This window comes from Diceros bicornis, chromosome 21 (genome assembly GCF_020826845.1).
Source record: "Diceros bicornis minor isolate mBicDic1 chromosome 21, mDicBic1.mat.cur, whole genome shotgun sequence".
Taxonomy (NCBI): Eukaryota; Metazoa; Chordata; class Mammalia; order Perissodactyla; family Rhinocerotidae; genus Diceros; species Diceros bicornis.
Genome location: NC_080760.1, coordinates 35,901,444 through 36,104,094, shown reverse-complemented (window position 1 = coordinate 36,104,094; position 202,651 = coordinate 35,901,444). Strand labels below are relative to the sequence as shown.

General features: G+C 40.9%; 1 protein-coding gene across 2 annotated transcripts; it reads right to left on the bottom strand.

Annotated features, from left to right (window-relative positions):
* Positions 1-28,579: 28,579 nt before the first annotated feature.
* DEPTOR (DEP domain containing MTOR interacting protein) lies at positions 28,580-178,360 on the bottom strand. Of its 2 annotated transcripts, none has more exons than XM_058564859.1 (9): positions 178,184-178,360; positions 133,480-133,658; positions 132,277-132,400; positions 104,948-105,126; positions 79,664-79,849; positions 76,917-77,051; positions 71,124-71,194; positions 68,968-69,072; positions 28,580-34,346 (listed from the first exon to the last, which is right to left on the bottom strand). In XM_058564859.1, exons 1-9 carry the CDS (start codon positions 178,294-178,296, stop codon positions 34,218-34,220), a joined length of 1,221 nt encoding a protein of 406 aa, XP_058420842.1. In that variant the 5' UTR covers positions 178,297-178,360; the 3' UTR covers positions 28,580-34,217. The 2 variants fall into 2 exon arrangements, with proteins under 2 accessions (XP_058420842.1, XP_058420841.1); XM_058564858.1 differs by lacking the exon at positions 28,580-34,346 and adding an exon at positions 68,331-68,657.
* Positions 178,361-202,651: the final 24,291 nt, after the last annotated feature.

The window sequence follows — 202,651 nt, the reverse complement described above, 5'->3', positions numbered from 1 at the left end:
CAAAAATTATAGTTGGGCAAAAATTTGAGCCTAGATGTCTCTGACTCCAAAAACGTGTTTTGTTTTGTTTTTTAAACCATGCAATACTGTCACCAAATATATCAGTGTTTTTAAAACCTTTTTCACTACAATAAGAAAATTTACATCATGATCCCTTATACACATGCCCTCTAACACACACACTTACAAAGAAAAGCTTTACAAAACAATACACGCTTTTACTACGTGTAAATAGATCGTTTCTACTCTATCCTATTTCTCTTTTTTTGATGCTGTTTTCAACCCACTCAATATATTTCACAATCCAATAATGGGTCAAAACCTACCTACGTCATTTACATAAGACTGCTTCAAGCAATTTTTTTTTTGAAATTAGCTCTTAAATTTTCATGGGCTTATCTTCCACACAAAATTTTCTTTTGCCCAATACTTCCTAATCCTGCCCCAATACTTAATAACTGAATGATCTTGTGAAAATAACATCATCCTTTGCGCTCCATTTCCATTGTCTCTTAGGCATAATGGTAGTCCTTAATTTCTAGTGCTGGTATGAGAATTAAGTAAGATAAAATATATAAATTGAGCGACCCCTCCGAACTGGTGAACCCCGGGCCGCGGCAGCAGGGCGCGTGCACTTAACAACTTGCGCCACCGGGCCATCCCCTAAACAAATTATTTAATCTCTCTCAGGTTGTTTGTTACTACAGTGGATATTAAAATACCTAACTAGATGGAGTTGCTGTGAGAGTTAAATGAGACAGGGCGTGGAAAGTGCCTGACATATAGTAAGCGTTCAACATGTGCTCTTTTTCTGTCCAAGCTTCTGCCTTCCCTCTTTTACCTTTGTCCCGGCTCTGCATTCACCATTCTCTCTCACACACACCTGTATATTCTTCCCACTATCCTATTTAACCTGGCCATAGAGAGCTGGACAGTTTCTGGCTATGGTAGTGATGTCTAAGCCACCTCAAGCTCACCACACCCTACCACATGTCAAAGCTGGTAAACGTAAGCAGTGGTGCACCCAGCGGTACATCAGCGCCACCAGTGGGCCAGCCTTGAAATGACAGTAAAGATCTCTTGAATTTCTAAGTTCACAAGATAGATACAATGTCATTACTAGAATTCCAGGAAGTGAGTAGTGTCAGCCTTATCTGACATAGCTATTCCTTGAGAGAAGCAATGAGACCTGGGGACAGAGTCACATCTCCTTGGTGACAGAGGGTTATTGTATTGCGATAAAGTGGAGCTTGAAGAGAAGACCTGGTGAGATGGTAGAAATCTAGCTGTTCAACATCATGAAATTCCAGGTGTGACTGGATTTGTGTGTCTAAAAGAGAAGGGGTGGAAAGTTCTGCTTCTAGTAAGAACTATTACCGACTGGAGAAGATGAAGGAGAAATAACAGCTAAATGTAATGTGGGATCCCGGAACAGAAAAGGAACAATTGTTGAAAAACTGATGAAATGGGAATAAGGTCTGTATTTTAGTTAACAGCATAGTATCAATTTCAATTTCCTGATTTTGATCATTGTACTATGATTATTGAAGATGTTAGCATAAAATTTAAGAAGGTTATTTGGGGCCAGCTCTACCATTGAGAACAGCTGGAAAAGCTGGAATAAATTATCAAGGTATAATTTGCATGTAGCAAAATGCATCAATCTTAAGTATAGAGCTCAATGTATTTTTTTATATGTAATATATGGTGACATCCCCCATATACCCAACCCAGATCAAGATATAGAATGCTTCCCTCACCCTCACCTCATAAATCTGTGGTATTAGAAGTCAAGAGAATGGTTACCTTTGGGGAGAAAGAGTGAAGTAGTGATTAGGAAGCGAAAGTAGGGAGATTTCAGGAGCCCTGGGCATGTTCTTTTTCCTGATTCTGGTGTTGGTTATAGACTTGGGTTCATTTGTTGATAATTTGCTGAGTTTTTCACGTATGGTTTGTGCCTTTTTCTCTATATACATTATACTTCTTTTAAGACATTTATTTAAAAAATATGATTTGCACTAAGTCTGACTGAGGGAACTGAGCAATGGAAATCATTTTAAAATCCTTAAGCATTCCTAGGCACTGGAATTTGTGTTTGGGCCATGTTTTCCACAATTCCCCAAGGACACGGTGTCCCCAAGTGACATATGGGCTATAACAGGCTAGTTCATCTGCGTGGCTTTGGCATTCCAAAAGAAAGGATGACCGTTTTACTGGAATGGGATTGGCATTTAGAAGTGGACTTTATTTTTTTTTTAAACCAAGTATCAGAAATATTTGGTCCGATGGGAACTGAGCGTGACAGATCAATTTTAAAATTAAGACGTTTTAATTAATTTAAAATTAAGAATTTATTAAAAAATTTTTAAACTAGATGAATCCTGAGAAAACACAAGAGGGCAGCATTTCATAACATTCTAAATGAAGAATGCTGAATGAGCATTTTTGGTAAAGATACATAGATTGAGAGTGGACCTCAAAGACAGCATTTTATTGAATGAGGAAACTAAAGTCTAAAGAGGTTATTAGGTGCGTCACCTTAAGTTCCCTTAAATCACAGGGGTCAGGAGTGGCAAAACAAGGACCATAGCTTATGTTTCCCACTTGTTGTCTTGAGTGTTTTTCCAAACCCCCATATTGTCTCAAGTGGTCTTCCTAGATTAAAGATTTCTTGCTGCATCCTGAAAATGGTTGACTTCTCACCAAAAGACCCATAGATAAGGTCTCCATTTACTATGGACGCAGATTAGGGCATAGGTGCCCAACATCTGTTACTGAGAAGAGCAGTTCAATTTGAGTAAAACATGAATCAACTTGCAGAGCAGAAATATGCTCCTAAGTTAATTATGTGCTAATCTTCAACATAGGGAGGCCTTGAGGGAATGGTTAGATTGTGATAGTTTTAAAAATATGGTTTGCAAGTATTAAAGCTGTGCATTTTAATTTTGCCCTTGAATGGTGTTTTATTGCATTCTCTCACCTCTGAGGAGCTATTATTAAGCCTCAGAGAGGTAGATATAGCGTATTTACCCTCTTTAGAAAGACAATAAAATCAGGCTTTATGGGGAAAGAAAATGTAGGTTTGCTGTAGCTTTAACCATAGAGTCCGTTACTATGTCAAGGTTAGGCCCAGTGGATTAATTCACAGAGTTCTTCATAGTATAAATAAGCCATCCTTTTTGCCCGTGACAGCCAGAACACAAGACTTGCTGCTACATGTTTAAAGGTGGCTACATTGTTAGGGAAATAAGACAAAAGCTCACCTCTTCTAACTGAAGGGATTGAGGGAAAAAGAAGGTGAGTAGAAAGAGAGAAGTAGGATGAAGTGCTCAGAGTGTGTGTCCTGATTTCCCCTCTCCGAGATAAAGCCTAAAACTTGGAGAAGAACAGGTACAGGAAGAGAGATTTCTACCTTCCTCCTCAGTTAAGGTGATGGAAAGTGATAGCCACTGCTTAGCAACCTGGTGGTCCATTGCGGTTAGTGGAAGGAGGCCTTGACTTTGAGCTTCTCCAGCCAGGTCTCTGTCCAAGGGTCCAGGAGTTCCTGAAGCTCCAGGAGACCTCGGAAGGCACCAGAGTGGAAAGCCTGCAGACCCACCACATGCCCGCTGTGTCAAAGGATGAGATTGCTCTGAGGCAGAGCCTGAGGGTGATGGGCACGTCAGAGGGCGAGGCAGAAGACAGCAGAAACCCGGGTGATCTATAGGGCCAGAAAGAGCCAAAGTGAGACTAAGACAGGCAAGGAGGAACCCAGGCCCCGGCCAGACAGAGAGAAAGTAGATGACAAATTACAACAGCTACAGCCTCTTCAAGTCTGAAGACATTGAAATGTCCTCCCATTTGGGCCAAACTCCTCTTTTAATTCACAAGCAAGACAGCTTTGCTCCCTCCATTTGCTAAGGGTGCATGTTAGCCCAGCTCTCCTTTGCTTTTTGATTCATTAATAATCGCTTTACGTCCCTGTTCCTCGAGGGACCTTATACTAAGTCTCCGTGGTACAAAAGCAGAAAAAAACTTGAATGGCGTTAAACTTAAAAATCTTCTCCCTTTGTTAATTCCCAACAAATTGGGAGGGTGTCTCAAGCTTCTGCACCTCAAAACATTTTCACTCTTCAGGGGGTGTGCTTTCCATATCTGGCATGCTATCTGGGAGGTCAAAAGATAGCCATTGGTCTCTCCAATTCTGGAAGTCTTAGCCCAGAGGACCAGACATCAGTCCTAACTCATGCACCTAGGGATGCATCAGCTTTCACGTTCATAGGACTCTCATCGGCCTGTCAGTGCATAACCTGGACATTCTTTCACATGCTCCAGCTAGCCATAAATATGCAGCTAGACCTTTACTCAGAGACCCTCACCATTGTTCTGAGGAACTTCAATAGAAATAATGATACTCCAATCAGAAACAGAGTTCAAGGGACTGCAACTTCTCATGAACCTCTCTGCCAGGCAGTGGCGCTGGGGATGGCTGCAGGTCTAAGGCTCTGGGGTGACTCCCTCCAGTGGTCTGGGCAAGAACTCAAGAGAATTGGTGGAGTCCTATGGGAAGACAGGAGATTTAATGTTAGTTAATTAGTTAGTTTTATGGATGGTAACTTGACCACATCCCGTGGGTTCAAATCCCATCTCTGTCATTTACTGTGTGACTTTGAGAAAGTCGCTTAATCTCTCTGTACCTCAGCATTCTCACCTGTAAAATGAGGATAATAACAACACCTTATAGGCTTGTTGCAAGCATTAAGTGAGACAGAGGGAGATAATCCGTGTAAGTATATGGTATCTGACTCATAGGAAAGACAATAAATGTCACGGGTTATTATTATTGGCTTAATGGTTTTAGCTTGCTAAAAGAGACAAAGCTCAAATAGAGCTACAAATCAACACATTCTCATACCCAGATTGTACTGATTAATACAAAATCATCTTTAATTTATATTTACTGGTCTAGATTCTAAAACCTAGCCTATAAATAGCCGCACCTGGATGTAATTAATATGATTCGCTCTACCCTGGTCTCCAGGAAGAATTATCACCACGTTCTCGAGTAAACCGCCTGAGTAAGACTGCACTTATGACAAGACTGGAGCGGCAAGTGAAAGAAACATTGAATGGCAGATTGTGACCTTCAGAAAATGCGGAGGCGCAGCTCTCTCCAGCTTCTGACCCTTTCAATCAGGGACCATAAACGTGTGGGTTGAGGCGAGAATTGCGCTCGCAGAGGTGTTTTGCTTTGTTAGAGCAGTGGTTTTGTTCTATTTTGTTTTAAAACCAGCAATGATGTGAATTGAATGCTTTTGGAGAAGCGCGCGTTCGACACTAACGGTAGCCCCACTGCTCTCTCTTGTCCTAGTCCCTGTCTCTCCACAAATTTTCATCATCCAACCATCATTTAGGCATTTGAGGTTAGCATCTCTTCAAAAAACAGAAGGTCTCTGTGGACCAGGACCCACCTGAGTTTCTGTCTTCTCATTGCAGAAAGACTGTTGTGGGGCCTGCCCGGTGGCAGCATAGTAGTTAGGTTCACGCGCTCTGCTTTGGTGGCCCTGGGTTCGTAGATTTGGATCCTAGGCACAGACCCCTCATCGAGCCCTGCTGTGGAGGCGTCCTATATGCAAAGTGGAGGAAGATGGGCACGGATGTTAGCTCAGGGCCAATCTTCCTCACCAAAAAAAAAAAAAATGAAAGAAAGAAAAAAGACTGTCGTGCATGCCCTCTCACAAACACAGATCCACACACAACCACAATCCACCAACTCCTAGACCTGCCTTCCCTTCTCTCTTCTTCACAGTTCACTTTTACCCCCCACCCCCAGTGTGCGGGGTTGCATTCAGCAGAAAGGAAGAGGCTCCATTAATCTTTTCAATGTTTCCCACCTTTTTAATAGGCAAGACAAATCACTTGCTTCTTTTTACAGTTTTTAATCTATGTGACTCTTTGCTTGGACTTCTCCTAAGTAAACAACAAAGCAGGAGGCAGATCCAAGCCTTCAGGTAACTTCTGACTCATTGGAAAGCTATAGGTGCAAAGACAACACCAAGCTTCCAGCTGGGTGGGAGAAGCTTCCAGATTTTAGGACTCCTTTTCTTTCTTTCATGCCTTATCATATGAAGCCCGACCTTTTGGTGACACCATTTTTAATTCCTGTCTTCAGGCATGTCATAAATCAGATCAAGTTCCCTGAAAGTGAACTGTTATAGTCACTGAGAATTTAGACATTTATTCTGTCTTTACATACCTATGTTCAACCACACGTTCCCAGTTTAAAAATTCCATTATTGCATTGTCTCAAAGATTGTCAATTGTTTTTTCTTTGGGTTTTTTATTTTTGTTTTTGTTGTTTGCTCTTCAACTAGAAAGAGTGAAATATCTTAGAGAGTAGACAGAGGAGCAGAGAGAAGAACACTGGTCTAAGTTACTGTAATGGCTTGGTGTCTTATCAGCTATGACACTTTGGTGGTGCCCCCACCACCATTTCATAAAGGCTCACTTCCTTCATACGGAAATAGAGTCAAAGAATATTTTTGAGTCCATCACCTTGTGCTAGGAGCTTTGGTTACCTCGTAGAGCCCAAGGGAAAAAGTCCTACAAGGCACATGCTATACAGGAGACTGCTTATCTGGCCAATGCCACCATGTTGCACAACTCCAGGGGCACCATTCCTCAAAGTCTGTGTGAATGTGTCCCCAGTTGTGCTGTATACAACCAGCATGGCCTGTGTGCATTGGCCGTGTAAAGCATGGTTTCTCCTACTCTGTACCTGGATACAACTGTTTTAAATAGGTAAGGTCTGTCCATTTCATATATCTATTTGTAACAACTCCTAGAGGGTTTCTTTAACCCAGGACTTTATGAAACAACAATAGAATTTGTTGGGACAGACTTACTGATACAAACTAACGATTTCCAGCAGTTCCTTTGTGAAGAGTAATTGATATTCTCTGGCAGAATACCATTGTATAGTAACTGGAGTTTGAGCTATATAATTATGGAACGTTGATTGTATAGTAAAGTGTAAATAATTCTCATTCTAGAGGGTGAGTTCACTATCCCAACAAATTCTATTGTTGTTTCATAAAGTCTGAGGTACTGGAGGCTTCCTAATGATGCAACCTATAACATCTTTTATCCAAGGGATGGCTTTTCTTTGTTTGCTAAATATTGCAGCCTGATTCTGGACATCTGCTCAGTTCAATCACCTGGGGTTTGCACCTGTTCTGCCAGATCAATAATCTGCTCCTGCTGTTTCAATGAATGTGATTCGAGTTTGCTTCCTTTGATGAGAAGAGAGTTTTGCTAATTGTGCTAAAATAAAGCAGGGTTCTGATTTGTTTTGTTTTCCCTTTGAGCAGAAACATGGACACTATTACATTTCCGGTGTAAAACCAATAAAATAATCTCTGATTGGTTAAAATCAGGGCTTACTATTAACTATTTAACGTCCTATTGTATATAAGCCAGTATTTTTGAAGTTTATGATTGCAGTCCAGAGGCAAGTTTCAAATAAACTTATCAGATTGTGACTAGCATTAAAAAAAATGAAGTAGAATAGAATAGGGTAGGATAGAATAGAACTCAATTGAATTGAGAAGAAAACCCATCAGAATGCATCCTATGTGGTATGGCTGGGTGTATGAGTCAGGATTCTCCAGAATAACAGAACCAGTAGGATGTGTATATACATATATAAAGAAAATTATTTTGAGGAATTGGCTCATATGATTATAGAGGCTAGCAAGACCAAAATCTGCAGAGTAGGCTAGCAGGCTGGAGACTCAGGAAGAGATACGGTTGCATTTCAAGTCCAAAGGCCATCTGTTGACAGAATTCCCTCTTGCTAAGGGATGGTCAGTCTTTTGTTCTACTCAGACCATCGACTGATTGAATGAGGCCCATCCACATTGTGGAAGGCAATCTGCTTTCCTCAAAGTCCACTGATTTAAATGTGAATCTCATCTAAAAACATCCTCACAGAAACATCCAGAATAACGTTTGACCTAGTATCTGGGCATTGTGGCCCAGCCAATTTGACACATAAAATTATCTATCACAGTATGTATTTGTGGTAGTCATTCATGCTGTTCACCAGATATTTTTGGTTTTTTTTCCCAGGCACATGGTAGAATTGCATTTACCCATCCCCTTGAAGTTAGGTGTGACCGCACAACTTGGCCAAAAGAAATGTGAGCAGAAGTAACATGTGTCACTCTGGGTGGAAGTTTTAAGTGCCAATGTGGGATTCTCCACGCTCTCTTTCCCTCTGCCACCAAGACTGGTGACCTTTGAGATGGAGGCTGCTCCATCAGCCTGAGTCCTGGAATGAGGACAAAGTGAGACAGAATCCCCAGCCACCTCGTGATGCACATGACATGAGCCAGAATAAAATCTTTATTGCTTTAAGATTTTGGGGTTGCTTATTACAGCAGCATAACCTAGTGGAGCTGACCATTTCTGTATGCTCTGTAAAACTTATATTTCAGTTATATTTGTGTATGTACTGAGTCATCGTGCAAAATGAATCTCTTCCTGTGTGCTATAATTGAGAAGACTGATAGCCAATGATACAGATTGCAGTTTTACCTTGTATCATTTATCAGTAAAAAGATTAGAACTGGAAGCGCCCTTGGAAATCATCCAGTTCAATGCTCTCATTTTAGAGATGAGAATACTGAGGCCAAAAGAGGTCAAGTAATTTCTCTGAGGTCACAGAGTAAGAGAGGATCAAACACACATTAGACTTCAAGCCAATGCTTTACCATAAACCCATGCTTTGGGGATGATCTTGTGCAAGTGCTTTGAAAACTACGAAACCTCATAAAAATGCAAAGCAATGACATTATCACAAGAGGGAGGAGAGTGAGGCGGTTAAAGGCCTAGACTTTGTCAAGCCTGGTTTCAAATGCTGCCTCTGCCACTTATGAGCTGTGTGACCTTGGGGGACATTATTTAATCTCTTTGAACCTGCTTCCTTGTTTGTAAAATGAGGATAATCTTTTTCATCTCATATTTTCCCAATGAGTAAATGAGATAATGAATGCAAAGTTCTTAGCACAATACCTGGCCCATTATAAGTGCTAACAAATTATTTGTAGTAAATATAATACCAAAGAATTTGATTGAAAAAAGAAAAAGCTACTCCTGGGCTTAGAAAGAGCCAGGATTTAGTGCAGAACAAGGTTTCTCAACTGCAGCATTATTGAAATTTGGGGGTCAGATAATTCTTTGCTGTGGGCGCTATCCTGTATACTGTACAATGTTTAGGCAAGGTATTGAAGTATTAGCCATATAGTATAGATCAGGGTTTCTAAACCTTGTCATTATTGATGTCTTGGGCTGGATACTTCTTTTTTTCTCTTCAGTTATTTTATTGAGGTCATAATAGTTTATACATTGTGAAATTTCAGGTGTACATCATTTGTCAGTTTCTGTATAGACTGCATCATGCTCACCACCAATAGTCTAGTTTTTGTCCATCACCGTGTATATGTGCTCCTTTACCCCTTTTGTACAACCCCCAATGCCCTTCCCCTCTGGCAACTACTAATCTGTTCTATTTATCCATGTGTTTGTTTATCTTCCACATATGAGTGAAATCATGCAGTGTTTGTCTTTCTCTGTCTGGCTTATTTTGCTTAACGTAATACCCTCCAGGTCCATCCATGTTGTTGCAAATGGGACGATTTTGTCTTTTTTATGGCTGAGTAGTATTCCATTGTATGTATATATACCACATCTTCTTTATCCATTCATCAGTTGATGGACACTTGGGTTGCTTCCACATCTTAGCTATTATGAATAATGATGCAATGAACATAGAGGTGCATAAGTCTCTGAATTCTTTATTTCAAGTTCTTTGGATAAATACCCAGTACTGGGATAGCTGGATCATAAGGTGTTGCTATTTTTAATTTTTTGAGAAATCTCCATACTGTTTTCCCTAGTGGCTGCACCAGTTTGCACACCTACCAGCTGTGGGTGTGTATGGGGATTCCTTTTTCTCCACGTCCTCTCCCACATTTGTTATTTTTTGTTTTCGTAATCACAGCCATTCTAACAGGTGTAAGGTGATATCTCATTGTAGTTTTGATTTGCATTTCCCTAATAATTAGTGATGTTGAACTTCTTTTTATGTGCCTGTTGGCCATCTGTATATCTTCTTTGGAAAAATGTCTGTTCATATCCTCTGCTCTTTTTTTGATCAGGTTGTCAGTTTTTGTTGTTGTTGAGTTGTATGCGTTCTTTTTATATTTTGAAAATTAAACCCTTGTTGGATATATGATTTGTAAATATTTTCTCCCAGTTGGTGGGTTGTCTTTTTGTTTTGTTCATGATTTCCTTTGCCTTGCAGAAGCTCTTTAGTCTGATGTAGTCCCATTTGTTCATTTTTTATTTTGTCTTTCATGCCTGAGTAGACATGGTATTCAAAAAGTTCACTCTGCTAAGACCAACATCAAAGAACGTACTGCCTATATTTTCTTCTAGGAGTTTTATGGTTTCAGGTCCTACATTCAAGTCTTTAATCCATCTTGAGTTAATTTCGGTGTATGGTGTAAGATAAGGGTCTACTTTCATTCTTTTGCATGTGGCTGTCCAGTTTTCCTGGCACCATTTATTGAAGAGAATTTTCCTTTCTCCATTATATGTTCCTGGCTCCTTTGTTGAAGATTAGCTGTCCATAGATGTGTGGTTTTATTTCTGAGATTTCAATTATGTTCCATTGATCTGTGTGTCTGTTTTTGTGCCAGTACCATGCTGTTTTGATTACTGTAGCTTTGTAGTATACTTTGAAGTCAGGGATTGTGACGCCTCCAGCTATGTTTTTTTCCTCAGGATTGCTTTAGCTATTCAGGGTCCTTTGTTGTTCCATATAAATTTTAGGATTCTTTGTTCTATTTCCATGAAGAATATCATTGGGATTCTGATTAGAATTGCTTTGAATCTGTAGATTGCTTTAGGTAATGTGGACATTTTAACTATGTTTATTCTTCCAAGCCATGTACATGGAATATCTTTGCATTTCTTTATGTCATCTTCGATTTCTTTCAATAATGTCTTATAATTTTCAGTGTATAGGTCTTTCACCTCCTTGGTTAAATTTATTCCTAGATATTTTATTCTTTTGGTTGTTATTGTAAATGGGACTGTCTTCTTGAGTTCTCCTTCTGCTAGTTCATTATTAGTGTATAGAAATGCAACTGATTTTTGTAAGTTGATTTTGTACCCTGCAACTTTGCTGTAGTTGTTGATTATTTCTAATAGTTTTCTGGTGGATTCTTTAGGGTTTTCTACATATAGGCTCATGTGGTCTGCAAACAGCAAGAGTTTCACTTCTTCTTTCCAATTTGCATACCTTTTATTTATTTTTCTTGCCTAACTGCTCTGCGCAAAACCTCCAGTACTATGTTGAATAGGAGTGGTGAGAGTTGGCACCCTTGTCTTGTTACTGTCCTCAGAGGGATGGCTTTCTGTTTTTCCCCATTGAGTATGACATTGGCTGTGGGTTGGTCGTATATGGGCTTTGTTATGTTGAGGGAGTTTCCTTCTGTACCCACTTTATTGAGAGTTTTTACCATAAATGGATGTTAGATCTTGTCAAATGCTTTCTCTGCATCTATAAAGATGATCATGTGATTTTTATTCCTCATTTTGTTAATGTGGTGTATCAGTCAATCAATGATGCGTATTGATTGACTCAAAGATGTTAAAGCATCCCTGTGTCTCTGGTATAAATCCCACTTGATCATGGTGTATCACCATTTAATGTATTGCTGTATTCGGTTTACCAATATTTTGTAGAGGATTTTTGCACTTATGTTCATCAGTGATATCAGCCTGTAATTTTCCTTCTTTGTGTTGTCCTTGTCTGGTTTTGGTATCAAGGTAATGTTGGCCTCATAGAGTGAGTTAGGAAGCATTCCATCTTCTTCAATTTTTTGGAATAGTTTGAGAAGGATATGTACTAAATTTTCTTTGAATGTTTGGTAGAATTCTCCAGAGAAGCCATCTGGTCCTGGACTTTTGTTTTGGGGGAGGTTTTTGATTACCGTTTCAATCTCTTTACTTGTGGTTGGTCTATTCAGGTTCTCTGTATCTTCTGATTCAGTTTTTGGAGGTTGTGTGAGTCTAAGAATTTATCCATGTCTCCTGGGTTATCCCATTTGTTGGGGACTGGATAGTTCTTTATAGTAGGAGACTGTCTTGTGCACTGTAATATGTTCAGCAGCATCCAGGGATATCACCCACTAGGTGCTCCAAATATGTTTCCAGGCATTGCCAAATGTCCCCTGGGGACAAAATCAGTCCAAGTTGAGAACCGCTGGCATAGATCCTGTGCTTAGAGTGTTTCAATTTTTTCCTCCTATTAAACAACAAAAACATAAAACAAGGTTAACCTCTCCAAGGGAAAGTTCCCTGAGCTTCCCTATTCTTATATTTCACTGATGTTACCTGCATAATGTCTATCTGGCCTACTGGAATAAATGCTTCATTAGGGACTTCGTGTGTCCTGTTTCCTGCTGTATCTCCAGGCTGCATATCACCAAGCACACAGCAGATGTGCAATAAAAATATCACTGAATAAAAATATGAAAGTAATTTTTTTTTCTGCAGTCCCTGTCTACTAACTAATAGGCACCAAGTTCCTGCAGGATCAACAGATTAGACTAGGTTTGTGGAAAGTTTCTCCTTTCTCCACATTTGCCCCATCTCTAAAATAAAAGTTCCCTTAAGAGACCCTGTTCTTGCAAAGCAGTAAGTTCTTTGCTAGAGCACAAGTCCTCAGACAGGGGTCTGAAAAGGGCATAACGGGGTCCCAGTTTTTAGGGTCATCCATAGGGATCCATGAGTCAGCATGATGAACCCCTTTCAGGTCAAACTAACAGAAAAGCAGAGTTCAAAATAGCTTCAAAATTCCCTGAGGCAGGTAAGGACTTGTCTGATGCCAGAGCTGGGGTGTGGGGAGGGCTAATTCCATAGATAGGCAAAAAGAGGTTGCAAACTCATGGATGATCTGACTGCGGCTGCCTCCTGCTGCTCCAGGTTGTGGGCTGCTCCCCAGGAACAGAGCTGCCTGGATAATGATGTTTTTGTGTTCTAGGTCACTATGTCCTTGTTATGTCTCATATGTAGTGGTTGAGTAAGCCTGAAAAAAGTGCACACCCTCTTCTGCTCTAAAACCGTGGTATCCACTTAATGATCTCCCAACTCTGCCTTGATACACAAGACTAACAATAAACATTCTGTTTCATTCTAACCTCTTTTTGGATGCTACCTAGGAAACACAGCCTTTTCTAGCTATTTTGGCCATCAAGAATAACATTTCTCTTGTACGTAGAATCTCATTAGTTGAGTGCATTCTTGTGATTCTTGCTGGCACCCGCTCAGAGCCACCACTTTGGCCTTACTGCATCAAACAGCTGGACCCCATCTGTGTCCATGCCTTCCTTGACCCCACCTCAATTTGCTTTTCAACACATGGGTCTATGGTTTTGCTGCTGTGGATGAATCTCATTTCTGCTTCTCTTTTTCAGTAGCTTTGAAACCCATGTTTATCATCTCCTACATGCCTTCCTGCATGCTTTCTTCATCTGTCCCTTACTCTGCCCTTGGCCAAATACCATTCCTCTTTCCTCTCTACTAAAGATGGTCTCTGTAGGGTCTCCCAACAGTCATCGGTAAATAAAGGATTGTCTTGATAACCCAAAAGAAAATGGGCAAAGACTTGAACAGACATTCTCAAAGGAGAATATCCAAATGGCCAATAAACATATGAAAACGTGCTCAGCTTCATTGACCTCCAGGGAAATGCAAATTAAAACCACAATATACCTCCACCACACACTCACCACAGTGGCTGAAATCGAAAGGATCAAAAACACCAAGTGTTGGTCTTAATGCTTATGCACTGCAAGTGACAATGTAACCTGGTACAACCACTTTGGAAAAGTGTTTGGCAGTATGCACTAAAACTAAATATACGCAATTCCCTATAGTAATGAGTGCTTATGCCTATCCAAAGACATATTCTAGAATGTTCATTGCAGTGCCATTCATAATTTCCTCAAACTGGAACAACCGAGACACCCATCAACAAAAGAGTAGAAAAATAAACTGCATTATATTCTCATAATGAAATACTGTATAGCAATGGGAATGAATTATGTACAACCTTATGCAAAACATGAATGAATCTCACAAATAAAATATTGAGTAATAGAAGCCAGACACAAAAAGAGTATATACTATATGATACCATTTAGATACAGCAGTAAAACAGACAAAGCAAATCTATGCTGTCAGAAATGGTAATAGTAGTTACTCTTAGTTATGGGGAAAAAGCATGTGAGATGTCTCCTGATTCGTATGCTGATTATAAGAGTGTTCATTTTGTAAAAATTAGTGAAGCTGTATGATTATGATCAATGCACTTTTCTGTGATTACGTTATATGTTATCAAGGGTAGGTTATCTGGAAGCAGACTCTAAGGTGGAGATTTGTATGTAAGAAGTTTATTGGGGTAGGTGTTCTAGGGAACAGTATCTTTGATAGAGTCAATGCATGACTGAGCAGAGAGAGCAGGCAACTGGGAAGCAGTTGACACAAGGGCCTTGGCGACTACCACAAGGAGCTCTGGAGATAGGCTGACCCTTTAGAGTCGTCTCAAATTGGAGTGAAGGGGTCAGGCCTTTATACATCCACAATGATCACATATTCTCTTTAGAGAAGTGGCTCTTCAAGTCTTGGTGTACTTTCTGGTCAGCAAGTCAGTCCTTTCTTTAAAGATGTGACCTGTCCTCGGGGAAGGGGGCATGATCTTGGATGAGGCAGCTCTCTCTCTCTTTTTTTGTTTTTACCTTTAACAAAATTTTTTTGGTAAGAACATTTAAGTTCTACTCTCTTAGAAAATTTCAGTTATACAATACAATGTTATCAACTATAGTCACCAGGGTATGCATTAGATCCTCAGACCTTATTCTCCTTATAACTGAAAGTTTGTGCCCTTTTACCAACCCCTCCTTATTTCCCCCACCCCTACCTCCTGGTAACCACTTTTCTATTCTCTGTTTCTGTAAGTTTGACTTTTTTTTTTTTTTTTAGATTCCACATATAATTGATATCATGTGATATTTGTCTTTGTCTGGCTCTTTGTCTGGCATAATGCCCTCCAGGTTCATTTATCTTGTTGCAAATGGCAGGATTTACTTCTTTTTTAAGGCTGAATGATATTCCATTGTGTATATATACCACATTTTCTTGATCCATTCATCCACTGATGGACACTTAGGTTGTTTCCATACCTTGGCTATTGTGACTAACATGAGGCAGCTCTCTCTAGCAGAGGGCTTGTACTGGAGAGGGGCTTAGCCAAGAGCCATTGGCCCACAGGCAGGCTAATGAGTCCCTCAGTCCAGAAGGGGACAACAGCAATCAACATATGTGGAATTAAAAGTTAAAAAAGAAATATTCTGTCTTGAAAGATGAAAGAAGAGAGAAGAAACATTTAAAAGAACAAGTGAACAAAATAGGACAGGCAATATGTACACTGACCATAGATAGACTAGCACTGAGATGATTTATCAACTACCAGTAATTTGTTTTATTAACCTGAACTCTGGGCCAAGGTGGGCTATGACATATTTCATTAGCTACTTATCCTGAACCAGATGTTATTGTTTGTTTATTCACTTACTGTTTAGTTCCAAGAAGAATTTCCTGTGACTTGTCCAGATACAGCCTAGCAAGAGAGAATTTACCTACTAATAAATCGCCTGTTGTGGAATCTCCCATTTATAATCTGGAGCTACAAAGAATGGTGACAGCTTCGAGAATTTTCAGCCTTGCTGGCTGTTTCCAAAAGGTGGGGCTTGCAGGCGGCATTCCTGCTGTTCAGCACTGTGTCAAGGATAGCCCCATCTGCTCCAAAAAGACTTGGGTTGAACTGTTGGTTATTTATTAGAGTGAAGGCAGCAGTTTTCTGGAAAGCACAGATGACTTTGAGGTTGGAGAGCTTTCTCCAGTAAACACTGTGTTCCCTGTAGTGGCAAGGGGCCCATTGCGAAATCGCATTCCGCTGGGCCTCGCTCTCCACCCTGCCGCTGGGCTGAGTCTCTTCTTTGGGTGGGAGCCGACAGTCTCCCAGTCAGACTTGCACACATTTATCCACTCCTTTTTCTCCAGGGGAAGGGCTGGCCTGGGGACAAGCAGACTGCTGGTGAGTTTTAGCCACCAAGAGATCTTCTGCAAGGTGGAGAGGATCATACCAGGATGGTAGAAGGTAGCATCTTTCTATCTTCCAAGTTTCATCATAAATGGTTGTGCTTTCCAACAATGGGGCTGAAACAGGAGCCAGCGGTGGCAGAACCGGGAGCTTGGCCAAGCTGGGATGGAAGGGACGTCTGCCTCCAGCAATCTTCTTTCTCAACACTTTTCTGTGAAGTCCCAGCTTTCCTTTCTGTTCCCCAACTCCCCATTTAAAACTTGAGGTGTCCAGGGCACTTATGGTTCTGCCAATGGCTTTTCGGGATAAGTTCTCTTCATTTGAGAAGTCTAGAGGTTCATAGGAACACCGAGTCCTGGTCCTCGCATGTCTCTAATGGACTGTTATATACTAGATATAAAGGGTTAGAGCAATCCACTTCGCCAAAGTGGATTGCAAAGGGTTTCCAGGGTTGCAGAGTTCGTGGTTTTGCCCATTTCCCAAGTAACGCCAGCGTTCTGACAGCTGTGTTTTATGTTCCCATACTGCTGGTGCCCTTGGCAGCAGGCACTCTATAAAAGGCTGTCATGGTAGATATGTGTGGTTTTGTCTCCCAGAGACTCTTCTCTTTTGTGAAATGCTACTTCAAACTATTGGGACTATTGATTAGTACTCCTGTATCTTTGACACGGAAAGGACATATGACCGAAGGTGAACCAAAGGTAGGAATCCATCTTTTTGTCCACAAAGATGGGTTTGGGGATGGTCATGTGACACATGCCAGACTACTTGGAATTCTGTGGCAGGATGTTTCGTACTGGAGCAGATGGACGAGCATTCTTTCCTGTCTGATTAGTAAGCTGTAAGAATTTGAGCCCGAACCTTCTGGCAGCTATGTCCCTTGCTGCATAAGCTTACGTGAAAAAAGCCCACACAAGAAAAGTAGAGAAAAGTAACAGCTACCCAGAGAGAGAGATCTCTGGTAGACTTTTGGGTTTTATTCATCCTGGTTTCCTAGCACTAGGATGAGCAGACATCCCAGTTTGCCCAAGGCAGTCCCAGTTTACGCCTGTTGTCCCAGCTTAATCATTAACGGCTCCCTCTTTCAGTCTCAGAAGTGTTCCAGGTGGATGATAAATTATATAATCACTGTTCCTATTGCAATGCTGCTACATAAAGCAGTACAGTCTTGTTTCCCCCTTAAATTAGTTCAAGCTGGTTTTCTGTCACTTGCAACCAAAAAACATTCTGCCTGCTCTACCACTCTTCGAAATTAATCAGGAAGTCTTTCCACAGTACAGCTCCTAAATCTGATTGCTTCCACTGGCTGGAACTCTTTGGCAGATGCCTGATTCTGCTTGGGGTTCTTGGTCTCCACTTGCTCAGTGGAATTGACACCTCAGGCTCTTCCAAGCTGACCCAACCTTCCCGTCTGATCTTGGGTCCCCTTCCTCCACACTTCACCAAAGGTCATTGTAGCCCACAGCTTGCATCAGAAGGCTCTGGGACCAGGCTTAGAGAAGAAAAGAGCCAGGGTAGGCCTGGGGGACCACAGGGATTAATGGACTTTGACTGTTTTTCCCATCCTTGCATTATTCTGCTCAATATTCAAAATCCTGGAAGAGAGTGTTGATTTAACTTGAGTTTGGGGCCCGTTCTTTCACTAGGGAGACTAGGGCACCATGAGAGACATCTTATCATAACTGTACAAAATGAGAGAGGCAATTCACCCCCAAAATACAAGTGCTGTTAGCAAAAGAATGGGAATGGGTGCCAGGAGACCAAAAACATATTCAACAATGTGTATTTAATAATGCTATTCAGTAGTTTTTCCAGCTACTTGTATGTCTATACCAATGAGAGCTGAATGAGCTCTTAAAATATATGTGACTGGTGCTCAGAAAAATTGGAGATGAGGTGCTTGATCTTTCTGGAAAAACCATGAACCCCAAACCTGACCACCCTAAGTGATGATGGAGCTCGTCTTTACACGTAGTGCATTTCTATATTCCATGATCATGACACAGAAGTTTTACCGGGTATTTGTAGGGATTTTTATGGGGTTTCCTGCTGTACTCACTCTCTTGCCTCAAGTTTACCCTACTGGGTCCTGTCCAACATGGCTGTCCCCTTGGCCAACCTCACATTAAAACCTGCTTCCAACACCCTCCTATGATTCAGTCTGCAGCTTGAGCCTCTCTTTTTGATTCCATCGCTCTACACTTCTACCTTTTCCCTCTCTTTTAACTTCTGGCCTCGTAATTTGCTTTCCTACTTGTGGCACATCTCACCATTCTGAACTTCCAGCACTGCCTCTTTAGCCTTACATTTTGGTTCTGTCTTTTCCCACCATCCTTCATCTCTAAAAGCCCTCGGCTAATACATCATTCAATCTAGTTTGGCCCCTGAGATCTTGTTCCTTATCCCTGACTCTTGCAGGAGGCACCCCCACTGGTTCATCCCAAACTGATGAAGGATGTAGTGAAGAAAAGTACTGGTCCTAGAGTCAGACTCGCCTGATTCATGTCCCAGCTCTGCCATTATTGTCAAAGTACAGCCATGGGATTTAATTTCCCAGCAGAATGATGCCCTGTTGCTTTCCAAAAACTCCACACACAATTTTGCAGATTCATTTCACGTGTGAATCTTTACTTCTGCCTTATTTGGTAATTAGTGTTTTCAAATAACAAATTTAAATCATATTTGTTTCCTTTTCTTCAATAGCACTGTATTATTCAGGATAAGGTCAGCTGTGTATGCTACAATAACAAATAGGTCCCCAAATCTCAGTGGCTTAAACAACAAAAGTTTGTTTTCTGCTCACATCATAGCCTGATGTGAGTCAGGATGCTCTCCTCCACAGAAGACTCAGGAATCCAGGCTCTTCCCATCACGTGGCTCTTCTATTGCAGAATCTTTCTCTTCTAGCCCCATGTAAGGGGGAGAGAGGGAGCATAAGATTTCACAGGATAGTTTATAGCCAGCCTTGGAAGTGGTAACTTCTTCCCACATACCATTGGCCAGAGCTGAGTCACATTGTCCCACCCAGATGCAAATGGGGCTGGAAAATGGAGACTTCCTATGTGCTCAGGAAAAGGAAGCAGAATTGGTGAGCGATCATCTAGTCAGTCTACCTCATCCATAGTTCCCAGTTGGTGTGTGCTGAAAATACAACTGCGTAATATTATATGGTTAATACAATAAGTATAATGACATTAAGCACTTATATGCCAAACGTATAATAAGCCGTTGACTTGGGTTATCTCATTTAATTTAATTCTCACGACAATTTTGTAAGGTGTTATAAGGATGAAGCAAGATAAATGCTGTGCAAGTAGCTGGCACAGATCATTATTCATTTCATTTTTCGTGCAGTTCATATTCCACAGGGTAACTTCCCAAGTTAGGATATTAAAATAACACCCTAGTCCTGTCTTCAATTCATATGTTTAAAGATGAATCATTTTGTGATGGAGTTATATGCTAGGGATTGTGGCATATACCAAGATGAGTCAACCAGGGTCTTCAATATTAAGACAAAACAACTGTATAAATATGTTAATATGAAGCAGACAATTATAAAGGCATAAAGATAAGTCTGCTTGAATTCGGTGATTTAATCTAACTGGGTTTGATTCACAAATACATCACCCAGCTGATATGGAATAGAAGGAAGCTCTGAATGATGTTGCTCATGACGAAATATCTTGTGCTCTATTTCTGGCTTTAGTTTTGCCTCCTAACACACTTTGCCTTGTCTAGATTATAACTTTTGGCTCCATCCCCTATTTAGATCCTACAATAACAATATATCTTTCTGTTGCCTGAGTGCTGATCTATTTCTTGTTGGTCATCTTACATGGACCCACCAATAGCTATAAATTCTCCACGTGGATTCTCCAGTGCTTCTTCCAATACATAGCTTTACACCCACACTCAGGTTATGCTTGCCCCATCCCAGCCAGCATCCCAGAGATAGAGTTCAGCATTCAGTAAGTGCTAGAAGAGGCTGCTAGAAGTTGATAAGGAGAAATAACAGATTTTAAGTCAAAATGGGGAAGGAAAGAGTAAGAGAGAGGAAAAGTCAGTTAGTGGTTAACAGAGCAAAAAGCAAGGAGGATCAAAAGGAAATAGACTTGCACTCTAACTCACAGTTAGCATAAATTTTTTAAAAAGGAAGCTTTACTTGAACTTGGCCTAGAGTCTAGATGCGAACTGTAAAGAAACTTTTTGCCAATAAAGGAGAATAGTGAATGAGAAGCTGTGCAAACACTGCTTTTGTTTTTTGCAGTAGAATTCCCTTTGGGGTGGCAGAGGTTAGAAGTGGGGTAAGACTCAAGCAGACAAATGAGAGGCGGTATCTGTTCTTACAAGGAGTGGTCTCAGCCCTTACAGAACACTCTGATTGTCTGACCCCACCAGACTTGCTGGAAAACCAATGCATGCTTTGTTTCTGGACTTACTCTGTTTCATATGAAGAGGTTTACATCATCCAAAGGCATCCACAATGTAGTTGATGCAAACAGAAGCCATATCCAAGGAGTAAGAAGAGGGTACTTCAGCCCGTGGTTGAACATGGCTAAAGGGGGTTGTGTGCATTCTGCTCCCTCTTCATACAGCGGGGAGCTGAAGTCAGGAAGCCCCCTAACAATTATGTGCATTGTGTTAAGCAACCATAAATATGCACAGCCATTGAGCTTTTCTTGTTTTGGGAGCTAATGATCTTGATTGTTAATAGCCACTTTCTCTCTTGATAAAACTCTGCCATAGTTGGTAACTTAGCTAGGATAGTGAGGTAGCCTTCAAGGACCAGAAAACCTGTTCACATTTCTAAGTGAAAACTCCAACACACTCTGTTTGACTTCTAATTCGTGTAAGAAAAGCACCGCATAGCCAAGAAGGAAGAATTTGTCAGAGATTAGAGCACAGAAGCCACTTGCATAGCCTGCATTCAGATGAAAGCTTCTTTTCCTTCAAATTTGTGTGTATGTGTGTGTACGTGTGTGTGTGCATACATGAATGCAAAGTCCAGCTATATCATGGAGTCCTGGCCTTATAACCTAGTTGTTCTGTGTGATGGAGGTTGTAAGGGAGGAAGAGGATCAAAAATTAAGTGGACTTTATGAAACATTGTGAGATGCATTGGAAAGAGGTTGCTTGCATTTGAAAGTGGTTCCTTGGGACAACATGTAACACTTAATAATGTTGACAAAGTAAACACTTAATAATGTATACAAAACACTTAGCATGTGTGTGGCACACAATGGACATTCAATAACTATCACTATTATCACTGAGAAACTCTTTCTAGAAGCCTGGAGTCCTGGGGATTTGCCTTGATTCCTTTTATGGTGGGCCTGTGACCTTAAATCTGTCCTTTCAAAAGAAGAAGGTCCTTTTGCCTCTCCTTTGTCCTTGCTATAAGCCCACTTTCTTCTCTAAGCTCCAAGATGCCAGATTGAAGGTCTCCTGTGTTCCAGCAGATGTCAGTCTGGCCTTACTGGAGAACCTAGGGAAACCGAAGATACACACAAGCCTACTTTCAGGAATTAATGAAAAAGAGCGTGGAGTGTCCTTCACAGGCCATCTAAGAAAGGAGGCAGGAAAGAGGAGGCATCAGTAAGACTTCTCTTCTAGGCTCGCTTCCATTTCAGGAAAGTACATTGTAAATTTGAAGAGATTTTTACAAACCCATACTTTTATTCAACAAACATTAATTGAGAAGTTACTGTGTGCTGGGTACCTTATTAGGTCCTGGAGATATGGGATTCATGGATACCCTATTCACTGATATCCTATTCATTGATATCCTGAGAATAGTTCCTATTCTCTGAGCTCCCGGACTTTCCAAGTCACATTTTGGTTACCCACTTATAGTGATTAGGACTTAACACAGCAATAGGAGGCACCTATTATTATGTGTTGAATGAGTGAAATGAAATGCATGCACGAAAACAGAAGTTTCTGAGTGTTTGCTTCCAAAAAAGCATCTAAGAAGGAAGCTGGGGAAATAGCCAAGGGAAATCTAAGAATGAACCAAATGATAGGAAGTGATGTTGAGAAGAAAGAGGAAAGCAGGGGGAATCCCTGATGTCTGCAGGAGGGAAGCAAGGATGTCATGGCGGCTACCAGGGAAGAGGAATGAGCCCTCGATCATCGCTGCACAGGAAGGGGCCAGGTGTGGTCCTCCACAGCAACATCAAGAAAGTAGAGTGCTCTCAAGGAGCAAACTCTGGTTCTAGATGGTTTCCTGCCACCACGTGCATGTGTGATCTTGTGTTCTTGGGCAAAATGGGGGCCATAGAAGACAGATACCATCAGCAGTCAGAGTGTCTGGGTTCCAATTCTGGCCCCATCACTTGGCCCGTACGTGACCTTGTGCCACCGACTTAACCTCCTTAGAGAGCTGAGTTCCTTGCCTATAAAATGACGATTTTACTACAACCTACCTCATGAAATTGTGTGAGGATTAAATGAGATCGTCCATAAAAAACATTTATCTGAGTACCTGACATATATTTAGATTGCAATAAATATTAGCTATTATTATTACTAGTTTTCCTAAGACTATTTCTCCATCCATAAAATGACAGAGTAAACCAGTTAGTTTACAAGGTCTCTTACAGATAAAGAAAAAGACTCTGATTTTATAATTTTCTTTCCATTTATGTAACAAGATGGGCGTGTGTGGAGGAAGAGTGAGCCACTTCTCTTAAGAACAAGGAAAGCAAAGACTGTGGACAGGTACGTACACAGAGAGGTAAATGAGTGGATTATGGTGTGCTTGTGATAAGGAACAATATGTGCTTTAAAAGTAAGATAGTACACCACCTTCTCCCCTTCCATTTCAAGCAAGGAAAGCACAAGAAACAGCTTTTGACATCTGATGTAGCTCAGAGTGGCTGAAAGAAAATTTGAAAAAACAGGGGTTCTTGTCTAACACAGACTGGCTGGTCTGATGTTTGTGGACTCCAACCTTGCTTAGAACTTCCAGCACTTTTTTCCCTCCCTTTCTGTTATCAACCATCAAACCTGGCAGACTCTCTGCTTAATAATTAACTAACCTTCAAGTTCCCCTTTCACATGGTCCAGGGATTTGAGAGGTTCAAGAGTAAGAGCAAATATTCTACTTCTTCACCTTTCGGGGTGGCAGAAACATCCAGATCTTTTTAAATCTGGGCTTGTTTCACAGTTTTGGCCACACTCACATAAACATTTTCAAAGATGAAGTAACAGAACAAATGTTCTTCCTCTCGCTTCCTTTTTCTTCCTCACTGTCCTACCCACCCCACATCCCATCCGCTTGGACTGGACTTCAGGAGGTGTCACTAGCCACCTTCATAAAGTGCCTATTATGAATCGGCCTTCGTGGACCCAGGCATTTCAGACTTCACAAAGAAACAAGATTAATATTTATCCCCAAGGGAGCAAAGGGAATTTGGAATAAGATATGGAATCTCAGGGGGCAAAGAGAGAACGTCTCATAGGCAGAATGACAGGCAGAGGAAAACAGAGCTGTCAAATCGCGGATGTAAGAACATGAGACACTTCAGCCGAGTTCTTTACAGGAAACTCCTTTATTTTGTGCAGAACGTTCGTCAGACGTACAAGGCAAGCAGCAGCCTGTGCCTCCACTCTCTGCCTGCAGAAAGCTTGTGCTAACGGAAGCACAGGATAGTGGTTTTGCTTACATAATTCCAGCATGACTCTCCTAAACCTCTAGACTTAGGGAGCTGCCCACAAAAGACAAACAGAATGATGTCTCAATTACGGTGTTCTCCGGAAAGAACCTCCTTTATAATCAAGACTAAATCTCCAATATGCTCTGAGAAATAGTGTTTGCCATGGGATGGAAGGCACGACAATTGATTACTTTTATTGCTTTCTTAACAGGCTGTAAAACTGCTTGGAGCCTGATCAGGTAGTAAATAGATAATTGTTTCAGTTTTGTGAAATTATTTTATATGAAATCTTGGGTTTTAAAGATTATGTTTGGTAGGTTATTTACATGCAATTTTGGTTTCAAAAGCTAGAGAGCTGAATAAGATTAGGATCCAATGCAAAATAATTTTTACTCTCTCCCAACCTATAGCCACAAATTCAGAGCTATATTTTCTTCCAACCTGTGAGTCTCCTTGCTACTCAGTACCTGAGGAGTATAGTGAAAGTGACTGCGTGGGTGATTTCTTTTAATGTAATCAATTGAATATGGGGTCGATCATATATATTTTTCTAATCCTTCTACTATCTAGTCTGATGACAATTAAAACAACTAAAAGGTTTATTGTCGGTGATGAAGATATATATGTGTAGACAATCCTATGGATTAATGTGGGTTTTTCAAGGTGACAGATAATTAGCATTATAGTAATAAAAATGATAATAATAGCTATCACTGGTTATTCTTGGAGCACTTACTATGTGCTGGGCACTGTACTAAGACCTTTAAATGTATTAACTCATTAATCTTCATAATAGCCTTATCAGATTATTATACCACTTAAAAACAAGAAAACCAAGGCACAGAAAGATGTGCTGAAAAGAGCACTGGCTGAGCATTTCTGGGGCCTGGATTCCAGTTTCAGGTATATGTTAGTTGGTGTGAGTTTGGGAGCAAGTCATAACTTCTCCAGAGTGCCTTTTCTGTTTAGTGGGCATAAAAACAAGAGAAACATCCAGTTATTATTATTTATTATTATCATTTACTATGTCAGGTACAAGAATAAGCATTTTACATGCATTATTGTTACCAAACCAAGTTCGTTTTGCCAGCCATACCATTATGCCAATCACCAAGATGATGAGTTTGCAGCAGGGAAAGAATTTAATTCACAAGGCAGCCAAGCAAGGAGACGGAAAACCAATCTCAAATCCACCTTCCCCCCAAAATGGGGATTAAGGATACTTGTGGGATAAAGGAGCAGAGGGGTCTGAAGTGTGGGAATAGATGATTGGAGGTATGGAGAAGTGAGGTAATTGATGATCTATGCAAGTGTGGTCAAGCTTCATGGCTCTTCACAGGATGCGAGTTCATAAAATGGTGGCGTTACCATGATCTGAGGGTGGAGTTTTTGGCTCTTTGATGTCAAAGGGTCACCTATTGTTCATCCGCACAGGCCTAGTTGATGAGTTGGTGGTCTTAACCAGCCTGAACTAGACAAAGAGTGGACTCTCAGTTCCTGAAAAACTTACACACCCCACCTGTTACCATGATGACCCTAGCCTCAGAGATCTTATCTATAGAGAGGGCTTTAGTAATGCATTATCTAACTACTTTTGCAAACAGACAACTCAACTGAGTATAGTTAAAGCAAGTTGGACCCTGGTTTCGCTATCTTGTTTAATCTTCACAGTCAAATGAGGTAGGTACTGTTATCCTCATTTTACAGATAAGGAAATCGATGCCTAGAGAGGTTGAGTAACTGGATGTACTCCTAAGTGCTACAGCTTGAATCTGAATCCAGCTGTACCACTGTAGCACTGAATCTAGGTCTGTACGGCTCCAGAGCCCATGCTCTTAACCCCTGTGACCTTCCCAGCTTTGGTACCTTGAGACTTGCTTTTTCCTTTACGTGAAATACTGCCAAATTTCTCTAAGGCTAGCTCAAGCCCATCCTTTACACATTAGCTCAAAACGTCAAGTTTGCAGAGGCTTTTGCTGGGTGCTGTTGCATTGCATAACTCCAGGGGGCGCTGTTCCCATAGGCTGTAATGCGAATGAGGCCTCACTGGAACTGAGTAACATGGCAGCTGTTTCCACTGCCCCGCCCATGAAATCCTGCTTGTTCTCTATCACCCCATCTGATTTCATTTACTTCTTAGCACTTACCCCTATCTAAAACGAACTATTTCATTTATATAACTTATTTATTTTCTGTGTCCCTGCGATACTGTGACTCATAATATGAAAAACACATTTGGTCTTTGTCCCAGTTTCTGGCATAGAGCTCCTAAAATCCTTGGAATTTCCTAAGTGATGAGTGCAATAAAGGTGTCTTTTCTTATGTTAATGATGTGACTTTTGGAACACACCTAAGGATGGTGGCTGGCTGCCAGGAGAACCAACCATGTGATTAGACGGTTGGAAGTTTCAGTTCCATCCCCTCACCTCTGGGGAGGGGAGAGGGGCTGGAGACTTAATCAACCACCAGCGGCCAAAGATTTAATCAGTTCTGCCTATGTAACGAAGCCTCCATAAAAACCCAAAAGGACAGGGTTGGGAGAGCCTCTGGATTGGTGAACACGTGGAGCTTTGGGGAAAGTGATGTGCTCCAAGAGGGCATGGAAACTCTGCACCCTTTCCTCACACCTCGCCCTATGCATCTCTTCCATCTGGCTGTTCCTGAGTTATATCCTTTTATAATAAGTCAATAATCTGATAAGTAAAATACTTCTCTGAGTTCTGCAAGCCACTCCAGCAAATTAAGCAAACCCAAGGATGGGGTCATGGGAATCTCTGATTTATAGAGATGCAGTCAGAAGCATGGGTTATAAACTGAATTTGCAATTGCCAGCTGAAATGGAGGTGGGGTAAGTCTTGTAGGACTGAATACTTAACCTGTGGAATCTGATGCTATCTCCAGGTAGCCATATGATCCAGCTATTCCACTGCTGGGTATTTATCCTAAGAACATGAAAATACAAATGTGTGATGATACATGCACCCGTATGTTCACTGCAGCATTATTCACAATAGCCAAGACTTGGAAACAGTCTAAGTGCCCATCAATGGATGAATGGATAAAGATGTAGTGGGGCCAGCCCTGTGGTGTAGTGGTTAAGTGCATGCGCTCCTCTGTGGCGGCCCCGGGGTTCGCAGGTTTGGATCCCGGGCGCCCCGGGACACACCTCTTGTCAAGCCATGCTGTGGCGGAGTCCCATATAAAGTAGAGGAAGATGGGTACGGATATAAGTCAGATGGAGAAAGTCAAATATCGTATGATCTCACTCATAAGTAGAAGATAAAAACAACAACAACAACAAACACATAGATGCAGAGATTAGACTGGTGGTCACCAGAGGGGATCTGGGGATGGAGGAGGACGAAAGACGTGACAGGGCACATATGTATGGTGATGGATTATAATTAGTCTTTGGGTGGTGAACGTGTTGTAGTCTACACAGAAATAGAAATATAATGATGTACACTTGAAATTTATATAATGTTATAAACCAATGTTACCTCAATAATAAAAAAATAAAATAAAATAAATAAAGAATTGAGTTGAATTGTAGGACCCCCCAATTGGTGTCAGAGCATTGTTTGGTGATAGTGGGGGGAAGTCCTCCCACATTGGAATTGGGTACAGAACCCCGTTTAGTCCCCCTAGAATATGTAAGCTTCATAAAGACAGGGACCTTTCTTATTTACTGTTGTTTGGGAAAGACTTAGTGACAGGGCCATTTTAGCGCTTAATAAATTATTTGTTGGATATTTTTGAATATGTTATACTGACTTCCAATCATCCTTGCCTCATCAAAATCAGAGTTGCTGTAGGGTAAAAAGTTTCAAAGACATCCTGGGCATTGACGTAGTAAGCTAGGATCACAAACTATTTCTTACATTTTTTGCGCTTTAAATTTTATGAGCTTTGCCGCAAATTAGGATTCTCAGTATCATTGACAAAATAAACACTTATTTGACAAAAATTAAGAAGTCTCAGAATATCAAGTGTTGGAGAAGATATTGATCAACATATATGACTTTTATATTTTAGATGGGAGTGTATCTTGGTTCAACCACTTTGGAAACTAGTTAGATGTGACCTTGTAAAGTTAGTATTCCTGTCACTCAGAAATTCTCCTAGGGGCTGGCCCGGTGGCACAAGCAGTTAAGTGCGCGTGCTCCGCTGCGGCGGCCCGGGGTTCGCTGGTTCAGATCCCGGGCACGCACCGACGCACTGCTTGTCGAGCCACATGGCGGTGTCCCATATAAAGTAGAGGAAGATGGGCATGGATGTTAGCTCAGGACCAGTCTTCCTCAGGAAAAAAAAAAAAAAGATTAGCATCAGATGTTAGCTCAGGGCTGATCTTCCTCACACACACAAAAAAAAGTAAAAAAAAAAAAAACAGTAAAAAAAAGAAAAAGAAATTCTCCTAAGTGGATAACTAAGAGAAATTCCTTCACTTGTTCCCAGGAGATGGTATAAGGATGTTCACAGTAACCCAATTTATGACAACAACAACAACAATAGAAACAACCCAAATGCCCAATGATAAGAAAATAGACAAATAATTGGTGCTCTGGCAATTTATGAAGTGAATGAATTCATTACAAATACACACAAAATCTAGAAGACTCTTTGTAATATAGTAATATATTGGTATTAGTAATATAGTAGTAATTAGTAATATAATCCTGAATGAAAACAAGCAAGTCCCAGAAGATTATGTAAAACCTGATGCTTTTTTAATAAAGTTCATTTTAAAAAACGTACACAATTATTAAGAACAAAAAGAACAACAGAATGATAAACTCAACATTCACCATTGTGGTTACGTCAAGTATGGGAAAGCAGGGACAGGATTGGGATGCAGTACACAATTAAATGTAATTTGTTGTCAGTATTCTAGTTCTTGGGTTGGATGGTGGCTTCTGACATTAAACCACTGGCTTCCACACCATGATTTTATATTCCCCCCTTCCATGGAGAGAAGACTTCTAGGAGACAGGCCCAAAGGTGACTCTTAAAGGATGACCTGGATCCAGGACCACATCTACTCAGCTTTGTATTCCTAGGGCCTGTATACAGTGTCCTCGGTAAGGTTTCTTGAATGAGTGAATTAGTGAGTGAATAAATGAGAGAAAAATGTAAAGTTCTTTTGGTGACTATTGAGTGTAGTCCAAATAACCACTTACCCCCATACTTTGCCCTGCCCCCTACATATATCAAATTATGTAACTAATTTCCTAATTAGTTGAAAATAAAAAAGAACTAATATCTTCTCAGAGTAGTAAACAACCACATAGCATTTTCCATATAGACTATTCCATAACACTCTTCAATATTGGGCTGTGCAGGGAGAAAATGATTCCAAATCAAATACAGTACAGAAAAAGGTTTTTAATGCACTTTTTTTTTTTCCAGGGAAAAGAGCTTCAGAAAACATCCATCATTAAGTAGTTTTACGAATGGCACTTTTGGCTACATTAGAGAATTAGGTATGAGTCCCATGTGTTTTCTCTGATAGGTCAGTAGTACATCAGCTTTATAATGCAACCCTTTCTTCGGATAAAAAATGGCTAATTTGTTCCAAAGGACAGGAAAAGCTGAAACCCTAACGTCATTGTTTTTAAAATTTAACATTTATTTCATGCTATACTATTTTCATATTATAATTTTAAGTATTATGCTACAATTTTTAAGAAAGGGAGAAAATAAATTTCAACATAATTTAAAAATAGCATATATATTAAGTACATATATTAATGCATTTGACAATACCATATGCTAACTTTGATAATGAACTTAATTTTGGTACCCTGCAGAATTTTCCTTTTGGTATTGAACTCAGGAAATACATATTACACCTGAAATTCTGCCTTAAATGAGTAAAACCATGATCAATGACATCACTAGACTCTGATCAATTAGCAAAAACTGAAATGTTCTAGAGTTACTCTAATCATTTATAATCAAAATGAAACAGGTTAATACTCAACAAGAGAGAACAGTTGATATCATCAATTTGAAATAGATCTTGAAAGCAGATTATTTTCACAACACATTTGAAAGGAATGAGTATTTGGAAATGTGAGACTCCATTTTGAACTGAAAGCAATGATTTTTAAATAATTAATTGCTACCATTCCAACACATTCACCTTTTATAAGGTAGTGTGAAGTTGATCGCACATCTAATCTACTCAAACATGGATATCTTCTTCATGTCACCCACTATTTCTGAACTAGTCCCCTTATTAGTTTATATAGTTATTTAACAGAGATTAATAATCACGCATCAGACAACAAGACCAATCCAAAGGCAACTGCATTTTTCTCTCGACAGCAGAATTAAAAAGCGTGGCTTTCAAATTTGCTCTGCTAGCACTCACTATGCTAATGAAGAAACAAAAAACGATTTCCATCTCCATCACGAAAACATACACATTACACAAACATCTGAAAAGTCAGAAGTGTTTTCTCTGAGAACAAAAAAATCCATTTCAGGGATTCTCAATGAGTGAAACCTCACACACAATACACTGATACACACAGACATGCACATCCATGTAAAATAAAAGCTCTTAGAAATATTGCTTATCGTTAATTTAGAATAATTCTTGTGTTACACTTAGGAATAGAATTTCTAAATTTTAAAGCAATTCAGCTGTCAAAATATCACACAAAAAATTTATTTTTTAATGATATCATTTAACACACAAGGCCTGAATCAATTAAAATCGACTCACTTTTACCTTCACAGGTACATGGCACTACTTGCATTTTATGAGTATCCCAAAACCAAAGGCCTATTTTCACTGGCTTAGGCTCTTCTACAGAAGGCTATACTATAAAGGACTTTGGATTGGAAGGGGGGAAACTAGTGTATGGTCCAGGCTTTTGCCCCAACAAGCCTCATGAGGTTGGGTATGTCCCTTGACCATTCCACACATTAGTTTCCTCACTAGCAAAACAGGAAGACCAAGCTGTGCTCTCCATGCCTCCACATAGCACTATCATTTTAGGATTTTCTGACTTTGACGTTTTCATGAGGCATTGGGCTTTATTCCCAACTTAATACCCAGTGTTTGAGCAGTAATTTGCCTCTGGATAGATGAAGCCTTTCAATAAACAGGTAACTTCTTGGTCCTTTACTCGATAAATAGGGAGTACCTACTCTTGGTGGATTAAAAATAGCCAAAAATTCCTTGCAGCTCCTCCCATCAAAAGGTAGAGTCTATTTCCCCACCTCTTGATTCTGAGCCAGCTTTGTAACTTCCTTTGGCCAACAAAATGCTATGGAAGAAACACTGTGTGACTTCCAAGCAAGTCCACAGAAGATCTTGCAGGTTCCTTTCTCACCCTCTTCAGTCTCATGAGGCCAAATAAGGAAGCCTGGGCTAGCCGTGGGGAAAGGCCACATGGAGTGGGACTGAGGCACCTCAACCAACAGCCACAGCCAACCACGAGACATGTGCATGAAGCCATCCAAGATCAGCCAGCTCCCAATCAACCTGACCACTGACCAGAAATGTCTGTGTGAACCCAACCCCCACCACGTGAAGCAGTGGCTCGCCATCCCCGCAGAGCTCTGCCCAAACTGCCAACCCACAGCATCATGAGCAAATAGTGTCATAAGCCACATCTTGGGGTGGTTTGTTAGACAGCAGTGGATAGCTGACACGCTACCGTGTAGAACTGTGCTAGGTAAAGGGAATGCCCTTTGTAACAAGACACAGTCCCTGTTCTACAGATGCTTAGGGTGTACTTAGGGAGACAGACAGGTAATGGGACAATTTCAAAGTAAATGTCATCAGGGCTATAATTACAGGCGGTTGGTGCATAAGGGTTCATGGGACTTTAGAGATGGGGCATCAATCCCAGAACTAGGGCATCAGAGGAGATAATATCTAAGGGGAGTTAATAAGACAGATTTTCCCTAGCAAAGATGGAGAAAGAAGAATATTCCAGGGAGGACAAACTGCATATGCAAAAGCTGGAGGGAGCTAACCGGGGCCCCTATGATAGTGGGAGCATTCACTTTAATAACAACGTGAGGATGTTGGGGTGGGCTGGAGGGGTAGCTAAGGTAAAGCTCTCTTGGCCTTAAGTAGAATTCTCTGGCATTTGGCCTTTAAACTGAGGGTGATGGGAGCCAAAGGAGGAAACAGTTCCTTCAATCCTCTTTTTCCTTCCTTCCTATTTCTTTGACCAAAGACATCAATGGCACTCTCTGAACCAAAGAAATTTCAAGGGCAGGAGGCTGTGTGGAGGAGATAAAGATAGATGCTTCTCTGGTGCTTAGATTGGCTAAAGGGAAGTGATATTATGCTGGGGTCCAAGATAATGGGCATGAGGACGTGAGTAAAAAGTACGAGTAGCAGACAAGAAGAAGATGCCATTCCTCAGAAGGTGTTCCTTCTTCTTTTGTCATTTAATGAGTATCTGGGGACAGAAAGCATTTAAAGCTCATCTTTTAAAGACGTTATAAAATTTTTTTAAAGCCAAATGGTAAGGCCTCCCACTTACTAGTTATGGGGCCTTGGGCATATGACTAACCTCTTTAGGAGTCAGTTTCCTCAGTTGTAAAACGGGGATAATAACAATATGGACCTCACAGGTCAATAAGGATAAGCAACATACAGTTTTAGCACAGCACCAGGTACAGAATAAGCCCTAAACAGAAGGTCCCTAAATGGGGAAAGACTGGATTGGGGGGTGGGGTGGTAACATGGATTTAACAATTAAATAAACCCGTGTGAACTTAGACTGTTTTTAAACTTGCTCAGATTTAGTTTCTACATCTGAAAAACGAGAGTGATGATACCTACCTTGCAGGGTTGTGATGAAGATTAAAAGAGATCATATATGTTAAATGCCATAGCACAGAGCCTGGCATACAGTATAAATGCACATACACACAAAGACAATAATATTTCTCAAATTTAGATCGACAGTATTAATATTAGACACTCTATATTACTTCAAAATCTTATTCTCTGACTAAAGCTACAGATCAGAAAAGTTGGATTACCAGAAACATATATATATGTAACATCTTTAGCACAATATATCCATTCCATCAGTACCAATACTTATGATAACCTATCACAAAAAAATGGCTGAGGTACAACATTCATATTTTATTTTGTTAACACATGATAAGAAAGTAACCTTGTCGTTTATTATGCATTATATGAAATTAAGAACAATTTAGCATTCCCTGATTCCCTAATTTGGCACTTTGAGGAATTTCTTCTATACACCAAGCCCCAAAATGTATTCTTTTCTAGACCAAAAAAAGAAACATGCATATATACAAGTGAGCTGAAAAGTTACAACACAAGAGGGTGCTTTTGGTGAAAAATAATCCTGCCAAATAAGCCGCATATCATGTCCTTAAAATATGTTACACTAGAAAGCTATAAAAAATTCAGGCCAAGAGGCAATTAATTTAGTTTCAAGTTTTATCACACACGGGCCAAGTTTTAGAATACTTTACTTAAAAAGGGACAACCTCAAAGTAAAATCTTGCCAGAGGCTTGATTTTGAATTATATGTGTCTATACAAACGTCTCTGTTTTGACATTCACCATATTCAGGATTAATTCTAGAAAGCTGCAGTAGCTGATTGATAGAACAAAATGATTCAGGCTCAGAAAGAGAAAACAGAGTAAACAATTTTAAGCAGTATCTCCCTGTTGACCCACCCATATCGTCACCAAGTTTTTGTGTTTTAACTAATGCCATAATTGAAAACACATGTTAAGTTAAAAGTTGATGCTAAAGGCAGGAATTAAGAAAAGTCATTTTCTGATGGCTTTTAAGCACTTGAATGCTTTAGAACCTTCTTAAAAATGCTAATAAACAAGTAATATTCCATTGGATGTTGCTTTAATTTGAAGCTCAGTGAAATCTAGCCCCTGTAACAAACAGTTACGTGCTAATTTTGGTGGGACTTCAATGCAAAACTGTAAAAACTATTCTATTGACCCCTAACAAGGGGATTTCAGCATGTTGCTGTTTTGGCATTCAACAACTTTCTGCAAACTAAGATAAAAAACAATGGATGAGAACTATAAATAGAAATTGAGTAAGGCAATTCTACCATGTAAGAAAATTCTGTTTCACAAATTTTTTCTACACTGACATCAGCTTTTTTTTTTTTTTTTAAAGATGTATCACCCGGTTCTTCCACACTCAAACAGTGTATGAAACTCGAATTAAGATGTGTATGTTTGGAGAAAAGATTGGTATGTCCAAAGCCATCCATTTGTATGGAAGTCTTGTCATTGCATTGCTCTGTGTTGTTCTGGCTTTCATCATCCACAGGCCGCTCGAAGGGCTGGGAGGGCCACCTGCTCAGCACTCCAACTCTTCCATGACTTCCATGACAATTGTCCGTGGGCCCGTCAGAATCAGATTGCTCACGGTCCGGTAGTCTACATGCAGCACGTTGAGCCCATTTACAGAGACGACGAACTGACAGACCTAAAGGAAAGACAAAGACGAAAGAATCTATTAGACACATGAAAAGATGTTCAACATCATTAACCATCAGAGAAATGCACATCAAAACTACAATGAGATATCACCTCACCCCGTCAGAATGGCTATAATTAACAAGACAGGAAACAACACGTGTTGGAGAGGATGTGGAGAGAAGGGAACTCTCATACACTGCTGGTGGGAGTGCAAACTGATGCAGCCACTATGGAAAACAGTATGCAGATTCCTCAAAAAATTAAGAACATAACTACCATGCGACCCAGCTATTCCGCTGCTGGGTATTTATCCAAAGAACATGAAAGCATGAATATGTAAAGATACATGCATCCCTGTGTTTATTGTAGCATTATTCACAATAGCCAAGGCTTGGAAGCACCCTAGGTGCCCATCAAGGGACGAATGGATAAAGAAAATGTGGTATATATACACAACGGAATACTACTCAGCCATAAGAAGTGATGATATCCAACTATTTGTGACAACATGGATAGACCTTGAGGGTATTATGCTAAGTGAAATAAGTCAGAGGGAGAAAGTCAAATACCATATGATCTCACTTATAAGTAGAAGAAAAAAACAACAACAAACAATCACATAAAGACAGAGACTGGATTGGTGGTTATCAGAGGGGAAGGGGGGAGGGAGGAGGGCGACAGGGGTGGTTAGGCACATGCGTGTGGTAATGGATTGTAATTAGTCTTTGGGTGGCGAACATGATGTAATCTATGCAGAAATCGAAATATAATGTACACCTGAAATTTATATATTGTTATATAATACAATGTTACCGCAATAAAAAATAAAAGAATCTATTATAGCTTCTGGTTTTTCATGGACCTCTAATAAAGACATTGTACATCTCTAACAGGTAACTTCATTCTTAAAATACACAACTGTACTCAGCTGACAACTCCAATTCAATAAGTTCCAAGAAACTATACTTTTTCTGGAAGGAAATATAATGGAAAAAGCATTTCAGGTTTTTACAAAATTGGGTTTAAATCCTAATTCAGCAATTTACCAACTTAAGCCAGGTATTTAAATTTCTAAGCTTCATTTCCTTCAATTCTAAAATAGGGACGACTAATAATAATAATAATAATACCTATAAGATGGTTGTAAAAACTAAATGAGGTAAACTACATAAAGTTTCTACTACAGTTTTCTGAACCTATAGGGTAGTCAATACATTTTCATAGTCACAGTGTTTATGGCTGTTATTCTTCACTTGGACTCAATACATAGGGAGACCCCATGGCCCAGTGTTCCCAAGACAGTCCTCTTTTACACCTATTGTTCTGGCATGATTATTAATGTGCCTCCTTTCACTTGCCAAGGTGTCCCAGTTGAGATGATAAGTTCCAGACATTTCCCTATTTCCCATCCTTATGAAAATGGATGAGGCCAACAAAGGTCAGCTTTTATACCAAGTGAGTGTTAGTTAACCTGTGATAGGAGGGAGAATTACAAAGTCTCACTACATCACTCAATAATGAGAGGCCGGTCTGGACGTGTCATAGTGAGCTTAATTTTGACCCACAGCTACTGCCCCAAATAGAGGTACTTCCCTTGAGGTTGGTGGTGGCATCAGCTGCTGCGTACTTTTCATTTAGCTGACACAAATTAACAGATGCTATGTCTGTTGTGTATCTGAAGAGGTGGACATTGGACATGAGTGATTTGTTTTTGTTGCTCGAACAGAAAAATGGAGAGACACACAGATCTCCAGCTGTCAGTGATAAGTGCATCTAATTAGTAAAACATAACCAAATAGAATATAAGTATGTAGTGTCTGCAAGTAGTAGGCACCCGTGGTAAACTGAATAATACCCCCAACTCCCAAAGATGTCCATGTCCTAATCCCCAGAACCTGTGCCTATGTTAGTTTACATGGCAATGGGGAATTAAGTTTGCAGATGGAATTGGATTGCTAATCAGCTGATTTTAACATAGGGAGATTATCCTTGATTATCCAGGTGGGCCCAACGTAATCAGAAGGGTCCTTATAAGAGGGAGACAAGAAAGTCAAAGGCAGAAGTAGGAGATGTGACAACAGAAGCAAGAGTGATACCAGCCAAGAGACCAGGAACCAAGGAATGCAAGTGGCCTCTAGAAGCTGAAAAAGGCAAGAAAATAGATTCTCTGCTCAGAACCTCCAGAAAGAATGCAGACCAGCTGACACTTTTATTTTAGACTTTTGCCTCCAGAACTATAGGATAATACATTTGCATTAAGTCGCCAAATTTGTGTTAATTTGTTACAGCAGCAACAGGAAACTAATGAAGTACTCAATAAATATTCATTGTTGAATGAATTGAATGAATAAATGTATTAAGAAAACAAGCACAATTAGGATTGAGCCTGAAGGGCTTCTTGCTTCTTATAAATTATTTCTTTACTTACTGGGAAAGTAAGAAAATAAAAAAGAGGAAAGAAAAAAGGACAAAAGGGAAGAAGAGAGAGAAGTCGAGGAAAGAGGAAGGAAAGGAGATTGTTTAGTTGAGATTGATTAATTTAATGACATCTCCCATATCTGTTGTTCTCATCATACTTCTTTAAGTATAATGCCTGAGGAATTCATATGCACACCTGCTGCCAATTATTAATTAATTAATTATAGTGTTGACAACTCAAACAAAGAATGGGAAAATACTAAGACACTTTGAAAATTATCATTTCTTTTTATTATTTTATAAGCAGGTAATCTTAATATAAACAAACACTTTATTAATATAATTTACAAATAATATGAACTATAGTCATGTGCTGCATAACAACGTTTCGGTCGATGATAGACCGCATATACAGCAGTGGTCCCATAAGATTGTACTATATAGCCCAGGTGTTCAGTAGGCTATACCAACTAGGTTTATGTAAGGACACTCTATGATGTTTGCACAATGATGAAATCGCCTAAAGACACATTTCTCAGAACATATCCGCACCATTAAGCATCATGTGGCTGTATAAATATTTAAAATATAAAATACATTTTAAATATAGAAATAACATAAAATATATAATATAAATAAATATAAAATAAAATACTATATCTATATCTATTACTCAGATAAGCCAAAATTGGAAAGTATTGGGATTGGAATCCAAATAGGGATTTAAGTCCTAGGCTCCTTTGTTGGATGATCTTAATCAAGTCATTTCTCTTCCTCCATTTCTTAATGAAATCATTTATAAAACAAGGTTAGGTAAAAATGCTTATCCTGACAGGTTCAAATGAGCCAATGAATTTAAAACCTGTTTGCAGATGTCAAGCACTACACCAATGCTGAGTTCTATGAACGTCTCTCCGTTTAAAAATACCCACCTCTTTCACGGTTACATGCAAAACAATATGGAAGGTGGACGGTGGCAAGCGGAGTGGTTATTTACTCAATAAACACTTGCTGTCCTAAACCTCAATATTTTCCACTCCCCAAACTACATTACTAGTGTTTTTCTGTATAAGGAGACCACACAATCCCTATTTCTCCTTTCTCCTTTCCACAAATCTGTCCTCATGGATTCAGGGCATATCTTGTACAGAAGCAGCAGTTCTCCACCATGGCTGGAGTTGTAGTCATAATTAAGGTCATGCTAGCAGGTCATAATCCATTCTGAGGTAGGCCACAAGTAATTTGCAGGACAATTTAGCACTAATTTAATGTAGACATTAGCTCGTAGTTTGTTTTTTCTGCTCCAACACACTCATGAGCCAAAGAATGAGAGGAATTCTATCCCCTCCCGGTCCAGAGCATTGACTTTAGACCTGGGTCCTTCTTTCCTCCAAAGGAATGAACAGCCTTTTAGTGTTGCCAAATGAGGGGGCCGAAGTTGCCAGGTGAGCTCACACTCCAGCTAACCCTTCACAGGCTCCTGAAGTAAGATGTGTCTCTGCATCACTCAGGGATCACCTTCAGCATTTAGTCTCAACCAAAACTGTATTCTATCTTTCCCACATAGTGTGTGTTTGTTTTAATTGACCAACATTTAAAAATTAGAAAATTTTCACATAAGAATCCAGATTCTGGCCTCTCTGGAACAATCTGAAGATCTAATAACACCAGGTCTGGATGGCCACTTGGCAACAGCTGAGTGGGGACTACCCCTTCTAGATGGGCCACGTTCTCTCGCTTGCTGCGGTCTCACCACCTCTTATTTTTCTTACACCTAGCTGACAGAGATTGGAGTCTGTGATCCCTGATCTGGGGCCACGAGAGGGAAAGAGCTGAAGAGAGGGAGGCTTAGCGCTTCGAAAACTGAAGGAACCCATATGTCCATCAACTGATGAAAGGGGAAATATTATACAATGGAATATTATTCAGCAATAAAATGGAGCCAACTATATGCTACAACATGGATGAATCTTGAAAACCTTATGCTAAGTGAAAGGAGCCAGTCACAATAGACCACACATTGTATGAGTCCATTTATAGGAAATGTCCAGAATTGACAAATCCACAGAGACAGAAAGTAGATTAGTGGTTGCCTAGGGTTGAGGAGGGGGTAAGGTAGGGGAGTGAATGCTAATGAGTACAGAGTTTCTTTTAGGGGTGACGAAATGTTCTAAAATTGATTGCAGTGATAGCTGCATAACTCTGTGCATATACCGAAACCCAGTGAATTGTACACTTTACATGGGTGAACTGCATGGTATGTGAATTATATCTCAGCAAAGCTGTTATTAAGAAAAAGAAGAGGGCTAGCCCCGGGGGCCTATGGTTAAGTTCAGCGCGCTCTGCTTCAGTGCCTGGGTTCGGTTCCTGGGTGTGGACGTATGCCACTTATCTGTCACTGGCCATGCTGTGGTGGTGACCCACATATAAAAGAGGAAGATTGGCAGTAGATGTTAGTTCATGGTGAATCTTCCTCAGCAAACAAACAAACAAAAAAAAGAACTAAAGGGAAGAGGGCCTGATGCCAGCAGTGCATAGATCTCCGTGAACCGGAGAGAGAGAAGTTGCAAGTTTGGTTCAAAGACGGGGGTCCTGTGTACCTCTTGATTGTGGGGGCCCTTGGAGGCTACAAAACTCTTAAGGGCTGTGTGCTTGGAAAGATGAGCATTCAGTGACCTCTGCTCAGGGCTTATGCCCAGGGGTTCTGGGTGGGAAAGGGCAGCCAGCACGGCCAGCTATGCAAGGACCAATGGCAGCAGTAATTAACGCTGGTCAAGGTCCGTTTTATTGGACTGCCTAAACCCCAGGATGCGGGGGTGGGGTGGTGTATAATCCCAAAGGGGAAGGTCATGGGCAAGGGGCACTAAAATCATCTTATATTGGACTTCTCATCCACCTTGGTGAGTGGCGACTTGAACTGAATTTAATTTTAGAAAAATAAAGGAGGTCATTTGGTTTTGGTGTGTGTGTGTGTGTGCATGCACAAACACATGTTTTTCAAATACCAAAGTTTGTGACTGATTTACTCTCATAAAATAACGCTGATCAAGGCTATGCTAGGCATAAAGACAATCTCACGTCCCTGTATACTCACATGCTCTCCAGAGTAGCAGAGGACAAGAGTGGGGTTAAAGCAAGTGTCCCATGAATCGTTCATATTCCCACCACCCCTCTTATCTGTGTTACCACCTGAGCACTCCTCTGGGAGGATAAGGATCATGTGAAGACCTTCTGTCATAAAGTGATGGGGAAAAAGGCTAAGACATCTTGTACCAACTAGTGTGGGGAGAACTTAAACAAAATAAAAATTTAAATAGCTGAGTCCTTGCCTTCATGAAGCTTAAAATTTAGTTTAGGAGAATGTGTAATCACAGGCAGGCTCCTTTTCAAAGCAGCAGGCAATTTCTCAATAAATTCTGTCATTTATGAAAAACCTATTCTTTTCCAAGTGCCAATGCAGGTACTTTACATACTATATTAAAAATCCTCCTAACAGCCATGGGGTGACATCTGTTGGATTTTGGCCATCCAACAGTCATTCTGCTAAAAGCAACTTGATATCCTTTTTGGGTATCACCTTCCCGTGCTGTGGGTAATATGGATGAGAATGCCAATCAAGGTGCCCATGAGGTCACCATGAGGTCACCATGGCCTGTCCATGAAGTTATCCAACCCAAGCTTGGCCAATTGGACTCTCTCCTGGACCACTGAATCTGGAGCTGAGGAACACAGAAGAGAAAGTTCATTTGCTCTGGTACTTAGATCCCTAGACCTGCCTTGGTTCCCGTCCCTTTTCAAGCCTGGTTCCCTAGACCTGCCTTTGATTAACCTATATTCTTGAGATCCTTCAGATCAATTTCTTTTTTTCTTATGATAGCTGGTTACAGTCATTGGTAATCCATGATCACCAATGCAATCCTTACGAACAAACTGAATCTCAGAGAGGTTATTTGCTTAAAGTCACAGAACTAAGTGCCACATCTGGAATTTGAACTCCATATGACTCCACAACCCTACATAAATACAAATTTATGTAAAATAAATATTAGTTATTTACAAAACAAAATATGTATATGCAAGTCTGAGGAATGCAGAGAATAGTAGAAGACAAATGTTTTTCTCTTTGCTTTAACTCTTAAACAGTCTAGGTCCACTCAAATATCTTGTGATGTTGATGCTTAGGCTCTTCCAAGGTCATAAGAAGGTTTTTATTCAGTTAAGGTTGGGTTGCTTTTTGTGTGACTTAAAATCCTCAAAAATACGTAAACTTAGACATTTATTTCAAACTTGTTCCTTGAATGAGGGAAAAAAAAAGCCTTCCAAACACTTATCATGCTTACATTCAAGGTAGTATTTTTAGAGTCAGACAGTTAGGAATGAGGTCATCTCTCCCTAAGTGGTCCCAACAACTGCTGTGGTTCCAGCAGTTCCAATGTTCTGTTACTAAAAATGTGCAAAACGATCTAGAAATGCAGGTAGAACTATGTACCACATTCAGTTATAATGGACTTTAAACTAGCATCTATGGTACACTATGTTCTGCAAATAAACACACATTATGAGTAACCACAGGAAGCACACAACCTAGAGGAAAATTATTTCTCTTCTATATTAAAAAGCACATACACACAAACACACAAAACATGTTGACAGCCTCTGAATAGGCCTACCTTAGATACATATTACCCCTACCTGGGGTTGGGGACTTAGACGCCACCCCTAGGTGGTAATGAGAATTCAAGTGAGGCTGTGATACTTTTCTTCTCCTTATAATTATCTTTATCAGATCTGTCCTCAAAGATTTGACTGCAATTCTCTCATTTCCCAGTTCATAGAAGAGAGATCAATCATGAGCTCATGTAGCTGCTCTAAACTCATCTCCTACAAGAAGGGTAGTACCTTAACTTTATAAAGAAGAGATATGGAGGACGTTCTCTTTAACGAAAATGAAGAACGAAACCTTCATAAGTCACAGGTAAGTGATGTCTCTGAGCAAGAGGGCAGTGGAGAAAAGTCCTAAAACCCACAGTAGGTCTGGTAAGAGTTAACAGGAAGAGGGAGGCAGGACTCAGCACATTTCAGGGTGTGATCAGATTGGGGTAAATACCTAGGCTGAACTCCAGCTTTCCTCCTGATAAGAAGCCAAACCAACTAAATAATCTTGCCTTTAATTCCTCTCCGTGTGCCAGCCCTGGCAGATGTACAATAACCCTCCCGACAGATTGAGTGCCCATGGGATTGTACAATTGCACATTAGTTTTTAAATGGCTGGAGGTCCATCACAATTATTCAATTGTTTCATCCAAAGTTGGAGAGGCGTTGGGGAGAAACACTACACCTATGATTATATAAGTGTCTTCTCACTGCCATGGAAATCTGTATTCACCAAGACATTTGCATCCCTGAAGCGGCTGCATTCATGTGAATGTTACTCTGGTTTTTCTCTATTTTTTTCTTTCTTATCTTGAAGGAGAAAGAAGGATTGGAGGGCAAGGCTGCTTCAGGCTTTCCCTGAAAATAACAAAACATTTAGCAAGACAGAGACCAAGAGAGATAAAGTTTCAGAGACAGAAAGAGTCATAGGAGAAGAAAGATAGACACAGATGGATGCAGAAAATAACCAGGAAGAGCCAAGTCCTGGTTAGTCGGGTATGGAAGCCTGTCCAATCAAATGATACAGAAAGTAGAACCAAGATGTGAAGTGCAAGCTAATACTGAAATTCTTTAGCAAGTAGAACACTCTGATATATTCTAGAGATCACCCTGATCAAACTTCCAGTAAAAGTAGAATTCTTTCTACAAATCCCTGCCAGGCATCCAACCTATCTTACTTGAATGCTACTTATGACAGGAAATGCACCAATTAATGAGGAAGCTTTTTTTGGGCCATTTGCATGTTAGAAGTCCCAGCTGTGCATTCCATCAACATTATTTAAGCCATTTTCACTGTTCAATTGCTTAAATGAAAAGTGCACCCTAATACAGTTGTCCCTCAGTATACGCAGGGGGATTGGTTCCAGGAACCCCTGTGGATACCAAAATCCATGGATGCCTTATATAAAATGGCTTGGTGCAGTGAATACAGTTGGCCCTGTGTATCCACGGGTTCCACATCCAAGGATTCACCCAACCGTGGATGGAAATTTCAAGGATGTGAAACCCACGGATATGGAGGGCCAACTGTATAAAACAACGGCTCTCAAACTGGAGTGCAAACATGAGTCACCTTTGGGGGCTTACTGAATATGTGAATTCTCAGATCTCACCCAAGACCTACCAAATCGAGGGTGGGTCCCAAGAACCTGCATTTTCATTGAGCATATCAGGTGGTTCTGATATAGCACTATGTTGAGAAACAGTGCTATAAAGTATCCACGAGAATTTTCTCTACCAAAAGTTAGTTTAAATGTTTATCTTATACCTGTTAGTATTATAATAATGTATTCTATGACTGTGAGCATTAACAGCCTCAAGTATAAGAGGGAGGCTGACATTTCAGTTTTTATTATAATTATTATTTGCCTGCAGTCTATTTCATTTCTAGAGCCAATTTTGCTATCCTTTAGACTTCAAAATTAATAATAACAACATATAAAATGCTTAAGTTTAGAACTAATTTTTTTTTTTGTGAGGAAGATCGGCCCTGAGCTAACATCTGTTGCCAATCTTCCCCTTTTTGCTGAGGAAGATTAGCCCTGAGCTAACATTCGTGCCCATCTTCCTCTACTTTTTGTATGTGGGATGCCACCACAGCATGGCTTGATGAACGGTGTGTGGGTCTTTGCCCGGGATCCAAATCTGCAAACCCCAGGCCACCGAAGCGGAGCGTGTAAACTTAACCACTAAATCACTGGGCCGGCCCCAGTTTAGAATTATTATCAGAGATAATATCCAAGTTGCTCAAAACACAATACCAAAAATAACTAAACCTGCTGCCATGTTAGACCACACCTACTTTTAAAGCCATATGTGAGCCTCCATTTTTTAATTGTTGATGTAGCAAATACATACCATGATCAGACCTGCTGAGAATGAAGCTTGAGGCTTTCTGATAGCCAAACTATCAAAAAGAAAAGAAGGCTGAGGGTGAACCAGAGCAATGAAAGTCACGAGTAGATTAAGAAATATTTGAAAGTTGTTGAAGTTTAGAGATTAAAAAGAGAAAAAAGTTATATTTTGATTGTTTCTATTTCTTTAAACCTTGCTCCAAATCATACACCATGGTTTTCATAATCTGACATGAGACTGTGAAAGCAATAACATAAACATTTAAATAAAGCAGTATTGGGGGCCAGCCCTGTGGCTTAGTGGTTAAGTGCACGCGCTCCGCTGCTGGTGGCCCGGGTTCGGATTCCAGGCACGCACCGACGCACCACTTCTCCGGCCATGCTGAGGCCATGTCCCACATACAGCAACTAGAAGGATGTGCAGCTATGACATACAACTATCTACTGGGGCTTTGGGGGAAAAATAAATAAATAAATAAAATTATATAAATAAATAAATAAATAAATAAATAAATAAATAAATAAAGCAGTATCTTTTTATGGATGATTTGTTATTTCCCTCTCTGTGACTTACGCCTGTGAAAGCCTAGCCATTTGGTCCATAAATCCAGACTACTTCTTTTTTGGGGTGGGTGGGGAGCAGTCATTACAAAACTTCTTTTTTTCCCCACCTTTACTGAGATACAATTAACATATAACATCATGTAAGTTTAAGGTGTACAGCCAGACCACTTCTTAGCTCACAACTTGCCAGTCACCACGGGCAGTGCTCTTACAGCTAATAGGAACACCTAACATTTTCCCAATGTTCTTTACATATGTATTCTCATTTAAAATTCCCAACATACCCTATAAGGCAGGTACTATTATTATTATTCCCATTTCACCGTCAAGGGTTCAGATTCAGAGAAGTAAAGTAACCGGAGCCATAAGTGGTAGAGCCAGGAATTCTACTCCAAACTCTTATACTGAAGCCCTAGGCCACTTTGCCTCCCAAGTAATAGATAATCAGCTCCCCTAAAACTGGCACTGACACCACATGGATGAACATCCCAACCTGGTATCTAAGCACCTCACATACACAGCGAATTTCTTAAGAATGATGCATTTGATTTTTCCTTCTACCATCCTTGAAAATGGAAAAATGCTCACTTGGTCATCATTATCCCCACCATCCTCATCACCATCATCATTAGCAAGGAAGAAAATGATGGAGAGTGGTAAGAGGCATTTTTACTCTTTTAAGAATAACTCAATCTAATCTTAACCTCTGGTCCAGCCCTAGCACGAGTATATGCCATCTTATTGTTCTCAACCAGAGTTCACATAACCATGTTTATTTATTTTCTGGAGGAGAAAGAGGAAGGCTCCTCTCACTGTAGGCAGCTCCTCTCTTCTGCTAGAGCAAGGTGAAGATTAATGACTCCTGGATGAAGATTTTAAAGATTCCAGGGTAGAATGAAGGTAGCGTGTATAATCACCCTTGCTGACAATGATGCACATAATTGAGCCAGCAAGCCCCAAATCACACCATTTGTCACAATGATGATATTACCTAATCTGTGCCTTCAACTGGCATTACCAATTACTCAACATTCCTTTTTTGTTGTTGCAATCTTTGCTTCACAATAGAAACAGGACAGCAGAAGATTCAATACACCATCTGTCTTCCGTAGGTGGGTGAGAATGTTGGTACCAGGTGATCAACAGAGCATGGGTGTTACCATGCTCAATGTGAGGCAGCCTTCACTTGCCTATAAAGCTTGGCTTATCCACAGCAAAAATGGATTTCCTAAGAAGTTTTTCTCCAGGGAGACTCTCATTCTCTCCTTCCTTCCTCCCTCTCCAGTGAGGATTTCCCCAAGGGTAAAGTGAAGTATAAGGCAGTGGAGAAAAGCCTGAACTGGGAGTCAGGAGATAGGTTCTAGTCTCAGCTCTGCACTCAGAGAGCTGAGTCACTTTGAACATCCTACTTCAATTCTCTAAGCATTAGTTCTTCATCTGACAAATTGGGCTGAAAAAATTTATATATATTAGGGACTTTACAGTACCTTTCAGCTCTAAAATTCTATGCAAAAAAGTAACTCCTATTTATTAGCGATTGAACAACATATTTACTATTAACAACAACTTAATTCATTGGTTACTTATGTGCCAAGAACTAGGCCAAGAGTTGCTTACATTAAATTTGCAAAGAAGACATTATTTTTAGATATGTAAACTCAAGCGCAGAACAATACAAATGAAAGAATGTAAGATGCGTCTCTCTCATGCACTTATCTGTTTTAGATATATAAACAACAAAACTTCTAAAAGACATATTATAAAGCTATATTCTGTTAAGACAGAGTAGTATTGGTATAGGCTTATAGACCAATGTAATAGAATTGAAAATACAGAAACTGATCCCCCATATGTGGACACTTGCTTATGACAAAGGCAGCACTGCAGAAAAGAGGGACATTTTATAATGATAAAAGGTTCAATCCATCAGGAAGATACAAAAATTGTAAACACATATACCTAACAAATATATATACCAAACACATATACCTAACAAAAAAGCCCCAAAATACACATGGCAAAATTCACAGAATTCAAGGGAAAAATAGAAAATTCAATGATAATAGTTGGAGACTATTCTACTCCACTTTCAATAAAGGATAGAACAACTAGGCAGATCACTCTGCTTAAATGTAACACATATGTCTAACCTATGGCCCAGCAATTCCATTCCTAGATATGTACCCAACACTATGATAACAATGTGATTAATTTATATAAATTTCAAAAGTAGACAACTAATCTATGGTCTTAGAATTCCTGGGTAGCAGTTTCACTAGTAGTTTACTTTGTAATAGCTTGAGATGTGTATAATTTGTATATTTTCTACATAGTGCAATAAAAATTGTTTTAACTCACACCTTTATAATTTATTAGTTATGTGACTTTGGGCAAGTTACAAATTCTCTGAGTTATACTTTACTCATCTGTAAAATGGGGCTCAAATTTATTACGAGGATCAAATCTGATCTACTAAGCCCAGTGTTTAATGCTAGTAGATGTTAAATAAATATTGGTTTTTCTCTTCTAGTTCTCTTCCTGCACAATCTCTCCCTTGTAAACAGCCCAGTGAGTGCAGATTGTTGAAAAGGAGACAAACTATGCGTGGATCCATACCCAGGAAAGCCAGTTTAGGTTCTGGTTTGGGAAATGGAAATAGATGTCTAGTTGGACTTCGGTCAAAAATGAAAAATAAAAATAAAAAAAATAACAGAGTGATAAAGAGAGGATTTTTCCTAATCCAAGAGAACCCTACAAGGATAGAGAATCCAGAAGCCACTGTAAACAATCAGCATAATTTTAAAGTGAACAGAGCAGTAGAATTCAGCTAAGGAATCTCTGGTCCTGTCCATAAGATATTCACTTTAACAAAGTTGCTTCAGAACTCAAGTAGTTGTACAGTGTAACTCGACTCATGGATGGCTTCTCACCAAAATGTTTGACAGAGACATAAGCTGAGGCAAGATTTGCTAGCTACATCTATAGAATGAATTCCTCACACCTACAGAATGCTTTATGTTTACAAAAATGTTCACATTCAGAATAGATACTACTTAGGAGTTTTGGACACTGCTGTAGTAAATAAGTTGTGTGTCTGTGTTTAGTGCATAACAGCCCTAACAGCAGAACTGTTCTTGGAAAAAAAAGAAAAGAAAAGAAAACTTGCAGCTGTATGTTCAGTCCCATAAATCTTTCCACCAAATATGCAACTGGCTGGAGAGTGACTGCTGTGGGAGGAGGCAGAGATCCAGTTCTTGGACAAACACAGGATTCTCTCTCCAGAGAATTACAGTCTTCCTCTAAGCCTGATGCATTTTAAGCATGCTGTATGGCTATGTGGTGTCCCCGGAGAACAGACTGCACAATTCGCCTTGATGGAAAGCCAACCGTATGTAAGAATGACTTTCTTTCACAATAAAACAACAACAACAACAACAAAAAGCAACTCTAAAGAATTTTTGTTTCAAATTGAGAAATTCAAAATGCCTGCTGGTTTCAAACAGAATCTGCCCCCTTCCAGCCCAAATTGACCAAAGGTCTTTTTCAGATCGAGGCTCAGCCTTGATCCACTTTGCTCAGTTGAGGGGGGTCAATCAAGAGGGGGACTGTGGTGCACTTAAAGGAGGGAGAGATAGGGTGAACCCTGGTTCAGTCCATAGCACTTGGATTCCCAAAGTTATGCCTTCCTGGGGATTCTGTCTAGAGACATGTGTCAGGATGCATGGAGGATGTGTGGCCTACCGGAGGGATGGTTCATATCACCTTTTCCACAAGCAGCTCATGACTGCGCTAGAACCACTTCCAAGGTCTGCTTGTGCTAAGGACAGACAGCATGCTCTTGGCCTGGTGGTTTCCCAAGATTATAACAAGTGTTCAGGCACTGAAGAGAAGCAACATGTGCAATTATAAGCACAAGATTCCTTGGACTTCCTCTACTACTGAAGGAAAGGAATCTGTCACCCTGGGAGCCTTTATACCACAGGGGATATGCAAATTCTCACTCCTACTCGCCCCCCTTCCCCTCTAATACAAAGTTGGCTTACACTGTGGATACAGCAAGTTCCTTAGAATTCCCTTCCAATAGCAGGAGACACATTCTCAACACATGTATTAACTCCCACAGGAGCTTACAGCTAAAAGGAGAGATCTAGAAGGGCAGACTTCCTCCCTGACCTCAAATTCTTTCCTCCACAGGAACCTTTTACCCAATTAGCTGTTTGTTCTTAGAATGCTTATTAGTCACTTAACACCCAGAAATTATTATGCTTTTTTCTGGATTATGCTAAAATGCAAAATTAATATACCAAAGATTTTAAAAGATAGATTACTAAACAAGATGCAGTACACATTAAGGTTATCCATCAGGAAAATAATTGCATTATAACTTTGTTTTCACAAATGCAATGCATTTTTCTTATATTATTTCACTCATAAGAGGTGACCTTTAGTGTGTTGGTGATGTTATCTAGCCTTTTAGAGCGAGCCAAAGTCTCATTCTCCTTATTCTCCCTCTAAGGTGGTGCTGTTGTGATCTGGGCTAAGAACAAAATGTGTATGTGTATGTGAGAGGGAGAGAGAGAGAAAGAGAGAGATAGAGAGAGTGTATGTGTGTGTGCACTTCGCAGAGACACACAGGCTGCCATCTAGTTAATAGTGTTTTGGTGGGAAAAGTACAAGGATTATAAACAGTACCGGGCATGGAACAACCTCTTTTTGGGATGTGATATCTGGAGTAAGCTACCTTAGACATTCTTTGCTCAGGCTAATGGGAACTGAGTGGCCCCAGGGGAGGGAGCCAAGCCTCTGGTTTCTGCTCTAGAACCCCTTCTTTATTCTACCAATACCTGGGGCTATACTAGGACCAAGCAATCTGTGGGCCAGGGATGGGCCTACCAACCAGGCTACTCAGGACTGTCTCAGTTCAAGAACTTGTGCTGAAGGATCAAGAGAGTTCCACAGTGACTTGGCTAAAGATTGGGAGTAAAGCCTCCCACCTCCCACCTCCCACGGTCCATCAATAAACACTGGGCACAGCCCAGTGTGTTATATTCTGGATCATATCATCTTTAGGAGCCTAAAACACCAATCCCAGAGAACTGCATGGATTTGAAGATTGGGGTTCCCTCCAATATCTCCATTCCTAGAGAAACATCTAAGCCCTGGCAGAGTTAGTAACATATTTTGTCAAGATAGCCAGATGGAGAAATTGAGTACCAGAAGAGTAAGATAATTTCAACACATTTGAAGGGCACCCTGATACAATGCAAAGACCAAGAGCTCTGGAGCCAGACAGACCTTGGCTAGTTTGGCTTTGGCTCCGCCATTTAGTTGCACAACCAGAGGCTATGATTCAAACTCCTTCAGCCTCAACTGTAAAACATAGCTAATATCTAGCTCATAGGGTTGTAACAAAGATTAGAAAAGATGATACACATTAGGCAACCAGCACTGTGCCCAGCACAATGTCCAACAAAAATTGGTTCCTTCTTGCTGTTATCCCTGTAGAACATACGAGACATTAAGTTACATTAAGTGGCCAGCTCCTACACCTGTGAATGTTTACTTCTAATGCTAACCCACTGGATTTGTAGCCAGGACCAAACTCCTTTGCTAAGGCTTCATGCAAGAAAGTGATTAATTTATGGGCTAACCCTGGAAAACTGACTTCCATTCTGGGCATTCAAAATGCTTCCAGGAAAGTTTTCCACATGGCCAAATTCAGCCTGGTCATATTTCTTCTGTCTTTTATAAAGTAGCTAAAATAAGCCATGTTGTGTATACAACTAGAGTTTGCTGAACCAGTTCTTTTTAGAAGTTTGGAGAGAAAAGACCAGAGAACTCTTATCTTAAACACTTCATCTGTTTTGGGTGCCTGCCCCAAGGAGCCAGAGGGAACAAGAGAGAGATCTTTCTGCTTACAGAGACCATGGTGGAAGCAACCTTACTCATTAGATATATGTAATACAATTCCATACGCAGTAGCTTACAATACTCAAGGAAAGTTCTCTACCCTTTTATCAGGGCATCCTCTCCCCTCCTTTACTGGATGGATCTCATATTTGTTCTCCCCATCTCTTATTCCTACTTTTACTGAGGACATTTTGTGGGCCAGATATTAGGAAGAACATGAATATAAATAAGACAGTGAAGTTCTGTGGTGTCAACTTGGCCAATCTAGAACTACATTTCCGATTCCCTTTCCAGAGCAATTCTGGGTTCAAGTTGGCCACAAGGAGAAATTAGCATAATATCGGGGGAATATTAGTGGAAGTAAAGCAGTGAACATTACACCTGGCTGCCCTCCATGGTTAAATACAGTGCGATGCTGACACACACGTGCTATGGAGGAGTTCCAGCCTATTCTTGTTCTACACTGCTCCACACCCAGTCCTCCCTGATGACAGCCCTGCAGACCAGCCAATAGTGGTTTCAAGCCCCCCACAGCTAATGAGGTCACAGCCTTCCAGAGATTTCTTCACCAGTTTCTCTTACAGTCCCATTCCAGAAACTTTAGGAATGAAAGTTAGGGTCACCCAACCAGGAATAAAGGTTTGGGAACCATAAACGATTGAGTGCTTGTTGAGGGTCCAGGGGATATGAAAGGAGTAGTGGAAAAAAGAAGCTATTAATACACATGCAGAGATGTTGATGGATTACAACTTGTTCTCACTTTCCTTTCAAGCGACAGAGAAATGCAGAAGGGCTGAGAGTTTCCAGCTTGTCCTCGCTCTCCCCTACTCTGTGTCCAGCTCTTCTTCCCAACTGCCAGCCCGGCTAATAAGAAGAAATCTCAGTCCCACCACCAGACCCTCTCAAAGAAGTGTGAAAATGGAACTAGTCACCCAGGCTGGGGACAGAGGATGAAAGAACCAGAACCCAAGTTGTAGTGGTGGGAATCTAAGGGAGGCATAAAAATGGAAGCTCACTGCACAGACAGCGCCGACAGATTTGACGATGGAGGCTGGGGATTAACAGAAGTAAGTTTAAGGCAAAGATGAGTAGGGACTTAGAGACATGACTATGTTGATGAGATATGCTGGCACTGGCGTCCAGGATGAGATGGAATATGGGCCTGGAGCTCTGAGAGAGCTTGGGGAGAAGAGGCCACTTTGGGAGTCATTGACATAGAGGTGATGGGTGAAGCAGTGGGTGATGGGCATGGAATTGTTACTGCACCATGGAACACCTAATTATAGACAAATATGTATTTTTTCCCCAGCTATTTCTCTCTGTATATATCCAATTTCCACAAGATCAGAAGTTTGTGAAGAGAATGACTTCAGATTCTCCACAGAGTCTGAGACACATAAGTCATGTTCCACCATGGGCCCGCAGCCCAGGATTCCAGCTTCCATAGACATGGGTACCCCATGTCTGCCTCCCCTGACCTAGCTAAGGCAAGAGACAGTCATGTCACCTCTGGGCCTACAAAGATATGGTGTACGCCCAGTCCTGATTACTCAGCTCTGTGAAGTGGAACTTGATCTCATCAACCTCAGCTGTGGGTACATGCAGGCAGTCACCCCACCCAGAACACAGTTTAGTTAGAGCCCTGTGGTCCCACTGTGGTAACACAGCTGGTCACATGTGGCCATGACAAAAGCAGCTTTCTCCTCCGAGGTGCAGAGGGGCTCTGAGGGTCCTCCTTATGCAGAGCGCTGGCTTTCCCCACCCTGGCAAGAGAGCCTCATTTAAAACCTTGGTCTGTGAATGTTTCATCAGTCAGCACAAAATTCTGCCAACTCTGGATGGCTACAGGTCTAGGTGTGAAGAGGAGGAAAAAAGTAAACATTTTCTCCTCAGCAGAGGAATATCCGTCTTTTAAAACTAAAGACTCAAAGTATATTTGAATTAATAAGAAATTGACCTCCACCAGCCTTCAACTTTCCTTGGAACAGTATGCAGTATATTTTCCTTTTCTTTTAAAAAATCTCTACTGCGCAAAGAGAACAGGACACAGTGGAACCTTCCTAGGGTACAAGGCCACAGCTGTTCACTGGCAGCCTCACCATGCACATGGGGCTGAAACCCCATCCTGAAATTCCATCCCTAGGTACAGCACACGCAACAGGAGCTCTGTTTTACACTGGCAGTTAGGGGAAGCCGGGTTTCTTGAACGCCACACGGCACAGCTGTAACGATTCAAAGTAGGTAAGATGACAGCATGAGCAATATGGGCTTGAAAACAGCCCGACTGAGGTTTGAGGGCTGCTTTCTTGCTTGTTCTCCTCCCTGCAAGCTTTGACGTCAAGTGGAGCTAATATATTTCCACGTGTGCTTGTACCTGATATACTGCAAGGAAATACCGCAATACCAAAAGTACGCCATCCAAATGCTTTGGCAATGTATTTCAAAAACAAACCGTGGAACACTGCCTTCCACCTGAATTCGAGGCATGAAAATCAGCGTAGCCTCTCATCCAACAGCAAGAAGAGATTATGCAGCACTGTGTCCATTTTTTAAGAGGTCTGGGATGGCAGTTCTCGCTCTTGGCTGCTGTACATTAAAATCACCCGGAAGGGGCCAGCTCAGTAGTGTGGCGGTTAAGTGCGCGCACTCCGCTGTGGCGGCCCAGGGTTCGCAGGTTCGGATCCCGGGCACACACTGACGCACCGCTTGTCAAGCCATGCTGTGGTAGCATCCCATACAAAATAGAGGAAGATGGGCACGGATGTTAGGCCAGGGCCAATCTTCCCCAGCCAAAAGAGGAGGATTGGCATTGGATGTTAGCTCAGGGCTGATCTTTCTCACATACACACACAAAAAAAGCATCATCTTAAAAAAAACTAAAGTGCCTCAGCCCAGACCAACTGAATCCATATCTTTGAGTATTTTTTAGGAGTTTCCCAGGTGATTCTGGGGTACAGTGAAGGTTTAGAAACACTGGTCTGGGCATTCACTCAAGGATCTTTCTGGTTTTGTTTTATTTGTTTGTTTTGGGATCTTTGTGTTCTTGCTTAGGCTTGTTTTAAACGAGAGGATTATATGCAAGCCCAGTACCCCCAAAATGGAATTCAAGGCATGAGAAGAGCTGGAATTCACTCTTCATTTGGCTCTGAACAACTTACTTGGGTCCCGATTTTCTTACGGGCAAAATGGAGTTAATAGTACTTACTCAGCTCTATTTTAGGAAGTTGTGAGAATACAACAAGAAATGTAAAATTTTCTGACATGTGTTTTACAAAAGCAAGGCATTATTATTATTAAAAACAGTTGAACATAACATAAACTCAAAACAGCCCATATCATATTAATTACTGAAATGACTATGCTGGTAGGGGTGGGGTAGATGAGGGATGGAAATAATATAAATTGGGTGCCCCATGGGCCAAGCATTAAAGTAGTTGATCTATTACAGACAGATCATTTAACAGCATGGTCCAGAGTGCTCAGATCCTAGTTCTATATCTCACTTAACCCTGAATAACTCATTTCACTTCTGTGGGCTTTACTTTCCTTACCTATAAAATGAGGTTAAACTGGGAGATTTTTATCCTAGGGTCCCTGGATAAGTTTTAGATGATTTATGAACAGCATTAAACTGTGTGAAAATGTGACTCACACACACACACACACACATCCCTATCTTTTTTCCTGGGAAGAGGGTCCATAGCTGTCATTGGGTTCTCAAAGAGGCACATGACCCCAAATAAATGTTAAGAACCAGTGGAATCTTTCCAGCTATAAGTTTCTGAGTATTGGTAGTGGAAGTAACACTACCATTGGTGTTGGAAATTCAACAGACACATATATGGGTAAATTTCAAACACATTTCATTTATAAATCTACTCAATGCAAAATCTTGGATAAGAGCCAAGAATAAAAGCTAGCCAATGACATTAAACATTGTCAATGGCTTCCTTCACCTCCCAGAAGTCAAACTGGTTTGAAGGTGCTGTCAAAAGATCGGCAAGATCCACACTGGCCCAGAGAGGTCCTGTGGGGACCACAGCATCCTTGGGTCCCTGCCAATGTGGAAGTCTTCGGTAGATTCTGCACTCTGATTCCACAGTAGCACTGGTAGAAGGCATATGTTTGTGCCTGCGGGCTGAAGGACAAATGGAGGAGACAATGAAGTCTTACGGCAAAGGGAGACAAGTCTAAAGATGGGACTCAGCCAGAATAAGAACTTGAACCAGTGTCAGACAAAACACAGAATAAAGAAAAACCAGACACTAAAGCCCTGAGTGGAACAAGGTGTCTGATGATGCTCAGTACAGACTTTGCTTAAGGCTATCTATAATCACATCATCAGGATCTACACTTGGTATCATGAGACACTAGAGTTCATGTTTTTGGGCTTCCTGCCAACAGAAGATATTCATTCAGGAGCCCAGTTCAAATTTTGAGGATCATATTACACCCTAAAGATCAACAGATGTAGGATGCTCAAATCTTTGGGATACTGAAAGTTCAGAGACAAGGACATATTCTTTCTAGTTTCCAAAGCTCAGTCCTTTCACTCTTAAATATTTTACTGATTTGAATTTCTTACCTGGCCAGAATACCATCTATCAGCATTATGTTCTTGGAGGATGTAGCTATACAACGAGAACCAATGCAGAGTGGCCCCAAATGCAATGTTATACTTCTCTCCCCAAGATCATTTAAACCGCTGTGATATTAAGAGTATTTTTGGCCTATATCTTCCATTGATATAATCAGCTCCACACATATACAATAATAGCTCCAAAGCACAGGATCTAGATACGCATATCCGAATTCACATACAAGTCTTAACCTCAGGCAACATTCTTAACCCTTTTGAATCTCATTTTTTCCATCTGTAAAACTGGAGACAATACCTATGCCCCAGGATTGTCATTATAAATGATAAAACAGAGATAAAGCACCTAGCATGATGCCTAGCACATAATATCACCAAATTTTGCTTTAATTTATCTTTGAACTGTTTTTACCAGTTCTCTGTTAAATCAACTGAAAGGGTAAGAAACGTGCTGAAAAATATTAAATGGAAAAATTACCTTTTTATGTGAATATGTTTAGTGCTGCCTGCCTGTTTATCTGACTGAAATAATATATTGCCTGGACATCTACTGAAATGCTCAAATTCTTTTAAAAAACAAAAACGAGTACCAACTTTGTAACAGGAAAGATGCTAGGGATTGTCATATGAATTGTCTTGTTGCTGCTGGTCTGCAGTACACTTTATATTTGTCCATTTGTCTCAGAATATAATGACGGGGCTTTGAGGACCAACTTCCAAGAACTTATTTAATATCTTAGAAATAGTAAGACTTGAATAAATGGAATCAATTAATTGAGATTTTTAAGATTTTTTTTGAGCATCTATTGTCATGTGGTGTGGTAGGTGCTAGAATAAGATTCCACTGGCTACCTGCTACTCTAACAAGCCCATTTACTCGAATAAAGCAGAGATAGTGCCTAGACTAGAAGATCCACTGTCCCTAGCTAGAGAAACTAATTTATTGACTCAATATTTATTGAGCATAAAGTAAAAAAAGCATTGGCTATTACCCCTGCACTCATAAAGCATAAATCCAAGACATGTTAAAAGGAAATAAATATGTATCTGTGAAGAAAATAAACAAGGAGGGATGAAGGAGAGAAACGAGGGGCTCTGGAAGATACTGTAGTTTTGATTCACTTTCCCTCATCCCAACCTCTCTTTCTCTTGCCCTATAAAAGTTGGAAAACAAAATACTCAAATTCCCAGCCTGCTTTGAAGTGACCATGGAACACAATTCCAGCCAATGAGATGTGGGCAGAAATGCTATGAAGACTTTCTATTTTAACTAAAAAGGAGGAGACGTGTAAGGTGAAGTGTAAAAGATGAGAGATCCTGTGAAAAGCCATGAGAAGAAAATTCCAGGAGGAAGAAACAGCAAGTGCAAAAGTCCTATGGAAAGAAAGCAATCACGGGTTTGAGGAACTAAAAGGTGATAATGGAGGTAAGCAAAGAGGAGAGTGGCAAGAAGATAAGATTTGAAACACAGGCAGAGGTCAGATCATGTAGGACTGTGGAGGTCATGGTAAGGCTTTTAGATTTCATCATAAATGCAATGTGAAATCAACAAGGGGTCTCAAGCAGGAGAGTGGCAGAACCTGATTTCCTTTGGTTACTAGGTGGGGAATGGATTACAAGTCTGCAAGAGTAAACGTGAGGAGACCAGTTAGAGCCACCGTAGTCGTGGTGGAGAGATGACAGTCCTGATGGATTTGGGGAAATGAAAAACAGATGTATTTGAGATACATTTTGGAAGTATCTTGAGTGGGAGAGAAAAGAGAAAAGCGAGCATGACTTCTAGGTTCCTGGCCTGAGCAACTGGGTGGATGGTAATATTTACTGAGATGGAAGAGACTGGAGGAGGAACAGGAATGTGCAAAACGAAGCACTCAATCAACTCAACATCCATAACTCCTGTTCCAGTGACCTGATCCCCTGCCAAACGAATGTCTTCCCATTTTGCTCTCCATCATTTCACTTTCTCTCTCTCTGAGAACCATAAGCTGTAACTGTAATACCAACAATATTTGATTACATCTGGCATAAAAAATGGTGGGTGGAATTAAGAGACTCTGAAGCTAATGGTAAAATGACAGACTCAACACATGACTTTATAGTCTTCATGGAATTCTGAAAATGAAATGTGCAAACCTACAAATTTGTATCTGAGACCCCAAGTCTTGCAGCCAGTAATGTTCCTACTAAACACACATATCACAATTTGTAACTAAATATTTGTGTGGGGGCCGGCCCGGGGGCGCAAGTGGTTAAGTGCGCACGCTCCACTTTGGCGGCCTGGGGTTCGCCGGTTTGGATCCTGGGCGCGCACTGACGCACCGCTTGGCAAGCCATGCTGTGGTGGCATCCCATATAAAGTGGAGGAAGATGGGCATGGATGTTAGCCCAGGGCCAGTCTTCCTCAGTAAAAAAAGAGGAGGATTGGCAGATGTTAGCTCAGGGCCGCTCTTCCTCACAAATAAATAAATAAATAAATAAATATTTGTGTGAATATTTAATATTTGCCTCATCACTAGACCTGAAGCTCCCTGAGGGCAGGGATCTCACTGGCTTTGCTCACCACTGGATCCCCAGTGTCTGCCATAGGGCACTATATGCAGTAGGCACTCAATAAATATTTGTTGAATGATGTTTGTACAGCTTTTTCTGGTCAATGATGGAAACTATCCATTGTCCCCTGGTATCCATTGTCTCTTCTTTATTAATAGAACCTCCATTTTTTTCTGGACATATGGCCACTGTATTGGTTCCCTAGGGCTACCATAACAAATATCAAAAACTGGGTGGCTTAAAACAACAGAAATTTATTGTCTTGCAGTTCTGGAGGCTAGAAGTACAAAATTAAAGTGTTAGCAGGGCCATGCTCTCTCTGATGGCTCAAGAGGAGAATCTTTCCTTGCATCTTCTAGCTTCTGGTATTTGCTAGCAATCCTTGGAGTTCCTCAGCTTGTAGATGCATCATTCCAGTCACATGATCGTCTTCTCTATATGTGTCTTCACATTGTCTTTCTTCTGTTCATGCCTGTCCCTATTTCCAAATTTCCCCTTTTTATAAGGACACCAGTCATAATGGATTAGGGCTTAACCTAATGATCTCGTCTTAAGTTGATTACCTCTGTCAAGACCCTATTTCCAAACAAGGTCACATTCTCAGGTACTGGGGGTTAGGACTTCAATATATCTTTTTGAGGGGACACAATTCAATCCATAACAGTCACTCAGAATAAACTCGACATGTCCCAGATTCCCTTGCATTTAAGTGTGGCCATGTGTTGTTATGTTCTGGTCCATGAGACAGAAACAGAAGCAGCATGTGCAACTTCCAAGAACTGTCTTTAAAGGAGGAATAGTGCCTTTCTGCTTCCCTTCTTCCTTCATGAGTGGCTGCAAACCTAATGGCTAGAGTTCCAGCAGCCACCCTAGACCATGAAGTGACCCTGGGAATGGAAGCTGAACAAAGTGAAAATAAAAATAGGAGACCAGAGACCACTGAGACACCTCTCAGCCCTGGACTGACTTCCAGCTTTCACATGACAAAGAAACACTAGCCTTAACCACTATTTTTGAAAGATTTTATGTCACTCATATAGGAACCTGATTGTAACTAATATACAGCCCCAAACTGTAGAATCTTCTGTAAGGCACACACCAGTGAATAAAGTCAAGACACTATGATGTTTATCTTTGATTCCCAAGATACTTGGATTGATTATGGATAAATCCAGGGATATGGCTTTGGAAAGACATGTCCAGCCTTGGACAGCTATAGGTCAGTCTAGGGGTGTTTCTGACTTCACACTGGAGGCAGTCTTAGGGTTATCTGGTTTTGAGGACTCCTTCAGAGGGTTGACAGGATTTGGCCTCACACTAGCTATGAGGGTGTGACCCAGACAAATAGAGTTACTACCTATCTACGGAGGCCTGAGGGTCCCAAGGCTGTCCATTTCTCAGTACTTGCCCTTCGTCCTGTCTCCAGGGATCCAGCACAAAGAAAATCAGTAACAGAGCCCATAGCAGATCAATTTAGGAGCAGTTCCAGATTATGCTAAGACGTTTCTGAAACTTGCCATGTCTCTGCTTTGTAAAAGAGGACTGTTTTTACAGTTGTGAATTTTTGTTTCGTTTCAACTCCATGTCAAACAAACTGAGCAGTAAGCAAAACAAACCCACGGATAGGAGTGTAGCAGTCAGTGGGGATAGGACTTGTGATACCAGCAATTAGATTCTAAGACGCATATTTCAGCAGCTCTGAAACCGGGTCACATCTTACAATCCATGCGTCTTATATTTGATGAAATATGTTAGATGATGCTTACCGAATATGTTCCACATGATGGGCATGGGCTTGAGATTGCACACACATTTTCTTATTTATCCTCACAGTTATGCCATGAAGCAACTATCACTGCCATTTCAAGATGAGAAAGGGAGGTTTAGAATTCCAAAGAAAGTGATGGAATTGCAATAGCATGCTGCAACATGGCAGAAACACGTGATTACATAGACCCTGCTCCCTACAATATCCCATCGCAGCTACTGTTTTGTTCCTCTGTGTTTTGCCTTTGTAAATACAAACTTATTTAAGCAAGAATCAGGCAGAAGACTCAGAATAACACAATGATTATAACAAGCAATATAATAAACGACCCTACAAACATTATTGGGTGTTTATTATGAACCAGCTACTAGTCCTAGGTTGCTAGGACACGTATTTCATTTCATTGTGACTATTATAAGTGCCATTTTAAAGGTGAAGAATTTGAGGCTTAGATTCGAGTTTAAGTAGTCATCCTGGGTCCTACAGAAGTGGTGAAGCTAGGACTCAAACCTCTAGTGTCTGACACCTAAGCCTGGGCTCTTCATCCTATGATCCAGTGCCAGGCACAGACTAGAAACTCAAGCCCTCGGTGGACACAGTATAGGCCACAAGATAAAGGGAATGTGATGGGTCATATGAAAGGAAGGAAAACTATTAGCCAGGAGAAGTCAGAGATACTTCTGGAAGATTTCCAAAAGTGGAGAAACAGGGGGTGTTAGTAATAGGGTTACCGGATGAAATCAGTCAGAAACGACCTTGCGTCTCAGTTTTCAGCAGAGTGTGGCAGGGGCTTTCTAGTCGAGTTTAGGAGCAGAAACGTGGAGAAATGGGAGGAGTGGGCAGAATTCTTGGGTCACAAGGCAGAGGGCAACTTGGTCTGGAAAGGTTGGAGTTCAGGGAACTGGAGAAGAACTTGCTGGACTGAAGAAATCCTCAGACTCATTCTACAGGCTAGATATCACTGGATGCCTCTTAGAGACGTGCCCCATGTATTCATACTGTGGGGAAGGAAGGAGGGATGACATGCCTCCCTCGCCAACCCTGTGAGGAAGACACACATATGTCTTCATTTACCAGATGAGGAAAAAGGCCCAGAGAATCTAAATAATTTGCCAAACATCATGAGGCATAAGGAGGGGAGCCAGGATTCTGGCTGACTCTAAAAACCTAAACTAATTTCTGGTGACAGAAATCATAACTGTGGTTGCCTCTGGTGGGAGGGTATTGACTGGAAAGAGGCATGAGGGAACTTTCTGGAGCGCTGGAAATGTTCTATGCTCTGACTGGCAGCTACGTAGGAGTATACATTTGACAAAACGTATCAAACTATATACTTAAAAGCTGTGTATTTTGTCATATGAAGATTATGACTCAATTTACAACACAATTTTATAAAGCTCTTGAGCTTTCCTCCCTGACTCAAGCATTCTCACTGGGGGGTGACCTAACTGCTAAATGGGAAAAAAATGCCTCTTGGAGTGTGAAAAAATCTTACTGTTTTTGTACAAAGCATATATATACATACAGTACATAAACAGGTATATCTCTGTGGTATATAAATTTCACAGGGAGGAATAATTAGGCAAAGAAAAATGTCTTAAGGAGGATCCTAAAGGGAGTGATAATTAAAAAATAAGCTGAGAAACACTGCCCTAACTCATTGCTAATCCTCCTTCCAAAATTCTCATCACACTGACATCTGGTCATGGCTTTCATTCTTTTCTTCCAAGACACAATGTTCCCTTCTGGATTCCTTCTATATAGCTAAGTTCTCTGTGTGTGTGTGCGTGCACTTACATACATGAACACACGTGCATGCACATGTTCACACATGTGCACATAATCCACACATGTATACACACAAAGTACACAGATTCACTTAGGCTTAGCTCATTTCTATTCATTCTTTAGATCTCAGCTCAAGCATTCTGTCCTCTGCAAAGTGTTCCCCATCATCCCTCCCATTGTCCTACAAAAATTAGAAGCATTTCTAGCTCTCATCTCAGTTTATAATTATATATTCAAGAGTAGAATTATTTGATTAACGTCTCTCTCCCTCTCTAGACTGTAAATCCCATGAAGCCCTAACATAATGTCTGGCACAGGGTAGGTGGTCAGTAAGTATTGATTGAACAAAGAACTGTGCAGAGTTTCCCCCGTCTTCTCAAGGGCTGTTAGAGCCTGACATGAAGGATGACTCCCCACTAAGGAAGTACACAGAGCAGAAAAGGGATCTGAGCTGAAGCCCTGAGAAGTAACCTCTCATGCTGACAGGGTCCCCCAAAGACAGAGTGGTCATCTCTCCCCTCCCAGTCATGCCCAATGGCCAGCAAAGGAACACTGACCCCACCACCTTCTGTTGACTGAGAAACAACAACTCTGCTAGAGTGAGACATAGCACAGCGCATAAGACAACACCTTTTACCTCCACATATGAATTTCCTGAACTCAACTGGAAAGGAATTACTTTTCAAACATCACAGAATGCATTTGTTTTTTAGCTGTGTTGACGATAATCCCACAATTTCCTACTTCGGTGCCCAAATTGTCTTGGCTAAATTAATTAGGAACTTCAGGTGGTTTGCCCAACCTGGCCTCTTTTGGTTCAGGAGGAAATATATAGGTTTGTTGCCACGGGGAGGAAAGACCAAAAAAGCAGGATTTTGACATTTTTCCTCTAAATTAAAAATAGGAATTTTTGAACAGGAGAAAAAAGAATACAATGACCACTAATTCCTTACTGTGACTCAGATAGTTCTGTTTCTATATAAACATGCAAAGAAACAAACAAAGAGAGAAAAGAGGTCCAGTAAGTCCACATCCATCAATTCATCACAGCAGGAAACAAGAAAAGAAGCCAGGAGTCTTGAATTCCCTCTGCGAGTTGGCACGGGGTTGCATGAAAACTTGAACACTGTTTCTCACAGGATTTAATTATTCCCACCAGAAAAAATAAACTTTCCAGAAAAGAGCAAGGATATCTTTTGTTCCTTATTTTTAAGTATGGCTGAGATTCCTTCGCAGTCTGAAAGCTGAATGGTTTGCTCTGACAAGTGTTTGATTAAATTAACATAAGTGAATACTTTGCACCTTTCACTTGGACGACCCGGCAAGCTCTAGTCCTGACCTAAGTGAGGGGCTGGTGCCAAGAATAAAAATTATTATTTGATCATCTTCAATCCAACACAGGTGAACATGTGACTGCTCTAACAATTTGTTTTCAATAGAACACAAATTCTCCCCGCAAAAGACAAGAAAGGTCATGTACCCACCAGCAGTTTACAAGGGATTTAGGTTTTAATGGAATATATGGAATTAAAATCTAAAATTCCACTAAAACCGAATATGCCATTAAGATTTAATGGAATTAGGGCCGGCCAGGTGGTGTAGCAGTTAAATTCGCGTGCTCTGCTTTGGTGGCCCTGGGGTTCGCAGGTTCCGATGCACCGCTTGTCAGGCCATGCTGTGGCGGTGTCCCATATAAAGTAGAGGAAGATGGGCACGGATGTGAGCCCAGGGCCAATCTTCCTCAGCAAAAAGAGAAGGATGGGCATAAGATGCTAGCTCATAGCTCAGGGCTAATCTTCCCCACCAAAAAAAAAAAATAATCGAATACGTCATCTATTGGGCTCTGCCTCATGAGTTTGGGTTTTTTGAAATAACACCATAGGAAGCATTATTAGGGCTCTGAAGCAGAGATACCAGGTTTGAATCTAGCTCTGACATTCACAAGCTGGGTGAGTTTGTGAAAGGGATTAGCTGGGTCTCAGTTTCCTCATTTGCAAAGTAGGGAGAACACTACTCACTCACCTTCAAGAGTTGTCAGAACAATGAAAGAGATGATGCTTGTGAAATGTGTGGGCATGTGATGCATGTACTCAATGAGTGAATTTCCTTAGCCTTTCTACAGAAGAACTGAATCATTAGATGGTTCAACAAATTTGCTTCCAGCGGTTACTAAATGCCAGGAATTGTGCTAGGTCCTGGGAATAGAGTAGTTAAGACAGACAAGGTTCCCACATTTATGGAGCTACTGGAGACAGATAGATAATAAACATATAAGTACATATTATCAGATTCTGATAAATATTGTGTCTTGAAAAAAGGAGACAGGATAATACAAAAAAGAGTAACTGGAGGAAGACAGGGAGAATATCACAGGGTATTTAAGGAAAGCTTCTCTGAAAACATTGACATTTAATCTGCAACTTGAATGACAACAATGAAACCAGTCATCCAGCCTCAGGCAAGAACAAACTTGGCATTTAGGAGGGACAAAGGCAAGGCCAATGAAGCTGTAAGCAAAATAGGGTAGGAGATAACGTTATGATCAGCAGGGCCCAGATCATGGACTCTGCAGGCCATAGAAGGCATCTGGAACTTATTCTCATTGTAATGAGAAGCCATTAGAGGATTTTAAGTACCAGAGTCACTCAATTGGATTCACTTGAGGGGCAGACATAGGCACAATCATGATATATTTGCGAAATGTAAAAATTCTGCCCTGACTAGAGTGGAGGATAGCCACTAGAGGATCACGTAAAATAAAGTTATGATAGATAATGTGGTCCAGAAATGGGTTTAGATTTCACGTGATTGAAAAAAAAGAGGACGTCATTAAAGGTTGTGACATGAATCCGTGTTTAAGTGATATTCATTAGACTCTAGCCTGTAGAATATTTGGGGGAAGGAACTTTACTTCTTTTCAAAGTAGAGGAAAAGAGGTAAGAAATAGAATTATTCCTCCCGGAATCATTTCTTCCTCCAGGATTTTAGTATTTAGATGTCGATATTAAATGGACTCATGTACAGAAAGGGCCTAATATGGTGCGAGGTCAGGCATGCAGAAGATACGCAATAAACGATAGTTCCTTCTCTTCTTTCTCCCTTTCCCCTTTGCATTGAAACGAACCAGAAGCTACTGGTATGGAATTCCAAACAGATGAGTGAAAAGTTGCCAAACAGAAAACGTAGGAAACAACCTCATTTAGCTGAAAAGGCATTGCATGGGTTGGCTAAACTTTTGATGATTCTCATATTTCATGCTGCATCCTAGAGTTGTGACGCCAGTGAAAGGTCCAGAGGTTTACCGATTTCATTTTTTAAGTAAAAGAACCTTCAAAATAAGAATAACTCTAATTTCAAAGATGCCGGATCCAGTGAGAATTTTTTTTATTGAGGTATAACTGACAGACACGATATTAGTTTCAGGTGTACAACATAATGATTTGATATTTGTATATATTACAAAATGATCACCTCAATAAGGCTAGCTAACATCCATCACCATACATAGTTACAGAATTTTTTTTCTTGTGATGAGAACTTTTAAGATTACTCTCTTAGCAACTTTTAAATATGCAACACAGTATTATTAACTACAGTCACCATGCTGTATATTACATCCCCAAGATTTTATAACTGGAAGTTTGTGCCTTTTGACTTTCTTCATCTGTTCCCCTCCACCACCTCTGGCAACCACCAATCTATTCTCTGCATCTATGACCTTGGTTTTTGGGTTTTTTTAAAAAGATTCCACATATAAGTAAGATCATACAGTATTCATCTTTCTCTATCTGACTTATGTCACTTAGTATAATGCCCTCAAGGTCCATCAGCCTTCTCACAGATGGCAAGATTTCATTCTTTTTTATGGCTGAATAATATCCCTATATATATATACCACATTGTCTTTATCCATTCATCCATCAATGGGCACTTAGGTTGTTTCTATGTCTTGGCTATTGTAATTAACGCTGCAATCAACACAGGGGTGCAGATATCTTTTGATGAACTTTAATTACACTGTAGTTGTTCTCTAGGCCCAGGAGGGGAGGAAAGTAGTATGAAATAACATAGCAACTTATTAGAAAGGATATAATTAATTGTTCTCTTTTTCATATGGGTCTTGATTCAGACAAAACTACAAATAAAGTTGTAATCTGGGGCTTCCACTGTAACTTCTGTTCCCTTTTTGGTCTCTGGGAATAAATATGCTATGACTGCATGGAGAAGAGAAGAAATGGATTGGAGTCAAAACAAAATTTTCAAACAAGCTTGAGATAGTATAAAAGTCTAATGTTTGACCCAAATACCTAAAACTCAATTTAACTTACAAGTGAAGTCAGGTTAGAACCCTCCCTGCTCTAGACCTTTATATGTTTCCTGGCCTGCGTCTTGGCAAACCCATCCTGTAGCTTACTTGCCTGATCCAACCCCAGTCAGCCAAAGTTGGCTGTGTAGAGGTCGTGGGCATGAAGAGCTCTGGGCACCGGGAAGAGATGGTCACAGGTTTCTCTACTCCAATCCAGAAGAGAACTGGGGTAGACCTTATCACTCTCCCTAAGGACACATTTTGTCTTGCGTTCTTCCAGACTTTCTAGAGAAGTAAATTTTAATACGGGCATGAGGGTCTCCCCTTATTATGGATTCAGTGTTCCATTTAGACCACACAAAGAGCTCTCTTTTGGGTCTGGAAAGGTCTAGAAGTGTTGACAGGGGGAAAATGGCACTCAGTCTCTTCGGTCTGGGGCCTGTCCTGTTCACCTACTGGTGGCCCACATCTTAAAACTTTCCAATCTCCATAAAAAGGTGAAATAAAAGAGACAGAAATAGTACACATGAGGAACATAGTTACAAAATGATCTCTGTTTTGGCAAGCAAGGTGGTGAAATTAAGCAGCCACAGTAAAAGTCTAAAAATCCCACTGGATAGAATTATCACAAAGGCCCAGATGCAAGGCTTTGTCCACACTGGAAAGCAGGAGAAAACCAGGACTGTGACCTGAGGGGTGAGCTTGATGTTCCATGTAGAAAGTGACACCGAAGGCAAAGCAGGTAATTTACACCATCCTGGGTTAGCTCTTGCCAGTTAGAGGTGCTAAAAAGAGGCTTCTGGCCAGAATTTTGGATAATTTCTATTACTCGGACCAAGCAGGTCAATTATTGCCCAGGTCAGTGGATCCTTCCCCCAGGGCTCCTGTAGGGTCGTCCCCTACTCCCTGCCCCCTAAAGCTCCGAGCAACCAGACACACTGCCCTGCAGTTTTCCCGGACAAGGCTGACAGCAATGTGACAGGTCAGTGGAAACAAGCCTCTAGGACTGGATTACACAAATGGCTTTTTATGTAAGTGCAGTTATTCTATAACAAATACATATGGTAAAATAGGAAATAATTTATCCAGTGTTTTAAGAAAATAATGGACCAAGTAATTTAAATGAATATACACAGGTAAATTCTATGGAAGGGCATAGTATTCCCCATCATTTTCATTTAATCCACAGTACAATTCAAAAATATATACACATATATTCATTCCAATACAGAGTTTGACCAAAAGCAGCTTCTTAGAACAGTTTTAGTGCTATATCTCACTCTTAAGATTCCATTTGAGTGTTTCCATTAAATGATAAAATGTTGTGTTAAACAATGTAAACAGGTTTTTTTTTTGGTGAGGAAGATTGTCACCGAGCTAACATCCATGCCCATCTTCCTCTATTTTCTTGTATGTGGGATGCCGCCCCAGCACAGCTTGATGGGCAGGGTTTAGGTCTGCACCCGGGATCTGAACCCGTGAACCCTGGGCTGCTGAAGTAGAGCATGCAAACTTAGCCACTGCACCACCAGGCCGGCCCCATAAACAGGTTTTTTTCCCTGCTGGATGTATCAGAATTTTTAATATGCTAATGTGCTTTGTGAATTTCCAAGAGGGGGATAAAGTGTGCAGCAATTTAAAACTGCTTTGATCACAGAACCTCAGGACTGGATATTTTGCTAGACCAGAGAGCTGTATAATGCACTTTTGGAAATGCTGCTCTAATGAATTCTATACTGCTCTACAACATCTGAAAACCATTGTACACCCCTAGAGAAACTAAGAATATGAACCATATGAAATGTTAGCTTACGAAATTGAAAAAAATATATCAGGTTACCTATCCATCAGGGTATTTACATTAAGAAGTTAATTAATTAATCATTTGACAAGTCCTAGAGCAGTTATGCATGTTAATCAATAAAGATGGACTCAAATCAATTAAATATACTTGGCCAAGTAAAACAAGGTCTTTAGCTGCAACGTAAATCCACTGGTTTCCCCAAAGACAATGCCCTTTAAGTCAAAGAAGCTTGCGAGCGAGTGCACGCTCAGAACTGAAGCACTGTGCCAAAAATAATTTATACTAGGTCCTTTACTGTGGAAATAAAATATAAAACTCTTCCCACAGCCAAGAGTTCCATTAGAAAACGAAAAATTTAGCCTCGGCACAGATACAAATGCTCGCCCTTTATGCTCCTGGCCGGCTTGCCTGCTCTGTGTTTCTCTGGTGCTGCGCCCACTGCAGTACTGAGGAGGTAGGAAGGGCCTCTAACACATACCGCCTTAGCCAACAAGGCTTCTGTAACTTGCCCAGAGCACAGGACCTGGCGAGCCTGGGCCTCCCTGCATGAACAAGATGTTCAAATCAGGGGGCAGAGTCAACCCCTAATCATACCAGCACTGATTACCCAGACGGGCCATAATCTGTGCTCTGTGCTCCCTTGAGCTGGTGTCTGCTGCCCATCTTTCTTTTCCAGTAGGCAAACCAATGCCAGAGGGTAAGTGCTGGAAATTAGAGCAGTGGAGATCCAAATCATGCCTATTGCTATACTGGTTTACTGCTCTAGAAAAAGGATTGACGGGAGAGGATGAAAGTGTTGAATAAATGAATGGGGGAATGATCTGTAGCTTTCCAGCCTTCTGCATCCTCTCACGGTCCCAGATAATCAAGAGACAAATGTCCTCTGTGAAATGTTTTACACACGATGGAACAAAACTGTGCTAGAGAAAGGGGTGCAGAAAATCAATACTCTCAACATTCTCTTGTATCGCATTTCTGTATAAATAAAAACAAAATAAATAAAAACATACGTATGTACAAGAAGACTGGGAGAATATAAATCACGATGGTAACAGTGCTACACTTTATTGTATGTCAATTATACTTCAAAAAGCTGCTTAAAAATGTTAACAGTGGTTATCTCTGAGTTAGAAAAGATTACAGGCAACTATACATATTTTTTTCTGCTTGTCAGTATTTTCCAAATTTTCTTCACTGTATGTGCATGACTTTAGTACCAAAAATATGTAAAAATTATTTTCAAAAATCTTACACAATTCATTCAATTTTTTGATGTTTGTGTAGTTCTTTGTACCTTATCAAGTGTTTCCACATATTTAATCCATAAAACAGCAGAGGGAAATATTACGATTATTTAATATTATGATTATCATAAATATGATATCATAAATATTATGATTCTGATTATTGTTTCAAGGAGGAGGAAACAGGCTCTAAGATGTTACAGGATTTGTTCAAAGTCAAAGAGCTAGTAATTAGCAGAACCAAAATGTGAATCCAGATTTCCTTCTCCAAATTCTAAGACTTCTGTTTTCTTTTTCTCACTGTTTGCTGTTTCTTCTGGTCTAGCATGCTCTACTGGCTGCATAAACCCCACAGGAATAGGCTTCAGATAAAACAGAAGTAGTAGAGTTATTATATAATATTTAAGGAAAAGAAACTATTTTTTTTCAAACTCAGATTGGTTAAGGGGAAAAATGTAGAAAACCAAGGGAGGTTTGGGGACCACGGAGGCACAGTCAGAGGGCTAGGAAAACTTTTCCTCCTAGTTGCTACATAACACACTCTTGGCTTCACTTCAACCTCACTCGGAAAGGGAAAAGGAAACTGGACAAAAATGGGACCCAAACACTTACAGATGGCACCAAACAATGAAACAGGCTAGAGGTATTCAGACTCTGCTCTATTGGAGGTACCTTCATTCCTGCCGCGGCTGCAGGGCCACTGGGGTCCACAGCCTGGATGTGGCATGGCTTACTTCCTCGCACCACAAAGCCCCAGCCAACAGCGTCGCCAACAATCTAGAGAGGAAAACCACAATTAGCAATCAGCAGACGGTCCCTGGCAATTTGCCTGTCCTTCCAGGACAGAGAAAACCAGCCCAGGATTAAGTGCGTGCCATGACACATCTCTTCTCCTTTTCATCTCTACCCTGTCAGGAGAATGGAATGCTTTGCTTCTACCATAAACACAGGGAGATTTATGCGGAAAATGTGGTCAAGAAACACCTTTTTGGCAGAAAGGAGCTTCTTCTGTGAGGGCACTACTCATTAAATAACTGGCGGGTTGCCTCTTTCTTAAGCTGCTATACAATTTAATATCCAACTCAAATGGAATGTTTAGATCTTAAAAACATGGTTGAAATTTCTCTCCAGATCCAATGTCCATTCCACGTTTGTTCTTTTCCCCTGGATCCAAATGATACTTTTTTTTTTTTTAATTTCATTTATTTATTTATTTATTTTCCCCCAAAACCCCAGTAGATAGCTGTACATCATAGTTTCACATCCTTCTAGTTGCTGTATGTGGGACGCGGCCTCAGCATGGCCGGAGAAGCGGTGCGTCGGTGCGCACCTGGGATCCGAACCCGGGCCGCCAGCAGCGGAGCGCACACACTTAACCGCTAAGCCACGGGGCCAGCCCTAAATGATACTTTCTTGATGATCTTGCTATGTCACTGAAGTCTAAAGGAACAATTTAAATTACTAACGGTGAGAAATATGAAGAGTCTTGGCTTTCTTGAAACACAATTTTCTCTACCAAGAGAAGATAGTGAAAAAGCACATAAAGTTCACAATTTACAAGTAGACACTAGTTAAAAGTTGTTTGAGACTGGAGGGTGCCTTTTCCTATAGAATCATTATAGAATTGGCAGTGATATTCCCTGGGCAGCTCCCAGACATGTGTTTGACACATACCCCAGCTGAAATACAGATGAAACACGTTCACAACCGATTCCTAGCAATGCTAGCATTTAAATTTAAAACCAAAAGAAATACTTTTAAGATACAGTCAATTGTCTCTTGAATGCTGGAGACTGAGGAAAAGCAGGGAAGCAAGTGGAAATTTTTGTGGACATTCTCAAAAGATTGTGAGGCACTTGACTGACTTTAGGGTTTGCTGTTATTAGCTTATTACATCTAATTTCACTTCCAAATGTACAGTTTACCTTTTCCCCCGATACAGACATATTAGCAGTGCTTTTTCTTCATTATGATGGGGCCCATCATCCTATGTTAACTTCTCAGGGCTCAGAGAAGCTTCTCAGGGCTTCACATAGTTCAGGCTATGTGAAGCAGCCCTCGACAAATGTTTGCAGCATGAAGGAGTGTGGAAAGATTTTTTTTCCCTGAGGTAATAAGACAAAAGTTAGAGGACTAAAGGAAAGAGGAGAAGTGTTTTAAAGAGGATGTTGATGTAAATGCGAGGAGACTGAGAGAAAGGGGCAAGGGGATGGGGAGTGGGTGAGGTGCTGTCATGCAGAGCACTTGGATTCTGTTTGAAGAAAACCAATGGGGCTGGAAGGAGTGGAAGGAATGGAAGGAAGCCTGAAGGCCTCCAAACAGGGGCAGGTGGTCTGGAGATGCTCACAGATACGCAGTGCTCCCAAATCAGGTGCTCATGTAACTCAAGGCATGCTAACATGTCAAAAGCACCATTTCTTATGGTGGAACAATTTATTCCATAGTTTTCTTTCTCTTTCTTAAGACTCCCCTAACGTCTTAAATGATTTTTAGAATTGATTGTAACGCAGAAGGAATTATTGGCATTATTTGCACTACCATTTGCCCTAAAATCTGTAATTATATTAGAATGAGTATATAATGGAAATCTTTTGATTAAGGATCCATCAAAAGGAGTTTAAAATACTGTATTAATAATAAATCATGTCAAGTCCTAATGCATTTAGTGCCTAAGGGTCAAGAAAGCCCACCAGTATAATTATGCTAAAAACAAAAGGAACATTAGGAGGTTTTCAGTTCCACCCCTAAGCTACACAGTGAAACACTGACATGTTGACACAGCACAGAAAAACGAGCGGCACAGGAGAACACCCAAACGACAAGCCTACCGTGAATGTCTTCCTTGCATACGGAGCCCCCGGCGTCAGGAGCTCCTCAGATGTAACAGGTCTCTTCAACACTGTAAGACAGACACAGTGTCAAGGTACCTATCCTTCTGAGCCCTTCGTTCACTCATTCAGCAGATATTCGCTGAATCCCTCATAAGTGACCATCGGTGAAGTGGCGAACAGAACTGGCAAAGATCCCTGCCTCACAGTTTATACTCTAGCCAAACAGAGAGAAACGTTAGCAAATATAAACAACTCTAAACCTAACTTACGGAGCTATGGAAAGAAGAGGAAATGGAGCAGGGTATAGAGAAGCAAGAGAGCCAGGGGTGGGTTGAAATTGTTTCCAAGAAAAAGGCCACATTTTCTAGTTCTCCCATTTCATTCTTTTAAATCCTGATATGCATTCAACATGTCAAAGTTAAGAGAAAACTTGACTCTGGCGGTCTGATAGTCATGTTTCAAGAGTTAACCCGGGGCCGGCCCTGTGGCATAGCGGTTAAGTGAGCGCGCTCCGCTGCTGGCGGCCCGGGTTCAGATCCCGGGCGTGCACCGACGCACCGCTTCTCTGGCCATGCTGAGGCTGCGTCCCACATACAGCAACTAGAAGGACGTGCAGCTATGACGTACAACTATCTACTGGGGCTTTAGGGAGAAAAAGGGAAAAAAAAGGAGGAGGATTGGCAATAGATGTTAGCTCAGGGCCGGTCTTCCTCAGCGAAAAGAGGAGGATTGGCATGGATGTTAGCTCAGGGCTGATCTTCCTCACACACAAAAAATATATATATTAAAAAAAAAAAAAAAGAGTTAATCCAACACAACCCCCTCCCCTACATGCTGCACACATCCCATAGACTAAGGCTTCACTCATTTCCTTGTTAATACCCCGGATGGCATGTACACATTGCCTTTTGCCCTGAGGAACAAGACTAGTGAACTTTTCTGCATACCCAACATGTGCTAGGTGCTTTAAATATATTACCTTATTTAGTCATCACAAAAACTAATGAGTTAGGTTCAGCATTGTCCCTATTTTATTAGTGAGAAAACAGAAGCTCAGAAAAGTTAAATAGCTTGTGTCCAAGATCTCAGAGCCAATGGGTAGCAGAATTAAGATTCAAACTCAGGTGTTTATGCCAGCGCCCACAATCACGGCCACTGTGCCACATGGTTCCTCCCATGCTGTGCTGTCTCTGTGGGCAGAAGAAAAGGCTCAGACGCTCCAGAAGGTAGAGATGTGTTGTCCTCCTAAGACACTTGTCCTCATCAGCTTACTGATGTTGCCCACCAAGACGGCAAAGACAACAGCCAATTCCTGACTTGGCCGACTGCCTAAAAACCCACCAGTAACAAACTTTCCCATCTATCCTGTGCTCACTAAGAACTGGAAGACAGACTACCACAGCCACCCAGAGCAGTCAGGGGGCAGGGGACAGGGACTATCCTAACCTAATTATATAGACATCATGAACTTGAGTGTCACAAGGAAACTAGAGAGTCCGGGGCCACAGGCCTAACCTGGCAAAGTGTCAGCCTCCAATTCCCTTTGGGGGTGGCATTCAGAGGTCACATGCCAGTCCTGGAACAAGTGTGCAGCACAAAATGAAAAGGCAGGGTGGGGCGAGTCCTGGATGATCCACCAGGCAGCTGGGTCCTGCCTAGGGGTTATACGTGCGGCCTTCTTGACTGATAAGCGCCTTCTCAGTTAAAGGCAACGCACTGCTTCTTGCTGAGATGACAGGTGGCTGGGATTATTACTTTTGCTTTCAGAAAGCTCATAAAAGAGAAAATGATTTTATATTCCCAAACAAGAGGGAATAGACTGAATATCAAGAAAAGAACCTCTTGGCAGATGGTCAGGAGGTGAGAGAAGGGGTCCAGGGTTGAGGACTGAGACCTTTTAATTCCCTGTCAGACAACTCCCTCCCCACCCCCCTTAATCCTTTCTGGGGTTTATGAATGTGGATATAGGAATCCCAACGTACTGTAATATTTGGCAACAGTACTTACCATGTATTTAATACAACTTCTCTTTTTTTATTGAGATATAATTGACATATAACACTATATTAGTGTCAGGTGTACAGCATGTTTTGATATATGTATATATTGCATACTGTTCACCTCAATAAGTCTAGTTAACATCCATCACCACACATAGTCACAAATTTTATTTTCTTGTGATAAGAACTCTTAAGATCTACTCTCTTAACAGCTTTCAAAGATGCCATACAGCATGGTAGTCACCATGCTGCACATTACATTCCCAGGACTTATTTATTTTATAACTGGAAGTTTGTACTTTTTGACCCCCTTCACTCGTTTTGTCCATGCCCTACCCCCTCCCTCTAGCAATGCCCAATCTGTTCTCTGTATATATGAGTTTGTTTTTTAGATTCCACATAAGTGAGATCATACGGTATTTGTCTTTTTCTGTCTGACTTATTTCACTTAGCATATGCCCTCAAGGTCCACCCATGTTATTGCAAATGGCAAGATTTCCTTCTTTTCATGGCTGAATAATATTCCACTGTCTACATATATATATCACATTTTCTCTATCCATTCATCCCTTGATCACCTCTTAGGTTCCTTCCATGTCTTGGGCTATTGTAAAGAATGCTGCAGTGAGCATGGGGATGCAGGTAACTTTTTGAGTTAATGTTTTCATTTCCTTCAGATAAATACCCAGAATTGGAATTGCTGGTTCTTATGAAAGTTCTACTTTTAATTTTTGAGGGATGGTCATAATGTTTTCCATAGTGGCTGCACCAATTTACATTCCCACCAATAGCATACAAGGGTTCCTTTCTCTCCACATCCTCGCCGACACCTGTTATTTCTTGTCTTTTTGATAACAGCCATTCTAACAGGTGTGAGGCAATACCTCACTGTGGTTTTGAATCACACTGTACTGTAATATTTGGCAGCAATGCTGACCATTTATTTTAATACGCTTTCTCTTATGTTGAGAGATGTAGAAAACTTGAAGCCTAGGGAATTATCTTTAGCCTTCTCTTTTCAGATCCTTGGCAACTTATTCACTCATCACAGTGACACCAATTATGGTAATATCTGTAGCACTTTTCTTGTCTGGCTTGAGGCATTTATATACAGCACTAAAAAAATATATACTGATGTATACATAATAATTAATTTTAAATGCCTCACTGTGAAGGCCTACTTATCTGCTTGAGAAAAAAATCACAGATGAGATCACTCCATCTTGGGAACCCTCTTAAAAGTGAAGGAGAAGCTTGTCAGAATACAGTGAGAGGGCTGGGCCCGTGGCTTAGCAGTTAAGTGCACGTGCTCCGCTACTGGCGGCCCGGGTTCGGATCACGGGCACACAATGACGCACCGCTTCTCCAGCCATGCTGAGGCCGCGTCCCACATACAGCAACTAGAAGGATGTGCAGCTATGACATACAACTATCTACTGGGGCTTTGGGGGAAAAAAGGAGGAGGATTTGCAATATATGTTAGCTCAGAGCCGGTCTTCCTCAGCAAAAAGAGGAGGATTAGCATGGATGTTAGCTCAGGGCTGATCTTCCTCACAAAAAAAAAAAAAAGAATACGGTAAGAGGTAAGACTTATGAACCACAATTAAGTCCTGACAGCTCTGGTCCTTGGAGACCCAAAAAAGGCAATGTGGTCTTTCTTTTCTGCCTGCATTTGAGCCAAGGGATAAGGAGAAAGAGGAGACACCACAAACCCACCCCAGGGAAGATGGATATGTAGTTAATTTAGGTAATTAACACTTTCTTCATATTCTATTATTATACACAATCAAAAACATGTAAAATGACTGTAGCACAATTGACCCTTTTCTGAAACTGATCTCTTTTCTTTTTATTTTTTTGGGGAGGAAGATCAGCCCTAAGCTAACATTCGTGCCAATCCTCCTCCTTTTGCTGAGGAAGGCCAGCTCTGAGCTAACATCTATTGCCAATCCTCCTCCTTTTTTTTTTTTTTAAGCCAAAGCCCTAGTAGATAGTTGTATGTCATAGTTGCACATCCTTCTAGTTGCTGCACGTGGGACGCCGCCTCAGCATGGCCGGAGAAGCGGTGCGTCGGTGCGCGCCCAGGATCCGAACCCAGGCCGCCCGTAGCGGAGGACGCGCGCTTAACCGCTAAGCCATTGGGCTGACCCAAGAACTCTTTTATTTCTAACCTTGAAGATACCTGTCAGATTTCTATCAGAGCTTCAAACATCCTACTTTTAAGAATATATTTCTCCTTTCTCATTCTCCCTTAGCAGCAATGTTCCGTTAATTGAAAAACCCGGTAGTATATGGGAGCTCAATGATTTTCCAGACAGAGTCCGTGTGGAAGCAAGTTTCTTCATTCACTTAAAGCTTATAACTTTATTCTTAGAGCTAACCCTCCAGACAACGCAAAAAAAAAAAAAAAATGCTGGATTAAGAAAAACACCCATTTGTATAGATAACAGCATTAAATGACAGAGTTCTCTCTTCAAGTCCTTTGAATAACCCTTTTTATCCCTATTCTCACTACTGCATAATGTTTCTTTTCTCCAAAGAGATGATTCGTTCACTGAGGGAAGGAGTCATGACCTCTCATCTTTGTATCCCCAACTTCTGGGAATGAGGAAACAGCAAGAATAAAAGAAACAAAGTCTCTTCCCTGAAGGTGATGTGATACACTGTATGGAGGGTGGACAGCACACTAAACAAACAGAGTTGAAGGTATTTTCAAGGCAATGACTATCATGATGGACCATACAATCTAATCCTAGGAAGGAGGTGAGTAACGGACAGTGAGAAGGTAGTATCAATGGTTACAGGTGCCTGTGGGGCTGAAGAACTGATTAGGTCAAGGATAGATTGTTTCTAAGTACAAGTTCATCAACAATCTTTGTGCCGAGATTTTTTCTGGAATGTAAAGGCCATGGAGGTTGATGAGTAGAGTTTGAAACCACAGGGCGCCAAGAGTCAGTTCCAGGGACAGTTGGGTTTGCATGGGTCCATGCTTCTTCCTTGGGTGCTGAGACCTGATAGATCTTTGCATCAGTTGCAATCTGGGGAAGTACTATTTCCCCTCCCACAGAGAACAGGGCTGTGCTGCTCAAACCCTCCTTCAGGACTGAGAGGCTCCCCCCAGCTGCTGGGACTGTTAATATCCTCAACTGTCTTTAGAACTATCTCTCTTGAAGAGAGTCGTCTTGCCAAAGGTCATGCCCTCCCCCCAGCGGCAGCCAACATGTAATGACTGGTCAACATAAGGGTACAAAGGCCTGGCAAGTTGGGACAACTCTGAAGGGCCATCTCAACTCCAGAGCTCCCATTGGGGTCAGCTGCTGCCCAAACCTACATCCTTCCCTTCCATTCAATAGATGGTGACCCCAAGAGCACACTGTAATAAGATTCCCACACGGGGCCGGCCCAGTGGTGCAGCGGTTAGGTGTGTGCACTCCACTTCGGCGGCCCAGGGTTCGCAGGTTCAGATCCCGGGTGCGCACTGACGCACCGCTTGTCAAACCATGCTGTGGTGGAGTCTTATATAAAGCAGAGGAAGATGGGCACAGATGTTAGCCCAGAGCCAGTCTTCCTCAGCAAAAAAAAAAAAAAAAGAGGAGGATTGGCATCGGATGTTAGCTCAGGGCTGATCTTCCTCACAAAAAAAAAAAAATTAACACAGAAAAAAGAAAATTAAAAAAGATTCCCACACACCAGACTCCCTCCACCTGAGAATCTGCTTCTCAGACCCAGCCTGCACATCTGCCCAAGCCCCCCCATAGTCATAGAAATGGGGCGCCTTTTGGCCACTCACCGGACTTGGGGTTGCAGAGCACAGGGGGGCTGCTGCTGAGGGTGGGGCTGCTGCTGAAGTAGCCACTGCTGCCACAGCTACTCATGCTGCTCCTCCTCACCGCAGACACGATCTTGATCTCCTTGCTGGGGCTGACTGTGCGGGCCGGAAAACACACAGTCACTGAGGGTGGTGGTCTCGGTTCCCTAGAGCACAAGAGCTTTCAGCTGCGAGGCACAGCGAGGCGAGTCACACGGGCCAGAAAAAAGCACCCCGGCCTCGGAGTCAGGAAAGCAAGGAGTTGAGTTACAGCTCTGCCACTGCAACCTGGGGCCATTCCTTTCAGTTCTCTGAGCCTCAATTTCCCCAGCTGTAAGGTGGAAATAATGCTATCTCATAGAATGGTGCAAAGAGTGAAATATATACTGTATGTGAAAGTATTCAGCTACATAAAATATTATTTCAAGAACTACCAAGCCCATGCTAAGCAGTCCCTGTGAGCATGTAAATTAAGCACTAGCTATACACTTAATGAATTAACAGTGATAATAAATGCCTCCTGATTTAATATTAAGTCATTAATCACCCAGAGCCATGGAAGAAGGAGATTAAAATACAGAGCGCATATTTAGGCTTTTTTTTTTTTTTTTTGTGAGGAAGATCAGCCCTGAGCTAACATCCATGCTAATCCTCCTCTTTTTGCTGAGGAAGACCGGCTCTGAGCTAACATCTATTGCCAATCCTCCTCCTTTTTTTCCCAGTAGATAGTTGTATGTCATAGTTGCACAGCCTTCTAGTTGCTGTATGTGGGAAACGGCCTCAGCGTGACCGGAGAAGCGGTGCCTCGGTGCACGCCCGGGATCCACACTTGGGCTGCCAGTAGCGGAGCGCGTGCACTTAACCACTAAGCCACAGGGCCGGCCCAAGGCTTTGAAAAGTGTATGTGAGGCAGCAGCATCTATGATCGGATTTCATTCTCTCTGCCATGGAGGTGGCTGGCTCTCAACAGGGAGAAGAGAGCAAAGTATATGATCAAATGAAAGAACCCATGGAGAGCACATTGCTGGCAGCTGGCACGTGGGAAGCACAAAACAAATGCTGTCTTTTATGGTGACTGTGGTTACTGTTTCTTCCTTCTCATCATCATCATTTGTTCGGGTCTATTGGGCCCACTTAAGAAACAGACAAACCTTAGTACTAGTGAGAACCTGAATAGTTACTCTGCATTTGCAGCCACAACCTGAAGGGGACACACAACTGGCATGAGTCTAGGCACAGGCTTAGGCTCCTGACCTTCGGCTGGTGTTTACTTTTCCCAGAGCAGCTCTTGGTTCATTCTCTCCTCCATCCAGCTGCGTCTGAGGAACCTGGGATTTGGGAGGGTGGGGAGGAGAGTGTGTAATACAAGTCCTGGCGTAACACAGTCACAGAGAACCGGTGCAAGACCCAGCCCTGTCCACCACTTTCCAGCTGTGTAACCTTGGGTAAGGTGCTCAATTGCCCCATGCCTCAGTTTCTTCACTGGTAAAACGAGGATAAGAAACGTCCTTCCTCTTAGGGTATTGTGAGAACTCAATGAGAAAATTCATGCAACCAAGCTTGGCTCTGCCAGGGGTGCAGACAGTTCTCAACATAGTTCTAAGTGTTCTCATTGTCACCTCCTATTCGTAACCAAGACACACATTTTCATTTTGCCCTCGATTTCAGGTTAAGCCCAGGACTTCCAAACCTTAGGCTAATCAGTTCCTCGAGTCAATGCCAAGTTTTCAGAGGAGTCGACGATACCCCCTTAAGCACCTCAGCCTCTTACCCGGAATGATACCTTTTCTGGACGAGTGGAGTTATGTTTGAGAACATTAGTCACCACCATGTCTGTCATGGTTAGCTGTAAATACGGGACTGTGTGAGCGACATGTAGTGTCCCACGCTGCTGTGCTTTGTGAGCTCCCGTGTCTGCTTCTCAGAATTTTCCTCTGTTCTGTGTCACCCCTTCATAATGGATTGATAATCAGTTGCCTTCCAGTCGTATATGCCCACAGAAGTCTTTATTCATCCTTAACATATACAGCTTTTCAACCTAAGCGTCCCTCGACTGACGATTGGATCAAGAAGATGTGGTATATATATACAACGGAATACTACCCAGCCATAAAAAAAGACAAAATCGTCCCATTTGCAACAACATGGATGGGCCTGGAGCGTATTATGTTAAGTGAAATGAGCCAGAAAGAGAAAGACAAACACTGCATGATCTCACTCATATGTGGAATATAAACCAACACATGGACAGAGAAAACTGGACTGTGGTTACCAGGGGCAGTGGGGGTGGGGGGTGGGCACAAGGGGTGAAGGGAGTCATATATATGGTGATGGACAAACAAAAATGTACAACCCAAAATTTCACAATGTTAGAAACCATTAAAACATCAATAAAAAAAAATATATACAGCTTTTCAAAGCTGTGATTTAGAAAACTGGGTAATTAATGATATGTAAGAATTCTCTGTAAACAAAAAGTAAATAAGGTATGAGTGAGAGCTTGAGAAATCTATAATTCAAATACATAATTTTATAAAACAGACTGCATGGCATCTAAGTGGACGAGCCAAGAACAACTTGGTTGTTTGTTTTGGGTTTTGGGGCATACTTCTTGGTTATGAAGAAATAAAAATTTGCTGGAGAACAGAATTTCACAAAGGTGAGTTATTACTATGCTATTTCTCAAAAGACAAATACATGTGATCAAATAAACAATGGAACTGACATACCTGACATAAAGCTGGTAGATTTCCGATTGTCATGGCTCTGCTTCCTCAGGCAGAAGGGACTGTCGTGAGTTTCCTGGGAGGAGGGGGATTTTTCATTGAGCAGCTCCATCAGTCTTCGCCTCCGACGGAAGTTCATTCTGAACTGGTAGAGAAGATTGCTGTCCACAAATGGGTGCTTGTTGGACACTGGGGAGAAGAAACAACAGATGAGGACTGCCTGGCATCGTGGCCACCGAGCACTGCAGCTGAAGACTCCAGCCAAGAGGGGCTAACATCTTGAGAAAGAGTTTAGGGCTACAGATGTCACATGAGCTTGTAGGCCACACATGGTCCCAGATTCTTCCACGTGTCACGCACTTTAAAACTTTGCTAAGCAATTTCTCTGGAGGAACTTGGCATGGCCTCACTCCCAACCTAAGTTATACTACTCCTAGTGCTGTCCAAGCCTCTATTTTACCTCCATCAGAGCACTTAAGACACGGCACTCTCATTGTCCGTTTATTTCTCTGCCTTTCCCAATAAACTCTAGGCTCTCTGGGGCAGTGATCATGGCTTCATTTAGCAGGGTGTGCTCAGTGCCCAGCACAGTGCTCATCCTATAGCAACATGTCCATTCATTTTTTAACTTTTTATTTTGAAATAATTATAGACTCACAAAGAGTTGCAAAAATAACACAGAGACCACATATTATACGATTCCATTCATACGAAATATCCAGAACAAAGAAATCTGTAGAGACAGAGTAGAGTGGTGGTTGCCAGGGGCTGGAGGGGGTCTGGGGGGTAGGGTGGTGTTAGCTAAAGTATGGGATTCCTTTTTGAGGTGATGAAAATGGTCTAAAATTGACTGTGGTGATGATGATTGCACATATCTGTGAAAATGCTAAAAAACCAATGAACTGTACACATTAAAATGGGTGAACTGTATGGTATATGAACTATACCTCAATAAAGCTGTTAAAAAAATCAACAACAACAACAAATAGTACAGAGTTCCTGTGTACCCTTCACCCAGATTCCCCCAATGGTACCATTTTACACAAACAATTTGAGTAAAATATCAAACCAGGACAGTGACTTGAGTACAATCTACAGACCTTATTTCGACCTCACCGGTTTTTACATGCACTCATTTGTGTAGTGTGTGTATGTGTGTGTGTGTATAGTTTCTGTGCAATTTTATCACATGTATAGATTTGTGTAACCACCACCACACTCTAGACACAGAATTGTCCATCATGACAAAAAGAACTCCCTCATACTACCCCTTTATAGCCTCTGCCCCAAGTCCCTACTACCTCATAACCACTACTATGTTCTCCATTTCTATGATGTTATCATTTTGAGAATATTATGTCAATGGAATCACACAGTATGTAGCTGTTTAAGATTGATGTTTAATGAATGAATGGCTATCCAATGATAAAGACTGGTTAGTTCCTAAGGAAAATCTACACTTTAGAGCACCTAATCATGCCGGGCTGTCAACTCAAAATCAATAATAACAATAGCTAACCTTCATACAGCATTTTCTATGAATCCAGCATGATTTTAAATGCTTTATATGTCTTAATTCCTCTAATTATAACAACAGCCTAAAATACAGGTTATTTTTTTCCTTATTTTTTGGTAAGGAAACTGAAGCCCAAAGATATGATTAAGTCACCCAAAGAAGACACAATGAATGGCAGAGGTAGAAATAGAACTACAGTATCTGACTCCAGAATTCAGGTTCCAAACCATTACTCTCAATTCCCTCTATGAGAAACAATTCCTGTGCTTGTTTAGTTTCTCATAAAGAATTGAAATAACGTTACATAAACTGCTAATGTATCACTACCAGACTGAACTTATACCCAATTCCACATTACCATTTATATCTCAGGATTTATTGAGGTCTATTTGCAACTTCAATTTTATACTTTGAGCTCATGACTCTTGCAGTTGTGGAACAAGCAGGACATCACCCTCCAAAAGCCATGTTCCTAGGTCATGGTGGTCTCTGGGAAGTAACCAGGAACTTTGCAAACTGGCCAGCATCATGCTGAAGTCTCAAACAATTCCCAAAACACAAAATATTTGATTAGACTTCACTAAAAAAAAAAGACATAGACATATCCAATCAGCACAGGAGAAGAGGCTCAACCTCATTGGTTAATATGGAATGCATGTTAAAACTACAATGAGACGTCATTTCATATCCACTAGAATCACTAAAATAAAAAAGAGTGACAGCACCAAATGTTGGTGAGGATATGGAGCAACTGAAACTCTCACTTTGCTGGTGGGAATGTAAAATGGTAAACTCAGGTTGGAGAATTGTCTGAAAGATCTTATAATGTTATACACATATTCACTCTATGTCCCAGCAATTCTTAGGAATCTACCCACAATAAATGAAAACATATGTCTACAAGAATGTTCACTGCAGCCTTATTCATAATAGCCAAAAACTGTCTCCATAGATCTGCCCTTTCCAGAATGTTATATAGTTGTAGATTTTCAGATTGGCTTCTTTTACTTAGTAATATTCATTTAAGGTTCCTCCATATCTTTTCATGGTTTGATAGCTCATTTCTTTTCAGCGCTGAGTAATATTCCATTGTCTGGGTATACCAGAGTTTATTTACCCATTCACCTATGGAAGGACATATTGGTTGCTTCCAAGTTTTGGCAATCATGAATAAAACTGCTATAAATACCCATGTGCAGGCTTTTGTGTGGACACAAGTTTTCAACTCCTTTGAATAAATACAAAGGAGCATGATTACTGGATCATATGGTAAGAGTACGTTTGGTTTTGTAAGAAACTGCCAAATTGTCTTCCAAAGTGGCTGTACCAGTTTTCATGCCCACCAGCAACGAATGAGAGTTCCTGTTGCGCCACATCCTTGTCAGCATTTGGCATTGTCAGTGTTTCGGATTTGGGTCATTCTAATAGGTGTGTAGTGATATCTCATTGTGGTTTTTTTTTTTTAATTTTTAAATTTTTTTTTTTTTGTGAGGAAGATCAGCCCTGAGCTAACATCCATGCCAATCCTCCTCTTTTTGCTGAGGAAGACCGGCTCTGAGCTAACATCTATTGCCAATCCTCCTCCTTTTTTTCCCCAAAGCCCCAGTAGATAGTTGTATGCCATAGTTGCACATCCTTCTAGTTGCTGTATGTGGGACGCGGCCTCAGCATGGCCGGAGAAGCGGTGCGTCAGTGCGTACCCGGGATCCGAACCCGGGCTGCCAGCAGCGGAGCTCGCACACTTAACCGCTAAGCCACAGGGCCGGCCCTCTATATTTATTTTAAAATAACAATTTTTAAAATAGTTCACATAAACATGAAGAACAGTAGGCTTTGTATGGAAGGATAAAATGGCAACACTTCGTAAATATATGGCATGTGTGAATGTCTTATCCATATTATTTACTTAGAGCTTAAATGTGGAAGATGGTATGGAAATTGGGATGGAAGAAGAATTTATTAGCACCTTTAAATCTAATTCCAGTTTGTAAAATATCTTACTTTCCCAATCAAAAAAGTTTTACATGTTCATTTTTTTAAATTGAAAAATACAGAAAAGCTCCCATACCTTTAAAAAAATAGCATTACCTATTTTTTAAAAGAGAAAGGTGGTCAAAAGGTAGAGACTCCCAGTTATAAAATAAACAAGCATTAGGGATGTAACGTACAACATGCTGACTATAGTTAGCACTGCTGTATGATATACAGGAATGTTGTTAGGAGAGTAGATCCTAAGAGTTCTTATCTCAAGGAGAAATTTTTTTTCCTTTTCTTTGTATTGTATCTATATGAGATGCTAGATGTTAACTAAATCTATTATAGTAATCTTTTTCACAATATATATAAATCAAACCATCATGCTGTGTAATGAAGAAAGTGAGATAACACGCGCAGTTGGTTAGCGGCAGAGGCAAGTCCAACGTTCTTTCCATTACTCTAAGATGCATCTAAAGTGATCACATGTTGAGTTTTAGCTTGATTTCTGTGATGGGTGGGCTGTCATCTCAGCCCATCAGAGTTTAATAAAAGCCTGAGTGTCTACTGATTGCCATCTTTAGCCCACTCTGCTGAAGTTTAGTCATAATCATACTAGCAGCTCACTTAACCATTTGCCCTTGTACTCAGCACTTTACAAGTACTATACAATATCATCCTCACAATCACTCTGTAAGGTAGATATTGTTACCATCTTCATTTTACAGTGGAAGAATTGAGACTTAAGTTAGTTCAGTAGACTGCCCAAGGCTGCAGAGCTACAGCTTCTGAACCCACAGCAACATGTTTACCCAGAAATATAGGCCACAAGAGATTGGAAGAGACTCTCAAGTTATTGTAAAATGTCATCTTCTCCAACACTCACTCCAGATTCATCACAGAGTTTACCTCTATGTTCTTTCTCTCAACCACATGTCTGGCAATAGGCAGTCTTTTTGTGACCCTTACCAGATGGTCACGTAATATGGGTTTTTTTGGTGCAGGGGTAGGAGTAGCACATCTCTTTGCCCAACTAAGTCACTCTGCTTGAGAGCCCAGACTGTCTCTTAATCATTTTGGCATCCTCAAATCACAGACTACTACATGTTTGGCTCAGAGTAGGTGCCCAGTAAATGGCTGGAAGTGAATCGTCCACGGTAGGTATCAGAAGGATAAGCAGCATGTCCAGAACAGAACTAACTTTGAACTATTTAGATGCAGCATTTCCCCCCAAACCAACCTGGAGGCTCACGGTAGGCCATGAAGAGTTTGTTGGGTCATGGGGAAATTGGAACATTAAGGGCAATGCATTTAGTTCTTCCTAACATTAAATATATTCCATTTAAAGCCATTCCTTTATTCTGAAATTACACCATCACTACCTTTTTGTCAGTCATTCTTCCACCCACTTACTTTACTAACATTTATTGAGTTAGGTTGACTATATGCTAGGTACTTTTTTTGCCCAGTGTTTTATGAAATGATGGAAAAATGGAAGTTTGTATTTTTTTTGTGTGTGTGTGAGGAAGACTAGCCCTGAGCTAACATCTGATGCCAATCCTCCTCTATTTGTTGAAGAAGATTGGCCCTGGGCTAACATCCGTGCCCATCTTCCTCTACTTTATATGAAATGCCACCACAGCACGGCTTGACAAGCGGTGCATCAGTGTGTCCCTGGAATCTGAAACTGTGAACCCTGGGCCACCGAGGTGGAGCAGGGCACTTAACTGCTGCGCCACTGGCTGGCCCCAGAAGTTTGTGCTTTTTTTTTTTAAGTATCCATTCTTGGCAATTTTTTTTGGACTGTGAAATTCAAAATTTTGTAAACCTTAGATGAATAATCTAACACAAACTATTAAGAATCATATTAACTCCTTTATCAATAATGCTAACTGGTTCAACAGCCCCCTTAGGTATTTCACAAACAGCACCATATTCCTTCTAGTTCAACACCACCAAATGCAATCTAGGGTTGTAATTGTATTTACCATCCACACTCGCTAATGAATAATTCTTCTGGTTACATGAATATCAGAGTCTCAGAAAGCTGGGTCCCTATTAAGAGAGTACCACTGCCAACATTTAACCTAATGATTCATATGAGTGTTTCACAGTCTTTAAATAGTGATAAACTATTCACTTTGGCTAAATGAATAATGTTGGCCACAAAGACATATACACTTAATTCAGTGGTAGTTCTGCATGTTCTCAATAAATAACACATTCTTGGATTCAGGAGATGCTGAATGCATCCTGGACCAGGAAATAAGCCAATTACACTTTGATACGATATCTACAAATAGTGGCTGTCTTGTGGGTAGTCAAATTTTTACATAAATTTATTATATCACTACATTCAATAATACTATAATAAAATTTTACAGATCAGTTATTTATTTCTGGCATCCTTTTCAAGTTTATTGTGATTTTAAAAATCCTCAAGTTGACTTTGGCAACAGTATCTTAAATTATAACCTGCAAATACATAGCTCTGCGTACATTTATTAACACTTAGTTTTGTCTTTGTACAATGAATTACACAAAACACTGGCTCTTGTATAAATAAATCCAGAAAATCATTCTAAATCCAAACAAATTTTATAACAGATAAAAGCACCTTAAAAATATTTTTAATTGAAGTGGAAACTTGACGACTAATTTAATCATATGTCTCCTTGGGCTGTAACTACTGACTCAGTTTAACTCACACCCATTCTCCATTCCCCACCTCTGTACCATCTACAGCTGAAAGGGTAAACATACCATCTAAGATAAGATACAAGAGTTAAATTTAAATAGTCCTTACTCATCACATTCTTTCCCTAATAGTGTAGATGACTTTAAATGTGACCAAATCAGGGAAAATGAGGACCAGATGAGACAGTAAACCATAGATGTTAAGCATGATGCCAAGCAGAGTGTAAGAACTCAATAAATTGTACTTTTATTATTTTACAACCACTGTTGTTTTTACTGTTATCATCATTTATTGATGATATACTGCCATTTGGCTTATAGGAATTCAATTTTATGAGACATTACATTTAATGTCCCACTTCAATTTTCAAGGATTTATTTGGATTTTAGTGCCCTGGGAGCAGCCACACTCTTCGAAACAGAGGTCTCCATGTGTTCATCCTCCAGCTGTGTGGCTGGCAGATGTGGAGTCCAGTTCTGCTCTCAGAATAGAGAAGTGACAATTGCACGTGTCACTTGCAACATTTTCAAGGAATTATGTTGTTTTTAAAAGTGTTGTTGTGGGGCCAGTCCAGTGGGTAAATGGTTAAGTTCGCGTGGTCCGCTTTGGTGGCCCGGGGTTCGCAGGTTCGGATCCTGGGCAGAGACCAATGTACCGCTTGTCAAGCCATGCTGTGGCGGCCTCCCATATAAAATAGAGGAAGATGGGCACAGATGTTAGCCCAGGGCCAATCTTCCTCAGCAAAAAAGAGGAGGATTGGCGATGGATGTTAGCTCAACGCTAATCTTCCTCACACACACACACAAAAAACTGTTCTCTTTTTTTCTTTCATTAAAATTTTAATGACACGAACACTGAGTTGCATACATTGGCTTTGTTTGTGAATGTAGCCCTAGGTATGACATAGATAATAACAGTTACAAAAGCTGAAAGAGTGCAGATAGACAGTCATATTACAGCATCAATCAATCACACATGCCAACCATTCATTTATTCAATAAACCGAGCACCTACTAAGTATCACGCACCATCCCAGTTATCTATCTTAGCATGTTAATTGGAATATGACACCTCCTTGGGGCTGGCCCAGTGGTGCAGCAGTTAAGTGTGCACACTCCACTGCAGTGGCCCGGGGTTCACAGGTTTGGATCCTGGGCGCACACAGACGCACTGCTTGTCAAGCCATGCTGTGGCGGCGTCCCATATAGAGTGAAGGAAGATGGGCACGGATGTTAGCCCAGGGCCAATTTTCCTCAGCAAAAAAAGAGGAGGATTGGACTTGGATATTGGCTCAGGGCTACTCTTCCTCACAAATAAATAAATAAATAAAAATTTTTTAAAAATTTAAAAAAGGAATATGACACCTCCATCTGCTCATCATTTCAAGTTCATCAATACCAAAGTCTGCTAAAAGAGACATAGTTTTGAGCCAGCCCTGATGGCCTAGTGGTTAAAAGTTCGGTGTGTTCTGCTTAGGCAGTCCAGGTTCGCTTCCCGGGCACAGAACCACACCATACGTCTGTCAGTAGCCATGCTGTGGTGGTGGCTCACATAGAAGAACTAGAAGGACTTACAACTAGAATATGCAACTCTGTACTGGGGCTTTGGGGAGGAAAAAAAAATAATTAAGAGACATAGTTTCATATAAAAACAAAACAATTAAATTAGGACTTTACTGAAAACTTTCTTACGCCAAATAACTTTTAGAAAATAATATCATGCAATGAAAAGCAAAGGTTTTAAAGTTGTACAACCTCAGTTTTTACTTTTCTGCCCCATTTACTAGCTGAGTGATTTGGGAAATGTTAAGTTTTAAGCCTCAAATTTTTGCATAGTTTTGCTGTGAAGAAGAAATGAGATAATTTATATAAGAGATTTGTTATGGCATCTGATATATAGGGCATTAAGTGCTCTTCTTGGGCTTCTAAAGATTGACTTCAGCCTTTGGTCATTTAAGTTCCTGCAGAGAACCCATTTCTTCCGTCTTTTCTGCTCTTCATTCAAAGAATACTTTGCCCATCTCCCATGAGCAGTTCTATCTCCTTTTCACTTGTGAAAAATATGAAAACTTAACCAGATATCCAGATCAAGTTTAGCAAGCATAACACTGGAAAATATTTAAATCTCTGAAGTCAAAAGAAAGCTGGAAATAAAGGAGTGAGTTCAGACACAGGAAGTTTTAGGAAGTAACCAGATGAAGAAAGCCAAAGATTTCTTTTTTATGGCCATAAATTACATACATAGACTCTCAAGAAATAAACAACAGCTAAAGGACATATAGTTTATATTCCAGAGAGAGAAGAGTTGATTCTTTCTACACTTTAACATAACATTCTCCATATTAAATACAAAAATCATTTGCTACATAGGCGACGTTCTTTGTTAAACACAGAAAAAAATAACCTAAGATCTGGGAAAAAAAAATTAAAAAGGAAAGAAAAATCAAGAAGAACAGTGACTGGTGTCTCTAAATCTTGATGTTGTTGCAATTCTTCATTTCTCAGATCCCAGTGCTATACAGGAACTTTATATTCTAGTAAATGTTGTGACATATACAATTTAACAAATTTCTTTCTTTGCTCCTTGAGAATATTAACCTCTAAACAGGAAGAAATAAGAAGATACAATGTTCAAAGCCTATATTCTACATCTAATATTCTAATTGTGCTGTTCTCAACAGCTGTAATTAAAAACTGACAGGTTTTTTTGTGTGTGTCTGAGGAAGATTAGCCCTGAGCTAACATCCGATGCCAATCCTCCTCTTTTTGCTGAGGAAGATTGGCCCTGGGCTAACATCTGTGCCCATCTTCCTCTATTTTATATGGGACGCCACCACAGCATGGCTTGACAAGCAGTGCGTTGGTCCGCACCCGGGATCCGAACATGAGAACCCCGGGCAGCCGCAGTGGAGCGTGCACACTTAACCACTACACCACGGGGCCCGGCTCCTGAAAACTGACAGTTTTTCACTCATCAATTTATAATTTCTGGGACTTTCTAAGCCTTCCCTTTTGCACTGGTGGAATTCTCTAGGGATTTGGCTTGGCTTGGTATTAAATGAGACATAAAATAGGAAGGAAGGCAGACACAGCCAGAAAGCTGAAGCAATGTAAATACAAGAGGATCTTATTACTTAGGAAAGTTGAGGTTCTAGAGGCACTAAACTCACAATGTTATTGATACTTGGTAAAAAGAAACAAAAACAAAAATGAAAAAAAACCAGATCCTTATTCACTGTATGCCTTTGCTTTTCAGAAAGCATGAGGGAAATGTCACGCAGTCTACCAAAATAATAAAGTGACTTGGTACAGATATATTCTTCTTTTTGTGGATAATGTGGTTACATTTTTTTCCCTTAAAAATTATTAGTATGATTTTAGCAAACACAAAGAAATTTGAAAAAGCTGATTATCTAAAAGGGGGGAAATTGACTTCTATCCTACTTACACATATAGTCGAAGGATGACTATAAAAACTTATCACCTTGAGCCCTGCAAATTCAGCTGAATACAAAAGACATTTTAGGCTACTTATCTAGCTGGAGGGAGGAAGGTCACATACTTCTATTCATCCTTGAAATGTTTGCTGGCAAATGACATACACAACACATCTTGAAATAAGTGAACTGAATCCAGCAGTGTGATAAGGGGGTTGGGGGTGGGGGAAGAGAATGTGCAGATTTCAACTATTCCCTGGATGGCACATCATCAAAAGTTTTTTTAGGGCCAGCCCCAGTGGCCTACTGGTTAAGTCCGATGGGTTCCGCTTTGGCGGCCTGGGTTCTGTTCCTGGCCGTGGACCTACACCACTTGTCTCTGTCAGCGGCCACGCCATGGCAGTGGCTCACGCACAAAAAGGGGAAGATTGGCAACAGATGTTAGCTCAGGGTGAATCTTTCTCAGGAAAAAAAAAAAAAATTTAAAGTGGTCTTCGATTTGAGATTAAGTAAAAAGAAGGCTTAAACAGAGAGAGGAATGAAGATAATGACTATTATAATGAGGAAGAAAGATCAGCAAGGATGAGGCTGAGTGGGCCATGACTACAACCGCACACCAGTGTCAAAGCAAAAGGCTCTTCAAGGTCACCTTAAAGACAGAAGACCCTCAGCAGCTGCCATGATCAGCATCCTTATCATTACTACATTCCACAGCAACAGAGGTGGGTGTGGCTTACCACTTCACCCAGTCTACAACGGCAGGCGGGGGCTTTGGTGAAAGGTCATTCTGGGTCATCAAGGATGGCCTCTATCCTACCACTTGCACCATTTCCTCTTGCTTTCTTTCATATCTCCAACTGATGCCTATATCTCTTCCTAAAAGGACCACTTAGCACCTCTAGACATTTTGTAACAGTACTGACAAACTTCAAGGATAAACAGGTGGCAGGTCTAGTCCTCAGACTTAGTGTTTCTAGAAGGCAAATAAATTCTGCATATAAAAATGCTGCAACTTGCCTGCCAACAAGACAAAAGTTTTCAGTGGTTTCCTACATCCAGGGACAGATTTGCACACTTTTGCCTCTCTGCTCCTGTTAGATCACAGACCTGCAGAGTCCAAGCATCTGATACCATTTAGTATGTTGCATATTTTTGTGTGTGTGTGTGAGGAAGATCAGCCCTGAGCTAAGATCTGCCAATCCTCCTCTTTTTTTGCTGAGGAAGACTGGCCCTGGGCTAACATCCATGCCCATTTTCCTCTACTTTTTTTTATATGGGACACTGCCACAGCATGGCTTGACAAGCGGTGCGTTGCTGTGCGCCCGGGATCCGAACCCCGGGCAGCCACAGCGGACCGCGCACTTAACCACTTGCACCACCAGGCTGGCCTAGTATGTTGCATATTTAAAAATTATCAAGACTAAAAAAATTAATATATGCTTTCTCATCATGTGTTTGGTGGAAAACATGAATTGAGAATTAACTACAACAGAAGACTAAAGCTATTTTTTAAAGAAAATCTACCCATCCTAAAGGGATGCAAGAGTTGAAAGAGCCAGGTTTCCTAAAGCAGCAAAAGGCCTTGATTCAAGAACATTAAGCAAGTGTGTTTAAGTGCCTATGCCACATAGGGCCAGTGCTAGGTGCTTGGGATACAAAACTCTTCAAAAGGCAATAACCACAGTGAGTCACAGGACTAAAATAATTACTTCCTGAGCACTGACAACATTCAGAAGAGGATATGAAACCAGGAAATTGATTTTAGGGTATAAAGTCCTATTAACTATATTACTAAAACACAGCACTTCACATTCACATTAGAACCCAATTACACTTATTTAATTGATTGAAGGGAAGAGAGGGGATGAGAAAGAAATGAAAAAGGATTCAAAGTAACTTTAGTAAAGATAGCACAAAAGAAGAAAATCAAAACATAACATTGTGATTACATAGGTTTCTGCTGCTTCCATGTCTTACTGCCAGAAATGTACAGGTAATAAACAGAAGGTCAAATTATGTTTTATTCTTCTCTATGCATCATTAAATAATAGCTGGGTGCATTCCAAAGACTAGAACCTTTATTGTTAGTGATAAAATTCAGAACAAACGGTATGTTTTTCAGAGACGAGATTGTTTTTCGGAGACCAGATCGCACTGTAAGTGCAGAGAAGTCTAGTAACGAACTTATTTTCTCTGGCAAATGTGATACCTCAGATACAGAATTCAATGAAATAAATCTGTAACTCTAAATCTTTTGGAATTGTTGGCATAAATCCAAAGGCCTAATTAAAGCACTTCAGTGTTGAGTTACTTAACAAGTATATGTTCAGCAGAGATTATGTATAAGATACTGTTTAAGACCAGCAATGGATGTGGTCACCAAACTTATATTAAGCTCTACCCACCAAGGCATCTGATGACGAGGATGTTCATGACACCAACGATGATAATGATAAGCAGCTAACATTTATTGAGTGATACTCCGTGCCAGGCCCTGTGCTAAGCACACTGCATGATTACATCATTTACCTCTCACGGCAGTACTATAAGAGAGCTATTATAATTATTCCCATTTTACAGAAGAGAAAACTGAGGATTACACAAGGTAAACTTGCCCAAGGTCCCATAGTCATTAACTGAAATATCCAGGACAGAAACACTGACAGATTAATTCTGGAACCCCATTTCTTAATCTCCTCAGTAGACTGTCTCCCATCCAAAGATGTAATAATGTCAGATAAGGAGGCAGATGAGCTTACAAACACAAGAAAACAGAGTCTGCTTCTCCCTCATTTATTACTGTCTCCAGGTTACAGAGGCAATTTGGCCGGGCGTGTTTTCTACAAAACTCTTCACCAGGGCAGAATGTTTTTTCTTTGAAATTGTCTATTACAAGGACATAGCAATAACACAGAGAACACCACTCTGGCTTCAGAAGGCCTTGGGTTGAACATCGGCTTCACTCTTTACTAAGTTACTTAACTGCCCTGAATTTCAATTTTATTCATCTGTAAAATGAGTTGAAGAAACAAGGAAACAACAAAGGTAAAAGGCCCATGAGAGTTTCTGGTCCATAGAGGCACTCAATTAATGTTATCCGTACGTGGGCATCCAATCCAGGGCCCAGGGTGTCAGTGTCCAAAGGATACCTTTCCAAGGCATGAGCCTTTACAGACTTCACCTATAGGGGGGGAAGGTTCTGGAAGCAACTTGAGGTGGTCTGGGGGAAAAAAGGAGGCAACCTAACTAAACCAGATAAACTCGGCAGGGCCAACAACACAGAGAAGGACATCCAATGTGATGCTGGAGGCACTGGAATGAAACCCCACCCAGGAACCACTCTGTGTGAAAGCCCCCCAAAGGCTCGGTCCTGGAGGGCGTTTTCTTACCACTCCCAGAGAGGGTACCACACTAACCTACTGGGACTTTACTGTACAGTAATCTGTCAGGTGTTCCTTGCGAAACTGAAGAGACTAGGACCCTCGGAGGAGGAAGCAGCAGACGTTCAGAAAAGGAAGATATCAGTGAGATTTAGAGTTTTTTAAAAATTGCCTTCATAGGGGCCGGCTCCACGGCTTAGCGGTTAAGTGCGTGCGCTCCGCTACTGGCGGCCCGGGTTCGGATCCAGGCGCGCACCAACGCACCACTTCTCTGGCCATGCTGAGGCCGTGTCCCACATACAGCAACTAGAAGGATGTGCAACTATGACATACAACTATCTACTGGGGCTTTGGGGAGAAAAGGGGGGAAAAAAGGAGGAGGATTGGCAATTGATATTAGCTCAGGGCTGGTTTTCCTCAGCAAAAAGAGGAGGATTGGCATGGCCAATACATAAATAAATAAAAAAATACATAAATAAATAAAAATTTAAAAATTGCCTTCATATATTTTCTATTTTATTTATATCTGTACTCATCTTCTCTTAAACAAAAAGGAAGATAGAAGATATAGGAAAAACCTCACTTACTTTTTTTTCAATAAACTTTATATTTTGGAATAATTTTAGATTTATAGAAAAGCTGCAAAGATAGTACAGACAGTTCCCATATACCCTTCACCCAGCACCCCCTGTTAATATAACCACAGTCCATTTGTCAAAACTAAGACAGGAACATTGGTACACCCACCTATTTTAAGTCTTGCTTAGAGCTACAAGGAACTCTGTGTGTGGACACAGGAAGAAAACTGTTCCTTAGAAGCTCATGTTTCATAGGGAAGGTCACTTAGTTACTTAATGAAAAAGACATTTATCCTTGTGGCTGACAAGACTAGCGGCTTGTCCAAAACCCATTCTCCCTTTCTTCCTCCTTTATAATTTGTTCAGGGCAGCAGTGTGCCTGGCTAAAATTATTTGATTCACGGATTGCCTTCCAGCAACTGTGGTCATGTGACACAGTTCTGGCCCATGCGATGTAGGTAGAACTCACTGGAATAGGTAACACTTTCTAAATAAAAAGCAATGTCTTGCTAGGTGACTCCCCTCTGCCTTTTACTGCTTTGTCATTCCATCTTCTTCCTGTCCAGAGTGCAGACATGAGGCCTGGTGTACACTAAGGACGGTGGAACAGAGAGATGGAGGAAGCTTGCATCCACCTCATTATCAGCCTGGGATTCCAACACCTGGGGCATGAGGCAGAGGAACCCCTCTATTCCAGCCATCATACTACATTTTCTGTTATTTGTAGCAAAACACAATCCTGATACTGTTCCAAACTCAGGTCTGGAGACATGAAATCAAAGTTTTAAAAACAAACGCTTTCTATTTATTTGCAGCCCACACCTTGTAACAAACTATGCTTGACTCAGAAGCCAAGAATAATAAGATAGAAAGTCACGCAGGCAGAAGACGTGCCTTCCAGCAACTGAGCTCTGATTCCTCCTGCGACACAACTTGTTATGTACGGTCACTCCCTAAGCCTCAATTTTTCCATCCATGGAAAAGAAATTATAATAACTTCTTTTATCCAAAGCAAGTGAAATTAATAACAGGTAAAGACTCATAGCTCTCTGGAAGACAGGGTTGCAATAATGCAAATGCACCATTAATAATTGTTCTGGGGCTGGCCTGTGGCCTAGTGGTTAAATTCAGCACACTCCACTTTGGAGTTTGGGTTCGGTTCCTGGGTGTGGACCTACACCACTCATCAGCAGCCCACACACAAAACAGAGGAAGATGTTAGCTCAGGGAGAATCCTCCTCAGCAAAAAGAGGATGATTGGCTCAGGGCCAAACTTCCTCATCCCCCCCCCCCCCAAAAAAAAAATATATATATATAGTTCTGCTGCCAGCAAAAATCCAAAGGATCCCATGAAGAAAACTAGGAATTTAAGAAAGTGCTCCTGAATTTGGGGTCGTATACTGGATAAGCCCTTTCTGAGCAAAAAGAGAACTGCCAAGACCAGATCCAGTCTAAACCATGGCAGTCAACTATTTCTGACTTGTGGAAATATTTAAAAATCAAAAGAAATATTAAAAAATCAGAGGAGCAAGAAAACATGACTGCAAAATCACTGTGCTGGGGAAGGGGGAGGAACTCTTGTTGCCACTCCAGAGATCTGTGTGGCTGGCACCTAGCTTTATTTGGGTGTCCAAACCAGCACCGCGAAATATAGACGACAAGGGGCTTCCTTGACACCAACTTTCCGGAATCTCAGCCATTGGGGAACAGAGATCTCCAAGAGAGGGGACCGAAAATTGAAATATTCACCAGGATACCACCCAACCCTCCGCTGGTTTCAGAAAGGTCTAGAACTGTGCTCTCCGGAATGGCAGCCACTAGCCACACATGGCTGCCGAGCACTCGACATGTGGCAAGTTCCAGTTGAGGTGAGCTCTAAGTGTAAAACCACACCGGATTTTGAAGACTGTGAAAAAGAATGTGAAGAGTATGAAAAAAAAAGAATGTAAAATAGCTGATTGGTATTTTTCATATTGATGACATTTTGAAAGGATAATATTTTGGAGATAGTGAGGTAAAACATTATTAAGATTAATTTTATCTATTACTTTCTACTTTTTTTGCTGCGTCTATTAGAAAATTTAAAATTACGTTTATGGATTGCATCTGTGGCTTACATCATATTTCTATTGGAAATAGGATGGGTCTAGAGGCTGGGATCCCATAGGAACAGACCAGCTAACCAACAAACAAGTTCATCCCTTTAAGTGGAGCACTTTGAGAGCTATTTGTCATAGAAGACAACTCTTATTTTGAGCTTCTGACAGCCAAATGATCAAGAGTTGTTGTTATTGCTGTCTTTTTTTTCTCACATATCTCCCCCATCCTATTTCCTTCATTTTGATGAGGAAGCACATTACGTCCCCACTCGATAGGAATCCCCGCTTGAGGTTATGCTCTCAGCAACTGTCAGGGAGGACACTGTGAGCCAGTGTGGCAAAACCAATGCCCAACCTTTCTCCATTGGCATGGCAGCTTTCGTAGTTTCTAATCAGACTGAAACTTGAGTGACAACCGAGGGAGTGGTTAAAACAAAACGGAAAGAATATAGATCCTGATATGCAGGCCTTCCTTGGGTGGAAGTAGAGAAAAGAGGGAGTGGGCTCCTTGTGGGGTCAAATGTCATCAGTGGGACAGAGAAGAAAGAAAGTGAAGGGGAGCTTTTTAGAAAAATGCTAGGTAAAATGTTTTAAATGTTATGTCGATTTTAAAATAACACATATAAATAATTTTACAAAAAGATTACTCGCCAAATTAGATTAAAATTGGTTATGAATATTAATAAACACATTTTTCCAATTGTAATCAAGATATGTATGTGTGTATATAATTCTTTCTTAAATTTTAATTTAATACTGCTCCATAATCACACTGGTCAGAGTTTATATATGGTCAGTTTTATACTTGTAATCACTCCATGGTATTAATATACTTTAGCTTGTTTATCCATTCCTGGCTGAAGAGGGGAGAGGGGAGCAGAGAGGAGGCGGAAAGAAAGGAGTGTTCCCAAAGGAACTATAGGCTTGAACACAAAAGACAATCCAGATGTATGGTCTGAGATGGGAGTAACAGCTAAGGGAAACTGAGTTAAAGTGAGCAGCTAAGAATCGAGAGCCAGAAGTGGCTAGGGGGAGAATTTCTAGAGGCAGAACCAGGAGAGGCAGCAGTGAGCAAGGATGATTTGGCTGTGAGAATCACTGTTACAACTGCCCAAGGAGAGCCTGGGGCCCAGACAGGAACCCCAGCCTCCCAGCTGGGAAGGGGCTGACACAAAGAGCTCACTCAAGACTGACACAGGGTCAGAGCTAGAAAAAAGTCTGTGAGAATGGAGAAGGTTCATTCCTTAAAGGAGAGCCTCTTAATTTTTTGTCTCACCCCCCCCACCCCCAAACCTGCCTTAAGGGCTATGATCAAGCTCACATTCATCAGTAACCAGGATTTAACACCACAGTGCTTCTTGACCAGGAGGAGAACAGAGGGCAGATCAGACAGCAGTCTGGGACCAGTCCCAGCAGTCTAGTGGTTAAATTTTCCATGCTCTGCTCTGGTGGCCCAGATTCCGTTCCCAGCCACAGACCTACACCACTCGTCTGTCAGTGGCCATGGTGTGGTGGCGGCTCACATACAAAAAGAAGAAGATTAGGGGGCTGGCCCAGTGGCATAGTGGTTAAGTTCAAGCACTCCACATTGGTGGCCCGGGATTCGCAGGTTTGGATCCCAGGTGTGGACCTACAGACCACTCATCAAGCCACGCTGTGGCAGCATCATATATGCAAAGTAGACAGGCACAGATGTTAGCTCAGGGCCACTCTTCCTCAAGCAAAAAGAGGAAGACTGGCAACAGATGTTAGCTCAGGGCCAAACTTCCTCACCAAAAAAAAAAAAAAAAAAGAAGAGGATGATTGGCAGTGGATGTTAGCTCAGGGCAAATCTCCCTCAGCCAAAAAAACAAACAGAATCAGCAATCTGAACTGTCCATTCCACCCAGGGGGTCCTGATATGTCCTTCTAATAATCCTGAGATCCCAACCCACATGTCTCACTAAAAATGACCACTGAAACTCATCTGAGTCCTTAAATCACCACATAAGGCCAAGCTGAGTACTTAATAGGAGACTGCACACTTTCCATATACTTCAACTGCACAGGCATTGTGTGCTTGTATTTCAAGACTTTCTGGTGCTATTGTAAAAATGTCACGTTTGGGAAAGCTGAGAACTATATACTGCAGGGGACAATGGAGGACAAGCTGTCAGGAGTGAGACAGGAGTCGGTAGGAGCACAGGCTTCAGAGCCCAACACAGTCTGTATCTAGGGGATCAGTTTCTGTACACCTGACAAAAGTTATATTGATGTCAATTAAGGAGAGAAATATTTACAGTTACGACAGTGTTCACAAAAGACCTCTGTTCTTTGTGCATAACACTCTTCTTTTGGAAGATTACATAAGATAAGGTATCTCTTATTGCCTTCATACTCTAAAAGTTAAAGCTTGGTGTAGCTATAGACCTGTTTTCTTTTAACCAAAATCAACACTATATTGTGTGCCAATGTGTTAGCCCTGGACTTTACCAAGCAACCTTGTTCTCTTATGTTTACATTGCAACAGCATTCCAGCTGTGTCTAATTTTCTTCCTGCTTTGGATTCAGCTATAATAAAAGCAAAACATAGCTAAAGCAAATCAAAGGGCACAGTGGGAAAACTCCCAGAAATTCTAAATTGAGAAAGTAAAAAAACTGTATTAGATTATGGCTGCTGATAGAGATTATGTTTGAAATATTAATTATTGAAATTAGATGAGAAAATATCCTACCTAATCTTTATTTTTTTCTATTCAGAGTTTAACCTTTAGGAGCTAAGAATGATTATACTAGTTGCAAATGCCTCAACACTGTCATCTAAAAGAGTAGAGATAATGATACCAAGTGCATTGATTTGTGGGGGAGGATTAAATGAACTAAGAGCAGTAAAGAACAGCCTGTCTGTTATTTGTGTCTGTCCAGCACTCATTTCCCAGTGGTAACAGAACTTTCAAAAAAAATTTTTTCATTTGGTGGAACAATGCCCCTCCCCCACTCAGTGAGTCTGACAATCAAAGGGTTCTGCCCATCCAGAGCCAAGAGGTGGGCATGTGACCCAGGCTCAGCCAATCAGAATCACTCTCCAGAGTTTAGCATCTAGAGAGAGCAACTGCATAGGCAGCAAATAGCTAGAGCTGATGTCTCTGCTGTAGGAGGTTGGAAGGGATTGCCTTTCAGTTACCTGGATCCCCAAGAGCTGCTCCAGTTCTTCTTCTCCAGGCAGCCTGGTTTGTCAATGTTTCCTTTCACTGTCAGCTGGCTCTGCCATATATTTGAAGCAAATGATGACTGGGGCTGCTTATATACAAATACTCAACATTGTGCCCGGCAAATGGCAAGTCCTCAATAAGTTGTCACTACTGTCATTTGTTCATTCAACACATTTTTTACTGATTAGCTAATATATAAATGCCAAGCCATTGGGCATACAGAGATGGAGAAAACAAATTCTCTGTCCTCAAAGTACTTACATTCTAATTATGGGTAAACAAAGACTACAATACTGGGTACCACCTGTAATGGAAAAATCTGCATTTTGTTAGTTGCAAGAAGTTACTAAAAGCAAAAAGTAAGAGAATGTGAGTAGGAGAGTCTTGATGGAGAGGAAGGGAGGGTAGAAAAGCAAGGGTAGGTTGCCATTGACAAAGACTCTCTCCTTGTCCTGATTTTAGTCAGGTTTCTCTGAGCCCTCTTTTCAACTAGGCCTTGACCTTGGCCCTATCCTGTCTTTGGCCTGCCCAGTCCAGTCTTAGCAAAGAATCCTACAAAGTCAGTTTAGTGAGAATCCCCCACCCTCGATATCTGATCAAGTTCCTCATCCTCCATCTTTGATGTATAAGTCCTTAGCCTGCCTTTACCAAGAATTCTCTTAGTTGGTTTAGTAAGAATCCCCCTACCCTTGATGTCTCCTATTAATAAATTTCCATCCACTGACCCCCTCCCTGTCCCATGGCTATAAATCCCCACTTGTCCTTGTTGTATTTAGAGTTGAGCCCCATCTCCCTCCCCTACTGCAATACTTCTATTGCAATAATCTTGAATAAAGTCTTCTGTACTGTTTTAACAAGTGTCAGAATAATTTTTTTCTGTAATATCATATGGTCTCAGGCACTTTGCAATCTTGCCCTTAGCCTCAATCATCAGTGCCTTTTTTCTTCCTTCCTTTCTTCCTTCCTCCCATCCTTCCCTCCCTCTTTCTCTCTCTCTCTTTCTTAGGCTAGGCTATCCCAGGCTTGGGCTGAATTCTGTCAGTGATCTTAATTACTGGAAAGAGGGGGTTAATTCCTGTCTGGATCTAGCATTTAGCTTCCTTTGCAGCGGATCCCAAGTTCTCTCTTCACGGCTATCAGAGTGAATATCTCAGCTACTATCTTCCACTGGAGAATGGGATAATCACAATTACCCTCCAGCAGCTGAGAGGCTTAAAAAGATAATCTATGTAAAACCGCTTTGTGTATTGCAAAATGTTATATAAATATATTTTTTAAACAAAAGAAAAAGAAAGAGGGCTTGATGAAGTGTTGAAATTGTTGAAGTGCACTGACCAAATCGTTAAAAGAGGAAATTATATGCCTGGACACAGCAGCAGTAGCCTGATTATCCAGGGTCAGCTGCTGCAGCTGTGAGCAATTTACCCATGTGATTATCTGGTTTCTGTCTCCCTCCATTTAAGGATAAGATAGCTGGATAGCAGCTAAAGCAGTTGAAGGAGATATTTTATGAGAGTAAAGAAATGTGTTCATCACATTTGCAAAGGTTACACAAAAATCTCAAGGCACTTGGCCATTGTTTGCAGAAAGGAAATCTTGTATATTTTATAGGCCTACAATTTTTATAGTTGCAACATCTGCCAGACTGCGTGAGCTGATGCAATAAAAGTTGAGAATTCTTTTCCTAGTCTAGTGGAGCTTAGAATTAGCATCTAATCTTCTTTAGTGATTAAGAGCCAGATCACCTTGATTTGAATCTTGAATCTACCATTTACTTGCTCTTGTCTTCAGCAAGTTACTTAACCTCATGTTAAAAATGAGAATGATTATGATACCTACTCACAGAGTTATTGAGAGGAATAAATGAGTAAATGAGTAGACTGAATAGAACAGAGCCTGGCATATGGTAGGGGCCCTATAAATTGTAACTGTTATTTAGAGTTAATCAGATCACGTACAATAGCTGGCATTTGAAGGCCATAAGAGGTAGACGCTGTGCTAAAAGCTTTGCCAACCACTGTCACTCAATTCTCACAGCAGTTCTGTGCAGGAAAGAGTTACCATAGCAGCGCTGATACAGAAGGGCCTGCTCGTGGCGCTGGCCCATGGCTAGCATCTGGGAACTTGGCTCTTGGAAGGTTCCCTAAGTTACTAACTGATAAGGCAACTTTGCCCACCTGGGGCACTGCATTCTACCATTCCAGCTTGCCTAGATTGTTTGTACAAACACCATGATTTATGGAGAACACGTGTTTTCCCTCTGAGAGTCTGGAATGCTGGCAGTTGTGGCTGGCCAAGCAGGCAGAGTATACCTCCATGAGCAGCCCCCAATAAAAACCTTGTACTCTGATCTCAAGAAGGTTTCCCTGGGCAGAGACATTGCCCATGCGTTACCGTATGTCCCTGCTGGAGGAAGCAGCCAGTTCTGTGGGGCCCTTCCTGGGAGGGAGAACAGAGGAGCCTGTACCTGGATTTCTCCAGACAATACCTGATATGTCTTTTTCCCTTACTGATCCTTCTCTGTGTCGTTTCATTGTAATATATCTTAGCCATGAGTCCAACTATATGTTGAGTCCTTCTAGTATGTATGGGTGATCATAGGCTTCCAAAAACAAAAATCTTAAAGATATATAACATGACTCTAATTCCATAAATTTAAAAACCTAAGGAATGGAAGCATTGAGATGTAGACATGGTCACTCAGTAGGTGAAGGAGCTGGGACCTAAATCCTGTCTTGTCTCCCTCCAAAGACCATGTTCATTCCACTGTGCCAGGCAGCCACACCTGATTACATACATCCTGGGCCAAGGCAAACTTCTTTCTAAGGTACAGTGCCTAGTAGCTACTGGTTAGCTATGCAACTTTGGGGAAATATTTTAAAGGTTTTGAACTTCAGATTTTTTCACTGTATAACTGTAATAATAATAATACCAATGTCCTAGAATTGCTGTGAGGATTTAATAAGATTATGTATACAAACTATGTCATATATGTGAAGCATGTACATATTAAATATACAATATATTAAAATCTATGAAGTATTTAGCCCAGTGGCTGGCACACAGTAAACCTCGATAAATGAAAAGCTAGACAAATATGTACATACATGGTCAACATACATACATTTGTATAAGTATGTACATATATACTTACATGTATATATATGTATACACATATATACGTTTGCAGGTTAGTTACTCATCTAACAAGTTCTGTCTTGATTATAGAGCATCAGTCACCATTCATAAATGAAGCTAGTTAGCATTTCATAAGTGGGCCTAATTTTTGATGCCTACTGGTTTCAACCTAGAGAACCACTTTATCCAGAAACCTTCTGCTCAAAGCCTAATGGCTGACTTTCTTTAATATTTAACCTGTGAAATTAATTATTAGCTAAACAGTTCAGAGCTTTGCTTAAGACACTAACTAGGATTTATCATTAACTCTAACATACACATATAAGGTGGCTATATTTTCATAACTCAGATTAGAACTTGTGATCTAGCAATGAACTGCTGTGCTGGGAAACGGGAACTTCCTTGGAAACTCCAATTTCTGTGTATAGACTATTCAATCCTCCTAAAACCATGGAAAGCAAACTGCAGTGGTTAAGATATGCTATCAATAATGCCTTACTTTACCCTTTACTTTGTGACTTAATGGCATTTATGTTTATAGTATTACCAAACTGTACTGTAATTGAAGTATAATTACACACTCTTTGGAAATCATTTGGAAACAATTCATGGCATCCTCTATCTTCGCTCTGAAGCTGAGATGTACAGTATGAGGCAGTAGATCATAGTATAAGAGGCTGGTTTTCTCCTAGAACTTGGTATCACCTGCCGCCTTCTGTCTGGAGCAAAGACGACAGAATCAACTCTAACCCAAACACACCATTTTTCAATGTGGAAAGCCTCAGTCACTCCAACCAACTCCAAGTTCGCACTTATTGGCAAATGTCCACCTAAGTGGCCTAAAATTATTTAACCTATTGGTGCCTCGGGTTCCTTGTGTATAAAATGGAGATAATAAGAATACCTACCCGATAGTTAAGAATACTATATTATACACTTGAAAATTTGTTAAGAGGGTAGAATTCATGTTATGTGTTCTTACCATAATAAAATAAAATTTAACAACAACAAAAGGATATCTGCCTCAAACAATTTAAGAGGTTTAAATAAGTTAATATGTGTAAAATGATTAGAATAGGGCCTGGCACATAGTATAAAATAAATAAACAAATTAAAAAAATATACAGTATGATCTTCTACTGTTCTCTAATTGCTTCTATATCCATTTTATAGTCCTAACAAGACTATAAGCTGTTTAAGGCTGGGGACCACATTGGCACTATACTTTCCTGAACTTAGCCCAGCAGTACACATAGGGAGCCATCAATAAACAGTTGTGAATTTGATTGTGGCAGCATTGCATAGGAGAAAAACCCTGGAACACCCCGAATGGCTTGAGTGCCACTTTAACCAAGGCCTCTAGATCAACAGCTTTCAAAATACTTGACCCCAACACACGGTAACAAGTAATTTTTATCTTGCAAATCAATACATACATGAATATGTCCATATATTTACATAATGTACACCTAACTGAAAAAAAGTTTTATAAAACAATATTTACCCTTACTACATAAAATATGCTCTGATATTTTCTATTCTAGTTAAATCCAGTCCAGTGCCTCTCAAACTTTCATGTGCATTCAAATCATTTGGGGATCATGTTAAAAAGTAGATCAGATTCAGCAGGACTTGGGTAGGATCAGAGGTTCTGCATCGCTATCATGCTTTCCATGTGACACTTTGGCTCCACGGACCATACTTTTGAGTAGTAAGAGTCTAGTCTAGTCTATTTAAATTCTTTTTTAATGCTGGAGATGGCTCTCTAAATTTATTTCATAACCCACTAAAGGATTGCAATCTACAGTTTGTAAAACACTGTGCCAAATAATTTTGAAAGTTTCTTTTATCTCTATAATTCCATTGCTATCTTCCTAACCTTGGGATAGAAATCCTAGGCCTGCATAGAAGTAGGGGTAGGGGAATTAACAGCAAGAATGACTCAAGCATCGCCTTTCATATTGACCCTTAGGCTGAAATGCCGATCTGGTTTCCAGACCTTTCTTCACTGTTCTAAATCTACACCTTGCAGCTATATTAATAAATTGATTGCGCATTTTTTAAGAGCAGGACATTGAACCAAGTGCTTTATATCTATTCCACTTATTCCTACAACCCACCCTATGAGGGTATCCCCATTTTACAAATGAGAGAAGGTAAGTAGCTAACAAGTGATGGAGTTGGGATTCCAGAACCCATGTTCTTGTGATAGCCAGCCCCCAAGATGGCTCCAGTGATCCTTGCCTCCTGGTCGTCACACCCTAGTGTAGTCCTCTCCCTTGAAAAGAGCTGACCTGGTAACCAATAGAGTATTAAGGAAATGACAGTATGTGACTTCCAAGGCTCAGTTAGAAGACATTGTGGCTTCTGTTTTACACTCTCTTGGATCACTCTTTCTGGAAGAAACTAGGTTGCCTTGTTATAAGAATTCTCAAAGAGGCTTACGAAGAAGTCCATACAGCACTGGAATGAAGCTTCCTACCAATAGTCAGCACCAATCTGTTAGGCATACAAGTAAGCCACTGTGGGAGCAAATCCTCCAGCCTGTCAAGCCTTCAGATGACTGTAGCCTCAGATGACATCTTGACCGCAACCTCAAGAAAGACCCCAAGCTACAACCACCCAGATAAGCCTCTCTCAAATTCCTGACCCAGGGAACCTGTGTGAGAGAATAAACATTTATTATTGTTTTACACCATTAAGTTTCAGGGCAATTTCTTAAGTAGCAATAGATAACTAATAATAGTCCTTAACCAATAGGTTATATTGCATCATTACGATTCAGCCCTAAAAGGAAAGTGAAAGTTTTATGAAGTCCTTTTGGATTACCTCTTCACTGTGGCAGCTTCTACTATGGTTTGGCAAATTTTCATTCTCCCCTTGCAAACAACTTCGTGAGAGGCATCTACTTCCTATCCAGACTTGACTAGATGACTTGCTGTAGCCAGTTGGATATGGCAGTTGTGATGTTAAATCATACTCAAACAGAAATTTTTGGACATACTACAATAATCTGCCTGCACTCTTAAGCTTCTGCCCTCGTCTGTAAAAACACTATATCCCAGAGAGTCGAGGTTCCTTTAGCCTGGGTGCCAGAATGAGAAGGCACAGAACACATACCTGAACTTGACCTCCAACTTGGAGACAAGCCAAACTGAGCTCAATCATATGCAGAGTTGACTTGTAGACCCGTGAGTGAGAAATAAATGCCTGTTGTTGTAAGCCACCAGATTTGGAGTTGTTTGTTACCACCGCCAAAGCTGACCCATACACTCACCGTGCTGCATGATGCCATGCTCCATAAGCCGGTGGCAAAGCTGCTCTGCCTCCTTCCTTGTGGTGGCCTCACCTTCCTGAACCAGCCAATCCAGGAATTCAGATGCCATGAAGGTGCGCTCATACTTGATCCCTTCCTCTTCCCTGGGCTGCAGGAGTGTGTTTTCAGGGCTCATCAGCCTGGGAGGAAGAAAGGGAAGAAAAAAAGACTTACGCAAAAGGAAAGTAGCTCATTTGAAGTTCTACATCGTAGGCTTCTGTGAAGTATCACAGCAAAGTTGTCAGACAGACAGATGTGGCTGTCGTGTGCTGCCCCAATGTGATTTTTAAGAGAAGGATCTGCTTCAGAAGTGAACAAGGTGTATTTTCCTGGTAATTAGAAAAAAACTGAAGACTCAATTTAAAACATTTGCATTAGCAGACTGCATTCAGTTTAGCCATCTTGGAAAAGAGTTGCAAGTTACTGGCCAAGTCCGACCCTACCTTTCTAAAAAGGCTGGCATTTCTTTCCTGAAACTATTATTCCATTTCCCAAATCATTATGCTAAGAAGAAGACTACTGCTATGGACCGAAGGTTTGTGTCCTCCGGAAATTCACATATTGAAATGCTACTGCCCAATGGGATATAGTATTTGGAGATGGGTCCTTTGGGAGGTGATTATTTCCTGAGGGTGGAGCCCCCATGAATTACTGCCCTTACGAGAAGAGACACAAGAGAGTTTGCTTCCTCTCTCTCTCTGTGAAGATACAGTGAGATGACTGTCTGCAAACCAAGAACAGAGCTCTCAACAGACACCACATCTGCTGGCGCCTTGATCTTGGACTTCCCAGCCTCCAGACTATAAGAAATAAATGTTTATTGTTTAAGCCATCCAGTCTACGGTATTTTTGTTAAAGCAGCCAGAAATGACTAAGACAACTACGTAAGTCACTCCTTTACAATCCCCCAACCCCACATAGCCTGTTTCTCACACCTACCTTCCCACGCATTCTCCAACTCCTCTAGTTTCTGTTCTCACTACACTCCAAAATAGCTCCCACTGGGACCATAATAGTTCCCGTGCGTCTACATATGATTGGCATTTGGTAAGTCTTCATTTTGGTTGACACTGATAGCATTAGATGCTACGGACCACTCCCTTCAACTAGAGGGACATCACACTGTTCCCTAACTCTTTCAAGGTTACCTTTGTGTTGGCTCTTCCTCACTTCCCTGGACTTTAAAGGCTGGAATCCCTTGAGATTCAGTTCCCCAAATACTTCCCTAAACCAGGCCTATATTCCCAACTCCAGACCTTTGAATCCACATGGACATCTCAAAGACATCTCAAAATCAACAAGCTCAAAATTGAACTCTTGTTCTTCTCCACAAGCCTGGCCCTGTACCTATGAGTGCTTCCACCTTCCAGCAAGGAAACAAGGCATCATCTTTGATGCCTCCATCTTCCTCAACCCCCTGCCCAGTCAATCAGCATGAACTGTGAATGTTACCTCCCAAATCACTCTCATATGTGTCTAGGTCTTCTCATCTCTGGCATCGCCACCACCATAGTCCAAAATACCAACACCTTTAACCTAGATAATTGTGGTGGTTTCTTAATTGGACTATACCATGTACCCACTCAACGCAACCTCAACCCAAGCCATCCAGTGGGTACTATGTACCCATTCAACCCAACCTCAAGCACCTAAGTCCAGACACAGCAAGTGAAATGATCTTTTTAAAATTCAAACCTAATAATGAATGTCCTGCCCTTGTTGAAAAATACACTTCAGTGGCTTTTCATTGCTTCTAGGCTAAAGACCAAAATCCTTTATATGGCCCACAATGCATGCACACTGCCCCCTGCCTCCTTAGGACCATTCTCACCTCTGACTTCTGTCTGCTCCAAAGGCACTGGTCTTCTTTCAGTTTCTCAAACATATCATGCTCCATCTACCACAGGGCCGGTGAATATGTCATTCCCACAGCTGGAATGCTCTCCTTCACTTCCCCCCACTACTCCTCCACTCCTCAAAAGCCTACTTAACTTCATATCCTTTGTATCTCAGTTAGTGTCAGGTTTCTATTAGGCCATATCATTAGTTCCTGCACAGTTTTTGTGATTATCAGATTAAAGACTACCTCCCCTACTCAATCATAATCTCCACCAGGGTAGAGTCCGTGTTTGTCCATAAAACTTTGTTCAGGGGCCAGCCCCGTGGCTTAGTGGTTAAGCGCGCGTGCTCCGCTACTAGTGGCCCAGGTTCAGATCCCGGGCGCGCACTGATGCACTGCTTCTCCGGCCAACCCGAGGCCACGTCCCACATACAGCAGCTAGAAGGATGTGCAACTATGACATACAACTATCTACTGCTGTTATCATTAAAAATCTGAGGGGAAAAAAAAAAGGAGAAGGATTGGCAATAGATGTTAGCTCAGAGCCAGTCTTCCTCAGCAAAAAGAGGAGGATTGGCATGGATGTTAGCTCAGGGCTGATCTTCCTCACAAACAAACAAACAAACAAACAAATAAATAAATAAATAAAACTGTTTAAAAAAAAACTTTGTTCAATGAAAAATGGAACCTCTGGGGCCAGCCCCGTGGTACAGCGGTTAAGTGCAAGCGCTCCGCTTTGGCGGCCCAGGGTTCACAGGTTTGGATCCCAGGCGCGCACTGACGCACCGCTTGTTAAGCCACGCTGTGGCAGTGTCCCACATAAAGCAGAGCAAGATGAGCACGGATGTTAGCACAAGGCCAATCTTCCTCAAGGAAAAAAGGGGAGGATTGGCATCGGACGTTAGCTCAGGGCTAGTCCCCCTCACAAAATAAAAAAAAGGAACCTCATAACAATGCCACAATCATTGTGTCATCTTCCTTTAAAACTATTCCTGATAAGTTCCTGTCTTCTACTTGGAAGTTTATCTCTCTCTTTTAAAAACCTCCATTTCTTCTCAAACTAACAATAGTATGCAACGTAAATTGTACCATTTCATTCTAGAGCAGGAAGAAATCTTAGAAATCATTGTAATCCAACTCCTTTTCATCCACATGAGAAAAATGTTATTCTCATCGAAATGAGAAAAAGTGAATGATAGCATTCAGTGTCGTGGGGAGGAAACTTGCTCAAGGTCATGCAAACAAGCACTTTATACATATTTATAAATCATTTCATTTGGAGGTAATTGAACTTGTGTACTGGAATGTCCATTCATGATGTTCATTTTCAATGCTTTCAGACTTAAAGCCCAATCCTGCTGTGGAAAGAACAGAGCACTAGGAATTTGAAGACTTAAGTTTATTCAGAATGGGTCACTTAGTAGTTGTGAGATGCAAAGTAGGCCACTTTTCTTTTTTTTCAGCCTCCTTTTGCTCAAGAGTGTAATGATATCTTCACCCAGCTGTTGTGAGAATCATGTGTGTGTGTGAGTGAAATAACTTTATAATACAAAAGACAATGTATATACAAGATGTTATACCAAACTAATCACTGTGCCTGCATCAGGGCAGGATGAATCTGTGCCTAATAGCTATGAACTGATGAAAAGGGAGATTCCTTCAAGATCCCTCCACTCTTCCCAGCAGCATCTTCAGAGCTCTACTGTTTGGAAGCCAAATTGGGAAGTAGGAGACCTGGGACCCAAACACAGCTCTGCCACAAACTAATCACAAGTCTCACTGCTTTAGTGTCTCCCAAACTCATATGAAACGAGGAAGATAATGCCTATCCCACTTCTTTCACTAGATTGCTGTTATCATTAAAAATCTGAGGGGAAAAAAAAAGTTCTAAGTATATATATTATAAATGTATGCTTTTATCTTAAGAGTATTTATATTAAACTGGTAAGAAAAGATGCTACAGTTGATCTTAGCCAAAAGCTCGAGAAGCGATTAAGAATACTCACACAAGCTATTAGCATATAACAGAACTCATTAAAAACCTTCTTATTTGGCACGGAACAGAACTCGCATTTTACAATCTTCTTATTTAGACCTTTCCCCAAGTCAATCCTCTTTTGCACTTTAATCCATCCTTAGAAATAGCTACTTAATAGACTGATTTCCAGGGTAACAGCTGGTTGGTATGATAAGAATTATATTTAATATAATAATGACAAGGGCCTTCTTAGAAGTGGAAAGGACAACTGCTACATATACATGAACACGAGTGACAGAATCATACGGACATTCTATAGGCAATTATGTGCAAAGATGGCCACAACAGCTCCTCTCATGCTTCTTTTCAATGTGACTTCACTCTTTCTCTCATCAAGAAGTTGAATCTACGTTCCCTTCCCTTGAACTTGGGCTGCCTTTGTGACTTGCATTGACCAACTAAATGTAGCAGAAATGACATTATGTGACTTCCAAGGCAAAGCTTTCAGAGAGCTTGCGACTTCCACCTTTATCCCCTTGGAATGCCATACTGAGACCGCCATGTAAGGAAGCAAGTCTAGCCTACTGGAAGTGAAGAAGCCACATGGAGGAGAACTAAGATGCTCAGACAACAGCCAGCACCAACTCTCAGACAAGTGAACGAGGCCATCCTGGACCTTCCAGCTCAGCTGACCCTCCAGCAAGCATATGAATGAGCCCAGGTGAAACCAGTAGAGGAAATGCCTTGTAACGCACACAATCAGGAGAAATAATATGCCATTCTTGTTTTAAACTACTAAGTTTGGGGGTGATTTGTTTTGAAGGAATAGATAACTGGAATACATTCATATCAACGGGCAATGGCAAAAAGGTGTGAAACCCCAAAAACAGAAACACATCACACAGCTTGGAAAGTACTGAATGAATACTGGAAGGTCCTGGAAATAAACTGCACAGAATAAAGCTACATGGAGCTAGACCCGGAAGACTACATTGGTGATGGGAATCTAGAAAAGAGAACTGAAGGGCCCATGCACATGCGGAAATAAGGAATACCACCATTTTCTCATTTCTTTAGACCCTTAAATAAGGTATTTTGAAGTCAAAATAGAGGAAAACTAGCCTCCTCAGTTTTCTGGTTTTAGATATTATTTCCCTAAGAAGTCTTCGTGGCTCCCAAAAATCTGGACCATGTGCCACTTCTAGGGCTCCCATAGTTCCCTGCAAGGCCCTTCTCAGAGCCCTAGGGGCATCACCTGCTCACTTAACTATAAGCTTTTTGAGACCAAGGTCCCTGTCTATGTGGTTCACAGCTGTTTCCTAGCACAATAAGTCCTCAACAAGTATTTGCTGAAGGAATAAATGAAACTCATTTCTATGCATTCCCCTGCTAACACATCATTATCCAAGAATATCTTAAAAATGATCCCCTCAGGATGATACTGTGTGGAGATGAGGTGAATCAAGAGTTTCTGTCCTATTGATATTCTCCATCTAAGATACAAATGCAGATGCCTGGACTTTCTCTCTGTGTCTAACCACTCTGTTCCTTCCAGCTCAGCAATTTTCCTTTCAAGGTGTGGGGAAGACAAGTGGATGGGGTTTATTTGCGTCACTCGTAACCAGAAACATGACCTGTCAGCCCCCTAGAGCTCCTGCTAAGTAGCTGGTGGCCCCTGGACAAGCAGCTGCCTAACTGATGCTACCGACGTGAGCTTCAGAAAAGAGACCAGTTGCAGGCCTGCTTGGATGTGTTCAACTTGTCATTTCAAACATGCCCCACCACCCTTAGCTCTTCCTTATTTCATTTCTCCTTAAAATCAAGTAATATCCCCATCCAACTTCCTCTGTTTATGACAAAGTCTTTCAAGGAAGTTGATTTTAGTATTAATGTGTAGTCACAATGTTAAAGCAAGAATTTGACTTACTACTTGTTCCAATTATCTTTTTCTACGTAACAAGCTACCCCAAATTTGGTGGCTTAAAACAACCATCATTTAATTATATCTTACTATTCTGTGGGTTGCCTGGGGCTCAACTGTGCAGTTTCTCTATCAGTCTTGTTTGGGGTCATTCATGCAATTGCAGGCAGATGGTGGCTAGGGCTGGACCTCTGGCAATGCAGTATTCCTGAGTCAACATGGCCTCTCTCTCCAGCGTGGACACTGAGATACAGAGCTCAAGAGGGAGGAAGCAGATGCTGCCAGAACTTTTTTACAGTTTTATCGAGATATAATCCACTTACCAGACAGTTAACCCATTTAACATGTACAATTCAATGGTTTTAAGTATATACACAGATTTGTGCAACCATCACAATCCCTAATAAAACACTTTCATCACCCCAAAGGAACCCCTATACCCATTAACCTTCACTCCCCACTTCCCTATTGCCCCAGCCCTAGGCAAACACTAATCTACATTCTTCATCTACGAATTTGCTTATTATGGACAATTCATGTAAATAGAATCATAAAATATGCTGTCCTTTGTAACGGGTTTCTTTCATTTAGGATAATGTTTTCAAGGTTCATCACGTTGTAGCATGTGTTTCATTCCTCTTTATTGCAAATAATATTCCATTGTATGGATATACCACATTATGTTTATCCAATCATCAGTTGATGTACATTAAGATTGTTTCCATTTTGGGCTGTTATTAATAATGTTGCTTTGAACATTCATATGCAAGTTTTTGTGGACATATGTTTTAATTCTCTTGGATATACACTTAGGAGTAGAATTGTTGGGTCATATGGTAACTCTGTTTAACCTTTTGAGAGATTGCCAGACTGTTTTCCAAAGGGGCTATACCATTTTACATTCCCACCAGTAAAGGATGAGAGTTCCATTTTTTCCACATCCTCACCAACATTTGTTATCATCTGTTCTTTTTTAATTAGGACCATCCTAGTGGGTGTGAAGTGGTATTTCAACGTGGTTTTGATATGCATTTCCCTGATGATTGACAATATTGAGCATGCATGCATATATATGCTTATTGTCTGTTTGTATATCTTCTTTGGAGAAATATCTATTCAGATCCTTTGCTCATTTTTAAATTAGGTTACTTGTCTTTTTATTATTGAACTTTAAGTGTTCTTTAGACATTCTAGATGTAAGTCCTTTCTCAGACATATGATTTGCAGATATTTTCTCCCATTCTATGGGTTGTTTTTTTTCACTTTCTTGATGGTATTGTTTGTAGTCCAAATTAAGTTTTTAATTTGAAGGTAGTCCAATTTATCCATTTTCTCTGTCATCACTTGTGCTTTTGGTGTCACATCTCAGAAACCATTGCCTAACCCAAGCCCATGAAGATTTACTCTCATGTTTTCTTCTAAGAGTTTTCAAGCGTTACTTCTTACATTTAGTTCTATGATCCACTTTGAGTTAATTTTTCTACAACACATGAAGTAAGGGTCCAGCTTTATTCCTCTGCCTGTAGCTGTCCAGTTGTCTCAGCAATATTTGTTGCAAAGACTATTCATTGCCTGTTGAATTACCTTGACGCTCATGTCAAAATTCAATCAGCCAGGCCAGGCTTTCTTAATGACTAGGCTCAGAAGTCACAGAATACCAATTACCCTGAATTATATTTGTTAAAGCCATCAGACACAGGCCAGACTCCAGAGGAGGGGACACATGTGCCACCTCTTTATGGAAAGAGCAACATGCACATACAGGAAGAGGTGGAAACACTTGGAGCCACGTTTGGAGACAAGGCACCATACTGCTTCATTTTCATTGGTCAGCTGAAAGGCAATTTCAGTATTGATAGCTCAGTTGCAGTTGTTTGTTGTCTCTTCCACATTTATTTAATATTGTTTACTTTACTTAAAGTAGAGGGTAGTTTCAAAAGCATGAGATGAAAGACCAATCTAGTTTCAAATCCTAACCCTGCACATGTGTTAGCTACGTGACTCTGCTTCCCCAAGTGTACACTGAAGATAATACCTCTCGCCTACTTGGAGAGTTCGGCAGCTTTAGTGTGATAATGCATGAAAGGCTTCAATCACGCTACTAGGTACACCTTCAACACTAAATACATTTTAGCCATAATGATGATGATAACTATGATAATGATAAAAGTTTTCTAGATGGAGCCATTATTCGATAAAATCAAGCCCCTTCCTTTGTGGCAAAATGAATTAAGAGTCTGTGTGTTATTTCTAGAGAGAAGAATAAAAATTCCATTTAACTAGTAATCAGAAATGTGTACGATGCTCTGAAACTCTAGATTTTATAGAACAAATTCATTCTTAGTCAAAATTGTACTGTGCTGGCCTGTAATCATGACACAAAGCCACATGCCTTATAAGATGTTATGCATTAACAATACTTGCCCGCTGCAAGCACTCACCAGATTTTGACGGAGCATGTGAGCTGATTTCAACCTTTCCTGGATATATATCTGAGTCAGATTTCCCAGACTCACTTTAACCCAGAGGGAAGGCAGCATTACAATAGAAGGAACTGCTACATTTACGGGCCAGTACAGGAATAGAAATAAGCTGATAGCGATCTCCTTGCACATTAAAAAAAAATTTTTTTAAGGGCTGAGAAGGCCTATATAATGTGGAAATACATGTGGATGGTATACAAGGGCATGAGACAGGAAGGGAGTCAAAATGACCCGTGGGTTCTTAGGCTGAAAAGACACTTTAGAATTTAGAGAGAGAGCTTTAAAAAAAAGTCATGTGTTACTATAATGATACATTATTTTGAAAAGCAAAGCAAAAAACTCTGTATACATGATAACCACTGCAAATTAAAAATTCATTCGCCCAAATATTAAAAGAGCTACTTACCCCTGGGGATAGTTTATGAATGATTTTTCTTTTCTTCTTAATGGAATTCTCTGTTATTCAAATTATTCCCCAGAGAGAATGTACTACGTTTGTAACTGGGGGAAAATGTTGTCAGTAAAGGAGTTATATTAAGGTTAAGTTTATGTTTAACCAGATGACTCATTCCTGATAAAATGCTTAAATTAATACCCAATATAAGGAGTGGGGAGAGGGCGAGGAGGATGGGGGGCACATGTGAATAGTGACGGATGAAAACTAGACTATTGGTGGTGAGCACAATGCAGTCTATACAGGGGCTTAAGTATAATGATGCATGCCTGAAATTTACACAATGCTATAAACCCATGTGACCTCAATAAATTAATTTTTTTTTTTTGTGAGGAAAATTAGCCCTGAGCTAACCTCTGTTGCCAATCCTCCTCCTGTTGCTGAGGAAGATTGGCCCTGGCCTAACATCCATGCCCGCCTTCCTCTACTTTATATGTGGGACGCCTGCCACAGCATGGCCTGATAACTGGTGCATAGGTCCGTGCCTAGGATCCAAACCCGCGAACTCCGGGCTGCCAAAGCGGAGCACGTGAACTTAACCACTACACCACCAGGCCGGCCCGAAATCAATAAAATAACTTAAAAACAATTTTTTTTAAATACCCAATATAATAAAATAGCTTCCAATGTATAAATTATGTATTTAGACGTATGCTTCCAACATACAGTTTGAATGTATAACATTGACTGGTGTGATTAGCAAGAAAGTATTAATTAGGGAGAAATACCTACATGAGCATTGGTATTTTAAGTACTATGCTATTAGCTATAGAACAGATGTTATAAAGATAAATTGACATAATTTTCATGATAATTAAGTTTGGAACTAGTAAACAGAAAGCTGTTCTGTTAATATGTATCAGTAAAAATATTACATACTGGAAACAGTGAGGGGAAAGGAGGAAAAACAGCATTTTATGCTCTTTGCCAACATATATCTTCTGCCTTCCTTGACTCATCTCCATTTTATACACCCAATAGAACATACTCATTTTCATCTTTATTCCTTACTCATGCTGTTCCTTCACATTTTCCCTCCTTCCTTTCCCTGGAGAAATCCAAACTATTCTTCAAAGAAAAGAGCTCACTGTACAGTGGCACAGGTTGTTCACTGTGGAAAGGAACCTGGCTTCAGGGACAAACGATGGCTAAAATCCAGCCTCGACTTCTCATGAGTAGTCCTGTGTGGAGGTGAGGGACTGCACCTGCCTGGGGGAAAGGGCAAAAGGGTGCCTGGTTCTTATTTGCACAAAGGTGTTCAATGAGAAACTGGGGCTCTGTTTTAAAGGTCTAGATTAAGCACTAACCCTTGTTTGAAAGTATACCAACTAAAGAGTAACCCATACAGATCTCTCCCTTTTTTGACTTTAAAGTCAGTACCATGGTTTATAGAACCTCTCAATGTTTAATGCACTATTTTTACCCCTCCAGCTAAATTAGAAGCTTCTAAAGGATAGACACTATGTCTTAAATGTTTTTATTTCTTAGAAAACTGAGCCTAGGGAGGGAGTATATCATCTTAGGTGTTCAACAAATATCTGTTAATCAACTGACTGAAAACTAGAAATACCACAAGCAACAGTAACAGAGAGTTATTTGTCTCTGAAGGATAAAATCATTTCCTCTTTGCTTGCTATTTTAAATTCACTGGAAGAAAAACTTTTAATGCTGGTTTCATGCTCTGAAGAGACTGATATTCTGGAACCTAAGTTGTAATTTGCACACTCCCCATGGTTTTAGTGGTGTTGTATTAAACAGTTATTTTCAGAACTTGAATCAGCTTTAGCTAGAAGCTGAGTGCAGATTCCAAGGCCACGGCTGTGTTGAACGGCTACATTCAACTATGGTTTCATAACCATAAAATTACACAAGAAGGAGAGAAACCAAGTGTTCCTACACTGAAGTCAAAACAATTCAAACCTCTGTAAGCCTTTTCAAACAACTGTCAAGGGAAGCTGGGTTCTAAAATATATTATAAAGGCCCCTTTTACAGGAATGGTTATTATTTATTTTGGATGCTTCCATAATTATTAGAAAATAGAAGGATTTGCTGCCAAAAACAAAGAAAGAAAGGGGGGAAAAGAAAGAAGTTAATAATGGGTAAGATGAAGTAATAAAGAAAAATTGAAGACAATATCAACCAGAGGAAAGAAAATAGATATATTTAAAAGGAGTAAGAAAGAATGATAAAAAACTGAACACAATGACAAGTAGGGACTACCTTTCTGCAGGTTAACAGGCTAGGTGACAGTAGGATTACTTTTGTCTTGCATATTTGTGGAAGTGATGTGACAGAGGAAGAGAAACAGTCTCTGCTCTTTTTTCAACCAAGGTCTTACATCGTACAATCATAACTCCCTCTCTTTAAAGAGATTTAAAATCACTGCTTTGATACTTCTATGGTCAATTGATTTTTGACAAGGATGCCAAGGCCATCCAATGGGAAAGAATAGTCTTTTCAACAAACGGTGCTGGGACAATTAGAGAGCCACATGCAAAAGAACGAAGCTGGACCCTTACCTCATACCCTATATAAAAAATAACTCAAAATATATTAATGACCTAAATGTAAGAGCTAAAACCATAAGACTTTACAAGAAAACATAAGGGTAAATCTTTGTGACCTTGGATTTGGCAAAGGATTCTTAGATATAATAGCAAAAGCATAAGTGACGAAAGAAAAAATAAATTGGATTACAAAAAAATTTAAAAGTTTTATAATTCAAAGATACCAACAATAAAGTGAAAAGACAACTCACAGAATGGAAGAAAATATTTGCAAGTCATATGCTTGATAATGGATTTGCATCCAAAATATATAAAGAACATTTAAAGCTCAATAATAAAAAGACAAATAACCCAACTTAAAAGTGGACAGGGCCGGCTCCATGGCTTAGTGGTTAAGTGCGTGCGCTCCGCTACTGGTGGCCCGGGTTCGGATCCCGGGTGCGCACTGAAGCACCGCTTCTCCGGCCACGCTGAGGCCACATCCCACATACAGCAACTAGAAGGATGTGCAACTATGACATACAACTATTTGCTGGGACATTGGGGAGAAAAAGGGGGAAAAAAAGGAGGAGGATTGGCAATAGATGTTAGCTCAGGGCCAGTCTTCCTCAGCAAAAAGAGGAGGATTGGCATGGATGTTAGAGCTCAGGGCTGATCTTCCTCACAAAAAAAAGAAAGAAAAGAAAAAAAATTAAAAATAAATAAATATTTATTGAGCATCTTCTATGTCCCAGGAGATGCAGAAATGAAAAGACATGGCCCTTGCCCTTAAATTGCTTACTATCCAGTGGGGAAGCAAACATTAAAAACCTATGTGCAAGGTAGATAAATGCTATAACAGTTAGAAGTATACACCGAATGAAAGGGAAACAAGGAACAAAATCTAAGTCTAACTCTATCAGAGGGAGCTTTCAAGCTCCAGGTTAAGAAGAAATGGGAGTCGGCCTTGAAAGATAGTGAGATGATACAGGATTAAGGAGCAGCAAGTACAAATGCACAATATGAGGAGAGATCAGCACCAGCAGTGCAGTGTTGAGTACAGGCAGAACGGGGTTGGGGGGGGCGGTAGGCAGATAGGGGGATTAGGTGGGAGCAGAGGTAACGGAGGTAACAGGTAACCGTAGAAGGAGATAAGCATGGGCAATAGGCAGTCATTAGGTCAGAAAGGCTTCAGATCCTATAGGTGATAGAGTGGATACATTCTGAGCTCAGGAGTGTCAATGAGGATAATAAAGACGACAGCATAACGACCCTTTTGTATGATGATCATCAGTTACCTTTTTGCTTTCCATTATGGCAACTGTGCTTTCAGCTCAACAAATGTGTCAGCACTTACTGGATACCCCATCCTGTGCTTGTCATTGGCCTCTGGAAGACCAGTGACCAACTTCTTGAAAGCTGGAAACTACTCTTATATACTTTGATTTGGCCCACCTGCTGGAAACCAGTAGGGGGTTATCACTGCCAAAGGACCAGTTGCTAACCTCACTCTAGGGGAAATGGGATAAAGAAATACTTAGCAAGCTGGAGCCACTGGTGTCCATGTAGATGCTAACAGTCTCTCGGCCATCTCTTAGCATGGACTGGAGGGAAGAGAATGGTCTTGACAAGAGATTTTCACGTAGTGAGGTATATGGGGTAACTATTCGGGTTCAAAACTGATTCGGCTTGAACTAAAGAAGCCTGACAGGGCCTATCAAACATACATTGTACATCTGCTTTAACCATTAAAATAAAGAAGGTGCTCTCTTAAGATAAGAATGCATACTTCCCCTCCTACTCCTATTGGTGATTCCCAGATTTGTCCCTTTCCGGACATCAGGGTCATGTTGAGCTGCTAAATTGCAACTAAATACCTCTTTGAAGCTTAGAGGAAAATGTACCCTGGGTGTGTTTAATGTATATCCTTTGTTAAAAAGATATAAGACTGTACTGAAAACCATGCTTCTCCGAAACGCTTTCTAAGGCCTTCCTGGGTTATAATCCTCACTCTGGCTCAAGTAAAACTCACTTTCTTTCATCTGTAGAATGGTTATTGGTTATTTTGCACAGACAGTCTGCAAAAGTGAAATGTGATGGAAAGGATAGACTTCAGAGTCTTGCTGAATATATCTGTCCTAGTGCAGGAAGGAAATGTGATGCGTACAGAACAATACCCCAGTGTCACACAAAAGGAATCTGGGACCGATGTGGTTGATTACCTTCTCCTCCACTCTTTCCTATTAGCACAAACGGTTCCAGAGAGTAGTGGCAATGGGAAGTAGTTCTGGGTTTGAATCTCTGAATTGTGATTTCCAAGCTGTGGTTGGGCTCTATGATCCTGAGTGGCTTCTTGTACATAATAAGGATAATAATGCTTACCTCAATGGGGTCGTAAAAATTAGAGCTACTGGGGCTGGCCCAGTGGCACAGTGGTTAAGTTCACGCATGCTGCTTCTGTGGCCCAGGATTCACGGGCCCGGATCCCGGGCACAGATCTACACACTGCTCATCAAGCCATGCTGTGGCCACATCCCACATACAAAAGAGAGGAGGATTGGCACAGATGTTAGCTCAGGGCCAATCTTCCTCACCAAAAAAAAAAAAAAAAATAGAGCTCCTCTGTATAAAGCATCCAGCATACCACCTGCACAGAGCAGCCATGAACAAATGACACACACAGGTACATACACACACGTCCCTGAGAGCCGACCCTTGTCAATTCTCGTCAACCCTTGTCAGGTTGGACAATAGTCCAAACCAGCAAGAAGAACCAATTCGAAGCATCTGGGGAGAGGAGGTGGCGTTCAGGTGATAGGTGAAACAGAAAAGTCAAAGAAGTTTAATTACTTAAAAGGAAATTTTATCTTCTAGAGAATGCTAACACTGCCGCAAAAGTTAATTTTATTTACGATATTAAATCACGGTAGAATACAGAGGATAATTTTTTAAAAATACTACCTGGGTGGTGGTTCCATAAGTGTGTTCAGTTTGTGAAAATGTATTGAGCTGCACACTTATGATATATGTACTTTATCTACATTACATGTCAATAAATTCAACTTTATAGTTAAAGTTTAACTACAAATTTAACTTTAATAAAGTGAAAAATGTTATCTGGATTTTTTTTCTTCCTGGTCTGAAAGACTCTTTTGTTAGGGGCTCTGAAATTAATAAATGCTTTCTGCCAATTTGGTGCTTTTTCCATTTGGTGGAACAATGCCTTTGCTTACCCTTCCCAGCTCTGTGCGAAAAGACTATAATTAAGTAGGGATGTTTTCATTTAGCAAACAAAGCAAGAAAAACAACACAGCAACTACACCTCTTGGAATCATCTCTGCATTTAAAGACAAAGCCATCTACCCAGGGAGCCTGCACACAAAGCCTGTATTAATGGAAGAATACCCTCCTCCCTTAAAAACTCCCAGCCACGCCTTCCGCTGGTATCGCTCCTCGAAGATCCACTTTTATTTTGCTCCAATATGTGCCTCTTCTCTCAGAAGGTTCTGCCCCCTCTTCTACTCCGTGTGTGTTCTTTTTGGTTTTGGTTGCAGAATGTTTGGCATAGCCTCACCCTTCCCCATCCCCCTTGATCCATTCACTCTAGAATCTCAAAACTTAAAAACAAACAAGAGCTATTTTCTCTAGAAAAGACTCTGAGTTCCTAATCTCTTCCAGATGGAATAAACTGACACGATAACTGATAATTAGAGTCACTGGATTCAAAGCACGCTAAAGATGGTATTCAATTTCTACAGGTTCACTCAAGGAATTTAAATTTTTAATTTTTAATGCCGATTGTGGGAAAGTGAAGAGCCTGCACTATTAGCAACTTTTTGGCCAGGATCACTGTTTAGCAACTGGAGGTTTAAAGCATGTTACTTAGCCCATCTCAAATTCACTTTCCGTATCTGTAAATTGATGGTGAAAATCTCTCCCTCTTAGAGGTGTAGGAAGAATGAAATGAAAGAATGTGTGAAAAATACTTAGGATGGTACCTAGAGCATAAAGTGCTCACTAAATGATGGCTATCATTATTATTCTTATCCTTTGAATGTTTATGATCAGAACCTACAATGAGTAAATAAGAATAGAGTGATCTTAGAACAGCAAATATGTACTACTGGTTTTACTCAAATTTGAACATTTCACAGGTTAAGGAAGAGAGAAAAGGGCTGCCCATTGACTTCTTCCCAAAACTAAGAAAGATCATGCATTCATTTATCTATTCATCTCTTCAACAAACATTTACTGGGTACATGCGACGTGCTGGACATTGAGGCTCCAAAGTTGTGTATAGCCTCAGGGTCCATGACCTCAAAGAGCTTCTAGTCAAGCTGGAGAGACTGAAACATCAAGCACAATCACCTTGGAGAAGCGGCTGCTCTGATTGCTGGGCTAGAACCCAGGGTGATACAGAAGCAGAAAGGGAGCCAAAATAATTCATTACAATCCAACCACATTCCATACTGGTAAAACAATGGCTACTGAGAGTACTCTGTGCCAGTTCCAACCATCACATCACACATGGTACATGCTCAGAGAAAAACAGAAAGAGCAAGTTAATTTTCCATTGACAATGTGGGCAATTCTACCTGCCTGTCCACTCAGGGAGATAGGAGACAACTCATTTCAGTTTTCAGGTGGGTCTCACAGGCTCTAGCAATCAGAGTCCCAGCAGGAAACTATGAGGATGTGCAAATGGGCTAATAAAAAGTAGTTTATAATAAAAGAACTATGGGCAGGGTTAAGAGAAACTGAAAGGATGGTGAAGCTCTAGACTAGCAGACTGCAGTGATCGTTAACAACTCTAGGCCCGAGGATTACGAAGACAGGGCAGTTTCCAGAGCCTAAAGTGGATACATGCAAGGAGAAGGCTGCCTGACAGGAGCTGTGGTCTTCAATAGAGAGGAGAGAGCAGAGAAATAAATACCGTGACCTCACTCTCCTCCCTCCCACCTACTTCCTGCTAATGTCTCCCATTGACTTGGAATAACAGTCCAAGCCAACGGCAGTGGAGCCGTTGATGCAGTCTGTATAAGTCAGCCTCCTGGGGCACACGGCAGATTGGACAAGCATAGGGAATGGATCTGGAGGACAAACAGAAATGTCGTGCTTACAGGCTGGGCATCTCACCATGCTGAATATAATTCTAACATACAATGGCATGTGGTTTTTATGCAACTTGGGTAAAGCAAGGATACTTTTGACTACATGCATTTTTCCTTATATAGTAGAAATATAACATGTCCTGTTCTAGACGAGACTCCACTGAATTTTATCTCATGTAGCCCTCACAACAACCTTGTGAATTACGCATTTCCTTCCCATTTTACAGATGAAAAACAAATTCAGACAGGTTGCATGTCTCGATAAGTCGCAGGGGAAGAACTCTGACGCACGCCTCTACAGCTCCTGAAATCTTAAATGGTTTTTCCATTCTACCAAGGTGAAAACTACAGAGATTGACTGGCAAAATCAATGTTACAGAGACTTGGTTTGTAGCCCTGCAATTACACAAGATTAGGAAAAGTTGGCAGAAGTAACCAGTACAATCAATCTCTAACATCAATAAATCCAGTCCACTGTTGAAGCAGCAACGTGTTTACCGTTGAATCAAGTCATTTCTAAATAATCAACCAGAGCTGGAAATCTGTAGAGGACAATCTGGGGCTGAGGACTTCTGACAAGCACACCTGGCCTGCTGCCTATTCTGCATGTTAACAAAACTCTAATAATATTGCCATATATTATATAGAAGGGGGAGGGTGGCATTGTCAAGAAACAGTAAGGAGAATGTGATTTCCAAAACCAGACCCAAAGATTTAGTATGAGCCAGGAGATGAATACCTTTTTCAGGCCCATTTAAATGTCTATTAAGCTGCATGTTATTTACCGTTATTTAGTGGTGTTCATTACTGCTACCAGCTTGGACTGAAGCTGCAGATTGAAAAACAGTTAGATCACGGGCTCTAGAGCTGGAAATCAGGGTTCGAAACGCTCCCCATGCTTTCCAGCTGTGCGAAGGTAGGCAAGTGAGTTCACCTCTCAAGCCTCAATTTCCTTATTTGCCAAAGGGAGAAGAACAGTTTTCATCTCATTGGTTTAGAGCGAGGCTTTCATAAGACAACACATGTAAAGTGCTTGGTATACAACAAGCATCAGCAATGCCCTGTATTTGCTGCTTTCATCATTATTAGCAGCATCTTCAGGCTTACTCCACTGTCTCTTCGACTCTTCTGATCGAACACATCTGGCGCTCACAGTAGAGAGATGCTTTCGTCTTTCTCATGCTCCCCAGTACACTGACAAGATAAGCCTGTCTGCTCCCCGCCTGTAACCCCTGCCGCCTTTTTTTTAGTGATTTTCAAATTTTTTATTTATCTACTTTTTATTATAGTCAAATATACATAACATAAATTTTACCATTTTAACCATTTTTTAGTATACAGTTCAGTAGCATTAAGTACATTCCCATTATTGTGCAATCATCACCACCATCCATCTCCAGAACTTTTTCATCTCCCCAGACTAAAACTCCATACCTACTACCTAATAACCCCCCATTCCTCCCTCTCCCCAGCCCCTGGCAACCTACTCTAGGAACCATCTCGATGAATCTGACTACTCTAGGTACCTCATATAAGTGGAATCATACAATATTTGTCCATTTATTTATTTAATCATTTAATGTTTTATTTAATGGCTTATTTAATTAGCATGTTTCATTCATGTTGAGGCAGAATTTCCTTCCTTTTTAAAGCTGAATAATATCCCATTGTACGTATATACCCCATTTTGTTTATCTACTCATCCATCAGTAGACACGGGTTACTTTGACCTTTCAGCTATTGTGAATAATTCCGCTACAAACATGGGTATACAAATATCTGTTCAAGTCCCTGCTTTCAGTTCTCTTGGGTACACACCCAGAATTGGAACTGCTGGATCATATGGTAATTATATGTTTAATTTTTTTGTGTGTGTGTGAGGAAGATCAGCCCTGAGCTAACATCCATGCCACTCCTCTTTTTGCTGAGGAAGACTGGCCCTGGGCCAGTCATCCGTGCCCATTTTCCTCTACGTTATATTGGACACCACCACAGCGTGGCCTGACAGGCAGTGCATCAGTGCGCACCTGGGATCCGAACCCAGGCCACCAGCAGCGGAGCGTGCGCACTTAACCGCTACGCCACGGGGCTGGCCCCTATATGTTTAATTTTTTGAGGAACCACCATACCGTTTTTCACAGCTCCTACACCATCTCACCAGCAACGCACAAGGATTCCAATTTCTCCACATCCTAGCCAACACTTGTTATTTTCTGGGTGGTTTTTTTTTTGTAATCACCATCCTAATGAGTATGAAGTGGTTGCATCACTCCTTTTTGTGTTTCCAACAGCTCTGTGTTCCCAGATTTCACCACCCCCACTTCCCAGTCCCTGGGCATAACCAAATGCGTAGTCACTGGCTAGTGCTATTAAACTATTAAACATTTGAATAACCTTTCAGGCAAAACATACAACTTCGCATGACCTGCTATAAATAAATTTTTTTAAAAAGAAGAAAGAAAGAGAAGAAAGGAGATGATTATGAGTATCCAACAAGGATGCAGTTCTAGATGAAAAATTTCCCATGACTCTACATCGAGCTGCATAATGAAACCACTTAAATTTTTGTTCTAAAGTTGTTGTTAAACACCCTGTGAGAACTGATGATGGCCCTTTAAAAATAGCATAGTTTTAAAACTGTTGGGGCTGGCCCCGTGGCTTAGCGGTTAAGTGCATGCGCTCCGCTACTGGCAGCCTGGGTTCGGATCCCGGCGCACACCGATGCACCGCTTCTCTGGCCATGCTGAGGCCGCGTCCCAAATACAGCAACTAGAAGGATGTGCAGCTGTGACATACAACTATCTAATAGGGCTTTGAGGGAAAAAGCAAAAAAATAAAAAATAAAAACAACTGTTTACGGGCCGGCCCCGTGGCTTAGCGGTTAAGTGCGTGCGCTCCGCTACTGGCAGCCTGGGTTCGGATCCGGGCGCACACCGATGCACCGCTTCTCTGGCCATGCTGAGGCAGCGTCCCACATACAGCAACTAGAAGGATGTGCAACTATAACATACAACTATCTACTGGGGCTTTGGGGAGAAAAAGGATGAGGATTGGCAATAGATGTTAGATCAGAGCCAGTCTTCCTCAGCAAAAAGAGGAGGATTAGCATGGATGTTAGCTCAGGGCTGATCTTCCTCACAAAAAAAAAAAACTGTTTAAACAACTAACCTCTTTTCTCAAATAAAGTATTACAGAAAATCCCTTTTTTTTTTCCTGAGGAAGATTAGTCCTGAGCTAACATCTATTGCCAATCTTTCTCTTTTTTTGCTTGAGGAAGATTAGAGCTGAGCTAACATCTGTGTCAATCTTCCTCCACTTTATTTGTGGGTCGCTGCCACAGCATGGCTGACAAGTGGTGTAGGTCCGCGCCCGGGATCCGAACCTGTGAACCCAGGCTGCGGAGCGTGCTGAACTTAACCACTACACCAAGGGCCCCAAGAAAATCCTATTTTTTAATTTTATTTTATAACACAACATTTACTTATAAAAGTTAAACAGTGAAACCTATAAGGTAGTTTTGATTAACACAAAAAAACATGGAAATACGAGCAGTGGTGAGGATAATTATTACTCCCCCTATGATTAGCTACAAAATCCAATTAATTTGTGCATTTTGTTTCAGTCGTTGGGAGATAATTCTCCATGGGGCTCTCACACGGGTCTCTCTTCATGCCTTGCACGCAGAAGCATTGACAGCTTATGTTCTAGATATCTTTTCAAGAATATTTGCATGATGAACAGAGTTGGAAGATAAAGATAGTGTCTCCCTCTGGAGCAAAAGGGAAGATTTGCCCAGTATTAGAAACATAATGTCTCCCTCTGGGCCATAAAGCAGGTTTGCTTGAAGATCATTACAAAAGATTCAAGTTCCTCAAGTTTGGGAATCCTCTTCTTTAACCCAACCCAGGCAGGCGTCATCTGGCTCTCATTGTGCTGTTCTATGGAACTAAGGCTTGCTTGGGGAACAGTCAAGAAAACAATGATACGCTGGCTACTGCTATTGCTGAGATTAAGCAATAAACTGTCCCTTGTCCCCAATCCAGGGGTCTCCTGCTTTCTGCAGGCAAACTTGTGAGTTTGCAAGTAGGGTAAAATCTTAAGACTCTTTAACAGTTCTTGACATTAGTTATACAGTATCAAAATCATGCCTTGTCACCCAAATAAGCAGTTGCAAAAGGTAACAACTTTTAACCCACTTACACTGCAATCTTAGGACGCTCTTCAAATAAACCAAGAAGGCAGGAAATGTTTATTCCAAGGTTCTATGAAACCACTAATTAATAGGGCAGCACAAATGAACTATGAAATTGTTGTACACAACGTCAGGAAGTATTTTTATTACAGTTTGCAAAATAATTAAAACATTTTCAACGTAAAATTTGGATCATTTTGCAGAACTCAGGATCTCGGTTTGAAAGGCACTTCTATACCGGAAATGGAACAAGATATAGCCAAAAGCTTGGAGATTTTATTGTTTTTACCCCAGCTCCATGTTTTAGGATTACATTGGTCATTAATCATGTCCCCCATCTCTACAATGGGATTAATTGCGGAAACTGGGTATAACTCAGAATTGTACAGACATGTTAATGTATACGATGCTTTGTAAACTGTAAAGAGGCAAGACGAGGTAAACCTCTGGCTACTATTGCTTGTCATTAAAAGCAAGCTCTCTGTAGCTCTCTCGGTACGAGCTCAGCAGCTCACAGCAATCACAGCATGTAGAGTCCTTTGTTCATTCAACAAATATTTATTGTGCCAGGCACTGGGAGGGAACAGGAAAAAGATCCCAGGGGCACATGGTGGAGAAACCTCTGATAAGATAAAACACACAAAAGAGCTTTTCCTCTTTGGATATAGTTTCTCCTTTATATTTTCCTTCAGTCCTATGGAAGAGAGAATACAAAAGAAGCAGTGGGAACTCAACAGAGATCTAATGGCACACAGGTACTTGAAACCAATTCTTTAATCAGGTCTACCCTCCTGAGCAGAACAAATAGACTACTAGTGGCTGGAAAGAGAAATTCCGGCTGCTGAGAAAACCAAGGCCCTTTGGGTGAAAAACTAAACTAATGTCTTTATGAACCAGACCTAGAAGGGCTTTAACTCTGTATTACGGCCGAGATTAAATTAGAATTGAGAAGTCTCTTCCATGCCTGGAGATGAATCAGGGTTAGTTTAAAATGTGTGTTTCAACCACTAGTTTTAGTAAGCAAAGTCCAAATTGTACCTCGAACTCATATCCTCTTTTATAGCTAATTCTGCTTATCAGTATATAGAGCACATGATAATCCTGAGTTCAACTTTTTTCTTAAAGAGATCTATTTTGCCAGCTGTTGAAAGACAACCAAGTTTTGTAGTTTGGAATATGAATCCAAAATATCTTCTACCATCGGAAGGCAGTGTATGCAGACTAAATGCTGTTCTTTTAAGTTACGGATATTTATCCCGTTTATAAAGATTTTATTTGAAAACTAAAAATTGCACTCTTTGGGAGAATGTGAGTTATGTTCATGTGTTGTATGTCTGGGGTATTTGTGCCCCTAAAAAATTAAGTGGAAAACTGTAAGCCCCTCCTGGAGAGACGTCATGCCTTATTCTCTGCATCTTCAGTCCATCAACTGGCCATAGCAAAGGTCTGACGGAGCTTGTTGGTGAAAGTGCATGGGGCCCTGAATGTGCTTAGACGAATTCCTCAAAATAACCAAGTCTGGACATGGATCCAGGGCACACACCCTCTTTCTCACACTCCCCTCCAGCTGGCAGCAGGAGATGAACAACAGCATATACTCATACTCCGAGGTAGGCCCTGTCCTGTGTGCTCACACATATTAGTCCATTAATCCCCACAAGAAGTCTATGAGATCGATACAATCAATATTTCCATTCACTAGATGGGCAAATGGAGGCACAGAGAGGTGAAGCCACTTGCCCCAAGGCACAGAGCCAGGATTCACACCCAGGTAGCCTGGCTCCTGGGCTCTTAACCGCTATGCTAGGCTAAATCTTAAAATGATATGATAATAAATATAACAGTTATCATCTATTTATATTATTATTTACTACTCTAATAGCAGCAGCTAACATTTCTTGGGCTTTTGCTCTGTGCCAAGCACTGTGCTTAGCACTGTACAGACTGTATCTCATTTAATCCTCCCAACAGCCTTTCCAAGTGGGTCCCAGCTTTATCTCCACGTAAGACTACAGATCAGAGAGGTTCAGCAGCCTACTCAAGGTCACAGAGCAAGCAAGCTGTGAGGCTGGGATTGGAGACCAGGGCTGTGTGACTCCAAAACCCACAGCCACCGTCACTCACTGTGCGCGAGGATTCACGTCACCAGCTGCCCCGTAACCTTCCTCATGTTGGGGCAACTTGAAAGGGCCAGCTTCTGCCCCTTCACCAGGATTCATTCGAGTACCTATGAGTTAAGGTAACTAGAGTGATGTAAATACTAAGAGGTAGCAGAGTCATTGACTTTTAGTTTAGAAACACAGCTTTGTCCTACAAAACAGCAGATGGAGAAACCCCACTACAGACTGGAAAGCCAGGGCGCCAAAAATCAGCATGGTTCAGCAATACCCCAGCCAGAAACCACCGAGTTTCACAAAGTTCTATTAATAATACAGAACAAACAAGCAAGAGGAGAGCAAAAAGGAAATACTGACAATACAGCCAGCCCCGCAGAGCTGGTCGGAGGTTGTGGAAAGCAGTGGCCTACACACCTGCCACCCCGGGCTCAGGGTCTCCTCTGTCCCTAAAGCTGTATCACCAACTCACAGAAATGTCTTAACTGCTTCAAGTCCTGGATGCTCCTTCTGAAAAACTAGGCAATAACATAATGTCCTATCTATTTTATATTATTATTTACTACTCTATTAGTACTCTGTTAAAGGAGTTCAGACAAAATAATCTAATGGAAGTGCTTTGAGGAGCTTAATTTACAAACAAAAAGTGTTGTTGTTTTTACCATATTTACAGAATACCACGTAGACTTATCATGAAGGAAACTCATTTTACTCCCCTTTCCCAATGACACTGTAAAATCTTAGAATATTTTCAGTCAGTTTTTACAGAAAATTCCATACCTGGATATTTACAAACTCCATGTTACATTTTAAGTTAAACTATGTTTTGAAGTAAACATTGATTTCATCCATTTAATCTCCATAAATAATAATAATAATAAATCTTTTCTAATATTTTAAAATATTATTTTAATTGAAAATATTATTTTATTTATTTAAAATATTATTTAATTTATTTTAAATAATATTTTAATATTAAATAGTTAAATAAATTAAATTATTTTATTTAAAATATTAATTTATTTCAAATATTATTTTAATTATTCTAACATTTTAAAATATTATCTAATACTTTAAATATCTAAAATCTTATCTAATATTTCTAATATTCTAATAAAAACATATAAAAATGTTTTCTAAGTTTTATTAATAGTCTAGTAGCAATAAATTTGGGCTTTAGGCTCCTGGGTTCAAATCCCAGCTGTTTTTTACCTTGGGTAAGAGATTTAATCTCTCCCTGCCACATTTTCTTCATCCATAAAATGGGACAATGATCTAAATTGGGGTTGTTATGATGATCAAATAAAATGGACTAGTTGGGATGTCTGATACACATTAGCAACCAACAAATATTACTGATTATTATTATCTTAAAAGGAAAACACCAAAAGGAACATATGTTTTGCAAGACCTTCTTTCATAAATGTTAGAGATATCCTAAGCAAGTATTCTGGCAAAAAAAATATAGGAAAAAAACTTCAATACTAGAATAAATAAAATACTTGAAAAGATGAGCTATGAACAAAACCAACTATTTACTTCTTAATGTTATTTTTTAACATCCAAAACTTACAAAACAATAGTACATGCTGAGATTCATGGTAAAGATGTCCAGAGAAACACAGAAAATGCATAAAAAATAATTAAATGTATACTCTAAACAAAACTGATCAAGTAGGTAAACCAAGCCGTCAATTCCAAAGGCCTCCAAGTTTGTTCCAGGCATGTTCCAACGACCAAAAGTAGAGGCCAAGATTTATAAGGTGGCAGCTAGTTCATGCAAGGATAAGTACTTATTAAATTACTTTTCCTAATGCTAATTGCGCAAGCAGTTTGAAGAAATAAATTTACGTGGAAATTGAGACACTGAACACTAATGACTGGAAAGCCAACTGCACACAGAAAAAAGATAGCAATATTGATCAACTCATCCAGGGATCAAAATTTTATTCATACTTTTCAGCAAATATTTACCATCTATGATTGGCCAGGCATATGCTAAACCATAAGAAATACAGAGAAGGATAAAGCAGTCCCTACTCTTAGCTTCTAATGCAGTAAACATACAAAGACGAAATTTGAATACAGCTCTTTGATGGGGTAAACACGCAGCAGTGGCACCTAACTCAGTTCTAAGTTGGTATGGAAGGATTCTCAGAAAAGTCATATTAAATATGAAGCCAGGAAGAGTCAGAGTGAGCTAGGCAAGGGGCTAAGAGTGGCGTGAAGGGTCTTTAGGCAGAGGGAACAGCATATGCAAAAAGTACATCAAATTACCACTTCTCTACTCCCTACTCTCCAATGGCTTCCCACTACACTTAAATAAAATCCTCTATTTGTTTCATGGCCTTAAGGGTCCTATGTTATCCGGCCCCAAGGCATCTCCTACTCTCCCCCTTACTTCTTGCCCGTCAGACACTCTGGCCTCCTTACTGTCCTCAAATATGCCCAGTACATTCCTGCCTCAAAGCCTTTACCCTTGCTGTGCCCTCTGCCTGGGCTGCTCTTTCACCAGATATCTACAAGGCTCATTTGATTCAAATGTCACCTCTTCAGGGATGTCTTCCCTGTCCACTCTATCTAAAATACCTCGCCAACTTCAGGAAGTCTATTTTTCTTTCTAGCCCTGAAAACCACCTGTATTAGACACCATTCCTCTTCACATGTGATCCCTAAAGTTTGCCTCTTCAACCAGAATGCAAGCTCCACGAGGGCAGAGGCTTTGTCTGTCTTGGGTTCGGGGCAGATTTCCAGAGCCTATAAGTGTGCTTGGCATGTGGTGTGGGTTCAGTAAATATTTGTTGAATAATTAATGAACTTATAAATGACCTGAAGGCAGAGAGGAGTCTTGGATGGTCCAGAGACACAACGGTTCAGCGTAAATGGTGCATAAGATGTAAGGGGAGAAGCCATCAAAGGTGGGCTGGACTAAGTCTGTTTTCTAGAAGGTATGAACAACTTTCTTTAACTTTTCTTATTTTTGTCTTGCCATCATACCCATACAATTAACAAGAACAGTTCTCTATCAGACATTTTCAATTATTATTAGTCCCTGCTCCCATAGTGTGGTTGCCCAGATCCCAAGAGATAAGCTGTAGCTAGAGAAGAGTATTACAGAATCTCCTGGCTTCCTTCCATGGAAATGACATGTATGTTTTTGACAACATAGAATCTTACGGTTTGAAGGGACCATCATGGTAATCTAAATAACTAACACCTGCTAGAATTTTCCAAAAGGAACTAAGAATGTAAAAAAAAAACACAAAAAAAAACCAGCAACAAAACATATACACCCACTCTAGTATACAAATGGAAGTGTTGATGGATCCCTTTTATTCAAACTCATGTTAGTCAGGGAGATGAGGGATTTTCTACACTTCAGTATAGAAAGCAAGTTACATGAGAACTAGTACATATTTACCATTGAGTGGTTGGACAATATCAGCTCCAGAAACAGAGGTGAACAGAACTGGGATAGAGGCAGAACACAGGAGAGACAGATGGAGAGTGGTCATCAGTATCATGTTAATATCTGAAATGGCTATCATTTGCGGGATCTGACTAAATCCCAGAGATACTGAGCTAAATACTTCAGTACTTGACAGAGTTTATTCTTTTAATGCTCACAACACTAAACACCTAGGAGGTTATCCTGTCACCAATCCCATGTCATAAAAGAGGACATTGGGGTTTATGAAGGTAAGGTGACAGGGCTAGAATTCAAACCCTGTCTGGCTCTTAACCATCATGCTACTTATCTGACCACCCAGGCCTCTCTCTCTATCTCACCAACCCACTCAACATAGAGTAGGCTCTTTTATGTGATAAATACCTATTTTTCAACTCCCCGAAACCTTGAAAGGCAGCCAGCATTAAGGAGGAGGTACCGAGCCGCACCGGGGTTCGATCCCGGGCGCGAACCGACGCACTGCTTCTCCGGCCATGCTGAGGCCGCGTCCCACGTACAGCAACTAGAAGGATGTGCAGCTATGACATACAACTATCTACTGGGGCTTTGGGGGAAAAAAATAAATAAACAAAGTTATAAAAAAAGAAAAAAGGAGGCGGTACCATTGCTCCTGTACTCCTTCCTCTAATGATTGGAAAAAAACAAGGAAGATAGGATGAGAAAGAAGCCACAGAAATAACAGATGAGCTCAGAGACAGACCACTGGGGAGATTCAAGATCCACCAACTGGATACTCCTGGGCTACAGTATATTCATCTCTTCCAAAGAGCTGAGAGATTATTCCTCTTAGACATCCTGCTATCTGAAGTTCTCTCACGACTCAGCTCTTGACCTGCACTTGAACTCCTCCTGCACATGATGCTTCTTCTCTAGCCATTTACAAGACTAAACTTCCAATTTATACAGCAGTATTTAAAATACTGATGCAGTTGGCAACTGCATCACTTGATGGCAAACATCAAGCTCTTTCCTTTTGTTTTTACTTCCAGAGTTTTGTTAACTTGACTTAAATATAGAAAATACTATTTAAATAAATTCTTTGTTAAGAATCTTATGAAATCAACTTAATTTCCAGCAAAGAGAAAAGCAAATGAATGATAGAGTTATTTCATATTAAAAGGAACAGTTATGTAACCATCTCACAGGGAAGAGCCAGGCTGAAGTCAAAATGATAAAAGACTGAAAGAGCCTTGCTTCTCTACAAGTCAAGTTTACAGGGGGGAAGTTCACGTGCAACATACTTCTCATACAGCCTCTGTCCTCTCATGAAGGCCTTCACTTCGTTGTCCAAGGGAAAGGTGCCGTCATCCTTTCTAAAGCGGTAGAAGAGTTTGACGTCCTTGAATTCCTTATGCTCATCACACACTGAAACACAATATACACAGAGAGGCACATGAGAAAAAAGAAAACTCTAATTTCTCAAATGAAGATACTAATTAAGAATTGTTTCACTCCTTCATTTTTCAAGCACACAAATCTCTCTCATATGATTTAATACATGTGAAATACTTAGCACAGTACCCGGTACAGAATAAGTGCTCAGTATTACTAGCCACCAGCACCACCATCACCATCATCATCATCAATATTATCTATTGAAAGAGTCACAAAACTCAATGCATCATTCATTCCACAAGCTCTTCTTGAGAATGATATTGGGGCAGGCATCAACCTCAAAGAATGTGAAGTCTAGTGAGATAGAGAGAAACGTCAACACGTAATTAAAATATGGTGTGATAAGGCTGTGAAAAGGCGAGGAGAGACTGCAATGAGAGCCCAAAGGAGGAGTACCCAGAACCCCAGTAACCTAGTTTTGTGGAATGGGTGCCTCTCTGAAGAGTCTGCTTATAAGTGGAGACCTGAAGAATAAGTAGAAATTGGTTAAAAATGAGGACAAAGGGCATTCCAACCCAAGAGAATAACAGCATGTGAAAGGTCTCAACCAGGGTTAGAGAATTCAAGGACACATGTTCAGGAATGTCCATCGAACCATTGAGAGTAAAAGCAAAAACTTGGAAATAAACTAACTGCCCTTTAGGAGAATGGATAAATGTGTGATGGCATCATTACACATGGCATACGACACAGCAGTGAAAATGGACAAACCAACAAGGGATACACCATCGACATGGATGAATCTCACAAACAGCGTGTTGATCAAGTGGCAAAAGAATAAACATGCCTCTCTATGATGCTTATAATACTTAAAACAATATGATACATTGCTAAGAGATACATATACAGAAAGGAAACCCAACGAAGTCCATGGAAATAAACACAAATGCCTCTTGGAGGGAGGAAGGGAATGTAATTGGGAAGAGGTACACAGGAGACAATAGAAAGTAAAATGTCTTATTTCTTAAATGGGTAGCTTCATATCTGGAATAGAAGATTTGGTCCACTGCTTCCTCTCAAGTTACCTTGACTGTTGCCATCTCACTCACCATGATGAATAATGCCCCGGTCTGCTAACTTCTGCATGAGTTTAATTGCTGTCTCTCTGTCAGAAGCCTCTTTGTGCTCAATCAGCCAGTCAATCAGTTCTTTTGCAACAAAACAGTTTGGGTAGGTTTTGAGATGATGTCGCCTATCTTTAATAACCTTTTCTTCATGCAGCCTGAGCCTGGAAAGAAAATAAATTTGGCAATCATTTTAGGAATTTTGACGACAAATTATTAAACCAATCCCAGAGAGCAGTAACAAAATGGAAGCTCTAAATGCATCAGAGTGTCCTTCAAATATCTTTATGTCAGTGGGTGATTTCCATACTATCAGAGCCCAGAGGCCCCAGAAAGTGGTTCCACCTCCGGATCTTGAAATGACACAGGTAAATGGGAGGGAAAAACAACCACAAACATCCTAGAGCTCCCCTGCCACTCAGGAGACTGAGAAAAGCTCTCCCACTCCTACTCTGCCTCAATCCCTTCTCTTTATCTCTCCACTAGTGGCCTATGGCTTCAACCAACCAACAAACAAACTCTAGAAACTTGTTGAAACCAGGTACTTCCTCTTCATCACAGATTGCTCAGGGTCCACTATATTTGCATTCATTCATTCATTCATTCATTCATATGATAATTATGAATGAGCATCTACTACCCACCCATTAGGTACTTCCAGGCATTAGAGACATACATCAGAAAATACACAAAGATCCTTGCCTTTGCGGGCCTTGTTTACTATAGGGGCTACAGCTAATCCTCTCGTGGGGCTTACTAGGTTCCAGGTAGGTGCTGATCTGAGCACTTTACATAGATTGACTCACTTACTGCTCCCAACAACCTCATCAGAAGTTTCCATTACTATCTCCATTTTTTTTTTTACAGCACAGAGAACTGAGGCCTCAGAGAGATTAAATGACTTGCCTAAGATCTCACAGCTAGGAAGTGATGAAAATGAGGTTCAAACCCTGATGGTCTCACTTCAGCGTCTAGCTTTCCAATTCTGTATTATGCTGCCTCTAGGCAGCAAAGGATAAACGAAAAATCCAGAAGAGAGAGATTAAAGCTGTTGGACAAATACAACTGATTTACCAGCTGATGGCCTAGCATGGAGAAAAGTGGTTGACATGGAGCCTTCTCTTACTCCCTTCAGAACTCAGTGACTTTTTCTGAAAAGAAGCTAAACTTGCCTTTTAAAAAAAAAAGTTTCTTCCATTTGTCTTCCTTTCTTTCATCAGCCTTGCATTTACTTTTTAATTCTCAAGTGAATAATTTGAAATTAAGTCAATTCAAAGTCAGCTTCAGTCAATTGGGTCAATGGGGTGAACTTGCTTTCTACTTCACCCATGCTCCTTACCTCATATTCTCAACATTGTTGAGAAATGGGAATGCCACATGAATAAATCACACAGTGACTGTGTGACCTGGGCAAGTGACTTACTGTCTCTTTCTTCCTCTGTAAAGTGGAGGCACTTATGCCTACTCTATCCTTGGCAATGTTAAGATTTGGGGACATAATGTCTGTTAAGCACCAGCAACTCAGCATAGTGCCTGACATATAACAGGTCCCATCCTCCTTTCTTCCACTCCCTAAAGAAGGAACTAGATCATACTCTTCCCTGTTTTTTGAACAGAGTGCACTGAATGGAATTTAATGGGTTTTGATATCCTAAGCGTTGCCGTTATGAGTGGGAGCATTCTGGGCTGGAGCTCTGAGGCTTAGATGCTCTTCCTTACTAGACCACTATTATAAGCTGAACAGTGTTCCTCTAAATTTCATACGTTGAGGCCCTAACCCCTAGTACTTCAGAACGTGACTGTATTAAGAGACAGCGTCTTTAAAAAGCAATTAAATCAAAATGAGGTCATTAGGGTGGGCCCTGATACAATATGACTAGCGCCCTTGTAAGAAGAGGAGATTAGGATACAGACAGGCACAGAGGGAAGACCATGTGAAGACACAGGGAGAAGATGGCCATCTACAAGCCAAGGAGAGAGGCCTCAGAAGAAACCAACCCTGCCAACACCTCGATCTCAGATTTCTAGCCTCCAGAACTATGAGAAAGTAAATTTCTGGTTTTTATTTTGGGAGGAAGATCGGCCCTGAGCTAACATCTGCCGATCCTCCTCTTTTTGCTGAGGAAGACTGGCCCTGGGCTAACATCCGTGCCCACCTTCCTCCACTTTATATGGGACGCTGCCACAGCACGGCTTGCCAAACGGTGCGCAGGTGCGTGCCCGGGATCCGAACCGGCGAACCCTGGGCCGCTGCAGCGGAGCGTGCGCACTTAACCGCTTGCGCCACCGGGCCAGCCCCAAATTTCTGTTGTTTAAGCCACTCAGTCTCTGATACTTTGTTATGGCAGCCTGAGGAGACTACAACAATCCTAACTGCTCAAGACTGGAGGCTCGAGAATAGTCTAGGATGAAAGGCTTAGCTGGGGCTTCAGCAATGGGAAGGGAGAGGAAGAGAGAAAGGAGAGTTCTAACAGCTATAAACCTCATAGAGAGAAAAGAACCATTTTAAATGAGTTCCTACTATATGTCCAGTATTGTACTAAGTATTCACACATGCTAACTTAACTAACTGCTACGGTCCAAGTGTTTGCATCTCCCCAAAATTCATATGCTGAAATACCAAACCCCAAAATGTCAGTTATGACGACAGTCCAGAACACAGGACTAGGAATATGAAAACTTGGCTTTCGTCCTGACACTGCCAGTAATTCCAGATATCAAACTTCTGAGCATCAGAGTCCTCATTGGTAAAATGGGGATAATGGTACCCACCTTGATTACCTTGTCATACTGTCACGAGCTCATTAATAAAAATAAAGACAACATTTGAGCCCTAATGTGCTAGGCACAGTTTTAACTACTTTATTAGCATTAATCCTCATGACAACTCCCTGAGGCAGGTAATGTTAAAACCACAAATAATACCAATGTAGAGCCATAATTATTAATAAAAAAAATGAACCCCAATAAAAAAACACATCACATAAGCCTGCTAAAGTCATCACATGATTCCTTCTAATTAATTCAGTGACAATGACACTGAGTAATTTGTTTAACATGCTCAAAGTGGCAGAATGCAAAATATTAATTCTTAGACTTGATGTCTGTCAGGAATCCAAGAATAATGAAGACCAATTTATTTAGAAATTGAAATACAGAACAAGCTACCATATAATTTGGTGGAGGAGGAATATGTTATGAGCCAAGAGAGGAGTTTTAGCTCCTGTAAATTTGCCAATTAAAAAAAAATTATTAGGTAATGTTTATCTTTAAATATGACAGAACAAAACCTTTCAGTTACTATCCTTCCATGAACCCTGAGCTTGGTGCTAACCCTTGAGCATTCTTGATTCCCACCAATTCCCACCCTGCACCAAAAGGAGAAGCCCTAGACACACCCCCTTGGCCCCACCAGGGCCTGGTACATTTCCATGTTTAGAACACTGAGCAGAAATCTGATGGAGGGGAAAGAACTCTGGATACAAGAGATAGCCTAGAACTTGATATTTTTAGACATGCTACCAAGGGTTAAAAATGTTCAATAACTGTGTTACCATCTTTTTTCTTCTCTAGTCAGAAACACGGAATTCTAAAGATGAGCACTGAAAATTGTATATTCCAGAAAAACTATTCCCATAAAGAGATAAGAATTTTCACACTGCAAACACCAAGTGTTGCGCCTGGCACAGTGGGTACTTAATAAATACTTGGTGAACAAACGAACGGGCAACGGCACTAATAGAAACGACACCATTTTCAAAGTGGTAGGGAGTCTTCTCACTAACTTAGTAGGGTTCTTACTATTATATACTATTAACATTACGTTATCATAGAATTCATCTAAGTCTTTTGTTTGTTTGTTTGTTTGTTTGTTTTAAGAGTTTTGTTGGGGCCGGCCTGGTGGCGTAGCGGTTAAGTGTGCGCGCTCCGCTGCTGGCGGCCCAGGGTTCGCAGGTTCGGATCCTGGGCGTGCACCGATGCACCGCTTGTCAAGCCATGCTGTGGCGGCGTCCCATATAAAGTAGAGGAAGATGGGCACGGATGTTAGCCCAGGGCCAGTCTTCCTTGGCAAAAAGAGAAGGATTGGCATCAGATGTTAGCTCAGGGCTAATCTTCCTCACAAAAAATAAAAAAAAAAAAGAGTTTTGTTGTGCTTTATTTTTTTACTAAATGGACTCATTCATTTAATTCCTCTATAGCCAAAGAACCACTTACACTACTTTATTTCTTCCCCAATTAGAATGCAGGGATTTTCCTCCCAATTAAGAGAATTCTAAGTCTTTTTTAAAAAACTATTTATGTTTTTAATTCCAGGGTAATCAATTTCCAAAGTTTTAATCTCTGTTGTGTGTGTGTGTGTATGTGGGGTATGTGGGTTTTTTTTAAAAAAAAAAACGCACTTCCTTCTACTTGAACTAAACTTACACCTTACAAATTTTCACAACTTTTAATACACTAATATGCATGGAGATCTCCAAGAAGGGGAAAGAGTAAGTCACATTTCAAAGTTCTGTGGAAAAATGGAAATTCTGCGTAGCCACACCTCTTGTGGACTAGCTTGCTCCAGAAAGACTCTGCACACTGCTGAGCTGGGGGCCAAAAGCCACAATTTTAAACACGGTATTTTGCCTAGACACATCAGTCATATTGTCTGCCATGCCAACATCCCCTTCGATTTAACACTGCCTTACACACCTGACCCACCTCAGGCAGGGTTCAAAATCTGCCTGTTTTCTTTGCGTGAGAAGGCGCCTAATTGGAAGAGTCCCTGACCTATGGCGGCCCCTGCCCACGCCCACAGGCAGTTCAATAAGGAGAGAGGAGACCAGGGGCCCAAGATTCTACTTAATTTAAGTGACAGTAATTAGCTAAGCCAGGCAGAATGGCTCCCTCCAAGATTTCAACTAGACCTGAAGTTTTCAAACTATTTGTGCCATGGAACACGTTGCTTCAAGTGGAAACTTACCCAGATGTCAATGTGGATAACAGAGCAATGTGAGGTGCTCTGGGTAAAAGGGGGTAGGGCTGTCAAGTCCAGAGTATTTCCTGGTTCTCCCATTTTGTTCTCTCACGTACACCCTCCACAACCCCTAGGGTATCTACATGGAATTCCTAGAACAAAGGTTAAAAAAACCCAGGGCTAGAGGACACTGAGGAAACCAGCCAATCAGGAGTGAGAGGGAAGTGGGGCAGGAAAGCCCAGCGAAGCTGAGAGCGTGGGATTTCAAAAGAGCCCCTGAAGCCTCAAGTGCGAGATGGCAAGAGACACCAGTGCCTAAAGCACCGGGTTCTTTAGAGTTTTCCAGTTCTTCCAAGCTATGCACACCCTAACAACAATCACAACAGTACCAACCCCTTTAGGTGCCTGGATCCAAAAGCTCTGTCTAAAGAGGCTCTATCTATGTAGGCCTTCCACCCTGACCCCAGGCCTCCTCCCAAGCTTCCTCACCTCTCTCTCACCTCCCACCACAAGCATGCCCGCCTTGCAGTCCCGACACACTGAACATACCATCCCCCTCCGTGCCTCTGCTCAAGACAGAGACCCCTCTGCTTAGAAGGCTCCCTCCTCCTGCCTTCAGTAATTCAAAAAATTCTACTTGCTTTCAGCTTAAAAGGCACCACCTCTGTGAACATTTTCCCAGCCTTCCAAAGCCAGAACACAACCTTCTCTCCTCTGTTCTCCCACAGATTTTAGTGCCACTAGTAAAGCATTCATCCCACTGTATCACAATTAGATGAGGTCAGGGATACTAAGAGAGAGTTGCTTGTTTATTTTTGCAATTCTAGTGCCTTGCACATAGTAGGGGATAGATCCTTATGAGGTGGAAAATCAATTAATTCATCCTATGCACTCGGCATTGAAAAGGCATAAGGCAGAAGAGTCTTCTGACTAACACAGCCCAAATCAATCCACCTTGAATCCCTGGGAAGAACAACCATCTCTATTTTAGCTGCATTTTCAATCCAACTGGCTAAGGAATTTAAATACAAAAACCACCTTCCCATCATTCATCTCAGACAGCTGGTTCACAGCCTTTAGATTCAAGGTGATTCTGTAATGTTCTATTCCTGTCCAGCTAACCAGCTGCTGAAATTGCATCAGACAATTTCCTCTTTCCAGCCCGAAGAGAACAAACACTAGTGAGTGCAGGTATTAATAATCCCTGCAAAATTACCGCCCATCTGATAAGAAAGGTAGAAATTGTTTTTTGAAAAATAGCTTGCAGAGAACTGCAGCGAGTTGTGGGATCCAGGGAAAAAGAAGGGGACAGAAACCACAAATTCTCATTTAAAAACAGCGTCACAAATCTCAGCCAAACAGTTTAATTAAAAAACACAGCAAGCCGAACGGTGGGACTGACAGTGTGAGTCTTGTGATTTGGGCAACAGTGCTGACATAGATGTGCTTTAAACCAAAGCTATTGTCCTTTCCAGATGTTCAGCAACAGCCAATATCTGTCCTTGGGGATCAGAGAACTCCGAGAAAATTACTCTTAATCACCACCCTTGAAACGCCCTGAGTCTAAAACGCTGAGAAACAAGACAGGAACAAACGAAATCTAACATAATGCATTTCCTTTTAATGTTTGGATTATTCTATAATTGAAATTTCAGATTATCAAACTAATACATGCTCATGGTAGATTTAAAAAAATTCAAACGTCTAACACAAAGCTGGGTAACTGGTGATGAACTGATAACTGTTGAAGCTAGGAGATAAGTGCATGGGAGTTTGCTACACTATTCTATTTGCTTTGGGATGTGTTTGAAATTTTCCTTGACCTCCACTTTCCAAAGGAACCCAGCATTAATAGTTGTTTATGGATTCTTGGAAAAATGTATTATGTACACATGTATGGCTATATATGTATATTTTTATGTGAAATAGGATCATAATCCACATTTCATGTAGTTTTGCTTCAAGATGTTTGAATTCTCCCAGCCTGATCAGAACATAACAAATACAAACAGTGATAGGAAGAGTATAGAACTGGTTGATGTAAACAGAGTACACGTGATTCTGGAGAGCCAGAACGTATTGGTCTCGGACTACACACACACACACACACACACACACACACACACACACACACTATGCAAAAAGCTGCAGTAACCATCTTCTAAGATAGTAATGTCAAATGTTCCAACCAGCAAGACTCATTTTCAGGAGGTTGTAAACAGTGGCTCTGTGAATCAGGGACAAAGTCAGAGCTATAAGTTCTATATAAAGCCCTTCCAGGCCTCAGGTCAAGTCACTACAAAGCAAAGCCCAATATATCCTGTCACCTCAGTGAATTGAGATGGTAAACACACCCAGGAAGGAAGCGTGTTTGATTCTGAGTCCCATACATCACGTTCTCTATTTGAAATCATGATGAAGGAGTGTTAGCAGAAATGATAACAGTAACACCTCACATCAGAATAGAATCACACACTATCAGAGCTGAGCCTAACAATATCCCTGTGAATCAGGAAGGCACTGTCACACTCATTTGACAGATAAGGAAGCGAACTCAGAGAAATTAAAGTATGTGCTCAAATCATGTTTTTACTAAGAAGTAGCATTAGACTTGAACCCAGATCTTCTGATCTCTGTGTTTGGAGAGCTTTCCGTGCCATCAAACTTTAAATGGCAGAAGCACCTGTCTTCTGCATATTTTATGCTCATATAGGCTAAGAAGGAGAAAACATTCTAGTCATGCTAAAGTGCCATGGTAAGGTGAAAATTTATGCAATTTATACACGACACAGATACTGCTACCAATATAAATACAGATGGGGCTCACAGAAGTGCCTACAAAAGAAGTCATCACATTGTCTTCATGTTTGCATTGAGCCGATGATGTATAATTAAGACGACACTGCTGGGGGGCAGGAAAAGGACATGGTGAGTTACACAGCACCCTGGCGAGTCAGCATCAGTTCAGGACATATAACAAACACTTTTTAATGATGTGTGCGTAAAAGCTCATGAAGTGCTTTTAAATCTCTCATCTCACCTTGAGATAAGAGGTAAATACGGGGTCAAGACAGGAAGGTCCCTAAGTCAGCCTTCCTTATCTCGTTAGACCTGAGATCTTCACTGAATTCTTCCTCCACGTGGGCTTTTTCCTAAGAGGTTTCCTGTTCTGAAGGAACAAAGGGTGATCACATCAACATCTCCAGCTCTGATCTCTTCCTCTAGTGAGTCAGAAGAATGGCTTTCTTTCTGCTTGCAAAGCACCTTTCCAAGAAGCTCCAAGATGTTTTTTTCAAACAGGTCATTATTTGTTTACACACCACACCCAGGAGTACCAGACCTCTAATTGCCATTTTAGAGGGGAAGAAACAAGCCCAGAGTGGTTGATGGAACTCGCCGTGGAGACGGAGTGACTCACAGGACCAGTACTGGTTACTCGGTCAACGGGTCCTTGCTGTCTTGGTAAAGGACTGGGCAGCACTCTTACTACTTGGTGGCTGCTGCCGATATTGGCGCCCCGGCACTGGCGTGCCCCTCTGTAATGAACGGATGCTGCATCCTGCCTCCTTCCTCCCAAAAACAAACGGGTTTGCTCTTCACGTATAACAGTGGTTCTCAAACTGGGGCATACATTATGTCCCTCCCTTTCTCCTTGTTCCCCAAGGTCTGGCACAGGGCCAATAAATGACGCTAGTCAGGCGGCAGCAAGTGGGGGATGACAAAGTATGGCTTTCAGGTAGGAACAGGGACTCAGCTGCATTTGTGAGCAAATTAACTTCCTGCCCTCCTCATTCACTATTCGTCATTCCCGCACAGCAGAGCTGTGGAGCCAGACTGACTGGGGTTCAAATCCAAGTTCCATCCACTATTTGCTGTGTAACTTTGGACAAAGCATTCGACTTCTCAGTGCCTCAACTTTCTCTTCTATAAAATGGTAATAATAACATACATCTCATATTGTGAGGATTAAATGAGAGACTCTGTGTAAAGTGCTTAGCACGTAATAAGCTTTCAACAAATGTCAACTCTTATTGCTGTTATTATTATTACGTAATATATCTTATTGTCAGATTTTGCCAGAAGCACCATCAAGAAGCCACTAAATATGCATTTCAGTTACTTTTTAGAACAAATGCAGGGGGCCTGCCCAGTGGCGCAAGCAGTTAAGTGTGCACCCTCCACTGCAGCGGCCTGGGGTTCACAGGTTCGGATCCCGGGCGGGCACTGACGCACCGCTTGTTGGGCCATGCTGTGGCGGCGTCCCATATAAAGTGGAGGAAGATGGGCATGGATGTTAGCCCAGGGCCAGTCTTCCTCAGCAAAAAAAGAGGAGGATTGGCAGATGTTAGCACAGGGCTGATCTCCTCACACACACACACACACAAAACTAATGCAGTCCTCAGTTGCCGACCATTGTTCTGCAGTACGGACGCAGGATTTTGCACTAAATTTGCTTAATGTCTCTAAGAGTGAATCAAGGAACAACTGGGGTGGGCTAGCAACTACTGGAGAGACTTGGCTGTTCTTCTTTGTTAAAGGATTAGAAAGAGGCCTGGAGGTGGAGTGGCAGGTAAAAGCAGAGAGAACTAAAGGCGAGAGAGCGCTCAGTCACTCCTTGAAAACATACCAAGGCCTTGCTTCCTGTGAGGTTTGCTAGAACCAATCTCACCCCTTCTATGGTGTCAACCAAACTGGTAACTAAAATCACTGAATTGTTCTAAATGGAAAAAACCTTCAGAGTATCTAGTTCAAGCCCTCCCCACCATCACTGTTTTACAGATGGGAAAACAGAGACTTGGAAAAGGTAGGTGACCTGCCTACATTCTCCCTGCTGGAACTTCAACCTTGGCCTCCTGACTGACCAGACTCTGTGGAACTCCACTGTGGGACAGCCGGGAAACAGAGGCTGCTGCTAATCTAGCACTTTATTGAGGAGCAGCCCCCTGATGAGACAGCTGGCCTGGACTCTGTCTGTGACAGCCTTGCTGATCATCTCCGGTAACATCCAGCCTGTACTCACTCTTGAGAAAGACACTGCATTCCAACCAAACATTTAGTGTTGGAAACTGAAAACTTCTTCCCTCAGAAGAAATAGTCTCAGGGTCAATTTTCGACAAAGAAAAAATATAAAGAAAGATTAAGTACAAAAGATCATAAAATAAGAACTACAATATTGTTCAATATACCCCCAGTGGAATATGAAAAACACATGCCAGGTGATCTGTAGACTGAGGCAGAGATTCAAGCTACAGAAGGTGAGAGCAGTGATGCTCAAAGAGAGCCTTCATTAAGATCTCCTGGAGAGCTTGTTAAACCACAGAGGGCTGGGCCCCGCCTCCTAAATCTGTAATTCAGTCGGTCTGGAGGTGGGCCCAAGAATTTGCATTTCTAACAAATTCCCAGGTGATACCGATGCTGCTCCTTAGGGAGCAGACTTTGTGAACCACTGGGTTGGAGCTAAACAGAACCAACATTGTGTTTGGAATAAAAAGAAGAAAAGGGTAATGGGAGGATCCAGGGAGGAGAATGGTCCATTAGATGGGCGCTGATTAAGCAGACCTATGTGGGGTGGGATGTGGTCAGGGTGGGACATACTCCTTGGGAGTGTTTCCAAGCACCTTCCCAGGAGAATCAAGAACCCACAAGTCTATGGCGCACAACTTGCCAAATCCTTAAATGGCTGACAAGTGAATAACTCCCAGACCAGCCTTATGGTGTGACTTCTAGGGCCCCTCCTTCCTTTAAATGTATCTCCCCACCTGCTCAACGATGCTCATTCCTCCTTGAGGAGGAGCACAGCCTCCCAACCAATAAGAAGCATAAAAGTCTTTTTTTTTTTTTGACAAGTCTTTGGCTGAGCAACAGGTGACAAGGGCACTCATATTAAATGTAATCAGTTAAGCAGCAAGTGTAAATGATGGTACTGAATCTGTTCCCATTTTGATTGGGAGGAAGTTTAAAGTAGGAAGGCCTCTGATTTCGAGAGAAGAGGAAAGAGTTGGTCCCGCTGGTGGGGAAAGATGCCTAAAGCAGAAGCTAGACTCAGAAAGTGGACTTCACAATCGTCCCAGCGTGGGTGGGCCAACAGAAGCCAGGTACTGCGTTGTCTCTGGGAGGAGTTGGGCCACCTAAACTGTCGCGTGTGCAGTTTCCGTGTAGGTGATGTGGCCCAGGGCTCTTACTGAATCAGAACCTCAGCTTCCTCATCTGGAAAATGAGGAAACTGACTAGATTTATCTCTAAAATTTCTTTCAACTCCAACTTCTCTGTTTTTATGGACACCCTGAAGGGCCTCCAGGGTAAATCCTCACTCACAAGATCAAAATAGAGCAGGCTGTGTGGGGCACAGTTTGTACTGAAAAGATCTACCGCAAACCACAAGGCCAGGGAGCACAGAACAACAAATTTCATTTCCTTCGGGCTTCCAAACAAGGATGAATATATCAAAGCGAATCCTGTGCTAAGCACGCTGTACAAACACCGTCTAGGGTTACACTCATCTATTTTCAGCTCACAGGACAGATGCTGAGGCTGCCAAAGTGCCACAGGCTTTGGGTGTGCAGGTCTATAACATGAGAAAAGACAAGGTTCCTCTGGGTTTAAAAATATTTCAAGATCCCTCAAAAGTGCTATCAGGGACATCTGCAGTAATAGTGGAGGCTGCTTTCAGCTAAGGGGCTTGTGGAAGATTTCTCAACCAATATACATTTATTGAGCCCCAACTGCATACCAGGCATAGCTTAAACAATTGTTCATGGTGGATTAGTTTCTGTAGTTCAAGGGCCGTGTAAGGGAAACAGGTGTGTTTCTTCAAAATGAAAACGTCGTATTCTATGTGTATAGGACACCTGCGCACACACACGCACCAGTCAGGGTCTCCATAATATGTTAAAGCTGAATCTATCCAACATTATTTTCCTCTTCTTCTATTTCCTCTGTTTGAGCCAAATGCATCACCTTCATTTCTGCCTCTGTCGCTAAATTTATGCTATTCCTTTTTAAGGATATGCTCCCCCTCTTTTCCTATCCATCCACTGAACTCTAGCTTAACTCAACCTTCTTCCATGACATCTTCTCTCATCCAATCAGATATGATCTGGTTTCCCTGACTCCTCTATGACATATTTTCTACAATGTTCATATTTACTCATATATTATTTTGTACTACTCTACTCTTACATGCATTAATTCTCTCTCTTCAACTATACTACAAATTATATGAGTAAGGAACTATCTTATTCTTTTCTATTTCCCAAAGTGTCTGGGACAGGGCTCATGGTAAATGATCCTCAGTTACTATAAGGGTCTGGGTTTTCATCTTTGTTTTCAGCTGGACAGAAAGAAACTTTAGCACAATACAGAATGCAAAACTTGAGTCTGGTCTTCAGCCCTTTGGTGGCTGCCTACCTATCCAGGTTGCACGTACTTGGCAGCACTTCAAAGCATTTCTGCCATTGCCTTTCTATTAATATGAAAGAGTATTTGGACCACCTGTGTGTGTTTGGGTCCCTTGGATAAGAAATGTTAACTAATTCTTCCTTCAGAAAGAGTCCACACCATTCTTCACAGAATGTGTACACAGCAGGGGTCTGGTGTTAGCTCAAGCGCTCTCTACTGTCAAGATCCAAGCAGGTCTGGGCAGGTATGGCTCAGATGGGTGGATGGGGCCCTCCAGGAGGCCACGGACAGCTCAGCAAAGGAGCCAGACCACTAGACAAGAGGGAAACTGGGAGAAGGCCACGGTAGGTGTCTGGTCACCTGTCTGGTCAGCCCCAAGGACACGGAGCTGAATCTGAAGGTGCTGTGTTCACTGAAGTTCTGTGAGGCAACGGACCAGAGGCAGCTCTGCTGTGGGGAAGAGGTGACAAGGCATACACACAAAAAGGGATCCTGAGAGTTTTAGGTGCAATGATACACACACACACGCCCATTCACACACAAACACCAGGAGACAAAAAAGTCACAAGAAGGGCTGTTGAGAAACATCCAAAACCACTCCAAAATAAGCACTTTTTGGGGGTTAATTGTCCCTTATGGGTACTTAATATACTTACATTCAAATGTTTAGGCCACCTTTTGTACCCAGGGTAGACACTGATTTTGTGATGTTTGTTTGTTTGTTTATGACTAATGGAATGCAAGTAAAATGAAACCCTGGGAGAAACACAAAAAACCTAAAAATCTGTATTTCACTTATGACTATAGAAAACAAAAAGGTTTCTCAGGGATACATAATAAAATGTTATTTCACATACCTGATACCACCCTCAGGAAAGTCTTCACAGACTCTACTGTCAGAGACACAGCTGGTAAGAAGCTACTAGTAATCTAGATACTAGATTATTCCAGGTTTACAGTTCCCTTTCTTAACATAGTTACTCTGATCCGTGCACATACTCAATACACTTTGAGCTAAGTTTTCAGACTACACGTGTACCAATGAAGTCACTGGACACACTTGGTGTATGTTTGTTTGTATTTAACAAGGCTGTGGTACATGTAACCTCATATATCTAGACCCACATTTATCTGGATCCCAGGTCACTCAAATGGTTTGAGGATCAGAAAGAAGAAGAGGGGCCAAAGCAGAAGCAAAAAGCCATCATCAACAGCCAACAAGGAATTATGTCGTGTGTGACAGATTCCAGGTGGTACCTCTAGAGTGTCCAGTTTTCTATCTATCTGAGTCCCAGGGAGGTTCTACATCATAATAAAGCCACATTTCATGTGCATAGCACATTATGGCTTATCAATTACACCATACACTTCATCTCATTTGATTTGCAAACAACCCATGTGAGACAGTTAAAGGAGAGATGATTAACCCCTGTCTACAGATGACAAGAAGGAGGTTTACTCTAGTGATTGGAATTGGTCACTAATAATTTGCAAGTAGCAAAGCCACACTTCACATCTAGAACTTAAAATTTCTCATGTTTCAAGACTCCACACTTGAAAGAGTATATCCAACCTCATGAATAAGAATATTGCTGCATGGCTGTAGTTGGTTAAATCAATGGTTGTATCTGTAGTGTTATTTGCATATTTATGTTTTTCATGAGTCCTCTAGTATTTTATAAGCAACCCAAAGACTCCATTTTCTCTATAACTCCCTATTTTGCTAAGGTGGATGGGCAGGTATTTAAAGCTTACTGATGATTATATAAAGAATCTGAAAACTTACCAGACTCTGTTTAGAGCCCCAAATGCCTAGCACGGTTCCAAACACCTGTGGCTACTTACGAAATACAGCACTAATCAAACCAAAGACAGTATCTTCTAAAGATAACTAGGTAACTAAAGATCTTGTCAGCTCTCAGGCACATTCTCCTGACAGCTGTCATTTGAACTGTAGTGGCACTTGGCAACAGCTAAAAAGTCACACTCTATTAATTAGACTACCAGAGGTAAGGTAGAGAAGCTGAAAGGAGACTCTTCAGAAATCATTAAGATTCTACAGGGCCTTTGAAAGACTTCTCTCCATTTAATGTCCCCATGCTACTGCACCTGCCTCCAATATCTTTCCATCCCAGCATTTGTTTTACTGTGTACAACATTCTAAGAAGCAAAGCCAACATGACGTATCTCACTCTAGGTACCAAGAAGTAAATGGTAGTTGTGTTCTATGAATTGGTGGGCTGTCCTTCTTGGTTTTTAAATGAGGCCCTGGCATCTGTTTAAGCCTAGGTTCTGTTCCTGTGTGACTCTGATTTACATCACAATTATATCTGCCCTGGATTATGTGATAAATTAACTATTTGGTTTGTTCCTTGAGAAAACTTAATTTGCCCTGCAAGTCAGTCCCCATTTATCAAACTTGTAACTTTCCCACTGATCACACAATAAAGGGACAAATATTTGATTTGATTTCATTGCTATTTGATTCAATAGCAATTCAAGTTCTCAATTTCTTTGTTTTAAGGGAGGAGTTGCAGATAGAAAGTAGAACCAGGCCAGAATAAGAGGTGTTCAGATTAAAACAATGATGAAACATGCATTTTAATAAAGGGACATAAAATAAACCAAAGAATAGGAGTTTGAGTTAGTTTGATAATAGGAAAACAATGGTCTGAATGTAATCAATACAATTAGTCGGTGAACATAAGCTATTGAATGAATAAAATTCAATAGCATGTCTATGTTCAGAGAATCACAATACTTTACAGTCCTTCCTGGACTATTATGGTTATTTCTAAAACTCTTTTTCATAAAAAAGAATAATCTTTCTTCCCCCAGTTTTTCTCTTTTCTTTTTTTTAAAATTTATTTATTTTATTTGCTGCAATGACCACATCATCTAGTTCCCTAAATCTTCTCTGAACATTTAACATGAAGGATAGAGAAGCTCTTACCCAAAACCAAACTCAACCAGTGAAACAATCCACAATGAATCATGTACCAATGACTGAAGCCCAGGCATCATGTTGGATGTGCAATTAGTTCTATTTCATGTGCTTATGGTGTGACTATCATGACCTGAGAATAAATACCATCTATTTTTGTAATGCATCACTACATTTGAGTTCTATATTGCAGATCCATTGAATTTCTACTTAAAGTTTATTCTGCATATCTTAAATACATGAGCTGAAGATCAAGAGGTAACCATTAGAATTAAAAGAAAGATAAAGTCTTGGATTAAGAAATCAGTAGTAAAAAATTCAAATCCAGATAATAAAGCATTATTTGCACTTGAGGGTACGCACGTTTTCTTCTTCATGTTCTTTAATCTTACTTTATACCCCATGGTACTTCCAAACTTCTTATTAGTGTCATGTAGTTGATTCCATAGTAAACATCAATGCCTCTGATCCTTCTCTTGATCCCAGCCCAGGAAACAACGTGAGGACAGACGCGTCCATCCACAGTATTCACAGTTGTATCACCAGAGCCCAGCACCACTCCCCAAACTCAACACACACAAAATGTGGTAGACCCAAATCAGTAATCATTTCAGTGCTTCCATCTTTCTCTACTCCCTCCCTCCCAACCCTACCTCCACCCACTAACATACACATTCTCTCTCATTATCATCATTTTCTACTAAACTAGCCCCTCTTCCCAACCATCTATTTTCTAGGAATGATTCCCTGAATATTCCAGCCACCCAGGTAATATTCTTAGCCACCTTGGACTAAGAAGTCCTTAAGGACAGAAATTAGGACTTAGTCCTTTTTTGTATTCCCAGCACTCTGCATAGTGCTGACAGAAGCTCAATAAATGTTTCTTGACCTCAAGTTTTTCATCCCCTATGTTTAACCTGTCATCAAGTTCTGTTGTTGACACCTTGAAAATTTCTGTTGATTTGCCTTCATTCCATGGCCACTTTTCTAGTCCAGAGTCTCCTCATTTAGTCTCTGGAACTCCACTCTTCCAATACATACCTGCTGTATGGACATACAGAGGCTCCCTTTTAATTTTTATATGCCACAGGCCCTGAGTCCTCTGTGCAGCAACAAAAGCCCTCTGTGAGCGTCCCTCACTCTGCCTCTCCCTCTCATCAACCATGTCAACCTGTATTCCCAACCCCAGGCTCCTGCTCCAATTAAGAAGGCACACATCCTACGTCTGTCCCATTTCTGGGTCTTTGCCCATGATATCCCCACTGCCAGGAATTCTCTCCTTCTTCCCCTCAACTTCTATAAAACCTACTTATCTTTCCTCAGGTCCCACCTCACCAAGAAGCCATCTCCTTCTTTTCTAGGTCACAGGGATTTCTCCTTTTAAAACTGTTGCTTTAATTCTCCAAGGTTCTTCACAATATTTTGTTCAATTGCCCTCCATTTATTCACGGATTCTATTTCTCTACCTAAAATGTCATCTTCTTGAGGGCAGGAATCATGCCATTTACTTCTTAATATCTTCTTCAATACAAACAAAAGCTAGTACCACAGGTTCACCATAAATATTTGTAGGCTGATTAACTAAAGATAAAATATTATCAGCAAGCATATACATAAGAAAATTATTCTAGGAGGAAAAGATGAAAAAGGATATATCCAAGTTTCTCCAAAAATTGCTGGAGAAATCTGTGCTATCTATATACCTAAAAGTATATAATCTTAACTAGTCTATAATAAAATGTTAATTGCACTTAAAAAAAAAGTTCACATACCCTGCCTTATATCTTGTTCAAATCCATCTGTTAATTGCAAGGCACTGTGGCAGACCTTGTGTTTTGTTTGTTGCCATGTGAAAAAGACAGTTCTGTTGCTACAGCATCACAGACACTTGGATTCAAAAGTCAAACAGAAAAATATGCTTTTGATGTTGTTGTCATTACTAGCAAGAGCCCTAGTAGGAGGAAGAATGGCCCTCATTCTCTCCGCCTGCTAAAACAAGGCTTATTTACCATTTTGATAGGCCTTTCATTGGTGCCAAGTGCTTCACAATATCACTTTTATTGGTCTCTCGCCACAAGCACCATGTGATGCGCAGGAGTATTAGTGCCCCTGTTGAACAGTGCGAATGCCCTCAGGAGACACAGAGAAATTATGTGAGGGACTTGCCCGCTCTAAGATCAACAGTGAGAATCAGAGCTTGAACTCAAAGCTCTGGTGTTCTGCTTGGAGCCCTGGGAAAACCTACAAAGGTCTTCCTTCAGCAAAGCTGAGAAACATTTGTCCCCAACGCATTACTTTAGGCTAACTCTCTGGCAACACTAAAAATCAATTCAACCCAACAAATATTTGTTGAGTGCCAAGTAATGCTAGAAACTGTGCTAGACATTGGGGATACAGCAGTGAATCTGACACATCTGGCCTCCCTCATGGGGCTTAAGGTCTAGACAGTGGCTTACAAAGGAGGGGTCTAAGACCATCCTTTGGGGTGCAGCTAGAAAATACCAGAATGTCTAGATTTATTTTTATCTCACCTTTATTTTTTTTTATTATTATTTTTTTGTGTGTGGGAGGAAGATCAGCCCTGAGCTAACATCCATGCTAATCCTCCTCTTTTTGCTGAGGAAGACCGGCTCTAACATCTATTGCCAATCCTCCTCCTTTTTTTTCTCCCAAAGCCCCAGTAGATAGTTGTATGTCATAGTTGCACATCCTTCTAGTTGCTGTATGTGGGATGGGGGCTCAGCATGGCCGGGGAAGTGGTGCGTCGGTGCGCGCCCGGGATCCGAACCCGGGCCACCAGTAGCGGAGCGCACGCACTTAACCGCTAAGCCACGGGGCTGGCCCTTTATCTCACCTTTAAAGTGATTTTTTTAATTTCTATTTTTTGTGTTTATGATATACATAAACACAATGTATCAGTACAGCAGTACCTGTGTAAATGTGAAATTAATGTGCTCATATTGGAGGGAAACTATGCTCAAAATACTTTTATAGGTAGCGATGGGCAAGCAGAAACATTCGAAAATCAATGGACTGCAGGACTATTTGGACTTTCCTGAACATGCCATGACATTTCACATCTTTGAATCTTTCTACTCGCTAAAATGCACCTCCCCTCCCCCACTGTACCCTGACTAACTTCTTCAAAACACAGATCAGCTGTCACCTGCTCAAGGAAGTCTTCATTATCCCCCTCCCCCAGGCAGAGTCAGTCACTTCCGTCCAGTGTGCCCATTGCACCTTGAACACCCTTCCATTGCAGACATTATCACATAGCATTGTAATTGTCCAGATTTCCATCTCTGGCACTAGCTGGCTGGAATCTCTGGCTGTGAGCTCCTTGAGGGTAGGGTTCAGGTGGTTTACCTATTTTTCTTAAGGGCTAACCCGATGTCTGGCACATAAGAGACTCTCACCATTTATGTGAGAAATTTATTCATAGTTTTTTTCTTTCTAACTGCAATTGACTTGAAGAAGACAGAAGTTTCACATGAGCAATCAAACAGAATGCACTTTACTTCCTCCTTTTGTGGAGAGGCAGAGGTGCTTTGGGGGTGGGGAAGGGTGTTCATGCTCAAGACATTAGATTACAACCCCTGACCCCCTAGTTAAGTAGAAAATTCAGAGCTGGGATGTGAGAAAGCTATATATTTTAAATTTACCAGTGAGGGCTGGTAAAGATGGAGAATTAAAGATGGAGAATTAAAGATGCAGACCTAGTACTGCCTTCCTGAGAAGAACAAATCAGAAATGCAGAGGTATGTTGTGTTCAGGTGGGAAAATCTTTTGAAGATGCCTATGGAACTGAGAGGAAAAGAGCTCAGGACTGAGTTACAAGCTTCATGTCCTGTCTCAGCTCTAGACTCACTAACCACCTTGGGGCCACTTGGTCTCCAGAGGAGATCGTCTTGATACCTCATAAATACTTTCAGAGTTGACATGATGATGTAGGAGGTAGGGAGGAACCAAGACCGTCAGTTCCACATCCTTGCTCTGGCACTAAGTCAGATGGCCAAGCAAGAGTCATTTAAAAGGGCTGGATTTGATGATCACCATGGTCCTGCCAGCCAAAAATTCAACAACTTGATTATGCTGATGACATGGAGATGCTATGTTGATCAACCATGGTATGATCAAGCCTTTAGGAAGACCTTCACTAAGGTGTGACTTGCAGCAACTACATTAGTTTTCTGGACCTCGCCTAGCCAACAAATATTAATTGCACACCTAGTATGCATCAGGCATAGTGCCAGGCACTGGGTGGGCAGTAGTAAACAAGACAGACATGGACCCTGCCTTCATGGGGTACGCAGTTAGTAAACTTCACTTTCCTGTCTCCAACATGGAAAGGTTCTTTCACGTCTAAAACTTTGAATGTGACAATTCAGTGTGAACTTCAAAGTGGCATGGACCTCAAGATTTCCTCTCCAATTTCATATATTTTAAAAAATTCCATTTGAACACATCAGAACTATAGAACTTAATTTTAGCTAATAATAATTTTAGCTAAAATAATCCCTCATCCAATTTAAGAGATCTGTATTTTAAGAGATTACATTTATTTCTTTATCTTTGCTCTTAGCACTGAAAACTATTTTAGTTGCCGTCATTGGGGCATCAGTATTACAAAGCTGAGTGTGGGATTTGGAATCAAAACTCCTAAATCTGAGCTCTACCTCCATCACTTAGTCACTGTATGTACTTGGCCAAGTCACTTAATCTCTGCTTGAGCTGCATTTATTTTGCCACTTAGCAAATTTTTAATCCATGTCAACTACATACCCATCTTTGTGCTGAACACTGGTGACATACCAGTGAACAAGAAAGTAAGACAGAACTTCAAGTAAAGCTCTTCACCTCTAAATTGGGAATCAAAATAATCACCCAGATTCCTCTTAGCTCACAGGCTAAGGATCAATAGAATGATGCATATAAAATCTCTTTCTCAAATATAAGATGCTGTTTAAATGTTAGCTGGTGTTGGTAATTTGTATCACAACCACTTATGTCAAAACTAAGATAAAGGAAAGAAAAATTGTTATAGAAATAATGGAATTTCCTTATATATTCATCTCACTCAGCAAGTGTTCTATGTGATTCTACAGACTAAAGGTTCGCAGTATGACTCCCTCCCTTTTTTCTTTTTTTTTTTGGTGAGGAAGGTTGGTCCTGAGCTAAAGTGTGTTGCCAGTCTTTCCTCTTTTTGCTGAGGAAGATTGGCCCTGGGCTAACATCCATGCCCATCCTCCTCTATTTTGTATGTGGGACGCTGCCACAGCATGGCTTGATCAGCAGTGCGTATGTCCGCACCCAGGATCTGAACCTGCGAACCCTGGGCAGCCGAAGCAGAGCATGCAAACTTAACCACTACACCACTGGGCTGGCCCCCTCCCTCCCATTTTTTTCTGAAGGTATTCAAGCCCTCAACTAATAGTTGCTGTGAGTCCATGAGGCTGAAATTATTGTATCTTTCTAATAGCATCTGTGAAAGCTAAAAATATTAAGTTTGTATGTCATCTTACCTGCGATTGCACAATCAGCTGACTCTAAAGTGGGATTTTATGTTTGTACCTAAATATTTAGCAATTTTAACAGCATACTAAAGTGACAGACTAAAATATAAAAAGACCAAAAAATGTTAACTGGCTTATGACAGAATTGCATAAGTGTCCTTGTCCATGAAAAGATCAAAAACGGCAACAACCAAATGAAATCAGCTAAAGAAAACACTCTGCTTCTTACTCCCAATGTCAACTCCAAAGCAAAGGGAAGTTCAATTCCCAAAACCTCAGAGTTTTCCTATTTTTAAAGGGGGAAAGGGAAGCATTTGCAATTTCATTACTTGGAAACTAAAAGCAATTTCACTTTCCATAAGGGATCAATCAACAGGCATTTATTTATATTGTATCCTATTCCTAGAAGAGTGGAGATGCCATGAGAATTACAAAAATAGAATAACATACACCATCTATATAACAAATGTGGTTAGAAGTCAAACATTTTTACGTATTAAAGCTCATACCAATGTGAGGGATCATAAGATGATTATTCTATACCTAGCAGAATTAGCCTTTGTTTACAGTTTGTAACAGGCAATAATTTTATATAAATATCCCCAACTCTGTGCTTTTAGCAAAAAAAAGCGTGGGGGATTTTACTGAAGGGATATAGAAGCTCTTACAAATTCAAAGGAAGGCTGAAGAAGGAAGCTTAGAAAACACAGTAAGTGTGTACCTCTGAGAATATGCTCAAGGGTCTCATTAAGGAAGAGAGGACTGCCAGAAGGATTTAAAATTAGATAGGCAAGAAATTTCCAGAGACATTGAAGAACTTCTAAGACGAAGATCACAAGATCTTGAAACAGGCTAGCAAGTTTCTCTGAGCTGTATAGTGATTCATGGGGCACAAATTATGTTTGTTTTTTTTTTAACAGATTTGTGATTTAAAAACAAAAGTTTTACAGGCCCGGCCCTGTGACATAGTGGTTAAGTTCAACGTGCTCCACTTCAGCGGCCTGGGTTCCTGGGTTTGGATCCTGGGCGTGGACTTAGACTACTCATCAAGCCATGTTGTGGCAGCAAACCATACAAAATAGAGGAAGACTGGCACAGATGTTAGCTCAGGGCTAATCTTCCTCAAGCAAAAAAAGAGGAAGATTGGCAACAGATGTTAGCTCAGAGTGAATCTTCCTCACCAAAAAAAAAAAAAAAAAGTTTTACAAAGCAAAAGCCATTCCAATTACCAATGACAGAAGACTCGTCTGAAAGCAGATATGTCATTGAACTGAGATTCTTGACTAATAACTTAAATATATACAGATTCTTGCACAGATTTAAAGCATTAACTTCTATAAGCTTATGTTAAGTGTCTAAATGCATGCATGCATGCCTTCTTGGTTCAATTCACAGACCACTTTTCCTATTAAAAGAAGATATGGAAGAACCAGCCCTGATGGCCTAGTGGTGGCCCATGTTCACTTCCTGGTCGCAGAACCACACCACTGGTCTGTCAGTCACCATGCTGTGGCGGTGGCTCACATAGAAGAACTAGAACAACTTACAACTAGCGTATCAAACATGTACTGGAGCTTTGGGGAGCAAAAACAAAAAGAAGATATGGAAACGAATGAAAAGAGTAAGTAATTCTTTTTCTAGGCTTCATTCAGTTACTAGATTAGGTTCTGAGACCAAGAGCAAGAATTAACAGAGGTGAGAAGAGATTCCCTTATAAGTGGTTAAAGTGCGAACCAGCTAAATAATAACAGGGTTCTAGCGTACTTTCTTGTCCAGTGATGTGAAGAAGCCTGAAAACATAAACACCAACAAGCGGCTGCTCGATGTATAACAATAAGACCACACCATTATATCACAGGATAAGGAGAAACTAAAGAATAACATGACTTTATACCTACAACACTATTTGGAAATCTACAGTGGCTGACAAAGGGTTGGGTGAAGAAAAAAAAAATGGGAGAAAATAAAGTCAGCATTTCACACTTGGTTAGAATAGCAACACATAGGCTTGATATGGGTTTTACCAAAAGAAATATGGGCTTTTGGCAAGACTGCAAAGAACATCCATTAGTCTATAGTTGCCTATACATTAATATTATCTTCTGTATCAGTGCAACAGGTATTAGGCATCCATGCTAGGGGAAAATAATTAGAAAACAAATGATTTAGGATTCTATACGGCTAACGATTTAAGTCAAGTCTTTATCCTGGATCAGAATTATCAGAATGTTTCTAAACTTGGTTTGCTACTATAAAATATAAGTCTTTTAAAATGGAAACAACAGGGGGCCAGCCTCGTGGCGTAGCGGTGAAGTGTGCATGCTCCGCTGCTGGCGGCCCGGGTTCGGATCCCGGGCGCACACTGACGCATGGCTTGTCAGGCCATGCTGTGGCAGCGTCCCATATAAAGTGGAGGAAGATGGGCACGAATGTTAGCTCAGGGCCAGTCTTCCTCAGCAAAAAGAGGAGGATTAGCATGGATGTTAGTTCAGGGCTGATCTTCCTCACAAAAAATAAAATAAAATAAAATAAAAAAATAAAAGTAAAATGGAAACAATAATAAACACCAAAGCTTCTCAAAATCAATTTATCAATTTGCCAAATATTCATATTCATCTCTGGTTTGGAAGAATGTCATCAACTTCTAGTATGTGTCCCTTAATGTAACTACGTGGAAACCACACACATGTCCATACACACACACACACACACACACTTTCTCTCTCTTAGATATACATCAAGAGTTGGCAAATGTTTTCTATAGAGGACCGGATAGTAAATATTTTTGGCATTAAAGGCCATACAGTGTTGGTTGCAACTACTTAACTCTGCTGTTGTAGCAAATATGTAAATGAATGGGCATGGCTGTGTTCCAATAAAACATAATTTACAAACACAAGCAGTGGGACAGATATAAAGAAATAAATAAATGTGTAAACTTTCATTTCATAAATGAAGAAAAGGTGCTTCCAGAATGTTAACTCTGAGCCATGTTGACCTATTTACTATTGTTAATAGCAGTAACAACAACTAACAAAGAATGTTCCTTACATGCTGGGCCTGATTCTAAGAACTTTACATGCATGTAACCTCAAGCTCCCTATCTATTCTTCCCATTTTACAGAAAAGGAAACTGAGAACTTTAAATTGATGTAGTCAACAAGAGTGCTCAGTTAAAGCCTGGATCTATTGAGAGAGTACATTTATTCAAGAACCCATGCCAAGATTGCATATCTCCCTTTAAAATACTCCTTATCCTAAAGCAAGGAGTATTGCTTCTCAAGCAACTCTTTTCTCTCCAAATACTTGAAAATTATAGCATTATACCCAAATATCCCCTGACATCTTAGACAATCTTTATGCTTATTCTGTCTTGAATCCAAGATTTCCCAACCCTTAGAGATGGGCATTTTTCTAATCCTAAAATCAACACCTCGACTACAGAACCGATTTTCCACCAAATCTTAAGGTCTAGTGTGAAAAATTCAGCTCTAATCATAAAATTGTTGCCTTATTCATTCCTACAAAGGAAGCAAGATGGTCTTAAACTCAATATCCAATGCTTATTTTGCTATTTCAACTTACACTCTTTGAGAACAATGAGTCAAAGGCTCTATATTAGAATTTATAGTAAGGCTCTACAGTTAACTAAGTAAAAATTTATTCTAGTTCTAAACAGAAATTGAGCAACACCTTAAAAATCTCTTAATCTACAATGTACCAAATAATATTTGGAACATTTTTAAATGTTTTTTGCATGAGATTCTATTGACCGATCTCTGTGTAAAACATAAGTTTGGGGATATGCATCCTCCTAGAGTTTCACATCACAGAAAAGCAGCAATAAATAAGTTTCCTCCTCAAGCCTAAAATATGACCAGCTGGACTCACATTCCAGAACGTCTAATATTTTTAATTAATAACTAATCCATAAGTGAGGAGCATTTACTATTATCTTCAAGTAAAACACACAAAAGTTAATCTGACACATTTCGTGTATATATACTCATCAGAATGCTTCCTGGTAATTAGGCTATGTGGTAGTGTAAATTGCTAATTATTCACACAACTAACCCAAGTTTTTGTAGCTTTTAAATATTTCTTAATTTTTAAGTGTATTACTGTTGCTATTCATCTTATTCATGTATGTGGGAGACATAATTATTATATGCGTAAGTTTAATTTTTGCCCAACACAAACACAAATATACAGAGACAAGTCAAATTTCAACGGTCTAGGCTCCATGTCCACAGTAGCTGGGGCATTCTTTGCCTCTCACCTCCAGGCTTCAATGGCTTATGGGTGAGCCCAGCTGTGTCCTCAAACTGGGAACACTAAGAACATGGCTTTTGATGGGACACTGTGGGGCTGCAAAGCCCAGCTCTTCTATTTGCTTGCCTTATGACCCTTGGCAAGTTTCTTAATTTCTCTAAGCTTTTGTGTCCCCATCTCTAAAATGGAAGTAATGATACCAACTTGAAGATTAAATGATACAATTCATGTAAAATGCTTATCACACTACTTGGCACACAGTAAGTGTTCAATAAATACTGGTTATTATTATATTATTATTATTGTTGTCATTTGTTGAGAAGGCTAAAAAGAAATATAAATAATACCAAACCAATGAATATCACGATAAATAGCATAGTAATAAAACTTACAATCTACTGCCAAGGGATGATTTATCTGCCTATCTTGGCAGAAGGAAAATGGATGAAAGCTCAGCGTTAAGCAATAAAAACAGAGCCAGAGGTTAAAAGACGTAACCTAGTTTAACCTTCGAACTAAACACCCTCATTTATAAAATAAGATAAAATTTAAAGTCCTCATTTCAAAACTTCAGAGTAAATCAAAATGCACTTGTAGCATTGAAATACGGTATGCTTCTTCCTGGGTTTTAGGCAGGGAAGCTCTGGACCTAAAAAGGAATAAGGCACCGTACCTCACCTTGGAGAGTGCACAGACCTGCCAGCTGTGGAGGGACATGCAGGATTTGTGGATGAGAACTCAGAGGCCCAGCTTGATTTTTGAGGCAGTGAACTGGCTGGGACTGGGAGCCTGGCCTTTTCCCAGCAGGAGGCGCTGCAGCCAAACCCAGCTTCCCCTAGGATTGGCAGCCTCCTTTCCCCAGCAGGAGGGGCTGCAACTCCAAACAAGCCCCCAAGGTCTCCAGGTGCTGCACATCTGGTATTTCCCAGCTTAGTCTCTTAGGTGCCTGAGTTCACATTATTTGTACGCCCAAGATAAGCTCGTTCTCATGCTTGTACTACAGGACCATCAAGTAGCAGGGGGACAGGATCCGTCCTGTGGAACAGAAACACGCTAACATGTCAGGCAGCTTCAAGTCATGCCCATCTTTGTAGTCATGCCATCTATCTCTTTGTAAGATAATGAGAGGATGGAGGACCATGTGTCCCTTCTTGCTGACCCCTTGCATTTATGGGTCCCCATAAGGGCCAGCCCCGTGGCTTAGCGGTTAAGTGCGTGCGCTCCGCTGTTGGTGGCCCGGGGTTCGGATCCTGGGCGCACACTGACGCACCGCTTCTCCGGCCATGCTGAGGCCGCATCCCATATACAGCAAATAGAAGGATGTGCAGCTATGACATACAGCTATCTACTGGGGCTTTGGGGGAATAAATAAATAAATAAATAAATAAAATTATGGGTCCCCAAAAGAATTCTTAATCCACACCATAAAACATGGTATTCACCTTCATCCCCCTCACCGCACAAGGAGCACAAAAACAGAAAGGGTTGTAGATGCCTTGACAGAAGCCTGCACAAGGTACTGGAAGGTTCCAAGGGGGAGAAGCACTCATTCTTTTAAGTCATTAGAATAAGAACTTCAGTAATGAGAGATGGACCTCCCTTTAGAATGTGTCACCTTTTGCTTACACCTCTCATTCCTAAAAGTCTGAAGGGGAAGAGGAACTAGGCCTGCAATCCCCTTGACCTTCCTCCAGGAGAATTATCAGACTGGATGTTGGGGCTCTTAGAGAAGAAAACATCTGCCCTTAGAGAAACACATACTTCAATTTAACAATCCTTCTGCCATGGGAGGCATTTCAGGTCACAGAGATAAGATACGATTCTCAAGGCCTCACGGCCTAATATTGTAAAATGTCTGCATTCTAATAACTGTGGTTCTAGGTGACCAGCTGAATTTCTCAAATTTAATCTTTGAATGAGTTTCTGAATAGACTAATGTATAGTTTTAAATAAGCGTTTTCTTCGCTACATACTGTGCACAGCGGACATGAAGGCCCATCTCCCAGGGCTCCCCAGACAATGCAAAGAATTAAAAAATTGTTGCTATGCTCTATCAAGAATAGCATTTTTGACTACGAAGTAAAGCAAATTGTCATATTTTACTAAAGGTGGGTGTTCTTTTAAGGACTGCTAGGATAAATTTCATAATAAAATTTCCTTTCACATAAGACACCAGTAAGAATTGCAATGATTTCCCCAAATGTATCTTAGATTCCATAGGTATGACTACTGTGCTGATGGTGGCCTTCCTCCCACTGCCCATACATTTAGAAACTCATGAAGAAGAGATTGAGGCCTGACCACTAGAAGTTTTCTCTGGCAGAGGCTAGAGAGTAAGCAGAGGAGCACTGGCAGGGTAGAAGAGTTAGGGGTCACAGAAGATGTTCTGAATCTCTAGGATCCAGGAAGGGGAGACCTCAAGAGGTCACTCCCCCTCCCCCAAGTACCCTCAGGAGGTCTGGCTCAGGTCAGGAAATCTTAGAATATAGATGGGATAGAGACAACACGAAAGAACTGAAAATGTCCAGCTAATCCCCAAATTCTCACAGTTTTCAAACTCCTCCCCGAATAACCATTCTTCTAGAACTGCTGACAAATAGCCAAACCAACTTCCTCTCCTTCTCTGTGTTCTCCTTTCGGAAATGAAATTATCCAGCAGCAAAAGAGCCACCCAAAATGGAGCTAACAGGAAGACTATTGAAGATATTCCCTCTGGTTAATTAAGCATGTAAATAATTAAATCATTTTGTCCCATGAAAAAATGGCTCAACAAATCTTGGTGCATCGGAATAGTGGTTTCTAAGGAATTCCTGGCCCTATAACTACACTTTTGCTTAAAAGATGTAATTGTTAATTAAAATAAAGTCCTGAGTAATCAGACTCTGCTCTTCTTGGCTTAAAGCCCTCATTAGTGTGAAGTCAGCAAATGGCGAACATGTAGACAAATGCTTTGGCTCTAAGCCCAGCTTCTTAGATTTCATGGATGCCTCTCAATGGTTTTAACTGGAGCTTCTCTCTTTTGTAGTCAACACAGGCATCAGAAAAATCACGCTTTTTATATCACAGTTCCTTGTCAGTACTTGAGTCCGAAAGGTTTGCTGCATTTGTACAGGCACCACACATTTTGAAGAATAAAAGGCTAAACTCATGCAGTACTATGCAAGAATAAAACCACTTTTATTTGGATTTATTCCTATTAGCTATCTTTATGGTAAGATGCGGTACAAAATCAATGCCAAAGTCGCTATTGTAACGTCAATGCAATGGTGCACTGAGATATAAGCTTAAATCTCATTAACAGCGGAAAAAAATCTGCCTTCTTGATAATCAAAGGTAGTTCCCATTTCCAATTTACGGAGAAGAGACAAAAAAAATTGACAAAGTATATTGACCTGAAAGACTTCTTACTTATGTAAGTAAAGAACACTTTGCACCTCTCCCAGAAAGTCTGCATCTTATTCCCAGAGCAGCTTTGCTTAAACAAAGAGATAACTTTTACACAGCTTTGGCTGGGACTTTATCTGGGTGGAGGTGTTACTTGGAAAGACATCAAAACCTGATTGATACAATAATCATTCTTTGCAATTTGAACCTGAGCCACTTGCCATCTTAGTCATATGTTGAAAGTTCTGTTTTTCTTCTATTACTGAGCAAATCCTGAATACTAGAGGCATATCTTCCAAATCAGAGGGTAGTGAGGGATAGGACATGAGGGAGGGAGCATACAGATGATGAAGAGGTGATCATCGTGGTGGGGAGGTTTAAAGGGAAAATTACGTTGAAAACAGTAGAGTCCAAGATGTATGCCAATGTCTCGCGAGCTGTATCCTTCTTGTGGCTTTCCTGCAGGCACTTTCTTCTTTGTATAAGCTCCCTCCTTCCAACTTTATTTCTCCTAAAATTTTGCCTTAATCATGTCGTACCCTGCTCAAAAATTTTTCACTAGTTTCTCACATCGAGCCCACATTATCTTTTTTTGTGTGTGTGAGGAAGATCAGCCCTGAGCTAACATCCATGCCAATCCTCCTCTTTTTGATGAGGAAGACCGGCCCTGTGCTAACATCTATTGCCAATCCTCCTCCTTTTTCTCCCCAAAGCCCTAGTAAATAGTTGCATGTCATAGTTGCACATCCTGCTAGTTGCTGTATGTGGGACGCGGCCTCAGCATGGCCGGACAAGTGGTGCATCGGTGCACATCCGGGATCCAAACCCAGGCCGCCAGTAGCAGAGCACACGCACTTAACCACTAAGCCACAGGGTCAGCCCCCGACATTATCTTTTATGGAAGATCTTGTGCTTATCTTCCCAACACTCAATGAACCCTTCTCTATATTATAGCAGCCATGCTTTTTGAGTGGGAATGATCCTACCTCTATCCTCAAGGGGGGTCCTGATTGACCTAAGGCTGTCAGGGTAATACCATCCTTCTTGCCTCAATACTGCAGATGAGTAAGCCTAAGACAACCAGTGAAAGACTTTGCTCTGCTTTAATATTCTGTGAGTCTGAGTTAAGATGGTCCCAAAACATCAAGGCTCAAGACTTTTTTTGATGGTTGACAACAGCCAGCCCTCTCTCTTCAGTCTTGATTGGTGCCGGTGGCCATCATATGACTACAATAGCAGCCTTCATGAAGGCAAAGCTAATGCACAGAGAAGGGCAGACTCAAGAGAATTTAAGAGAAATAGATCTGGAATCCTGATTAAACCTCATGTGAAGTCTACCTATCTCTGAAATTTAACATTACATAAGCAAAGAAATCCCTTTATTGTTTAAACCACTCTACATATTGCCCTGTATATACTGCCCCTATATATTATTTAAATGCATATGCCTTTTTCCCTCTCTTCCCCTCTTAGACTGTGACGTGAAGGCGAAAAGGATGGGCCTTACTTCTTGATATTTTACAGAGTTACTTTCACAGTTCTATGCACCGAGTAGGAACTCTGAAAGACCTGGACTCAGAACCAAGCTCCCTGCCTACTACCTATGTGACCTTGGTCAAATTGCTCATGCCTTAGTTTCTTCCATTTTAAAATGGAGTTAATAGAATTATTAGCAGGTTTCAATGAAATAATACACATGTAAATGCAAGGAATAGGACCTGACACTTTGCTATTACTATTATTTAGTAAATGACTGAATTGTCCAACCCTCTCTCTTTACAACCCACATACAAAAATATACACCTTGATCACCTTCCTCGACAATAATTATCATCATCTCTAACTTTTTTTTTATACAAGCCCCATACACAATTTTTTTTTTTTTGGTAGGGGAAGATTCACCCTAAGGTAACATCTGTTGCCAATCCTCCCCCGTTTTTCTTCCTTTCCCCCCACCCCAAAGTCCCAGCACATAGTTGTGCATAGTTGTAAGTTCTTCTGGTTCTTCTATGTCAGCCGCTGCCACAGCATGGCTACCGACAGACGAGTGGTGTGGTTCTGGACCCGAACCCGGACTGCCGAAGCAGAGCATGCCAAACTTAACCGCTAGGCTATCAAGACTGGCTCCATCTCTAACGTTTTTGTCCCAAATTTCTCTACTAGTTTTGAGAAGATTTTGGTACTATACCAAACTACTGCCGCAAGCTTTTTAGGGAAGAGTAGCACGTTCAGGACAACCCAGAACCTTGAAGGCCCTCTTTGGGCCTGGTTTCCCACAGTGTACGCGGTTTATCACCACTCAGATTCACAACTGTTCTCCTAGGGTTATGTCCTACGTCCCTCTTTTGTCATTGAGCCCCCTTGCCTTGTAGGAGGCACTTATCTTCCCTTATGCTAGAAACATAGCTTCCTTTTCTAAGTGTCCTTCACCATAAATGCCTGATAGCATCTTCAATACTCCTCTATTCTTAGATTTTGAATAATTTCATTTTAATGTCTCTCAATTTTTATATTTATTGAATTATACTGAATTCTGAATATATGAATTTATTGAATTATATTTATGTATTCATCTTAAAATAAATTTATTATACAAGGAGTATATGAGACATGAGATTCATGTATACATATATGACGTTTGCCCTTGCCGCCCCAGCATCTTGTAGCTCCCACTCCTCTGAGGGATCCTCCCCTTCATGAAATTAATTTTGCCTCAGGACAAATACAAATAAACAAACACAGGACTCTTGCCATAAGCTAGCCCAGAAATGCTATTTTAGAATTTATACTCTTTTTACTATTTTGCATATGGTTTATCTCACGGTTTGGAAATCTTGAACCATGTAAGTGACCTTAAAGTCCTGATCCACAGGAGGCCAAAAGTGTGGCCTTGAAGCTTTGAGCGATACAAGCTATGGCAGAGGGCAGTCTGGGAAATGGAGGGCCTCCTCACATTCCCAGCACCTAACCCAGGGTCTGGCATCTGGTGGGGTTCAGGGATTATTTACAGAACTAGTGGTGAGGCACCGAGAGGGACCCTGCATGGAACACGACAGGACGGCAGAGCCTTGCATGCCACCATTGAGCCACGTTTTGGTTCAAAAAGTAAAATCCAATCTTTTCTTCAGCTTTGCAACCCTTCTGCTGAGTCCTGGAAAGGAAAGGGAAGTAGGAGCTCGATATATGACAATTCTAACATCATAGTATCATAATTCTAAGGGTACAGTATTATTTCAGAAGAATCATAATTACATATGCACACAGTATCATTTGGTTATTCTATTTGGAAGAGTCATTTCTCCCTCCTAGACGGGGGAAAATGTGATTTTGTGTTCTCTTTCCAATAAAACACATAACATTTTAAAATAAATGCTATAGAGACTTTAAAAAGACAACCAGTCAAATACATGACCATTTTTCTCCATCTTTTAGGTTTTTCTCTTACTGATAAATAGAATGCCTGTCTTGAATATAATGTGGTCTTAGGTCATGAATTCTACTCTGTACACACACTTGTTAAGACAAGACAGGACAGAGTTTGAGCTCCTCAAGAATAAGGAGTTTCTCTTACTTCACTTTGTATCTCTCAAAGCAAGTAGTGAAATGCTTGATATACAACAGGCACTCAATAAACACAAGCTGAGCAAGTGAAGAAATGGTAGCACCCACCTAAAATAAGGTTTAAAGAAATTCTGGTAAAATGAGCTGATGTATACTCATCTGTGGTAAAATCTAAGTGTTTGTCTCACAGTTTTGACTTCCTGCGTCATAGTTTTACATTTGCAAAGAAATAAAAGATTGGTATTTTTATTGGAGTATTTTCTAATAGGTTATACTATTTTTTTTTTTTGAGGAAGATTGGCCCTGAGCTAACATCTGTTGCCAATCTTCCTTCTTTTTTCCCTTTTTTTCTCAAAGCCCCAGTAGATAGTTATATGTCATAGTTGTACGTCCTTCTAGTTGCTCTATGTGGGACGCCACCTCAGCATGGCTTGATGAGCGGTGCGTAGGTCCGTGCCCAGGATCTGAACCAGTGAACCCCAGGCCACCGAAGCAGAGCATGCAAACTTAACTGCTATGCCACTAGGCCGGCTCCTTTTTCTCTTTCTCAAAGTAAAAGAAAACTATACAAGTAAGCAAAAAATTTCTGGAAGTGGTAGAAGAGGGTTGTGAATGAACTGTAGAGTGACCTATGAGAGAGAAAGAGAGAGTGTGTTTGTTTTGTTGAGGAAGATTCACCCTGAGCTAACATCTGTTGCCAATCCTCCTCTATTTTGTATGTGGGTCACCACCACAGCATGGCCACTGACGAGTAGTGTAGGTCTGTACCCAGGAACTGAACCCAGGCCACCAAAGCAGAGTGCACCGAACTTAACCACTAGGCCCCCGGGGCTGGACTGAGAGCGTGTTTTGAGGGGAGATACCCGGTTGGCTTGTGTCATCCACTCCCCAAGCCACAACCTCATTGGTTCATGAGCAGGCATGTGACCTAAGAAGTCCAATCAGGGTAAAGATCAGGAATTGTGTTTGGAATCCGGGGCGGAAATGTTCCTTCTCTTCCCCTTAGATATTATTATGAGCCAATGTGAGGCCTGAAATTTCTTTCCCACAACTGGCTTAAGGATTAAGCCAACCAAAGAAAGAGCTGTCACATGAAAGAGCTACAGGAGAGAGTCAACAGAACGACAGAGAATGAATCAAGCTTCAAGGCATTATATCTCCTGGACTTCTAGTTATGGAAGTCAATAAAGTGTTTAAGTTGATTTTCCGTTTTTTGCAGCCAACAGCATTCAAAGATATCTGGGTAGGGGTTTGGGTTTCACAATGTATGCCTCAGGCAATACTATCAAATGTGGCATTTCATTGTATATAAATTTTATCTCTTAAAAAAACTATAAGCAAATAGTGAATACGAGTTACTAAACTGCATGTTGAAGGTTTTAAGGGAAGTGTACTGTTGTCTGCAACTTACTCCAAAATGCCTAAAAAAAATAAGATGAATTGATGACTGGATAGAAGGATAGTTATGTGACAAAGCAAGCATAGTAAAAGGTTAATTGTGGAATCTAAGTGGTAGATATAAGGGTGGTCACTGTAAAATTCTTTCAACTTTTCTATACGTTTGAAATTTTTCATAATAAAATGTTGGAGGAAAAAGCTCTAGTTCACTTTTTTTTTTTTTTTCCCGGAAGATCAGCCCTGAGCTAACATCCATGCTAATCCTCCTCTTTTTGCTGAGGAAGATCAGCCCTGAGCTAACATCTATTGCCAAACCTCCTCCTTTTTTTTTCCCTTTGTTTCCCCAAAGCCCCAGTAGATAGTTGTATGTCATAGTTGGCCATCCTTCTAGTTGCTGTATGTGGGACGCTGCCTCAGCATGGCCGGACAAGTGGTATGTCGCACTTAACTGCTAAACCACGGGACCGGCCCCCCTAGTTCACTTTTGTTCCTTATATTTGGATGTCCTTAAATACTTTGTGGTAACTTCTGGCTCTGGTAACTATGGCAGCAGGATGAGTGCTGTTTCTCATGGCAGCCAAGGTCTACTCATCCTCTCTCATGATGATTTAGGTTATACCCACTATTAGGTTTGATTATCAGATTCTATAGCCCAGTCATTCATAAAAATAAATCCTAACAAATGTGAAGGAAAATGAATCATGGTTATGCATTAGATCACAATGCCTTAAAATTTCATCTCTAGAGGCTGGCCAGGTGGCGTAGCGGTCAAGTTCGTGGGTTCCACTTCAGCAGCCTGGGGTTGGCCGGTTCGGATCCTGCATCTGGACCTACTCACCGCTTATCAAGCCATGCTGAGGCAGCATCCCATATAGAAGAACTAGAAGGACTTACAACTAGGATATAAACAATGTACTGGGGCTTTGGGGAGAAAAAAAGAAAAAGAGGAAGACCGGCAACAGACGTTAGCTCAGGGCCAATCTTCCTCAAAACAAAAAAACACACTTCATCTTTAAACTGCTTTCTGTTGTCAGTTCTTAAGAAGAAAACAGTACAATAACAAGCTTTGGTAAAGTCTTGTTTTATGTACCTTATTAAAGCTTAACTAAACAAAATACAGGGGCACTTTACAGCTCAATGTAAAACATAGTCATATATCACCATGGGGAATACACCTTTGCTTTTTGCAGTGAATATATTCTGTGCAAGTTACTTTCATTTATGGAAAAGCTAAAGAGTAAAAGGTAAGTAGAACTTAAAAAAAAAAATTTCTGGAGAAGAGGAAAGGAATTGAGAAACAAAACAGTACTTCTTTCTTTCTTTTTTTTTTTCCCCTGAGGAAGATTTGCCCTGAGCTAACATCTCTTGCCAATCTTCCTCTTTTTTTGTATGTGAGCCGCTGCCACAGCATGGCCACTGACAGATGAGTGGTGTAGGTCCACACCCAGGCACTGAACCTGGGCCGCTAAAGTGGAGTGCACCAAACTTAACCACTAGGCCACTGGGGCTGGCCCAAAACACTACGTCTACAATCCAAGAAATTCACGCTTTACTGTACTCGATATATGTGCCTAAAGATAGTGTACAAATCTTATAAAGAGAATTGCATTTTAAATAGCAAACTAACCCAGGATCCTCAATAGAAATATTGCAAAATTCTTCTTTAATGTGGAAAGTGAATCCTTCCTTAATATATTTGCTTTGTAAATTTGCACTTTCATATATCAGTTGTTCTTAAACCAGTACATAATTATATATCTCTACACTACCCCCTTCTCAATCCTCCTTGCTTTTTCTGTCAAGACACTGCTCATAGTATATTCCTCCAAAATTTCATCACTTGTTAGAAAATGGCCAAGTTTCACACATAATAAAATGTAGTGACTAACCTAACCCTAATGAAAATAGGATAGCACGAAATGAGACTTTCTCTCTGAACGAGAGAGTGTTCATCAGAATGTTCACTTGTTTCTCACACCTTAAGATCAGAGTAGCTACTGTGCATTCGAGGCTAGGACTGATCCGCCTGCAAAGCACAGGGTTCAGTTCTCTGTAGCTGTCCTAGTTTCATTACCTGAAGGAGAGCCTCACAGAGCTGGATGATCTAAATAAGGCCAAGACCTAAGTGGGTGCCTGCCCATGGCTTGTCTCAATAAAAGGAATTTCTGAGTAAATATCAGAATCATAAATCTGTAGGTACAGGGGCCAGCCCCGTGGCATAGCGGTTAAGTGCGCGCACTCCGCTGCTGGTGGCCTGGGTTTGGATCCCAGGCGCACACTGAGGCACGGCTTGTCAGGCCATGCTGTGGCGGCGTCCCATGTAAAATGGAGGAAGATGGGCACAGATGTTAGCCCCAGGGCCAGTCTTCCTCAGCAAAAAGAGGAGGATTAGCATGGACGTTAGCTCATGGCTGATCTTCCCCACAAAAAAAAAAAGAAAGAAAGAAATCTGTAGGTACAAGTATTGCGGGGAGACAGTGTCATCAGAATTAAAACAAATAAGCAACCACCACCACCAACAATAACAGAACCACAAGTAGCAGCTGAGGGTTATGAATGGAAAGATCTGAGCCTTTCTCTGATGACATTAGCTGGTAACTACCTCCTCCTCCACAGCTGCCATGGGCTTCCCCGAGCTGGGGGCCCTAGCATTTGTCTCCCCTTGCCACACCCTAGCAACAGCTGTTATCTGAAAACTGCGGACATGAAAGGATATCTTGTCCCACACTCCCAGGTATGTTTTCTCTCTCCATCTCGCCTCTTATCCAACCTTAAAAATATTTAAAAAGTTATAGAAAAGTGAATCTTTGTGCAGATCTGAGTAAGTCAGTGTTCTCTCTGAACTCTTCCAAGATGGAACCATCCCAGACAGCCCTGATGAAAACAGGTCCCATTGCCCCTGCTGGCACTGCCATGGGGAACAGCTGCTTGCAAGCATGCTATCTGGCCCACTAAGCCCTCTGCCCCGATTCTGACTCCACTGTTGTCTCCCAAGTATCTAATAATCCCTAAAAACAGTCACTGACACAAGCTTCCAAGTTTGGTTAAGGCTGATAAATACTGGGGCAAGGATCTCAGATCTGGAACCCACCTCTCCTTGGTAGATAATGAGAGGAACACAGAATAGCGTGATGACTTACTACGTAAAAAGAGGGTTGATCACTGTTTCCTCTGTCCTTCCCTAATCACTAAACTCATAAAAAACAACCATTTAAGACCCACCACCTAATAAAGGGAAATGAGTTCCTCATACACTGCTGGGGGGAATGTCAACTGGTGCAGCCACTAGGGAAAACAGTATGGAGATTTGCAAAAAAATTAAGAATAGAACTACCATATGATCCAGCTATTCTACTTCTGGGTATTTATCCAAATAACATGAAAACACTAATTCGAAAAGATATATGCACCCCCATGTTCATTGCAGCATTATTCACAATAGCCAAGACTTGGAAACAACCTAAGTGCCCATCAATGGATGAATGGATAAAGATGTGGTATATCTACACAATGGAATACTACTCAGCTATAAAAAAAAAAAGATGAAATCTTGCCATTTGCAACAACATGGATGGACCTTGAGAGTATTATGCTAAGCGAAATAAGTCAGACGGAGAGAGCCAAATGCCGTATGATCTCATTCACATGCGAAAAATAAAAACAACAACAACAAACAAACACATAGACACAGAGAATAGATTGTTGGTTACCAGAAAGGAAGGGGGTAGGGGGAGGGTGAAAGAGGTAAAGGGGCACATGTGTATGGTGACAGATGGCAACTAGACTTTTGGTGGTGAACACAATGTAGTCTATACTGAAGTTGAAATATAATGATGTACACCTGAATTTTATACAATGTTATAAACCAGTGTGACTGCAATAAAAAAGGGGGGAGGGGCAATGAGTTCCTGATCAGAATGAATACTAGTAATAACTGAAGAGGAGAAAGATCTTCCATTACCTCACATTCTCTTCTTTTGAGGTGTATTTAACTTATTTTCAGGTTTATTGATTCCAAAGCTGATGGAAGCCATAACTTAAATATCAGCACTGGCCTTTCAGAAAAGTAATCACAAATATATTATTCATAAACAACACTCCAGTCATTTTAAAAAAGGCTTACCTAAGAGCAAGTGCATACGAGTATAAAATAATTCCACAATCATTTTTTGACCACTTACAAGCGCTTTCCATTTGCACGATGTTTTTGCAAGTGACAAAGTACTTTCACATGCTCTCTCTCCAGGTAAGAAAGGAGTCTTTACTGAGGGCCTGCTATGTGCCAGGATTGTGCTCGCTGGCCTCACATCCAATTTGTGAAGCAGAAAAGACATTCACAGGAACAAGGTCTGTATGTTGGAAAAGCCTCTGATTCAAAGGCAATTCAATGGTCTACACTAGGTTTCTCTGCACTGACTCCAAATATAATGACTCTCCATTTCCTAAAGCTCCCCCTTTTGTATCTGAACAGGCAGTAATTTCCTGACTCCAGAATATCTTCTCTGCTGTTTAGAAGAATAAAAGTGAATTCCTTCTGTTTGGATCCCTAGATGTCCCTAGTAGCTTCCAGGCAGTAGCTTTCCTGCTATTCCCTTCACAGTGTCTAGTAGAGCTAAGCTCTATATTAATGGTCACCAGCAGGGGGACCCCTAAGACATTGTCTATGCCAATCTTTAAAAAGTTCCTTACGTTCAAAGTGCAATAAAATGAAGATTTCTTCTTTCTCTATTCTGGATGCTCTAAATTCCGTATCTCATATTTATTTTATTGTAGCTTGGTCTTTGGTTCAACAAGATGATTTTTACCTTTTATCTGCATACTGCATCAACATTTGCAAAGCAAATTCAGGAAAGCAACTCAATATTTATTGAAGTCATTTTTATGAAAAGGCAATAGCAAGGCTGTAAGAGTCTGGAAAGGCAGTCTGTTAGGGCAAAAAGGCAAATACATCAAACAATTTGAAAGAACTGCAATTTTCTCCAACTTAGCTAAAATTCATTGCCTAGCAAATTGCTTTTAGGGAACCAGCTTTAGTGATTGGATGACATTGTTGTAATTAGCATATTTAGTCTAGGTAGATGAGCATAACTGAAATGCTTGAAACATTTTCTCTCTTAATTAAGCATTCCTCATTACATTCTTAATTCTCCTCCCCACCCCACTCCCATCCTCACAGATGGCAAAACAGTGAACTGCAATTTATCTTCCCATTAAAATGATTACAAATTCAGACTGAGTGGAGTTCAACTTGAGTTTTCAAAACCACATAGCAAGGACGACCCAGTTTAATAGTAGACCCCGTGGCTTACCGGTTAAGTGCGCACGCTCCGCTACTGGCGGCCCCGGTTCGGATCTCCGGCGCGCACTGACACATTGCTTCTCCAGCTGCGTCCCACATACAGCAACTAGAAGGATGTGCAACTATGACATACAACTATCTACTGGGGCTTTGGGGGAAAAAAAGGAGGAGGATTGGCCATAGATGTTAGCTCAGAGCCGGTCTTCCTCAGCAAAAAGAGGAGGATTAGCATGGATGTTAGCTCAGGGCTGATCTTCCTCACAAAAACAAACAAAAAAAATAGTTAGTAGAGGGGCAGGCCAGGTGGCTCAGTGGTTAAGTGCATGTGCTCCGATATAGCAGCCTGGGGTTCGCAGGTTCAGATCCTGGGCGTGAACCAACACACCGCTTGTCAAGCCATGCTGTGGCGGTGTCCCATGTAAAGTGGAGGAAGCTGGGCACAGATGTTAGCCCAGGGCCAATCTTCCTCAGCAAAAAGAGGAGGATTGGCATTGGATGTTAGCTCAGGGCTGGTCTTCCTCACACACACAAAAAAAAGTTAGTTAGTAGAGAAAGTGACCATTCTATCTTGTCAAAACACAAACACTTCCGAGACTAAGTTAGATTTTTCCCAATAGAATGGAAAAGTCATTTGTCTACTTGTTTGCAAAAGTTGTCACTAGAATGTGATATTCTCATATGCATGATTCTGTTTTACATTTACCTTATCATTACATTTTTTTAGACCTCTAAATCACTAGCTAGGGACACCATTAAATTGCAGTCTAGCAGCCTGCTTGAGAGAAGGGACTCTCAGCCCCACCGCCTCCTAGTTGAATAACCTACGGCCAATTAGTTTAAACCAGTTGAAATGCTCTGTTCCTCAGTCTTCTCATCTGAAAAATGAGGGTAATAAGTATATCTAACTACATAGAGTTGCTGTAAAGATTATAGGCATTAATATATACAAAGCACTTAGAAGAGTCCTTGGCAGGCTATAAATGCCATATAAGTGTTATTGTTATTATTATATCATTTCTACCATTACTACAAAGAGAATAGTGATATTGGTGGGCTTCTTTATCCAAATACTCTATTACAAACCTCTTTCTTGTTAAGTATCTCTGTGATTAGCCCATAGAAGAAACGTGAGGTGGATTTTGGGTGTCGTAATTAGAGTCTTACAGTTATGATTGCATGGGCAAATTTCAAGATAAAAGATTTACATATAGAACACATGAAAATAACTAATGATTTGAAAAGTCATAATATGAAACACCATCAATATGAATTATTTATATATGGTTAATTAGCTTCAAACTAGAAATGTTCTGAGAATATTTTCTTGACTACGGCAACTTTTCTCTGTTTTGTAGCAGGAATAATACCACAAAAATATGTATATAAAATATCAGTCCCATCTGGTGTGGTAATAATGTGTTATCAAGTTAGTGATAAATATTATTGCATTCTTTGGCCCATCAAAAAAGAAAGCAAGAAATTTATTTTAAAAGTTTTAATATTTTGTCTTTCATCACTCTAATGTGTCATCCAAATGCATTTTTGGAATAGTTTTATTAAGATATAATTCACATACCACACAATTCACCCATTTAATGTGTATAATTCAATGGTCTTAAGTATATCCACAGAGTTATTAAATCATCACCACAATTAAATGTAGAACATTTTCATCATCCCAAAAAGAAACTCTATACCCATTAGCAATCACCCTCCATTCTCCCTCCCCACTGCTGCTGGCAACTACTTTCTGTCTCTATAGATTTGCCTATTCTGGACATTTCATATAAATGGAGTCATACGATATGTGGCCTTTTGTGTCTGTCTTCTTTCACTCAGCATAATGTTTTCAAGGTTCATCCATGTTGTAGCATATGTCAGTACTTTATTCTTTTATATCACCAAATAATATTCCACTGTATGGATATACCACATATTGTTTATCCATTCATCAGTTGATGGACATTTGAGTTGTTTCTGTTTTTGGCTATTATGAATAATGCTGCTGTGAGCATTTGTGTATAATTTTTACGTGGACATACGTTTTCATTTCTCTTAAATATATGCCTAGAAGTGAAATTGCTGGGTCATATGGTAACTTTATTTTTAATCTTTTGTGTGTGTGTGTGTGAGATCAGCCCTGTGCTAATATCTGCCAATCCTCCTCTTTTTTTTTTTTGCTGAGGAAGACTGGCCCTGGGCTAACATCCCTGCGCATCTTCCTCCACTTTATATGCGACACCGCCACAGCATGGCTTGCCAAGCGGTGCATCGGCGCGTGCCCAGGATCCGAACGGGCGAACCCCAGGCTGCCGCAGTGGAGCGCGCGCACTTAACCGCTTGTGCCACCGGGCCGGCCCCATATGTTTTATCTTTGAGGAAATACCAGAGTGTTTTCCACAGTGACTGCATCATTTTACCTTGCCACCAGCAGTATATAAAGGTTCCAATTTCCCCACATCCTTTCCAACGCTTGTTGTTATCTGTCTTTATGAGCATAGCCATCCTGGGGCTGTGAAGTGGTATTCAGATGCATTTTTAAGATGCAAAAACATGGAAATACATTGGTTAAGGAAGTAAAATTTTTATGACAAGGAAAGCATGAAGAGATCAGGAAAAGGATCCTGCTGTCGGAAAAGGAAGTAGGAGATGTTTTTAAGTCTGTTACTCAATTTCATGTCCTTATGCAACCAACTGCCCTTACCCGAGTCTCAGGATTGTGGAGCTAGCCCTCAGTTTCACATCTGGAGCTTATAATAATTATAACAGCAACTAATCTTGGTTTATTGACTTATTTTACAGAGTTCCTTCCCATGTTATATCCCATTTGATCCGACACCACAAATCTTATGTGGAAGGATATTATTATTCCCATTCTGCAGGTAGGGATGCTCAGGCCAAGAGTAGCTAACTGACTTGCCCAGGGGAACATAGTTAAAATACATACAAACATACATATATTCATACATAAATAAATATTAATAAATAAAACTCATGGCTGGGCCTGGAAGCCAAAATTTTTATTTCAAATCCCAATTCTTGGTTTCTTCTTTCCTTATCACCTTCAATTTGCCTCATCTTTGATGACCCAGAAAGTAATGAAAAAGCAAGAGAGGGCAGAGGAACTGTGTGTGTGTGTGAAGCAATTAGAAGCAGAAGGCCAAGGGGCAGGCCCGGCGGCGCGGCGGCTGAGTGCACGCGCTCCGCTGCGGCGGCCCGGGGTCCGCAGGTTCAGATCCCGGGCGCGCACCGACGCACCGCTTGTCAAGCCATGCTGTGGCGGCGTGCCATATAAAATGGAGGAAGATGGGCATGGATGTTAGCCCAGGGCCAGTCTTCCTCAGCAAAAGAGGAGGATTGGCAGATGTTAGCTCAGGGCTGATCTTCCTCACAAAAAAAAAAAAAAAAAAGCAGGAGGGCTACACATGACAAAGTCCCCACAATCAGACTGTGAGAGCAGCTAGGGATGTAAAGACATGCTGTGACAGTGACAGAAGGATGGCTGCATTCTCACTCCTTTATGAGAGGTTGCTCCAGCAATCAAGAAGCCAGGGCATATGGCCTCTTAAATCCTTAAATGCTGATATTATATTATCTCTACTTACAGTAGTATATTAAGTTACATACACTAGACATTCAAATATTTATTGAGTAATTACTATGTACTAGGCACAGTGCTAAGATGGTTGAGATTTTTAAAAAGCAATGATCACCATTTTCCAAGGTAAAATTTAATAGCTTACATTTACTAAGCCTTTTCCATGTAGCATCTCATTTCACCCTCACAAAATTCCTGCAAGTGAAGTGGAAACTGAGAAGTTTCCAGAGAAGTTGAGTAAATTGTCCCCAAGTCACCGAGGTAATACATGGTGGAGGCAGCCTGGTTCTCTACCCTGTGTTCTTAACCACCACCTGATCCTTCCTGCCAGATCTCCCTTGGCTGGAAGTCACACGGGGTGACGCACAGAGACCAATAATACTAATTAATTCCAGCAAACATTTGTTGAATGCTCATTAATATACGAAGCCCAGGAGCAAATTCTCACAACAACCCCATGAAGTACTTATCTTCATTGCCATTTTACAGATGAGGAAACAGAAGCTCAGAGAAGTGCATGAACTTGTCCCAGGCCACAGAGCTATAATAGCTAATGCTGACATGGTGCTTACTATACACCAGGCACTGTTCTAAGCACTAACTCATCTAATCTTCACAACAGCAGTTAGGAGGTAGGTTCCATCATTACCCATCATTCTTAGTTAAGTAACTTGTCCAAGGTCCCACACTAGTAAGTGGCAAACCCAGGATTCACTCTGCCTTAAAGTCCTGGTCAAAACAACTAATACTGACTCTTGGCTACAAAGCGGCTGAGCAGAAATTCAAAGCCAAATCTGTCTAACTCTTGAGTGAGAGAGAGCCCTCTGTCTTCTTACCAACAAGCTAAGCATGGCCCTCAAACCTGCTGCAGTGCAGAGCCGGGCTAGAGAACAGGGGAGTAACAAGTGCTCTGGGGGCATTTAAAGTGCACCTTGAAGGAGAAAGTGCTTGCTGGACAGAGGGGCAACATGCAATTTATTACTTTAAAGGAAATAAAAAGTACTCAATTGAGGGGCAAATAAATTCTTAAAAAGAGTGTGTTTCAGATTGAATCAGAAAAGCTTTATCTTAAATTTTTTCAATTAATAAATACTCTTGATGAAGGACAAGCTTTTATTCCCTTTAATTTTGACTATACGTTAAAAAATCAAGGAACAGAAATGTCTAATCTGCCTTTTGTAACGTTAAAATCAATTAATTCTGACTTCCAATATTTACTTCCTCAATCAAAGCGTGCAAGCAGAGTGGTTACCAAACCTTCAGGGATCTTTGCAAGATTCTCTCTCCTTCAGGTCATGAAACACAGCATTTAGAAACCAAAATGAACCTGGAGATTTAGGCCAGGAATTAGAAGGAACAGGCGCGCTCGTCGTTCCGACGGAGCCGAGGGTCGGCGTGTAAGTTGCCGCTGAAAGGCGGCAGAGCCAGGGTTTTTTCCCTGGCAAACTGATTTATGATCACAAGAAGGGCAGCTGCCGAACCGGTCAGACCATACGCACAATTCTCAAACATGAATCCAAGAAGGACTAAAATGGGATGGGAAGGGGTGGGGGTGGGGGTGGGGGTGGCTATGGGGGTCACTGCCTGTCCTAGGCGCGGTGAGACCCAAGTCCTAATTCTTGCAGTAGCTCGGGGCCAATGGACTCTGTTGCCCAAAATGTGCGCGCTGGGGGAGGTGGCACAGCAGCAGGGCAGCCGGACAAGGTGCCTCCACGCCCCCTTGCGGACCCAAATGATGACTAATAAGGATGTGCCAATTTAGTGGTAGGCACAGCGTTTCACAGATGTTCTCTCAGTTTAGCGTCCACAACAACCCTTCAAGGGAGTCCAGCCCCATTTTACAGATGAAAACCCTAAGGCTCAGGAGAATGAAGCAAGCCTTGCCAACAAAAAGGAAAACCTTAAGTGAAGGCGATCGTCGGGCTGGCTCCTTTTACCTAGGAGTAAAGGGGCTGGGGCCGACTGGGGGCCCCACACCGACCCCTCTGGCTGTCTGGGCCGACTAGGCGCGCGCTGTCAGCCGGGAGGCCCGGCAGCACCCAGGTGCCTGGGAAGAGGGAGCGCGCGGTGGGTGGTAGTGCATCTGCGGGGCGCAGGGCTGCAGCAGCGGGGCGAGGGCGCAGCTCGCTCCACCCGCTCGGCGGCGTTCGCCCCGAGAGCCCCGCGCCAGCCCCGCGTCCGCAGGGCACCGGGCTGCAGGAACTAGGCGGGAGCGCGGCGCGGACAGTCCACGCGCTCGCAGCCGTCCCGGAGACCCGCGCCAGTCGCCAGCCACGAGCCACGGAGCGCGTGCGCGCGAGACTGCTGCGGACGCGGGCTGGCAATGCCACCGCGAGCCCCCTGGCACTGCCCCTCGCCTTACCGTAGCTGCTCCCCGGTGACCAGGACCTCAGCCATGCGCTCCAGCTCCCTTTGCTGCGCCCCACCACTCCCGCTGGTGCTGCTGTCGCTGCCACCGCTGCCGCCCTCCTCCATGGTCGGGACCACGCCGCTACCAACTGTCTTCGCTGTCCTCCGCGGGTTCGGGTGTTAAATCAGTCTGCCCTCACAGAGGCCTCCCCCGCCATCTTTGGTAGGGGCAGTCCCGTTGCTCAGACGCGATTGGCTGGAGAGGGAATCCCTGTGGGTAGGCTAAGGCGCTAGGCGAGTCGGCCCCAGGAACTCCAGCTTGGGGGCGTGGCTGGAGCCCCGCGTGGTCAGGCGGCGGGGCCGACGGAGGAAAAATATAAACATCTGGGCGGGGCGTCGGTTCTGCGCTGTGTGTGCTGGTGGAGGTCGAATTCGGCGAGCGCAAAGCTCATGCAGTAGGATCCTGGGGACAGGCTGGAAGAGTACTAAACAAGTGTGAAGGTATTTTTATTTTACTGTCCATGCCCCAAATTGTCAGAGAGTAAAAATAACAATATAGCTAAATAGTGAACACTGAAGATTATACATGTCACTGAAAAATCTATGTCACATCATATACATGTCACTGGAAAACTTAAGCATTCTTCTTGCCCCAACCCCCTCACCAAAGACAGCTTAGCAGCCTTATGGTGTAATCAATAAAGAACGCAGGCCTGGGAATCAGACAGCCCTGGGATCCAGTTCCACTCCTGTAATTTCCTACCTAAATGTGCTTAATCCTCATTTCTTCCTTTACAAAATAAAAATAAGTGTGGCTACCACCTGTTGATATCTGCTGCATTAAAGATGCTTCATTCAAAGTACATTGTTACTTTGTTTAAATATTGCAATAAATCATAAAATGGGTATTGTCCTCATTTTACATCAGGAAGCTGGCTTGGAAAGGTGAGGTAACTTATCCAAAGCAAGCAGATAATAAGTGCAAGAAGTAAAATTCAAAGCCAGGACATTCTGGATTCAAAGTTGGGTTCTTGAAAAACTGCCTCTTAAAATGGGGTTATAATAGTATTGTCTACCTTACGGGGAATGTGGAAGGAACTTTGACTAATGCCAAATAAATGTTCTGTTTTTTTTGTCTCATGCAAGGTCAGAGCCTGGTCTGCAGGAAAGCCAAGTGACGCTAGTGACAGTGGTCATGGCTGTAGTAAAGAGATATTTGTTTTGTTTTGTTTTTGGTGAGGAAGATCAGCCCTGAGCTAACATCTGTTTCCAATCTTCCTCTTTTTGCTTGAGAAAGACTGACCCTGAACTAACATTTGTGCCAGTCCTCCTCTATTTGGTATGCAGGATGCCACCACAGCATGGCTTAACAAGCGGTGCATAGGTCCACGCCCAGGATCCGAATCTGGGAACCCTGGGCAGCAGAAGCAGAGAACACGAACTTAACCACTACGCCACCAGGCTGGCCCCAAGATATTTGTGTATTGACATTTTATGCAGCTTGCTACAATTTTTGCATATATACAAGTCTCTGCACCCTTACATCAGGTAAATGTAAGGCTTTTTAATTAATACTATCTTGGAAGACATAATCTGTCAATTGCAGATATGTAGTAGTGAAGCTGGGTACCTGAGGGTTACCGTAAATATTCAATAAGATTACCTTTCAACCTTGTTATGAAAAGAAGTTAATCTTGTGAATTTGCTATTTTCTCCTTTAACCTGAGGGGTAACTCAAGGGTCACAAGGATTTATGAGCTTGTTTTACAGAAGAAAGAGAATGCCTTCAAAGATCACCAGATAACCAGTGCCCAGCTGCAGATGATGCCCAGAAGTCAGATTGCCCAAGGGCTTATCAGGAGTGAAAGAAACATAGATTACCCCTTTGTTTCTCTGAAGTGCCTCCTGCCACATCCCTTAGCTCTATAAAACCCCCTGCTTTCTTGTCTTGTTAAGGTGGATTTGAGTGAACCCATGCTCCTGACTTCTTCTCTTGGTCAATTCGAATAAACCTTTCTCCATCTCCAAACACTGATGTCTCAGTGTTTGGCTTACTGTGCATTGGGCACACAAACTTGAGATTAAGAGGTTCGGTATCAGTAGAAGTCTACAAAATAAACAGGAAAATGAGGGTGCTATTGAAAACCAACTTATCTTCTGCTATCCAAGAGTATTTATACCCATTATCCTGCAGGCTTATTATATTTTATTGTTCTGTTTTGTTGTTATTGTTTTTTTTTTTTTAAAGAAGATCACAGTAGCCTTTTCCAACATTCTACAAGATCACTCCTTAAATTACCTTAAAATTTGCAATGCTTCTTTGAACATTTATTCTATGCTTTACATGGAGCTAAGCACTTTATATTACTTAGTTTATCCTCACAAAACCCCTGAGAGTTAGGTATTATTATTTTCAGTTTTAAAATGAGAAAGCTGGGCCGGCCCCGTGGCTTAGCGGTTAAGTGCGCGCGCTCTGCTGCTGGTGGCCCAAGTTCAGATCCCGGGCGCGCACCAACCTACCACTTCTCCGGCCATGCTGAGGCCACGTCCCACATACAGCAACTAGAAGGATGTGCAGCTATGACATACAACTATCTACTGGGGCTTTGGGGGAAAAAATAAAATAAATAAATAAAATGAGAAAGCTTAAGCTTGGAAACATGAATTAATTTGCATAAATTTTACACCTAGAAAGTTGGTTAGGCAGCCCTTGAACCCTAGCTCTGTAGACTCCCAGGTCCATGCTCAACCACATTCCAGAAAGAAAACAGTTGTCCAACTCTCTCCTGAGTCCAACAATAGATAAGCAACTCTTTCACCAAAAGAAATTATCTACATTTCTTAACTTTTTAAGTAGATTATGGTAAAAATGTAGAATGAGGGAGACATATTTCCAGGAGAATGTGATTCTAAGAGCCTCATTCTGCATAAAGGATAAAAATCATTTGACAGACGTAGAGGTCCCAAAGTTAATCTGATTAACAGCTGGCTGTTGCTCATGTTTAATCCTATAATTATTACATAGAGTATCAAGAGTTTGCAGGGGCCTCACACTCAAACATGCAGTTTCTATCCTGATTCTGTCATTTACTAACAACCTTATGCAACCTGATGCTGGTTACTTAACGTCTCTGAGCCTCAATTTCCTATTGATAAAACAGGAATAATAATTTCTACCTTGTAGGGATGTTGTGTGGCTTAAATGAAATAACATTATGTAAAGTTTCCACTTACATGATATGTGTTCAATAGCTGGTCTCTTTAATATCATTACTGCTTTTAATAATAATAAGAGGAGGAAGAAGAAGGAGAGGGGAAGGAGGAAGGAGAAGGAATAGAAGAAATTCTTGCCAGATACTTTCCATTAGGAATTTTCGATGCTAGACGAAACACTTTTTCTCAAGTTAGCTCTAATTAATTTTTAAATTATTAGTAGGCCTTCAAAATGAAGAAAAAAGAAGTGCAGACCTGGCCTCACTAAATCTATCTTTGATTTAATGGTTTTAAGCTTTTTAAAAGTGCAGAATGAAAAAACATTAAATTGTTACACATTTCTAATTTTCTATTGTTCAAGCAACACTTTGTTTTACCCAAAAGCTCTACCGACATACTGTAAATCATATCACTATTATGAATGTCTTTTATTTTTCTCCCTTTTATATCTAGTTATGTTTTCATTTAAATTCAGGCAGCATTCTTTATCTGAAAAAATTAAAAAAATGTTTTCTTGTAAAATACTTGCTTGTTTAATAGTTTCTGATAAAAAGTCTATGATTAAAAAAAATTTTTAGGGGCCAGCCCGGTGGCATAGCGATTAAGTTCACGTGCTCTGCTTCGGCGGCCCGGGGTTCACAGATTCAGATCCTGCGCACAGACCAGTTCACTGCTTGTCAAGCCCAGGGCCAATCTGCCTCAGCAAAAAGAGGAGGATTGGCATTGAATGTTAGCTCAGGGTTAGTGTTCCTCACCAAAAAAAAAAAAAAAAAAAAAATTTATCATAAAAGTTTATGATGAAAAAAAGCGCCTTAACATAAGTGAAAAAAATCAAGTCGGGAACATACCTGATACCACTACTCCAGTGAGAGAGAGAGAGCAGAATTTATTTTTTGTACTTCACAAGATGGTTTTGTGTGTGTCTAGATGTGAACAGGAAGTGGGGAACTAGTTTGCTGTTATTGTTTTAACCTTTCTTTTGACATAGGAGACACACCATGCTCCATTGGGTTAGAAGAGAGACCCTTTTTCCTAACTTAGGGAAAGATTAGTCAACTGACTCCTGAGGACATGTGAGCACCCATGCAGGACGGTGAGCTCTGGAGCAACTGGTCTTAGAATAGACTGTGATCTACAGGTATTGATAGAAGAGAGAAGGGCACTGACAAGGCTATTCATCCGGCATAAAGATCTTAGAAGGGCTGAGAATTCCAGCAGATCTTAGTTTGATTCCTGGCTCCATTGGGGTAAGTTCATTATCTTCTCTGAGTTTTTGTCCTCCTTTGTAAAGTCAGGATCATACCATCGATCCTATTGGGTTGTTGGGAGGATTAAATAAAATTTACCAAATGCACTTGCTACAGGTGGAAACTATTAAATGTGAGCCTTGTCCTCCAGCTCACCTCACTCACCTGCTCTATGCCTTCTGGCTTTGGGTGCTCTGGGGCCAGTGCTTTTCAAATTTTTGGTGAGGAAGACTAGTGTGTGTGTGTGTGTGTGTTTTCAATCCTTTGAAGACTGATACTTTGGTTAAATACAATAAAAATGAAATAAAAAAACATATGAAGCACAAGCCCCAATTTTGTGTGTGTGTGAGGGAGATTGGCCCTGAGCTAACATCTGTGCCCATCTTCCTCTATTTTGTATATGGGACACCGCCACAGCGTGGCTTGATGAGCGGTGCCTAGATCTGCACCCTGGATCCGAAACCGCGGACCCAGGCCGCCAAAGCTGGGCGTGCAAACTTAACCACTACGCCACTGGGCCGGCCCCACAAGCCCAATTGTTTACTGTCGTGGTCAACAGACAGAAAATTGTCAAATTGCTATAAATGTTTCTAAATGAGTTCTCCCAATGTCTGTATGTCTCAATGTCTCTCATTAGAGGTAATGGTCTCCAGTTGGCAGACCACGTTTTGAGTAGCACTAGTTAAGGGTGAGCAGCAGTGTGAGAAGACGAACTTGAATAAAAAGTGTGAAAGATTATTTTCAACCACAAAGCTTAATAACATGTTGCTGTCATTATTGTTGTTGCCTCTTAATATACAGCCGGATTAGTCCCACCTAATCTTAAAGACTAACTCAGATCCCATCTTCTCTGTGACATCGTCTTGCACTCCCCCAAGCAGTTTATTGATCTTTCCTATGAATTCTCATGGTATCGGATTTACATTGTTCTTGGCTGTTAATGGAAGTCTTGATTCTCCAGCTGCCGCAATTTTTTTTCTCTCTCTGAGTGGAAGAAGATTGATGGTTCAGCAATATCCTGTCCAGATATTTCTGTTGATAGATCTTTTAAGAATGGAACTTGTCTTTAAAAAAATAAATTGTAAAGATAGAGAAAAATAAAATTTTCGTGTTCATCATTCATAACCATTTTTGATATTTTTGTCATGTTTGACTCATCTTTTTGTAGTAATGGAAAGAAAACATTACCGATAAGTTTGAGGTCGTCTTGTCCTCCAGTCCCAGCCCTGCTTGCCTCCCAAGAAGTCTTCTTAGTCTTGAATTCGGTTCCCTCCAGTTCTTGATGCTGAAAGGGCAGGGCAAAAATGCTTAATACTTTGGTGTATGCTGCCACCTAGTGATTACTTTTTCAATGACACTAAATGATAGATCTCCTACAGGAAAAGGGCCACTCCCAAAAATGCTTTTTGGGAAATTTGGGTGGGGTTTATGGTTTGTCACGTTATTGGCTTTTAGTGAGCAGGGACTAGGAATGCTAGATATTCTCATTTGCTTGGGACAGCACCTCACAAAGAATTGAATTGTCCTAAATCCCAAATATCTTTCTTTCGTCCTGTGGAATATTCATGGGGATGAAAAACCTGTTTGCTGTTATCTGAGCTTAGAACCTAATTTGGTTTTATGTAGAAACACAAGATATTCTTTGCACAATTTTAATATAATCCTGAATTGTACAGGAATGCAATCACCGTGTATGAGAAAAAATTGTACTTTGTTCTGTTCAGAATTTCACCAAGAAAGGTTCATTATTGCATAAAACTGCTTCACTTGCCGAGTGTGTGTTGTATGCGCCATGAGTCCAGAACACCTTCTTCAGTCTGCATTTGTCAGCTATCACATGCACAGTGATTCTATTTGTGTGCTTGCGTAGGAATATATTATTTAGCCAAATTTTAAAATGTCAAATATAAAAAAGAGATGATGGCACTATTCAGTTAAATACTGTCTTAATTCTGTTCATCTAAAATTACTCATTATAGGGGCTGGCCCCGTGGTGTAGCAGTTAAGTGCACGCACTCCGCTGCTGGTGGCCCAGGTTCGGATTCCCGGGGCGCACCGACGCACCATTTGTCAAGCCATGCTGTGGCGGCGTCCCACATAAAGTGGAGGAAGATGGGCACAGATGTTAGCTCAGGGCCAGTCTTCCTCAGCAAAAAGAGGAGGTTTGGCATGGATGTTAGCTCAGGGCTGATCTTCCTTGCAAAAAGAATTAAAAAAAATAATTCATTATAATTAATTGTAAACATCTGGCTACTTCACTAAGCCTTCTATTGTAATCATTTAAATATTAAAATATACATTATTTTATTATACGTGATTCTCCTTTTCTTTTTCTTCCTTATACCCCAAAATAAGAACATCATATTGATTTTTTTAAATTATGCACAAAGGTTATAGGATCTATGAATTTAATGACAAGAAAATAAAGTGAGCATTACACAAGATCTATTATTTTAAAGGGGCCATTGAGTTACACGGGATTGAGATTTTTAAAATGGAATAATCATAGGTTATATTTATTGAGCTCTTTTTTTTTATTGTGAAATTTTTGTTGTACATTATTGTTTATCAGTCACCATATAAGTGCATCCCTCCACCCCTTTTGCCTACCCCCCACCCCCCTAGCCCCTGGTAACCACCAAACAGTTCTATCTGTGCATGTGTTGGTTTATCTTCCACATATGAGTGAAATCATGCCCTGTTTGTCTTTCTCTTTCTGGCTTATTTCACTTAACATTTCACTTAATACCCTCCAGGTCTATCCGTGTTGTTGCAAATGGGAAGATTTTGTCTTTCTCTATGGCTGTGTAGTATTCCATGGTATATATACACCACATCTTTTTTATCCATTCATCAGTTGAGGGACACTTGGGTTGCTTCCACTTCTTGGCTATAGTGAATAATGCTGCAATGAACATAGGGGTGCATAAGCCTCTTTGGATTGTTGATTTCAGATTTGTTGGGTAGATATCCAGTAGTGGGATAGCCGGATCATAAGGTATTTCTATTTTTAATTTTTTGAGGAATTTCCATACTGTTTTCCATAGAGGCTGCACCAGTTTGCATTCCCACCAGCAATGGATTAGGGTTCCCATTTCTCCACAGCCTCTCCAGCATTTGTTGCTTTTTGTCTTGGTGATTATAGCCATTCTAACGGGTGTAAGGTGATATCTTAGTGTGGTTTCGATTTGCATTTCCCTCATGACTAGTGATGTTGAGCATCTTTTCATGTGCCTATTGGCCATCTGTATATCTTCTTTGGATATATTTATTGAGCTCTTGCTATGTGACTGGCCATGTTCAAAGAGTTGTACATGTGTTAAACATTTATTCCTCAAGACAACCCTATTGGTTGGCCACTATTTTTCTTCCCATTTTTCAGATGAAGAAATGGAAGCACAGAGGGGACTACACAACTCATCTATAGTGGAGCATATATGCTGAAGCTTGGGTTTGAACCCAGCCTGTGTGGCTTCAGAGGCCACTCTTGTAGTCTCCTTAGAGACGTCCCTGAGCACCGAGCTCTTCTCATAGGCCAGTCATGGCGTTTTATGTGCTTTACTGGAATCTTTATTTAAGCCTTGCAACATCCCTTGGAGGTTGGTAATATTACCTCCAGGCTGCCTGGCTGCTGAGAGCCCCGCTCTCTCCCCTATTGGCTGTCACAGACTGGGGATGTGATGGCAACATCTACTTCATAGGCTTGTAGAAGAAACTGTGAAAGAGCTTTGGAAGCCCTGTAAGTGGTATTAGTGCTATTCCACTGCAGGTGTGAGTAATCAGCCAGTGCTTTCTAACTATATGAATGAAAGGGGAAATTATGATGGATCTCTGAGGTTTCCCTGCCTTGACTCCTTTTGCATTGTCATACTCCTCAATTACCATTATATACTAGCCTAGCACAATCTAATTATCCCTGTTGACACAAGATGGAGTAAATTTTCTCAATTTTTTTCTTGGGTGCTAAAAGGGTCTGAGACCAATTGCCACTGTAGGGGGGGTGGTTCCCCCCATACCACCAAGCAATGCTCTGGAAACCAGCTAGATGTTCTATAATTGAAGTCAATTCTGACACTATCTACCTGGAAATAGTGTCAGATCCCACAGGTTAAGGGCTCAGTCCCACAAGACTGCCCTCTACTTCACATGCAAATCACAAGTCCAGGCTGTCACCTATGCTTCTGATTTATCAGCTATAAATCAGAGGTTCCATGACCCCCTTCTCAGGTTCAATTAATCTGCTAGAGCAACTCACAGAATTCAGGGAAACACTTGTGTTTATTAGTTTATTAAAGGATGTGATAAAGGATACAGATAAACAGCCAGATAAAGAGATACATAGGGCGAGATCTGGGAGGGTCCTGAGCACAGGAGTTTCTGTCCCCATGGAGTTGGGGTGCATCACCCTCCCGGGGTGAATGTGTTAGCCAACCTGGAAGCTCTCTGAACCCCGTCCTTTTTGGGTTTTATGGAGGCTTCATTAGGTAGGCATGATGGATTAAATCATTGGCCATTGGTGATTGAGGTCAATCTCCAGCCCCTCTCCCCTCCCTGGAGGTGGGAGAAGGGAGACTGAAAGTTCTAACCCTTTAATTACATGGTTGGCTCCACTGGCAACCAGCCCCCATCCTGACATGAATTCCGAAAGTCACTTCATTAACATAAAAAAAGACAACTTTATGCTCTCCTCACTTAGAAAATTCCAAGGGTTTTAGGAGCTCTGCCAGAAACTGGGACAAAGACAAAATACCTATGTCTTATTACAAAGTACAACATCACAGGTGTATATTTTCTCTCTCTACCTAGATTATAAATAAGCATGGCACCTTTGTCATCCTCTTCCTTCTTCTCTCCTAGGACCCAGACTAGTTCTAGGCACAGAAAATGCACTTAGTTGCTCAGTGGCTCTGGACATTAAAACCTTATTTGGTTCTCAAATGAAAAATACCATCTACGAAGAAGTTATCAAACATCTCTCCTTTTATTGATCACAAGATGACCTAGGAAATCTTTGCATTATGATATAAACATGTGCCCACTGGAGGGTTCTTCTGGGTAACAGGGCTGGAAGAGCTCTCCTTTTCTAGAGGCACTGAGAGCAAAAGGAAGCTGAGGACTCTGCAGATTGTCAACACAAGGTCTTAATATTTAAAACCAAAGAAAACAAAACAGGGGCCAGCCCTGTGGTGTAATGGCTAAGTTCGTGCACTCCACTTTGGCAGGCCAGGGTTCAAAGGTTCGGATCCTGGGTGCGGACCTACACACCGCTCATCAAGCTGTGCTGTGGTGGCGACCTGTATACAAAATAGAGGAAGATTGGCACAGATGTTAGCTCAGGGACAATCTTCCTTAGGCAAAAAGAGGGAGATTGGCAACAGATCTTAGCTGAGGGCCGATCTTCCTCACCAAAAAAAAAAAAAAAAACCAATATTACAGAGGTAACAGCTGGAGATAACGCTTTCTTTATTTTTTTTTTTAGCAAATCTTTGTATAGTGCTTACTTTGCGCCAGGTGTTATTCTAAATGCTTTACAAATGTTAAATCATTTCGTCATAACCGACCTATGAGGTGGTGTGCTAATCTTTTAGCACCTGTTTGCTCTCCAATTCCCAGGTCTTTGCCTGGCTCTGCTCTATATCACAAGGGCCTGACCTATATCCTGCATTTCCCAGGCTTCTGTGTTCTGGTGGCTTCCAGTTCGATTCAGCCAAATGGGAGGCACTGATGAGAGACTGGACGGCAGGCATCAAGGAGAAGCCGGGGTATTCCTCCTTCTCACTCTCTGTCTCTGAGGCTTTAGGTCCTCCTAGTCAGTCCCATTCTAGTTCCCAGGGTGACCAGAGTCCCTTGGGTCCAGGAACCTGCCTCTTCCCCTTGGCTCTCTGGCCTGAAGTTGGTAGAAGTTTCCTTCTGTTGCTATTCTCTCAATTGTTTCACCAGCCCTTTTGTTTTTTGGCTTCTCAGATCTTCCATCAGCCATAAAACCAATCTCCTATGATACATTCTCCCCTCTTTTAAATGTTTAGAGTGTCCTCCCTTTTTCTGTTTGGATCCCAACTGACTATGATCATGACCTCTATTTTACATAAAAGAAAACCAAAGCAAAGTAAAATTAAGCAAATTTCCTCCAGGCACACAGCCAGTAAGTGGCAGAGTCAGGATTCAAACAGGCAGCAAAGGGGGTCCAAGATGGCGGTGTAGGAAGACCCTGACTCACCTCCTCCCACAGACACGCCAAATATACACCTACATATACAGCAGTTACTCCTGAAGAAGAACTGAGGGCTGATGGAACAGCTTCTGCACAACAAACAAAAGAGGGACCACACAGAGATGGGTAGGAGAGATGGAGACTTGGTATCTACAGGAACCCCAACCCCAACACAGCAACCTGCATCAGGGAGGGATAGCACCGAGGAGCCCACACGCAGGCTTGCCCACCCTAGGGCACAGCGGAAAAAAGCAGTTTATTTTATTTTATTTCTTATTTTTTCTTCTTATTATTTTTTTTGGTGAGGAAGATTGTCCCTGAGCTAACATCTGTGCCAGTCTTCCTCCATTTTGTGTATGGGATGCTGCCACAGCTTGATGAGTGGTGTGTAGTTCCACGCCCAGGATCCAAACCTGTGAATCTCGGACTGCCGAAGCGGAGCATATGAACTTAACCACCATGCCACCAGGCCAGCCCCCAAAACAGCAGTCTAAAGGGTACCTAGACTATAAGAGAAGGAAATCAATTTAATAACCTAAAGCATCTGCCAAATGGGTAGGGAACTGCTAAAACTCTCTCCACTTACTGTGGAGAGTTGGAGGGTTGGAGAAGCCCACAAGCACCATTTTTTGCATTCTCCCTCCACCTTGAGAATGCAAGCAGGAGTATGGACCAGACACTCTGCTGGCCTGCTAAGGCCACCTCAGCATGCCCCAGCCTGTGCCCACCCCAGCCCCAGCCATCTCACCAAGGTGGCTTTGGCACAGTGCACCCCGGGAACGCCGGCCCATGCCCACTCCAGCTCCCACCAGCCTGCCAAAGCTGCCTGGCACGGGCATTCTACACAGGGGACAGTCTTACACAAGGCCACTCTTTCAAGACTGGGAGAGGTAGCTATTTTACCTAGCTCATAGAAACAAACACAGAAAGTCAAATAAAATGAAGAGACAGAGGAATACATTACAAATGAAAGAACAAGATAAAACCCCAGAAAAAACCCTAATGAAATGGAGATAAGTACTTTACTTGATAAAGTGTTCAAAGTAATGGTCATAAAGATGCTCATCAAACTTGGGAGAAAAATGGAGGAACATAGTAAGACTTCAACAAAGAGTTAGAAAATATAAGAAAGAACAAATCAGAGTGAAGAATACAATAACTGAAATGAAAAATACACTAGAGGGAATCAAAAGCAGATTAGACGATACAGAGGAATGGATCAGCAAGGTGGAAGACAAAATAGCAGAAATCACCCAATCAGAACAGCAAAAAGAATTTTTAAAAATGAGGATAGTTTAAGGGACCTCTGGGACCACAACAAATATACTAACATTCTCATTATAGGTTTCCCAGAAGGTGAAGACAGAGAAAGAAAGAAAGAAAACTTATTTGAAGAAATAATGGCTGAAAACTTTCCTAAGCTGGGGAAGGAAACAGATATCTAGGTCCAGGAAGCACAGAGTACCAAACAAGATGAACCCAGAGAGATCCACATCAAGACATGTTATAGTTAAAATGAAAAATTTAAAGATAAAGAGAGAATCTTAAAGGCAGCAAGAGAAAAACAAGTCACATACAAGGGAAACCCTCATAAGACTATCAGCTGGCTTTTCAGCAAAACTTTGTAGGCCAGAAGGGAGTGGCATGATATATTTAAAGAGATGAAAGGAAAAAACTTACGACCAAGAATACTCTATTCAGCAAAGCTATCATTGAGAATTAAGGAGAGATAAAGAGTTTTCCAGACAAGAAAAAACTAAATGAGTTCATCACCACTAAATTGGCCTAACAAGAAATGTTAAAGAGTCTTCTTTAAGTGTAAAAGAAAAGGCCATAACTAGAAATAAGAAAATATGTGAAAGAAAAACTGTCACTGGTAAAGGCAAATATTTAGTAAAGGCAATGGATCAGCCACTTAAAAAGCTAATATGAAGGTTAAAAGACAAAAGTAGTAAAACCAACTATAACTACAATAAATAGTAAAAGGATACACAAAATAAAAAGATGTAAAATATGATGTCAAAAACATAAAATGTGGGAAGGGGGAGTAAAAATGTAGTGCTTTTAGAACATGTTTGAACTTAAGAGACTATCACCTTAAAATAGACTGCTATATACATAAGTTGATATATATGAACCTCCTGGTAACCACAAACCAAAAACCTATAATAGATACACAAGAAATAAAGAGAAAGGAGCCCAAACCTAACACTAAAGAAAACCATCAAACCACAAAGAAAGAGACCAAGAGAAGAAGAAAGGAACAGAGAAGAACTACAAAAACTACCAGAAAACAACTGACAAAATGGCAATAAGTACATATCAATCAATAATTAGTTTAACGGTAAATGGACTAAATGCTCCAATCAAAATTCATAGAGTGGCTGAACAGACAAAAAAACAAGACTCATCTATATCTTCCCTACAAGAGATTCCAGATCTAAAGATACACACAGACTGAAAGTGAAGGGTTGGAAAAAGATATTCTATGCAAATAGAAATGAAAAGAAAGCCAGGGTAGCAATACTCATATCAGACAAAATAGACTTTAAAACAAAGGCTGTAATAAAGGACAAAGAAGGATATTGCATAATGATAAAGGGGTCAATCCAAGAAGAGGATGTAACACTCATAGATAGTCGTGCATTCAACATAGGAGCACCTAAATATATACAGCAAATATTAACAGACATAAAGGGAGAAATTGACAGTAATGCACGAATAGTAGGGGACTTTAATACCCCACTTACATCAATGGATCGATCATCCAGACAGAAAATCAATAAGGAGACATTGGCCTTAAATGACACATTAGGCCAGATGCACTTAATAGATACATACAGAACATTCTGCCCAAAAACTGCAGAATGTGTAGTCTTTTCAAGTGTACATGGAACATTCTCCAGGCTAGATCACATGTTAGGCCACAAAACAAGTCTCAATAAATTTTAGAAGAGTGAAATCATATCAAGCATCTTTTCTGACTACAACAATATGAAACTAGAAATCAATTACAAGAAGAAAACTGGAAAAAACACAAACAGGTGGAAAGTAAACAGCATGCTACTAAATAACCAATGGGTCAATGAAGAAATCAAAGAGGAAATTAAAAAAAAATGAAAATGGAGGAGCCAGCCTGGTGGTGTAGCGGTTATGCACACGTGCTCTGCTGCGGCGGCCCGGGGTTTGGATCCCAGGCGTGTACCAACACACCGCTTGTCAAGCCATGCTGCGGCGGCATCCCATGTAAAGTGGAGGAAGATGGGCACGGATGTTAGCCCAGGGCGGATCTTCCTCAGCAAAAAGAGGAAGATTGGTGAGAGAGGTTAGCTCAGGGCTAATCTTCCTCACACACACACACAAAAAATGAAAATGGAAAAACAACTTTCCAAAATCCATGGGACACAGCAACAGCAGTTCTAAGAGGGAGGTTCATAGTGATATACACCAACCTCAAGAAACAAGAAAAATCTCGAATAAACAATCTAACTCAACACCTAAAAGAACTAGAAAAAGAAAAACAAACAAAGCCCCAAGTTAGTAGAAGGAAGGAAATAATAAAGATCAGAGAGGAAATAAATGAAATAGAGACTAAAAATAGGTAAAGGGAATTAAGAGGTACAAACTTTCAGTTATAAAGTGAATGGCTTATGGGGATTTAATGTACAACATAGGGAATATAACTCAATATTATTGTAATAACTTTGTAGAGTGACAGATGATAACTAGACTTATCATGGTGATCATTTTGTAATGTATATAGATATTGAATCACTATGATGTACACTTGAAACTAATAGGATATTGTATGTCAATTATACTTCAATAAAAATTTAAAAATAAAAATAAAAATGAATAAAATAAAATAAATTTAAAACAGGCAGCAGAGTCCATAGCCATCACTATTGTTGTGTGTAAGAAATTATCTTCACTCCACCCCCAGGAGATGCTATCTAAATCAACAGTTCTCAAACTTTTTGCTCTTAGGACAAATTTACACTCTAAAACATTACTGAGGACAACAAAGTGCTTTTGTTTCTGCAGGACAGAGAGAAAATCTATTTTCTTTTTTTTTGTGAGGAAGATCAGCCCTGAGCTAACATCCATGCCAATCCTCCTCTTCTTGCTGAGGAAGACGGGCCCTGGGCTAACATCTGTGCCCATCTTCCTCCACTTTATATGGGATGCCGCCACAGCATGGCCTGACAAGCGGTGCGTCGGTGCGCGCCCAGGATCCAAACCCGGGCCACCAGCAGCGGAGCGCATGCACTTAACCGCTACGCCATGGGGCCGGCCCCCGAAAATCTTTAAATTAGAAAGAGAAAAATGACATATCACATTTAGAGGACCAACTATTCAAAATAAAGTGGGCTTCTCATCAGAAACTATGGAGGCCAGAGACAGTGGAATAAGTCGTTAAAGTGCCGAAAGAAAAACCTGTAAAAACAGAATTCTATATTCCATGAACATGACCTTCAAGAATATAAGTGAAATGAAAATATTTTAAGACAAAAATAACACCAGTAGAATTTGTTGCCGGGAAATCTGCGTTACAATAAATGCAAACGGAAGTACTTCACGCTGAAGGGAAACGCCACCAGAAGGGAGCTCAGAATTTAGGAGGGAGTGCAGAGCATAATCAATGGCTCATATCTGGGAAAATATTGAAGATTATTTTTTCTCTTAATTTTAAAAAGATACATATGATGGTTTAAAGCAAAATTATAACATTTTGCTTTTTATAATTCTAACATCTTTTAAGTTCATAATCAGTGATCTGCTAAAGCTAGCATGTGCTGGCTCATGAGAACCAATTGTTAAATTTTCAAGAAATTTGTGAACCAGCTGAAGATACATTGGTAGCTAGAAATTGGCCATGGTAGGAATATTTACACAATGTAAATCAGCAAACACTGTAAACTGAGCTTCATTGATATCTCTCTTTTTTTTTTTTCTGTGAGGAAGATCAGCCCTGAGCTAACATCCATGCTAATCCTCCTCTTTTTGCTGAGGAAGACTGGCTTTGAGCTAACATCTATTGCCAATCCTCCTCCTTTTTTTCTCCCCCCCAAAGACCCAGTAGATAGTTGTATGTTATAGTTGCACATCCTTGTAGTTGCTGTATGTGGGACGCAGCCTCAGCATGGCCGGACAAGCGGTGTGTCGGTGTGCGCCCGGGATCCGAAACCCGGGCCGCCAATAGCAGAGCATGCGCACTTAACTGCTAAGCCACGGGTCCAGCCCTATAGATATCTCTTTTAGAGCCAGTTGTCAAACATTAACCAGCATACCATTGTACATAATTTATGTAGATATAATACATATGACAACTATAGCACAAAGGATGGAGAGGTGGTCTTAATGGGTCTATATGATAGCCAGTTCTCTATGTTATTCATGAACCAATACTGTGTTAACTCTAAGTATGCAATAAAAAGTTAAGGATGTATATTTTAATCTATACAATAACTTCTAAAAAACTAACACAAAGAGAAAGGGCTAAAAGGTCAATAGATAAATTATAATAAAATTCTTTTAAAAAATTCAAATAATCCAAAGGAGGGCAAGAAGAACAAAAAAAAGAGAGGAGGAAAAAAACCCAAATAAAAAAATGGTACTTTCAACAGGAAAGGGCCACATGCTGGACGATAAAACTTGTCTCAACAGGGCCTGGCCACGTGGCATAGTGGTTAAGTTCACACGTTCTGCTTCGGTGGCCCAGGGTTTGCAGGTTCGGATCCTGGACATGGACCTACACACCACTTATCAAGCCATGTTGTGGCAGCATCCCACATATAAAGCAGAGGAAGATGGGCATGGATGTTAGCCCAGGGCCAATCTTCCTCAGCAAAACAAAAAAACAAAAAACAAAAAAACCTTGTCTCAACAAATTTACAATGATCAAAATCATAGAGGGTATGTTCTCCATATATAAGCCACACCATAATGGCATTAAATTAAAAACCAATAAATATCTAGGAAATCACAAATATCTGGAATTACAATTCTCTTCTAAACAATTCATAGGTCAAAGAAGTAATCACAAAGAGAATTAGAAAATATTTCAAACTCTGTGATAATGAAAGATAAACTTTTCAAAATTTGTGGGAAACAGCTAAAGCAGAGCTTAGAGGAAAATTTATACTTTGAAGTGTTTATATTAGAAAAGAAGAGAAGGCCTAACGTCAATGATAAGAAGCTAGAATAAGAAAAGTAAAACAAACCCAAAGTAAGTAGAAGTTAATATTTAACAAATATTCCTTCTCTTTTTCTTTCTAAGGGGCGTGAGAAAACTTTTGGGGGTGATGAGAATATTCTGTATTCGATTGTGGTGTTTCACCAGTGTGTATATTTGTCAAATCGTTAAATTGTACACTTTAAATGGATGCAGTTTATTTTGTTTTGTTTTATTTTTCATTTTACAGTTTATTTTTTTATTGAAGTAACATCGGTTTATAACATTATATAAATTTCAGGTATACCTCATTGTATTTTTATTTCTGTGAAGACTACATCCTGTTCACACCCAAAGAATAATTACCATCGGTCACATGTGCCCTTTTACTCCTTTCCCCCGCCCCCTCCCTCTGTCCCCTCCGGTAACCACCAATCTAATCTCTACATCTATGTGTTTGTTTGTTGTTTTTATCTTCCACTTATGAGTGAAATCATAAGGCATTTGGCCTTCTCCTTTCTCATCTGACTTAATTTGCTTAGCATAATACCCTCAAGGTCCATCTAATTGTTTGCAAATGGAAGCGTTTAGTTTACTTAATCTGTATCTCAATAAGGTTGGTTTAAAAACAAAGGAGCAATGAGGCAGAAATGGGTCCTGTGAATAGAGTGAATAGCAGGGCCTCCGGGAAGGGATGGTGGTGGTGGTGGGTGGTAATGGAGATTGCATAAGGTTTTATGGGCCTTGATAAGAACTTTAGTTTTTATTCTGAAAGTGATCAGAATCCCTTGGTGGATTTTGAATAGAGGAATGCAATGATCTGACTCACATTCCTGCAAGGATTGCATGAGATAACATACATAGGGTACTCAGTTCAGTGCTTGACTCAGTAAATAACAGATATTCCTTCTGTTTTCTTTTCTAAGGCGGTGGAGAACAACAGGGCAATGCAGGCCACTCTGTGAAACGTGAAACAATACCACCATCTAGTGGGAAAAATCCTGATTGTTTTATAAGCAAAGCCTTAAAAGTTTATTTAACGGAGGATGAGAAGTTAAAACAAACAACTGTATTTCCCATAGAATTAAATAAATCTTGCTGTAAATCAGAACTTCCTTATCTGAAGGGATTTAAAGACAAGGTAATATAGTTTCCAAGACACTACTTTGTTCTATTTCTCCTACCACATGCAATTCTTTCCCTGAAGAGGTATTTCTTTCAAGGCTTCCACCTCAAACATGGGTGAGGTTTCATTTTTACCCCAGTTTTTAGTTGTAAGTCACACTGTCCCTGGACGATCTCATTCATAGGCACTCTTGTAATTACCATATATGAGCATTTAAAAGCTTTATCTTTTAGCTACTGGCCAGACCTTTATTAAGACTCCAAGTTCTAGATCCAACTTCAAGGCATGTCCTCAACTATATATTCCCATAGCATCTCAATCTCCATGTATCAAAACCAGAACTCATCATATTGTTACCACCAAAGGTGGTGGGTCATCTGCCTGCAGCAAGACATGCCAATAGTTGAGAGGCAAGGTAGTAGGAGAGGAAGGACTTTATTACAGCTTGCTAGCAAGGGAGGAAATGGCTGACTAACGTCCAAAAGAACCATCTTACAGAACAAAGACTACAGGCCAGTTATATAGGGGGCTGGTCTCTGGGTGGCGTCAGACATCTGGTCTTAGTTCCTGATAGTCTTGTTTTACTGGACATGCATCAGAGACTGGAGCAAAGCCCTATACCCTGATCTTTCAGTTGTAATTGATGATGGCCATCAGCATAGACTCTCTGCCCGGGGGTCAGCACATTTCTAAGGAACTCAAAAGAACAAAGTTATCAACTTATAGCAGCTGGAAGGGGCCATAAAATCTACAGAGCACGTCTGGGTTAGTTAATCAGAGGTCATTCAAAGTTACAACATGGTTTCTTTTCTGCAATATGGCTTCCCTTACGTCAACCCTGTGTTGAGCCGGTATCAATATCTCACCCCAAATCTCTTTCTATCCTTCCTACAATATGTTGTAAATGAGAGGAAATGCAGTTGCTCACGCAGGAACCTAGAATTCATCTTTGATTCTTTCCCTTCCCTTTCTCCTTATGTCTAATCAAGTAGCCAGTGTTGTCTACTCTATCTCAAAAATTATTTCTCAAACCCAGCCAGCTTCATTACTCATTTGGGCTTTTTTGTTTGTTTGTTTTATGCTGAGGAAGATTAGCATTGAGCTAACATCCATGCCAATCTTCCTCTACTTTATATGTGGGTTGCTGCCACAGCATGGCTGATGAGTGGTGTAGGTCTGCGCCTGGGATCCAAACCTGCAAACTCGGGCTGCCAAAGCAGAACACACCGAACTTAAGCACTATGCCACGGGGCCAGCCCCTCATTTGGGCTCTTACTGGTCTCCTTCTACTGGGCCACAAAATAGAATGATCAACTTTTTCTTTCTCCCTTTTCGCTCCCTCTCTCTACTCTATTCATGATGATTTATTAACTGTCCATTTCAAGTTATTTGTCTGGGGGCTGGCCCCATGGCTTAGCAGTTAAATGCGCACGCTCCGCTACTGGCGGCCCAGGTTCTGATCCCAGGAGCGCACTGACACGCCGCTTGTCCGGCCATGCTGAGGCGGCGTCCCACATACAGCAACCAGAAGGATGTGCAACTATGACATACAACTATCTACTGGGGCTTTGGGGAAAAAAAAGGAGGAGGATTGGCAATAGATGTTAGCTCAGAGCCAGTCTTCCTCAGCAAAAGAGGAGGATTAGCATGGATGTTAGCTCAGGGCTGATCTTCCTCACAAAACAATAAATAAATAAATAAGTAAATAAATAAATAAATAAATAAACAAAACAAAACAAAACAAAACTCAAATTATTTGTCTGTACACTGGGTTTTGTAATTGTAGGGGAGGAAGACAATTTCTCTACCCTCTAGGTCCTTCTGGCTGGCCTAAGAATTAAATTGACATGAGACAGAATGACAGGAGAAAATCAAACAAAGTTTAATTACATCTCTACATGGGAGAAACCCTGGAGAACTGAGTAACTCGCCAGAATGGCCAAAGCTGTCATCTTAAATACCATCTTCAGCTAAAGACAAAGGAAGATGTTGGGGGTAGTGGTTTGGGGCTTCAAAGGGGGAGGAAGGCAATTCACATGGAGAGGGAAGTGCAAATGGGCCAACTGTAGACAATGTGAGCTGAGAGAGACATTTTACATTTCCCTACAGTTATCTTACGGTATTAGCTCCTTTCTGGAACAGGACTTTTATCGTGAGTCTTTTCGGCAGTTAGGTAGGGAGGTCAAACTTTCTTTCAAAGTCTTTTCGTCCTTAAAAATAAAGACAATGAGCCACATTTTGGGGTGGCCAATTCTGATCCCCCCCATAATACTGAGGAAAAATATTTTTAAGGTATTTATTTACACATATTTAATGCATGAATATGCTCTCAGGGTTAAAATTTGTATAGTAAAGATAAATCAGAAATCCCTTTTGACGTTCCCTTCCACTCCCCTCCTTAGATGCGAAAGTTATTACAATTCACTCATTTATTCATTCATTCAATTGTTCAACAAATATATATGAAGATCCATTATGTGTTGGGCACTCTGCTTAATAATGACCAAAATCACATCTTAGTGAAGTTTATACCTTTACGGTCAGAAACAAAAAAAGACATTAAGTAATCACACAAATAAATGTACAACTGCAGCTCACTTAAAATCTAGGAATGAGAGGTACCTGCTGCCATAAGAACATACATTAGAGAGTCTTGACCTGATCAGCGAGGTCAGAGAAAGATTTCTGAGAAATGACTATTGACCTAGAGCTGAGTGGTCCAATACAGTGCCCACGAATCACATGCGGCTACTTAAATTTAAATCAACTAAAATTAAATAAAATTTAAAATTCAATTCCTCATTCTCACTATCCACATTTCAAGCACTCAAAAGCTACACATGGCTAGTAGGTACCAAATTGGACCATGCACATATAGAACATTTGAACATCTCAGAAAGTTCTATCAGACAGTGCTCAGTGAAAGAATGAATAGGTGTTAACCAGGCAGAGAAGGAAAGGAAGAACATGCCAGGCAAACAGAGCCCCAAATGGCAGGAGGCATCATGGAGAGAGTAAAGGCCTCACAGAGAGCCCGTGTGCCCCGTCGCTCTTAGGAGGCGTAGAAGAGGACCAGGAAAAGCTGTCGAAAATGAAGCAGGATAGGACATATATCTTCCAAATTGCTAGAGGAAAAAAATTAAACAAACAAAAATCAATGCAATGAAAGAGAGTGTAAGAAAATAAGAAGCAAAGGAAACAACAAAAGTGCTCAGTAAATAGAGGGAAAAAAAGATGGCAGAGATGAGATCAAATACATCAGATCTAAATTTGCACACTATGTACAGGAGGTTGTGTTAATCTGCTGGAGGGAAGATACTACACTCAGCACAGCAGCTGCAGGGGCCGGGCAAGAGAGTTAAATGGGTTTATGAGAGGAACCACCACCCTTAAGTCTTTGAGGGTGGCATTACTTTCTGCCATTACCCCAGGCATGTGATGCGGTTTTTAATTTCCATGTGGAGACAGTTTTAGGGCTTCTACTTTGCCTTTTCTACTACAATAATTCTTACTTATGAGTGAAGGTACTAATGCGAGGGGCTGCCAACTTCTAAATACAGCATTCCAAATGGGAATGATATTTGGGAAGCAGAGAAATAATCTTTGACCTCTGGTTGACTGTTATCTATGGATTATCTCTCCTCTCTCTGAAGATATTAATTATATTTATCATAGAGCCTTAGGATTTTTGCTCTATCACTTTTTCTTTTGATGTTAACTTTTCTACTTGATGATTTTTGATATCTTTTTTTTATGTCGTTGGTTATGCACAAATGATGATCCTTGGTTGTCTCTCTTCAGCTTTGTATTTGGGAATCCCTGTTCACCAGTCGTTCTGTTTTCCATGACCTACCTCCAGAGACTGTGGCGAAGGAGTAAGACCATACTTGAATAGAGAGTCAGCTGGTAGTTTGTCTTCTGGGATTTGTTGCTCCCCTCTGCTCCTAAAATTCATTAGCCACTGGGGCATTTCTCTGCCTTTCCATAAGCATTTCTCACACTGCCTTAGCCTATGGACAAAGATAGTGATAGTTTATTATGGGTGGACATGAGGGAACTACCAACTTCTCTAATTAATCACCCTGATAAACACCCCAGAGCCACCTCTCACTTCTTGTATCTAGGCTTGGTGCTCCCCTAAACCTTTATACACTTTACCCAGAGTCATCAATTGTTAAAGTTTTGCCCCACTTTTTCTATCATTTTCTCAATCTGTTTATCTAATATGTATTCTTTTTTTGAATTTTTTGAGAAAAGATGCAGAAATCATGCCCTAAATATTTCTGTGTGTATTTCCTAAGAATAAGGCCATTCTCTTATATAACCACAGTACAATTATCAAAATCAGGAAATTTAACATTGATAAAAAATGCTCTTATCTAATCCATAGTGCATATTCAGATTTCATTATTGTCTTAAAAATATATTTTATAGCAGTAATTATTTCTAGTCCAGGATCTTATTTAGGATCACGTATTGCATTTAAGTATCGTGTCTCTTTTTTTGTGAGAAAGATCAGCCCTGAGCTAACATCCATGCCAATCCTCCTCTTTTTGCTGAGGAAGACTGGCTCTGAGCTAACATCTATTGCCAATCCTCCTCCTTTTTTTCCCCCAAAGCCCCAGCAGATAGTTGTATGTCATAGTTGCACATCCTTCTAGTTGCTGTATGTGGGACGCCGCCTCAGCATGGCTGGAGAAGCGGTGCGTTGGTGCACGCCCGGGATCTGAACTCGGGCCACCAGTAGTGGAGAGCACGCACTTAACTGCTAAGCCACCACGCCGGCCCCCTCATATCTCTTTACTTTCCTTTAATATGAAGAGTTCCTCAGTTTTCTTCTCCTTCATGGCCTTGCTGTTTTTGAAAAGTATATATCAGTTATTTTATAGAATGTCCTTCAATTTGGGTTGCCTGATGTTTTCTTTATGTTTAGATTCAGGTTATGCATTTTTGACAGGATTAACTCAGTACATAATATCAAAAGGCTTGTTCCAGTATTGGTGATGTTAGCCTTGATCACCTAATTGAAGTGATATGCTCTGTTGGTTTGCAAATTGGCCCCCATATACAGAGGGCAAGGAGAGACAGAAGCAAGAGGCAGACCACTCCAGATTGGTAGGTGGCAGGTTTAATAAGAAAGAAAACTTACATATGAGTCTTGCCTTAAGTGGCTGCAAGAGAAGTAGATCTCCACATTAGCCTGCCAGAATCTTAAAAGTTTATATAGAGGCCTTAACTGGGTTCAGTCATGTACACTGTCCAGATGGTCTCAATAACATCACTCTCTCAAGGCTACGTCTTTGGAACAGCTCCCACTGTGGGAACAGTGGGCAGATGTACATTCCAAGGACAGGAGAGGGGGTGAGGAGCCTTTAATTGCCTGGGTCCAGCTCTTGGGTCAACCTGTGGTCACGTCCTCTCAATAATCTCCTCCAGCAGGTTCCAAGTTTATCATGGTGAAGTTAACTATTTTTTCCCTTTGTAATGAATAAGTAATTTTTAGGTAGATACTTTGAGACTATGTAAATGTCCTATTCCTCATCAAATTGTCACCCTTTTGTCTTAGTAAATAATCTTTTAAAAATCTAAATCTGATTGTATCACTCCCCTGCTTCAAATAATCCAATGATGTCCTACCGTACTTTCACATCTTTTCAGGGATGAAGACTCTCTCAGTCGCCCAGGCTGTTAATTCTGGTAGTCATTCTCAACTCTTCTCTCTTTCTCACACTCCACATTGTCAACAAGGTCCATCCATTCTACTTTCTGAATATTTCTTATTTCTCACTGCTCCTATTTGTCTGGTGTCGTGGAATCAGTTCAAGACCTTGCCAGTTAGTTCTGGCCTTGTCTATTTAAATATCATTCTATCTGATCTCGTTGGTTTAAGCCTCATTTCTTTCTGAACTATCCTCGGATCTGCAACCTGAAAGATCTTTCTAAAACCAAATATTTGATACTGAAACTTTCATGTTTGTATAAGAAAGCCCAACTAATAAGTTTCAGAAATATAGAACAGAAAATGTGGGGGCTTGGGGAGGAGATGTTATCAAGGAAATCATAGAAGAAAATTTCTCAGAAATGAAGGATATACGTTTCCAGAATGAGAGAGCCTGGCACAGGTCTGGAGACAAGTATGCAGAAGCCGTTGGCTCCAGCTCACTGTTGCCATGCAGAAATATGACTCCCATGCTGCTAGATATCCTGATTGTTTTTAAAAAAGAGAAATCAAAATGTTAGTGGAAACTCGCCTAATTTTTAAATGATGGCTGAAATTAGAAAAAAAGTACACCCACACAAACATGAAAGTAGGGAAGTGCAGGGGCACTCGTAGGTTGGAATACAGTGTGTGTGAAGAGCACTTGGGGGTGTAGAACCTGATAAAGCTGGATGGACACAGCGTGAAAACCCGGCAGGATGCTTTTAGAGCCCTAGGCCGGGCTGGAATCAGACTTTGCCACCTCCTGGCTGTGCAACCACGGGAAGGAGCTTGCTTCCTTATTTGCAAA

What these genes read in the sequence shown, in the direction of transcription:
- DEPTOR (XM_058564858.1), bottom strand. Translation starts at nt 178,296, where the DNA reads ATGGAGGAGGGCGGCAGCGGTGGCAGCGACAGCAGCACCAGCGGGAGT. An exon ending in GTCACCGGGGAGCAGCTACG is followed by an intron (nt 133,659 to 178,183) that starts GTAAGGCGAGGG and finishes TTTTCTTTCCAG; the next exon opens with GCTCAGGCTGCATGAAGAAA. An exon ending in ATCTACCAGCTTTATGTCAG is followed by an intron (nt 77,052 to 79,663) that starts GTATGTCAGTTC and finishes CGGCCCGCACAG; the next exon opens with TCAGCCCCAGCAAGGAGATC.